The sequence below is a fragment of the Fundulus heteroclitus genome, chromosome 11 (assembly GCF_011125445.2).
Source record: "Fundulus heteroclitus isolate FHET01 chromosome 11, MU-UCD_Fhet_4.1, whole genome shotgun sequence".
NCBI lineage: Eukaryota > Metazoa > Chordata > Actinopteri > Cyprinodontiformes > Fundulidae > Fundulus > Fundulus heteroclitus.
The window spans coordinates 18,026,671-18,272,992 of record NC_046371.1 but is presented as its reverse complement, the minus strand read 5'-3'; the positions used below and the strand labels follow the sequence as shown (position 1 = coordinate 18,272,992).

General features: G+C 40.2%; 5 protein-coding genes across 24 annotated transcripts; 1 reads left to right on the top strand and 4 right to left on the bottom strand.

Moving 5' to 3' along the window:
* Positions 1–6,046: 6,046 nt before the first annotated feature.
* Positions 6,047–12,973, bottom strand: ccdc169 (coiled-coil domain containing 169). 3 transcript variants are annotated; one of them, XM_036142621.1, is made up of 9 exons: positions 12,846–12,973; positions 12,675–12,757; positions 11,477–11,587; positions 10,544–10,584; positions 9,735–9,833; positions 9,292–9,345; positions 7,585–7,661; positions 6,967–7,198; positions 6,047–6,433 (listed from the first exon to the last, which is right to left on the bottom strand). In XM_036142621.1, the coding sequence occupies exons 1-8, from the start codon at positions 12,920–12,922 to the stop codon at positions 7,012–7,014; spliced, it is 729 nt and encodes a 242-aa protein (XP_035998514.1). In that variant the 5' UTR covers positions 12,923–12,973; the 3' UTR covers positions 6,047–6,433; positions 6,967–7,011. The 3 variants fall into 3 exon arrangements, with proteins under 3 accessions (XP_035998514.1, XP_035998515.1, XP_021180286.2); XM_036142622.1 differs by having other exon boundaries at positions 6,047–6,429; XM_021324611.2 differs by having other exon boundaries at positions 6,047–7,198.
* A 1,400-nt stretch (positions 12,974–14,373) lies between these two features.
* sparta (spartin a) lies at positions 14,374–27,188 on the bottom strand. 3 transcript variants are annotated; one of them, XM_036143019.1, is made up of 9 exons: positions 26,966–27,188; positions 21,852–22,617; positions 20,495–20,689; positions 17,923–18,079; positions 17,534–17,728; positions 17,207–17,368; positions 16,958–17,048; positions 15,729–15,792; positions 15,075–15,157 (listed from the first exon to the last, which is right to left on the bottom strand). In XM_036143019.1, the coding sequence occupies exons 2-8, from the start codon at positions 22,614–22,616 to the stop codon at positions 15,747–15,749; spliced, it is 1,611 nt and encodes a 536-aa protein (XP_035998912.1). In that variant the 5' UTR covers position 22,617; positions 26,966–27,188; the 3' UTR covers positions 15,075–15,157; positions 15,729–15,746. The 3 variants fall into 3 exon arrangements, with proteins under 3 accessions (XP_012734146.2, XP_035998912.1, XP_012734148.2); XM_012878692.3 differs by lacking the exon at positions 15,729–15,792 and having other exon boundaries at positions 14,374–15,157; XM_012878694.3 differs by lacking the exon at positions 15,075–15,157 and having other exon boundaries at positions 15,223–15,792.
* A 2,843-nt stretch (positions 27,189–30,031) lies between these two features.
* On the bottom strand, positions 30,032–35,269 carry ccna1 (cyclin A1). 2 transcript variants are annotated; one of them, XM_012878697.3, is made up of 9 exons: positions 35,029–35,269; positions 33,788–33,943; positions 33,492–33,714; positions 32,758–32,870; positions 32,437–32,663; positions 32,146–32,350; positions 31,016–31,129; positions 30,518–30,651; positions 30,032–30,365 (listed from the first exon to the last, which is right to left on the bottom strand). In XM_012878697.3, the coding sequence occupies exons 1-9, from the start codon at positions 35,029–35,031 to the stop codon at positions 30,317–30,319; spliced, it is 1,224 nt and encodes a 407-aa protein (XP_012734151.2). In that variant the 5' UTR covers positions 35,032–35,269; the 3' UTR covers positions 30,032–30,316. The 2 variants fall into 2 exon arrangements, with proteins under 2 accessions (XP_012734151.2, XP_012734152.2); XM_012878698.3 differs by having other exon boundaries at positions 32,437–32,660.
* Positions 35,270–53,847: 18,578 nt separating this feature from the next.
* LOC105937375 (serine-rich and transmembrane domain-containing protein 1) lies at positions 53,848–71,065 on the top strand. The gene is made up of 2 exons (XM_012878649.3): positions 53,848–54,204; positions 70,266–71,065. The coding sequence occupies exon 2, from the start codon at positions 70,271–70,273 to the stop codon at positions 70,613–70,615; it is 345 nt and encodes a 114-aa protein (XP_012734103.2). The 5' UTR covers positions 53,848–54,204; positions 70,266–70,270; the 3' UTR covers positions 70,616–71,065.
* Positions 71,066–73,335: 2,270 nt separating this feature from the next.
* On the bottom strand, positions 73,336–224,303 carry nbeaa (neurobeachin a). 15 transcript variants are annotated; one of them, XM_021324598.2, is made up of 61 exons: positions 223,676–224,303; positions 179,378–179,609; positions 174,478–174,578; positions 169,977–170,072; positions 168,372–168,493; positions 161,622–161,748; positions 160,436–160,555; positions 159,518–159,664; positions 150,568–150,765; positions 148,489–148,622; positions 147,913–148,021; positions 146,473–146,625; positions 144,749–144,917; positions 127,180–127,259; positions 126,777–126,839; positions 126,236–126,333; positions 123,607–123,699; positions 120,745–120,853; positions 120,530–120,611; positions 120,213–120,336; positions 119,870–120,062; positions 118,510–119,199; positions 117,873–118,322; positions 116,244–116,461; positions 115,987–116,140; positions 115,491–115,514; positions 113,123–113,206; positions 112,238–112,418; positions 108,688–108,812; positions 108,527–108,595; positions 108,251–108,419; positions 107,546–107,937; positions 106,211–106,347; positions 103,487–103,641; positions 101,508–101,634; positions 99,238–99,357; positions 96,914–97,047; positions 96,290–96,351; positions 92,277–92,341; positions 89,250–89,358; positions 88,534–88,700; positions 86,932–87,056; positions 86,694–86,849; positions 86,151–86,287; positions 85,904–86,021; positions 84,697–84,799; positions 84,488–84,603; positions 83,772–83,884; positions 83,423–83,563; positions 83,200–83,319; positions 81,736–81,888; positions 81,448–81,612; positions 80,547–80,636; positions 79,759–79,951; positions 79,608–79,679; positions 76,998–77,153; positions 76,354–76,524; positions 76,156–76,257; positions 75,866–76,062; positions 75,617–75,768; positions 73,336–74,956 (listed from the first exon to the last, which is right to left on the bottom strand). In XM_021324598.2, exons 1-61 carry the CDS (start codon positions 224,006–224,008, stop codon positions 74,866–74,868), a joined length of 9,186 nt encoding a protein of 3,061 aa, XP_021180273.2. In that variant the 5' UTR covers positions 224,009–224,303; the 3' UTR covers positions 73,336–74,865. The 15 variants fall into 15 exon arrangements, with proteins under 15 accessions (XP_021180273.2, XP_021180277.2, XP_021180276.2 ...); XM_021324602.2 differs by having other exon boundaries at positions 79,759–79,936; XM_021324601.2 differs by having other exon boundaries at positions 96,920–97,047.
* Positions 224,304–246,322: the final 22,019 nt, after the last annotated feature.

The following is a 246,322-nucleotide window of genomic DNA, read 5'->3' as shown; positions in this document are numbered from 1 at the left end:
GAGTACATTTTGATCAATCAGTAGAAATTACAGTACTTTAAGTCACTCTTCAGTCTTTACCTCACTGGAAGGTTTTCAACCAAGGACGCTTCGTTTGAAGTCATGAATGATGGCACAGCAGCTCATTCAGATCTGAGTCCATATTTTTCCTGGGCACTCCAAAGCTTTCATTTAGTTTTCTATACTGTAACCTGTCACCTGTTTTTTTTTTCCAGATGTGGATTTCTTTTTTTTTTTTTTTTTACTGCATGACCCAAGTGGAAAGCTTCAGCACTGTTCCATGTTTTCTCCATTTGTCTAGTGATTTTTTACTGTGGTTTGCTGAAGTGCCAACGCTTTAGAAATTACTTGGTACCCCTCTTCATACTGATCAATGACTTGGTTTCTCTTTTTTAATTGCTTTTTCTTTTAAAAACATGGCAGAACATGTTTCTTTTTTTATTATTTAAGTTAACTTCACATTGTCACACAAGTTCTGTTTGAGTGATTTCTTGATTCTCTGGGTCTGACTTTAATCAAGACTGGGTGAACTTAGCTTTCTAAAAGTCGTGGCTAATAACAAGGAAATGAATTAGACTTAGACACCGAAGGCAACAATTGTCATTTTATTTGTATTAATTCAATGAAAGTACAAAGTCCCCCAAGGTATGACAGTTCTTAAACCACAGGAAAATGACAGGTTTCTCAATCCAGCATCAATCTTCCTTAAAGTGCGTTTGCATCCAGAGCTGCATGTGCTGGCAAGTTGTAAGGATGCAGAGGATGCCTTCTTTCCCAGCAGACACCTCAGCTGGGTTCTATATCAAAGCGGAATTGCTTCTTGATGATTCTAACTAACCTAACCTAACTTCGAAACCTAACTATTTGTCCAGTTTGTCCTCCAAAAAAAAGTACTGTATCATGATCGAGGCCGAGAACAATGCGAAGCTACAGATGAACTTGTTCGATCTATTTTGTGGCATGGAAACCTATTTGCTGATAACCACAGCTGAACTGTAGCTACCATTCACTGCCAACCACTGCCTCAGGATTTAATTAGGCTCTGATGCTGTGGCCAACCTAGTTAAAGATGGATGCAAACTTTTTAAAGCTGATATAACAAAGGCACATTGACGTTTTCCCAAGACCACACTTTGAAATGCCCTGTTCATTAGCAGCAGCTGTCTCAGCATGCCTACAAGTTCGACTATAGCTTTAGTGTAACCTAATATTTATACTGTATGTATGTATGTATGTATTTATGCATGTATGTATGTATTTATGCATGTATGTATGTATATATGTATGTATATATGTATGCATGTATGTATGTATGCATGTATGCATGCATGCATGCATGCATGTATGCATGTATGTATGTAGGTAGGTAGGTAGGTAGGTATGTATGTATGTATGTATGTATGTATGTATGTATTTATGCATGTATGTATGTATGTATGTATGTATGTATGTATTTATGCATGTATGTATGTATGTAAGTTATGTATGTATGTATGTATATATTTATGCATGTATGTATGTATGTATGTATATATGTATGTATGTATGTATGTATGTATATATGCATGCATGCATGTATGCATGCATGTATGTATGTATATATTTATGCATGTATGTATGTATGTATATATTTATGCATGCATGTATGTATGTATGTATATATTTATGCATGTATGTATGTATGTATATATGTATGTATGTATGTATGTATGCATGTATGCATGTATGTATGTATAGATAGATTATATGAGAATTTATTTTTTTAACACTATTGCAAACATTGTTTATTTCAAACAAGTTCAGAGAGTTGAAAGATTTAGACAGGACATCTAAGCGTTTGTGATATTTTTGTCATATGACAGCAGGAAAAGACTCACTGAGCCGGAAAAGATAGCAGCAACTGACCTACATGAAAACCTCCTGAGATTAGCCCATTCACTCGCTTCTTAAGAACATCCTGATGAACTACAAACTGACAGGCATCTGCTGTGCGTGAGCTGCAATAGACTACCTGTGCCATAAGGTTGAACGTTGCCAAAAATTTAGATATTCTAATCTGTGCACACTTTGTTGTGAAGGTCACAAGTCATTTTCCATAAAAAAAAACTGATCATCATATTTAACCAAAGTCATGTGACTGAGTTATGCCTACAGGGGCTTCTTTGATTGGGTCCCTTTTTACGAATACACGCTTGAATTTATTTGCTGTATACAGAGGCAGACTGTTCAGTCTTCTCTTTTTTGGGGACAAACTCACAGGGACCCAGTGTGTGCCACAAACAAGGTGCCCCCGTCTACATTAATCCTGAGGAAGACTGCATGAAAACGAAGTCTGAAGAGATGGAGGACAACATTTGAAAAGAGAACTGAAACATGGATAAAGGGCGTCATTAAGGGATACTATTTACAGTCGGTTAACATAGGTGTTCAGTGTTCGGTTTGTGATATCTCTTAGTGCTGCGATTAACAAATGTGGGGTGTTGAGATTCTTATTTAGAAATTGCAATTAAAAAACAAAATTTTAACACAAACATCTGAGGTTAAGGAGTCCACCATAAGAAGAAGAACAATGAATGGAAATGGTGAGCATAGACAAATATTGCCCTTTTTTCTTGGAAAAGAGACCGTAAAATGATGTGGGGAAAACCAGATTTCACAAGTGTTCTTGAAATAATACATTATTTTTATTTTAAGTGGTTGGAAAAACATAAAACCTTCTGGCAACCAAGTAAAGAAAATCTGGTTTGATCTGTGAGCTTTCATCGATCAGTCAACATAACAATATACAGAGAAAGCTAAGATTATTGAACCTCCACAGCCAATCAGGTTTATTGGCAAAATTATAAATTGTTAAAAAATACACACAAAAAGGTTAGTTAAAAAAAACTAATACTGCAAAGTTTTTTGTCAGAATGCAACACTACATCCTACTAACTGCTGCAGTATCGAACTTATGCAACATCCCAAATTGAGTTCTTCATCCGGGGACACATTTGCAAATCAGGGTTTTCTCAGAAGCCCCGGATATACAATCAAGCAAGGAGCCTTCAGTAGCTGTGTCATACGTGCTTGAGAAGGAACGGCACAAATACCTGGAATGATGGATGTTTCTGTCATGAATCAGAAACAGAGGACCCTGAATTCAGCCAGACAAGCAAAAGGTTGTAATAAAAAGGTGATTTATTAACAAAGCAAAAAACCAAAAGAGGGCACCAAGCCAAAAAGCAAAGAGGCAATGTCCAAAAAACTTAAACAGTCCACAGCCAACAACCTAAAATAAACTGGTCAGAAGTCAGGCTGGTCTATTAACAAAAAGAGCAGAACAGGTCAAATAATCCAGGTAAAAACTAACAGAAACAGGTTGGGTACAGGCAGACAGGATCAGACTTACCCCAGGCAGGAAACACAAACACAATGATCGGGCAGAGTGCAAGGAACAGAGGCAGGCATAAGTAGGGGAGTGAGCAGGTGAAAGGAATCAAACTAATTACCAGACTAAGTGGAGCTGATCAGGGAAGTGGCTGGAGGTGGAACTGAACTGACTGAATAACTACCATGTGAAAACAAGTTAAACTAAAACAGTTCAAGAACCAATCTGAAACACAAAATAAATTACAAGACCCAACCTAAGATGGAACTCAAACCAAGACTGAAACAGGACACAAGCTAAAATAGAAAACAATAACCTAAAAACAGAAATTAAAACTAAGGCAGGAACTCAAACTATGACAGTTTCACTCCATGTGACAAACATGGCGAAGTCAAGAGAATTGTCTGGAAAAAAAAGTTCAGATAACGGATCATTGCTCTGCTTAAAGTAAAGAATACGTAAGGATCACAAAGGCCCTGGATATTCCTAGAGATACAGTTGAAAGCACCATTTGCACGTTTTTAATTTTAAAGGAACAGTAACTACACTATCTGAATGCAGCAGAAAAAGGAATCTATCAACAGCTGCCTCCCGATTCCTGAAGAGGCAGGTGGTCAAAATGCAGCAAACTGACTGCTAGAGTACCCAGTGATGTTTCAGCTTCTACAGTAAGTGCTGAATGGCCCCATTCCTGAATCCTGAACTGTACATAAGTACTGACCAAAACGTCTGCTCCAACTGGCTCACAACTTTTTAAATAATCCAAAGACATTAGCCGATTCTGTTCAAAAGAACAATAAATAAAAACTGGGGCTTTTCGGGCCTATCACCTGTACGTCTGGAGGAGGAGGAAGAATAAAAAGTATGCCTGCATTATCTACAGTAAAGCACCTGGCTGTGGATGAGTGATGCTGTAGGCCTGCTTTGCTTTCTTTGGCCTTGAAAGGGCAAGATTGATTAAATCACGTGCGAGGAAATGCTGTGGGAGAGCGTGACGCTATATATGAGGAAGCTGAAGCTTGGATGTCTTTGGACCTTCAAACAGGACAACGACGCCTGGCATTTATCAAAGTCTGCCCGTGCTTGGCCTCCTGGATGGTACTGGTCAGCTGACTTGAACTCTACCTAAAATAAAAAAAAATGGCGGTTTCAGGACACAGACCCAAACTGGAGGGCTTCGCTCATGAGGTGCATGCAAAGGAATGCCGCGAGAGGCTGTTGTCTGAGTCACGGCTCACGTTGTTTAGCAAGTTGAAAGAACATGAGGGTGCTCTACTACGTACTGAACATCCTTTTTATGAAGAGGTTGATTTTTTGTTGAGACGGCCGCAGTCATTAAAAGTGAAATTTTGTGTTTTCATATTGGGAAATAAAACATGCAACGTTATTTGAGCCATTAAAATAGTTCTTGATTAATTTACTTATTGGAAGCAGCTACTAGTTTGTGTATTTTGCTTGTGTAGGGTTAATAATTTCAGATGCGGTTTAATAAATAATAATAAATCATTTTGCAAAAATTCCATCACAGTCCTTCTAGAGAGAGTGTACGCCTCTTCCATTCCTCAAAGCTCAGTAAGTTTTGGCTAGAATGTCACAAAATAGTCCATATAAATATGATCATTCAGAAAGTTTTATCTGCATCTGACATCCCTGGTTAACAACAAAATGAAGCCTTAAAGAAGTGTTTTTTGAGGAACAACATAAAATGGTTAGAAGTTGGTTTAGATATTTCCTGTACAACTATTTTGTTTCATTGTGAGAACTGAAATGATCCCCCGCATTTCTTCTCAAACACAAAGTTGTGAAAAAGCGCTTCTGGCACCTTTACAGGTCACCACTTCATTTCACATGAATATTTTTTATTTTTTTTTGCCTTAACACCCACATATACAAAGATGGTCAGTGGGAAGGATGGGGGTGACTGCTTGCTCTGTGTTTCAGCTACACAGTGTGATTGGTGGAAATTGTGCTGCTTACGTAACGCGTGTCGTGGGCGGCACTTCCAAAATAATACAATAAAACACTGCACAAGAAATGTCAAACTCAGCATGCTCTGACACACGGCAGCTCACCACGTCAGTTTCAAAGCTGGTAGTATTTCTATTTCAGTCACGTTTCTTCTTAAAGGAGAATCAAATCAAATCAGATTACAAATGTATGTAGAAACCTATACACTATAAAAATACTTCTGTATTTTCTTCACATGAGATGCAAGTGCAGCAATTACATTTATGTGTCAGAACTCATTTTATTATATATTTAATTTCTATAGTCTAAAATCTATCAATAAACACAATGCCAAAGTAAATTCTTTCTTAACCAGGGAGCCATCTTATGGCATACTTTAATCAGAATCAGAAATACTTTAATAATCCCAGAGGGAAATTGTTGTTTCAGTACAATCACCATAACAAACAAAACAAACATCATAATGATGAACAAATGAGAGTTGTATATGTTCTTTTTGAGAATTGCAAAACAACAAATCCTGTTGAAATATATATATATATATATATATATATATATATATATATATATATATATATATATATATTGGAATCAATAATAGAATTTAAAAATGCAATTAGTAATGAAATTAGTATATTTTCATCCAGTATAGACAATAACAGAGCATAAAAAACAACAAATATAACCACAACTTAAAATATTTTGAAGGTAATTGAGAATAACGGGAACTGTATCAAAAATCTAAAGTTTCCTGCATAATTTACATTTAATTTACCTCACTTACTTTAAGGGGAAGGTTTGGAGAGGAAAAGAAAATGGAGTACAGGAGATATTCTTAGCTCCGTCGATTTCCAGCACCAGAATCATTGGGGACCAAACTAATAAGCAGGGGCTCACTCACTTCAGGTCAAAAGAAGTTGCTTATTTTCTCTCAAACAATTTTTATTTCCACTTTGTGGTATCAGCTCTCTCTCTCTCTGTGTCTTGGACAGAAGTTGGTTTCCACAGCAACTTTCTTCACCCTAAATGCTCACAGCAAAAAAGGCGGCCGTTGGATTCTGCTCCATCTTTTGGACGTCTCTTGGGTTCCTCTCTCTGGATTCAAAGCTAAACTGGCTACAGAGCAAAATCTAATCCTGCTTGGTGGGCCGAGTAACACAGATGTATGATTTTTAAGAAGATTAGAAAATAAAAAGAACGCCACACAGAAGCTGCCCCGTTGTGATCACAAACATGTTGTGTTAGTGACACATTACAATTAGAAGAAGAAGAATAATCTACTATTTTTACCACTCTCTTGTCAACTATGTTTTTCTGTAAGACAGTTTTTAAAAACGCTATTTAAGTTAAACCACTGGCTGGAAGCAGTTCGTGCTCAAAAGAGTTTAAACTAGATGAATAAACTCATTTTAATACCATGATGAAGGCCTTGTGCAACTGTCTTGGTACGCGTGTGGAAGCTCTGCTTAAGTTTGCAAGAAAAGTCAGATTTCTGACGGCCCATTTCGTTATGCGCAGGAAATTTGAATAAAACGCCAGCCTTTCACTTATTATCTAATCAGCCGTAGAGAGAAATGAATAAAAGCAAAACAAAAAGTAAGCTGACTGAGATGTGCAAGGCTAATCACCAGCAATAAAAGAACCCTGCAGGGATCCGTGGCTGCAGATTTTGGTCAGGGATTGTGTCTCAGTCGCTGCTTCAGGGTGGGTAACATGCTTTCCCTTTGGCATTTCTTCTTCATTCCTCGCTCTGTTTTTGAATCACCTCCTCCTCCATTCACGCATTCCCTAAATCCCTCCTCTGCTCCATTGTTAGAACCATGCTGTGCCTTCCTAGGGATGTCTTTTCCTCTGTGTGCCCTAAAAAGACAAAAAAAAAACAAACATGTAGTCAAGTAATTGCATGTGAATAAACTCCTGCCAGTGTAACTTTTCCATGTTTATCAGACTTACAGCAAAGAAAATAAGATAAAAAAATTGAGTTAATTTCTGTTTATTATTTCTTTGATTAAAATCACGTTCCCGTCATTTTGGATTTGAAGCAAATTAAATCTTTTTAAGAAAAACTACAAAATATAAAGTTTGACTGAGTGAAACCAGTGTACACATCATCTATAGACGATACAGTTGTGATAATACATTTGTATTAAATGACCCACTGTTATAAAAATTTAAAACTGCCTAAAAGTAAACATGATGTTTTTTTGTTTTGTTTTTTTAATCATCAGCTGTGGGATGTTTCAAACCTGATACGTTTGCTCACTGGTGCCCCCTGTCGGTGATTGGAGCGCTGTCTTCTTTGCTGCTCACGGAATGAGGACAGCTGCAGGGAAAGCCCATTGATGTTTGATAATCAGGGGGTCATTTATGCAAGCTTTCTTACGGTAAGACCAAAAAAAAAAACAAAAAAAAAAAACACCCTGATGTACATGCAAATATATGTTTCTTAAGTGGCAAGACAGACAAAATGTAGTTCAGCTTCCGCTCTGCAGACATCAAATAAAAAAACTAAAAAAAAACTAAGGTTGCGTGTTCTTTTTTATAATTTACTTGTGTAACAAGCAGGGAATAGAAATCTTAACTAGGCCTGCAGGAAAAAGAGGAGGAGAAGCAAAGCATGAACAGTTTCAGTCAGAAGCTTAGGTTCACTCATCTCATGGATGGATGTCCTATTTATTTTGGTGCAGTAATGTTATTTTTTATTTATTTTTTATCTTTAATTGGACGAGACTGATAATACAACTTTAATGAGGTTTAAAAATAGGAACTGGGTACACAAGTTTGAATTTTATATTTGAATTCCTTTTTGGATAAATTCCATTCATCAAGTTGCAGAGAACACGTGCCTTTTGATGCAATCAGCAACCTTCTTGCATTCTTCTTGCACTCATAAATATCATAAAAAACGGCAGAGCTAATTTAAACTGGTTGGCTTCCTGTCACGGACGCATCTTTTAAGTCTATACAATATCAAAGTGATTGTAGGAGCTTTATGCCTGTTTTGTCCGTTCCTCAGCCAGTAATGATGGGATCAATGCGCTGTTGGAGCGCCCGGTTGCGTTCAAATTTCAGTCATAATTGTTGATTCACGGTGGAGTCGAAGCATTTGGATGCAGTCGTTCCTTCTTCGTTTTTCCACCCAATTCTGCATTATTTATACCAGTGTGAGCGGCAGCAAAACTAAGCCTCAGCATGATGCCACCACCACCATCTTTCATGTTTAAAAGCCTCACCCTGCCTCCTTAAAATGCACTTCTTGTCACTGCGGCCGAACAGGTTAATCTTTGTCCGATTTGATCGTTAAACCTTTCTTCAGAAAACATTCTGTGCTGGTAATAAATTTCAGTCACGCTGGAAGGAGTCAATTTTTCTCTCTTAGTTAGCGCTCTCTCAGTCGACGGCGATGTCATACTGGCTTCAGCGTTGACAGTGAAAGTTTGGGTATGATGGTTAAAACTTGGACACAGATCCTGACAAACACCAGAATCATAGTTAGCATGGCTAACTAATTAGCTTCTGGAATGACAACCTATTGAAATGTTGTGCACTTTACTTAACAGGCAGGCCAAGCTGGGTCTACGCCGGAAAAAAAACACTAGTTTAGATCTGCTCTACCATTTCTGCCAAGAAGTCAAAGTAGTCAAACATCCAATCAGAATGATTTATAAGTGTGCAGATGGCTATAAAAAAGCCTGTGGAGGAGGTGTGACTTGCTAAGTGACTGAAAATTATAAGGGTGTAATGTCAATATGTGAGCCTGTTTGTATAATTTTTGAGCCTGTACTAATTAGGCAAAATCCAGAATAAGTTCAAATGTGTCGACTCAGTTTTGTAGTTCTATATTGTGCAATCATTTAGTCCTGGAAAATGAAAAAAAAAAAGAAAGAAAGAACTACAGTATATGCTCCTTGCAGAGCCAGCCCTGAAGGGAGACGTTCTTTTTAAACGCTTACCGTAGCTATTTCTGTAAGGTACGCCCGCCTTTCATCGTTGGTTTTGTGGAACGCCTGAGAAGTGAAGGAAAAAGAAAACTATGTAGTCACTTCATGGGTGCAACCTTTGACATGTGTCAGTGGTAATGAGCCAGAGATTAGGGGATTACTGGTCAGAAATGCTAAACCTGAGTGCTAAACCTGCATTTCCCCGATACCTCCCAGGTTTTGTAGCAGAACAATAAACAAAGAACCAATTTTACTGATTTTTTTTTTGTATTGTTGTTGCCAATTAGAGTTTTTTTTGTATATGAAATAATTAGTTCTTGGGGGTGGGGAACCCCTAAAGCTCCTTATCTTACACACAGTGATAAAACGTAAACCAACAGACACTCTGATCCCCACAAATCTCCTCCAAATCCCTCCCACTGCCCCTTGTCTGCGGGGACATTCAGGATCCGGACCTTTCCCTCCAGGTCGATTTGAAGGTGGCGGTCCCTCAGCCGACTCTGGAGGTCCGACTTCTCCTCGCTCAGGACTTCCAGATGTTGTTTCAGCATTTCCTGCGACAAACAGCTCAAATTACTCTTACGTGTGTCAACCTGGTGAAGACTAATTAAAAATTACTAGTTGCCCTGAAATTGCCCTGTGGGATATAGGAGGATCAAACAATATGCAAATAGTCACTGCTTACAACGACACTACAAAAAGGTTGGGGCGAAAACGCGGCTGATGAATTATTCCGTCACGATTTGTGCCGATAATCCATATTCATCTCAACTGCTCAGTCTGCGCTGCTTCTTGCAGTCACTTCTTGGACACACTAATGAGCATCTGTTAGTTGTGTCCTTAGGCTCACAGGGGCCAGGGTGGTTCAGCTTTATTGTGCAACACTTCAGGGTAACATGTATTGGTGTGTGTGTTAAAAGCAGTGTAATTAGACTGCATTACTCTCCCATGGTCGTTAATCCCGTGATTACAGAGCTGTGATTAAACTCCGCTTTATGCAGCCAGCATGAAAGGGAGGATGGAGAACAGCTGCCGTCCCGATCCCTGCAGTTCTGTCTAAATTTATTCTGCGTCTCTAGCGCCCTCTGCTGGCGTCTGCACTTCATTGCATTACCTCTGTGGACAAAATGCTCTAAAACCTTAATAATAATATCCCTACAATAATTTAAGGACAACGTAAATATATATATATATATATATATATATATATATATATATATATATATATATATATATATATATAAAAGGACATCAGCCTACTTACAACTGCCATGTCTTCGTATGAACGGATAAAAGCCAGTCGATCTGGGGTAAAACAGAACATTTGCAAGTGAAAGGTGGGCAAATAACAGTAAAAGTTATTTTTAAACCATCCGCACGAATAAAGCTGTGGGCATACTTGAAGATATTGATAATGAAAACACAATATTCAATGTCTCATAAAATTGGAATCTTACATAGGATCAATAGAAAAAAGTAGATTTTAATAATAAATAGCAGACTTCTGGAAGGTCATGCTCATTTCTATGCACCCAATACTTTATGGGGCCTTCTTTTGCATGAATTACTGCATCACAGCTCTGCTGGGGTGTAATAGAAGCCCAGGTTGCTTTGATAGCGGCCTTCAGTTCATCTGCATTGTGGGGTCTGGTGTCTCTCATCTTCCTCTTGACAAAAGCCCATAGATTCTCTGTTATGTTCAGGTCAGGCCAGTTTTCAGACCAAAAACAACGTATTTAATCACCACTTAGCGTCTTGCACATAGGGGGGGAAAAAAAGTTGTCTTCTTTTCTCATCTTTCCGTAACACGTATTTCAACACTTCAAACTGCAAAATAAACTTCTTATGGCTTTCTTTTAAAAATGCCAGATTTGTTTAGTGAACATCTAATTGTGTTTGAGATTAGACGATACCTTCACCTGAGATGCTGTAAAACACTTGTGGTGGTACCGTGGCCCTTTTTGGGGGCTTCTTTGACTAATTTTCTCCTCAACCACCCCTGCTAGTTAGCCTACCAAGGTAATGGAGTCACCCAACTGCGCACATTTCTGTTGGAAGATTTGATCGCTTGTGCCAAATCTGGCCTGAACACCAAGTTCCTAAAAAGTAATCCAACAAATCTTCAGCTTTTATGAGAAGTAGTTTGAAAAAAAAAAATAATGTAGGGCCATAGTGATAAAAGAAATCAAGGGCTCACCAACAGGGTTCACTTTGATACCCTCCAGCCTCTGCTGAAGGTGTGAAATCTGTCTCTCCAGCTGTCCGTTTAGCTCCACCTGCGTCTCGAACCTCGTCTTCCACTCGTTCCCTGATAGCCAGCAAAAAAAAAAAAAAAAACAGACAGGCCACACTAAAGAGTGTGCACACATTTCCAGTCGTGCAGGTACATCTAAAAAAATTTGAATATCTTTTAAAAGTTAAGCATTTTTTTGCCACTCCCTTAATAAAATGAAACTCACATTACATAGATTATTTACATATAACGCTGACCTTTAGCTTTGATGACTATGGTTTACAGAGATCGCATCTCCATAAAGCTTTTCAGCAGTGGAGAGTATGAGGAGCTCTAAAATCCACTGGTAGATGGCTGCATTGACTGTGGACTTAAAGAAAACACAGCGGACCAACACCAGCAGCAACACCAAAATCATCACAGACTGTATAAACTGCATCTCCATCCTTCCACCAGACTTTAGTGCCTTGATTTCTAAATTAAATGAAAACTTAAATTTCATCTGGCCTTCGGACAATCGAATCTCTGGTTCAGGGGTGAACCAGAGACTCAGTCCACTCAAATTCTTAAACGGATTTTGCTCGACAATCCTCTCAAGGCCGTGGTTATCCCTGCTGATCTTTTCCTTCCACTCAACTTTCTATGAATATGCTTGGATTCAGCATTCTGTGACCAAACAGCTTGTTTGGTAATAAGCTGTAGTGTAAGGTGACCAGATCTCTGCAATCAAACCTGGGGACATTTCTAGGTCGTAGATAAAAAGCAATACAATGGTTTAATCTATTTTTTACATATCTATTAATATTTAAACAACAAAAATAAAGTGTAAAAGCAAAAAAAAAAAAAAAAAAAAAATGCTTTTTAGGGTCAGTCTGTCTTCTGGACCTATTGGGTCGTCTATTGTTAATTAGGCGACGATTAGGGTGAGATGCGATCAGGGTACAATTTTTAACCTCTTGACAATATTCTAATTTTCTCAGACACTGCATTTTGGGGTTTATCATCTGTAAACCATAATTATCAAATTACAAGAAATAAATGTTTGCATATTCCTCTCTATGTGTAATGAATCTCTACCTTTCTAAAATAAAACAAACAATAATCGAATCTTTTCAGGTTATTCTGATGTTTTGGGATGGATATCTAAAGATAACCTTCTCACCTTCCCCATCGACGCTGCGCAGTCTGTCCTGCAGCTCCGCTACAGTGCATCGCAGATCACATACGGACTCTACTAGCATCTCTCTGCAACCCAAATGACGTGGTAGATTCAACTTTTTCCGTTTCAAAGTTCATCTTTCTCTAGGCTCTTTGAGTGGGGGAGGGGGCTTACTTTATCTCTCGTTCTTCCATGAGTTCTGCTCGCAGTCGCGCCAAGTCGTTCTCGCTGTAGTTGTTCCTTTTAGCCATTTCTCAGGAAAAGTGAATGCGGGCGAGTTTGTAGCACGTGGTTTCCATGGAAACCGCCGTTTCCGGACCGTAACAAGTAAGAAAACGGAGGCTATTTTTTAATTATTATTTTTTTTTAGGAAAGTTAGAAATATATAAATTTCACTGCCTTTGCAAACTTTCTTTTTGTCTGCATAAAAAAAAAAAGAAAGAAACAACAACAACGTTGCTACTTTGAGTCCGATCAGTTCATTTTAGTTTAGCAACATATGTTCTACAATTAGATCACGTTGAGGTATATGAATTATTATTAATTATTAATATTATCATTATTTGTGTAACAAACAAACAATGATTGTCGCAGACAGGGGGAGTCAACGGGTGACCCATTATGGCAGGCCATTTAACACATAATCAAATCACAAAATTCTCCTCAATAAATTTGTCCCAATAAGGGTTGCACCGTGGAATCAAAATAAGAGTAACATTTTATTTTATTACATCTCTAGGCCTCAATAACTGAGAATGTATTTGGTGAAATCGTAAAAATGTGTGTGCCTGTTCTAGCAATTTGTGAAGGAGCGATAGAGCTCACAGTATGACACATTATTCTGTCGGGGGTGGCATGAGTCCCCTCCTGAAATGAAAAAAAGGTGTTTGTCATTTGCTCCAGCAAATCTTTTTTTTTTTTTTTTTAAAGGACCAGTTAATTTCCAGGTCTTGTCGAGAGGTAGTGGCTACCTTATTTATACCTGTTTCTGTCTTAGCCAATGGTGAATCACAGTCACTAGTGACTTTATTTAATTCTGGTGATGTTATGGAAATATATAATCAGTTTTTGTAATAATCATGTATTTTTCTTAAAGCAGTAAGAGTTATCTAAGTTCTAATTAGTATTGTAAACTTTGTGGCCTGGAGTCTACATAGGGTGGAGTCTGCAGGGTCACTCAAAGCTATAAATTCACCCAATCTTCTTGTGAGATACCAGGCAAGTAGCAGCAGAGCTACCCAGATCATCACCCTACCCTACCATGCTTGATTGCTGGCGTGTTCTTTTTATGATGCACTCTTTCCACACATTTTATTTTTGTCTCATCAGCTTAAAAAAATATACACTTCCTTGAAGGTTCTGGGATCAAAAACATTTTTTTGGTAAACAAAATAATCTTTTTCACTTTGAAATTCTAACACTGATCTTAACTGAGGCAAGTGAGATCTGCAGAGTTTTAGATGTTATTTGGTGAGCTAATGATTTAATGATTTATGAAACTGAACTCAGCTTTTCAAAAACTGTTTAATCACAGATAATTATTAAATTAAAAGAGGATGGGAGGGGGTTGATTAATTCTTCATATAGGGACAGGTTGGTTTGGACAATTTTTCCCCACCTCAAATTAAATAACTAATTTTGTATTTACTTGTGTTATCTTTGATACAAAAAATTTATGCCAAACATTTAAGCATGACAAAAATTAGCAATCTGTAAATGGGCATGCATGTTTATTGGCAGCAAACAAAAACTGAATATACTAATAAACCACAAAGTTATTTAGGAAGACTAAGATGGTAAATGGACAACCAAATATATCTAGTGCTTTTCTAATGATGACACTTTTTGCTTTACACAAGAGCCATATTCACCAAATGGCACTCATAAACATGTACATTCATACAGCAATATGCAGACTGGTTGGCACCTTGGGGGTAAGTGCCTAGCCCAGGGGCACCTTGACGTTTGACAGAAGGAAGCTGGAATCAGACACACAACATTTAAATTGCAAGACGACAGCCCACTGAGCCACATTCACCAATTGATAACCCAACGAGAACAATACTTTAACTTAACGTCAACAAAACAGTAGACTTTAATAATTGACTTTATTATAATAGTTTCACATTTCCCTTTAAATATAAAATGAATTTATAAGGTATGACAAACCAGCATTAGCGCTGGCGGAAATCTATTCTTTCCTCTTTTCCTCTTGTTCCTTGTGCACATCCTTTTCCTTACTCGGTGACTCGTCTTTCGTCGCCTTCTGCTCAGCCTGTGTGAGGTGTTCATCTTTTCGCGCCTTCTTCCCTTCGGTTTCCTTCACCTCATCATCAGATTCTCCGACCATGGCCTTGGCCGTCTCCTTGCCGGTAGTCTTCAGGAAGGCTTTGATGCCCAGATTGTCAATGTTATACGCGGTCAAACCAATGTTGCCCACTGAGCGGAGAGCTGTGTCTGTGGCTCGGCTCGCGTCGTCGCCATACCTTCATCATAAATAATTTGGGAGTGTTAGTGTGATGGAGGGAACTAAATGACAAATCAGATGGAGGAGCATCCAAACACATAGCTTTAAGGAAAAGAAACACCAAATTGCAGAGATGATGTAGCTTACATTAACATGGACACACCCAGAAACAGTCAAGAGGAGAGGCTTGCATCGTACATATACCAAAGTATACAACAAGCTTTGTGTCCAATCCAAATATGCAGTTTTTTTAGGCGTTATATTTTAATATACAAGGACTGTATCTATTCATATTAAACAATTGGAATTGAAACAAAAATACACACCAAGTTGCATCTATAAGTATGTAGTGCATGTACAATCCAAGCCATTAAGCTGCCTCTGCAGAAAAGGCCTTCAACAGCATAGTTAAAGAAAACCATCATTTATCAGAACATGAAAGTTAGGAAAAGAGTTTCATGAATGCAGCTTCGTTTTGTGTTGCACCAGGTTTGTGTTGGGTTATTTTGTAACCTGGTCTGGGTTAGTAAAAGCACAGCAAGACAGGTTAAACTAGATCAGTTGTTAATTCAGAAGTCACAAGTCTTTGCCTTTACTCCCCAGAGAAGTCATTTGTGGCCGGACATGTTTATAAGATTCTCTAAACCCCTAAATCTGAAAAGAAACAAGAGTGAAAGGGAGTCAGTGCACCAGCATACCAAGAAGAAAACAGAGAAAAGTGGGCAAGTAATAAAGATTGGATATACCCAGTCTTCTATTGAAGTTTAAAGTAGGGATGTCACAAACAAGGCATTTTAAAATGTTCAGTTCTCAGCTGGAAATACAACAAGGACGCTTCCTTGTAGAACTTTGACTGGGACAGTTGACGCCCTGATCTCAGTATCCTAATACAGTTCCTGTTTATATAAAACATTTGCAAGTATAAGCTGTTTAGTGGCCCTACCTACCATTTGCAAACTGTAACATCTGCTTGTGAATACAATCCCTTAGCATTTGAACCACCCATGAAATGAGAGAAAAATACATTTTAAAGAGTCTGCATCATGCAAAATAAAACTCTGAGCTTTTAACTGTGCTATGATGCTATTCTTTCATCAAAACCATGTCCAAAGTGGTATTTTGCTTGATCTGTGCATATCTGAGTGATCCTCATCAATTCTGCTCTATGGCCAACAAGCAGTGATGTGAGACAGGCCGTGATCATTGTGGCGTCACAATAAAGGCAATAGTCTTTCTTCAGGGTTAGAAAACAGCACCAGAAAACACACAAATACTCCGTAGTGCCAAAGGCAGTATTTCATCATATATTTGCCTATAATTGACTTTGAAAGGCTTAAAAAAAGTATGGTATAGAATGTTTAAATCACTTGTATTGTTACCTTTAATTAGCACCGGAACAATCAAATATCCCACGGATTTTCTGACTAGCAAAAGAAACGCACAACTCCAGCAAGACATCATTTCTATATTCGAGCTCTGACTTCTAAGACTAATTTTACACACAATTCCCTGATACCTGTTGTTGATGTAACAACTACAAGATATAATTGTTAAAATGTCGTAATAATATTTAACGAGATATATACACAACGCTAGTTTTCAAGATTGAACGAAGCATTTTTATAAAGGATCATCTGAGACGCTTGTTGGCAATGTTCTATTCGTCAGTGTCGGATACAAAAGATATATCTTGATTGGGACATCCCTAGTTTAAAAATAAACAATCACATAGAAAAAAGATGATATAAAGTTAGCGTGATGCATTCAAGATTTCAAAACAATAATGCTATGAAAACCCAGAGGGGAAACGTGAACTCACTTGTACTTTACTGTTGTGACAGTTTCACCTGCCACACTTTTGCAGACGTGTTTCGCTCCAGTCTCTAGACTTTCCCACACAGTACTTAAACCTAATTTGAAAACAAATTTTAAAAATGTAATTTACACATGGACCTTATCAAAGAATTCTATGGATCCAAACCTACCACCTTGTGATTTCAGAGCGACCTTGTCAGAGTGTTGACACTAGATTATCCTTGTGCTCGTCTTTGTTGAATTTAACAAATACCTTGGATACTGGTGGCTGCCACGAATTTGGCTCCGTCGAAGTTTGAAGCCTGGCCATCCTGAGTCTTTTTCAGAGACTCCGGAACAAGCTTAGCACCGTGCTTCTTCACGTGAGGTGCCATCTTTTCTGCCACATGTTCTGCAATTGTACTTATGCCGTTCACTGTAAAAAGACAAAGTTATACCCAAGAGATACATTTAAATGTGCATGCACTGATATTTCCAGATCAGGATAGATTAGTCTTTAACAAATGAGGAAGAAAAAAACTCAATGTCAACAAAACAGTAGATTTTAACTCCTCAACAACATCCATGTGGTTGCTCTTACCTAAGAATTGACTGACTCGAACAGCGCCCCCCGTGGCTTGTTTAGTAGCGTTCAGACCTTTGGTGACCCGTGGACTGACCTCCGATGGTACCTCCTCTGGTGTGATGCGGTCCCGTATCTTGGAAGCTCCTTTTTGAATGATATTCCCAGTGGCCTCTGCGCCTTTTGCAAATGACTGGCTTAACTTTGTAGCTCCTACAGAAATATATACGTCATGAAAATATCACAAAATACTACACACTGTAAAGCAGAGACTAGAACTGATGCTGTTTTAAACAGCGCCCACTGGTGGAGGATTATGTGGTCATTTACTATATAATCCGCCAATGTTTAACTCTGTGGTGATTTTCTTTGAGTTTTCCTTCTGGACGTAATTTCTTAATACTCACCGGACAAGATTCCTTGAGCCATCTTTTCACTCCACCCAGGAAGTAGAACCGTTATCTTTTCCATCTCTGGTGCTGTTAGATGTGTTTGCTCATTTGGAGGACTGAGGGGGACTTTAGCAGTCAGGTTCATTACCTCTTCTTCAGCTCCTTCTGTCCCCTGTTAGAAAAATAAAAGTTCCATCCTTTATGGTGAGTTTTAAGGCTGCCTTTATGATTAATGCGATAATTGCGTGACCTAAACATTACACTTGGCTTTAACGGGTTGTTCATATAAACACAAAGACAACTTTCTCCCCCTTTCAAATTTCAATACCTACAAGAGATGAAATACTCAACCTGCCAAATTATTGCTAATTTATCTTTAGCATGAGTCCCCTTTCTCAAACCCCCAGTTGGTTGTGGCAGATGGCCACTCACATGGAGCCTGGTTATGCTGGAGGTTTCTTCTAAGGAGAGTTTTCCTTTCCACTGTCGCTACATGCATGCTCAGTAAGAGGGGTTTAATGACAAGCATCAGAATATTCACAGATAATCTGATGTTTTTTTACAGAGCGACAACAGAGTTAATTTTAAGGCACTGTATGCTGGTTTGGTAACTTTACTATAAAATTTAGAAGCTCAGATTTTAACCTTGATTAAGACAGCTCGAAGGATTTATAGGAACTCATCAGCTGTTGTATGATGTTGAACAGAGCATCCTCAGGCAGGCACACTGTATTTTAACAGGTCCTTAATGTTCTGCACTCCGAGTAGGTCTTACTAAACTCAGGACAAAGATACAGAGTTCTTCTTGGTAAGCATAACTGGTAGAAGTATTGATTTCAGTTATCAGTTTAAGTTCTAAATAAACACAGTGCACCAGATAAATATATATGGAGGAATGCAATGCTAAACTGATAACCAATTCTCCATTTTAGTCCAGTTTAGTCCTTCAATAAAGTATTTAGAGGTTAGAGGAGCATCTGCTCTTTTTTTTATAGTTGCATTTGTTCAATAAGCTGTTTTTAAAATAATTGTCAGAATATGGCACTGGTTAAACTAACTTAACATTTGATTGTGACTTTGTTTTTTCTCAATGAAACATTGTTAGTAATGTGCTTTTCAATTATGTAATTCGGGGTTTTCTTTTAATTTATAAAATGTATGTATTTATAATCTTTGTAATTTATGAAACTGTGTAATGTGTGCAGTGTAACCACTCTGTTGTCCAAGGCAAAGTCCTCCAAAAGGGAGACAAATAAAGAGATGTTCTAGTGTCACTACATGCTCATCCAAGAGTGAATGCTCCAAGTCAATGATTTGATGCCATCTGCAGGGTTTCTTTAGAAAAGTTTAACAATTTGAAAAAAAACCTAAACTTGAATGTATTGTTTGATAACTGGGATCAATTTTGATTTCATGTACTTGACTTGGAATCTGTATGTATGATTCGATTGAATTGAATTTTGTATATTGCAAAGAAATGCTTGGATTGCAATAAATGTCCGCCAGTTATTTAGGTGCCATGCATTCAGGCTCTCTATAGCCATATTCACACTGGATAAGAATGAGATCCCGCCCATTCCTGTCCCAATCACAGAGATGCTGATTTGTACTGGATTAGTTTTATCACAGGCCCTCCAAGTTCAGCTAAATATAGTAGGCAATGTGCAAGGGATTTTTTACTTTACAAATTGCTGACATGGCCAGTTCTCACAGGATTCACAATACAGACAATCTCCACAATTAGTACAAATTACATGTGGCATTATTACAAATTACACTAGGTAAAACTAATGCTGTTAGAATAGCACTTATGTCAGCAATATGTTTCATATGCCCTGTTTTTTCAGCATAACATTTGTTTTAGAACGTAAGGAAGTGATAAAGCAAAGAAGAAACTGAGTTGTTTCAAAGCCAAAAAAAGAGTTGGTTACAAGTAACTTAAATTGTTGAGATGAACCCAAAAGAGAAGGTTAACACTTTTTGCTTATTCATCACAGGTCATAAGATTGTCACAATATTTATCAATTGCATTGTAATAAGACCTCTTAAAACTAACAATTTTTTCCCAACCGAAAAACTGCAATGCATTTTTATTCAACTGCTTGATTCTGTACTTCAGCCCAAAACAGCTGCAAGTGTTCTGGCGTATGTCTCTACCAGCTTTCAAAACAGCAAGAGCTCAGTCAAATTGGATGAAAAGCCACAGTAAACACCAATTTCAAGATAATATATTGTATTGATTGTTCTTTAGTCCATCAGGTTTATACTACGCTGGTGGAAACCCTGTAGCTGATATATGTGTACAGAGGAGAAGCTAGAGGTATCTCAGGATTTGGACCCTTTGACATATGATTAGAGACCTGTTTTTACCCAAATAAAAAAATAATATGATATGGAAAGACAAATAATAAAAATGAATTGAGTTATTTACAATTTACTCTGGTATGAAGTATCACATTTGGTTCTGCTGATGTGATGGATGGATATGTCTACACCAGGAACAAACTGTGTGAAAGGTTACAAGAGTTGCCCCAACCCGTGTTCATATCGGTCCACATTTTATTCCATATGATCGGTGAAGACTGACCTGGATCCTGAGATCAGCAAGTTGTGATAGAAGGTCCTGAAACATCTCACGGTCTGCAGCAGGCAGTTCGGAAGACAACACTAAACCCACATAGGAGCCGGGTACCTCTACCAAGTAGTCGGGGAACATGAAGATCCCAGAGTTAGCTAGCAGCACGGGGGTTTCTGCTGTGAGGGGATACACCCGGTCACACACCTGAAAAACACAAGGACAGGACATGTATGACGACCTCGGGGAAAATTGCTGCAGGGCGCTGAAACTGGTTCAACTTCATCCTCTTTAAAACACAATTTTCATACATTGTTTATTCTACAAAAAAGAAATCTCAGTTACATTTAATATAAAAGCAGAAATTGTTATTTTTCCCCCTCAAACTCCTCCTACTTGTGCTACCTATAAGAGTCTTAACAGAAAACGACACTGTAAAACAAGTCCGTCCTGGAGTTTGGCAAGTCTATTTCTTTTAAGCCCCAAAAAATGTGTCATTTTCCATGAAGCAAACTATCCAAACTCGTTGCCGCACGCTGCTACTGGTATGCAGATCGGTCAGAATGACCCCGCCGAGGACACAGGAGCCAGACCGGCAGCACAACAGAAGCGCAGAGTCATCTGTTAATAGGACCGTTGTCTTACTGGGAAACAAAGCAAGCCCAGAATGCATGACCGGCCCGGTGTGGTGGGAAGCAAAGTCATGGGCTGCAGTGCAATACAAAGCACAGCACAATGCATGCTTTATAGAGATGCCCGAAGAGATGTTTGCTTAATTTTCAATGGAAAATAATCAAATGGGTTAGAGGGTATTCTAAAGGGAGATTTAAAAGTTACATATATAATCCCATAACAGTGGTCATCATGGAGATTTGTAATGCAATAGCTCCTTATTTTAAATGCTAACATTTAAATAGCCTGTTATGGAAGTTTGGTGTTCATAACAGGAAAACAATGCAAACCGAAGTGCAATCAGATAAACAGTTAGCCCAGGACTCAGCTGATATATAGGATATTTTAAAAAAACAAAAGTATTACATATCCCGGTAAATATATTTTTTTTATTATTCTGGTCAGCATTTAATATAAAAATAAAAATAATTTTTCAAGAAATTGTGGAGGGTTAAGTTCTACTTAATCCTAAACTAAATTTTAAGAGTCTTTAAACTAGCCTCACTATCATTTGCAGGACAAACGTTCTTCTGTGGTTGGTTTTCCAGGAACTTAATGACTCATGCTATGAAAATTTCTATAAATGCCGAAGTGGCTCTCTCTGTAGTCACACCTGTTTACCTCAAAGACACACACCCAAACCTTTATCCTAACCCTTAACAAAGCCATGCTCTAATGATTTCTTCCTTCTACTTACATGTAAAACTCCAGTGGGTTTTCCAGCACTGGAATCACTTTGCGGATTATCCATTGCGAAGATGTGGAGGTAGCCCGGATAGGACAGAGAGCTGACCTGTCCGTTCGGTTCGACGAAAAAGAGCTGCACCCCAGAGGGGATGGAGAGCAGCTTCTTTCCCTCGGTTAGCTCCCCAGACCACAGGTTGCCTCCAGCTGGATCATAAGCCAGGCTGCGGTGTCCATCCCTGGGCTCTGGCGTGTACGCCGGAGGCAGGTCTGCAGAGTTGTCCATGGCCACAGTTTTCAGATCCTCTGCCAGGAGTGTGTGTGTGTTCGGGACAGCGGGGGCGATAGGGCTGACGAGGGCTGGTGTTGTGCTCTGGGACGCGTCTGGTATGGTGGGGTACAGATGGTGGACAGAACTATTGGTAGGCTGACCGTCCATTACCAGGTCTGGGTAAAGATTAGTGGGAACGTTCAACAGTAAGCCATTTGTGTCTCCTGTAGTGGACTTTTCCAGCTCAGACAGGCGGGCGTCAGTAGTCCCCAACATTTCCCTCATCTTTTGCTGAAGCTGCCTTGCCTTGTCCCAGGCCTCTCCCTGATGCCTTTCCCCTCCGGTGGGGACCGCCATTCCTTGGGTAAGATGCAGACGACCCTTCTTGTAGTACGCCAGAGCCTCCGATTTGTTGCCAGCCTCTTCAGCCGCTAACCCACGATTCAGGGATTGTTGGGCCAGCTCATACTGGTCCTTGATGACCAGCAGTTCAGCCGGCTCAGCCATGCTGGAAAACAGACGGGATATAGAAATTAAGATAATATGTAATCCTAAAAAAAAATACAGAAATACTGATAATCACAGAAAAGGCTCAGAAAATGTGATAATCACAGAAGAATTTATTTTTATAATTTTTTTTTTTAAACAGAAATGTTATGTTCAAGCCTAAATATTCTGGGATGATTTGAGGAACTAATTCATCTGCTGATGTTGGTCAGGGGAAAGGTAATTGTAGAGCCCGCCATACGGGCAAGCTTTTTGGTGATGCCGATTTCCTTTTCCAACAGAACTTGGCATCTGCTCACACTGCAGAAAAGTATCGATACCTGCTCGTATTATCTTGATTGTCCACCAACCTCCCCTGACCTAAATCATAGATGATAATTGTAGCCTAATGGGAGATCAGACTCCAGGGTCCACAGTGCAGACCAGCAGAAGGCCACATGCTGATCGTCTCCATGGCACGCTGCCTTGAATTAAAGGAAAAGGTGCCTCAACCAACTTTTGAGAGCATACATTGTAAGGTGTACATGGACACAGAACGCTGACGTATTATAAATCCTTTTTTTTAATTGTTATATCCTATAATATCCTACTTTTCTGAGAAGCTGAATTTGAGGTTTTCGTTATGTGAGCCAAAATCATCCAAATTGAAAGAAAAAAGCAGCTGAACTGAATTACTTAAAGGAGACGTATGCAAAATCCACTTTATTAGCCCTTAAATAAATTTGTATGTATACTTGAAGTCTCTCGGAGTGCAGAAAAGTTGAAATTAGTCTGTCTGAGGAATGCATTGATATCTTTAGATTCTGTTTGGGTAATTTTTCAAGCCATTAATTTTTCTCCATTTCCTACGTTCAATTGTTGGGTGTATTAATCCACACAATTCTGTACACCGTCCCGCAGCATACTACAAAAATGGCTGCACGAGGTGAAGTGGAATTACGCAGCTCAGAACAGGGGCAAAAGAGGGGCTGTAGGCAGGTACAACGTTAGACCAAGGGTTTAGCCCCGGATGTTTCAAGAACAGCCCCAGATCTCAGAAAGAAGACATTTAGATGTCTGCTAAAAAGATACATTAAGCCCCATAAGGACATCAGATTTTATATTTGTATTTAAAAACAACAAGGTTTGTTTATGCTGTACTCCATATAATCCCTGACCCCTACAGCATAACCTGGCAACGAGTCAAAAGAAGAAGAAAAAAAGACTGATGATTCATCCAAGAGGTCACAAACGATCCTCCAACATGCCTATGTTAAAGTCAAAGTTCATGCCTCCACTTTAAGAAAGAGACTGGGCAAAAATGGCATGGTAGAGGTCTAAGGCGAAAACCACTGCTGAGCAAAAGAGCATTAAGGCTTGTCTCCATTTTTTTTTTTCAAGAACACATCTTGATGATCCAAAGACTTTTTGGACACTATTCCGTGGACCGATGAGACAAAAGTTGAACCTTTTGAATGATGTGTATCTCATTAGTTCTGGCGTAAAAGTAACACTGCATTTCAGAAAAAGAACATCATTGCGACTGTAAAATCTGGTGGTGGTATTGTGATGGTCTGGGGCAGTTTTCTTGCTGCAGGACCTGAAAAACTTGCTGTGATAAACTGAACTATGAATTCTGAAGTCTACCAAAAAATCCTAAAAGGAGAACATCCGACCCTCTGTTCAGGACCTCAAGCAGAAACTTGGGTGCTGCAGCAGGACAATGATCCAAAACACACCAGCAAATCCAACTCTGAATGGTTGAAAAAAGACAAAATGGCGACTTTGGAGTGGCCTAATCAAAGTCATAACATGAATCCTTTTGAGATGTTGTGCCATGACCTTAAGAAGACTGTTCTTGCTGGAAAACCCTCCAATGTGGCTAAATTACAACAATTCTGCAAAGATGAGTGGGCCAAAATTCATCCACACCGCTGGAAAAGACTGGGGCCATGTACTGGCACCAGTCAGCATCTGGTTGTTGGAACAAACAGACTACTTTTTGTAGGTTTGCTGCCCAGTAATAATACAACAGGTTAGGTAGAGCCATACCCCCCTCTTCCTTGTGTCTCTGAGGGAAACGCCTACTGATTCTAGGGTGTTTATTACTCCACATGAACGAGGACAGCCGTATATCGATAAGTCTGAAGAATGATTTTGGAAGAAAAATACTCTGAAAGAGATACATAAATCTTGTCATCACTGTAGTGTAGCAACTGTCGCCATACAACTAGCTAAACTCTTCCTTATAAATGAAGATGCAAGTCGTAGCAAGCTCTAGTTGCTCTTTACCGTGGCTCTTTTCTTCATAGTACAAGGTAAGAATGAAAACTGTAACAAGACAAATACAAAAGTGACCGTTTAACTCTGTAACAGATGCTTTCCTTATGTAAGTAAATGTAAATAAAACGTTTTAGCCACAAATAAATCAAAGGCATTTTCATGTAAATGGTACATATAATCTTATAAATTTAATTATGAAATTATCAACTTACGACGTTGCCTCTGAGACGTTTACTGTGATAAATTCAGCTAGTTGAACACAGATATGTAGCAAAATGTGAACTCTGCTAATCTCCAACTGCCGTAGTAACTGAAAACAAACCTGAGATTCGGAATGTAAGAATGAAAACTGCCCTTCAAAATAAGAGTTCCTTTAAAACAAAGGTCCATTCAGATTCACGCCTGAAAGGCAACACACTTGGCAAGATGTTAATTTTAATAATGCTACTTTGCCAGCTCGAGGTAAATTTAGGACACTCCACTTCTGGAGGTCCTAAGAAGAGGGGAGAATTTTTTTTTTCAAACAAATCAGAAAAAGAACGCGTCACATTGATTCCCAAATATTTGAATCCTGTTCTAGAGAGAGGGAAGGGCAAGTCAGTTTCTGTAATTTGACGTGCAGAGTTATTAATTGGGAAACATTCACTCTTTAGGAAGCTCAACTTGTATCCTGAAATTTATATTTTGTGATGTATACAACAGTTGTACCCATGATGTAAATTTGTGCCCAAACCCAAACCTAACCAATACTGCAAATAGGTAGGGCCACTCGACTCGGTCGAATGCCTTCTCCCCATCGAGGGAGACCACAACCTCAGGGGACTCCCCCGGTGCAGGAGAATGAACAACACCAATAAGCCTGCGTATATTAGAGAAAGAGTGACGACCCCTCATGAACCCAGTTTGATCCGAGGAGATTATGTCTGCCATGGCCGGCTCCAGTCTCATAGCCGGAAGTTTAGCTAAGATTTTAACGTCTCCATTTAGGAGCCTGTAGGAAGCGCAGTCTGTTGGATTTTTTTCACAAAAGCTGTCATCCGCTAACAAAGTTGAGTCAAATCTCCAGTTGGGGCGCTGAGCTTGATTAAGTGGGAAGGCTAAGTCCAGTATTACTGGTGAATGGTCAGACTCTACTATAGCAGAATATTCACTTTTCTTGACAAAGGGTAGCAGAGTTTTGTCTATAAAAAACAATCAATCCTTGAATACGACTGGTGGACATGTGAAAACAAAGAAAATTCCCTATTATCTGGAAACAAAATGCACCATGGGTCTATGCAGCCCGCTTCCTTCATGAATGCTGCTAAGGCCTGAGCCATCTTTAATCTTACCATCTGACTTAGATTTAAAGAAATCAGCTTTATACCAAGTTCCTTTTTTTGAAATGTAAGAAATTACAGCCATGGAGCTGCAGGCTTTAAACATTTTGACCAGGTTGTAAAATTTTAAAAAAGGCCCTTTAGTAAACATACTGTCTCTGTTTAAAAAAAAAAAAAAAAACTTTTGTCAAAAAGAGCAGAAATGGGCATTTTGAGAATAAGCAGAAATTAAGATGTCCCTAAATATATATATAAAAAAAGCTGTCTTTATCTTCTTCAGCAAAATGTTTTGTTTCCACTATCGGTAAACTCTGTCTCTCTTTATCCATCACTTCAACAACAACAACACAAAAATTAAACCAAGTAATCGTAAACCTTTTTGATAGAGTCGCAATAATTTAAAACCAAGCCAAGATAGAGAACTGATGTGTGCCTCATATCATTTTAATTACTTATAAACGTGGAAGCTGTCTCATGAAACGTAAACAATTTTCGGCATGGGCTAAAGCCCCCAATGCTTCAAGACCATAAAAGCGGCCCTGGCTGTGGGGCAATACCGGACCAAAGCATTGTGGTCCCACTTCATATAGACCGCACCTGAGAGATTTAAATGTGAAAAGCACGGATTCTAAATAAATTAACTTTCCATTGAAAATTTAATTTGAAATTACACATAGGTTTATCAAATTACTGTTAAACTAAAGCTTGATATTTCTCAGTTTTGGTACATGGTTCAAAACGAAAGCAATGAAATAAATCATAGCTCACCTGTAAACAAGACGCTCCAACACCGACGGCAAGATTACGACAATGGGCGTGAAGAAAGGGAGTCAAGTATTCATTGCTGACAGCACACATGCAGGTTTTTCCAGAAGGACGACGGCAACACCTGAGCAGGTACGACTCTATTTATAGGCATATGTGGAAGCGCGTATGGTAGCAGAGACGTAAAAAAAATAAACAATAAACAAACTCCTTACGTCAGTTTAAAAAAAAATATAAAAAAAATTCGGTTCTCACACAGACGTAAAATACTTTCTCACTCCACCTGCCGGCTCAGTGGACACCACTTGCTGCCAACACCCTCCGTAGAGAGGACGAGTCTTGCGTCAAAATACTTTCAAAATAAAAACCACGAACTTACAAACACCTTACACAGGAATGCTCTGTCACAGTCAGCCGGGGAATGAGCTGGCAAGAAAAGTAGCGACCAGCGGAGTGGGCGGGAGTTAAACTAACAGGGTGGGACAAATTCAGAGATAACTCGCCGGAGAGTGAGGTGTAATCTTGGAGGAGTGGTGGACTTCTTTTCATTATTATTACAAGCTATTTAGAACAGTCCAAAACGTGAAACACCTACATTATAATGTAATAACTGTGGGGTTCCATTTGTGCCAAACATATGCTTGTCTTGTGACGTGTCCACCTCTCTATCTGAAGTGGGTATCTAGCGTGCTTATTTAATGGAAGCTGTAGATGTAGTTTATGGGGCTTCCTTTGTGCCAAAAATAAGTTCATGTATGGTCATGTGTCTTGTGACACATTCATGTGTCTATTTAAAGTGTGTACCTTACATGCTTATTTAATGGAAGCATTGGAGTTCTGGACAAAATAAAGTATTGTTATTTATGTCTTTATGGCTTGTGGACTGCATTCGAACATCTGTTGCTCATTAAATAGTCTACATATTTGAGATCATTAAATTGATATTCATCAAACCTGTACTTTACTATATATATATATATATATATATATATATATATATATATATATATATATATAGCACTAAGTTGCTTTCTCTGATGTCTCTCTGAAATAACTGTATATATTACACATCATATAATGGATTTGAAACTGCCATTTTTCAGATCTTTTCATACCTTTCAAATGTTTATATTCAGAATGGGCTTTCTTGAGGAGTGGGCTTGTGTGGTTTAGAGAGGGGAATGGTGGATTCGAAGGAAGGGACCCGCCAACAGCACAGTTCATGCAGGAGCAGGGCCTGGAGATATCCTAGCTGATACTCTGCTTGAAATGGTGTGAAATGAGTGCAAACCACACTCACACTGACTTGTACCTATTTCTAGACCAGGTGACAAATGAGGCACACCCTATGCCTGCACTACATAATGAATAATGGACAAAAAGTAAGGTGATTAACATGAGTTTTATTGTACATTTTGATACACTGTATTTTTATAATCATATTTAGAAATGAATTTTCTTATTGTATTCTAATGTTTTTTACTAAAACAATATTTAGAATTTTTGTGTTTGAACAAATGATTATTTACTCCTTTATGTATTGAGGAAGGTTCCTTAATGAATAAAAAGACTGGTGAAAAACAGCTAAAAAATAGTAAAATAGGTAAAACAAACATAGACCTCATGATCTATACATGAGAGCAACTTAAACATTACAATATTAAAGTTATGTAAACTGCTCAACAGGAGTTGGGGAACATCAACTGAAACAGGGAATTGTAAATCTACATTTAGTAGATTACATAGTTAATCTACAACAGATTAACTATAAAACAATGACAAACAGCATCGATCAACATAACATCTACCTTTATTTAGACACTTCCTGTCAACTATTACATTAGTGTTCAGTAAGTTTTGACTTACTACATGTGAAACCATGATGTTATGTGAAAAACTAAAACTGTGTTAGTTTCTCTCCCTTTAGAATCAAGAATATTTTATTTGTCACCACGTGTCACCATAACGAAATTTCTCTTTGGCCACTCTAGTTCACATTACACATAATGAGGCAAAAACCAAACAAACAGGCAATGGACAAGGATTACTTTCTTTAGCGATCAGAAGAGTCACAGATAACAGATAATGAGGTAGTAGGGTGTAACGTATGACAGGCTGGTAATGGTGGGGTGATTTTAAAGTGTTGGACTGCAGTCTCCCATCAGGGGGCGATTACCCTCACAGCTCTTGGGAAGAAGCTGTTTCTAAACTTATTTCTTTTGGCTTTGAGGCTTCTGAAGCATTTACCCAATGGGAGAGGAGCAAACTGTGCATTGACTGGGTGGGTGGGATCAGTGGAGATGCGTCTGGCCCGTCTTTGGACTCATTCTGCATCCCACAATCCCCTGCGCTGTTCTTACCACCCATGCTACGTCCTTCCTCTCCTGGACTGTGCAGCTCCCATACCATACAGTTATGCTGATACATGAAATACTCTCTACGGTAGCTCTATAGAAGTTCTTGAGTGGTTTAGTGGGAAGTCCAGACCTTTATAGTTTCCTGAGGAAGAAGCACCGTTGTTGGGCCTTCTTCACCAGGTGGGAGGTGTTCGCAGTCCAGGAGAGCTCGGAGGAGATGTGAATGCCCAGGAACCTAATGCTGTCCATGTGCTCCACCACCTTTAAGACATTGGCCTATATGGTGCACGGTTAAAATGTGTGGGTTGAAGCCTACAATGCATTTTCACACACTCTAAATCAGTGGTGTCCATACATTTTGTGTCGGAGGCCAAAACTGCCAAGTTGCAAGTACTATGGTGCCATGATTTAATTTTACAGTGAATTTTTTTCTGTTTACCTGACCAGCAATAAATTAAAAATGGAATATTTTAACAAAACACAGAAAAAAACGATTAATTGTAAGTCAGAAAAAGGCTATCAGATGTTTGCCATAATAAAGTTTCCTAACTTTTTCATTTATCTTTTAAAAGGTCTATGAAATGTTTTCAGTTTATTCCTAGTAACAACAACGAGAACCTCCCCAAAAACCATTGCTGTAATTATAGCCAAGTTTAATACACAGGTGTGCCCACGTTTTTTTTTTTTTGTAGTCCACCTGCTGGATGTTTTTGACCCTACTTACTATGATTTTAAAATGAAAGCAAAATACATGGCTAATAAAAGTAAAATACAACGTGTTGTACCTTTAGACACCCCTAGTCAAGAGGAAGACAAGTGCACTCCTTTAATTGTATATACAGAACTATACTGGATTAAGAAAAAATATGAAAGATAACTGAGAGTCCACATGGGCCTGGCAAAGACGTTGATTGCAGAATGTGCTCGGTGTTTGCCTTGTTTTCAGTGTGCCATAACCATGCTCTGCTGGGAGGATCAGGAAGGTGAAGCAGTGGAGTCATGGAGGCAGAGCAGTAGGCGGAGGGATGCCTGAAACACAATAATACCTATAACGACAAAGGACATCGATTTTAAAAAAACATTTTTAAAACAAGTCGTAGATTCACAAAGAACTTAGATAGTGCCTACAGACACAAAATGTCCTTTAAAGCTTAGTTTAATATGTTCCAGTATGCACTTTGTGCCAGTCCTTACTTACTTTGAAGTTTTGTACTTGTCTCTGACCGCTTGTTGTGGATGAGTCTCCGCACGGATGTACAGCTTGTGGAGATAAGTCAGGCAGGGCAGGATTTTCTCCATGGTATACCCAGTAAAGGAAACTAAAGAATCAGGCTAAAGTATAAAATAAACATTGGTCTCATTGAACAAAAAACATCAGCAATATACTGCAAAAAGGGAACTAAAAGTAAGATTTTCTTGAAATTAATGTATTTTTCCTTGATTTGAGCAAACAAATACGTCTATTTGCCAATGCAATGAGTAGTTTTACCCCTAAAATAAGATAACTAGATATCCTGCACTTGAAATAAGATGATGGAGATGAATTGTTTCTATTTTAAGTGCTAAACTCTTATTCCATTGGCAGGTAGTCTTATTTATCTGCTCAAATCATGAAAATATACACTCATTTCAGGAAAATTCTAATTACTTTTGGTTTCCTTTTCCAAACAAAATCTTAATATGTAGACCAACTCACCCAGTGGGATTTGTGTATAGTGTAGGTAGCTAAGAAATAGGCTCCAGCTGCCAGAATGGAAGGGGTGTATTGATGGAAGGGATCCATTTCCAGTAGACTTAACTCTGCTATGTACTGGAGGTGGAGAAAAAGATTCAATTATACAATGAATCTTGCAAAGGTATTCATTCCTTTTGATCTTTTTTGTCTTTTATTTTCAAAGATCAACTCAAAGGTAGACGTCATTTCGCAGTGGAAAAATCTTTTCAGCATTCATCTGAAAATGTGAAGAGTTTGCAAACCACCATGTGGACGTCCGACTTAAACTTATAAGCCAGGGAGAGAGCATCACCTGCCAAGAGACCAACGTTAACTCTGGAGGAGTTGCAGAGATCCACAGCTCAGGTGGGCTGTGCACTCCACTAACCTGTTATTAATAGAAGAGTGGCCAGAAGAAAGCCATTGGTGAAAGAGAGCTACGATAAGTCTTATTTGTTGCTCTCTGCTAAAAACTAATCTGGTACATGCCAAAACATGTGAAAGGAGGTGCTCTGGTCAGACAAAAGCAAAATTAAACTTTTCACATGAGGTCCAATACCCCTATGTGCGATACAAAACTAACAAGGCACATCACCATGAACACACCATTCCCTCTGTGACACATCATGGTGACAGCATCCTGCTGTGGGGTGTTTTTTTTTCTTTAGGTAGTGGAAACTGGTCAGAGCGGATTAGGGGATGGATGGAACTAAATATAGGTAAAATACAGGAATAAAGACCTGTTAGGGGTTGCAATAATCTAGAATGGGGTGGTTTAGATAAAAGCATTTGCAGCTGTAATTACAGGGAATTGTTGTTCTATAAATTATTGACTCAAGGGAGCTCAATTACAAATGCAAACCACACTTTTAAGATCTTTAGTTGTAAAAAAGAAAAAAGAAGACAATGAATCCCATTCCCTTTAAACAATGTGCAAATTTACGTCGTTCCATCACGTAAAATCTGAATGAAAACCATTGAAGTTTGTGGCTGTAAAGTGACCACATGGGAAAAAAGTTCACAGGGTATGAATACTTTTCCAAGGCAATGCAAAAATGAAGGAGGGAAGCGCTGTTTCTGCTACAGAAGTAGATGCAGCTGATTCAACTCACCAAAGCAAGGTTCTCTGTGGTTGAGCAGACAGAGTGGATGGACATGAATAGGCGAAGGAACTGATGGGTGGTGGGCGCCGCCATCTTGAAGTCCAGCGCCTTTAGCAAAATGCTCTCCATCCGGAGCAGTTGTTTCCTATTGTAGGTGCAGTCTGTGATGTACACAAACTCGTTCAGCTCAGGAGGAAAGATCTCCTCGTATTTCCTACAAAAGCGAATCAAATAAATGGCATCACGGTTCCAACCAACAGCTGCACAGTTTACAGGACAGGCCAGGAACGACTCTCTTACGCGGCAACCAGCAATACGGCTGTCCCCACCAGCTGCAGCTTGTTTCTCTTGATAAAGGCCGAGCAGGACAGAAAGCGGTCCAGGTAGTTTACGGCGAGGTGCAGAGTTTCAGAACCGAGCTTGTATTCCTGGACAACCTCCACCAGCCAGTCCACCAGAATGACCCTCATACCCTCGGTGATCTCCGGATGTCTCTCCAAGTAGCCTGGCTTTGCCCTGAACCTCTTCTGGAATGAGTAACCAGCCTGACTTAGCAACTTCTACTGATCACTGATAAGATAGAAATTATTCAGTTAAGAAAAATAAAAAAAATAAACCCACTTCGCTCTCCCTTAAGTTCCGGTAAATATCTGCTGCATAATCAAAACAGAAGGTCTCCCTAGAAATCAGGGGTTCGTCTGGTTCAGACTGCACAGACATATCCTGGCATGAGCCTGGTAAAGGGAAATCAATGGAAAGGAAAATGCATCATTGATTTAATAAATAAGAACTGTTATACAGCGCTTTGCTTAAGTATTCACGACCCTTAAAGTTTTTGTTAAATATTTTGTCAGAATTTAATAAATCTTTAATGTATTTTGTTGGGATTTGGGAGCTTGCCGTCTTGTCTAGTTATTGTTCACCTTATCAATTTAGCTGGACTCTATTTAGTAATTAGGGGACTTCTGAAGACAGTTGGGGGCTTGCCCCCCTTCCCCCTGACTGCTGGAGATGGGCACCAGCCTCCCCATGACCCCTCATGGATAAGCAGGTATAAAAAAAATAGATGGATGAAGATAGTCGGTGTTATTTTATTTAGGGGTATACCAGCTGCATGCCAGACGTTTCACATTCTTATTTATAAAACCGAGAATGTTCAAAAGGCACACATCATTTTTCCTTTATCATTTATCTTTGTGTTGGTATATCACATAAGGCCCCGAGAAAATTATGATGCAATTCATGGTTGTAATGTGAGAAAACGTGGAAAACTTTAACGGGTGTGAATACTTTCGCAATGCACTATGGAGGGGTTTTCCTTTTCTTTCTTTTTTTCTTCTGCAGACCAAGCTTACTCAAACTGAACTCCATCAGGAGCCTCATGTGTTCATTCTGCAGGGGATTGGCATCAGCCTCGAGGTCATCACAGCTATCAGAAACGACTTCCTGACCCGAAGCGCCGAGGACCACTTCACAAGCCTCCTCGACGTACACTTCATAGCTGGAACTGGACGGCCAGCCGGGGCCGTTGAGCTGCGAGCTGTCTGAAACAGAGCTGTGTTTGGAAAACTGGCTTCCCTGTGGAGGACATTGATCATCTGAAATGTGAGCGGTCTCTGATTAGGAAGTGCAGCTGCTACTTGTTGCCAACCTGGCTTAGGGATCGTCCACGCTGCTCATTTTCTGACAAGACCCCGAGCACCGTGCGCTGTTTGGCCCGGTGCTGACACGCATCTGCTTTGGTTGAAGGTGGAATGTTTTCCTTGTGAGTGGGAATGCCACGATGAGTGTTTGTGCTGAAATTCATCTTAAAAAAATAAATCAAAAATTAATATTAAAAAGTGCATTCCTTTCGGAAAAAGGCAGAAGAAATGAATGACTTGTTTAAAAGACAATGTGCCGTATTTGTCTTTATGTATTTAATGATGAAATATATGAATAAAATATGTAATTCCATTTGCAAAAACACATTTTTAATTGCTCTATATCATTTTTGTTTTGTTTTTGTCTTCTTGTCATTATTATTATTATTATTATTATTATTATTATTATTATTATTATTATTATTATTATTATTATTATTATTATTATTATTATCAGGTCAATAGTTGTAGATTGTCCCATGCACTGCACGTCCCACTCATAGGGATCAATCCTTGCAGTATTGTGACTTCCTATTTTGGCTGAATCCAGTGTTTATAATAATTTTATTTATTTATGTGTCATACAAAAATGTTCTAATATTTCTATTTAGCCACAGTTGCCTAATGGTCTGTAAAGGTCAAAAGTCCAAAAGTATGATATAAGTACAATTCTGGATCTGAACTGAACTTTAAACTGTGTATAATTTCAAAAATAAATAAATCCAGAAGTTATTATTTTATTAAAGGGAAAGGATGGAAATTATTTTATGAAAAAAAATCTACTTTGTAAAAACCAAAACAAAAGCTCGGAAACATCAGTGTTTCACTTTACAAACTGGTTGCAGTGCCCAGCTTTCTGCTGTATTGCATGAGTGCAGCTTTACACATTTCAAATTCCCGTTGGAGCAAAGAAAATGGTCACGTGAACAGTCTTTTTAAATATCTGTTATACACTTTGGTGATTAAATAAAGTATTCCATATATGCTTTTCATGTGTGGAAAAAGATTTAAGTTTGCAAGCTCTCAGTTAAAAAAATGGTTAAAGACGATTTATTATTCTAATTCGATAGGGACAGATGCAGATTGCCATGGTTACAAGAACTGATATTAAAAAAGTCAATCAGAGATAAACTGAATCAAACGGGCAGGTGTTCATTAAAACGGAGAGAAGACTTCGTGGTTTCATTGTATGAAAGAATACTGGTCAATAATGTGCTGGTTGTTCAGCAAACAGTCAAGCCGAACTCACCATAATCAGAATCAACGCAGTTTCCAGCGGAAACGGGGACGCACTGACCAACAGACGGAGCAAAAACTCTCCCAATGACCTCTCCAGGAACTATTCAGACAAACAGCGACCTCTGGCCTTGGCAGGGGGGACTTACAGCTATTAGTTTGCAGCGCAATCTATTTCCAGTGGGATCAGTTTAACTACGCAGTTCTAAGCTGACATTTGTTCTTGCATTTGTTCGTTTTTTCCCCCCGTGTGTATTCTGTCCAATCACGCGCCAGAGCGCAAGCGCGGACTGCTTACGTCACAGAGGCAGCGAATTTCTCTGTTTCTGTTTAGAGACAAAAACAGATTTGTGTGATGCCCTTTTTAAAGACATCAGTTACATTAACAGAAGGTAGGTATTGTAAAATAATATAACTCCTGAAGCGTGCAGGGTAAAGCTGTAAACTGCATCACAGCTGTAGTAGTAGCAAACCTTTGCTTGATATATTTAAATGAATCACTTTAAAGTTATTATTAAATATTAACTTTAAATCACATTAAACCGTCATTTAATGTAATTTGCTGAACTGTAATTATTTGTTTTTGTCTTATTTCTAATTATTACTTTTTCTGCAACCCTCAGGAACTAATATTTACATTAGATAGATAGATAGATAGACAGACAGACAGACAGACAGACAGACAGACAGACAGACAGACAGACAGACAGATAGACAGATAGATAGATAGATAGATAGATAGATAGATAGATAGATAGATAGATAGATAGATAGATAGATAGATAGATAGATAATATAACGGAAAATTTTAACATTTTCTCTGTGAGTGTCTGCAGTTTTCACATGTTCCACCAGATGGCAGGCTTTTTCTTTAAGAATAATCCAAAAGCAACCCTCCAAAAATTATAATGGTTGTTCAGAAAATTTCAACCTGCCACGTGATGGTGAAACCCTATTAATAATAATTCAACAAATCAGTCCTGAACCGTTGCTCTCTCTGGACTAAAAATGGTTCAAAGCTGTGATTTTTCTTCTCTTTTCCCCCCAGATTTTAAGCCTAAAGTGTGTGAAACATTCTATCTGGGGTTGAAAGCGGGTGCTTAAATTACCTTAGGGTGACATAAATTACTAATTATTACATGGCAGGAGCAACATGAATCAAGAAGGCAGATAAGAGAAGGAGAACAAACTGCAGTCATCTCATGCTGCTGGTGCTGCTGCTGAGCAGCTCCGGTGGAGCAGCGGTGGATTAAGGATTCCAGTTTGCAACCTTTGGGTCAGAAAAGCTGCTTCTTGAACCTTCAGTCAACCGTCACCCTTTATACTTTCCTGACGGCTGTATTTGATCGAAGACTCACTTGTCTTTCTCTTTATGCTTTTTGCCCACCAACTTGCACCACCACGGCACTTGGTTTGATACCACAGAGCTTTTGAAACATTCGATTTGTTCTGTTTAATGCATTTTGCCTTCTCATCCCACAATTAGCCATACCACCTTTGTGCTTTGAATGACAATATTCATTCAAGAAGCAAATATAGGCTGTTTTGTTGGGGAAAACTTTTTAGGGAGCAACAAACCACAATATTCCCCAATGGAAGTAGGCATCATGTTGATTTGAAGACTCGCATCATATAAACGTGTTTTTATCTTGGTAAGGTATCTAGTATGATCTACCCCCCCCCCCCCCCCATTTATTATGACAAAAAAATTGACTAGGATGCAAAATATCATGACAAAAAAATACAAATCACATAAAAAAACATGAAAGACTGAACAGAAGACCTTTCTTTGTAATTGAATAAAAACTAAATTAGCTAATTATGAATAAATTAGGCCTTCCTCACATTTACTCCCTCCTTTACACCTAGGTGTATCACGTCGGCTGGACATGATTAGCACAATGTGCATTTTAAATGAGGATGTGATATTTAGTTTTGAGTGCTCCTGACTGCTAAAGTGAGAGCGGACACCATGCACCATGGTTAGACCCAAAGAGCTGTATGGTGCCTTCAAAAACGTATATTTGGCCAGCATATGACTATCTGAATATTTTTGGGTTGTTCTAAGATTTTCACAACTGTAAGGATTTTGTCAAGGATGTCGAGTGTACTTAATACAATTAAACGTATGACAAAAGAATCCTGAGGATGCATTGATAGTACAATAACGTGGGTCTCGGAAAATGAAATCAGACGGTGGGAAAGCAGAGCAAGTGAAGAAAAAAAAAATGGTTTTAAAATTGATGTTTACCAAGATTGTATGAAATATCCTCGCCTATCTGCTCCAGCTGAGATGAGGGATATGTTGGCCTGCTGTGGCGATTTTCTCCCGTCAAAACAAAAATCAATATCTGTTCTCGGCTGAGATGAGACGAGGAACGGCAAGCGCGACACCTCTGCAGCAGACTCATGTGTTTTCCCTCTGCCTCTTCAATCTCCATCTCACGTTTCAGTCCGCTCCCTGAGCCGATCCAAATTGTTCATGACAGACAAGCATCGGACCATTTCATCAGCATAATGTATTTTCAGATGTACAGCATGTTGGAGGTACAGCTATAAAATACCGTGTAGCCCAGGAAAAGTTGAACCGAAGAGACCTTGAAACCACCTTTATCCATCAATGTGTTTCAGCCCCGCTCAAAGTATTTGACCTGTCGTCCGATCATCCATTTTTGGCCAATCCTGCAACGTAGAGTTTAAAACTGTTTCAGAAATAAAAAAAGAAACAATGTAGGCAAACCCCAACTTATACAATACAAATGGCCATACATAAAATATATACACATTGTTTGAAGGTATTGGTACAATTACTACATTTCTTTTGAAACCTTTGTTTTGACAAATATCTGTTCAGGCTTTGTACATCTGTAGGATTCCTTGCAGTGGCGGATTTCTGCTCTTTCAATTAGATTTGGGTCACCACTCAGCAATGTCCAAGAGAGGTAATCTTTTCCTTTTCTAAGAATCCCCGTTTTTTTTCTTTCAGGTGTGTTTTTCAGGCTGTTGTCCAGATGAAAAGCTGAAATCTTTGTACTCAAATTGGGTTTTGTGACACCAGGCGGCCCTTTTCAGATTTACAGACCTTGGTATTCTTCTTTTATTTGATACCTTCAGTTATCCCCTTACTTGAGCAGCAATGGAGCCCAGGGGAAATACAGACCTACAGAAATGTTTTGTGGGTAGTGTTTTTTTTTCCCCACGCGGTGCACTACATTTTCTCACCTTCGTGTCAATACTAGACAGATATTCCTGGGTTTCTGCTCCGTACGACATGACATAAAATCTGTTCTTTTAACATGTTTAAACACGCAAAGCCTGTTTTTGTCCTTCATTCAGTAACAATGTCCTCCATAACTTTGCCTTTTTTCCTTTGCCCATTTTTTGGGCCATTTTTGTTGAAGTTTGAAAACACAACTGGTTTTATTCTTCTGCATCTTTGCCAGACAGGAGCAGCAGAGGGTGTCCCTTATATTTACAGTTTTTGACATTACATGCATTTTTGTTTTTTAACTCAGCTCCATCCCAACAAGGAGCTGTACTGCCCTGACCAGACACAGCGGCGCATTTGGCACGCTGTACAGAGACTCACTGGTAGTTAGAGTTCCCTACAGTCACTTTAATTGCAAGAAAATAATGTAGATAACCTTCATGATCATTTGTTTTGCAGCCGCTGCGTTTCATTTAAACAGAACCATACAGCAGGAGCTTTTAGTGTCACGAAAAACCTTATTTATTATTTGTGTATGCAAGAATATCTGGAATATTTTTTAAGGAGGAAATAATCCACTGGGATAAATATCTGGACCACAGATCAGCCTGAACTAATAAATGAGGCCCAGCTTCCCTCTGCCTGCACAGGTATGGAGGTGACAGAAGCGGAGAGGTGAAATGAGATGAGTCTGATCTGCTCCAAAGTTTACAGAGTTAGATTTTAGGGCTGCATGAGGAAGTTTTTGCCTCGGCCTTGGTGAGAACGACGAGACGGAGTTTAAAGCAAAAAACCGTGGAGTCTGCCTTCTCCCTCCTCCCGCTCACAGAGGTTGGATCAGGGGCCATGAACCACGTTTTGAACCAAACTCTCTTAAGAGACAAAACATAATAGCTTTCAGTGTGTGTAAAATGAGAGAAAGCTTCGCTGACAGACAGATCTAAGTTAGGTTATTAAATACTGTTATTAAAGTCTGTGTATAGAAAGCTGAAGTGTCCTTTTTCTTTGCTTTTTTTCCCCCTTGGTTTGTAAATAGTACAATTAGATTTACGTTTGACCCTCTCCATTCATGGTGGTCATTAATATTAATTGATATTAATTAATTATTATAGAGCACATCATCTTCTTCTCAATGTCCAATTTGACTCCAAAATTATCTGAAAGGGAAAACCGTCCTTCAACCTCGGCCAGATGAGCCAGCCACCTGTACGCTGCAACCAGAAAGCCTTTAGGCCAGGGAATTATTGTAATGTAGTAATTTCCCTGTCAACAGAGATGAGAAATACAATGAGAATTTCAGGTTAAGAGAACCGGTCTGGGGTCGGTACAAGGCGACAGAACCAAGACCTCAAAGTAAGGCTTTCTTATTCTTTTTATAGGGCGGTTGTCAGGTCTGAGAAACCTCTAGGTATCTTGAATACCTCATGCAGTACATATTTTTTAAATAATTTAGGAAATTGAGAGAGGGATTCATAAAAATATAATTCTGTATTACATGTAATTGGACTGTAAATAAATCCTACATTTGATAAAGCTACGAATGTCCCAATTCTTTGAAAACGTGGAAAGAATTCCCCCTGAGAATGAATTTTCTTGACCAACCCATATGAAACTTATTGATTTATAAAACTTTAAAACTATCTAGCATAACACATCCATGCTCTACTAAGGCTAAATGTCTACATGCCAGGTATTATAATTTTTTCCCTTTTTGTCAAATTAGCATTGGCAATGTTTCCATCTTCTTCTAATTATCTTTATTAGTGAATCTGTAAGGGATTTGGCGCTCATTATCATCAATACTAATTACAAAAAATCCGAGCACACAACGTCACATACAAAGAGCTTTTCCTTGGCAACAAGCTTGAGCAAACTGTTCAGTCCATGTTCCGACGAGGTTCTTGTGTGTCGACTTCTCTGCTCTTTTAAATGGCTGCTTAATGAATGAGGGGAAAATGCAAAGGGCCCTCAGCTCATGTATGACTTTGATATAATTGCAGCACTTTCTCCAAGACGAGTTATATTTGGTCGAGTTCCAGGCATTTCTGCCTGCATCGACAGAACAAGAGGGCTGATAATCAGCGCTATGATATCCAGTTTAAAAAAAAAAAAAAAGAAGAAAAAAACACAAAAGGAGGCCAACCCATCTGTGCCAAACCATTCAATAATATCAAGGAATTAAAATTTGCAGAGCGTGCCAATGACCAGTATCAAACTATGAGGATTAAAAATAATGGGCAGTACATCTATGAGGCTCTTTTTCTATTGTTTGATTATTTTTTTCTGGATATTAATGCTTTATTTATAGATTGAAATGTGGATCAAAGGACATTTACTACAGAACTATGGGAAGAAATTTGCTGATATTTTTTTCTTGGATTAAAAGGTTAATTGCTGCAGAAAGCATTGAAGGAAAATGAGCTCTTCTTTCATTTAGTTTCTCATTTCAGAATAATTATGTTTCCTTAATGAGGAGGCCTTAATACGCATCGTAATAAAACGTTCAAGTTGTAAGCGGGGGAGGGGCACTAAAGAGAAATAGATTAGTCACAAGAACACCGCAGACATGTGAGGAAGTTTCTTTTGAAGATTAACTATCATCATATTGTTTTTAAAAGAAAATAAGTAATTTTAAAACATACTTTTCTTACGCCAAAATACCAAAATAGCCCTTTGTGTTAAATTATCAAATCTGCATATGTACAGTAGGTATTATGATGCTACATCTGTTACCACACCATCTGGAAACAGAAAGTCTGGGACAGACTTCCTGGAAATAAAAAATAAAAAAAAAATACTTTTTAGGGCTAATATGTCAAAAGAAAGTGTGGCTTCTTATTGGGAATGAAGGAATGAAATGAACAATTTTGGTACAAAGACCATTAATGAATTTAAACACAGGTGAAAAGAATAGATTTCACTAAACCTATAAAGGAATACAAAGTCTCCATTCTACACACTTATTGCTTTCGGGTAGTGAAAGAACTGGGAACTTAGATTTAAGGAAAGGAACAATTCAAAACTGAGGAATGAGGACACAACACAGTTAAAGCCACGACTACAACAGAAAACTGGAGACAACTTCTGAACAAATGAGTCCTCCTACCTTATTATAACCATGATAATTGACTGTGAGATCATTTATTTTTCCTCCTGTGCCTAATGAGACAGGAGGAAAACAACAGACTCATATGTCAGTATATGCTTTAGCTTGGAGTGGGTTTTTAGGACCAAACGACATGTGGTCCATTAACTGCAGGCGGACTTCTAATTTTATCAGAGTGAGAGACACCATCCTCAGTCACATCAATGTGAGACAGGTAAACCATCACAAGTAAAACATAGACCAGTTATGTGGGGAGGGATAAGATTTTCACAGCCTCTTCATCGCTTACGGACATGAAGAGGGCTATTCTGGTGACGTGTTGTTGTGCACTCATTGTTGTGACAATATTTCAACAACAATATGTATTGATCGATAGATGTGTGGAGCAATAGAAGAAAAGAGGTCAACGAAAAGTTCAATAACTGAACAGTTTTCCTTCCTTTTGCATTCTAGCCTATTATGTAGGTTAATACAACAGTCATTACATCCTCCCAACCAATCACAAACACAGATCCAGAAAAGCCCCCCCCCCCCAGCTCCGCCCCTTCAAAGAGTTCAGAGAGCAAGCTTTTTTAAAAACTTGTAGTTTGGTAAAAAGCTGGTTGAATAAAGGATTAAATTGGAATTTGGTGTTTCTGTGTTCTTTGTGGTCATTAAGCAACAGCATGAAATGGCCAGGGTGGCACTCAAATATATGTTTTGCTTCTTTTTTTTGTGATAATTATTGATATCAATCAATAGGATTTCTATTTCATCGATATTCTTTTTATTTTCCAGCCCTATTTCAGAATAACAGTGCGAGTCAGAACTGGAGCAGAACATATAACCTGAACGCATTCAGGGTTTTAAAGCTTCAAATGACAGACTGTTCTCGCCACAGAAGGCTACTAAATCCCTGAGGAGGGTGCCGTCAGGTCTCCAAGCTACTGCCTCTCAGAGAATCATATAAATTTAACTAAATTAACTCAAATTTGGACTGGAGAGTTTGTCCTCACCACCTTTGTTTGAGGTAATCAGGGCAAAATGGATCACTGTATAATCCAATAAAACACAGTTTAGCGTTCCCGATGTGACATCACCAATCTGCAACCGTCAGCTCTGTTCTTTGTTGCTTTGTTCTGTTTGTGTGCGTGTGTGTGTATGTGTGTGTTTTACACATTTCTCAATTTGAATTTACTTGTATATTTAGCATAATATTAATATTGTGAGTTACAAGCCTGAACACCCTGGCTTTTTGGAGGATCGGATGTCCAATGAGACGTAAAAATAGCAAGACCAAACTAGATATTTACAAACTAGACAGTAAGAAGACGAAATGACTTTTAGTTTCCCTGAAGGACGAGGGAATTTGTTTTGTACTTCGAACTTTACCATGATGTAAGTTGTGCATAAAATATCTCACAGTTTGAAACAGATGAATAATGAATCCCAGTTTTTTAGTAATTTAAGGGCCACAAATCTTCTGGTGCTCTAAATTATTCATGTATTCAACTGAATCAGACTTTGAGGACATTTTTTTTCCTTTCTTCTATTCTTTCATGAATTTAGAGTGTCCCCTTCAGAGGAACTGCACCAAACTGCTAAGGTCATCAGCGGTAACGTAGAATGTCATTTTCAGAAGGTTTCCGGCCCTCCGTTGGACGTCTCACGCTCACAGACCTCTTCGTTTTTCGTCCGTGTCTTCATTCCGAGACGTCTATTTGAGACGGTGCCAGCATCACATCGCTGTGTCTCATTGTTATTCTTGAGAGGTGCCTTCTTATCAGGCAGCTGTGTGTGTATGGGGTGGGGGTGAGGGTTTGGTGGGATGTGTCACAGTAACACCTCGGTATGGCTGCTCCGCTCCATGCCCTCCGCTCTGTGGAGATCGCCCTGATTGGCATGCCACTGCTGTGAGACGAAAAGCAGTGGTGTGATACAATTTTATTGGGCTATGTTTCATCCTCTGAATCCTTTTTCAAGGCAGATTTGGAATTCTCACAGAGCTCTGCAAATCCTGGTGACAAACACAATACATATTTTACCTGCATCAATGTGAGGGATGCAACCTGTGAGTTTCTTTTCAAAAACCCGCTTTGTGCTGGAGTTCTGACAAATTGGCTGCCAGGAGATGTGGATCATGTCTGCTGGAGCTGAAATTCACACTGTTCCGAACCCCTTTGCTCAATTACTTGGCAGGAACGGAGGAGTTTTCATTATTTCTATGCCAATTTTCCAACTTCAGAAATTGCAAATGTTTGCAGTTTATTTGTTTCAACAAATGTTGTACAGGATATATTGGAAAATGTTACATAAAGCAATTAACCTGAGCTGCAAGGCCAGTTTTTATCTCAAGAGTAAATGAAACACACTCAAAACATAAATAACATTGATTTGTATAAAAGTTAAAGTTATATGTCATTCTAATCATGAAATTTGTATGAAACCCTAATAAAAGTTGCACAAAGATCCAATAGAGACACCTGGTGGCTTAATGTCTGAACTGCAACAAAGTACCTCCAACCATGCCCCCAAATAACAAGAAATGTGCAGCTCCACTCGTTTCTCTGTGACGCTATCCAAGGTAGTGTGAATATCTTGCAAGCAATAGTTTCCTCTTCTATTTGCACCTCTCATCCCTGAGTGAAGATTTCTGGGTGGTGTTTGGACAGCATCAACAATGAACCTCGGCTTTCTCTGCTAAAACAAAATCAACATTGAAACATTTTCTAGGTCTGCCTCCCTGTAAACTGAAGTCAGGGGGGAGGGTAAACGGTGTCAAATAAAGCATGACCTACAACTGTTTTGGGAAAATCTTTAACCAAAGATATTCTTCCCTAGATTTTTGATTTAAGTCATTGTCAACATCGTTGCCACACATACTGAGGTTGCAGTGTTAATTGGAATCCATAGGACCGTATGTGAATACAGATTTTCTTTTAAACAGAGGAAAACCTACCAGCTTCAAAACAACAACCACTGTAATTTAAAGTAGTCGAAGATATGACTGGCATGCCACCTTTTAATAGATAAAAGGTAGAGGTGTTTTTTCCGACGATGCAGATAGATAGATAGATAGATAGATAGATAGATAGATAGATAGATAGATAGATAGATAGATAGATAGATAGATAGATAGATAGATAGATAGATAGATAGATAGATAGATAGATAGATAGATAGATAGATAGATAGATAGATAGATAGATAGATAGATAGATAGATAGATAGATAGACACTTGGTTGTGGTGCTCCATCTATTACCCCCGCTAGTATTTTACACCCTGCCTTGTGATGCTGTATGGATTCTGGGGCCAGCTGGATAGCTCCGCCATGCGGTTCGAATTCCGCATGGGACATATGTATATAGTGGGCTTATAACATCATCCAGTGTTGGTCCTTGGAAAAGACCATTAAGGCTAACTACTCTATATAGGATGAGAGCACATAAACAGAGAACCGTTCTGGCTCAGACGTCGCCCGGTCAAACAAGGCCTGCGTCAGGTGTTGAGGAAGCAGGGCACTTTGATGACAAATGGGATACTAGATATATATATTTCAATCTCAAGAACTATAATGTCAATGGCATGCAATTATGAGGCATCAGCAATATTATTAACATTTAAAAAAAACTAAAGAAGAAAGCCCTGAGCGTTGCTTTATTTTGGGTATTTTTGTAGTTGTAAGCCATGCCGGCTTGAAGTTGGAGTTCCCAGTTGGAAAAACAACGTTGCCCCTTGAAGTTCATGCACAGCCTTGAGTTTAATACCCAATATGACTGCTGCCAGTGCTTCACATATAACTCGTAGTGAATAAACTATTTATTAGCACTTCTGACTGTTTCTATCCAATTAAGGCGTTGCTCAACAGCCTCGGGTTCACTATACAAAATGGCTGCCACACATTTGAAACATGGTGAAAGTTGCAGGTATAAATTATTCATTAGCACTTCTGACAGACTGGGTCTTACTGGGACTAGTGGCACACATAGTACTGCACAGCTATGTATGTGAACATGTTCCTTTAACGTTTGAATGCATAAAAGTGAGACAAGTCTAACGTTGTTGGACTGTAGTAGCTAAGCACTACAACAATTTGAAAATTCTGCTAATTCTTTGGACACGATTTCAGTTTATAATTTGAAACTTGACAGGAAAATAATCAGTAGAAAGCCAGACAGATGTGGAAAATTCATAAAAATAGCTCAGTTGTTTATGTGTGTTTCTGCACAAACAGCATTAGTGGCCATATGTAAAGTGGACCTCTAGATGAACAGTTTCTGATATTCTGTGGATGTCCGGTCCACGTGGATACACCAAGAAAAAGCAAATAATTTCTTAAAAGAGAAACATAAAACCATTTACTTACCAATTCCTTGGGTTTTTCTTTTTCTACCCTATCTCCTGTGTAGCTCTTAAATTAACCAGGACTGCTGAGAGATCTAAAATATATCTGCCGATGCAGCAAGAATTCACAAAACCTAGGACACCGAGTTCTCAATTACATGGCAGGTATGCTGAGAATTTCATTCTCTATATATGCCAAGTTTACAGCTTCCTGAATTTGGATGGGTTTAAATCATTCTCAGAAAGATGTATTTAAAATGAGTAGAAAGGCTGAGAATGTATCAAAGATATTAAATAGAACCTTTCTATTCCCAAATGAAAATTAAAAACAAATTAAATTAAAAAAACAAAAGCCTCCTGTTGCTTTAGGTAAAGACAAGCGTCATCTCTTGGTTTCAGTTGTTTATTTTAAAGACAAGGTGATCCAACTTACTGCACATAGGAAAAAAAACATTAATTAAACATCAAACTAGCCTGGAGCATGAGAGAAAAACACAAAGTACTAATCTGGCAGGAGAACAAAAGACTGTGGCAAGAGTGACTTAAAAAAATAAAGGTTTGAATTCTGGAGGTTTGAAAACAGGTGAGTGACTAAAAAAGGCTTCATGTGTAAGGGCAGGCAAGGAGCTGCCGCCAAACTGAACAAATGTAATGGGAGGTAATGGATAAAAAGATTGATACAATAGATTAAACTTTATTTTCAAGAATCTGTGATCTGTATGGAATAGTTAGATCCTCATTTAAATTTTGCATGTGCCATGCTTGTCTCTAGCTATGGCTGCATTAAGTAATTTCCCTCTGGGATTATTAAAGTATGTCTGATTCTGATTCTGATTGTGAAAAGGTTCTTTTTTGTGTATTTACAAATGGCTTTAAGAGGCGATTAGTCTAAATCTGTGTTTCTGTTCAATGCAGATCAATCTACCTTTTGTTCTGCCAAGTATTTCAGATTTTAAACTAAAAGGTGATCAATTCTTTCTAAAAAATGCCTTTCAATTGAGCACATATTAGGAGTACCGGTATATGACCCAGTTTCAGTGTTATTAGCACTGACCATACTTTTTTTTTTCTTACTATGATCACACATTCACAATAAAGAGCAAGGCCACTCCCTATTGACTAGAGGTCATATTTGGCTAAAAAAAAATCAAACTAACCCATAACAGAACAGCGCCCTGGGTGTTCAGCCATGGTTACCGTATCAAACTAACAAAACGATGACTTATGCTGCAAAATGTTGCACAATTCCAATTTAACATCAGTTAGGGATATTGCATGCAAATGTTGTGAGATATAAAAAAAAAAAAAAAAAAAGCGGTAGTGTGCTTTTATTTATTTGTGGTTCATCTACTAAACCTAAGGAGAAATTTGATTCCCTAGTTTTTCTGTACATCTTGGAGACAACTGGAATATAAATGTATAAAGACCCCTTGTTTAACACGCAGTGACTCATAATACAAACTTCACGGCTTCACGGTCCCTTTGGCTGACAACCAACCATGTACAGTATGTGTGTAACAACGGAATTAACATTTTGCACAGGGATTGCGCAGGCCCCGTTGTGCCATTTCCTTGTCTTTTTATTTCAAAGTTTAAAGTTGTGTTCGCATGGGCTTACCAGAATGTCAAATCAATCCCCCTTCCCTCCGCTGGTGCGTGTCTCATTAACATGCAGCGCAGAGACCAGTGTCCTCGCAAGGGCAGAGCTCGAATGGCATGGAAGCAGAGCACTCTTGGACGTCGGTGAATGACATGGAATCGGCGGCCACTTCGGCGCCCTCTGGGATTAGTGACAAAAGCAAACTGAGGCCAGAGCTGTTATCTTCATCCTTCAGTCCTCTCTCATGTTCACACACACACACACATACACACAGGCAACACAAAATCTTTAAAGCTTGTACAGACATGAAGACTTATTTTTGCACTGGCGCAATTAGCTCTGGCAAATATTTTTCATTGTGTGTGTGTGCGTAGCAATTCCCCGTCGTGGGTTTGAAAGTTGATGTAGCATTCTTAGCCGAATGGAGATTAGGTAAATCATTCTTTGACAAATTAAATAAGTCGCTCCCCTTTCCTTTGTCCTTGATTCCTCCCAAAACGCGTAGCCATTAACACACTGCCTGTAGCATCTTGCTGAAATATTTATTATCATCCTCCATTCCTCTGGAGGAGCTACGATTATGAAAACATTCTCACACGAACACGTGCTAAATCCGAGAACTCTTCTGAGGCGGTGGGTTTTGCACATGCGGTTACCAAACGTGAAGCAGGTGAACGGTTGGAGGAGAGACGATCGACCGATCGCTCCCTGCTGGTGTTCATGTCAGCAGGCAGATGGCAGAGGAGCCAGGCTTCTGTGGGAGGGGAGGTGCCTGCCCCCCCCCCCCCCTCACAGCTTCACAGAGCGGGGCCAGGTGTCATCTGCCACACAGTTAACACCCTCATGAATCCCATTAATGTGCTAACAAGCTCAAACGAGATACAGAGCCGCGCTTGATATTTATTTTAAATCTCTGTGTAGGTAGCGGTTTTAAGCGAAGCAGAACAGTAAAAGGAAATCAAGCAACACAATCAAGTATGCATATATGAGTAAGAGGTTAACATTTACCTTTTACGATTAGCAAATGCTTCGGGATTTGTATTGCTAAACTCGGTTTGTATCCATTTTCTGATGATTTCCATCACTTTATGTGATTTGCTGTCATGATTTGCTGTCCAATTCCGCACAGGTTGAAAGAGGAACCTAAAGCTCATGCTCCACATCTTGGTTGAGACATATAATCGACTGTTTTTCCTTAATCAAATTAAAGCTGTTTGCTGCTTGTTTTAAACTGAATGTTGTGGTGTATGTCCCAAATGAATTGGTTTTAAAGTCAAGTGGCAACTCCTTTTTTTTGTTTTACTTAGGTTGCCAATTCATTACTTTCATAACTGCAATTTTTGCCATTAAGATGAGAGTTGGCTGTATATTTAATGTAGCCTAAAAAACAACACGGACAATAGCCCCTATCACAAAACGTTTCAGTCATAAACCCTCAAAGACGAGCCTCCTCTGAGCAGCCTCTCTCCATTCACAAATCCAAAGTGAAGACGATGGTGCCAGCACTGCGGGACAACAGGAGGTTTGGTGCCACATTGACGTCAGCTCTACACAGAAAATATCTGTCCTTCTAATCCCCCATTATTTCCTAAACGATATTGATGGATGATTTCAGTGCAGCAGACCTGTTGGCTGCGCAAATGCTTCAAATTTAAATTCATCTCTCACCTTGATCTTCTTTTTTATTATTATTTTAAATCCTGCGTCTGGCTATTTGCAGCTCAAACCCGATGTCATCACTACATTACCTCCTCTACCCACAAAGCCAGCTTGCTCCCTTTTTTCAGTTCCACTGATGTGGGCCAGAGACTGCTTGGTTTGTCAGGGGTGATAGAGGTGTGCTGACTTCTAAACAGATCGCCACATAAAGCTGTGTAATCAATGGAGCTTTGTGTCTCCAAATATTAATTTTAAATACCCGCTTAAACCTTTCAAGGCTGGAGGGGACTGGGTTTTATTTTTAATTCAATTAAAACACATGTATACACCGCCAACACATGTCATTTCAAGGCACTTTACAAAGTCAAATTCAATGAAAAAGTTTCCTAACTCAGGAAACCCAGCAGATTGCATCAAGTCTTGACAAACAGTATTCTCTTCTACTGAAAGAGCATAGAGCCACAGGGAGAGTCGTCTGCATTGTCAATGGCTTTGCAGCAATCCCTCATACTGAGCATGCATGAAGCGACAGTGGAGAGGAAAACTCTCCTTTAACAGGAAGGTAAAAACTTCATCAGAACCGGGCTCAGTGTGAATGGTCATCAGCCTCGACCGACTGGGGGTTAGAGAAGACAGAGCAGAGACACAAAAAAGCACAGAAGCACATATTGATCCAGGAATCCTTTCTATGTTAGAGAAGGTAATGCCAGATGATCTGCCCCCCGGATGATGTCACAGCAAACAGAACGCCAGACCAGATGTACCTGCTATGAAGAGAAAAAAGACAGAGAGAACATAAAATTAAAAACTGAAATATTAGCAAACAATGCAAATTGGAGAACAGTAGGAGAACTCAGCAGAGTGAGAAAATTAGACCCTGATGTCCTCCAGCAGCCTAAGCCTATAGCAGCATAACTATAGAGGTAGCTCAGGGTAACCTAACCCACTCTAACTATAAACTTTATCAAAAAGGATAGTTTCAGCCTTAAAAGTAGACAGGGTGTCTGCCTCGTGACCCATTGTCACTCCAAACAGAACATTTACATTTAAGATCAGCTTGCACTGTATGTCACAATGACTGAACTGTTTTGGTGTAAATTTGATTTATTGTGTATTTCTGTATAATTGAATAATATAATATAATATAATATCATTCAAATGACAGTTTAATAAAATACCATAAACAGAACTGACTACGTGTGTGTGTGTGTGTGTGTGGGGGGTGGGGGGGGGGGGTGGGGGGGGTGGGGGGGGATTTGTGACAAATTTTGAAGATTTTGTGATTGTTTTTCTTTGTTTTTTAAAGATTGCATATAGCACCTTTCAAACTCAACACACCAACACAGCCATAGAGAAAGGAAAAAAAGCAAACAGTGTGCTGACACTGACCGTCAACACAGAGTAATCACAGTGGTCAAACAAAGAGTCAAAACACTGCATGTCACATCTGACCCACTGAGTTTAGGAGAACAGTATGGACACAGACTGGCAGGAGCAGCAGTGTGGCGGGCTTCGAGGAATGTAAGCATAGTGACAGGTGACAACCCCGGGGACCAAGCGAGCAGTAGCCTAGACACAGTTCATAAACTGAAGAAAAGCCAAATGTGCAAAGGCATGTCAGATGGAAAACTGGAACAAAGATCCCGATGGATGTAATCGAGCAACAATGAATCACATGAATCAATCAGGTCCGAGGAGTTCAATACTAGCGCAGGTGTCGGGCTTGGAAAACGATGGTTCTGGGAAGCAGAACACACAGAAACTGTGACAGCCACCAGACTTGTTTGAATATTTTTCTGTCAAAACCCCAGATGTACGTTTCCAAACTTGTCCCGATAAATCTGAACACTCTGACTGAGCAGCAGAGAGGGAGGGAAAATGACATTCTGGGGTTTTTTGGCCCACAAAAGTGACATATTTAAGAATAGAATAATCGTTGTTTGGACAGCTGAGGAAAGATGGCAACAAAAGGTGTAAAAGATTCAGGTGGAATGTCTTGGAGAGTTTTCACTTTTGGCTCACATAAAAAGTCTTTTATAAGCAGCCAAGTCGTTAGCTGACACTGTGCTGAAAATTATCAAAAAAGACGTGAAAACACGAGGAAATCTGTGACGATGTGAGATGAGAAGAACTTGAAAACCGAGAATTATTGGGCATTATTTTTTCTTCTTGAAGCCTCTTCTTGCTTGGGGTGTTTTTATGAGGAGCTGAGTGTTGCGCAGCATTTCATACTGCTTATTAATACCCGTTTTCTGAAAATAGATAACTGCATAACTGTGACGTAAAGGGAAAAATATCAAACTTTTTAACAAATACAAATCTTTGACATATGTTTTTACATTTAGGGTCCTTTACTCTGATACTCCTAATTAAATTCCAAGGTAACAAGTTCCCTTTAAAACTCAGGTATTTATGTGGGTATATTTATCATGTTAGTATCATTTGGTAAATTTAATCTCAGTATAAATCCAGCTCGAAGGCCTCAGAGGTTGGTCAGAGGATATAGCTGAACAAACAGCATCACAAAGAACAAGAAACAAAAGTTATGGATAATTAAAAAAAAAACATGTTAGAGCTCTGTTCAGTCCATCACCTACAAAAAAGGACTAGTCAAGGAAAATATGAATAAGATGACCAGTGAAAAGGCCTATGTTAACCATGATATCCACAGCTGAAATCGTTCTTCAGGACAGCTGTTAGTCTTACAAACCACAAATCTGATCTTCATAACGGAGTGGAAAACAGAATATCATGGTTAAAAGCAAGCCATAAAAATGACCCCTGTGAAGTTTGCCCCAAGTTATAAGCGGGCACAGCCAATTCAGTGTATTAATTTAGCACCAAATCACAATACTTGTTATCCCAAGTACCTTAACAAAAGCGTCAATTCAACAGAATCCTACAGACAGATTTCAAGCCAATAGATACTACTTAGCAAACATGCAGCCAAGTTTTACATTGGTTAAAATGTCCAAGGAAACCCTGCAGATTGCATTGAGTAACTGGCTTAGATCAGGGGACACCAACCTTTTAGAAGTTGAGAGCTACTTCATCGGGACTCTGTCATACAAAGGGCTACCTGTACTGTCCTTTGAACTAGAAGACGCAGAGCTCACCTTAACTTTATGTAATATAAACATGTTTTTCATTTTTTAAATTTATTTTAAATCTATGTAAGTACAAGTATGAAAGTAAAAGGACAAAATAAAATAACATTTTAGATGCAGCTCCCGGGAGGGTTGTGCTATTTTGTGAACAGACTTGAGGGCACCATCAAGGGCACCATGCTGGTGGCCCCTGATCATTTATTCCTCCTGGATGAGCATGTGGCGACAGTGGACAGTTGCTTGCATTAGCCCCTTTTGCAGGGACATTTGGCCATTAACCAGGATTTCGACACACAAATTCCTTGTTTAAAACACAATTTTAAAACAAAGCATTTAAATTTCCCTGGTCCACCGTTTCCATGATCAAAGGTCTTGGTCTGGGTGTACGACTTCCGCAGAATTGTTATGGGGCAGCAGCTGGTTCACACAGAAGTACCAATGGGGGAAGAGAGGGGCAAAAATTGTGATTAAGGTTTTGACATATTACACTTTCTGTGACTTAAAATAAACTTTTGCTGTGTTTTTAGGCAAGCATGCAGCCGGTAAAACTAAAATATCAAGATATCGATTAATTTCAAAAGTGCTCAGACATTTTTGGAGATATCCATTCTCAAAGTGCTTAAAGCGAGCTCGCCTCATCAGCTGAGGAGTCAAGGCTCTCTACACCTGGAGAGCGCGTCTGATTCCCGCCACATTCTTTTCAAGCTCCCGCTGGCTTTCACCACTGAGAGAAAGTTAAACACAGATGTGATTCAGTCAGATGATAGCTAAGAGTTTATTGTAATGCTTCTTTTCTCACTGAACAAATCAGTTTGGCTGAGATTAAAGTTAAGCTTCATGACGGCGTGGTTTTATTTCATTTTAATGCCTTGCTGAAAAGCGGGAGAGTAAATTTGGAAATGAATAATCCGCTCCTCTTCCTCCTCCTCAACTGCTGGAGATCCTCAAGGATTAATTAAACAAAACAGAGCAAAAGTTTGGACTCCACTTTTACGGCTTCACAACTGCTAGGCGACAGAAGTATACTTTAAGGTGTAATGTTTCTTATTACCGCCACCCATTGGACTGGCAGTGTATTGCAGCTTTCTTCACAATGTCGCCACACGTCATAAGGCTAATCTAAACCCTTCAAAGCAGTTGAAACAGAAAGGACACAAGGGATTAATTTTACCCAGCGAAAATAATATTTTAAAAAATCACCAGTATTTAAGGCCAAGGACTTTCAGTGGGAAGGAGATACTACTGGGCCAATGACATTGCAGCAATCCCTCATACCAAGAAGCATCCATGAAGTGACAGCGGAAAGGAAAACTCCCCTTTAACAGGAAGAACCAGGCACAGTGTGAACAGCCAAAGAGTCGAAGGTGGTGATCTGGTCAGATCAGACAAAATGAGTGGGTAGGAACGTCAATATCCAAAAGCATAAAGCTGGAAGAAATGCACAACAAAAAACTTGCAACTACAATAGTAGCGAAAGGCATTTCTGCAGAGTTCTGACTCAACGGGGCAGAATGCACTTCTCAGATTTAGCTTTGTCAAAAATCTTTAAGTCCTGTATCATTTCCTTTCCGTTTGACAATCATATACCGTAGTAGTTTGAATGCTAAGTAGCACGTATTACTCACAGAACGTAATAAAACACATTGAAATTTGTACTTGTCACATGAGCAAATAGGAAAAATGTCAAGGGGTTTTTGACATTTCCGCAAGACGCCGTCTTTGCTCTGGGGATAACGAGCACAGACACGACACGGTGGTAGAGATTTCACCGTTGGCGCGATCTTCATTGAAGGTGATGAGCAAGCAGAGAGAGTAGAGCAGGGAGGGTGGAGACAAGAGAGTCACAGAGAAGAGGGGATGGGAGAAGAATGAGCACTGCGCCGCCTCTTTTCCTTTTCAGCACTTCTCCAGAAGAGGAAGAAAAAAAAAAAAGCAGCCGTCTCCACAGCTCCTGTTAGACAGAGGCATTTGTTTGAGTGTGCGTCCATTCATAGAGGCAGCTAGCATCCGTCAGTGTCCACTCCAGCTGTAGAGCCTGTCCACACTGAATGACAGAGAGGGGCACGGGAAGGAACGGGAAAATCTGTGGGGAGGCAGCTCTATAGTTTACTCTGCCGCAAGCCTGAAGAAGGGATGGATTTCTGCACAAAGTGAGCAAAGAGAAGCCAAACCGCACACATTAAGGTCTGTAACTGTTTACTTTTTTTTAAATCATGCTTTGTGAAATAATTTGGATGCTTCTAATGTGAAGTTTACAAACTGTTTAGGGAGAGTAAATATGAGCAAAGAACGGCGCTAATTTGCTATGCAAAAGGGGGATACCTGGGCTTTACAAACAGCAGCAACGGCAGTGTGGAGATGAGGAAGAAAACCACTGGATATCAACTCCAGTGCTCCGGTGTGTTGCTGCAGTCAGTAAAGAAGGTTAAGGAAAGAGCAGGGGAAAATATTCATGTATGCATCCATTCACCAACTTGGGGGTGAAAAAAAACAACAAGCTTTTAATGGGGCAGTGGGAGGGTGGGGGGGTAAAAAAGGGGGTGATGAGTGGGGCAATTGCATCCCTAGAGGGAGAGGGGGGAAATGAAAGTGTCCTCTCAGAGTAGTGAGAACAAAACAAGGTTTTTGTTTGCGTTTAAGATTGTTGTCTGGCTCACACCACGCACTAAAATAAACAGACAGTAAACAGGCTCGGAGACACGGTGTCAGTATCAAAGTTGGAAGTTGCAGCTACACACTGAAGCATAAGGGGTAATTAACAGATATGAGAGGAAGGTGTAAAAGTAGGCTTCACCAGAGGGTGAATACAAAACACACACACTCACACATCAAAGCAATACAGCTCATTATCCACACTGGCCACTGACCAAAAAAAAAAAAAAAAAAAAACCTCTATTACTTGCTATTCAAACAGATCACAGCTCCTGACAGGCTGCGTGGGTCTAAGCTCATTTCACCTTACTGTCGATTATCATAAGCTTTTTTTTTGCAACTCCTTTGAAACATCGTCCCAATTTGCGGCTTTTTTAAAATCTACGCACTTTAGTGGCCTGAATATCTGAGAGAATCACATAACAGCCCCGCTTACAGAGGTGCCCAACCCCTGCTGCGTCTCTGAGTGCATTCAGGTGTGCTGCCGGGGGATTGTGTCATTCACATGTTAAAAAGAAGAAGAAGAAGAAGGGAGGGAAAAAAAAGCAATGAATAAACTGACAAGGCCATTGTCTGTGGATCCCATCCAGAATCATCTCTTCTCTTCTAAAACTAGGAGCCCTGTTGGTTTCTCTAATGGCAACCCAAATTGGAGGGAAACCAATTGTTGTTTGACAAAAGAAAATGCATTAAGGCCTGTCCTGCTGACTGAAGCGTCACTTTTCTTTACGCTTTGATCATCTCTGAGTATCTCCGACCCCTGCGTGGGTTATCTGTGGTATTTGGGGCTGCAGGAGTTGTTTGGAATTCATGAGGTTGAGCCTGGGGTCTGTTTTCACTTCATTTGACTCAGAAGATGGGATGCTTAACATGGTTGGGATGCAGGCTGCTTTTAACTAATGCTTTTTTAGGATGAATCTGCTATTTGAGCGGAAGTTCCACATCCGGAAAGGGAGGAAAAGTTTTGACATTTATCACAGGAGTGTGAACATTTGCACTGATTACGAGCATTCCCCGTGTCTCTGCTTCAGGCTCGGCTTTTATGTTGTTATTTTTTTAGCCATGCAGCGCAACTACAGTACGAGAAAGTAGGAGCACACACACGCATACACTCAGAGGAAACGACCCAAATGCCGTGACATTTGGCCACATCTCGATCTTGTGCATTATTCATGAGTGAAAGATCTAACACCAGGACTGATCAGACAGCGCAAATGGGCCCCTCTGGGAAGTTTGCATTTCAGTAAATATTTGCAAACCCTACAAGCGTGAATTGTTCCAATTTGAGTTCTCTCAAGAGCTACTTTGTGTTTCAGATCTCCAAAAGTTTAATTAGAAACAGCAGGGAGTCCCAGACGGACTATGTGTGTCTGAATTAACTGATAAAAATAAAATAACTCAAGATTCAGCAGAGAAAAAAAACACAACGAATGAAAAAAAGTTGATAAAGCTGAGTTGTTTGCACTTATTTTGAAGCACAGAATTTACTTCGAAGAGTAAGAGTAAGAAGAGCTTTGTATAAAATAAAATAAAAAAAAGGGGGGTTCCCAGACTTATAAGCCTGCAACCCTCAAAATAACGCTGCCAGAGACTGGCGACCCACTTTTGGTGGGCGGGATTGTTTTTTTCCTCTTTTTTTTTTGTGTGGGAATTATGAGAATAAAGTCGTAAAATTCTCAGCATAAAGTCATGCAGCCTTCCCAGCGGCTTAAAATGAGGAACACTGAGCATCTTGGTAAAGTTGGTAACTTTCGTATTGGTTTCACAAAGAAGGAAATACAATTTCTTTTTTTTTGCACATCAGCATCAAATCATCTCGCAACCCCCACTTTGGGAACCCCTGATTTAAACCGTGGCAGAATCAAATATACAATAGTACACTCCAAAACCTGGTGGGTTTTAAACAGTCAAGTAGGACAACTGTAGGCTGACACGTTTTGGTCCTACTAATCCAAAAAATAGGAATTGAAACAGCAAAACAGGGTTGGGTTTTAGAATTCGCCCAGCATTCTGAGTTAGGACTTAAGTCTCGCAACAATGGGTTTAAGTGACTTGTTTCTAACACAATGGATTGAAAAAAAGGAAGCTTGTTTTTTTTTTGTGTCAATTCTGCATAAAAATGTCGGATTAAAAACAATCAAGTGAATGTGAACCGCAAAGGTGATATTCAGTACCAGAACCAGTGTAAAATTAATAAAATAAAAAAACAATACCTGTTAATAAGTGAGCTGTGATTATGGTGGACAGAAACATCAGTGGGACATGTTTGAACTCTGACTTAATAAATTAAAAAGCCAACTTACAAACAGCAGTAACCATAACATCCTTCTATTAAGAGTCTCTAGAAAAGAGGCGACTAAACTCAGAGGTTCTTCAGCTGGGGTGGTGATTACTGAACAAGGAGCAGGTGGAACCGATTACAAAATGGGAGATCAGTTGTAGGAAAGCGGGAATCAACTGAGTGGGACAAGGGCAATGGCCAGACACAAACAAAAACTTGGAAGTACAAGGATAAAGGGAAAAGTAATTAAACACAGAAGGATCTAACACAAGAGTGACCATATATTCAAGACCAAAAGACTGATGAAAAATTCAATAAACGAAGAAAAAGGAAAGTAAATGGATCATAATGCTCCAAAATCTAGTTCTCTTAACCTAAAGAACGCATCAAAGACTGAAAGCTCAGAACATAATTAGGTAAAAAAAATGTCAACAAATAAAACTACAACAAAAATATAGTCAGTAAAGTAAAGTCAGTAAAGGTTGGATTAAGTTTACTTTCTGTTTAATAACAGGCAGCCTCTTGAGGTCAGGGAACCGTCTGAACAGTGGGATTAAGCAATGCTAATTATTGGGTCGTTGATATGGATTTGAGCCGAGGCTTCTTTGATTTTGCTGTAGAAGTCTATATAAATGTGCCGTAGATGGCTATTATGAGTTGTACCCCTTGTTGGAGGAACATGTTTGACATGACCCATAAACCTCTGTCAATCTGGCTTGTGTAGGGATTAAATTGTGTATGCTACAGTATTAATCGAGTAGGAATGGCAATGATATGAAAGGCTGGAGCAGAATAGTGTGATGGGAGGTATAACGTAGAAAGAAATTATGCTTTTTAGCCTATTTATATTGATTACGTTTAATTAGCGTATTTATATTGAGTGCGCATGCGTGAAAGCAGCATGCTGCAGTTCCATCGCTCCGTTTCGCGTTTTAACTTTTATCTGGAGCATGTAACAAAATAATTTCCCTCTGGGATTATTAAAGTATGTCTGATTCTGATTCTGATGATTCTGATTTAATGTCAAGTTTTTGGATCAAAATAGTGAAAACAGGCATGACTGGTGCTAGGTTTTGCAAGCTACTTAGGCTTTCATATCAAAGCATCAAACTCATTCTTTAAAGCCAAAATCCAAACTGCTAACATTAAAATTATCGTACGGCGTGGTTTACCAGCATTTCTTATTTCATCGCGTTCAGGTCACTGCAAAATTCAAACATGAGGTATGTGTAAAAGGATGATTATCCTTCAATCCGGTCAGGTTTTGACCCAATGTTTGGTTAAAACCACTCAAATTCTTCCCTTAAAACACGACCCCTGCCATATTTAAGGACATTTCTGCAGAAAGGATATATTACAGGGATAAGTCTGAGCTGACTGCATGTACAACAGTGACATTGAAGAGGATTGTACAGCGATGGAGGGGAAGACACGAGAAGAGTGCCGGAGACAGATTGCGAAAGTGGAGCAGAGGAAGCTATGCGGCGCAAAGTCTCAGGAGGAGGTCTGGCTGGATGTACTTCTCTATCATAGGGTGGGGATGTTTAAGGAGACTGAGCAGATGAAGGAGAAGCTCGAGCTTCAGGAGTCGAGGCTCACCGCAAATACAGACGGATGGGAGACAAAACATACCAACGCTTGAATCTACAGAACTCCTGGAAGAGATTTCTCAGCGGTAGACATGCTTTTAAAGGACTTGACAGAGCAGAGGAACCTACGTTGACCAAATAAGGCCTTTCCAGGAGTGAAGAGCAGGAATAGTTTAGTAAGGATGGGCTGCAGGCTGGGGTGTTTAATGTAAGAAGAAATATGGAAATCAGGAAGCTGACAACCCAAACTGACAAATAACACATAGGCTTAACTTATTTCTAGTGAAGCAAACAGGTTTACTCTATGGCTTGATAAAAAAAAAAAAGAAAAAGGACTGAGATTCAGGTCAGAGAGTGCATATCCCAGGGAAGTTTAATGTAAGGGAGCAGTGTTTAATCGATTTCTTTCTTTCAATGGAGCAGCAACAGCTCCAGAAACCTCTGCTTCTGTAGGCTGGCCCTTTGAAGCCGAAGACATTAATTTTCAGGAAGCTTAAAGAACAGTGCAAGAGCAGCAGAAATGACAAAGGCACTCTGAGAAGAGACAAAATATATTTCCTTCATTGGACATTCCTCCATCTGTTTGAGAGTAAAGACACAAGTCGCACCTAACACTGAGTGTTGGGTGAAGAACAAGCTTTGCAGTCTCTAAAAGACACAAACTTCCTTTACCTTCTGTGGGGACGCTCAGTTGGTTGCCAGACGTAGAACAGTACAGATGGCTAAAAAGCAAAACCATGAATTAATTTAAACAGAAAAAAGGCTTTTTCGTTTAGTCAAAAAGATACTCTAATTATAAGGAGGATTTTTCTTTTTAATTTGCTCATTTAGAGCAAATTCTCAAGCTTGGAAGTAAGGGCTGTGAACATATAATTACAGCATTACAAATAAGGTATCAAGGTCATATCAAAAAGGGCTAAAGATTGCAGTTCTACTTGCACATTCTAGATCAGGGTGTGCAACTCCAGTCTGAGAGCTAATTTCCTTCAACTTTTAGATGCATCCCTTTTCTGCCACAGCTGAATGAAATAAATGGCTCACTACCAGGCCCCTGCACAACTTGACCACAGAGGAGGTAACTCAGACACTTGATGCGGGCGTGTTGAAGCAGCGCTGCACCGCAAACTTGCAGGACATTAGCTCTGGAGGACTAGAGTTGGACATCCTTCCTCTTTATCCCTGGCCAAAGTCAAACATTTAGCATCACATCTGGACCAGAAAATGGTAGACTAAATTCAGTTTTTGTTTTTTTGTTTTTTTACAAAAAGGGAGAAAGGCACCCACAGGACCATAGTACTTTGTAATCAAGACTAGATAAATTCTCTAGTGTGAAAGTTGGAAATATTTCATGTTGGATGTAGTGACCACACATTTCACACACATTAACTCCTCTCTCCCAAGTACCTTAAAAACCTCTATGAGGGACCTTTTAGATTAGGAAAAGAAAAAAAAAATCACTTATCCTATCCTCCCGGCAGTCATGTATCTTTACAATATCAGTGTCTTTATGCCCTTTCAGTTTTATGCTTAAAACAAGTCTTAACTGAACGGCCATTAATAGATTTAATAGGAAAACTTTTTGACCAGTCTGTAAGATTTAATTGAATGTGACTTTGTAAAGTGCCTTAAGTTGACATGTATCGTGAATTGGCGCTATATAAATAAAGTTGAATTGAATAGATTTAAAGTATCTTCTAAATCAAAGATTTCAATTTAGAATTTAGTCATTCAGTAAAATAATAAATGAGTTAGATTTAGATAGTGAATCCTGAATTGACCACCCTTTTGAGATTTCTTTGTGATAAATGTTTTTGCATTTATCGTGCACTGAAATGGTTGTAAATTCCTGCAAGACTGTTTGCTTTCTTTTTAGTCAGCTGGGGAGATAACCTTAAGCTTAACTAGCAAGTTGTCTTTTTTTTTATCGTTATAGTAATTTGGTTCAGAATCCAAAGTGAGCAACCACCAAGACATCTAGAAGACCTGGATGTGTTGGTGACCAGTACAGTCAGAGTGACAACTGGACAGACAGGAACGGTTCTTGCAAACAAGCGATTATTCTTCCAGGCAAAAGAGGGATGGGGGTGATGGAACCCCAGAGCAGCAATGCAGGCTGGTTCAGGGAAAATAAACAGTGAGGCACTCTTCCCGCCTATATGTTTGGTGTTCAAACTTTCACCTTCAAGCTAATGAAAGATATTTGCATGCATGATCAGAATTATACCACAAAAAAAAATACCTTTTTGTAAACTCCAGAGACTGAGCAGCTTTTGTTCTTTCTTTGGATATTTTCAATTCAGTTTTATTCATATAGCGCCAATTCACAACACATGCGCACTTTATAAAGTCAAATTCAATAAAATCTGACAGATTCATCAAAACGTTTCCTAATTAAGGATAGAAAATATTTAGCATCAGCCTGCTTGACCACCGCCAGCAGGCAATTCGGGTCAAGTGTCTTGCCCAAGGACACAACAACTGAGGCGGTCAGAGCAGGGAATCAAACATGGGACAAACTCCCACGTGTTGTGAATTGGCACTATATAAATAAAATTCAACTGAACTAAATTGAAAAGGACATTGTCTGGCAGGAGACCCACTTAGTTGTGTTTCACTCAGCAGCTCATCCTCTGGGTTCCATATTTGGACTGTTATGCCTTTTAAAACCAGAAACATTAGCACGTTGCTAAAGGGTAGCTTGGACCCACTGGTTATTAACATTGGGGTGGGGGTGGGGGTGGGGGAACTCGCAGAGACTCAACACCGAAGAGACAATTAATTTGCAGAGAATATAAAAAAGCAAATCTTTCAGTGTATGCAAATTTTCCTCTGTGTTCACTTTGAAAGGAGCAGCATTCACTGCTTCAGACGGTGGGTCACTCTGAAGGTCAAGTATGAAAACAGGGAGTCGCTTTCATCCCATACAGAGCTTGCACTGGATATTAAAGCAACCAATCACAAACGGGACCTTGTTTGTCGAGTGTCAGGACAATGCAGATACGACAACCCTCTCTGGTTTGACTAAAAAAAAAAAAAGTTATATTTGAAGAGAAAGACGGCTTTCATCAGTTTTTATAAGAGATGCCCTGAGAAACCAGCCTGCGATCAGAATGGTCTGATTTTCAGCTTTATTGGCCCTCATCGGTGAATGGCCGCTGGGAAATCTTTTTCCAATAAACGAAGCAGGTCTCGCTGACAACAAAAAGCTTTTTTTTTTTTTTTTTTAAAAAGGAAAACGCATCACCGAGGCATATCAGCTGTTCATTCAGGCTGCTACGACAGAGAGCTAGATTTGGTCGGATGCTGGTCATTTTACTCTTTCACCATTTTGGACTTTTGCTGTTTGGCTGTTTCAAATCAGACCTAGCTGTGGCGCACAAAGGAATCCGCTGGCATACCATGTGAACTGGTATGAAGGCCTGGGCACGTTGCCAGTATCAAGGTACTCCAGTTCCCTGAGATGCCACTCAGATTTTCTGTCATGCTGTTTCTACAGGTTAAAATCTTTTAAATAGATGCCCAAGAGAAAGTGCCGGAATGACCACAGGTTCCTCACGGTTTACACATCACAAAACAGCACAGCCTTTCTCTTTCCCCACTGTCACTGCACACTTCTGATCTGCTGGCAGAGAGAAGGATGCTACATTTTCTTATACCTACAGGAAGGAACAATTTGCCTGTTTTGTGATAACCACTGACAGACATGTAATAAAAATGAGCACCAACCGTATAATATATTGTACCACTGCTTTAAGACTATGATTGGGAAGCTCTTTTCAGTGAAAGCAACAGGTTCACTCTATGCATTCAATCTTTTTTTCTTAATCTGTTCATGTAAAACCCCTCTATTTTAACTCGCGGTAATCTTAGTGTGAGATTCTGACACCAGCCTAAGCTGGAACCCGGCTATAGAAAAAACATTAACTCCAAATTGACAGTGTTCTAGTTTCAAGTTTGAAAACCAGTGAGACTTGCTTATTGTTGTACTCAGTAGTCAGAATAACTACCGTTAGCAATGCAAGCTAATAATGTACATGACTGGATTTTGTATCTTTAACCAATGTAGCAACATGTTCACAAAAAAGGAGTTGTATATGCCTTGGTGAGTTAAAGATTTGCTAAAATATAAGCTGTCCTGAGGACTTTTACAGCAGGTGCCATTAACTATTATGTGCAAAGCAACTATATTGCATTTTACAGCTTGGGGTTGGTGAGCAATATTGGACTTCCCTAGCTGGAATTCCATCTTCACAGGACGTCTGGTAATTTTGCAAACTTGGATCTTATAAATGCCAGCTTCAATAAATTAGGTTTGAAAACAGTAGTTCAGTCAATCATCCAGTGCTTGTCAACATTTTATTAATAAAGAAAAATCACAAAAAAGTCCTGTTGCACTAGTGTTATCATGGGGCAGCACTAAGAAAACTTAATGATCACTGAGGTGATATTTGTTAAGGTCTTTGAAGCAAGTGCAAGCAGTGCTAATTGAGAACATTGCCACTAATATAAATTGAATTCAATTCAATTTTATTTATATAGCACCAATTCATGAAACTTGTCATCTCAAGGCACTTTACAAAGTCAAATTTAATCAGATTATACAGATTGGGTAAAAAAAAAAAATCCAAGTTACAACTTTAAAGTGCAAATTCTAAAACATTTCGCCTTTTGTGTAAAATTAATAACACGCTAATTCTACAGCAGCTGGTTTCTCACATACACAGGGTGTTGTCACCTCTTTAAGTCATGCAAACAATTACTGACCCCATCACAGCAGGGAAGCCCCAAAAATACATATTGAATGCTGCAAATTTTGGCTTATAAAAAATTGCTGTCAGAAGGTCAAAGCTTTTCTAAAAACAGAAACTGAAAATCTGCCACAAAGCTGCATTTCTACTTAGGATGCATTATTGTTTAGAGTTACCGTTCTAATATCCGAAACAGAACAGAGATAACTGACCATGAGATGGCCCTATAAGGGGTCATATACCTTTAAGAGAAAAGACAGCACATAGGCAGAAGAGAGAATAACAACTGGGTCTTGCAGACTGCGGTGGCACGCTGATCTGCCGTCTGATGCAAGGTTCCTCTTCAAGGAGCAATTTAACTCACATCTTGACTTGAGCACTCACTCCTTTCCTTGAAATTCGGGGGTAGAGAGCACGTTATGTCACAGATTTGATTAACAAGTTTGTAGGGGACATACAGTATCCCCTACGAAAGGGGAAAAAAACACATTATTTAAAAAGAAAAAAAAACTTTTCCTTCAAATTATCCTGGCGTTCCATACATGAGACGTGCTTTTCCTTAGGAAATTAAAAACCAGCGGTATTTACCGTGTGTAGGCGGGCGTGTGAACGCAGGTCTAACCTCTTCAGACTCTCTGGGACTGCACGGCTTGCCCTCTTAAAGTAGATTAGCTTGAAAAAGAACTGCGCGTACATCGTTGCCTGGATACAAAAAGCATCATTAGGCGCAATTATCAGCCACTTCAGTCCACAATAAACAAGCTTCATCACTGATTTGAAAACAACACATAACGCAGGACTGCAGTGTATACAGAGTAGCAAAGAGGGGTGTGGAAAGAAGGTGAGGGCAGAGGTCGAGACCATCAACAGGTGTCAGAGAGGAAGACCTCTTGTCAAAAGATACGTAAGGATATATTTCAAAAACAGATGGTTAAATCATTTCAAGAACAAATGCTGTTTCCTGTATGTCTGTGCGGCTACCGTTAATAGTCTGTACAGAAAGAAACTTTAGAAAAAAAAACAAATGATTAGCCCAGTTTGCCTACAGGGAGCATTTGAAAAAAACAACAAGAGTTGGGGCAAGAGAGTGCCCAGCTGAAAAAAGAAACAAGGCAGCCCAACTCATCCATCCTCATTATGCCGTGTGCCTGCCTGAAGCTACTTTGGGCTTCAAATTAAAGAGTTCTTGTCAAATACACAAACCAGAGAGAAAGAGATGAAAGGAACTGCAATAAATGCTGAGATGAACCAGTTTGGGGACAGAGAGGGTTCGCTTAAACTTTTCTGCAAATCTTCTTCCACACAAATTTAGTAACACTCCCTAAAAAGTTCTATAATCCCTTATAAGTACGTTATAAAAAGGCTTCATAATCCATTTGATGAAATTCTCAAACTCAGGGGAGTGACAATGATAGACGATATGTCTCTATTTGGAGAATTTAGGTTGAAGGAGCCCTTAATGTACATGGCTGGTAGTTGAGTAGTTTTCTAGATTTGCTGTTGCGTCTCTTCTCACCTTCTATCTAAAACACAAGTTTCAGCTACAGTCTCGTTTGTTGGAAACGAGTAGGTCGTGTCACAACTACTCACATTTTTGTTTCTGTCATATCGAATGGTAAAAACAGACTTTCGCTCAGTTCTTTCTGAAAAGGTTTCGACGCCGATCCAGGAGTCTTTGTCAATTCTTGTGACTCGCACACGAGCAACCTGCAGTTGGAGCGCTGCTGCAACGTGCCAGTGAATTTCAAACCCAATAACACTCTCAGAGAAAAACCGGTTCATCCCAAAGACAGAATACCCAAACCCCAGGTGAGCGGTGTTGTGTATGCGGTCCAATGCAGCGAGGACTGCTCAGAGTCCGACATCGGAGAAACTAAACATTAGCTACATTAAATACATGTCACAGCACAGGAGGGCCAGCGGCTCAGGGCAAGATTCAGCAGTCCTCTTGCACCTCAGGAACAAATGGCACTCTTTTGACGACAATGATATCCAGATTTTGGGAAGGGATAACAGATGGTTTGAAAGAGGGGTCAAAGAAGACATCTTGGTCATCACTAAGCAGAGGGGGAGGATTGTGCTTCCAACTCCCCAGTGTTTACAGCTCAGTCCTCCAACACATTCCTAAGAGATTACATCAGCAGTCTGGTCATGGTGACGAGGTACTCCACTCACACCAAGCCATAGCTTCCAACGACCCAGGACAGTGACAGATGGGTCGTTGATTTGCATCTGACATAGAATGCACCTAGGAGGATGGGCCGCCATATGCTTGGAAATACCAGCGCTCCAACTGCAGGTCGCTCAAGTGAAAACCACCAGGATTGACAAAGATGCCTGGATAGGTGCCGAAACGTTTTCAGAAATACCTGAACGAAAGCCGGTTTCCTTTGATTTAAGTCCTTTTGCAGCTTAGGTAATGGTACGTAATTTATCCAATACTGTTAAGATGACCATGTTGCCACCAAATAGGAGTAACCAAGTGATGAAATTTAAAGATATGAAAGACCAGGGTTGGCTGTATATGGGTAATGTTTGCTGAAGTGAATTATAATTTCTCTTGTTCTGTGCACAGATTGATCAGTCTAAAGTCGGGGGTGGGGGGTAATAAATTGTGTCAAGCATGAATCTATGTTATTTAAGACCCTACACGTATAATTCAAACGAGTATGTGTTTCTTGCTGTTGAAACTCCAAGTTTTTTTTAATGTTTGGTCATATTGACCTAGTAAAATATGCTTTTCCAGACAGAGCAAAATGGAAACTAGATGGGTCAGTGGAGTATGATCTTTGGCCAGACTGTTGTCGAATTGAACGGTAAAAGCAGACTCCAAGTGCTGACTGAGAGGTACCAGCCGAACAGTTTTACTCTTTTTAGAGAAAGGAGGTGGAGTAGTGTTCACCGACAAGGGCACTGGTGATTTGGTCTGTATCTTTGACAATTATGTCAAAGTGGTTCCTACAGAGTTCCAAGACAATTTAAGGGAAGAGAGACAGAAATATGGAAGAGAATGGGCAGGAAGGTTGTTCTGGGCAGGTAATATCCTTGACAGAAGAGCTAGCCAGTAGGTGAACCAGTTCATCTGTAAACAATCCAGTGGCGTTAGGGTGAGGTGGACTGAGTGCTGATATATAGCAGGAGGGAACAGGTTGACTTTAACAGTGTGGCGTTGAGCTGATGTCTGGAGGTATCTTAAGTAGCAGGAGGATGGTGAAGATGATGTGGCAGCTGAAGACATAAGGTCCACCCAGGGAAGAGAAATTGTCCAAGTGCATTCTCCTAAGGCCACTGGATGCTCACAGTTTCTGGTCCACCATCCTACTCAACATCAAACATGCAGATGTGTGAACAAGTTATTTGGTTTTCCATGGTAAATACATTTTTCAAAGTAGGCAAGGCTTCCTTCTTTGTACATCTACTGAAAGATACAGTTGAATCCCACTGTTTCCACATGGCTCCATGTGCCATTTAGAAAAAAAAGTAAATATTTAATTTCGGAACAATTATTCAAGTTTAGAAAAATCTATATAATTAAAAAAGATTATTCTTACATAGTCAGCCTCAGTTATTTGCATTAACAATTCCAATAAAATATATGTAACTGGATCCTATTAAATATGTATTTTATATTTCTTATGTTAATCAATACATGACTTCTGCCTACCTGGCTGTAAATATGACGGTCATTTCTTTTAGCCACTCCTCAAAATAGGAAACACAGGAGAACATATTCAAGTTAGGATGATGTATGTTAAACAAAATAGCTGTTTCTCTTAACTCACTCATGTCTATACAGTCAGAGTCTTAAAAAAGAGCTAAAACAGCTTAAAAAAGGCTAGATGAGGATCCACGCTCATCTTACACATCTTATCTTACAATGAGGAATATAAATTAGGGACCCTTCAAAGCTTACAGTTTAAGATTATGTTACTGCAATGAAATAGATTAAATTCAAGAGTTTTGTTTGTTTATTTTATGCCTGTGTTGGAATATGTTCCCAAAATAACTTTTTTTTTTTTTTACATGTTGCAAAACCTTTGAATACATTTGTTGGTAAGAGTTTACAGTGTACCTCTGAAAGCTAATACACAGAGAGTTGCTTTCCAACATTTATGTATTCTTCATGCTTTGAATATGTATTCCTCAAACTAAACAGAGCGAGTAACTTGGTGTGTGTGTGTGTGTGTGTGTGTGTGTGTGTATTCAACAGTTTTCGGCAGTCCAAAGGCAATTTAACATCCACCTGCAAATGGGAATCAATGATGATGATTCCTAATGTTTCTAGTGAAACATTAGGAATCATGTTCCTGGGTACACCTTATGTCTTCAGCTGCCAATCAGTGAAACACTAAGTCTAAGTCTAAGTCTGTCTAAATCTAAGTCTAGATTGCCAGCTCTCTGTCTTGCATGTTAATCCGGAACCTGATTTAGTCTCTGATTTAGACACAAATCTAAAGTTCTGTTTGTACATTTTCTACGTACTCAGGCCAGGAGTATTTATTATGACAATCGGTAACAACTCTAGCCATCAGAAACTGTAAACCTTTCCAAATTGCATTTAGTGTTTTATAGTGGTTTTTTTTTTCTATTTGCGACCTTTACCTTCCACACATAAATATTGAAAATGCTCCGTTAATGGGGGCCCACACACGCAGTTAATGCAGTTCAAACGGCTTGCAGAGACAAAAATATATATATATATATATATATATATATATATTTCTCCACTCTCCCCTAACTAGTGACCAGGAATGAAGGCAATGTGGGCCATGCTGAAAATAAATAATAAAATGGAGAGAAAGGGAGGGGGGGGGTAAGGGAGGACAGAGCTGACAGATAAGAGCAAAGTGAGCACACACACCACCGCAGGATGAAAAGTGTGTGCTGACCTTTTGCTTTCATTCTTGTCATGGTCATTTATTCCTCCCTTTGAAGTGTCTCTCTCCTCGCTGTCATAGATCAAGTCAAGACACAAGAGCGCCGTGAACCAAATACAAATCAGCCCCTCGCCTTCCTCACAAACGTCTCCTCGGTCCTCACACTCAGTTCCGAGCAGTGATTTGTGATGGAACATTACGAACAGTATTAATACACAGGGGGAGGAAGGCTGGCACTTGGTTGTCATTGTGAAAGCTGATTATGAGGGTTTAATTTCATCAGATAATGCCTTCATTTATGAGCAGACACTGCTGGAGGCAAAAGCTCTGTGAGGCTTTCAACGGGACAAGAGCTCCCCCTGCTGTTCTTTGAGATAGTGGGTAAAAGTTGGTCCATAGCTGAAGTAGGTTTCTTTTCCTTATAATTGTAAGGGGGAAAAAAAGTTATTAATTTAAGGTATCTTGAGTTTACTGTCCTGATCACCACACAAGATCTTTTTAAAATGCATATTTCATACCCATCTCTGTGGAACTGAAAAAATATCTTTCTGTGCGTAATTTGTTATTTCATCTGTAATGATCTTAATACGGCGCCGTATAAAACACATTCACACTTTATCCTGCTACTACTACTAGCTTCAATGCATCTTAATGGGATTTTAGGCGATTAAACAAAACATACTCCTGCATAATATCTAAATAGAAGTAAAACGGTGTATGGCTTTCTACAGTTTTTTTTTTTGCATATGAAAATCTGAAAAGTCTATAGCTGTAAACGTCAAGATACAGAGATTTTATTTTTACAAAGAGGTTAAACTCAGTCAGATTGCATGGAGAGTGTCTGTGAGCTTCAATTTTCTATTCTTACCAGAGGTTTGCAGTTAAGTTTAGTTCTTTATTTTAATAGGACCAGTATGGCAACTGAATCTACTTTGATCTAAACTTTGATCTAAATTGTTCCAATGCAGCTTCAGCAGTATGGTGAGGGCCATTGTCCTGCTGGAAGGGGAATCTCCTCTCTAATGTCAAGTCCTTTGCGGCCTCTAATCTCTTAATCCTTCCTGAATTGCCCTGGATTTAGTTTAACCATCGTCCTATTACATTTCTACAGCGTTCTTATGCCAACTTAAAAAAAAGCTTCCTCACAGCATGATGTAACCACCATTTATCACACTTTGGCTGTGCATTGCAAGTCTTCAACCGCACAGTGTTTTGCATCCATTCCTTTTACATACCTGCAGGCCTGGTGCCCATCTCCAGCGGTCATTGGGTGAGTGGCGGGGTTACCTGAACAGGTCGCCAGTCCATCACAGGGCAACCAATCATGCACACACATTCATGTCTAAGGACAATTTAGAGAGAAACTGGATAACCTGGAGAGAACCTATGCATGTACAGGGAGAACATGCAAACTCCATGCAGAAAAAAAACCCAAGCCAGGATTCAAACCTAGGACCTTCTTACTCCAATGCTGCAGTACAAACAACTGGTCCACAGTGCTGCCAAAGTATGGGAATTTAAATTAAAAGCAAATTTTTTTGGTCTCATCTAACCACTGCGCCTTGTCTGCTATGTCTCTTTCAGCACATCTTCTCTGGTCTTCTTTAAGTCCAGAAAAGACTCGAAATTAGGATTTACGATGGTTTCTTTCAATAAGGGCGTTGTTCCATGAAAGGTCAGATTTGTGCAGTGCACCGGTAAAGTTCAAGCAGTAAGAAGACTCTCGCACTGTAGGTGAAGTTGGTGATCCCTGGTTTTCCTAAATGTCATCTTCTGTTCTCCGAGGCTTGAAGGAAGACATCATTTTAATAAAAGGTTGTGTGTCATCAGAGGGAATAGCTCCAAAGTCAAGAGTGCAGGAGAAATCCAAGTTTCCTCTCAGTACAAGTAAAGGTTGATTTGGAGATTGAGCGAGTTTTGATTAAAGCCCTTTTTGCCAGCCAATCTGACATTGCGAAAAAGTCTCTGGCAGCTCCATCAGTAAAATAGAAAAGTTGCCTTGAGGTCTTGAAATAACAACGTTGAACTCTTGTGGGGTTTCTGCTGCATAGCAATCAAATCTCATCTCTCTTTCTCTCCCTCCATGTCAAAATGTCAGCCAGGATGTCAGGAATGGACGTCCTGCTGGTGGACAACAACAAGACTGGAGTCGCCGCGATAGACAACGGGACCTTTCTCCGTTTCTCCCCGACGTCTGCCTCCACGTCGGCGGGCGCCTCGTCCCCGGGCGCTCGCCAGGGCAACGTCTACGTGTACGTGTGGCTCTTCCTCGGGCTGCTGGTGTTCCTGCTGACGCTGCTCATCATCTCCCTGCACCGGCTGAAGAACATAATCTCCTCGTCTTCCTCGGTGCCCGACTGCAGCAGCGAGGGAGGGAGCTCCTTCACCAACATGGAGATCTGCAGCATCTCTTCTCAGAGATCCACCATCTCCGCGCTCTCCACCTGAGGGAGCTCATAGTGTGCAGACTCGTGTATAAATGCGCTGCTTTCTCTTCACAGGCCGAGAATGCATGCACACACACACACATACACACACACTCAACAAAATAAACTCTTGGAATAATATCCTCCAATGCATGCATATTTTAATCCTGGAGGTTCAGTGAATCTGGTGCGTATATGCAATCTGTATAGCCACCATGGAGGTTATAAGGGTTGAAAGTCGACATATCCTGCTAAACCTGACCGCAGCTAAGAGAGATGAACGTGACGAATGCTTTCCCATTGTAGGGAAACGCAAACAGAGACAATTAGCCTTTGTTTTTGTTTTTCTTGACGTTTTTCTGTCACATTTACTTTGGAAGCTTTGTAAATCATTCCTGATACCGTCTGTCAATTGCACTGCAAAAAAAATTCCGCATCCTGAAATATTAAAGATGTCTACTTTGTAAAGAGGTGTGTGCATCTGCTGCAAATACTTTGTACAGCCTGACCCACGAGGCTGCATTTAAAACTGGCACGTCGCCCCCACGGTGCGTGCAGACAGGAGGGTACACAGAGGAGAACGCTGAATGATGGTTGCGGAGTTTTTGAGAGAATCGGAACATACAGAACAAGTCCAAAAGCGGCATAAACTTCAAGATTGACCGACGGGTCTGCCGGCGATGCCTTCTCTCGCCTGTCAGCTCCTGTGGCGTCTGATGCCCGTCTGCAACGAACCTGAAGCAGGAGGTTTCTCTGCTGCCGTCAAGCCCTTATCTGTACACCAGCATGACAACCCCGGCAAAGGTCAGTTACCGTGTTCAGCAAGTCAAAAGAACTGTTCGGAGTTCTTTGACTTGGGGATAAAACTGGCGTATCTCTGTATGTCTTAAGCCTTAAGAAAAATGTGTAAAAAGCGTAAAAAAAAAAAATCATTCTTATTGCATTAACAATAGCCTACTGTGTAGAATTTAGTAAGGAATCAAACCTTTAAATTAAGTATTTATCCGGTGAGGGGAGATGAGTGGCTCGCCGTCTGTGGCGACCCATTAAAGGGAAAAAGCCGAAGGAAGATTTTTTTTTTTCCAGTGATTCACAAAGTCCCTGGTGGCACAATTATTGCAAAATTATACTTTGTACAATCCTGTTTTGCCAGTAGGACAGTCCTTGATCTTTTCCATCTAGTTTTGCAGCAGAGTTCACAAGATCTTTATTCAAAAATCACCATGCATGTCAAAGACGCCATGATGCCATCGAACAAGACTCCCTAAGCATCTAGAAAAGAAAACAGAACCAAAGCATCAAATATTATACTGTACTTAACACTGAGCAAGAAGTGGTTTTCCACAGCTATAGTTTAACAAACTAAATATTTAAGTTTGTGATGATAGGACAGAAAAAACTTTTTTGTCCTGGTATATCTCCCAAGCAACCAGTTGCATTCCAACTGCATTAAGTGCAGTTGGAATGCACTTAATGGTTGTTATGAATACTTGGTGACTTCAACATGCCATTTTCACTGCATTTCTCTAACACTGAGCTTTGAGGCTGTTGCCTCCCGTACCGCCCTCCTCACTGCATGAGGTGATGTGATAAACCTGGGTCAAACCTTGTTTGTCACTGTTCCAGCTGCTTTAAGGTTATTAATAGTTGCTCTAAATGTGCGTCAATATAGACAAGTGAGGCTTATTCTCAAGTATCTAGCGCTTGAATAAGAGCAACCCACGTCCACGTTAGTTAGTTAGGGCATGGCTTCTGTCAGGTCATGTTTAAACGTTTGGCAACGCAGGAAGTCAAGGAGTACTACTTTAAACTCTCTGAGCTAAAAAGATAACGTTTAGATTTTATTTTTTAAAAACGCTTTGATGAAATTATTTTACAGGGAGTTTTAGGGAAGTCAGTAAGTGCTGCACTATTTTTCTTTTCACACCGACTGAACTTACTCAAAAAAAATCTAGTTTTTAGATTTTTTTTTTCCTCCAAACACTTTCAGAGTGAAAGTATGCTGCTGCACTACAAGATCATTTTTTTTAAAGGATTGTTATACACCTGTAGCAGGGAATGTCGTCTTGTTCACGAGTGATAGGACGGAAATGGAGATGGACGGAAGGATTGGTGAAGCTCTGGTCTGTTGTGGCGAAGAAAGAGATCAGGCCAAAAAAATAAAAAAAAAGCTCCCGTTTTACCGCTCCGTCTACGTTCCGACCCACACCTGTAGTTGTGAGGATCATGACTGAAAGGATGAGATCCCGGATACGAGCCGCTGCTTCTCCGCATCGAAAGGAGCCAGTTGTAGTGGTTTGGGCATCTGATCAGGATGTCATCTGGATGACTGCCCTTGGGTTTTTTTTTCAGGGACTGTCTATCCTGTCTGGCCTGGGAACGCCTTGGGATCCCTCAGAAGGAGCTGGAGGATTCGATGGGGAGAGCGATGTCTGGGTTTCTCTCCTGTTGCCCCAGTGGGCTGATCTTGGATAAGCAAGACAATGGATGGATGGATGGATGTAGCAGGGAGCCAATGATGGTTAAATGTTCTGTATATTGAAAGAACAATGTTGCATTTTCATCCAACTTGAATCATTTCTCCTAAGACGAAGGAATGTAATAGACAACCAACAAACAATGTGCTAAATTAAAAGTCCAGACCTCAAATTCTTTGCATATTTTATTTTTCTTATGATTTTTTTTCCCAACTCACACATGTCATATTTTACATCTTTGCAATAAAACATGAATACAATAGTATTTTTTTTTTTACGGTTTCATAGATCCAAAAATATTTAAGCTTTTTTTTTTGGATACGTAAGTTTGAACCTGTCGATAAGAGTATGTGCATGTGCGCGTTTGATCATGATGGCTTCACACATACAGTACGTGTCACACGCCGTCCTCTCTCCTCCTCGCCGTCTCTATCAGCTACAGAATCATGATATTGCTTACAACTGTGAGGTTGTAAAACTGAAGAATCACACATGAGCGCGACGGTTTTTTCCTAAAGTACAAACATCGATGCACAAATAATCCCCCGGAGGAAGAAATAAATGAAAACGAACGTGTGGAGCCTAAACAGAAAGGCGGCCGACCAGAAAGAACCAAGCTAATAAATAATGATATGTGATTGGTGCAAAGTGCAGATACAAAACAAACTTTTACAACTGAGGTGTTTCTCTTTTTTTGTCTACTTTTTTTTTTTAAATAATCAACAAACGTGGGTATGTGAAGGTTTCCTTTGCACGTTCAGTACCATTCAGCCCAGAAAGCCTCCTGCCAAGCCTCAACCAAGACCTTATGTACATATTTGACAAAACAATCACCAAATATACAAAGGAAATCATGTCAGTCTCGTGTTTGTCATCCTCGGTGGCACAGAAAAAAAAAGAAGAGCTCTTTATAATAACCGTCTTCAGCAAAAAAAAAAAAATTAAAATAAAATAAAATAAAAAATAAGCAAAAGGAAAAAAAAACTTGATACCACCATTTTTACCATCAGTCTTGTCGACATTATAATAATTATTACACAGTATTTTACATACAGCAAGTCATTAATAAATTAAAGGTGAGAAGCGCAGTTTGTGCAGTGAAAGAACGAGTGTGACTCTGATGGAGGAAGAGCCTTATTTACATAAAATCAGATTTGGGTAAAAAAAAAAACAACAACAACAATAATAATAATAACCTAGGCAGATAAAATTAAAGAAGATTAAAAACCAAATCAACATTCTGGATCGTTTTTCAGGGCTAAATTTAAGATCAAGCCAATAGCACCGACTTCTGGACAATGTTTAGAGGCTGGTGCATCAGTTTAGAGACAAGAAAATAATTTGAATTTATAGTCCACCCAAATAATGAATAAACAAAACTCCAAAAAAGTTAGAAATTAAACAAAGGGAAAGAAAAAGTAAAGAAAGAAAAAAAAGACTTGAGTATGCGATGATTTAAACGTACCAGGAACAGTGAAATCGATCTGTCCCGTGAGGATCGACCTCTGCTTCGCTCGCCCTCTGCCCTCATGTCGCAGCCACTCTGTTGTTTTACTGAAGCAGGTTTTTTCGGTGTGTGTCTTCTGGTTATTATGCGTCTGTGGTTACACACGTGTGCACAGAGGAAGCCGTTCCCCAGCAGCGCCGTCGCATCCTCAATGCAAGGGAATAGAGCCTAAGGTCTGAAACTAAATAGTCCTTTTGTCTCGGTACCTGCGGTTCCTCCTCCTTCGTGATGCTGAGGCACAGCAGCGATGCAGCACTCCTTCCCCTTGTCCAACTCATGCCGTCCGCCTCAGTACCTGTTCTGGTGTTCGTAGTGCCAGCGGTTGAAGTCGATGTTGAACGCCACGATGCTTCCGGAGGCCATGCCGGTTATTAAAGTCCTGCAAGGGGGAGGGTAGAGAAATAGCATCTGTAGCATCAACTGGGCACAGTCCCACAGGAAACAAATATCATTATCAGAGGGATGAAAAATAATTCCCTTTTCGTCTTCATTTTTATACCACACTTAGCTTTTAATGTCTTATGTTTTAATATATTGGATTAAATATATTTATTAAAGAGCAGCAAATTTTTCAAACCAACCTGACTCTGTGTAGAAAAACTACACATGCCCTTATCAATCATGAATTAATTGTCCATAATCACAAAAATCAGAAAAACTGGGTTCATTACAGATGCTAGACGGCAAGTGTTGCTTCCTGAGGTGGAACAACCAGATATATAGCTCAGCCTTCGTCTACCTATGTCAAAAATAATAAAGTTTTTAACTTTTCAACATGCTCTAATAGCGTTTTACATAGGCTACACTTATGTTAACATCCCATTATTTTATAAAATATCCCTCTTTGGTCTCAGCTGCTCGGACAGATTTAACTTAACTTAAATCTTATTTATACTAACGGGATGTGCTAATGCTAATTTAGACTGATCAACATGCGTTGACCCATTAAACCTATAGCGTTCACAGCATTTTGCCACTTTAGTTTCGGTGTTGATTCCACTCATTTTGTTGGCGGGTCAGTCCCCGTGTCCCGGTGTACCTCTGGTCATGTGAGAGGTCCATGGCCCGGATGCCGGCGTCGCAGCCTGGATAGATGTAAAGCTGTTTGAAGTCACACGCCTGCCACACCTCCACCACTCCGTTATCGCCTCCGGTCACCAAGTTCTGGCCGTCGCTACTCAACAAGATGGCCTAAAAGGGGAGGCGCAGCGGAGGTTAGGGGGCGGCAACGAGGAGCCGACGAACAGCGACAGCCCGTTTTACACGAGCGGCGTAGCAGCGGCCTTACCCGGGAGGAATCGTTGACTTCCATTTGCGCCAGCAGCTTGCCGTTTATGCTGAAGTTGCAGAAGCGGCCTCTCTCGTAATAGATGATGCAGTGTCCCTCGCTGGAGACTGAGATGAGGCGAGGCTGCATGCAAAGCTCCGGACCCTCCAGGGCCCTCAACAAGTCGCCCGTGATGGTGTGGACCAGGCACGGGCCCTCTGAGGAGCAGGAATGAAGGCGACTTAGTAGCATCAAATTAGTTGGATGCCTTGCTTTAATTTGAATTATTCAAATAAGTAAATGTCACCGACCTTTGGCACCACTAATAACCAGCCCAAGCTCTGCGCAGACAGAAACACACACCACCTCATGGTCATGTCCCGTCAGCACCGCCCTGGGAGCGGGGTAGTCACCTGGAGGAAACACATGCCCGTGAAAATTCGAGCTGTTAAGCGCTAAACATCATCAGAGCGACCCACGCAGACGTCTCCACCCGTGACGCCACTCACTGTTATTAGGGTTATCCCCGATAATATGGTGCCGTCCACTCCAGTACCACAGAAGAAGAGTGGCGTCTCTGGAGCCGGACACGATGTAGCAGTCCCCTCCGATGTAGGACTCTGACCGGGCCAGGCACGTCACCACGTCCCAGTGGCCGAAAACTATCTGGGTCAGCTTTCCTGTAGAGAAGAGGGGGGGGGGGGGGGGGGGCATTGCAGTCAACGTGTGTCCTCTGCTCAGACGCTGGGAGGTCATGGCTACTTAACTCAGGGATGAAAATAAACCACGACAGAAGGATAGGCAAGGCAAGGCAAGGCAAATTTATTTATATAGCACAATTCAGTAAAAAGACAACGCAAAGTGATTTTCATGATTAAAATATAGCAAAATAAAACAGAATAAAAGCATGTAGGAATAAAATGTAGATAGAAAATAAAACATTAAAAAAAAACACTAGTGGTGTTTCAGTTCACTAGAACAGTTGAAAGCAATCCTAAACAAATGGATAAACAAGCCAGCTGAATTAGCACAAGTGTCTTTCCTTTTTTTTTAATGCTGTGGTTAAATATTTCATTGTATTTGCAATATACGAGCTTTGAACATCAAACAACACACAGAACATGTCTGTTAAATATCCACATGACCAACCAACCGGTTTCAGTCGAGTAAACTCGGAAGCTCTTGTCCCAAAAGCCGCAGACCAGGATGTAGCGGTTGTCGGCCGTGACCACAAAGCAGTGCGTGTTAATCTGGATGCTCTGGTCCACCAGGTCGGTGATCTGCCGCTTGTTCACGCCTGAGTTGTTCGCTACAGGGGAAGCACAGGGAGGTTCATGATGGAAGAAGGCAGACAAAAACGGCACAAGGCAGCAGTTTAGTTTGGAGCAATGATTGCAGATCAGTAGATTTAAGGGTCATTTAGAAGTAAAAATGTGGCCACCACACTAATTGGCACCACCGGTAAGGATGTGGAAAAACTATATAATCATATAACAGCCTTCAAGATTAGCAGATGTTTTGATCTCTATAAATCAGGAATAACCTCTCACCTAAATGTGCTCGTATCCACAGTCAGAGCAATCACTGGTCTTAACCTTTAGCTTCACGTGAACTAGCTCCTTTTCCTATTATTGATTTTATTCAGCAATGCACCACCTCTCGCAGATTGCGATCATCGAACCAGAACCTTTTAACAGTTTGTCGTACGCAGTTCGGGGCTTGAGGCTCATATCTCCCAACTGTGTGGTAACCAGACTCTAAAGAGTTTGCAACTGTGGATTCTTTTGCACTGCTGCTTCTTTAATCCAAGAAGTTTTTAATTAGACTTAGACTTTTGTTAAATTGTTTGGGTTCTGTATTTATAGGCAATGAATGTCTGATTTTGTTTCATTTGTGACATTTTTACCTGCTTTTCGTCTTGCTAGTTTACAGTGAGTCAGATGGTAACTGAGGTAGAATAACCACTAATCAAAGTTCACGATAGAGCGCTGTAGCAAAGAGTTGCATTATGGGGTCACAAAGTCTCATAAAGAATCATTAGACACTATCAAAAGGATTTGCCAGAGTAGCCGTTTCCTGTCCTACCATCACAGATGTAAGCAAGTTTGCTAAACTCCACTGGGGCTTTAACTGGGGCTTTGTGTTTTCTTTCCAGATTAAACTAAGACTGAGCTTCTAGGCAACAAACTTTTCCAAGCGGGTGCAGCATGAAGCAAAGTGTGAATAAAAAGGCTCAAAATGCCCACTGTTAATTATGGTGGATGATCTGTGATGCTGTGGGACTTTTCTCTTTATAAGGCCTTATTAGAGCGCATGGCATTATAAACTCTTAGAAAAACCACGATGCTTAAAGGGTACATATCAGGCAAAATCCACTTTAGCCCTGAAATACATTTTGTTGTGTACTTGGAGTCTCTAGGAGTGTAGAAAATTTGAATGTAGTCTCTCCAGGTGCTGCGAATATATCTTTATACTCTGTTAGGGCCAAATTTTTTCAAGCCGTTCAGTTTTCCCTATTAGGGTTTTCTGAACAATAATGTCACAGTATTTGCTGTGGCGTCGCTAAACAAGGTCATTGATTTCCATCTTAAAATTTTCACAAATCTCCCAATTTTTTTCTCGCCACGATTTTGAAGTTCAAACTGAAAGACGTTGATGTGTACACATGAAAATGTTCGGTTGTTGGGTGAATTAACCCACAAAACCCATTACATTGTCCCCCAGCGTACTACAAAAATGGCAGAACGGGGTGGAGCCTGGAGGGGGGCGGGTGTGAAGTGCCTTATTTTCATTTAAAGAGACAGCACCAAAACGAGTTGCTCTCAGATGAACTCCAGAACAAGGGGTGAACTAACAAGGAACTCAGGCTAGGAGGATTGCAGTTCCACTTTATATAGACCACAAGTGGATGATTTCAATGTGAAAAGGAAGGCATCAAAAGGTAAGATAGGTGCCCTTTAAAAAAAAAAACAAAGACTCATCATTTTGTAAGAGATGAGATTACAGAGACTGAACTGCAAAGTTGGTTGCCATGGAAATGACAGTTAAACGGACTCTGAAGGCAAAAAGTCTGACATACTTAGAATGGACAGAATGACTGTTAGGGGTGATATGTGTCAGCAAGGACGTCTGCATTACTGCATGATCTTCTCCACCAATGTGAACGCTGATATCATACTGTGCACGCCCTGAATGGGTGGACACATGCTTGGTATTTAATGTCTGTCTATGAGAACAAACAGGGTTCTTCTCAGATGCCGGTTGCTTTCTGAATCTGTTCCAACATTCCTCCGCCTTTTAGATTAAATATGGAAAAATATAGTTACGGCTTGAAGAGTCTTTTTATTACTAAAGAAGTCTACAACGCAAACACCACTTTATCAGATAAAAGAACCAGGGGAGGCTGAGAACAGGTCGATAGTCTGAACAATTTGTTCGATATGGTGCCGTCTCAACACAGAAAAGGTTCTCTAAATACAGAACCATCTGTCTTTCATGGCCAACTCAGGCCATCACTAAGTAAAGGTCCCGAAATGGAAAACTGTATATATATATATATATATATATATATATATTATATATATATTATATATATATTATATATATATTATATATATATTATATATATATATATATATATATATATATACACAGTTTTTTTTTTTTTTTTTTTTTTTTCTCCCAGTAGGAACACACAACTGCTATATAAAAAACAACAACTAATAATTCATTTTATCTGCTGTTCAGGTGTTTTTTCACTGACCTATGAGGGGATCCATCTCTATTGGTAGATGGTGGGCCTGTTCTAGCGAGTATCCTGGAGCTCCACGGAGGCCTGAACAGACAGACATCACAGTCACGTATACGGACGAGGGAGTTTTATCACAACAACTTAAGTCCACCGCAGCACTCACCGACGGTGTTGTGCCAGCGGTTCACGGCAAACAGCCGGCTACACGTGACGGTGACGGCAGCCGGGATGCTGAGGTGGGGCAGCGTGTTGGCTGCAACGTGGGTGACAGGGGAGTTGGAGGGGAACTTGAGCACCATGATGACATCCTGCTGCATCTGATCCTTAAACATCAGAGGGCTCTGGGGAAGGAAACACTGGTGAGACAGACAGAGAGGAAAGAGAGAATAGGACAGAGAGAGGAAGAGGAGGGAAGGTCAAGGTATATGATGGAGGAAGGGTTGGAGATGAAGGAATAAGGAGAGACAGAACGGATGGGACAAAGGGAGGGGAGGGAAAAGGTAAATTAGTGGGAGCACAGGGTCAGAGCAGGTTCACACACTGAGGAGGCTTGAAAACCAGGAGAGGGGGTGAAGGAGCTGGCTGGTCAGGGTTCGGGACTGACAGGTTTGGGTTTGACATGTGGAGACATCGAGGCCTCACACTGCTGAGGACAGCAGGAGGACAGAGCTAGAACTAAAACAATAAAACATTATTACATACGCCTGTATGTAATAGAAACCTTACTTGACAACATAAGAAATTCAGTAAACGCATAACTGGACTGGAAATATGGGACAATTGAGCCAATATGTTACAGAAATCCAAAACTGTGCATTCATCAAAACAGAAAAAAACATGACAAGAAGCATGTTTCTGTTCACAACAGCTACAGCTAGATGGTATTCTTACTCTGCGGTCACTTTAGAGCGATTAAAACTAATGTATGTGCCGCAGCAGCTGTTGTCTCACCAGGTGCATGGCGGAGGAGCGAGGCGGGTGCGGCTCTATCAGCAGCTGGGAGGGGACCTGACCGCTGAGCTGAATCTGACCCTCAATCACCTGAAGACAAACGACACAGAGACGGTGTTAAAGCAGAAGGAAATGTATATCTGAACCAGCTTGTCTTGTCAAAAATACCATCAGACCATCTCTAAAGGTCCACTAACAGTTCTGTCAGTAAATTCTTCCACCTGACCAGTGGATCTGTGCAGCTCCTCCAGAGTTACCGTCGGCTTCTCTGTAATCCATTATCTTCAGAGGATGGTGTTTTCTAGACGGACCTTTCTTTAATCCTCTCCACCACTCTATCTCTAAGATGTCTGCTAGGTTCCTCTGTCTTCATGATGTTCTTTATGTAATCTGCTCTGACTAATCTCTCAGGCCTTCCCAGAACAGTTGTAACAATACTGGGATTAAATGACATACAGGCAGAAGTTTATTTCTAAAGCCGGATTGGTTACCGCTGATTTTATTCAGTGGAATTAGTTTAAGAGTTTGATTACAAATGGACGCATGCTTTTAAGATTTCTATTTCCAAAAAAGACATATTTAGAAACCCATGTATCTTTTTCCTTTTACTTCACTATTATGCACTAGTTTGTGTTGGTGTATTATATAAAATCCCAATAAAAATACCAGGAAGTTTGTAGTTTTACAGTAACAAAATGTGCAAAATTTCAAAGCATATGGATACTTTTGGAAAGGACTGTGCATCTATGGTATGGCTTTGCATCTATTCAAAATTGAACTGAATGCACAATACAGTTTCATTAATGCAGTATTACCCTGTATGATCTTAAATAACTGTGACGTCAGAACCGAGATTTTGTCAAATTCTTGATAACATGTGAATCTAAGAAGGGTGTCCGACCTCACGCTGTGCTGTGTCCAGATTGTCCAAGTTTATAGCTCCCTCATAGGACAGGAAGTTGAACACGTTGAGAGCTCGGACCGCTTCTGGCCCTCGCTGCTTGTAGCCAAAAATGAGATCGATCCACTGGTGAAGCTGACACGAGACAAACTCGCTCTCCAATGCCTGAGTGGAGTGAGGGGTAAAGGCAGGGAGTGAGACTAAGAGGAGGTCGAGAACATCGTTTGTGTCCATAGGGTCGATCTGAAAAGGTGTTTGTGTGTTTTTAGAAATGAGGGCATCTCCTACCATTCTGTTTATGCGGACAAAGTCTTCAGGTTTCTTTGCCCAGACAGGAAGCTCCACGTCGCTCACAGGAACGCCGTCATCACGCACGCCGAGTTCGTACTCGTTACTGTTTACAAACATCTCTGGCAAGTAGTAAAACTCCGGTATCAGCTCCTATATGACAGGAAAAACATTATATTATTCATCATTTAATTCATCTTTATACTAATCAATTAAATCCTGTTATCAGCTGTAGAAAAGGCTACACAACGGTAGTTGTTAATTTATCCAAGCTGAATAGCATCATCGAGAGCCACCATCCAATACATACATAAATCATTAGAATTATTCAAATTTGTCATAATTTAAATGAAACCCAATAAAGACAATAAAGAAATTAATGGATTGATGAATTCATTCATACAACTAATGTATTCACAATTAGCTGTGCGCTGTTAAAATAATCTAATAAATTCATAAGTGAAAAAATATTCATATGAAGTCTTTTGTTAAAACTGCACATCCTTATTTTATTATTTCTTTCATTATTGTGCAGTTGCTGTGCCACTCTTCACTGGGAATCATTTTAACTTGTCATTTTAAGATAGTTAAACAGTCCCCATCATCTGATTGGCTAACCTCCACAGCAATCCACCAATCACTTTATGCAGGGGTAGAGTTAGCCCCGCCTACTAAATGGCCAGAACTAAGTGAGTGGATGAAGAAGCGAATTAGTGAATGAATGAAAAACAAAATTGTAGACAATGATAATGAATAGTGTATAGATAACTTGCTGTGCAGGTTGGTCAGTCAGATTTAAGGTCAGCTTAACTTAGTGACCGTTTCCCTTCTTTCATGTTGCACTGTAGCACATTGACCATTATACAAGTAATCAAATAAAAATAGATATCTTTAAAAGATTGTTACATTTAATTGAGAACTTGCTGAATAGGAAAAAAATAATGAATACATTTATTGCACTCTTCTACAAATCTATTTGATGTTTTGATGTCTTTATTTGGTTTATTGTTGTTTCAAAATTTTTATTTTGTAAAGTGGCCTTGACTGTTTTGAAGGGCGCTTATAAATACAATTATTACTATTATTATAGACTTATTACCCTGGACAGGTAGCCAATCCATCACAGGGCACTTATTTTTTTTAGTCATAATTGTATATAGATCATTACTGTGGCAATTTTGGTTATTTTTGTCTGAATAGCACATATGTCAGCTATAAATGGATGCAACCCTGAGGAGAACCTGTTAGTAGCCCCTCATACGTTACACCCTACTACCTCATTTTCTGTTATCTGTGACTCTCCTGAACGTTAAAAAAAATGTAACCTTTGTTCATTTCTGGAAAACCCTTTTATTTAGATCCCTTTATAACCCCCATGTCTCAGCACAGACTCGTTTCCTGCAGACTGAAATGTTTTTTAGGCATATTTCCGTCACCGCTCTCCCTCAGCCCATCAGAAGTTACCTTAACGTCCGCCGTGTCCCTCTGGCAGTTCCTCCACGCACGGCCGATACCAGAGAAGGCTCTCTCTGGATGGTCGAATTTACCGTCGTTGGCGTTGAGGAAAAACGTGGTGAAGGGCTCCTATGGGCACAGAAACATATCTATCACTTCAGAGGAAGCCTTTAACATTCAAACTGTATAAAACCCTAAGGGGTACTACAAAGTGATTTGCGTGAACACTTACTATTCTGACCATCCACATTAATGTGGAGTTAGCTGTGGAGTATAAGGTTGTGTAGTGGTGAGACGGTGTGCTGTCGTCGTCCCATGTTTCGTAGCGCTCTGCGTAAAACGCCGCTCGCTTGGGATTCAGAGCACCGATTGGCTGGAAGACACATACTGTTGCTGAAAACCTCCGAAAAGCATGCACTATAACGGTACTAATATCATTTTTTGTACTTTCTCTGTTTAGTCTGTAACCAACTTCTGATGAACCTGGATCTACAGAACAATAGACTTACTGTATGATCCTAATCTGCATTTTATCATTACATATTCGTTTTCTAAAAAAGTTTTAAAAACAGGGTGCTGACCTTGGAAAGGTCTCTGAAGTTGCCGGGCAGAGTGAGATCAAGCTCCTCTGAATCGTAGTTGGTCAGGACCCAAGGGAAGACGGGGTACTGGTTCAAATCATTATAGGTCCGCCCTGCAGGGACAAATGTTCAAGGACAGAGATGAAAAACTTCCGTCACGAATAGAAAGTCATAATATAAAAACACGTTTAGTTTTTGTCTTACGTCACAAGCCATAGTAGCACCCCGTAGTTTTATTATTAGACATACGTATATTGCCGGTTTACAGACAAGCCGAAATTTACATCCAATCATCAAATCCAGTTTGGGCTTTTAATGAAGTATCAGAAGAGTTGTTAGGTTCAGGGTGGAATGATTATACAAGGAATTTTCTAAACTAATATTAGGTGCACCCATTTGAATTTATGGTCAAAAATGAAGGTGTATAACAATTCAGCCGCTAATATTTGCATACACCTTTCCTGCTTTTTAGAATAATGCCCTTTAGCAAATAGCACCAAGACCACAGGGTTTTTGGTAGCCATCAAAAATGTAACGGAATAATTCTGTCTGACTGTGAAGGGCAAAGCAGCAAATAAGCAAAGAAGGTTATCAGTCAAAGATCAAATAAATACAATGAAGTATATTGGTTCAACAGATTGAAATGATTGGACTACAAAGACAAAAAAATGCATCATGCATGTTAGCAAGAACCCAGGCTTGTGAAAGGAATTTACCTGCAATTGTGTTTAGAAACATGAGGTACTCAAAGTTGGAGATCTCTCTCCTCTGCCAGCGCTGCGTCATGTTCGACGACTTGAAGAGCTGGCGAGGAGTGGCCAAGGAGATACGCCTGAGACATAAACACAAACAGAAGTGGGTTATTTACCTTTTAGTCTTTTTCTCCTTCTAAAAAAGGACACGTTGGACCCCACATGGGTTCTACCTGGCTTGTGGAAGTCCGTAACTCGTTCCCACTCCCACCCGTGGGAGACTGTAGACGACCCTTTTGACCGTTGCCTGGTCGGGAAAGTTAAACATCACAGACGCTGGAGAGAAGAAGAGAAAGCATAAGCAACATGTCAAAAATATTTAGTTCAAAATGATAATTTAGAAACTCTATTTAGACTGAGTGTAGAGCAAGGTAAGATTATCACCTCACAGAAAACAAACTCAGTTCTGTTGATTATTGTCGGCTCCTTTCTGCAATTTAGCTGAACTAAATTTACTGTTTATTCATCTGTAGGCTGAATCTATTTTAGACCTAGGTTAAACATTTAACCTAAAATGAAATTAAAGTGACTTTTTTTCAGAAAGACACATTCTATTTGATACTTTGAACAACTTTAGATTAAGTCCCAATGGGGTGTTTTTCAAACTTATGTCCTTTCACACCACCAATTCTTATTAGATTAGATATATTAAGAATTAAACCTTCATTGTTATGAGTTTGCATTTCATTTTAGTCCAGGAAATAGCTGTTGAAAACTACAACGACAACTTTTAGCCAACAAAATTAGCAGTGACTTTTCATACACAAGAGCAATGCAAAGTGCTTCCCATGACATAACAACAGCGGGGAATGAAAAACGAATTGATAAATGACTATAGTCCATAGAAGCTAGACAAGGCTGAGTAAAGAGGGCTACAAACTACCAAAAAAAAAGAAAATTAAATGTATAGAAATCTGTATGTGTTTGAATTAGTGCAATGTAGCAGAAATAAATCGTCCATGAAGCACAAATAGGTAAAACAACACGTATACAAGTTCATTAATCACAGTAATAGAATAAATCAAATAAGTATGTAAGTGAAATTACCTCTAATTAAAAGTGAAATGAAACTGCTTATATATTTCATTCAAGTCAAGTGTAGTTAGGAATAAATTATCTTAATTATCCAAAATAAGTAAAAAGTCAAATCAAGAACTAAGCTTTAATTTGTCTTTAGTCTCTCGAAAGCTGAAACAGGAAAATGACGCTGCAACCTGTTTTTTTTTGTGTATACTTTGGGTTTTATCAAAAATACCTTTATCAGAAGGTCCGAGGGATCTGCATGGTTTATCTCATCAACTGATCTAATTGATATGTAGCACTAAATAATGGTTTCATTAAAAATAAGTTGAGTTTGTGGTCGAATCTTTACAGACTTACTTCTGTTGGCCATGAAGACCTCCAGGCCTGTATTCTGCAGCAGGTAACGTCTGGAGAACACGGCTCGGATCTCGCTGAACATCCATTTGCCGTGCAAACCCTCTGAGTAAGCCAGCACCTGTCGGGGACGGACGTCATTATGCCACGCAAACAAATGAAACGGTTCATCTTTCCTCTTGTCTACTGTTTGTCTGCAGATCAGTAAAATATAAAGTAGAAGAAAAAAAAATAGGCTGCTTTCGCTCACTTTAGCGTCCATCTTCTTGAAAGCAGGATCCTCTTCATCCACTTCAAAGTAGATCTCTGTGGTGGTGATGGACAGAGTGCCTCGGGCCACCACCACCGGAGCTACCAGCTGAGCAGGAGTACTCAGAACCACAGGGCCTGCAGGAGGATGGGGGTTATATTAATTTACCTTTTCACAGCCCTGGCGGGCCTGAGCTCCAGAGAAGCAAAAATGGTCAAAGGCATCAAAACATCCGAGGAATTTCATAGAGGTTAGGATTGATTTCTGATCTGGTTTTTTTTTTTGCACCATCAGGTGTTAAAGCCATCAAGGTTTGATCTGCATCAGTTTTAGTTGCTTTTAATTAAATCTTAATAGGTCAGATGAATCAGCTGGGTTGTTAGTGCAGCTGAAAAATAAAAAAATTTAGAGGTCCAACTTGCCTTTGGAGGTAAAAAGTCGTGGACGGAAACGTACTAAAAACAAGAGTCATATACAGTTTACTGCTCAGCATGAAGGCCTCTGTGCCGCATGGTGGCGTGCCTTTCTCTGTCTCCATCTTACCGGCGAGGTTATCGATCTCTTTTTCCTGCAGCAGACTAACAGCGTCATCGTCTCCCTCCAGCATCAACTCGGCCTCGGGATTCTGGGCGACCACCGACTGACTGCGGAAGGTCTTCTTCGACTTCAGGCCCCCTTCCTCCTCATCCTCCTCTGTGCCTGTGTTACACAATCAGTGAGAAGCTGCACAAAACTTTTTATTTTAATTTAATTTTTCTTTTCAATAAACCAAATTACTGACCGTAGTCATCCAGAGTTTTTAGTGAAACGTCAGCGTGTGTGGATCCAAAGGCATTTCTCACAAATCTTCTCCTCCTCCTGAGGTCATCCTCCCAGTAATCCAAACGCCAGAAGTCGTGTAGTTGGCTGGAGAACAGGGAGGGGAGAAGCTGCTGTGAGTATTTTATGGAGTGAGTCAAAAGTTTTCATTCTGGAACATTTAGGAGATTAAAGTTTAAGGGGGAAGGTTTTTCTCAGGAAGCCGTTCCAGGATTATAAACACAATAAACTAACTTAAGTGGAGAAATCACACAAATAGGCTCATGAATCAACACAAAGGTAAAAGTCCAGACTTTATCCTTTTAAAACACAAACAGTAGATACAGCAACAACGCACCGTTGAGTAAATGGCTGGTCTCGGTGAAAGGCATTGTGAATGTGTTGTCTGGATTTTAACCACTAAGTGTTATTATTAGTTATAGCTCCTTTAAACGTCTCTAGTCTGCACTCGGTACAGACCAACATTAGAGAGTGATTACTATATCATCATTTTTAGTTACCAGTTACCAGTTTCCAAGTGGTGCCATGAGAAACATTTTTTTAATCAAATATTACATAAATTAATAATGCATAAAATTAACTGTTGTAGATTCAAAAAAAAAAGTTAAAAAAACAAAACAACTGGACTTTTTTCCGAAGTTTGAAGAAGTTTCACTTCCCATCCAGAAAGCTTTCTCAATTCAAATGTCTGAAGTAGTGTGGAGTTCCAAGCTTTATATTATTGCCCAAAAAGGCGTTGTTATGGCTCAGATAGCATGCAAATTGAACCGAAACAGACCCACGCCCATGCAATGGGGCTTCGTTAGGGTCATTATTGGCCTGTTTTTTTTGTTTTACACATAATGATAAATAATAAACAAATTAACAATCTGACACACAATAAATCAGAGCTTTTTCCTCTTAAATAATTACCTTGAATATTTATTATGAAATGATTTTGGAAAAAAATATATAAATATCTAGTGATGTAGGGCAAATTAAATTTTTAGACGTGTGAAAAAGGAAAAAGTTAGTGGGGTTTAACCTGTCTTGTAAATGAGAAATATCATAGTTTTAGATCTCTCTCTCCTATAATTTGGAGCATTTAGAGACTGTTTTGGTCTATTTTTTTTATTAAATCATTGTACTGTTATACTTATAAACATTTATGGTTGAAACAACTCATCTTAAAATTTTCCAGAAAAATAAAAAAAAAACGTAGTTTGCCATTTATTGGTAGAATTAAATCAAATGTATCAACTAAAAAACATGTTTGCAGGAAAGAACTTTACAAAAAGTGTCAAAAATGGCAAAATCTCTGACTCATCCATCTGTTTGAAAAATTTATTTTACTGTAAGAATACTGACACTTGTAAAAACTGTAATGTCTTTAGTCATTGTTGGATATTGTGATGATGTTTTAGCAGCCTTTAATGCATACTCTCCTGACTTCTCTTTTCTTATCTGCCGTCGAGATTTTCTTTTTCTTTTCCCATCAGCTTTTGTCTTCACCTGACATGCTCATCTAATTTCACGTGGGCATTTTTACTGAGATGGAATTTGACTTTAGCATTTTCCCGCTCACCTCTGGGACATCGTCCCCCAGGCTCCGTGCTTATTGGTCAGGATGTTGAGGATCTTCTGTTTTAGCTGGTTGGCGGTCACATGATCTCTGTGCTTGGCGGCGCTGATGAGGTGGTCGCACATTTTCTCCTCCTCTCTGCGGTCCGCAGCATACTGGGCACAGTTAGACTGAGCAGAGGGAGTAAAAGAGCTAAGCAAGGACCGGGCACAATATATAAATAAAGTTAATGCAAATATTTGATAACTTCTACGCAATATACAGTCGGTTTAGTGCCCTTTTGAATAATTTCAAATAAGGTTGTTTCATCAAAATGTTTAGTTGAAACTCAGGAATCAAACATCCACATGTCAACACACACACACACAAAAAAAACTTTATCATTTAAATAATCATTAATAAAATGATCCTCAAACTTTTCTCTTAGTTTCCATCCTGTTTTATCAACATAACACTGGGGTAAAAATGTAGCGTTAAGCACAAAAAAAGATTTAATTTAAAAGGCAAAACAAATAAAAAGAGAATTAGAACAATTATTTTTATGTCGATACTCAGCAAGGATACATATTACTGTCTAAAAAATAATTTTTTAGACATAAAAAAAAAGACTTAATTCCTACCTCTTTGGTGTAGCAGAAATAAAACGGTAAAGTGAGTAATAAAATCGCACTTGAGAGCTCACAGCATAACGCCAAAGGAGAGGATGAATCCTTGTTTACCTCAAATTCGGCGTGTTTGTGGACATCCTCGGCCCGCTGTCTGTTCAGGATGAACTCTGCTTCATTGGCAACACGGACGATGTGATCCTTCATGGCATGGCACAAGAGTCTGGCAAAACAGTTCAGGTATCAAACAAACATTGGAGTAAGAAAAATGAAAGAAAAGCATTACCTCATAAATAACAAAGGAAGCTTTTATGTGCAGTGCTCTGCAAATGTTGTCGCACTCCTGGAATTTTTGTTTACAGGTAGTTTTTTTTTTATTTACCCATTAGGTGATGACCTTAGAAGTTAATCAGTGGCACTGGATTTCATTTAGGGGCATCAGAGTAAGAGTAAAAAAAGCAATAAAACTATAATTTTCCTCTCACTTCCTCATTATTGTGCTAGTTTTTCACCTATTACATAAAATCCGGATGAAACACATTAATGTTTATGGTTGCAACATAAAAAGTTTAGAAATATTTAAGTGGTTTAAAAGCTGCCCTAAAAGCAAAATTTCAGTGACAGTTTTATTTTTATGGATCTAAGATTTGTTCTTAAACTCCAAGAGGCCAAACTCAAGGCACTGAGGCTTGGTAAGTATCAGCCAGCTGTAAACTTTACCCCACTTTAATGAGTTGATGCTGAGCATTTATCCTGCCAAGGCTGTCAGTAGGCCTCAAACACATTAGAAGAAAAAATAAAAAAACTCTCATCAATATGTCAATGACTGGGACTTACAGCGCCCCATACATTTATTTATAGCTTTACAATAAATTAATGTTTTTACTGCAGTGGCATATTCACACACTGAACATTATAGTTACAGCCAACATTTAATTTGAGGACATTTATTTAGCAAAGAGAAAAAAAAACATATTGAAAAATTATCATATAAACTGATTTTTAACAGATCAGAATCAATAATGTAAAGTAATTTTTTTAAATTCTTCCCATCTGCTCATACAGCCCTTTTCCTATAAATATGTCCATGACATTAGGGAATCTAAAAAAATCCTCCAGGGCCTCTAGAGATGAAATAGGCCATCTGCATCATTGATCTTCCACCATGCTTAAAACAGTGAATATGCAATCTATCCCCCAAATTTCCCCATAAACCCACCTGAAGTTCTGTTGCCAGAAAACTCTGTCTTAGTCTCATCACACCAAAAAAATAAAAAAAACCCATTCCAGTTAAAGTCCCAGGGTATGGTTAATGAAACTCCACACATTTAGATTTGTGAAAGTAGGACAGCGCCGTTTTCTGGGTTAGGTTTAGAAAACATCTATTGGCATGTAGATGGCATCTAATCATTGCCGAGAAGGCTTGGTGTCCTCAATACTCCTTACTGTAATAATTTTATTATTTTACCGCCTTACCATTTCCCTGACTGTGTGATATGGCGAAATATTATCCTTTTGTAGCCTAGCTGCAAGTGGCTAAAGGAAATAGATCTCTGTGCCACATTTTATTTACACCACAGCAAATCCGGAAGTCATTATTTTTCCATCTTTGTCTACAACACACTAGCAGAAACGTTGAAAATTGTCCAATTTTCCTGCCATGCTACTAGTGGGTGGTAGTTTCTTTGAAATTCAAGGTTCTTTGATTTGTAGTCCTAGGAAGATTTGGTAATGCAGTGCTTCAAAAATGCACTTACACATGCTGGGAAAGACAAAAAACAAAAAAACAAAAAAAACAAAAAAGAATCTCACATTACCAAAGCCACAAAATTTAGCAGTGCTCAGGAAAACAAATCAAAGGACACAGAGGACAACACAGGGATCAAGATGCAGTCCATTGAGAGTGTCCGTGTCATGAAATGCAACAGCTTGTGCATTTCATTAGCAGCATTAGGAACAAAGCTGTTTTTAAAACGTCTTGCCCTACAAGACAAGAATCTCCAACCAATTTGAATTGCTTTATTGAATTGAATTGTTTTGTTTGTCCCCCAGGAGATTGCATTTCAGTACAACCCATCCAGAAAGACAAACGTGGGTAGACAGGTGACCGAGGCTGCTGCCACAGAGATGCTGCCTTTTTGCAGGGTAGAGAAAATAATACATAGGGATGGTTGAGGGGGGGAGAAAAAGTGCATTTATAGGAGGAGATGAAACTCTATGTGAAGAGGATGGAGTTGTCATTTAAAACAGAAGAGACAGTATGCTGTACACTCAACAACCTAAAAAAAAAAAAAAAAAAAAAAGACTTAAAGGGCACCTGCACTAAATAAACTTTCAGAATGGCAGGGACTGAAATGTTTTTTTTTTTTTTTGTTTTTTTTTTATGGACAGACGACGAGGTTCACCTGTTTTTCCATTGAGGTTTACAAAAGCAATAGAACCGGAGCAAAACTATTCCTTTCCAGTGCACAGGGCCATAGATTAATAAATCAAAGTTCCTTCAAACTATGACTGAGTTCAAAAAGTTAAGAATACTTGAATTGTCAGGATTGTTAATAACTGTGGCTCTGGGGAATTCGTAAAAAAATAAATTAAAAAAATGATGTGGGATATTTTCTGGACTGTACCAAACCTGTAACTCAGCTTGATGTAAAAGCATAACCCACCAAAGTCGGTGGTGCCAAGAGACCCTGAGGGGCAGGGCTGTGTGTGTGGGGATGAGCGGTGGGGGGGTGGGGTTGTGTTCAGGGTTTTGTCATCCAGCTTTTGTTCAGTCATGTGACAGTGATGCATTTCAGCCAGGATTATGGTTGTTTTTAAATAAAGCAGAGATGCAACGTCAGGAGGCCGTTTTTACAGGGTGAAGAGGTACGAAAAGCAGTGTGTAAGTCTAGGCTATGACCCACATAACAAAATTCAGTTAGCATAGTTTTCCTTCTATACAAAATGTACACACCCACACACACATACAAAGGTAAATATTGGTTATCAAACATAACTGCAATATTAATATCTGATATTGATATTGGCCCAAATTTTTAAATTGGTGCATCCCTACTTTTTGTACATCTTAATCACGGGAGCCCATAAGCATGCAGAGCACTGTAAATGGCAGCATAACCTTTGAGCTTAATGGATTACCTCCCCTCGTTGATGAGCTCGATGAAGGCCAGTCCGGCATTCTTCTGAATTGAGTTCTGCCACTCCTGCAGGTGGAAGATTAACAAATATTAAAATGTTCTCATGAAAAAAATGTAAAGCAGAAAATACTATTTAATACCTATTTAAGATAAACAAAGACATTTTAATATCAGATAAAGGCAACCTGAGTAAATATAAAACTGTTGTTTAATGGTGGTTTCAATTAATATTGGGGGAAAAAGTATCCAAACCAAACTGGTTGTCAATAAAATGAGTTCACTGTAATTAATCTCTTTTTTAGTTCAATTCAACACATTAAAACAAGGCCTAATTACTGCCAGACCTGTTAAATAATACGAACAAAAATAGGGTAAATAGAACTTGTCTGACTAAATGAAGTAGACCAAAAGATGGTGAAAAGCAACACATCATGGCCCAAGTGTGACAAAACAGCACAAGCAAATACTTTTTCACTGCGTGGCAAGTTAAACGTAAATAAATCTAATAATATAAATCATATTCTAGCTTTAAAAAAAAAAAAATCTACCACAATTTATCCAAATGTTTTAAAAAATCTAAACGTGAATTGTGTTTGTTTTGGGGTTTTCGTAATGAACTCAATGTAAGATGAGGGGAAAAGACGTTTTAGTAGTTCTGTAAATGTCATTGAAAATTCATCCATCAAACTGTCTGTGATTTTCTATTTCTTGTGCATATGGAAGGGGTGGGGGGGGATTTTGATCGGGATTACAGTGCTGCTGAAAGCCTGAAAACTATCAGCGCTCCATTAGCTCCACTGGCTCTTAAGGCCATCTCCTGTTACACCCCCAGCATCCAGGGGATCGATTTCTGGGCTCGAGTTTGCTCTCCGCGGGCCTCTAATGGCAGACGAGACTGGAGTCAGGGGTAATACTATACATGCTGACAAGCTGCCTGCCAGAAGAGCAAAGACATAAGGAAAAGGGAGTGGTGGGAGGCGAGGGTGGAAGATGAAAGCAGTCGCTACTGAAAACACTGAGGCCAGGAAAGCAGAAGAGCCTGAAAGTGTGACTGGAGATGGAAAGGAGGAGAGAGGAGCGCAGAGATGGAGTGGCTGAGTTAAAGGGAATGACCAGTTCGTAAGAACTTGAGGATGACTTCAAGTAGAAGAGCTCTTATGAGGGAAGAATCAGAGAAAACAGAGCCAAGATGTGAGACAGACTTCGTTTCAAAAAACAGAAAATTGGCCGCCCGCACAGTAATGGTGAGTGCCGTCCTATGTTTTGATCATAAAGTACTATATATATGTAGTTTAATGCATGCAGGCCAAAGTAACTAGAAGACTTCCTACATTGGTCAAGATATGATGGTTTTATGATTTCAATAGGTTTTTTATGTATTATACAATTTCAGGACAAGGAACATATATTTTTATTTCATTGTAAGCGTGCATATCAGATCATGTCATATTACACATGCATTAAGTATTCTGGATTCTGGGCATTCTAATAACCTCACTTTAAGGACTCTTTAACTTCAACAATTGACACAACTGGTGAAGAATTAACATTTAAAACACTAAAAAATAAATAGGATAAATTTTAGAACATTGAGCAAATGGTACGAGCACTTGTACAGACATACCTTAATACATTAGATAATCATTAAAAAGTTGACTTGCTTCAGTTGTTCTGTTCAAACAGTGGTCCTCTTAGACACACTGAGTGATATACTGCATGTCAAGCCTTTGTTTGTTAGTTTCCAGGAAAATTCTGCTTCTCAAAAATGTGATTAGTACATAAAAAAATTAGCACTATAAAAAAAATACTGAAAATCCCAGTTTTTTTTAACCGTACAGTAAATTTACTCAATAACTGGTCGGGGATCTTTTTCTATGAATTATTGTATCAATGCTGTGTGGCATGAAGGTGACTCTGTGGCTCTGCTGAGGTGACGAGGATACAGCCTTCAGCTCGTCTGTATTGTTGGCTCTAGGGTTATTCCATCTTCCCCTCTTCGATACTCTGCTGATACTCTATGGCGTTTAGGAGAGGCCAATTTACTGTGGCCATGAAAGCAGGAATTGGTACTTTTGGCAGTGGGAGCAGGTGCCAAGTCCTGCTAGAAAATGAAATCACCATCCCCATAAAGCTTTCAACAGAGGGAAGTATAATGTGCTCTAAAATTCCCTGGCAGGCAGCTGTGCTGATTTTGGATAAGGCACTGACTCTAGCTGTAGTCCATCAGCTTGAAACTCTTCCAAACCCTTGAATAAACTTAGCTTCACATTCCCCTAAAGCAGGTATCATCAACCTGGGACACCAGAGACACTGTTATTATGTTTTGGACACATACGATATGATTCTTAAAATCTGAATGCAAATTTAAGTGAATCAAACACTAATTTTACTCCTTCAGTACTACATACTGTATTTTTCGGAGCATAAGACGCACTGGATTATAAGATGCACAGTGAATTAACATGTCTTTGTGCGCCTTTGTCCACATATAAGGCACAACAGATTATAAGGTGCAATATTCTTCCCAAGAGTGTAATATCACTCTGCCTCTTCGCGTACACAGCTCTCTCCTGAGAGGGAGAGCTATCCGTCTCTGTTGGGAGGACAGATTAGTTGGACTACGCTGCCCTGTTTCTAACATAAGGCCAAAATAAACATAACTTTTATATTAAATTAACTTACTGGGTTTATTGTTCCTAGCGCGTACTCCGGGCGCAGGTGGCCAAAAGGCTCATACATACACGGGTGTACTGTGCAAATACTGTGAGCTTGGCGGACTCTGAGCTGACTCTCCACGGACGTTTTACCCTTCATAGTCGAACGTACTATTGCCAACAATTCTTGTGGCAAATTCCTACAATTCCCATACTTTCTGCCAGTGGGACGAAGCGGCGGAACGGATGGTAAAATATGTGATTAGATAGCTGAGCATCCAGAGCCGTTTCTTTTCCAGCAGGCTCCCACCTAATCAGTGAGAACAGAGAGGGACTGTGATGCCGCGCGTCGTTGTGACCGCCTGCTTGGAGCAGCTCAGTGCATCAAGCTCAGTGTCACATATAAAACAGTTTGATGTCAAGACTTCTTGCCTATAAGAAGTTTATAGTGTGACACGTACCTGTACGCGCGGACCTCCGCAGAGTATGTGGGCGCCCTACTAAAGTCGTACTTACACATTTTAACAGATCTTTGAGTGAATTTTACCCCATAAACTTGGTCAGTAAGCACAATTTTATAATCGTTTATAAGGTGCACCAGACTATAAGGCACACCGTACATTTTTTGAGAAGATCTAAGGATTTTAAGTGCGCCTTATAGTCCGAAAAATACAGTGCATGTCAGATAATTGTCTTAGTGAAAACAAGCCTGAAACAGATGCAACATCCTTTCATCTGAATCCTGGACAGAGGAAGTAAAGATCAGGTGGCTGTTATTCATTAAGTGAAGTAAAACAAAATGTTTGGACTGCCTCATCAATAATTTGGCATTTGCAAGCACACGAGTGCATTTCACGATTGCGTCCATATGCATGCAAATATACGAGCGTGCAGGTGAGCTGAAGGGTTGAAGGCACCACTTTTCTGACAATGAAAGAGGTGGACCAACAGTGAAGGGAATTCCTCAATAGGATGAGGTTATCCCCAGTTACTTGTGTCACTATTTTCAAGTGAATTTATTCCTTCCACTTAACTTTCCATCGATATGCTTGGATGCGACACTGGGTTAACACCGAGCTTTCCCATGGAATTTCTTGACCACGATTTTATCAGGCCATAAATACTTTCTGTATTTTTCTAATGCTATATTCTTATATTCCAGGAAACTGAATTTAATCATTTCATTAGCTGTGAATCATAATCGTCAAAATGTACATAAATGGGCAATATGATTGAGTGTAATGAATCACATATGTAAGTTTCACTTTTTAAAATTTGAACTAGTGAAATAAATTGACCTGATAATCCCATGTATGGGGAGGACCCAGATTATCGAGAGTGAAGTTGATTAGTCACCAACCTGAGAACAGAGCAGCATTACGAGCTCCACCACAGACGTGCTCGACTTCATGCACACCAGACCTGCGGATCGAGCACAAGCGCCACAGTCAGGAGTCTTTCTTCTCCTCAGCTGACAAAAAAACACTCACATCTTCCAGACACACGCATCTATCCGCAAAGTATTAATACAGTTAGGAATCTTTGGCTTTACAGAATCATGCCACAGGAAAGACAACAAAGCAGAGGGATTCAGGGAAGGAAAGAGGTGGAGGAAGGCAGAGAAAGGAGGGAGGAAATCTGAGAAGGAGGAACACAGAGACAGTGAATTACAAAAACAGGAAGCAGGTGGGAGGATCGAGGACACATTTAGGACAATCTAGAGTCAAGCGATGCTAAATATAATCTGATCTAAAAACATATCCGTCTATCTAGCTGAGTTCATCTGGTGCAAAGTAGTGACTTCATACCTGCTTGACGAATGAGTGAAGCAGCTCAGAGACGCTTAATGCTCGGTGTCTCACAAACACACACACACACGCGCGTTCGGTGTTTCTCGCACTCAATCATGGCGGTGAGGGACAGTGAATGAGGAGACTCCACAGAGAGCGACGCCAGTTAGAAAAAAAGGAGCCGTGTACAGCACCTGTACCTTCTATGAGCAGTTCCTGCCCATGGCTACCCAGCAGCGTCCTGGACAGGAAGGGGGCGAAGTCCACGAAGATCTCCCTCAGCAGGGGGGCCACCTTCTCCAGGGCGCGCTCCAGCTTGGTGGTGATGCTGCGGAGGGGGGGAACAGGGCGAGAAACGCAGATGAAGGAAAGAAGAAGCGAGAAGAAGATAAGTGACAAACGGGAAAAGAGCTTAAGATGGGTGGAATATACAAAACGGACGTGAAACACACATGCGTGAGAGAAATAAGTGGGGAAATGTGAGGACAAGAGAAAAAACCGGGGGAGTGTGAAGTAGACATGGGCGACACGAAAAGGTCCGAATCAAACGGGATGATGGTTTGGGTTTGGTGGCACGGCGGCTGTGTTAATATCGGTAAGGTGCTGCAGTTGAAAAGCTAATCGTTGAGCAAACAAACTGAAAAAATGAATGAGGCGGCTTTACTATATCGCACTCGAATCCCACAAACTGGATTGCATGTTTAGTTGTGCTACAAATGCTTTGTGTTTCTGCGTTAAAGACTCTTTATGTGTAGCGGCTCAGGCGCAGAAATTGTTCTGTTAAATTTGGAAGCCCCAAAAATACTTGTGATGCGATTTCCCATCGTGTCTACGTGAATCCATTATCATTTTTCTATTAAATGAGCAAAAATCCTTTCATAATGAAGTTCAGGCAGGTATCTGATCAACAGATCTTACACTATCGGTAGAAATGGTAAAGTTTTACCGATTCTACACTAACTTGAGGAAAGTGCAGTTCAAAACTTGTTGGAAACCAACAGCCAGTGGTTTGTAAGATTTATTTACAATCTTACAAAAGTTCTTCTTGGTTGAAGAACTTTTATTTATGTTCTTCAACCACTTTTACCAGTGTGGAATACTGGTGCAACAACCAACTTCAGTGAAAATTAAGACCATCAATTGGATGTCAAATTTATTTTCTCCAAATCTGCTGTGGGAAAGGGGGAGTGAATTAAATACAATTCAAAAAGTCATTATACAGAGAATTTGCATTAAATTTAAACCAATGCAAAATTAATGTACACTATTTAAAGGCATTGGTGGCATAATTCAAGTCCAGAATTTGTGGATGTTAACTTGCTGTAAATATTGAGTTATCCCAATGGCCTTATTTCCCTCCAACAATGGTTAAAATTGGTATTACAAGAAAAAGGAGAAGTAAGAGGCGGAAAAGAAGAAAGTAAAAAAACAACAACATTGTAGCTGAAATGAATTTCTCCACCTGTTGTTCTTGTAGTTTAGATTTCTATATATTTGGGTTCTATGAAGATTTATCAGCAGTCAGTATCTTACATGAAACAGATAGTGGTCTGGACAACCTAAACTACTGGATAACAGAAGGAGCGCCGGTTTTAAAAGTGGATTTAAAAAATAAAACAACCTTGATCTCAAAACTGTTTAATGTCATTAAAGCCAAAGCTACTTTATAAAAAAAAATAAAAAAGCCTTCAGTTTTGGGTCGGTGCTTTGTTTACATTGATGCCAACGGTAATTTACATGAAAAGCAGCGTGAGTCTGTCGCACTATTTGTTACACGTGAAACAAAACAAACTGAGCCAAAACCCAGCCACCGTAGCGACACAAACTTCTGGAAAAAAAAAACAAAAAAAAAAACAGAGTTTGCATGAGCCAAATAGGATTTTATAAAGACTGGGTTTGCTCCTTGATGAAGAGAATTCCTGTTCGCTCAGACTGAGAGCCTTAAGATACTGACTACTGATGACTTGCATGCAAAACCCCACTTAGAGTAAAATCCAGCGTAGTTATACAGTTATGAAAAAAAGGTGTTTAGATGAGGCAGAAACTGAATCACCAGTTTTTTGGGGGCTTCCATCTTTGAAAAAAAAAAAAAAAAAAACTGAAAGCAAAAAGTAATGCAATAGCTTAACAGCAAAGCAAACGGAACCATAAATCTGTAACAAAAAAAAAAAAAAACTGCAAAATTTGCTTCTATGGAAACACGTGTGAACTGGGTCCCTTGTGTTGTAGAGAGGTAAAAGAATACAGTGCAACCCAGGTCTGATCCAGACTTTGGGCTCGGTGTGTGAAGACAACCATGCAGTAAGGGACAGACTTAAATGTGGTGCCGTAAATGCGTACAGTATGAGCTGTTGGCCTTAAAACAAAAGCAATGCCGCCATCTTGCCGGAGCAAAGATGTCCGTCTTTTGTTACATGGCGTACAGAGAACATTTTGTAGTAGCTGGGCAGAGCAGAAAGGGTGTGGTGGAGGGTGTGGCAGAAAGGGGGGGGGGGGGACAGGACGGGTGTCTCCTTGCCTAAAACACTGTCCTGCATCTCGGGGGGCTGCCTGGAAGCCTGCCAGAGAGCTAAAAGACTTGAGCTCAGGGGGCGTCTGACCGCTGCGCAGCGCACACTGCGCCACCTCACAATAGGCACTGGAATACAAACCACACATAAAAAAACACACATGCAGACATGCACACTGATTAAGGAGCACACATACACACCCACACACTCCTGTGTCAGTGCACTTTCATTAGAACAAGCGTCCGCTAAGGTTAAAGTACAAACTTCTACAAATCATTTAACTTTCTAACAAGTCATTTCCTGGTAGGCAAAGACATATTCAAACTTCAGCGACGCCAACTCTGTTGTTAATCAAGACAAAAACAAAGGTTGATGTTAATGACAGGTTCATTTACATGTTCTCTGGAAGACATTGAGAGGGGTGAGCTGTACATTAGTGCATCGTTCTGCAAAACAGTTTATATCCCCGGAAGCTTTTTCCCATGTTCTCACATTAATGCCAGGAACCGTGCTGTGTTTTATTGGGATTTTGTGTGATAGTCCAACACAGAGAAGTGGAAAAAAAGTTGATTAGAAAGGAAAAAATATCTGATTTTGTTTCCTTTTTCCTTCTTGCAAACAAAAACTTAAAAAGTGTGCAATTAATTGTGTTTCACGTTCCTGATTCAATATACAATATACATTCATCTTTTGCTACAGGTTTTTTGGAGTACGTCTTTTTCCAAGTGGGTTTAGCTTTTTTAAGCTTTTGAAATTTAGAGAGAAATTTGCTTATTGACCATTCTTCTTTGCAAACTAACTAGAACTCAGTCAGATTAGAGCAAGTGGGGGTCTGTGAACATCAGCTGTATGTCTAGACGCCGACTACCACATGATGTAAACCAGCTCTGGCTGTATGTTTAGGGCTGTTCTCCTGCTGGAAGAGGAGCCGCTGCACCAGTCTCAAGGTGTTTCTACGGGTTTGCCCCTCTTTTTAGCTCTATACATTGACCCTGAGCCGTTACTTAGGCCCCGCTAAAGAAAAGCATCCCCTCGTTATGATGCTGCTGCAACCATGGGTCACAGGGAGGCTGGCGTTATCTCTTTTTAAACGCTGCTCGTTTACCAATGTTCTCAAACAAACCTCTGAGGCCTTCAAAGGATAGCTAGATTTATATTTAGGTTAATTATACACACGTGGAGTCCATTTAATAATTTAGTAACTTCTGAAAGAAGACGGTCGCTCTGGATTTTATTTAGGAGTATTCGGGGTAAAGACATTGGTACAATTGGTACGCCATTTTTTTTTCTTTTGGGTGGGGGGGGGGCAGAAAAATACAACCATTTATCCGTTTTCTGCGACCTTCACAATACTGCACACTATCACATAAAATCTCTCCAAAACACAACAAAGTTTGTGGGTGGCGCATGAGGAACAATGGGAAAAAGTTCAAGGGGTATGAATACTTATTCTGTGCACTTTTAATTGATGGTGTTTTCCTCCTTATCTACAGTGGAAAGCAAGCTAACACACTGAAACACAGTCATGTCGATGCTGAAGAGCGGCGTACAGGGTTGACTAAGTGGGATGCGTCAGTGGTACGTGTGCATGGCAGCTTGGAATAAGCATGGAGGGAGAAAACTTAATCGATATTCAGCCTGGGAGGCAGGCGAGATCATGTTTCACTTCCTATGGCTGGGTGCATCTGGCCCTCCTCCTAATGAGCTCGGTCTGTGTGTTTGCAACTGCAGCCATTTATTCTATTTTTTTATTTCTTTTTTTTTTTTACATCCAGCAGATTTAACAACAAAGCTGGCTCTTATATTGTAAGAGAAATAAAATCCCAGTAAATGTTAATATTTTTCCTTACGTCATGTCTCTAACTGGTTACAGGTGTGCCCATTTGTGTTCAGAGGCGAGCGCCGTGCATCTGCTCATAAAACAATTTATGCATTGCTCTTGTTTCACCTAATGATGGGACGTCAAGTGTTTTCAAATGGACTGACTGCGGCTGATGCGAGGTATTTGCTACCCGAGCTTTTGAGAGCCTGCGTTCCTGATGTCCCCGGCTCCTCCAGACATCAACCTACCCTCCCTGTGAGCTGTAAGAACTCTCCAAGTAGGATGAAGGGGCGGGAGTGAGGTGGAAATATGAGAACGACACACTTGAGGCCGGACGGATTAACGTGATAACAAAAACTAAAAAGGAGAGTAAAAAAAAAAGGAAAAAAAAGAAAAAAGAAAAAGAGGAAGGAAATCAAATGGCCGAAGAGCTTTTATGACGATGTACATACACACCTCATGTTCTCCATGGTGTCCTCCGGCATCGGCGCCACCGTCTGCACTGCCGGCAGATTCTTGCTGGTAGCGCCATTAACGAATGATGATGAGGAGGAAGAGGATGAGGAGGCAGAGTCTGCAGCACCTGGGCGGTGGGGGGTGGGGGTGGTTGGGCGAAAAAGGTAAGAGGAATAGTGATGAAAAATAAGATGACATACGAGACATTTAGATTACCAATCACAAGCAAATATATTCGATCTGGACGTTATTTCTCCAGACAAGATGCCGCACCGTTTCTGGGAATGGTTTGTGAAAATAGCTTCGCAATCAATATAAAAGAATCCAACGTGGGGCGCAACACCCCCAGCCTCGTGCGTTATGGATGCATAATAGAGCACGGAGGCTCTGACGGGCCGGCAGAGACGGGAATACTAATCTATTCCCCTACAATGGATCTGCTGAGTGGGATGCTGCATCTGTTTCTACAAGGAGCCAAAAAAAAAAAAAAAAGTAAACAAGAGCAAATGCAGAGGAGCATTAGTGACAGTCTGAGGTGAGTGCGCTCACTAAATGACTTGTCGTTTCTATCTTAAACTCTACTCATCTGGTTCCAGGGACGCTGAATATTTTCCTAAACAGGAGCTGCTGATTCAGCTTTTTATTCAGGTTTTTTTTTTTTTTTCTCTGGGACTGAATGTGGAACTAGAGCAACACAATCAATTCAGTCAGACTTTCTCTCAGTCAGTCAATTTTGTCAGACTGAGGGAAAGTCATTTAACAAAGAAAAATGTGATTAACTTGAATCTGCATTGGGGTTAGACAAGCATTCCTTGAGTTCCCAATCTTTATTTAATTACTTTTGGTTGTATTTATAGACCAAAAATAGTAGGTAAACTTAGTTATTATGTAAATAAATTAAGCTACCGATTACAGCCCATCAATAAAAAATTGAAAATCGATTTTGGACTGAATTGTCATACACTAAATACAGAAAGCCACTAAACCCGACCTAGAAATATTTTTTCTATTCATTAAGTCAATTAAAACAAGGTTCCCCCCTCCCTCCACACACCATTGTCAGCCTATAAATGCATGGATATTAAGGTACTTCTTCACATTTAATAAAAACAAATTGTGCAAATCAAATCTACTACCTCTTAAAAAGAAATAACTAAACCCAGCAGAGCATTCCTTCTCTTTTGTGCTCTGTTACAGAAAGTGGCTAATCAGAACTAAAATAAAAGGCAGGGCCAGGAAAAGCTTAACCGTGGAGGCACAAACCTGTTATAGCATAAAAGGAATTAAAAGGCAACAACATACCTTTTTAACAGTTTTATATTTTTATCCTTCAGATAAAAAATAATAATACTGGGCACTCTGAGTGAGAAATATCCAAAGCTGTGTCATATTTAGTTATAGGTGCCTTGAACATTTCTGCTGTTAATGGAAATGGAAGAGAAAAGAGGCCAATAGTCCGCTGCCTTCCTACAATTTTCCCTGGATCCAAACCAGCTTCTCTCAGGCCTCTAGCCTCCAAACTAGGGGTCTGCAATTTGTGGCTCCAAAACAACATGTGGCTCTTTAACCCCTTTTTCAGAGACATTTGATATGAAACAAAAACAATATACAAGATGGACATGGTTTTTGATTAAATAAGGCAATAAGACGGGGCTTGTTTCAGCTGTAAACATTCCTCCAACCGCTGCATAAAATTTCTGCAGGAGAAAGACACCAATACCACATGTTGTGCAGCCTTTTTATGCCATTAAGCTACAGGCAGTTGCTTTTTTTTTTTTTTTTTTATAAATACAGGCTTATTTGGACTCATTTCATGAAAGATAGAGGTTTTTATCTCTTGTAGAAATGCATGTTTGTTTTTGTTTGTTTTAAAATCTTTAAATTAAAGAAAATGAGTTTCATATTCTCTAATATCACTATAAAACAAAAATCTATATTCTCTCTCTCCACATATCCGACACCTCTGCGTGATCTCTCACCTGTAGTGTTGATCATGCTCTTGGGTGTTGCTGTTGCAGCAGCAAAAATGTTGGGTGTGCTGCCAGGAGTGGCCGACCCACTGGTGGTGGGTGTGCCCACCGTGTTGACTGACAGGCTGCCGGGCGGGGGCTTTTTCACTGGAACAACAACACTCCTGTAAGGAGATAAGACACAAACAGTTCAAGCAAAGGGGCACCCGAGACACTCGCGTCAACATTTGTTGTGAAACGGCACTTTATGAGTAAACTGAACTGAAGGGATGCGTAACGCTGACTCTGCTGTGCCTGCAGTGTACGGCAGCAAGGAGTGACCGGTGTGTTCAGTCCTCACTGCCGTCACCACAGCTTCTGGTGTGTAGCGCAGCAACATGCAGAGCAGGTATCCGGCTGTGGTTTAGCAGCGTCTAGTCATTTAATAGCTGCATATATTATGTTCAAACGTTTTTTTTTTTTAATCCGTACTTTGACAAATCTGTTCCAAATAAAAAGGATTTGTGTCATTCCAAACTTTCATTTTTGTTGCATTCAATTGAACGATCCTGTGAAATTCTGGGGTGCAGGATCAGGAGATTGGAAAAATACAGAATTACTCAATTAATATGCAACAAAACTGAAAACAAGAGAAAATATTGTAAGTTTCTTAATAGATTCTGCCATTATAAATGAAAAAGAAAAAAAAGATGTTGAATCTCTTGGTAGACTAAAATAAAAAGAAAAAAAATGCAACTTAACCTTTAAATGTAAGAACATAAAGCAAAAAAAAAATGTGACGCTGTCCTGGTAAAGATGTGCAAAAAGCCATGAAACATGACCTGTCACTGAAAAAATATAGAAATATCCAAACTTTAATTTGAGTACATCCACTGTGCTAGAAAAAAAATCTGTATTTGTTCATTTATTTAAATTTTTTTATAAATCGTAAATGCAAAGCTTTTCAGCTCTAATACCGATTCTTCTAAAATAAATGGCACTGGAGCTTTTTTTTTCATTTATTACCATTTGTTGACTTTTTTTTTATTGCTAACTTAAAACTTTCTGTTTTCTCTGGCCCTTACCTCCAGGCCACTCTTCAAAACGGAATACACAAGAGAACATGTCATTAAAATAAGACAGATACCTAAGGTGGGATAGGGAATAGAGCCGAATTAAACTAGAAAAACACGTTATATGTGATAATATTGGTAAAGGTTGTAATGAAAATATATAATTAAAATGTGTTAATGTCTTTCTGCTTTGGGCGGATTACAAACATTGACTCTAGATAGAGAATTGCCCCTTACTAGTACTGTTCACTGCAATTTATTCAATATCTCCCTCTCAACAATATGGGTTTAAAGCAGTTACTTGTGCTGCTTGTCAATGTTGTAATTTTTAAAAGCGATTAGACAAATTTGTGACATGTCGTGCAGCCCTAAAGGGAACCTGAGTTTATCCTGCCAGCACACGTACAGTAAGCAGGAGGGGAAGTAGTCTATGAACTGCACTGATAGATGATCGTGGCCTTTTAAAGGTAACCAGCAACCGTTCGCATGTCAACTGGTTGTTTGGCAGGCATGTTAGAAAAAAAAAAAATTAAATGGACTTAAACTCAAAGATAGTTTTTTGACCAGATGAGGCAAAGTTTGAACGCTATAGCCACAAACAATGCAGTTAACTTTGGTGTAAAACAACAGAAAGATATCCTGTCCCCAGTTTTAAATACGGTGGAAGATCTGCAGTGATGTGGGCTTGTTTCTTTCCCCGCTAACACCCAGAAGGTTTGAATATATTGCACAATGAGCTCTTTGCAGTAAGACAATGTTTTAAATATAAATATGGTGGTTTTTGCCAAAAGAACACAGAAACACAGAAACCCCTCCGTGTGCTCCAACCCCAGAGAGGAGCTGTCCCAGTGGCAAAAGAAGGGGTGCAAAAAGTTTACAGTACAGATATCAATAACTGTGACATTGGTGATTGTTTTTTAAAACATTTCCTAATATATGACTTTTTTCCTCTTACTAAAAAAAAGAGAAGAAAAAACACGGATGAGAACAAAACTTTGAATATATTACATCACTAAACGTATTTTTAGGCTAATAAAGAAAAAGACAAAAAAAAAAAAATCATGTTTTGTTTGTAGCAATATTTCGTTTTTCTTATTTACAACAGCTCACGGACACAATGCATAAAGTCGGCCTGACCTAGGGAGGCAGGCCTCATGAATGATGCAGACATCTCAGAGAGATGGATATAGAGCGTCTGTTATTAATAATGCATACTGCATTCAATCAATGACTTAGCTCACAGAGGCTCTCACAGAGCAGGATCAAGGAGACTAAATGATGTGGAGGAAATTTAAGTAGCTAATCATTTTCCAGACAGCTTCATGCGACTCTTGACTAAACAAAAGACCTCACTGCTGTCATTTAGCAGCATTCTTTTCAACAGATTAAAAAAAAGCAATGTTTTTGTCAAATGCAGTGCACAATAAACAAACGATCTGAGCTGAACTCATGTTTTTGCGCTTTTATGTGTATCTTTTGAATTTCAATGAAACAAGAATGAAGCAGGTAATCGGTAAAGCTCAAAACGTTTCTTTCATATTCTTAACAAAACATCGTGTTCTATTACACGAGACTTTATCAGTATTGACTGTAAAAATCTGGTCAGCTGATGGGTATGTTTAGCTCAGTGCTGACGGATCGATGTCATTCTCTATAGGGCCCCCCTGTGAGCATGACCGACCTGTCGAAGGAGTGGAACTGCATGGGCAGCATGGGATGAGTCTTCAGGGCGGGGTCTGGGTGGTAGGGAGTTGGTCCGGACTCCTGACCCAGCTCCGCGCCGTCAATGGGAGCCGCCACCAAGCTCTTCAGGATCTCCTGCGTTTCAGGGACAGAAACGAATCCGGTGAACAGAGAACAGTGCCTGAGGAAGCTCTGGTTTAGGTGTCGGCCTCTGTGCCACAGAGTCAAATGAAAATACAGCTCAAGGAAGCTTTAAAGTTTGACTGTACAGCTTATCAGGGGAAACAGAAAGCATGCAGGTGAATTTTTGGGCAGCATTTAAAAGATTGGGACTCAATGCATCAATTGTAGCTGCATAATTGATGTGAGCTAAAAAAAAAGAAAAAAAAAAGGTAGATCAATCAAGGAAACCTTATTTTAAAACGCTTGAAGATGCATAGTTTTACCCTGCTAGTGAAGGGTCAATGACGTGCAGATGTTATTTCAGATAAACACTAGAAATGAACTTGTTTTACTCATAATGAAAGCAGGCGAAATAGTTGTCTAAGCCAGTAACAGCTAGTCTTACCACCTTTAGCTGAAATGACTTCAGTGAGAAGCTTCTCGTAGCCGTCTACCAACCTCTGAAGTCTCAGGAAGGTTTGCCCCAGTCCTCACTTTAGTGTTTTTTTTTTTTTTTTAAAGTTCAGTCCGTTTCAAGTCATGCTACAGCATCTCAAGGAGATCTGGGCTTTGATTCAGACTTTCCCATTTTTAGTTCTTAGCCAGTTCTTAGGGTTTTTTTTACTGGTATGTTTTGGGTCCTTGTCATGTTGCAGGGCCCAGCTCTGCTTCCGTTTTAGTTTCTTTCACAGATGTTCTCTCATTTTGTCAAGAACCCTCTGATACTGTGCAGGATTCATGGTGTATGTGATGAATAATAGGGAGGTGGCCAAGTCCTGCCGCATTAAGCATGTCTAAACCATGATACTTCTAGCTCTATGCTGCACAGGAAATATGAGGTCATTTTCCTGGAATGATGTATTTTGTTTATGTCAAAGTCAAACTCTCTCATTGACAGTAGCAATAGCCTACTGTAGGTCCCATGATGATAGTTATATATATATATATATATAATATATATATATATATATATATATATATATATATATATATATATATATATATATATATATATATATATATATATAAATAAATGTGAGGGTGTCCTAATTTATGTATTGCTAAATTGATATTAAACATCCATCTAAATAATTGATATTAAACATATCCAAATATGTTAGAACCGCACACTGGCTTTCATAGGGTGCGCTAACTTTTTTAAGCAGCTCACCTTAACATTGATGCCTTTGTTTGTTTGGCTGATGCTAGAGATGGATGAAGGCGGGGCTTGGCACGAGTTAGGAGTGGACCTGGGGTCGTGGGGAGAATCCAGAAGGCTCTCCTGCGACCTCCGAACGTCAGACGACAGGCTGCACAGCAGGTCCGTGCCTCCTCCCCCACTCCCTCCTCTTCCGTTGTCTCTGTCTCGGTCTCTGTCCGTCTCTCTCCCCACCAGGCCCAAACCAAGCCCGCCGAGGCCCACCTCGGAGCCATTCAGGGACCCGGCCACGTGTCCTTCTTCTCCGATGCCCGAGTCTGTGTGCGGGAGGCCGGCCAGGGGCGAGTCATCCACGGGGGTAGGGGTCTGCTTGTCACGATCCGAGAAGGCCGTGGACGGGTGCTCTATAATGATGAGCAAGAAATAAATAAAATGTTGCTTCTTTTAATTAAAATGCACTTATGCATATGATCAGATTTAATTTTGGTTTGAAATAGAAGAAAGTATAGACATTTTATCGTAAAAAAACTTATTCTGCACAAAATAATACATATTTTTTCCTCCCTTCCGTTTTATTTGAAAACCTTATATCCTTGGCAGACTATTGTGGCTCGGCTGCAGTCTGGATTCTCTCCACTCCGGGGTTAAATCGACGAGTCACTGATGAGTTACAGCGTGACATACACGATACTGAGGCAAAACAAAGAGGAAAGTCACCTGTACTGGTCGGGGAGTTTATCTCGTGGCGGATGCTTCTCCCCGACAAGCTGGTGGACCTGCCGATCTCTCGCTGTGGTTCCAAAATATCTCGGTACTTTGACACCATGAGAACTGAGATGAAGTATACGACCGCCAGTGCCAAAAACTGCGCTTGCTTACTGTCGTCCTGCAGTAAAACAACAACAACATAAAACATAAAATACCCCGATATTTCTCGTATGGTGGGTTTTTCTCTTGTTTTACGCAGTAACTAAATACAACAGGCGTGCTCACCACATCTCTGAAGACCACGGCTCGAAGACGATTGATGTCCACGTCCTGTAGGAGTCTGTCTGGATCCTGCTGATGATATAAGACATAGAAAGCGCTGGGTCATACATGTGGATGTTCCTGTGTGCTGCAGGGGGGGAATATGATGAATGTCTGTTTGGTACCTTGCTGGCAGTGGAGGCACTGTGTAGGCTGTCCTGCGACTTGCTGCTGGTTAATGAAGACTTGCAACTTCGATCCCTCTGTCGTTGTCGGCACTCCAGGCAGTTTCTGACGGCCACGCAACACACTGAAGGTAACATGGAGAAAACAGGTAAAGGTCATATGATGGTTAGGGTGGTTTTAAGCTGCGGTTGAAACCATTTTATTTAATGTTTTGCAAAGATAAACATTCTACAAGTGTGCATTTTTTTGTCCATTACAAAACGCTACAAGAGGCAGGATGCAATAAAAACGGCAAACATTTTTACAGCTGAAATGAAGACAAGTTATCAGCATCGGTTTGTTCGTCAGCTAAATAATAAGAAAACAACAACAAAAACTGATGTGTTATAATTCATGTTATTTAGTTTAATGCAGCACTTGGTGACTTCTTAAAAAAGTCTTGATTGACCCAACCTTATCAATGTTTAAATGTTACTAAGGCATAAGAAAGTGCACCAGCAAAAGAAGAAATGTCAATTTTTTAATGAGTGTCCTTAAGGACATTTTAGCTTTCTGGAAAATTTCAATAATGAAAAACCTCCATGACTCACAGGCATTAGTTTCTGAGTCCAATGAAATCATGTCTCAGATCTCATTGCAATACAAATGCAGAATAACGAGTCTGAATCAGGAGCTGTCCAATCAGAGCAGGGTGTGTACTTGTCAGCAGCATAAGCCTGCCATACATCATCATTCTCATTTATTTATTAATAGAAAATTTTTTGTAAAAAAAAAAAAAAAAGTAATTAAATGGGTACTATTCTTCCGAGTTGAGTAGATGCACTTATGAATGCATTTCTAGGTTAATTAGTTGGCGTAATACAGAAACTTTGAAGAAAACTAATAAACTGTATGGTAAAACGTCCAATTTAATGCTTACACAGAAAAACAGAATATCTATTAAAACATAACATTGTAAACATCTACAATGTTTCATTAATTAACTTTAATTGGTGAGGGACTCTATAAGGTAAATGATGGAAAGGACTGTGAAAAGAAGTGATAATATACAGCAAATGTTATAATGTACTGCTCATATTTCTCTTAGTCTTCTTAAAGAAGCGTCACTTTCTCTGCATCAGAGCGCAGGTAGCACTTTAGATCGGCGATGTAACCCGGGAGCAGCTCTGCTCCCATCCACAGCGTGCACTAGATGCCACAGAGAACAGACCCTAAAGGCTTTAAACAAGTCACTGATGGATTCTTGTTTGCTCCGGGTCACGACCATGAAATGTTAGGCCCTTCTCTGGCGTGAATAAAACTGATGAAAGTTTAGGTGACGAGAATATTGGATTCAGTAGATTTCTGCAGATTTTTATGCATTGAGAAATTGGCTTGTGACTAGAGGCTGCAGATTTTCAGCTTGATTGGTGTTCATCGGCAAATGCACAATACGTCAGCGCTGCCGGCTTTTGCTTACAACAAGCTATTGCATGTGTATTGTGCCACTGAGTCAAGCGTTAAAGTCAGTAATTTTCAGCATCAGTGAGGCGTTTAAAATGAAGTCAGAGGAAGCACAGAGATGTCAAAAGCTATCCGGATGGAAAATGCATTCTCTACCACGAAGCTGCAAGAGAAAGAGAGAGAGAGCAAGACTTTGAGCAGATAACAGAAAGGCTGAATATAATGCATAAATGTTGGTCTGTTTTATTTTTCAAGCTTTTAATCTCTCTCCGCTTAAGAACATAATAGATTTTGAAATGTGGGCAGCTATAAGTAAATCTCACAGTGATATGTATCTAGGTTCTCTTGGAAATATACCACAGGGGCGTTTGTTTTCATAGTAGCTGTGCTGACTGAGCTAATATAACATGCTAGACTGTTTAAAATGTTAACTCTGTAGACTTTCTTTGTTCTGTTAGTGAAACACCTGTTTTACAGCGAATGCTCTCTCACACAGGGGATGCCGTTGCCTCTACTACTGACACAAATAACAAATAATTAAGACAGGTAGGCTAGAAAATCTATCCATCCATCCATTTTCTAACACGTCCCTATTGGGGTCGTGAGGGGTGTTGGTCCCTATCTCCAGCTGTCAATGGGCGAGAGGCGGGGTACACCCTGGACAAGTGGCTAGAAAATCCATTTTAAATATTTTTTCTCATAGTTATTGAAGAGACATTAGAATTGTTTAAAAATTGATACCAGCAGCTCAAAGCTATATAGAAACTGCAGATCTGACATCAGGATCAAAACGGTGCATCTCTAGTTCATGTTTCTGTGTTTATTACATGCTGCAGGTTTCAAGAGGGTCTTTGGCTTATCTTTATTTAAATGAAGCAATGCCACCTCCCAGCTTCCTGGTATTCGGCAAGTAATTAATTCATGATGAGAACTTAAAAAGAAACCAATTCCGAATCATCAACATTTATTAGACTGAAAGCTGTCAATTATTTTACAGATGAACTGTGAGATTTCATTTTCTCTTAATAAATTCACTCCTCAGGCAAAAAATACAAAACAAGCAATTTTAGGTTCTAAAAAAAATAAAATTAAATAGAAATGCACTGTACAGAAATCTGCGACCGATTTCCAGTATGTTTTTAGTAAAGCATTGTCCTCCCAATACCCATTGGCTCTGATTTCACTTCATGAATTACAGCATATGTAGAGCGTTCCAACATTTTCCTTTCCTGCCTTCCTGCCCATGAAGCGCCTTGACTCATCTATATTAGGTCCAGAGGTGACGGCATACTGCCTGCGTGGTAGAACGGTTGCTGTAAAACTATTCTAACGCAAATAGTTGTTGCAGACTTTCCATTTTGAACTTTCTTCAGCACACCTAACATCATAAAAAAAAACATACATCTCTGTGCATTTCCTCCAGAGAATACAGATCCTCACCTGAACTAGGAGATTTCCAGCCGGCTGCCAACATTTCCCCATCCAATAAGTGCAGAGCACCTTTGCTGTACTCCGTTTAGCCTTCCTGCCAGCTGCTCAACTCTCGCTCTACTTTGTTCTTTCACAGTCTGAAGCCACCACAGACCTGGGTCGACACGTTTTAAAATCGCTTCTCATAAATCTGTGCTTTCTTTGGCTTTATTTGTAAAGACCTCAATGATTCTGAAAGTAGCTGAGTCGTATTGACTCAATAAACCTCCACACCAAAGAGTATTTATGTTATTGCCAGTCTGCCAGTGCTCACATATGGTAAGTATTTTTTTTAATTTAACCTTTATTTAACCAGGAGATTAAAAAACCTATTTTCCCAAGGAGTCCTGGCCAAGAGGCAGTAATATAATTACAAAAAGCTGGTCAAGTTTAAAATTGGTAGAATTTAATCAACAACCAATTTCTTTTTGTGTCTCTTAATAAAAATGTGTTTTTGCTTCAATTTCAAAGTAAAGTGATACAAATTACCTTTTGAAATTTAAAGAATGAAAAGCACTACTGATACTAGCTATATGCAGAAGTAGGCCTTAAAGCCTAAATCAAGTCTGAACTGTCACCCGCGAACGCAGCGGCTTAGACTCGGATCAATGCTGAATATTTTAAAGCGGCACGCACCGAGGCGGAGACACTGCCTCATTAGGCCTCCCGACGACATGTTCTTCTCTGCTTCGATCTCGCTGAAGTTCAGCGAGCTGGCAAACACCAGAACGTCCACCATCGCCATCAGACGGGAAAGAAAAGTGACCGCCGTCTCCGAGGACATGCCCTGCGTCGCCTCTATGTTCTCCAACTCCGTCTGGGAAGGGGGGGGGGGGAAACGGTAAAGACACACATACGTTTTTACGAGTCGACCTGCGAATAACCAGGCTGTAAACACAGTGAAAAGGAAGCTCTCTCTGCAGATAAGGAGAGACGGTGAAAACGATGGTTTCTATCGAGAATTCGCCTCTGGGGAGAGCTGGGCCTTGGACCAGCGTGGCTAAATCGGTCATGGCTGTTTGCAGCAACAAACAGGAAGAGCAACCTTCGGTGTCATGCTGAGAAATCAAGATGATGCAATCTGGCAACATAAAGTGCTCTCCACAACACACAGGAAATGCAGCCTGATGACGCACAGGTTATGGTAACAGTAGCATTGGGACAGCAGCAACGTGGCTTGGACTTAAGCTTGTCACTTGAATTTACCTTTGTGATGTGACCTTTAAACCAGGTCTGCTTTAATCCCAAAACACACAGAGTTCTAATGTGATATATATATATTTGTATACAAGTTAACTGCAGCCTTTCAGCGCTTTAAACCAAGTGTCTGGTTTGCTGTTTCACTGCTTCTGTAAGCAGAGTGTGCAGATCTGTGGGGAGTCGACAAAGTGCACGCATCTGAGGGCTCATCAGAGCACAGACAGTTGAGGAAGAACAGAGACACAGGGTGAGGACAGAAGTGCTTTGGTTGGTGCTCTTAGTTCTTCTGGTGATGATGAGAGTCTCAGGCTCGGTACGCACCTCTCCCCCGGCGCCTCCTCCCCCAGGAACGGGGGTCACTTCCTCTCCCTTCGAACCCCTCTGGGGTCCGGCTCCTCCTGCCTTCTTTGGTGTTGATACAAACGGGACATTCTTAGCAAAAGCAGCTCTCGAAGACTGTCTAAAACACTCTTGTTCTCTCTCTTCTAGAAAATACACTACAGTCCAGGTCAGACATGTACACACACAGCATGACGGTCATATTAAGTTTGGACTTTCAATAGTTTATTTCAACCCTTGTGCAAGTTAGCATGGACTGATCCTGAAACACATAACGTTGGTTCAGAAGTGAATGAGTTAAATTTATAATACCTAATATGTAAATTATACATGCTGGGTTAAATATATGAATACACCTTTTGCACGGCATAAACAGATCATAATAAGAGCCGTTTTCTATGGCATGTTTTCTTTATCCTGTTTACTAAAGTTAACTAATATATCTTACTGTATTTGTATTACACTTCAAATATTACTTAGATAAATGCCCCTCAACAAGTTCCATATAAGCTGCACACTTTTTGTAGCCATCAAATAAGCTTTGTTTAATAATTCTGGCTGGATGTGTCTACTTTTCAGACCGAATTTGTAGGATTTATATAAATTGATCTGTTTCTTACTACAGATCTGACTTTTAGCTATAGCTCATAGATTTCCAATGAGTCCAGAAGTTAATTATTAGCCTAGCCTATACACTTAAAAAACAGTTTTGATGTGTGTTTGATCATCTTCCTATTAGGGCTGTACGATTTTGCCAAAAATGAAAATTGTGATATATTTCAACCATAATTGCGATTGCAATTTAATTTATACTTTTCTCTGCATTAACCACAAGCAACAGAAATGGCCTGTAGATAAAGATGTTTGTAAACAAGGACTACTTAAAACAAGAAATGTAAGAGTTTTTATTAATCATAATATTAATATACAAGAGAATAGCTTTTAATTGAGTTGGACATCGATCCTTGTTGAACATAAAGTGCAACCAACAAACAAGTCTATGTATTAAACAGTTTGAGATGAGATTCCTGAAAGTTTCTGGTAAAAATTTTTTTTTAAAAATTATATAAACTCCCAAACAAATAATAATATTAGAGTATCTCACTGCTGCGACTCTCTTCCCTTCCATGTGGAGGCAAACCCACTTTAAACATGTTAGCGATACCTAAAGGACGTGTTTTTTTATCCATTCATCGTTATATAGCCAAAAAACTGCAGGCCACGGCTATTTGGAAATCGCAACTTTTAGAATTGTGATTATATATTACAAATGCAATTCATTGTCCAGCTCTACTTCCTATTTAAATATCTAATCAACCATCTACCTGTTGATTCAGAAGTAGTTAAGCAAGACCTTCAGCATTATGCTGCCACCACCGTATAATGTCTTTAGGTTTAAAAGCCTCACTTTGTCTCTTCCAAACACACGCAGAACCGCGTTCCAGTTTTAGCCACCTGAACCTGACTCTCGCCCCCCAGGAACCACAAAGGTTCATGCAGGTTATAAACTGGAAGCTGCTGGGACACCAGCACGTCTGCCTAGAGTGAATCAAGTTTCTCCTCAACATGGACTGAGATGGTGCTGGTGAGGATAGAGACCCCGGCTCTGAACTAAACAGTGCATCTGGTTATATAGACAAGCCAAATGCCTTCTTAACCACAATGACAGCATCTGTGTTTGGAAGAGCTAAGTTTAGGATGTCAAACCTAAGGAAACCGCACCAGCCATCTATAACAAGGGCAGCCATTGTTAATGGTCACAAAAATATTTAGCTGAGGTGAAATTTATCAAACAGCAATCATCCAAACATCAGAGTTCGTGTATGTATACATTTGAAGCTTTATGTAAAAACTTGATTCTGTATTTATGAAAGAAAATCCATTATATATTCATACTTAAGTTTTCTGTTCTTCAAAAAGGGATCAGTGTGTTAATAAGTTGCATTATGGGCCAACCCCAGAAATACAGCTTTTCAAATAAATAATTAAAAGCCCAAAATTAATAAGACATTAATTCCAATGATCTGACCAGAACTATTTATCTGATCTGTTTAAAAAAAAAAAAGGCTTCACCACAACGTATTTATTTTTGACAATTCTCTCCACATTCCTCCTATTATGTTTCCCCTTTCCTCATTTATTGATCAAGAAAGCGTTTCGATACAAACGGGTAAAGGTCTGACCGCAGCAAATAACCTATATTGGTGATTTGATCAGCAGCACAGAAGCACAGCGGAATAAAACACTATGGATGTCAGACACGCATGGGTTAGTGTTGTTCACAATGATAATTCAAAACTAAAGCATAAGAAATAACAGAGTAGAAAAAGAGGAAGAAACTGTAACTTACAGTGTTGGCACTACTCTTAGAACTCTGTGCATGCAAAACAGACAAAAACAGAGACAAAGAAAGACAAGAAAATACGCAAAACACACGCAACACAGAGAGGAAACAAAAGATTAAAATATATAGATGGTAGAAATAAAAAGATCACTGAATTATAAAATCAAATTGTTATTTTTTTTAAAAAAAAAACGATTAGAGCCAAGTTAAAGGAAAGAATAAAAAGCTGTGTTAGATTAACGGTTAATCTACTGATGAGAAGAATTCACGTTCTTGCCATCCTAACTCCTTGACAAATGCTCAATTTGATAATTAAACCAAATAGAACATTGTGACAAATACAGCATTCAAACTTATGCAAATACTTGATCTCTTATCCTTTTATTGCTTAAGAACTAACAAGCAAAACTGCGGGAAAAGACCCGTTTTTTTTTTGTTTTCTTTCCCCAATGATCCGCAGTTCCCCTTTGCTACCACACGGGGGCAGGAAAGAGCCACTTACAGAGGGGGAGGTGGCAGCTGACAGGAGAGGGAGGATGCCTCCACAGGCGATGATGATGTTGTCCACCATCTGAGAAATGAGGTGGATGGTGTTGTGCACAAAGATGATGTTTTCATTGCTGTTGACGAAATCCATCACTGACTTGGTGGAGTGGCTGAAACAAAAAGGGAAAAAAAAAGGGCAGGAAACGTAAACTTAGCGCAGCTGACCTACTTCTGCGCAGCGGAGGCACACACAGCTCACGTGGCCCGGCTCACCTCCTCCATACGTGCACGTCCGTCTCCAGCGCAAAGAGCAGGTCGGTGAGCAACCTCTGGTGCATCGGGGACCACTTGAATTCGGGGATGCGGAACATGGTGGTGCGCGGGCCGGGGCTGAACTGACGCCGCTGCTCCTCCGTCATGGGCATCCCCCGGAAGCCGAGGTCGACGCGCAGGTCCCGCTCCAGCTGGGCGGCGGTGCGGCCGTGCAAGGCCTGCGAAGGAGAGGCCGCCTGAAAGGTTAACGGTGCGTCTCTCAGTGACGTCTGCGCTTTCATTTTCCTCAGACGCACAATCACGCCGGGCAGATTAGAAAAGCTGGCTGGCGAAGATTGGCTCAGTTCCTTTTTTCAGATTTGCAGGGAACACATTTCTGAGTACAAAGTCCAAACACGGTTTACACAGTGTTTGGACTTTTTTTCATTTTGTTTACCGACTACTCATCAGCCAAATTCATCTTGTAAATCATATCACTAACTCTTCAAATCCAGTCAGAAGCTTATAATCATCCTCAGCATGGAAGTCTGACTCATTGGTGCTTTTGAATCCAGGATAGAATAATCACACAGCAAACAACTTTATTCAATTTTAAAAGCAAATTATGATTTTTCTTTTTCTTTTCTCCAAAGTGTGTCTCATCCACACAGGTTCTTAATTATACATCCCCAATAATATTTGCATAAATGTCCCAGTGCAGCTTGCATGATTTTTGTAGGCATGAGCAGGGTACTGAAATGACTCCCAATGGATTGAGAGAGTTCATTTAAATTTGCTTGTTTCCTGGAGCGGACCCCGCGTTTAATAGGATTCCATACATTTCCAAACCGATTGAGGTAGTGCCGTTCGGGAAGCCACCAAAAATCAGTTTTGATATGCGTTTGGGATCGCTAACCTCTTGGAGCGCCCAGTTACGTCTAGTTGGTCTTTCATTTCAACCAAACTATTACTCTCGCATGAGAGAAACTTGCTAATGATGCTTGCTCAGCAGCAACCATTAAACAATAAAGCTGAAGTAGTTAAAAAAAAAAATGGAAAATGCCAGAGCACCCGAGTTGCTGTCCAAAGGATGTGTGGGGAAGAGTTAAGGTGAGGCTTTCAAGCCCAACAGTACTTATAGCAACTGCAATGCACGGTGGTGGCAGCATCATGCTAAAGGCATACAGAGCGACCTTGAATGGAAACTTTGAAAGTTATTGTAATTTGGGTCAATGCCAGGAAACCAACACATTTAAATAAACTCCACTATTTCTTGTAGAGGAAAAGTAATCAAATATGCAGCCGGAATCATGTCAAAAGCTTTGATCGGCACAATAAGCATTTATTCAGATACAAAAGGGGTTGTATGCATATAACTGAGGCTGTATGACACTGTGTGGGTTAGAGAAAATCCACAAACAACTGAAACCTGTGCCCCCACATCTTGTTTTTTATTTACTGAAGTTCTGTCTAGTAGGATGATTAAACCATGACAAAAGAAATGCTTAAGTACATCATTAAGAGACAATAATGAGCATGACATTAATGGGATTAGCGTCTATGAGGAGTGGACGTACTGTAAGTTTCACAGAAGCGTTATAGATTCTGAGGGCGAAGCAGCTGATGTGCATTTGGAGAGTTCAAACCTACCTGGGTGGTGGCTGTAGTTTGGATCTTCTTTGTGTCCTTGTCCTTCCCATCATCTGACCTCTCCGTATCAGAAGTGGTACTGGCTGTGTCTCCCCCAGTCTTCAGCCCTGCAGTCTCTCCCTCTGGCCCAGACGCGCTCTCCCCCTCCGGGAATTCGGGTCTGGTTGTTCCTTGGAGCTGGTTCTGGCTCTCTGCTTCGGCGATGGAGCTGATGTCAGCCAGAGGACTCTGGATCTTGAACGGTCCGTCCTCGGGGAGTTTCCCAGTGGCGTGGCTTTGGGTTTGTGTTAAGTCGGAGTCACAGCTGGTCATGTGGGCCAGCAGGCTGAGGTCATCGCTGGCGCTGGTGGCGGAGTGAGCAGGGACCACGCCCGACGGGACGGGCTGGTCCGGATTTGGAAGAACAAGGGGATCTGTGGATGCCAGAGCTGGAAGCAGCTTCTCGTCAACCTGGAGCAAATAAACAGTACATTAGGAAAAGTCTGCAGGAATGGCTTTGATTTAGGGAAAGTAGAATGCATAAAAATCAAAAGTCATAGCAACAAGATTGATGAATTCATTCTAGGCCAGAAGAGGAAGGACGAAGCTCCAACGAGACGATTTCATTAATTCAGAGAGAGCATTCACGAGGTCCTACCTTGCTGAAGAGAAATCCATTGTTGCTTGGAACGCTGTCTTTCTCATCGGCTAATGTGATGAGAGGACCCATGTTCCCGTCCTCCTCCATGCTGACTCCCGAAAGCCCCAGGCTCGCTCCGATTCCCACACCTGAGCCCGCCGTGTCGTCTTTGGATGCCAGATTCCCGTTAAGGTTGGGAACAACAGAGCAATAGGAACTGTCCAAGAGAGAATCCACTTCTACAAGAGGTCCGTTTTCTATTCCTACCCCACCACCACTGCCGCCCACGCTTCCACTCAGGCCCTCTGGAGACAGGTCCAGGTCATCCAGTTTCACCTCGGTGGCTTCCACCTTTTCAGCTTTGATGTCCACCAGGAGGTCGTGGACTTCCACTCTCACTCCTGGACCGGCATTCTGCTCCCCGGGCGTCAAAGCTTCGCCGTTCGGCCTCTTCACCGCACCTTCGGCGAGAAGGTTGCGCGAGTCCCCGCCGGCCCCTTCCCCATACTCGGCTTCGCTTTCAGGGGTCTGCGTCTGAGAGTTGTCCTCTATCTCCAGATTGCCGTTGACGACTGGGGCCGGCGTGGCCGAGAGACCAGATATCGTGGAGACGGAGCCTTTCTTTCCCTTCTTCATGTTTTCCTCCTCCTGACGCTGGTACTCTTCGTACATCTTAGCCAGGTACTCTTTGTGGGCTTCATAGGTCACCTGTGACAAATGGTGGGATATAATTGGCAACGCGATCAGAAGACGTGAACTGACAGTAGCTTCCCGCCACATCCATAATCACAAGGTACCCCTGAGGGGGAACCTGTAGTTCATCATAGTCAGGTGGCATGAACAAAAACAGGAGCAATAAGGGTAACATCCACAAAATCAACACAATTTTACAAGAAAAGTTGAAAAATAAAAAACTGATAAAATCTGAGAATATTAACTAACAATCGCTAAAAATACGTATTGGGTTTTTTTAATTTGTTTTTTTGCTTAGAGAATATCAGTAAACATATAAGAACGTATTATAATTGCTAGTAATAGCCTGCTGGTAGGAGCTGTTGGTAATCCTAATGTTTTTCTTTCCCCTTAGAAAGTACTCCTTTTTTTCTGTGAATAAGAGTTTTAGCTGTGTTTTCTTTCCAGGCAATATCATTGACAGGGCTACTGATGCCATTAACTCTTGCTTTTCTTTCCAAGAAATACAACCACACTGGATTCCATATAATAGGATATGAATCTCTCTAAATGACCTTGAGATGGCATTTATTTTGAAATGCAGCTAGACAAGTAAACTGAAACTTATTCAGTTCGGTACAGTAATGTTTTTTTTTTGCAAACAAAAAATGACATTGAAGGCCTCAAGTGTCCATTTTTCACTCACCTTTGAATGTGCAATGGAGAGGGTATCCACCCAGACCCTCCATCCCCCCCATTCGTACTTGATAGCATGGTAGAGAAGGATCCTAAAGATGTTGTACACCATTTCAGTTATCTTCTGCTCCTCCGGGTTCTTGGGGTTGATGTAACCGAGGGAGAACATCCAGTCCTGCCACACCGAGCACTGCAACAGGCAGCTGGTGCATAAACGCAAAAAAAAAAAGGTTACATGAGCTGCTTTGTAGCATGTGATTAATCTTAAAAATAATCACTTGTTAAAAACAAAAACAAAAAAAGGTATGTGGGGTGGGGGGGATGCAAGAATAAGGATTTGGTTGTTCTTTTACCGTCGGTTTTCACGGCTATTACTGAAGAGTTTGATCATGTCGGAGAGGAAGAGTCTCCGGACCTCCATGAGCTCAGCACTGGGTGAGGAGTTCTTCAACAGGGTAGCCACCACCTTCAGAATCACTGGGTAAAGAGGAAAACGAGACAACGAGAGATCAGAGGAAGCAGAAAGAAAAGAGAGGAAGAAAATTATGAGTGACGTGTGAGGGAAATCAGCAACAGAGAGAGATGGCAGCAGAGTTGATTTTCAGTCCAGACTTTGTTTGTTTGCATTACCCAAAAGGAAAGAACGGCAGACAGAAGCTTCACTACTTACTGGGATTCTGGATCTTGACAGTAGAGTCGGGCTCAGGGTGGGGTTTGTGAACCACCTGGGTGCACACCTGCTCTGTCAGAATCTGTATTGGCAGAAGTACAGTGGGCGCCATTTTAATAGCATACAAATCCCCTCTATTCTGGCATAATCATGAGAGATTATGCAAATCTATATGGAAATGCTGAGAAATGAGATCCCGTCCCACAATTACCTACCTCATACAGCGTGTTGTAGGTGGTGATGGAGACCGTGTTGGTGTGCATCATCAGTCTTTCTCCCAGCAGTGTGAACAGACTGTGCGTGTGCATGATCTCCACCTTCCTCCTGCAGGGGGAACAGAAACAACATTGCATATTATTTAGGACCATTACGACGGTCATAAACGGTAAATGGACTGAATTCATTCAGCGCTAGACCAATCAAAGCCATTTGACACTATAGCCACATTCACCCACTCAAACTGACCAGACCGCACACATTCATGCTTCAGTACATTTGTAGGCAAGCTGGGGGTTAAGTGCCTTGCCCAGGGCCCATGAGACAATGAGAAGCTGGAATCGAACCCACGACCCTCAGGCTGCAAGGTAACTAACTCTACCCAGAGATTTACAGTTGTGGAACTGTGGAATAACATCAAATCCACTTTCAAATGCAGAACTTTGTAAAACTTGGACATCTGTGGGGAATCGATTTATAATATAAGATAGAATAATCCTTTGATTGTTTCATCAGCTGTGTGACAGGCAAAGGGAAGCGCCTTGATTCATGCAATGAGCAGTAGCAATAACAACGAAAACAAAATAATTCATCATCTGAGTTCAAGGCACATACTTCCATAAATGATATTAACACTTCTTCTAAGTCTGATCTTGTCTACTTTTAGCCATACAGGCGAGGACACTTTTAAATTGTTTTTCTAAATGGGTGCTGAATTCTCTTTTACTTATAGGTTTGGCTTAATTAAGACATTAAACATATTGCCATACGGTTTTGGGGTATAATTTCAGCTCTTAATAGAAAATACCCTCAGCATCAACAACACTAAGAGTATTTTTCTCTTTGTCAGTTCGGCCAATACAATCAAAGACTAATTTATTGTAAGGATTTTTTTTACAACCAAGGTGCCAATAAATGTGTGAGGCGACATAAAATCTACCTGAGGATTAAAGCTAATCGTAGCATTTAACGGTAATGTAATAAGCAAATGACCTTAAAATGTAATTTCTGCCACTTTGTTAGTAATTGCATAATATATTTTTTATTTTTTTTAGCTGCATCTACAAAAAAGAGTTAAAGATAACATTGTTTGACAGGCATAAAATTCTATTTTCACACCCATGAGGTGCCTTTCAGAGAGGTGTTAACTGAGATGGTGTTCAGATGCTGTGCTTTCCAAATCCCCAACTTGTCTAGCTTTCTCATATTTCTTGAAGACATAAGATATGCCATGACAAGATGTGGTGCTGTTTTCAGCAAATGGGTCAGGTAGTTGGTGCAGAAATGATTTTTTAAGTTGATAAATGGTGGTACAATTTAGCATTTGGTTGTTGTTGTTGTTTTTTTTACCTCCAATCAGGTTATTTTGAATTGTAAATGTAAAACAATTGTTCATTGTGAATGTAATACTTACAGTTCCAACTGTAACACTGCTTTAATTTGTCATCATTACTAATTAACCCTGACCTAGCACAATAAGGTGAATATTCATTATGTATTACACATAATAAAAACATAACTTCTTAAATATTTTGTAAATTCACAATGGGGTTGTGCTTTTGGTCATACTGATGTACTGTGCTTAGAAAATTGTCTTAAATACTGCAAAAATATGCAAATATCCATAAGATGTGTGGTGGGAGCAGATTTTAGGTAGGTAGGGGACTGATTGAGTAGGGCTCAGGTGCAGCACGGTAGCCTTTGCGACACATAGAGTGGCGTCCATGTCACATGGGATGACTTAATCCCCCCACCAGCATTCGTAGCTCCTCATGAAGATTTCCCCTCCCTCCGAGCGCATGCTGTCACAATGATTTTTCCGCCTGGACACGATGATGACAATGAGATCAGCACACAAACCCCAACAAATAGATCTTATAAGGCTTTCTGGGAGTGCAGTGCTGCAGTTCTGTAGTTGCTTTATAGGTTTCCAGTGCTCCCAGCTTCTTAGCATTTATGCAACATTTGTGTGTGCATGTGTTTTATTGTGAATGAAAGAAACATGAGTTTTTTGGAAGAAAATGTATACCCTTATATCTATAAATGCACAGATAAACCAGCTGGTGCCTGGAATCTGCAGATATGCCAAGATAAGTGTCACTGACTACAACCCTCTTCAGTGTGGATGCTATTACAGAAGGAAGAAGACTTAATGTTATTATATATAGCTATTCTCAGTATCAGTGAAGTGGTTAAAAGAAAGTCACAGATATGCAAAAAGCAATATAAAGGCAACTGAACTTTCTATCACATGTTAAGCAACTTGTTCAGGGTACAATGAAGTGAGAGAGGATAACACTTTCAGTGCATAATAGGAAGGCCAAGTACAGCAAAATCTTTCTGTTTTCTAATTTTAAGTTTTCTCTTTATTGGAACATGCTGGATTTGTAAATGCTGGCAATCTTTTGTAAATCACAGAGTTATTATTAAGACTCAATGTGCTTAGTATCCACAGTGAAACTGCTATTTTCCAGTGCCATCTGCACTAATCTTCAGTATATAAAGCTTAAGACAATAAAAACCTTTATGAAATAAATAAAACTCCGGAATTGTTTCGTCTTTGTTTAAAAACAACAGAACTCGATTTACAGTGACTGCCCTCTAACATACATCTCTGCTCCTAATAATAACTAATGACCACTCATGACAGGAAGACTAGAAAAACCCACTTTCTATGCTGATCGCATAACAGAGTTGTTAACGAGAAATCGGAACAGGCTAAGATTGGTATCGACTGGTCAAAGCTTGCTGAAAATGAGAAATCGGAAAATGGCCACAAGGCTTAGATTGATGCATCTCTATCTCACAATGTCCCTTTTTGCTTGACCGGCGGGCCAAAACAGAGGAAGGAAAGTACTTACTTGTGGCCCAGGTGCTTAAGGAAGTAGCCCAGAACTTTGAGGGCCTGAACCCGTATACTTTCACTCTTCGAGGCCAGGAGCTTGCAGATGACCCTGTAACAACAACAAACACACGGGGATTAAACTCTAAAACCTTAGCCGCAGCCTAAAACAAAAACAAATACTGAATAGTTAATGTTTTTGCATTACATAGTTTACCAGATTCCAATTCCAGAATTTTTACAGCAATTTTTGCCCAACTGGATATTTATAATTATACTCCAAAACTCTTGAGACAACAGATTATTTTGGCTCCCGAGTTGGGAGTGTATTAAAAGGTCCAGTTTAAAACCCTAATGTAAGAAAGTCTAGAGGCTAAAACAGGAGCAGCATTACTTATTTTTAGTAAATAAGTTATAAAATAAGTCAATTTATCTAGGGATTCTGTCAACAGTCGATTCGTTTGAGGTGTACCAAAAAAGATTAAAAAGACGTCATGAAAACATGGCAATATATACAATTTTTCTCCTTAATTAAGACTTGGAAAAGAAAAACATCTAACTCCTTACTTTGTAGACTGCACATAAAAAAACCCTGGTTATGAATACAGTAAACAACAAGTTTGACTTGGGAAGGGTTTTCTCCATACGGGTGTACGAATGAGACATAAAAAGACACCGCGGCTTGCAAATTTTACTCTAGCAATACGAGTTACTGTGGCAACTAAAAAAGGCATCAGAGCGGAGTTATGCATTGGGAAAAATTACCCGCACAGTTGGCCTGAGTCGGTCTTCGTGTAATCAGAAGGCTCTGTTCTCCTAAGTATCATTACTCAGCATGCAAAAATAAGTTTGATTACATGTTAATGTTGCAAAAATCCGCCGCATGAGGACAGAACATGCTCTCTGATCAGCGGACGCATAACATAAATGGTTAAATCGGAGAATAAGGCTACGTTTTGAAATCTAAAGTAAAAACCAGATATTTATATATAGTACACAAAAAGAGTAAACACCTTTTTTCCCTCACTGTCTGAAATTAAATCAGACTAATTATTTGCTGTTTTAGATCAGCTGGGAATACTAAAAATACTTTTTAATTGTTAAATGCCAGAATAATGAGAGCGGGAGCATTTTCTTACCTTTTTCAAAATCTTAAGTTAGATGTTTAGTTTGAACTGTGGTTAATACCCAACGATTTTCAGCTTAACAATTTAGGAAAGCCCAGATGAGGATACCACAGATTTGTCAGCTTTTGATGAATTAATTCACAAAATTGGAGTTACATGGAGGCACTCCTGTCAAGGTGTTTCAAAGCAACACCTCAAAACATACAGCTTCCCTGCGTAACATTATGGAGAAAAATAAATGATGAAAAAATACCAACTATCTGAAAACGCCACATTCTCTGCTATAACAATTACACACCAGTATAAACGCAAAGGTCCAGTTATACTATTTAGGGAGGGGACTCCGAGTCCCAGAGATGGTGATGTTTTGGTGCCAAAGAATCACCCCCCAGAATAAAAACAAAAGACCCTGTGAAGATGCTGGCTGAAGCTGCTGAGAGAATGTCATTCTCCGTGGCCAATTAACTCCTGTACCATATGAGCGGAAAGGCTACATTTTACAAATTACAATTTTTTTTTTTTTTTTTTTGCTGAAGTCAGATTTTTTTTGAGGTGGCCGTTCATACTGCTATTAAATGTGACCAACCATCATATTGCTACCTGAACGGTTCAAGGTCGCAAAGCATACAGGATGTGCCAATAACAGAAGGAGACGTCACAGAGCAGTGCGTTGTATGCGGAAGTAATGGTGAATGTAATTGTTTCTAGAAGTGTTCAATAAAGTTTTGTTAAAAAAAAAAAAAAACGTGGATACTGGCCGGCATCTCTCATTGCTATAATTAGAAAGCTGCTAGGCAATTAATAACGCTCTTTTATGGAAAGCTAACTGCTAATACTGCATCTTGATGTGTAGTGAGAGACAGGAGAATAACGTGAAGGACGGATAAGATGCGACACGACTGTTCAGACTGCGGACACTTTAAAAAAAATCTGAAACGTATTTGAATTAGCACCACTTATGGAAGTGGCCCAAATCTGATTTTTTAGAGGGGTCAATAGGAATCAGAATTGCAACAAAAAAGACAGATATGGGCAAAAATATTGGATTTGGGTCGCATTTCCCCGCAGTGTAAACATAGCCATAGAAAAGTTGTGAGCAGACCTGACTGGGTTACACCAGTTCTGTCAGGAGGAAATGGGCCTAGATTATGGCAAAGGGTGAGACTTCTGGAAACATATATCTATCTATCTATCTATCTATCTATCTATCTATATATATATATATATATATATATATATATATATGTGTGTGTGTGTGTGTGTGTGTGTGTGTGTGTTTAAGGTTATTGCTGTCATTATGCCATCATTCAGCAAATAAAAATGTGTTTAGTATCCAAACTCACTTATGAAAGTAAAAGTGAGGAAAAAAAGGTTGTGCATTTTGTGTTTATTAATAACAGGCTTCAACTGTACGTTAACTAGTAAAAGTCTAAGGATGAATTTAAGTAAATACAAAAATGTCAGTATTCGGTGCAGGAGCATTTCTTTTTATATGAGCATGCATGCGTGGGCTGCACTCACCTGATGCCATTTCTCTGGTCAAAAGCAGGGATCATGGATGCCGGGTGCTCAGACATAAGAGCCACCAACAGCTGGAGCACATCGTGTATATTCTCATCCTACGTAGGGAGAAGAAAGCAAAGGTGAACAGATGAGGCGGCGGCGGAGGAGGAGGAGGAGGAGGAAGGGGAATAAAAAGGAAAAAGCCCGGAGGGGGAAGAGACGAATAAAGGGCTAGGAGGACAAAGAGAGAGTTGCAGGGGTGGACACGGAGGGGGGAATTGCGGAGGAGCAGGTGGTATTTCAGAGCAAGAATAGATATAATTGTTACAGAGGAGTACGTTCTGTTCAGCCCATTGTTGCGCAAGTTTTTATGCTGTCACCGCGCTGAAGCTGACTCACGCTCTCGCTCGTTTAAGTGGACCATAACTCCAGCCCCCAGATTATAGCGCATACTTTGCCACCAGCTCCACTGAAGCTCTCAGCATCCCCCCTTTGTGTCCCTCTTTTGCCCTCCCTGGGACTCTACTTTAATAAAGAAAAAAAAAAAAAACATCTGTACCTCATGCATGGTCAACAGATAGTTGAGGATGCTCTGCAGCTCGTCCTCTTTCACGCCTCGGTCCTGGGAAAAAGAATAGATTCACAAAGATCGTCAGTTGTTTTCACTTCTTATTAACCTCGGATGACTTGACAGAGAAGAAGGAACAAAAATCGATGCGTACGCACACACACACACACACACACACACACACACACACACACACATACACATACACGCACACACACACACACACGCTACAGTGCTCCATTGACGTTGCTCATCTTTAATGCCATTTTCCACATATTTCAGATTAGGGTGAAAACTACCCGGGAGGGGAAACAACTGAGAACATCAAAGAAGTAAAGTGATTTCCCACAGCTTTAAACTATGCCATGAATATAATCACATTGTCTCCCTCTACCTTCAATATGAGTTGTTTGAGGAAGAGGAGCATGAAGGCTCTGAGCGAGATGATCTCCTTCTGGGACGGCCGTGGTCCATCTGTGCAAAAACACAGAAAAGAAGAAAAAATATTCACAAACGATAACGGCACTTTAAATATGTCTGCGGCTCAGTCTGAGTGGGCCCTTCTGTTTACTGACATTTAGTTTTATTAGGCTTCCTCGAGAGCTGGGAGGAAAAAAAAAAAAAAAAAACATTCACAAGCGCTCACTTTCTCTACATCAGAACTGTAAATCACTGTCATTAACTCCAGTGGCAATTTGGCAATCTGGATATTTTATGCTTGCGCTAATCTAACTTATTACAGCGCCGCCGAAGTCATTTTGCAGAAAAAAAAAAAAACGTGATTGATGGTCCGAGTGATCCAAAGCAAACAAGCGGAGTAATCCGCTGTGTCTACTTTGCAGCTCTGGCACTTCCTCGGTTGTTTGCTGTGGAGGGGCTGCGAGGAGGAAGAGTCGGGGGCTGAAAACAGAAGCGTCTGACACGCGCAGCACAAGGCATTTCGTACATCTCAAATTCGATACCCTCTATGAAGGCCTCGCTCCCGTCGTGACTCACACATCCAAGCCCTGATATCCTTCCCGTAAAACAAACGCTTTAACGGCCGCAAAGAGTCACACACAGTCACAGCGTTTGAAAACTGTTAATTTATTCCCAAGTTTACTAAATTATTGACAATAATGAGTAATCAGCGTGGTAAGCTCAGCACTGTAGGATATTTTAGCGTTCGTTGACAGAGGGAAAAAATATTAGTCAGCTATTCGTTATGTTTTGTGAAAACCTTTTGAGAGTTACATGTTATAAAAAGCAAACAAGTAAGGAGAGAAGTCATTAGTTTGTAGATAATCAACAGGAAGGCTAGCATAAAGGCTCACCTTCCTGTTGGACGACAGGAAACGTTATTTTAATCATCTGAGCTTTCAGACGAATGAAGCTGTTGGGATTTGAAAATGCTGGCAGTCTCTTTACAGGGTTTGACACAAGTAAGGAACATTTCCAACCCATAAAATACACAGAAGCAGGTGTTAGCTATGCTAACTGTGCTAACGGTTCTTTTGCTGCTAAAAGCTGCTGGAAACTGTTTAAAAATGTCATCGTCATATTTTCTTGACTTCATTTAACTAAAACAGTGACCATCTATTTTATGGAAGTGTTTGGTGTTACTACTTTCAGTCTTCATCATACACAAGGTGCAACATCACCTCTGCTCACAAATATTTACGTTTATGTTCTGTAGTCGGTCATGCCCCTCCCTTTCAACAGTCTATAGTTCAGATTTAGCAGCTCACAAGAATGTAAATAAAGGAAAAGAATGTAAGAAAAGACATAAAAGCCTTCTTATGTGAATTCAGAGGCACAAACTACGACTGTATAACTGAAAGTACTGATGGGGTTTATTTATACAAGCTTTCCCCACACAGTGATCAGAGACAGCACCAAACGTTCCCCAAGTAATTCCCTAATGGAACGTAGCACATTTATAGTTTAAAAGATTTATTGATTTAGATCAAAGGAATAACTTTTAAACCCTATTTTCAAAACTAGATCTTGTAATGTTCCAAATTCAGCAAAGTTAAGCAATACATTGCTCCTTATTATACATGATCCTGAACAAATTATAATGGCAAATAAACAAAAGCTGCAATTAAGAAACCCGCACGCCGTCATCAATCCCACGGGAGACTTTTTCCACTTAATAGGGAGCAGTAAACATTTACGATGTCCAACTTGTGTGCATTTGCAAGATGTTTGGTACTCTTCTCATTTTATCACTTTTGAATGCAACTGGAGAACAGTGATGCTATTAAAAACTGTAGTTATTTGCTGAATAGCATGTACCATAACCTCCCGCAAAATTAAAAAATGATATTTGACCCTTTGCTGCTGAAAGAAACATAAAAGACTGAGGAAGGGGGGGAAAAAACGGAGAAGGAGCACCTCTGTGCGTCTCCCTGCCATGCTTTGGTGCCCTTGAATCATAAATGTGTGTGTAGTCGTCTGAGTCGGTTCACCTGTTCTTCACAAAGCCAAAAACATGACACTAAAGCGCTCCTTTGTTATCCATCATCCTCAGCTGTCAAGCTCCTTCATGCTGCTGGAAACGGTGACGGTGACCATCCATCATGGTTTATGTGGCCGTGCTTGGTCGGTTTTAAGGTCTTGCATACAGATAGGGCCTGAATAAGGCTTAAACTGGTCTAAATAAGTTCTCGGGGGTAAGCTTGATACCTGTGTTTTATTTCTGGAAATTTATTTCCCTGCTCTCACACTCTTAAGCTGACTTAACAGTGTTTTGGCATAATTGTCACACAAAATTTATTTATTTATTTTTTTCCTTCTGACCATGACACTCTAAAGCAGTGTTTCCCAACTCCTGGGTCACAGACTGGTACTGGGCCGTGAATCATTTTATACCAGACTGCAAAGACTAAGAAGCCATTCGCTTTTGGTGAATAATTGGTCCTGCCAGCCACTAAAGACATTTGCCGTGAGAAGCTGCACAATGTGGACAGGACATAACACACTTCGGGTGTCACATTCTCCCATTTCCCCTAGATGGGACCATCTCCTTTCAGAGCAACAAGCTCAACTCACTTTATAGTGAGTTGTATTTTTTATGTATGTTAAATTTGTGAAAAGGTATATTGATATTATAATTAGACAATACTACAGTTTTTACAATGGTCGTATTATTTTTGTCATGGTTTAGTTTTGATTCGGCTTTGGTTTACTATTATTCTCAGTTTTTCCACCTTGTTTGGGTTTTAATTTGTTAAATTTTAGTTTCCTCCTTCCCTTCCACTCAGCCTTCACTCCACTCTCCTTGCAGTCAGTCACACCTGTTAGTAATTATTCAGTCAGATGCATTTCACCTGTTAGTCTTTCTATTTAAACCTCCCTCTGCCTCACTTTAGTGCTGGTCCATCATCATACTACACCTCTCCATGCCAGTTCCCGTTTTGCCTTGGAAGCTTTGTTTTGCTCCTGTTGTAAAGGTTAGTCCTGCCAGTCACTCTAAAGACTGTTCCTTCACTGTTTGTTCCTGGAGAGGTTCTGCTCTGTGTCCTGGTGTCTCCAGAGTTCTGCTAACCTGACTAGCCGCCCTGGAGAAACTCAGCTCTGTGCCCTGGTGTCTCTCAAGTTCTGCTAACCTGACTAGCCACTCTGAGAAGACTCGGTTCAGTGCCAAGCCTTCCAGCTTAGCTGAACTCTCTCTCCAGGCTGTCAGCTCCTGCCTTCACCTGCATCCCTGAGCCTCTGTAGTTCAGCATCTCTGGTTTCTCCTCTCATCAATCATCTACTCTTCAATAAACCTCTCAAACTTTTATCCTGTGTGTGTGTTCTGAGTTCATCGTTAAACAAATCCTGACAATTTTATTTTGTTGTATTTATCCGCCTTACCTTAAATCAGTCAGTGGGACAAATACGGTTGGGGCCGCTGCTATAAAAGATCAAAAAAGGTACATTTTCTTTATACAGATTGTGTATCTTCTGAGCCTTTCTTAAAAGTTAGTAACATCATTTCACAAAAGAAAGAACGAAAGTTTCACGGAGTATCTATAGTGCCTTGAAAATGTATTAATAGGCCTTGAATTTATTTAACATATTTGTCACAATTCATCCGTAAACCTTCTGAAAGATACCAGCTTTGGACAACTAGAGGATTTCTACAAATTGTTCAAGTCAAGTCAGGTTCAATAGAAAGCATCTGAGAACAAAGAATTAAGTATTTGAATGAACCATTCTGACACTTTAATCTACTTCAATCTATACTGCTCCATTGTAGCCCCAGTTGCATGTTTATAATAGTTATCCTGCTGGAAGCTGAACCCCCACAAAAGTCTAATTTCTTTTTTTGTTTTTTCAAACTTATAAAAAGTTTAACAAGTGGTTCTCAAATATTACCCAGGATTTATCTCCATCTACCCACCATCAAAGGATTTCTGTTCCTGATAAAGATAAGTCTATCCACACATGATGGTGGCTCACCTAATCGTTCACTGTAAAAATGTTAGACTGGACTTTTGAAGGCTATAGGTTGCACTGAATTTTATTTAGGGGTATCAAAAAATGTACAGAATTTAACTACATGCCGCACGTCTTTGTGTGTAGTATAATACCACGTGGAAAACATATATTAATAATTGTCCTCCACTTTACAGTTATTGTGATGGCCCATCATCTTAAATTCCAAGAAAATATATTCAAGTTTGTGATTGACAAAATGCAAAAAAAAAAAAAATCAAGGGTAAATAAATTTAGCAAATCACTGTTTAAAGGTGCATAGACACGTTATTTGACTTTTTAATTTATACGTCAGTAGTTCACTCTGCTTACATACAAAGTTTTTATGAAAGATTATCACGTCCTGCTGGCGTATTACTTGTTATTTCTGGTGTCTTATGCTTTGTTTTTGCTCAGTTTGTTAGTACATAAAGCCTTTCGTGTTTATTTACGATATTAATGGAAGTACATACTGCGAATGCGCAGCAGGGGTTAAAACAAGTAAGCGGCCAACGGCAATCAGCGAAACAATAAAGAAATTAGGCATTATGATACTAGACGTCGCCACGTCTGTTTATATTAGTTAATCGCTGGGTATATTTTTTTCCTCAATAAGTACTATCAAAACACTAACAAGATGGAGGCTTGGTGTATATAACCGTATTGTATTATGATCAAACGTTCTTTTTTATAAGCATTACGTGGCTATATACCTTTAAACTAGCCCTATTTAATGAATAAATACATAACATTTTATCTGTATATATGTTTTTTATATAGTTGCAAATTCAATGTGTTTGAGAGAAGTAGCAGGTGAAACATCCCATAGTTAACTAGCTTTAGAAGCTAGTTACATTATTGGACTTGAAAGAAACTCTCACAGAGTAAAGATTTGGATATTACTTTAAGAAAGACTGTCTGGCTAAACAGTACTAGATTTCATCATCTGAGGCACTCAAAGAATCATTAAAGGATTCAGGATATCATCAGGTATCTCTCCACAGGGGACAAGGTTGAAAGCTAGCGCTGAATGGCAGTGATCTTCAGGCCCTCCGGCAACTTTGCATTTAAAACAGGCATTTTGTGGTGGAAACTAGTGAAAAAATCCTTTCCAGGCAACAGTTTGCATTTACATTTGTTCAAAGTTAAACTGATCCTTTTTCTGTATGGTCTAGTATTATTTATGAGGAGAGACTAAAGAGAAAAAGAGTGCTGCAGTTTGATAAATCAGCATCAGTGGACAGGTCAAAGCAGTGTCCGTGATGCTTGTGAGGAAGCATTAGTGGAGAAGGCATGGCTACTTGTCGCTTTATGAAGGTGCAAGAATTTGATATCAGGCATGAAAATGGAAAATGTTTTCCCTAAGACCCACAAAAGTCAGTCTCCTGAGTTTCCAGCTGCTAAAAATGTTTTCTCAAATGAACCTAATGCAATGCAGGATCTGTGTGAGCCCCATCAGAACTTTGCAAGCATCACAGTCAAAAATAAGCATTTACAGTTAAGGCCAGATGTTGTTATCCAGGGTTGGAATAAATGTATCCTGTACAACTTCGAATATTTTTACAAACAAGAAATGGGAACACAAGCTTCAATTTATTGCATCTTTTATATAAAAAAAACATATGTAATATTAATCTTTTAATTATTGATGCTGAAGGCTCAAGTTGGTATTTTGACTGAAGAAGGTGAATATCTGTAAGCCTTTTGCCCATGGTTTCTGTTTGCTACCAAAGAAAGGATTTAAACTGCCTAATAAGCAAATCTATCTGTAGTCCAAAGAACTCAGGGAAGAAGAAAAAATATTAAATATAAATGCATATTTTGTAGACCATGAGTTTAGATACTTTATTTAGTGTAGTTATTTCATGTTTACCATTTGGCTGGGGATGAAAGACCCACACTTCCATCCTCAGAATGATGGAAAACAGGTTAGGCTGTTCAGTAAGAAATCGGTGCCCCCGTCCACAACAAAAGTTTATCCATTACTACAGAGAGGTTGCACCGACACAGAGGTGTTTTATGGTTAGAGAAGAATAATATTTGCTCAATATGCCCAAACAGCAGGAAGCATATACAGAGGAGTTAAGGTAATCCTTCCTATCTTAAGAACCCTATACCCACTGCCAAGCATAGTCAGAGTAGCATAATTTTGTGGGACTATTCTGCTGCCTGTAGTACTACTGTGTTGCACAAAGTGGGTGGAATAATAAAAAAAAAATGTTTTTTCTCTTTCACTGCACATCAACAGCTAAATGGTTTACATTGGGACTGCCTTTTCCAAAAGGGACAAATATCCCAAACAGACATCAAAACTTGTTTTAAAATAAACTAATAAATAAAGCCTTCCCAAAGCCTCGACCCAAATCCTATTGAAAATGTTCAGGCTATCCACCAATTAATCATCACCTGTCAGTGCCAGGTAACCAACCAATTCAAATAAACTCTACCAATTCTGCCAAGAAGCATATTGAACGAAAGCTTAACATGAACACTGATATATTGAAAATATTTTTTCCAGATATCCTACATTTGAATTAGGACACCACAATATTGGAAGAATTACTGTTTAATCCTGCAATGACTGTTTCAATTGATCACCACTTTCTCACTCCTCCCTCTCTCCTTTCCATCATCATGATATCCCCACCGTGCTTCTTGAGCTTCTGCATCTTGATCGCTAACATTTATAACCATCATGGCCATCAGTAACAGTTCTTGCATGAATTACGCCACAGCTCAGTACTCATTTCACTTCCAGGCCCAACCAAAACACACGCTCCCTCGATAAAGCCCATTCCGCAAAACAGAAATTGTTTATAACTTATAAAGAGAATTAAAAGCATAATTTGTCTTTAGCAATACAATAGATTGAAAGTTTTGATTTATAATATATAGCATCTACAGCGCAACTAGTCACCAGTTGTATGTCACTGTATTTTCTTGCATTGCTTATACATTGATCAACACCAGTTGAAGCAAATATATTTGCAACAGAAATGCCGAAAAGCAAAAGAAAGCCAATTGGGACACAATAAACTGTTTTTTTGTGCCTTTCCTACCCTTACCAGACAGTGGCGTCCTAGGCAGAAGGCCAGAATACAATTCACGGCCTAATCATACAGTCAAAGTTCACCCAAGTAGCCAAATATATTATCAGCAAATAGTTTAAACGCATGGCCTCTGAAATATAATAGCCAAATATTGATTTAATCCAAGCAATACTTTGTGCAATTGTAATGTTTCACACTTAATGTAAATTTTAATGTCAATTAAATTGTGCAACTCTGGCATTAAGGTGCAAGAGTCACGTATAGCAAATGTGGACATATCTACAAAATAGAAGGAAATAACCGTACATGGAAGAAAAGAAGACAGTTAAAATAGAAATCTATACATGCAATCCCAAATTTATGGTCATTTGCTGTAGCTACTTTCCTTTTGTGCTAAATGGCAAGAAACGTAATTACCATGTTGACTGAATCCTAACCTATTTGCAAGATTCAAAAGAAAGCCAGCCCAAAAGGCCTATGGTTTCCTTTTTTATTCTGTGCACTCGCTCTTTTTTAAACCCTAAAGACAAAATTGAATTATTTGCTAAATAAATGGAAAAAGTGAAAATTAATTTTGTATTTCAAAGCGGTATCGGGGGAAAAAAAAAACAAAAAAACTGTAATACAACAAATGTAAATGTGCAACTCGGAATCAACCTCATTCCCTCAGACTGACACTCAGATGAATCCCTTTTTTTTCCCCCACAAAGCCTGCGGTGAGATCAAAACATCTTCCTATTACTATGTAAATTAGCACATATCACGCTCTTACAGTACAGTCAAGTGTACGTGCATGTGGTCCGTCAAACTGCAACTAGCAACGTTTGGGCTTTGAATGGCAGTAAGTATGTGTCTGAGGCTAATTGCTGCTGCGCTGTTATCAGGGCTCCTCTATGGGGCTGAATCCCAGCAGTCAAGCGGCAATATCGCCAAACAGAAAAGGGATCCAGACAGCCACTTGATTACAAATTCCAAACGCTCCCTTGGATCTGCCCATCAAACTCGTCTGTTGCCATGGTGACCCCGGATGCATACTCGCAGTCAGCCACAGGTCCGGAGGCGAGGGAGAGGTTGATTAAAGTGAGGGCGTACGCTGACCTTTTTGATGCTCCGGTTTGTGGCAACAGAAACTGTTAAAACCGTCTTTTTTTTTTTTTGTGCATTTTTTTTAACAGAACACAAAGAATACACTGACCTCGCAGAAAGCATGAAAAGGTATCTTAACAATTCGCTAATGTCATGGTTGAGTTTTGGTTTGGCTTTGTTTTTCTGTTACTTTCATTTTTTCATCTCTTTTGGGTTAGGTTTGACTTTATTTATTGTTAGTTTTCAGTCATCAGTTATTTTCTGTCAATTTTCACTTCTCCTCCTCAGCAGTCAGTCACACCTGATATCATTTGCTGGTTAATTAGTCAGACCCTGGTGTCACCTGTCAGTTCTCTATTTAAACCTCCCTCTGTCTTTAGTTCAGCACTGGGCCGTCATCATCATTCCACACCTCTCCATGCCAGTCCCCGGTTTGCCTTGGAAGCTTTGTTTTGCTCCTGTTGTTAAGGTTAGTCCTGTCAGTCACTCTAAAGACTGTTCGTTCACTGTTTGTTCCTGGAGAGGTTCTGCTCTGTGCCCTGGTGTCTCTCAAGTTCTGCTAACCTAACTAGCCGCCCTGGTGAAGCTCAGCTCTGAGCCCTGGTGTCTCTCAAGTTCTGCTAACCTGACTAGCCGCCCTGGTGAAGCTCAGCTCTGAGCCCTGGTGTCTCTCAAGTTCTGCTAACCTGACTAGCCGCCCTGGTGAAGCTCAGCTCTGTGCCCTGGTGTCTCTCAAGTTCTGCTAACCTGACTAGCCGCCCTGGTGAAGCTCAGCTCTGTGCCCTGGTGTCTCCAAATGAACTGCTAACCTGAGTGGTATGAGGCCTGCTAGCCGAGCAGCACCTAGCAAGTGTGGACTCTCTTTCTCCGGGCCGTCAGCTCCTGCCATCACATTCATCCCTGACCTTCTGCAGTCCTGAACCTCCGGTCTTCATCACTCACCACCCAGCAGACTTCCTTCAATAAAAACTCAAACTTTTAGTCCCGTGTGTGCGTCCTGAGTTCATCGGTAAACAAAACCCTGACAGTACGGCCCAGTCAAAAGGTGAACTCAGGCGCCATGCGGGACTTACCTGCAGGAGTTGACGACCCGGACATCCTCGCATATGTGGAGATGTGCGAACGCCAGATGAGGGAGAGGTATGCCAAGATGGCTTCCGCCCGGGACCCTGCGCCACCCGTCCGGACCGACTCCACTCCCCAGGTGGTTTACGTGGGCGTTGTTACGGCTACCCCGGAACCCAGGAAGAGAAGCCACTCAGCCTCTCGTCGTCTCGGTCATCACCTCCATGACTCGCAGCTGGCCCCTCGAGTGAGGCTCATCGTTCCACCTAGCGGAGCTCCACGCATCAAGGAGAGCCAGCTGTGGGATTTCTTCTACGGTGACCGAGACGACCTTCTACCCTGCTGGCCAGCTGCCACCCCCCAGATTGCCCCGGATTCCTCATCTGTCCCCTCCCGGCGAAGACAGCAGAACCGCCGGCGTGGAGGGTCCATCAAGGCTCAAGAGGAGGTCCAGGAGGATCCGCCTCCAACCTCGGCGTCCGCTGAAGCCTGTGGCCCGGCGCCGCTCTCTGAAGCCTGTAGCGCGCCGCCGCCCTCCAAAGCCTGTTGCCCGTCACTGCCCGAGGTAGCCGAGGAGTTGGTTCCGCCTCCACCAGAGGACTCCGCTCTGCCGGCCACCGTAAGCGCCGCTTTGCCTCAGCCCGAGGCCTCCGAGGGAGCCGCTTTGCCTCAGCCCGAGGCCTCCGAGGGAGCCGCTTTGCCTCAGCCCGAGGTCTCCGAGGGAGCCGCTTTGCCTCAGCCCGAGGTCTCCGAGGGAGCCGCTTTGCCTCAGCCCGAGGTCTCCGAGGGAGCCGCTTTGCCTCAGCCCGAGGTCTCCGAGGGAGCCGCTTTGCCTCAGCCCGAGGTCTCCGAGGGAGCCGCTTTGCCTCAGCCCGAGGTCTCCGAGGGAGCCGCTTTGCCTCAGCCCGAGGTCTCCGAGGGAGCCGCTTTGCCTCAGCCCAAGTCCCGTGAGGAGGTCCAGGAGGACCTGCCTCCGCCCAAGTCCCGTGAGGAGGTCCAGGAGGACCTGCCTCCGCCCAAGTCCCGTGAGGAGGTCCAGGAGGACCCGCCTCTGGCCTCGGTTTCCACCGAGACCTGTAGCTTGGCACCGCCTCCAACTGATCTGTTCGGCCAGAGCCGCAGATTGCGGACTCCGAGCCGCTCGACTCTGCCTCGTCGGGGCCGTCCACCACGGCGCCCGCCTCTGACTTCTCTGTTTGGCCGGAGCCGCAGACTGCGGACTTCGAGCCGCTCGACTCTGCCTCGTCGGGGCCGTCCACCACGGCGCCCGCCTCTGACTTCTCTGTTTGGCCGGAGCCGCAGACTGCGGACTTCGAGCCGCTCGACTCTGCCTCGTCGGGGCCGTCCACCACGGCGCCCGCCTCTGACTTTTCTGTTCGGCCGGAGCCGCAGACTGCGGACTCCGAGCCGCTCGACTCTGCCTCGTCGGGGCCGTCCACCACGGCGCCCGTCACTGACTTTTCTGTTCGGCCGGAGCCGCCGACCGCGGTCTCCGGGCCGCTTGACTTTGCCTCGTCGGGGCCGCCCTCCTCGAGGGTTTAGTCGGGCGATGCTGCTCCGCCGCCTGCCTCGTCCAGGACGACCTCCACGAAGACTTTTCTTTTTTGCTTAGCAACCGCCTTTGTCTGAGCCCTTAAGGCCAGTGCCTTCTGTTATTTTTTGGGCTCAATTTCAGTTTTTGTTCTACTTAGGATTTTGGGATTTTAGAGTTATTTAGGGGTTCTTGTTTCCTCAGAATTCTTAGTCTCTGTTTTTGCTTTTGTTTGTCCTGCTCCGTTTAGGATTCTAGATTTTGCCTTAGTTTCCAAGCTTTGCTTTATTTCCTCATTTGTAGCCTTAGTTCTCTGGTTTTCTCGTTAGTTTACTTATTCATGTTCTAGTTTTCTTGTTTTGCCTTAATTTCTAGTTTAGCCTTAGTCTCCTATTTTGCTTAAGTATTGTTTTTTTTACCTTAGTTTTTCAGCTTCAGTTTTGTGTTACTTTAGCTATCTAGTTTTTACAGTAGTTTACCAGTTCGGGTCCTAGTTTCTCTGTTTAGTTTTAATTTTCTGGTATCGTTTTAGTTTTCTGCTTAGTGTTTTTGTTTTGATTCAAGGGTTAGCTTTAGTTTTTTCTTTTGTGGTGCTATCCCTGTTCTAGTCTTGCCTTTATTTTTTAATTCTTAGTTTAAATTCTTTATTTTGTCCTGCGCTCTCCCAGTGCTCCTTAGTTCCTAGCGCTTGCTTAGGCTTCTGACCCCTGATATGAGCTGTTTCACGCTCCTTCGGTTTGGCTTAGTTAAGTTTTTGGCCTTCTTGTTCCTCGGCCTTCTCAAATTTAGACCCCTTGGATCCTCGGCGTGTTTGGACGCCCTTTGTTCTCGGTTCCCCGGCGTGTTAGGACGCCCTTTGTTCTCGGTTCCCCGGCGTGTTTGGACGCCCTTTGTTCTTGGTTCCCCGGCGTATTTGGACGCCCTCTGACTCTTGGTTCCCCGGCGTGTTAGGACGCCCTCTGACTTTTGGTTCCCCGGCGTGTTAGGACGTTCTCTGACTCTTGGTTCCCCGGCGTGTAAGTACGTCCTCCGTTCTTGTTCCTAGGCGTTTTAGATGTTCCTGCTTCCCTCACATTCCGACGTTCTCTTCCCCAAGCTCCGGCGTTTACCACACGCCCCGGCGGGTTTCTCTTTGGCGTTGTTGTGCGCCCGTTCCTTCCCGTTGGCGCTGTTGTGCGCCCGTTCCTTCCCTTTGGCGTTAAGTACGCCCGTTCCTTCCCTTTGGCGTTAAGTACGCCCGTTCCTTCCCTTTGGCGTTAAGTACGCCCGTTCCTTCCCTTGGCGTTAAGTACGCCCGTTCCTTCCCTTTGGCGTTAAGTACGCCCGTTCCTTCCCTTTGGCGTTAAGTACGCCTGTTCCTTCCCTTTGGCGTTAAGTACGCCTGTTCCTTCCCTTTGGCGTTAAGTACGCCTGTTCCTTCCCTTTGGCGCTGTCGTGCGCCCGTTCTTCCCTCTGGCGCTGTCGTGCGCCCGTTCTTCCCTCTGGCGCTGTCGTACGCCTGTTCTTCCCTCTGGCGCTGTCGTACGCCTGTTCTTCCCTCTGGCGTTGTCGTACGCCTGTTCTTCCCTCTGGCGTTGTCGTACGCCCGTTCTTCCCTCTGGCGTTGTCGTACGCCTGTTCTTCCCTCTGGCGTTGTCGTACGCCTGTTCTTCCCTCTGGCGTTGTCGTACGCCTGTTCTTCCCTCTGGCGTTGTCGTACGCCTGTTCTTCCCTCTGGCGTTGTCGTACGCCTGTTCTTCCCTCTGGCGTTGTTCGCCTGTTCTGCCTTGTGGCGATGTTCGCCTGTTCTGCCCGTTTTTGCCTTGTGGCGATGTTCGCCTGTCAGCGTCGGTTAGATGCCCTTTGTTGGCCTACCAGGGGCTGTTAGTAACCCTTTTAGTCCGCTTTTGTTTTTCCTTGTTTCAGATCGCCCTGAGTGGGTAGTTTTTTGTTTTTGGCCCACCATCCGTACCACCCTCCACCCACCCTGCTTTGATCTGTTTGGTTTGACCCTAGCCCGCCATCCGTACCACCCTCCACCCACCCAGGTTAGATCAGCTTGGTTATGACTCTTGCCCGCCATCCTGCCTTCCCTCCACCCACCCTGGTTCGGTCACTTTGTAGTTTGTTTTGTTTGATTTTAGGCCGTCCGGAGTCCGGCCTTGAGGGGGGGGGTAATGTCATGGTTGAGTTTTGGTTTGGCTTTGTTTTTCTGTTACTTTCATTTTTTCATCTCTTTTGGGTTAGGTTTGACTTTATTTATTGTTAGTTTTCAGTCATCAGTTATTTTCTGTCAATTTTCACTTCTCCTCCTCAGCAGTCAGTCACACCTGATATCATTTGCTGGTTAATTAGTCAGACCCTGGTGTCACCTGTCAGTTCTCTATTTAAACCTCCCTCTGTCTTTAGTTCAGCACTGGGCCGTCATCATCATTCCACACCTCTCCATGCCAGTCCCCGGTTTGCCTTGGAAGCTTTGTTTTGCTCCTGTTGTTAAGGTTAGTCCTGTCAGTCACTCTAAAGACTGTTCGTTCACTGTTTGTTCCTGGAGAGGTTCTGCTCTGTGCCCTGGTGTCTCTCAAGTTCTGCTAACCTAACTAGCCGCCCTGGTGAAGCTCAGCTCTGAGCCCTGGTGTCTCTCAAGTTCTGCTAACCTGACTAGCCGCCCTGGTGAAGCTCAGCTCTGAGCCCTGGTGTCTCTCAAGTTCTGCTAACCTGACTAGCCGCCCTGGTGAAGCTCAGCTCTGTGCCCTGGTGTCTCTCAAGTTCTGCTAACCTGACTAGCCGCCCTGGTGAAGCTCAGCTCTGTGCCCTGGTGTCTCCAAATGAACTGCTAACCTGAGTGGTATGAGGCCTGCTAGCCGAGCAGCACCTAGCAAGTGTGGACTCTCTTTCTCCGGGCCGTCAGCTCCTGCCATCACATTCATCCCTGACCTTCTGCAGTCCTGAACCTCCGGTCTTCATCACTCACCACCCAGCAGACTTCCTTCAATAAAAACTCAAACTTTTAGTCCCGTGTGTGCGTCCTGAGTTCATCGGTAAACAAAACCCTGACAGCTAAGTGTAAAACATTTTTACAAAGGTTACGGAGGAACATTTAGTCATCTGAGGACGTTAGGCTTGGTCTTTTCATGTAAAAACGACGCATTCATCCTCTGCTCCTGAAAATGTGTTCTGAATGATTTCTACCAATTCTCCGTAGACGGTGGGGTTGCCCAGGTAGGAGACAACCATCTTTTCTTGCATACGAGCGTATGTGATCCTGTTAATAAAGCTGCAAGAGCATAAATCTGTTACACACATTGTGGAGAGCTCAGTGGGGCTTCACCACGAGGAACCTGGTGACAAATTAAGCAACTCTGAAGGTTCCTAGGTTTGATTTTGTCATCAAATACCAGAATATTTTAGACTCTAATTTCAAAGCAAAAAGTGTAATCATTCTTAATGTATTAATACGAAGATTCAATATCAATGAAATGTATTTCTGCTGGGGTAAACCTTTAAGGATGAGCAGACTGACAGAAGGAAGTATCAGACCTATAAAACTGTTTTGTTCAGTCCTTTTGTGTAGCTACTGTATTGTTTGCCCTGTGCAGAGGTCCAAACATTCTTCGCGGCACTAGAGAGCTTTAGCACACCGTCGAGCCTGTGTTTGGGCGTTTTAACCTTAAAGTGAGTCGGTCTCTATCAGCGTTTCGAAAGGCTTAAAAGGCACCAGAATGCTGCGGCTGAAAATGTTTCTCAGACACTCCGGCTGGATACTGAATGAAAACGTTCTTCCTCCCTCCCCTCTTCTTCACTGTTTTACTGGACTGAGCTGAGATGGGTGTTAGGGTCGGTGACTCATGTGACCTTAATGGCCCTGTTGTTGACCTTACTGGCCCTATTATTGGGATTCTTGTGACCACTATTTACAAGCCCGATCCTTCAAACCCCCGTTCAGTAGTGAAAGAAGCATTTTGGGTGAAAGGTCCTCAAAAAAAAAAAAAAAAAAAAAAACAAACAAGGCCCGGTAATTAAGTACTAAGGGTTGTAACAACTTATCTTTAGAAATTTTAAAATAAACACTGCACTTTTCAAAGCTCAATTTAACTTTAAATTTAACTTACTCAGCCCTGGAAAATACTTAAATGAAACTCCAGACTTTTCATGCCTGCGTAAGAACCGGGGACTCTGATTCAGTTACAATTTTCTAAAAGATGTTAAAAGGTTTGTAATGTGGTCCTCTGCGTTAGCCAGGACCTGTAATAGCTTACTGTTTTTCATGTTCTAAATATGCTTTGTTGTCACGTCTTGTGACAACAAAGCATAACAAAGCAACGTGTTGTCACGTCTTGTGACAACAAGACGTGACAACACGTCTTGTTCCGGCACTGGCTTAACAGTTCATCAATAAGTAACATGCTGATCAACCATTACTCATCTTATAAGTTATCTATGATCTGTCTGCTGCTTTAATGGCGGCCAATGGGGAGTGTAGGGCAGCACATCCTTGTTTTATCCTGCATCTGCATGGCTGTTCCGCTTTCCTGTCTGATTTTGTACAACAGTGCAAAAGGTCGTCTGTGTCGTGACCCTCAGACGCAACTTTAACCACCTTTATCTTTAAGAGTGACACATTCGTGTTGTTCTATACCACAAGTTTGCAGGAAGTTTTTACTTTATTACACCTTAAACCAGCATAAAGAAATAGCTTCTTGGAAAATAGCACTGGTAACATTAAAGAGATTTAAAATGATCTATTTATTAAATGGTACTGTTGATTTTTATCTTTTAATTACTATGTTTGTTTTTGTTATATTCTGTATGCCTACGTTCATCAGGCATGGATGCAAACTAGCCTTAAAGAAAACTTGTGCCAGTTTTTCAGTTTGTTTTGCTGTTTTTTTTTTTTTATAAATCCTGATTTAACTGGATAAAATGCATCCTCACAACATACTGGCCTTCACAGTCCGTGTATGTGACCGGTAGACGTTAGTCTCCACTAACACAATACTTAGAAATACTCTGGTCTCCTCGTATTCTGAAGGGCTTCAGAAAAAAAAGGAAAAAGCCTTGGAAGAGGGTCATGAAGAGAACCAGGGCGGAGACAGGAATGGACAGATTTTATTCTCACATGCCAACTATATTTTCTGTTCTGAGCCGCAAAACAGCCGCATAATCTGCCACCGCTGCCAAGAATGATCAGCAATCAGACAGTCTGACGGGTTCACTTAACGCAGCCAGCTCCAACATGACTGCACATAAAACATAATCCAAAATATGGTTTTATGTACAGTTTGAAGAGCAAGGTGTGCTCGGCTTAGTTATGCACAACTCACCAAATTAAGTCCTCTGTTTAGTCACTTTATGGACAGAATAATGCATACATTTGTTGAATGAATTTTTGGCATGTCAGATGCATGACTGCTTTGCTGGCGTGTCACAAAAGCGGTGCAGAAGAAGCAGAACATGGCGTTTACAAGTGGTAAACATGCATGGCGATCAATCAGCTAAATAACATCAACGTGAAATATAAACAGACTCATGCCAGTTCAAGTCCTGCAGAGGATCATTATCTCTGCTTGTTTCAACCCCTGAATCCATGTTAGCATCAATCTTGGCCTGTGGATCATCAGAGTCATAATCTGGCTCAGAGATATAGGGCTGAACTGCTAGCGGCTGCAGCGCTCCCTCTATCTGAACTGCATCCTTCAGGGGAAAAAGGGCCGTCTGACGCCATTAAAATGTTTCAGAATCCACGTCAGAGTGTGTCCCAAGTCGCTCACCCTGCATATTGTTTAACTATATATTGCCAAAAAACGTTCTCTCACCTGCCTTGACTCACATATGAACTTTAGTGGCACCCCATCCTTAATCCACAGCGTTCAATATGATTTTGGTCCACCCTTTGCAGCTTTAACAGCTTCTACTCTTCTTAAAAGGCTGTCCACAAGGTTTTGGAAATCTATCTATCTATCTATCTATCTATCTATCTATATAATAAAACTTAATTTTGCACTAGTCATTGTTCTACTTAAATCATTATATAACTAAAAAATTTGGATATATATTTAAGTCAAGACGTAAACGTTCGTTTCGTAATAATATACGTACATGTACAATGTATGTAAACCCTCTGGCATAAGTCTGTGAAAAGGATTAATAAGACAAAAACACTAAAATAATCCTTGTGAACAATGTTTTTTTTATTAACTAAATGCTAATTATGGAATCGTAGTAATTTCCCGACTTTTTTAATTTAAATGCATGTACTGGGTTAGGCAGGAAAATCAATTGGCCAGCCCCACCAATTTTTTTTTCCCCAGCCGCCAGTGATATATATATATATATATATATATATATATATATATATATATATATATATATATATATATATATATATATATGTGTGTGTGTGTGTGTGTGTGTGTATTTTGAAAAACTGAGTATTTTTGTGAAATCGTGCTTTTGAACTTCATAATTTAGGTGTTTTGTAATTGTTGTAGAGTTGTTAAAACAACAATATTCACTTCTGTGCATTTACACTTTAATACAGTTTAGATCATGTTAGATTTTTAAATAAGGATTTAACTCAGCCAAATCTGATGCTGCAATTTCATTTCAACTCGAGCATCACTATTTGTTCTCTTAAGGGTTTGTGACGCCCCATAGTCCATGCTGCCCTGAGCATTAAGCCCAATCACGCCATTGAAAACAGGTTCCGGATAGGAGTATCGCACTGGAGTAAAAAGCTGCCCCCCTTACCTCTACTCTTTATTCCTTTTAGGTTTGTTATATAAGAGTGTTGGGTTTAAGCATGAACATACCGAGGCCTTTGGGGGTGATTCCGCTGCACTCCAAGGGGTTTATAGCCCAGTAGTAGTACTTCAGAGTGTGCATCAGCTGCAGGACGGTGCCGACACGGCGGATAGTGGTGTAAATGGTGGCGGTGCCGATGAACTCTGACGACAGGTACGTGTAGAGGGACAGCTGAACCTGTGCAGACACAAACAATCCACTCATGTAGCGTATGTGGACACGCTGAGACACAAAAAAGTAGCCGGACCAATCAACGAGCAGCAGGTTTCTTGGGGGTTGAAGAAAATTGAAGCTTCACTGCGTAAAGACAGTCACAGGCGAAGTAGTAAAAAAGAAAACAACTGCTTTCATCTCATCATTAATATTTCAGGGCCTGGAATCGTCACATTTCAATCTGAGGAGCTACTTTCAATTCCTGACATTTAAGGGGGTGCCACTCTTTTCTCGCATTTGCTCCTTCCCTCCTCCTGTTCCCTTTTCCCTCTCCTAATATTCCTTCAGCCAATCCTGGTTGCACATTTGCCGAATTGAGACGGCTCACAAACCTCTGAGCTCATTACAGCGACCACCATGCCGAGGGCCGGCCTTAACAAGGCAGCTCTATTTAAGCGGATGAAATTAACGCAGGGCCACGGCCTGACCCTCAGAGATCACCGAGGCTGGGGAGCGGACTCAGCTGCCTCGAGAAGGCCTTCGATACGTGACTTTAAATGATATTAAACGCACCCAGGTGGCGCAAAAAGCTGATATTTTGTGCACTGCTGCAACAAACATAATTGGTTTCCTTTGTTATAACAGCAATTAGGCTTTTTTTGGAAACACGATGGGAAATGTGACTTCTTCCTTTGTTTCATTAAGCCCTAAAAGGCACCAAGGTTAATCTTGGCATTAATCGGGGAGGCGATAACACCTTCAGAGGATGAAAATAATAAAGCTCAGTGGGAGATAGAACAAAGGTGCGATTTTAGGATTAAAACATTTTTTTTTGTTTCGTTTCCGATGCAGGCCTGGTTCTCGTTATATCTCTGCCTAATTATCATCCTGCATTTTCTTTACTGGCACTTGAATGAAGGGGCGAAAAGACCAACAACATAATTCACTTTGATCCACTTTGTGTTGACAACTAGGATCAATAATAAAAAAAAAAAAAAAAAGAAAAAAACATTGGATTCTGCGTTTCTCAGGAGCAACTTTAACTAATCGGATTTGGTCTCTTCCGTTTTTTTCGCGCCGACTTGCCCCGGAGCGCAGCTCCACCGCAAGATCACCTCTTAGGGTCAGAGCGAAGTTTTTGCGAACTGCGGAGGAATGAGCCGACGGGCCCCGTGGGAATGCCACGGTCTCTCACATCTATTTCAGAGCCAGAGTAAGAAAAGAGGAGCCGCACATCCCCTCTCTTCTCCTGGGGTCTTTTCAAATGTCACATTTCCTATTTGTTTCCCTCGCTTGCCTGTTCTGTCCTTTAACAGGACGGAGAGCCAGCTCCTCCCTGCACGTCCTCCGAGCTCATTTATTAAATAACTGTAAAGGGTAATGGCTGCTGAGATGTCAGCCCCCGCGTTTCCTCTTTGTTAACTTCATGCATGAAGTCATTCAAAATATCATAGAGAAGAGAATAAAAACAAACTTTTTGTTCCCCTTTCTCGCCGTCATCCGCTTAGTTATCTCTCCTTTTTTTTTCGGTTTCGGAGCAAAAAGTACTTGTAGGTGACGCGGAGACAGATAAACAGACCTTGGCAGGTGTGTGTATCCAGATGGCTGCGTTGAAGAGGACATGGTCACAGAGCTGTTTGAGGAGCGGCGCCCCGTGTGGTAAACCGTCCAGATACTTGGCGAAAGACAGGAACTGCTCCAGGACTGCCCTGGTGATGTGAATCCGAGACGACTGCGGGAAGAAGGGCAAGTATGAGCCTCAGCCCAATCAAGTGAATTCAAAACCGGGTAAATAAAGTTTATTTTCACAGTCAACAGATGCAACACGATGCATGCCATAGTACAAAGTAAACAGTGCTTTGCAAAGGCATTGAAATCCTTCAGGTATGATCACTCATTCGTATCCTTTCACATTAGGCCACATTACAACCTCAAACTTGATTTTCTTGGCTGATGCAGTTATCAGTTCCCTTATGAATCACTGCTTGGTATACCCACTGTTTGCTCCAATTACAGTTGCACATCTTTGGGATCTTTAACAGCTACAAACAACTAAGGCTGAAATGTTTACCTATTCTTCTTAGCAAAATAGCTCAAACTCAGTCGGACTCAATGGAGAGCGTCAAGTTTTTCAAGTTTTGCCACAGATGCTGAGATGCATTTGGATCTGGACTTTGACTGGGCCGTTCTAACGAATGAACCTGCTTTCATGTAAATCCTTCCGTTGCAGCTCTGGCTGTACGTTCAGGGCCTTGAGTCGTGCTCAAAGGTGAACATCTAACCCAGTTTTTCTTCCAGGGTTGCCTTGTAATTAAGCCTCGTCCATTACTCCGTCAAAGGGGACAGATCATGCAAAATCCACTTTTTTAGCCATTAAATACATTTGTAGTGTACTGTGGAGTCTCTTGGAATAACAAGACCAAAAAAAGCTCCTTCCATATGTGTGCTGTGTCCCCTCAGGACTCGGTTGCACTGAATTGTATATAGGATTATCAGTGTAAAGGGGTCTGAATACATACAGTTACTACAATTGTTGTATTGTTTAAAAACAAAACATGTATAATTTGCATGTTGTGAAGTAGAAGGAATATCTCAATGTATTTTCGTGTTGGTTAATGTACTTTGACAAAATACCCAGCAGTTCTAGGGTATGACTACTTTTGTAAAACACTGTACATAAACAGCTGCCATGACAGCTAATGTGATATTGACAGAGAAGATACACAAAGGTATAAACAGTGGTAATAAATCACTCATTCTATTGCATCAAGATCATTTTATAATTACACATTATTATTTTTGACTTAACACATTGGAACACAAAGGTACGCATGGGTTTATTTTTATTCCAGATAAATAGTTATAGTTAACAGTGAAGAGCTTTGTGTAGATGCTTTAGGAGCTTTGAAGAGGTCACGATAAAGACCAAGGCTTCTCTCCTTATCAATGGTACAGTTAAAAATAAAAACACACGACCTGAAAGCCGCAGCTCTTCACAGCCTGAGGCCTTCACACTGACCTTCTCCAGCAGGTATCCAATCACCAGAAAGCCCTTCCCTCCCAGCATCTGCTCCTGCATGGCCACTGAGCTCTTCAGCAGCTCCACCAGGAACGCCAGCAGAGTCGCGCTGCAACATACAACACAACACATTGATGAGTTTAAATATGTTTTCCGCTGAGCGGGTGGAGAAAACCTGATCCGCATTCCCGTCACAGCTCCTTCCACTAAACATTGGGTTTCTTCATAACTTACTTTTAATACGTAGCTGTATTTTCTTTTCTTTTTTGCCTTATCTCCATCCTCCTGATGATATTAAATAAATAATCTGTCCAAGGCTGACAAGATGTTGAGATGCTGCCTGATAAAGTAACTGCATTAAAGACCACATGATGCAGGAGTATCAGGACGATCTTAAAGCCAGAGGACAGATACTATGGAGAAATCACTGTTCTCTGCAGGGGAAAATGCCTCTTCCTTTGTCCTTTCAAAGTAATATTCACTGCTGTTTTGTAGCCCCCAGCACAGCTGTGTAACATCAGATTTCATATGATGATAAGACTAATTGTGCATTAAAATGAAATATATATGACTCACCAGACTGTGGTGTCCACACTGCTGTCGTTGAGCTGCTTGTAATCCAGCTGAGCGAAGAGCGGAAACAGGACCTGTATGCCTCCTATAGAGTGGATGGCGCTGTGGATGGAGTGGGTAACAATTGCCTTCACATCCTGGTGGAAAACAGAGCTCCGTTAGTTTTATACAAGGCAAATTAAATACAACTGAAAGCATCAAAATATTACAGCCCATTTAAAAGAAAGCTGGATGGCAAAAGGAGGGTTAATCAGCATTGATGCACTTCATTACTGTTAAAAATGAGATAAACATTTTTTGAGTTTACTATTGAGATGGCCTTTACTGGATACTGGATAATGTACTGATAAGTTAACCTGAAAAAGTGTTTTTATCATTTCTGATCATTATTTTTCTTAAAAAACAAAACGTAATACTGGTGCCAAACTGATGTTTTTTTTTCATGCTTAGAAAAGATATAAAGCTGATCAAAAACAGATTCACACTTAAAAGAATTGTGACTTCAATTGTGGAACTTGAGTTTCATGAACAAAGTTTATCTCATGTAATTGGGTGAAAGTCAGCCCGTGAGTAAACCATGGGGATGTAATTATTCTCCTTTTAGAGGTATTGGTGCACTGGATTTATCAGCCAGGGACACTCGAGACTACCAGCTATTATTGGATGATAAAAATGTAGTCATGTTACTATAGCTGTAACGCTATAAGGATGTATTTTAAACTGAACTCCGTATTTAATCATTTGAGAACTCGCCCTTTGCATCCTGGTTCTTCAAAATAAAAGCTTTTCTTTTTACCTTGGAACATGTTTACTGATCAGTAAGATTAACTTAATGGTTTTCTAAAAATTCAACAAATCTTCCAAAGTAAGGACAAGAAAGCATTTATAATCCAGTACAGTGCTGTGAAAATGTGTTTTTCCACTTTCAAAACTTCTACTTTTACTTTTTTGTGACATTTCCAAGTTTCAAATCATGCATCATTCAGTTCGTCATCATTTGAAAATAATAAAAAAAAAATATTATTATTCTTAGGTTATGTTTTACTGGTTTTAAATAGTGTTTCTAGATCTGCAACATTTAGTTGAAAGCAACAAGAAAAAAAAACATAACTCCCTGTAGGGGAGGAAATCCTTTTTCACAGCATCAAACGTAGTAGTATTGGACCATTTAAACACAGAGATTAAGAAATAGAAAATCTTCTTATTTGATTAATTAAGAAACTCAATATAAAACATGCTCTTTACAACTTTAAGGTTGAAAGAACCTTAGCTTCTTCTGCAAATTCTCCAGCAGATTAAGTCAGGACTCTGGGTTGTCTAATCCAAAATGTTGATACAACTTCCAGTCAGAAGAAACATGTTGGTAAAACGCTAAATTAAATCTGCCATGGATATGAATCACTTTGGGCTTAACGTCAGGTACAGGATGATCAAATTATTATTTTCTTGAAAGAGACGACTTGGCAAGGGATGACCCCATTAATCTTTGCCAGTTGTGCTCTTGTACACAGACCCTGCATTACATCTTTCCAATACATTTCAATCTATTTAGTAGAAAGAAAAACATACCATTAGCTCGAATTAAAAATCCTATTATTGGGAATCCTTTTAACCACTTATAACCTGAAACGTAAATATTTGGTGCTGCATCTGTGTACTCTCTCATACCCATCTTAGTTCCATTTAGGAGGAAGTATTCCAATTTCTAAACATGAAATTTAAAATGTACAATTCTCAGCTCCGCACACCCTGACTGAAAGAAAGACGCTTGAAAACAACAACAACAAAGCTAAACGTCTTGAAACTAGTATGTGCTTAAGGATATGTTTCAATTGCATTTCACATGGTGCAGCGTGTATTTTCTATTTCTAATATTTAATATACCCTTTTCATTGAAAGCCACTTAACCTCTGTATGCCAAGTAAAATAAACAGCGCAGCTTTTGAACAAATACTCCTGAAGTGGCTGTGAGTCAGCCTGTGTCAGGGCGGCCTGCTAATCAAACTGACGCGCTGGTTTAGTTCCCTTCATTCATGCGGTTTTGCATTTTCCGCGCTCCCGGAGGATAAAGCTCAAACTGACCTGCAGCATGAGCGCGTGCGGTGAGTGGACAAAGATGGAGGGGTTTTCCCTGGGCGACGACTCCAGGCAGAGCTGGGCGTCCGTCGCCTTGGCGTTGTACGTGAAGGAGATGGAGCTGGCCAGCTTGCCGTCGTACAACACCTGCTTGTGGTGCTCAGCCAGGTGGATGTCGCTCTCGGACTTGAACTTGAAGGTGCTCTGCGGAGACAGGCAAGATAAGATAGGCTGGAGAAGGGAGGAAAAAAAACGTGGAACCAGGAAGACAAATGAGACGTCAGGAGACGAGATAAGTGCGAGTGTGCCTCTGCGTGTACAAGTTCAACACCCAAAATGGAGTCTGCTTAATTGCAGCCGGAGCCTCGTGTAAACAACACAGCATTATCTTAATGAACACAGTGCTAACCCGGGCACTAATTCAATTAGTGCAGAATGAGAGGCAGAGCGGGGGAGCGCGTGTGTGGGAAAGAAGCACTCAGGGATCCAGATTTATCTCTTTGTAGTCTGTCAAGACGACAACCCACAAAAAGATCAACACATTTGTAATCCGGCACCAGTAAGTTAAATTATGTTCATCCCGACCGTCGCCAAGATTCCAAGCCTTTATCCAGATGCAATCCAACAATCGTGCCCCTAAACATTTTCTCCTGACAAGATACCAAGTTTTTCAAACAGTAGTGTGTGCCGTTCTGGTCCCATGCTTATTCGTCTGTGAGATCCCATTTTAGTGGGTATATCTCTTAAAGCTCTATGGAAATAAACCATTTTTACTTTTTAATTTAGATTTTATATATTGAAAAACAGAATTTACAAAATTATTTACCCATTTCAATAATCATTGCATGTTTTCCCTTTTTTTTTTAATATACAATTTCTATTTGGTGAAGGTTCTCCCACAGTTTTGAATCGGGACTGTGGCTGGGGCACGGCAAAACTCTCATATCAGAATCAGAATCACTTTAATAATCCCAGAGGGATATTACTTCCAGATAGAAGAAGCATCTTCTTGAAATTAAAAGATTACTTTAAGTATGAATCTGACAGGTGGAAAGAATAATTTTGGGCTCTAATGTGATCCATTTGTTTAGTTTTTTTTTATTTTATTTATCTATTTTTTTATTGTTTTGCTGAGCAGTGGCACGCAGGAGTATGTACTATCCTGCTTTCATCACTGTGATTTTCCACACCCATTAACTGAAACAATGGTGCCATTGTCAAGAGGAGCTAAAAATTAAAATAAATCAATATGTCCTTCACACAAGCATTAGTTCAAGGGTATTTGCGCCTATTCAACCAAAGAGATTCATTTGTACATTTTGTTTTCATCAAACAGAATTCTTTAACATACATACATATCTAGCTATCTATCTATCTATCTATCTATAGATATAGATATATAAATAAAAAAAGGCAGTTGGAATGACATTACAGGTAGCCGTTTATGTGTTTATTTGTTTGCACATTTCTATCAATATCTGTTTGCAGAGGTCTCTACATTCATGTAGCCTGTGGCAGTACTAGTGCTTCTACTTGTATGAAGCCCTATAGATAAAAAGGCTCTGGAGTTGCACTGCAACCCTTAGCCGCAGCTCCGGGCGGAGGCTGCTTTTCCTCTTCCAGCAGCTGAGTCTCTTGGTGCCTCGCTGAGCCCGACTGCACAGGAAAGCCCAAGGCCTCTTTAAGAACCTCCAGGCCCATGTTGTTCTGAAGCTTTCATCTGAGGCATGGTGCGAGAAATGTGCCCCGAGCAGTTTGCACAGAGCAGTAGATGTAATACTCTTATCTTCATCCAAGCGAACTCCTAGATCTCGCACACACATCTACACCTCCTTAGCACCACCTGCAAGAGTAATTAGGGATAGTTGCACACGCCTAAGTTAATATTAACTGACTTACGGACAGGATACTTCGGCATCTCTGAGTAAAGGCTGCGTTAAAGAGATTACCCATTAAAGATTACCAACAAAGCCGTAGGAAGATGCAGTGGTAATCCATCACAAAAACAAATTAAGTGCTCTTTGGTTTAATTCGAAGGTCAGTGGCCCCTTTGCACACAAAAAATACTGAATAGCCTGAATGTGAAATTAATACACTTATTAAGATGCACATTTATTGCAGAGTAAGCCCGTTTGCTGTGCAGGCTTTATGAAGTGTGTGCAGTTGTGGCTCAGGGAAAAAAAAAAAAGTACTTATGTTACAGCGCTGAATTAGGGAGACAGCAAGGTGAAAGTGTAAAAGAGCTTTGCTGACTCCTTAGAGGCTTAAGAAAGCCAGAGAGGTTTTAAGAAGAGGAGCATGCAAAGATGGGCTTTTTTTTTTCTAAACATGTGAAGTTCTACAGAGCTGAGATTAAAGACATGCATGTCCTAAACACACAGAGGAACGAACGTGACAACTGCCGCCTTTTTATGCAGCTGACAGCTGCAGCTACGACACGGCAATGATATCAGCACACACACATGCCTATAAATGTTTGATCCATTCAGTTCAGTCTGCCGCTCACTGCAGAAAATAGGCCAAAAGCTGTAAATAGGCTTTCCAGCGTATGACTGAAATTTACTTGGAAATCATCTTGACTTTCTCAAAATAACTACTTGGGTAAAAGAATATACGGACTTACAACAGATGTCCCTGAGAATTTTATCTTGTCAATTCTGAGTTTTTCTGTAGATTTTCTGTCAATTTTGTCAAGATTAACCAGATACCTTATAAGCCAAATTTTGAAAGGACAAGCAAGAGGCTACCCTACCAACAGCTACACCCCCCACCCCCATACCCCTCACCGTCTTTCCTTTTCGGTAAGCTTGATCAGGAAGACGACCACAAAACAGGGTGTATGACAAAAGTGGCGTGGCAAAGAACGTGGAAACAGCAACGATACTGAAAAGAATGTTACAGCTTGTGTGCAAAAAGTAAATACAAATTTCTAGAGATGAGAGAATTACACATAAGACCGATGAAAGAGAGAGAGAGACAATATGACAATCAAGGTTTTCAAGGTTTTTTGTGTGTTCAGAATGATTAAAAAAAGAAAAGAATGATTGTCCAAAGGCGAATACACACTCCACAAGAAAAGAGACAGAAACCTTTTCTTTTATTCAAAGGTAGCAAGAACAAGAACAAAGTTCTTCCTGCACCAGAACATTTCATGCTTCACAAGAGCTCTAGTGCAGAACTCCTGGCAAGTCCTTATAGGTTCCTCGCACTGTAGCATTGGTCAGTGTAGGAACCACACCCACCTCAGATCTCTGACCAGTCACATAACAGTAGTTCGACACATCACAGCGGAAAAGTTCTGCCAAGATGATTTGTCAAGAACAAGCTGGAAGAACTCCCAAACTAGGCCTATAAGAACAGAATGGCCTGGTTTGGGAGTTCTTTGAGAGTCTTGGATAAAAAAAAAAAAAAAAAAAAACATTTACTGGGGCGACTGGCTTGATGGGTTGAGTAGTGGTCTTGTAATCGGAAGGTTGTGGGTTCGATTTGAGCTTCCCCTTGAAACATGTTGATGTGCCTGTGGGCAAGGCACTTAACCCCAACTTGCCTGATGAAATGCGTATTGTTGTATGACTGTGTGTGTGTCAGTGAGTGCGATTGGGTGAATGCGGCTATAGTGTAAAGCGTTTTGAGAGGTCAGCATGACTGGGGGTGGGAGCACCGGTGTTGTCTGGTTCTACAAATTTCAAAAGGACCCATTTGTTATCTGACCAGGACAGCTGCTTTCTTAATAAACACAACATACTTGTTACATGCTATCAAAAAGATTACTATTTAACTCTTTTTTTTCAATAATATATAAAGGTTTGTCTTTTCTGAACACAAATAGTTAATAGTTAATAGTTTCTGTAAAATGACCTCAAACAGCAACATTTCTTTTTTCAAATAATATTGGCTGAGCATTCCAGTTAGACCTAGAGACACCCTATATGTTTACAGGCCTGCTATTTAGAAAGTCATGGCTCTTAAACTAAAATGGCGCTATTCACTGTAAAAATCCAACTAAACATCTTTATTAAATATTTATTCTTCAACATGTCTTGTTGGGGCATTTCAGGCATACTATATAGAGAAGGTGGGTGCTTGTATGGGTGCCAGGGCAGTTTTCCTCTACAAAAACAACACCCCAAGACAGAATCCTAATTCTGTGATGAAAGACTGCAGCCATCATCAAAGTAGGTATTATTTGTGTGTCGGTAAGTGGGTGTGTGAGTGTATCTGGAGAAATAGGTGTGCCTGTCTTGAGTAGGTGTATGTGAGCGAGTTTGTCACCTGGACGTACAAAAGTCAAAGGATCTGTGCTCGGCTCTGAAAGGCGGCAGCAGGAAGACAGACACATGACATCATCCCAAGACTGAGGTAGGTAATCAGTGCAGCAAGGAGCAGCAGCCCCCAGGTAAAAGAGGAAAAGGGTAAAAAGTTGGACCCCGAGCCCCCCGCCCAAGCCACAACCCGCCATCTCCCGCTGCTCAAGGCAAGCCCGAGGGACCAGGTCCCCCTGGCGGCCCAGATCCTGCAGGAAGACCACCCAGCACCAAGACCCCCCCTAGAGCACACAATATTCAGGGCAGGTACCAGCCCCCCATGACAACCAGAACTCTGAAGGACAAAGATAGGGAGGGCACACTACCATCCCACCAGGTGACCTAACCCCTGCGAGATCAAGACGGAGGGTTATGAATGTAATTAATGCCGGGTTTGTGGCTGGGGATGTGCGAGACTCCGCTGCTTCCTGAGGGCAAAGTCCCCCTACCCCCCACCAAACCCAAATGCCCTAAGCATCTTTAATAAAAATAAAATTGAGGTGCAGGGTAAGTGCTACCTCAATCCCTGCAAGGTCCACCATTTAATACCTCAGGACACTACTGCCGTGGTTTTGCATGTTAGGAGGGAGGAGATTGGTGCCAAAGTGGCGACAAGAATCCTCCTGGGGGCAAGCTCCCATACTGACCCGTTCCGAGAATGCTGACCGAGGCCAGGGAGGTGGGGGGGGGAGGGTTGGGGGGTTCTAAGAGAGACCGCTTCCCTGGGTTGGGAGAATCTGGAAGTAGAGCAAACCAAGCCCAATGCCAGCAGCCCAGGTCAGAGAGATCCACACCAGCAGTCAGCTAAACATCTAAACTCACACAATCAAAAACAAAAAACAAGTTTATAGCTAGACGTGAAGGCTCCAGTAATGCTGTTGTGGCCAGATAGCTGATGCTGCTAAAGCGAGGACATCTGGACCTCTGATGAAGACAGCAGCCAGCAGCACTTTCAACAACAAACGATTGATTGCGAAGAAACCAAACAAACCCACACACAATTTAAAAAAAAAAAAAAAACACACAAAAAAAAACAACCAGAGGAATATTGAGCAGCTCAGGAGCTTTCCTTCAGCTATAGCCCACACAGGAAAACAAGATGTTATGCTCCATTTTCTGGTGTCATTAGTGGAGTGTGGAGGCGCTGAACTGCACACGCAGACATTCAGTGCAACATAGCGCGTCGGCCATCACAAGCCGCCACAAAGGTAAAGACCATGGGCCTCCTCGCTGAGCTGCGGGCTTGTTTAGCCAAGCAGGCTGTATGTCAGCCTGCTCATTACCGAACGGCCGAGGCCAAGAGGGTACAAACAGCATAGCTCTGCAAGGGTTACACACTGTACTTTGAAATTCTCGTTCTGCTAAAAACGGACTGACCAATTCCCAAAGAACACCTTGTCATAAACATGCATCGTTTGCATGGCGACAAGAAGTGGCCTAAATTCACATTACAGGAAGAAACTGGGAGACACAAACTGAGTCTCAATGGCATCATCCTTTAACCAGCTGGGGGAAAAAAACCCACGCACTCACCACTATAGTACCAGCACAGAGGCGCCGCGTCTTTGAAACAACCGAGCCGTTTAATGGTCTCTTCTGGGCATCAGAGAAGGCCATTCTGCACCATGCAGAGAGGCAATCATCTGACTGATAAGCCTCGGGAAGCTGCAGGCTGTGACCAAGTGCAAAAATCAGAATTCATGGCGTAAAAAAAAAATAATAATGAAAAAATAACTGAGGATGAGCATGTATTCGTTAGGAGGAGAATATGAGAGGTCTAGTCTATAAAACACCCTTAACCATACTGTGTTAGAACAGACAGTGAAGATGAGCGTGAAACTCTGATATAACAGAAAGCTTCTACAGTATGTGAGGCCAAGTTTACATCTTCTTACACTCTGCGTGTCACCTGAATCTGCGAAGTGGCATAGGATCATTTCAGTCAGATAGATGATAAAAAATAAATAAATACTTCAGCAAAACGTTTCAGCAAACTTCCATAAAAGAATTCAAAAGCTAAATAAAAAAGCCAAAGTAGAGTTAAAGGTTAAGGCATAGTTGAAAAAAACATGAACGCAGATGACGAAGCAAAATCTGACCCAAATAAATCAAGGAGTTCCCCGGATTAACTTCGTTTTTAATCTGATACACAATATATTTAGGTACAACAAATATACATCCCAAGCAATACTTTTCCCTCATATTCCTTTTTGGATCCGAACAACTGTAAGCTCACATTTCTGGGCTTGTAGTCATCAGGGCGGGCCAAGGAGAGCCCTCCCCGTAAGCACATGTCAAACGGACTGAGTCTGCATGTTTTAGCATGACCTGACGGTCCCCTCTGCTTTGACACTCCCTCACCAGCGTGCGTTCAACATCCAATCGAACCCAGTTAACTCTGTGCAGCTGCTTGTTGTGAAACAACTTCGACCTAACGGTCCTGCCGTGGGAGCTCAGTTACCATGTCAACACCACAAACTGTAATTGGAGAACACAGTATATGGATGTTAAGGTCGTGCACGTTAGTACATTATGAAACCAACGGCAATCCAGTGGGCACCCTCTGATTTTTTTCAGGGGGGTTTCACAATCTCTGGACTAGCAGAGGTTTTGTTTCCACCTAAGTGTCCATTGATATCCTAGAGTACAACTTTACACTAGCAGCCAGCTTATGTCTCTCTCAATCTTATGCCTATTAATCTATCTTTTTGTCTCTCTCTAGCCTGTATTTTTTTATACGTCGTTATATTTTGAAAGACACCTGCCTTTCTTCTTTCCTACTTCTTAACTAAGTGAATATCAGATATTTTTGCCAAAGCAGGTAAAAATATGTTGCAACTTTGCACACTCTGTCTCCTGGCGGGAGAGTGTGCATTTACATGCGTTTGAACGTATGCGACTCCGACAGGGAAAGATGAACGTACAGGAGCAACGGTGTGGAAAATGGGTCAGCATTTGATGCTACTTAGAAATGCTAATAATATAAATGTAATTAAATGTCAACACTTACATGCATTTAATAATTTACTACATGCCATGATATTCTGGGGGGTGGGGGTGGACATAACCCCTAGATAATGGTAATAGAAAGGCTGCAACCCTTAGTGATTAATTTAATTTTATGCCTATCTAGTGATCCTTATGCTAACATTTTGCACTATTATTAACATATAAGCTATGCTAGTATAGTAATATAACTACATACCAAAACCTTGTGGTTGCTCATACTTGCATATTTAATCTGAAACATGTTAACTCTATGTGCCTTTACCATAAGGGTGGAAACAAGCGCCTTTCATAGAAATACTGTTTATCTATCAGCCAAAAAGGGAAATAATATTCACTGAGGGCAGAATAACGACCCCTGTATCCTGTTAACTATTGAGGGTTACTAATAGAAACCTGTTATTTTGATGCTTTATTTAGTCCTTTGTTGTGTTATTGTAAGTGAAGAAATATCTTAAAAAGACTTTTTTGATCTAGTTGCGCTGAGGATCTGCTGTAATTCCAGCAGCTTGTTGCACATCAGCAGCTTCATACTGATGAAGTCTCATGGTGCTGAAATCTTGACAGCTCTGGACACCTTTATGAAAAAGCTTCAAGCAGCATGAGGCAAGTCTGCCAAAGCAAGGAGAAGACAGCTGGCGAGGTGCTCTGGTCTGTCATCTTTCACTGATTCAGCCAGGCCAAAAAGGTTTAGAATTTGATTTTTAGAGCTTATGGAGCTCTGCATCTGACTGTGTCAACTCGCTTATGTTATATATACCTAAAAAAGATATACCCTCAGTAAGGTGTTTTTTTTTTGTTTTTTGTTTTTTAGCTGACAAAAAAATTTAGTGCAGTCTGTTTCCGATTATAGAGGCATGCACGTTCACATCAATGGTAGTACGATGCCATTTAATGACATTTTAGGGTTTTTGTAGTCTTATTTGCTTTATTGTGGGAATTGCTTGGATGGCCAGAGCTGGGTAGGTTAGGGTTGGGGTAGGGTCCTCCACCGTTTTCTATACAGTGTAATGACTTAAAATTATTTTGTGAGCTCTTTAAATCCCTCACCAGAGTAATAAACGTCTACAATAGAAATTCTCCTTAAAAATGCACAGTAATGACGCTCAAATTATGTCCACTGTCATGCTCCTACAAGTAATCTTTGCTATTTTAAGAGGATAAAAATAATTTCCTCATTTGTTCCTCACCAGAAATTACATTTTTATTACACCTTTCAAATTGTTCACAAATGTGTAAATTAATGGGAATAAGTTAACATTAAAGTGAGACAATTTTTTTGCAAATCAAGTTAATGCTTCCAGAAGTGGACACAATCTAATTTAGGGCGCTTTAAGCAAATAAATTCCCATGTTATAATATCAGACTATTTAATTTGTCAGGGTATGTTATTGTCACGATACCAGCGACAGACTTGCGATCTGTACGATGCCCAAGCATCCCTGAAAAACGAGTTTTTTGACAACACCCTGAATATTAATACTACTTTTAATTTCAGTGAACAAATAAATAAATTATTTGAAATATTTAGATTAAAAAACGACATCCATATAATAACAAAAACTGCCAATTATTCCTCATATTTATTCATTATAAACCTTTGATGAAAAAGGGAAGCAAATGTGTGATCTGTCGCATGAATGTACCTTGTATCCTGGACCGAGCTGATGAATGGCAAAGATCTGAGCCGGGTTGAGAGCTTCACTGAAAACATAAATGGCTCCAAGCTGACCGCAGAAGACTCTGTTCGCATCTGCCGTCTCTGATGAACCCAGAAAACACTTGTCATAGCTCTGCAAAATATGAGAAGAAATAATTCACTCATGATGCATTTAATAACAAAAAGCTACAGTGTAAGTTTTTTTTTCATTTTTTGCCATCTGTGGACGAAGGAAAACAGGAGAACTTGTGATGTTTGTTTTTAATTCCATCTCCTCAGACTTCACTATCACTTCACTGGATCCTTCAGTCCACTCGCCTCTCACATCCCTTTAATACCCCTTATCAAAATGAGATCTGTCTTGCTCGGCTGTTTAAAAATGATGACACACGTTTTATCTCCAGTCTTCAAGAGAAAACAAACTCTGATAGGATCGGTGCATTTTGAGACCTGTTCTTTCACCTCTCTGGAGTTTTTTTTTTTTTTTTGATTAGCTGCACAAGCTAAAACATTTTGCCTCAAGGCCAGGAAATGTGGGTTCTCCTGCCCTTCGGTTACTACAGCAAAAGTTGAGGAAGGAAGTGCCAACGTGAGGTCAGACTACCTGTCCCCAGCTAAATGGAAAAGTTGGAAGCTGGAGTTTGGGCGAGTTGTGCTGGAAAAGTGCCCAAGGGCATCTCTGCTACAGCTGGCAAACGCAGAGGGCACACCTCAAATGTTTGCCAAGATCGCAACATGAGGGGAAGCTTGAAGTAAAGCCAAAGCAATGCTCGACGTCGGAGCATAATCAGAGGCGCTAGTTTGGAAGTTAAAGATGATTTATGGATAACTACTTCTTTATAAGCCATTCAACGATATATGATAAGTGGTTTGATATTAAGCACATTGTCAACAGTGTCCTTACATCATTGGTGTTGACATGCCATGCCATGTCGCCGTAGGAGACCAGCTGACCGTTGACGTAGCACCGGATCTCTGAGTTTCTCCAGCGGTTATAGATGTGGACGATGCTGATCATGTACCACTAAAAACAAAACAAAAACACAAACATGAAAAAAAAAAAACAGTGCATTTGCTTTGCACGTGTGTTGTGCTGTTACGTTTGATGACACCATGTGATCACAATTTAGGAGGTGTTGCTTCACCTTGTTTGTTCCGGCAAATTTTGCACATCATGCTGATTCCTTTCAAGCGCTTCGTTCAAACCCTTTCTAAACATGTTTGTGTCTACATTCCTGACTTTCCCAGTTTAAAATAAAAAAAACAAAAAACAGAAAAACCGGACACTCGCTCACATTGGTCAGGGTTTTACGAATGGATGGACCTCAGACGACAAAATGGTGAATAAGTCTGGAAACAGAAATATTTTCCATATCAATGTACTTTCACATATTTCCCCAGACCAGGAAAGCATCTAAGTGAAATATCTGAGTTTTCCAGGATGTATAAAAATCCGGTTAGTAATTGCTCTATGTTTGCTTCAAGCAGCTTTCTGTCTGCTTCCCTAATTCTGTCTTTCCAGCAGTAAGAATACTCTCTGCAACCTCCTCATACTGAAGCTGTCTATGAGTGCGACCTGATATAAAACGATTACAATTTGTTCAATTCTTTCAGCAAAAATGGCCTAAAAATTCTGCCAGGTCCACCGATAATGAGGGAGCAAATCGTCCATCCAAGCATTCACTCCCGCCAGCAGCACCCACTCGAACGCGGACATTAACCCGTACACCGACCAGACAAACGAGGGTGACACACAAATTGATCAAAATGGAACCAGTGGGAACTTTGTTAGGCTGCGCCGGGAATCGACTGGGTCAGCAAATCCTGCAGAAGGCCATCTCATCAGCCGAATGTGTGTTTGTTGACGTGCACACGCAAGGACTAGTGTGGGTGTTTGTGTTTTAGGACAGCAGCAAACTGCTGACGGTGCTGAAGAGGGGGGCCTTAATTGACAGACCTTATCAAGGCTCATCAACATTCGCAGCGAGTGCACAGAGAGATGTAAGGAGAGCGCAGCAGAACACTCCTGCTACTCTCTCGTCAAACAAGTGGCACGTTTTTTTTTTTTGCCAGAGTGCATGCGGTCTTACCTTACGTGGCTGGAAATCGTATTTTACACAGTGCTGGAAGCCTTTTCCTTTGGACTTCAGGGATGTCACGATGAGGCAGTTTCCCACAAAGTGAGCAGAGTAACCGATTCCTTTACTCGTGCGAAAGCTGGCAGAATAAGAGAGATTTGTTTTTAGAAGATTAAAAAAAATCCTTTTATTGTCCTGCAATGGAGAAATTCAGCGTGACAGTGGCAAAAAAAAAGAAAAAAAAAAAGAACAACACAGACAGGTTTACACACTAAATCAGAAATAAAAAAAAGCTACGGTGATCCAATCTAAAGTTAGTTCTAAAGCAATAGAGAATTAAATTATCGGGGGATGGGGGGGGGAAGTAAAACTAAAACCAGAGTAAGTATTGCACAATTATCATTAATATTGCATATTCAGGTAAAGAAAATTAAATATCCAAGTTAAACAAAGGAAAAAACAGCAGCTGATTTATACAATGATGTGAGAAAATATGCAACATCCAACATCTCGATTTAGCTAATGTGTGTGCAAGTGTATTTAGCATCTGAGACACTAATGATAATCAGATAAGAGACTTTGAATAAATGTATAAAAGTTTTAAGATCAACAAATAATAGAAACTTTGAAATGTCTTGAGCTTCAAGAGTTTTCTAACAAAAAACTAATCAAAGAAAATACAATAAAAATGTGTAGATTTCTATATCTATTATATTGTATTATTGTATTATATACAATGCTATGATCTTTAGATCAAGCTCATTAATAATTAACCAATTAACTATTTACCAACCAGAGAAATTTCAAACAGCGGTTTCCAAATAATGAAAATAAAATAAAGTCATACAAATTAATTAATAAATTAACTGTGATCAAACACAGTGTTTGGTTCAATACTAGTTACACCCAGAGGATAGAACCTGTCGGACAACATGAAGTGGGCTAAAACCTCTAAAAAAACAACACAGGACCAGAGCAGGGTTGTGTTCTCAGCCCTGCTCTCTTCACATATGACTGCTCTGCTACATGGTTGTAAGGTGTGCGGATGATGATGATGATGAACAACCTGATCCTGAACACCAGCAGGACCAAGGAGGTAATATTGGACTATAGGAGGTCCAAGAAGACCAAACACGCTCCTCTCTGCGCACCTGGGGAGGTGGTGGAGCGTGCTGAGAGCAGAAAGTTCCTGGGCATCCACATCTCCTCTGACCTCTCCTGGCCTGAGAGCAACTCACACCAGCGACGAAGGCCCAAAAACAGCTCTTCTTTCTCAGGAAGTAGAAGCGGACTGGAATCTCTTCTCACCTGCTCTCAAACTTCTATAGGCCCACGAATGAAAGCATCTTCGGTCTCAACATGACAATTTGATACCGGAGCTGCACAGCACATGATAGGAGGTACTTAACCCCGGTGGGGAGGAGAGCACAAGGGATTGCGGGATGCTCTCTGCCAGATGTGGACTCAGTTTACACCGAATAGGTCCATTAGAGGGCCAGACGCATTGCCACAAATCACAGGCATCCAATGTGCTGTCTGTACCACTTCCATCAGAAAAAACTGTACAGCAACATTAAATCCAGCACAAACAGACTCAGGGACAGCTTCTTCCCCAGAGCTGTGAAAGCAATCGCCCCCCTGTAGTCAACCACTCACATCCTATCCCTCTGCAAAACTCTCACACATGCATCCTCCCCCTCCAGCCAAACACTCCCACCTTCTGACACAAACACATCCACAGACACACACACGAAACACACACACACACACACACACACAGACACACACACACACACACACACCCCTACTGACAATCAGACAACCCATGTCTCTGTCTGGGTTTGCACTACCTGCCCATAATTTACATATAACGTTTACATGTAAACAAAAAAAAAATCTAAGGGTGTTTTATATTTTCTACAATTGTTTTACATTTTTGTCTGTGTTATTGTGTTTACTTTCAAAGCCAGGGGTCTCTGATGAATTTGGTTATGGTTTCATAATGACAACAAGGATTCTTGATTCTCAATTATTGCAATTTTCATTATACCCAAGACGGCAGTGTTCACATAAAAAAATCAACAACAAAAAAAAAACTAAAACACAATAATTCCAACAAGAAGTAATAAACCACACATAAAAATGTTCCAAAATCTCCCAGACTGATGAGTTTGGAGAGTCTCATATATTGCAGCTACAGGATGGGGGGTGTGGGAGCATACAGAGATCTTTTTGCCCAGCTCAGAACATCAATGTTTAGGAAGTCATGACACCACAGGTTGTGAACATACGGTTTACGGGATAAGGGTTGAGAAGTATGATGGTCACCGTCCAAGTATTGATTTATATATTAAATTACTCCACTGGATATGTCTGCTTATGGATAAAGATGTCCTGTTGACTAAATAAGGCAGAGTGAAGTGATGGGTGAGAGATTATGAATGACAGTGTAACAGTTCCAGACAGCTGGGTGAGGCATTTAAGGCAAGGCGAGTTTTATTTATAAAAAACTTTTCGGTGACAAGACGATTCAAAGTGCTGTTTAAGTAAATAATCTCTCCATAATCTGAGACTGGTTAAAAATGTGGCGGCAAGAAGACGTTTTCTGGCATTGACAGAAAAACAAGATACATTTCCAGTAAAAACTGGATCATATGACAATTGGATAAGAAATCTGCTTTACTGCAGCTGGTGCCACTGAAAGTTGAACAACCTGTTTAGTTTTAGGTGGCATTTGCTTTTTCACATAGAGCCAGTTTGATTTGAATACATTTTTTACCCAATACTTCGATATTTTCAATAATTTTCTAATTTTTATTTGAAAACAGTTTTTTTTGTATTTATGCAGGTTATCTGTATCCAGTTTGGTTTTGATGATATGAAACATTTTTGTGTGACAAAAAACAAAACAGAAAAAAATTGTAAGAGGGAAAACCTTTTTTACCTATGTATATATAGTAAATAAATATTAACATTATTAAACTCCTCTTTTCAATTTGTAAGCAGTAGTGACAGAAACCTCATTTTCAAAACTTTATTTTTTTCTGAACAGGAGCACCGCAGGCTGCACGTTACAATTTCTTTAAGAACAATTACTAATCCCCTTTCCCTTCATTTGTCCCCCATACTATTAATCTTCCCACTCTTGTAACATCAATGTACAGCGCAGGTTCCCAGCTAAGACACAGTTCTCTCCTAAAATAGGCCCAGAAGGATCACACGCGCAGCAAAGCCAGAGAGCACATATAAATCCCTCTCAAGCAGATCCGTGGTATGCATTAGGAGCGCGTAAAAGTGCGTTATCGTGGCCGTCATGCGGCTGCATGGGCCGCTGTCAAACATGCTGCCTGAGAAGCAGCTGCATCTGGGGGAGGATGATAAGACCCGGGCCAGAACAGAGGAGGATGTCCTCCCTCTCTCTCGCACCGCGCTTACCATGACAACCTGACAAACGGTTACTAAGGAAACAGGATTACATCCTAACACTTTACATGATTAGAGCTCATCTCTGCGATGGTATCCTTCCTTCAGGAGATTACCTCCTGGTTCATTTTAAATTGTTGGTGGTAATGAGTCTTGGACTCTTTGGGTTTTGGGGGGGGGCATAGGTGAATGAGGACGCTGCTAGTTAGCATCACACGGAATGAAAACGTGGGTGGAAGACGTCCAGGAAAAAAAAAGAGTTCAATTAAATAAAAGGTCAAAAGTAATGAAGCTTTACACCGGCTACCAGCTTGCTCTTACAACACTAACAGTGAGGCGAGCAGAGTCCGTAGCCGCACAGCAAACAGAGCGAATCAACAAACCGTGAGCTCATAATGGAGTGTCTTGACATTTAAAGTTTTGTTCCCAATCAATAATCTATTTACCAATTACCTCCCTGTTTATGTCGCCCAGTTATCTCACTCAGGTGTTCGCCATTCAAAGATCTTCAGGAAAAGCACTCTTGTGGGGTTTTTCTTTAGCAAAAGATGCTTCAGTCACACAAACTGGTTGTGCTTCACATACACAATCTTCTGCTCGCCTTTTGCCCACTGGACCGCACGCTTCTACTGTGGAAACACCTCAGGTCTAACACGTCACGGGAAGAAATAAAGCCGACTTTCAGCTTATACGGAGCGACTGAGCACTAAAGGTTATGGTGGATTTCTAAATCTGGAAGGAGAGTTTCAGAAATCTTTAATTAATCTTGTATCTAAAATTCAGGGGGAGAAATCATGATTTCCAAAAATGACCACGTCATCACATCAATGATTTGTGTGGTTTGCTTGCCTCTGCATATCGTGGTACACTTGTATGCCAACTGCTAACGCACAACATGTTCAAAACAAAAAATAGCTTAAGCTGATGAACATACTTGATTAACATTATATTTCACCCGCTATCATATGTTACAATGTCATTATCCTTGTATCCATCTGAAATAACACTTATTTTTTGCTATTTTCTTGATATATATTGTGAAATCACTGACTACTTACATTATCATCATACAATTAATATGGGCACTAATGATAAAGTTAAAAACAAATATTATTGTGCTATTCTATTTTATTTCAAAACCTTTCCTTATTTAGTTGCACTGCATTTAGGAAATACTGCTGAGTCATCAAGTCTCAGAGCAGCATCCAATGTCGTTACATCTTTCTTTTATGTCTTGAATCTGCCATAATTCTCATGCATAATTCATTTTTATTTGAGCTAAACCAAATGCTCACCCATCACCTCTTCTCTCAGCACCATATTCAGGTGGAAGCTACAATATTTTACTGAGGTAGGGGACTTCCCTTTAAAGTGGTGATACTTTGTTGATTCTCAAGGACTCCTGATGTGTAAACTGACATGATCATGCAAATATATTAGGCAAACAGCAGGCAAAGACCAAAAATAAATAAAACATCTATCCCACAGGACAAAAAAACTTCAATTATTTGAAATATATTATTATTTTTTTTATAATATATTGCCGACATACTTAAAAATATATATTGCTTATAAAGTGCCTTGCAAAGGTTTTTTTCAACTCCTTAAACTTGATGTCATTGTTACAGTTATATGTTACTAGGATTTTATGATAAACACCAGCACAAAGTGAAAAGGATACAAGGTTTTCAGTAAAGAAAAAACAACAACTTTGTATCTTCTCCCTTCTGTTTCACAATTATGTGCAACTTTGTTTTGGTCCATCACAGAGAATGTGAAGAAAAGAGATCCAAGGAGTTAAGAAGTTACTCCAAGATGAAACACTTTGTAATGCATGCATCATTTTTGATTGAAGTGCTTCAGAAGCAAGCCCAGGAAACTTGATATTACCCCAAGAAGCAGTTAATCAGGACCAAAAAGTTTAAGAATGTTTGTATTAATTTTTTTTGGAAAAACATGATTTAGTCTAACACCTGCCACATTCTTTGAGTCTTTCCACTGTTATTTTTTTTGTAAAGTGCGTGGAGGCAACATTAGTTGTAAATTGGAGCTATATGAACAAATTGAATTGAAAAACTTTTCAGTTGTTTCAAATTGTTCCCAATTGTCTGAGAATTTCTCAGTATTTTACGGTCGTCCCCAAATCCCCTGCAGAAATGAAGCAAACTGCACACACAAAGGAGTGTTGGAGTGCTGCATGACAATAATAAATGTCCTTGGTACCGCGGCTATTGAACAATATAATTTTTGAAATAAACAAGACAGAAATGAAAGCTCTTTACTTTCAGTGATTTCTATTTTAGAACAAGAACGAGAGCCTGGGGCAGTTCTATTTACCAAAGCTTTACCAATCCATAGACGGCTCATTTAGACATCAAGAAAATTTAGCAATTTATAAAACCTTTTAAGCGCCTATAAAAAGATAGCAACAGGTCTCGGGTGTAGAAACGCTACAAACATTCTAAACTTAGTTCTTTGTGTTCTGTGCTTGATCCTTTTTCAACAATCCGTTTCAGATTATATTTAGTTTCTATAATGAGGAAAAACCGGTTGCACGTTCAAAACCAGGCTTCTTCCATCTTGACATGACATTACTGGTCAAAAGACTAAAGAACTGTGAAACAAACTCATCAGCGATACTCAGAAGTCAGAAGCTCCACTTGATGATCTCTAAAACACTAAAAATAATCACAGCAGCAGTTTTAAGCCATTCTTGTCTTGTTTTGTGTGTGTGTGTGTGTGTGTGTGTGTGTGTGTGTGTGTGTGTGTGTGTGTGTGTGTGTGTGTGTGTGCAGCTGAGACTAATGACTCTTTTTGGCATTACTTTCATCTTTTGTATAAGAACAAGAATAGACCGATTGTCTGCACATAATCATTCGTTCATCTGCGATGCTGGTGAGATTTATGGGAAATATCTAGGCTAAAATCTCTAAAACCGTTGCATCATTTTTTTTTTTTTTTGTTGAAGTGAAGAAATCAAACGCTTTCTGCTTTGTGCAGCACATGTCTTCCCCTCAGCTAACTATTTTTCTCACTCTGGACACAATGCAAGCCAATACAGCGTCTTCATTCAGCTTCTTCGTTGTTGATGGCTGGATCAATGGTAATAGCAGAGGGTAGCTTGGGCAAAAAGAGTCAACGCTTAAAGCTGATACAAATTAGAGAGTGTTATAAGTCCTAAGAAAGCCGTTATATATTCTGTGATGAGAAAAGGGACATCACAAAAAATCAAAGAGCTTATTGACGATCTTTGGTCTTTCATTGCGATCAAGCTGGGCAGAAGATTTTGAGTTTTAAAAACATTAATTTTCCGGTCCAGGTGCAGGGTGGTAAACTCACCAGTAGAGGTATGGTTTGTCTTTGTCCACATTGATGTTGTTGAGTGGATCCTGTCTGAACCAAGTGTTGATGGTAAATCCGTTTTGGTATGGCCACTTGGCAATTGGTGGCAGCGCTATGGCCTGGGGGAGGATGCACACAACAGAGCACTTTACATCCATGCATGAAACATCCAACGTGGTGTTAAGTAGATCTCAAAAGTGTACAGACGGCTGGTAAAAGGCCAGGTTTATGAGATGTGAAAAAAAAACATAATAAATCCTGTAAAAAATAGCTGAAAGACAAATTTCTAAGAGGAGAAAAGGCAAAAAAAAAAAATGAAAAAGAGCCCACAATCTGGTTCAAACAATTTGTCTCATCTGCATCCTTTATCCACAGAGAGGTTGCAAATGTATTAAAGGATCTCACAGCACAAAGGTATCAATCTAGAGAGGGGTAGAGGAACATTTCCATAGCATTAGACACACTTTCCTCTAAAGCAGTGGACGTCCATGAACATCTTTTATAGCGTTTGAATGTCAGCCAGTCCTTGTTTTCATTTAGCGTCAAAAGAGACGGTGCAAACGGGACTTTGTTTTTTAAGGCTGTACACAGCATAGTATATACAGTATATGGCCTAAACAAAGATGCAGAAACTAAGGCTTCGTTAGCCAATGTAATCATCCCCAAATTACCCGTCAACCACATCTAGACACTATTAAATGTCTTTTCGCAGACACTTTGTTCGCCTTTCACTTTGTAATGGCTCCTGGGGGGACGGAGCAGTGAAGGCAGCCTTGAAAAAAGTGAGAAAATTTGGGAAAACAGGGATTTTACGGAAATTTGACATTTCCCCCTGACTGACAATACGAAAAATAGAAACTATACAGAACGGCTGCCAAGAGGCCTGAGGCAAAACTAAAGAAGCTGGCAACAAATCCATGACTACGTTTGCCCCTCAAAACCAACACAGCACATGCCAAAAAGTAAACCATTCCCACAGCCTAACAGGACAGAGGCTGCATCATGCTGCGGGGTTTAGTTTCTAAAGGTTGAACAGGGGTCGTCTGTAGAAACTCTTTGGTTGCCTGCTAGAAAGGAGGGATTTCGTTCTTCGTCATTGCGGCGAGTTCAAGCATGCATCCAAGTCAACTAAAGAGTCTCCTAATGAGAGTAAAAAAAATAAAGAATAAAAATACATTTTGAAATGGTCCTGTCACAGTGGTGACTAGTTCCTGACAACCTTTGCAGGGTAGAGTGGCCAAACATTTTTAAAGATGTGGGATGCTGATAGACTGCTTTATTGCACATTTCCAAAACAAATCAGTTAGTTTTTTGTTAAATTGTAAAGCTGTAAAATACATTAAACATGGAGGAGTTTTTATATGAATAACCATGGTCTCGTTTTTTTTAGGCAAAAACCTGGCATTTTCTTCCCTGGGATGTGAACTCTCTTTAGATTCACCGTATGCATCAACATTGGACATCATCTTTTTTGGTGAGATAAAGCATCTGCAGCTCTTGTCTTTTCAGCTATTTAGAAGCAGAAAGAATACATTTGCAGAAGTGAGGGATGCGTGCGTGTGTGTGTGTGTGTGTGTGTGTGTGTGTGTGTGTGTCTCTCACCGCTGCGCTGCGTCCAGGGAAGTTGAAGAAGGTGTCAGGACCGTGCCTCTGAGGCATCTGGTTCAACACCGACAACAGCTTGATAGCATGCCTTGGCTGGGAGAGGAGACGAGAAAGCAAGGTTAGTGATTATTTCATGACAAATGCTGTCCATCAGAGAAGCAGTCCAGAGAGAGACAGCTTAAAAAAAAAAGAAAAGAAAAGAGAAATGACTGTGTGGCTTCACATCTCTACCACAACCACCCCGGATCAATAAGTCTTCAATCACCTCCTCCCTCCCCCGATAACAACCCCTCAATACCATGGTGCCCCTTAATCGATCGGTCCCCAGAGAGGGCCCCCGAGGGAGGAGGAATCGGAATGGACGGGGAAACAGGGGCAGAGTGGATGGGCTGACGATAGTTATTGGACAGCAGAGGTACTGTGAAAATGGCTGAAGGAACGGACCACTGATCAGTGACCAGAGGCGGCTGATTGTGCACGAGCTTCACCAATGGCTCGATTAATAAGTAAGGACAAGCAGCGTTGCACGCGAAAGCCCAGTGATTTAGAATCTAATTTTAAAAAAAAGTCATTTTAATAATTCAATTCAGAAAGTGATCACATAGATTCAGGCGTTATACGAATTCATTTAAACACGAGGTGGCCTATTTCATGTGGTTTATCACTGTTCATTTAGATGCTTTTTAGTGCTGAGCTAAAAAATAAAAACATTAACTAAAATCACCCTCAGGGATTAAAAAACAAAAACATTAGATAAACACAATGAATGGTATGTCCATATCTCCACTGTATAATATATATACTTTGCTTAGTCAAGACTCCTCGTGCAGTAATTACTGCGTCAGTGCAGCGTGGCATGGAGGTGATCAGCCTGTTGGGTTAACACATCAGTTCTCAATGAAAATGCAAAATATACCCAATGCATTTTTCCCTTCGGCCCACGTAAGACGCCTCTAACGCTGTCTGTGGTTTAGGAATGGCTTAACACGAGGAATGTGACCTTTGTAGCCATTTGCTGGACACGTCCATCCAAGTGTGTTGGTTCTTATAACACTGGCTGTAGCCGCAGTCCATTCCTAGTGAATCTCCCCCAACCTCTACAATCAGCTTTGATTCACAACGACCCTTTGAATGCCGCAGTCGTCCCTGTTGCTTCTCCACCATTTTCCACCGCACTTTTTCCTTCTACTCTGCAAACTAAGCGCCTCGTTAGCAGTGAATTTTGTGGCTTCTCCTGCTTCGAGGAGGGTGTCAACGGTTGTCTGCCGTGACAACAGTCGTGTCAGCTGTTACGAAACATTTCGGTGTCTAAAAAGCAATTTTAAATTGGTATAAATCAATAGTTCAATTTTCTAAAACTACAACTTTGGCTTAAAACTATTAAAAACCCAAGTATTTCAAATAGAAAGAAAACGCTCTAAATACACCACTATGTGAAATGGATATATATGTGTTTCATGTTTAAGTTAGAATATATGAAATAAATGAACTATTCTATGATACAATATTTTATTGATGTGCACCCTAACTGCACAGATGGTACATTGTTGAGAAAAAGGATTTTAAGCCTCCATGAAATGAAACAGGATATTTCAATGTTTGTGAAAGACCCCTCTTTGGCCATATTTGACCCAACAGGGACAATAGTTAATCTTGTACCTTGGCCTACTTGTATTTTGGAGCTTGCAGATTCCTGGAAATCGACTTAACATGTTCGGAATTGTGCCTGATCAGGGGTGGACCAATCAAAGTGGACAAGAGTGTTTTTGAAAGGAGGTGGAGGGGCTTAAAGATCCCGGATTGCTTCAGCTTTTTACGGGGAAATCTGTAAATATGCAGAGACCCGAAAGCCCTGCGCTGGCTGTTTTCACACGGACTTTCACCTCTTAAAACCATCTCTGCACAGCTCAGTTTTAACACATCCCTTCTAAAAGGGCGAAACCGTGAGACAGCACGCTGAGCTAATCAGTAAACTACAGGCAGCCGTTTGGATTACAACAACAGGATGCCAAGCTGATCTTAAACTAATCACTTTTAGTTCCCAGCTCCAGGAGTAATCTCATTAACGGGCACCAGTACAATAGCTCTAGAAGAAAGCAATCATATTATATATATATATATATATATAGGAGGCATAAAGATGCAAGGTGGAGTAAACACACAAAAAAATACAGAATTTTATTATTTTGCCAAGCATGCTAAATACTAGACTGAGGTAAATATTTGGTCTCTTTGTCTGAAAAGTAAAGGTTTGGTTTGCAGACTTTAAACGGAGAAAGTTCTGTGGAAGAGATGTGGTTGTTAAACAACCTGTCAGAAGGAAAGGGGGGTGGGGGGGGGGGGGCGTTCCCTTGAGCAAAACCATTTAATCCAGAGGAGCTGTTCTGTGTTTCGAAACAGTGAATAGTAGTTACATGTAAAGAGAGTCTGAGTATATTGAACTGCACTGGCTGTTTCACCTTCACACCTGATTGGGCTGTCACTGCTATTTTCATCAAGCTTCTAATGCTCTAATGGCAATAACACAGCCACTCCTCTGCTGCATTAATGAGGTCAATAACAAGAGAGAGGAGAAAAAAAAAGCATTGCTGCAAAAAATTAAAAAATTAAAAAATAAATAAACAAACAAAAAAATAACTGAATCACCTAAACAGAAACACAAATTGCCCTTGTATCTACGTCCAGTAACAAATCAATGCAAACAGATACACAAACCACATGCAGACGCAAACACATCCTCTCTTATTCAAGTCTATTAGCACAACAATCCCATTAAGTAACAGCCAGACTAATGACACCACAAACTCCTATAATTAATCTCGTTTGGAATAAATCTAGCTTGGACGACTATTGTAGATGGATTCAAGGGTACTAGAATCTAATATTCAAGCACTAAAGAAAGGATGAAAACAAAAAAGAAAGAAATAAAAAAGGAGAGAAGTTGAAGGAAAAAAAATCATATAGACAGAGGTGTTGAAAATTTGTCGTTGACTATAGTTAATACCTTTGGCTTCTGTCTTGCAGACTGCAATTAATTTAAACACCTATTGCTTCTTTTTGGCTGGCCGGCTTCCAAAAACAGGATTCAGTTGTCACTAGACTGTAGTCACAACCATTTTGGAAATAAAATCAGGTGTTTTTTTCCAATAAATGAGTCGACCAGTTTTAAGTCAGTAAAGTCAGGCCCGCTTCCATGTCTATTCTAAAGCAATTTTATACAATATACCAACAATAAACGTATTAAAGCCTTCATTATGAACAGTGTCTTGTAAAAGACTAAGTGTCTGAAATTCCCTCAGTTTACCTGCAGATTTCATGGTGAATGGTTTCTTTTATTTCAGCCTCATAGACAGAAAGGGTTGCCCTTTATCATTTCTGAGCATTTCTTTTATGAGTTAGGCATGAAAATTCATCCTAAGTCTGTCTCAGTAAAATTATGACACTGAAAAAAAAGGCAAAAATAGGGGCACTTTAAAAGGAAGATTCAATTAAGTCTAGACGTTTCTCAACGCTTGAGAGGATTTTCAGCGTCTGAGGTCGGCACTAACTAAATCCCAGAAAACACACAACGCTGACAGCTCCTTTTGGACTCCCCAGATTTAAAAACGTGTTATCTAACAAGCAGTTCAGCTCTGACTTTGCTATAAAAAAAATTCTCATCAATTAGTGCACAAAATTACAAAAAGGACACAGAAACGGACTAATTTTATGTTCAACTATTGCACTTTCAACGTGACTTTATATTTTTTCTCAATACTTTTGTCACTGTAACCGACTTAGTCTTGATTAATGATCTTGAATTAAATATGTTCGAATGAGTTCTCTTGTTAATTTTTTAGACTTATTTATATACTATCGTTACTTTATTATTGGTCATGTTAGGTTAACAATTTATATATTTGTCTTTCCATGATTTCAGAAACTACAGTATGCTTCTTAGATTTTTTTTAGATTCATCTCTTTCCTCATTATTGTTATCACAAGTGCCTTTCCGGAGTTTTTCAAACCAATGGGACTTCTCTAAATTACACATTTCTCTATATTTCTGCTTTATAGAACAGAGAAAATAGGCAGTTTTAACTTGCAACTTTGTGTGTGGCAGTGTGATCTATCAGATTTAATTGTGTATGGTGTCACAATAGTAGTATGTTTTAAGGCTTAGTGAGTGCAACTGTTTTCAAAATTCACATTAGGTTCGCAGTTAAGGTTGCTTAACTGTTCTCAAAAGTCCCACATCATTCTGAAAGAGAAATTAAAGTGAGTTGTTGTTTTTTTTTTGTTTTGTTTTTTGCTACCCAGTGAAATTGGTCTAAATAATGTTGTAAAGCTCTTGTGTTTTTGACCAAAGTGTACCACAGAGATTCTTTTCTAGTGCCAACTTGGGAAAAAAAAAAAAAGAAAGAAATATTCATTTGATATTCATTATATAGCACTTGGAAAACTCCAAATATATGTGCAATAGTTGTGAATTATATTATTTTATTCGGTTTCAACTTACCCAGATGCCGTTTTCTCCTCTCAGCATACTGAAGAGCAGCTTCAGCTCCTTGACTGTGATGCTGTAACTAGCCAGGACTCCTAGCATATCCACCAGGAGGTCTGAGGACACACACACACACACACACACACACACACACACACACACACACACACACACACACACACAGAAATACAGAGCGTAAGATATGCATTCTCATGAGCGTATCTTTGAGTCAGCATCCGGATGGCTCTTTGCAGACTTTTCTCAGATAAAGTGTGATGAGGTCATAACACCGAGTCAGTTTGCATTGAGCAAGAGTCAAAATACTAGCAGCTACACCACTGTATACCAAGCAGCCGCTTGGATTTATTCGCTGTCTTTTCATCCCTTCATGTTTTCATTTCATAACCCATCTGCTTCACTAATGTGTATCAAAACATTTATCTTAGTAGTTAAGAATTTTTAATAAAATATTGAGACAATATTGTCACAATGACATGCTCAAATCTGATACGTAGTTTTGTTTTGATTCTACATAATTTTGCAAAGAGTTTATGGACACATTTTTTCCCCACTGATGGCAGTTCAGATTCCAATTTGGGTCGAATTATTGTTTTAAAATATGAGAAATGAAAGGCCTTTATCCTGGCAAAAAATGTGAGCCACCTACTGCTCGTAGGTCTTAAAATAAGATTATAGACAATATCTTTAAATCAACAGCTCAAAGCACATACAAATCATGTCCAAGACTGGAACAAATGGTTGCACAATCACTAAAAGTATGAAAAGATGCAGGAGAAAACTGACCAGCATCCCTGCTAGACTTTTTTTTAAAACATTTATCTGCAGGCAAACCTGATTTATTAATTCCCACGAACATATTTAGATTTGAATGACTTGATTTCAACCAAGAAGGTTGTTTCTGATCGTAAATGAGACGGGCCTCTCTCAAATGATAAAACACTACAGATTTTGAATCAATTTTGGAAACAAAAACAGTCAGGATTGTTTTATTTTTACATTTTCTTTCAAAAAAAAGCAGAAAACCATTTAACCCCTTCGCAAAAAATCAGTGGAAAAACCTTTGGCATTTGGCATTCGGCAATCAAACCTTTCCTTTGATGCTGCAAAACATGTTATTGCGAGTTAACATGCTTTGGTGGTTTATCTTACCATCAACTTAATATTCACTATACTCCACAGATTATCCGATAACAGCTGCACCATAATATATAAAAAATTAAATAAAACTGCTTCCAGTCAGAGGAAATATGTTGGTCAAATTGAACTGAAAAACTTAAATCAACTAGGATTGTGAATAGTACTATTGAAGCTTCATAAAAACATTCAACAGAAAAATATACTGAAAGCTTTATTTCAGTATAGAATCCCTGTTTTATACTGGAAGGGGCATTGACCTTGAATTACCTAATTAACCGGAAACTTTGGATTTTAAACTGCACTAACCCTTTAAGGCATATGTACATGCATGATGATACACAACTCCATGATCTCAGCATCATATTGAAAGGGTCTTACACTGTTCTTCCTAATGGCCTAAAGCTCTTTGGATGATTTGGCTGCAGTAGGTACGCCAGCATACTTTGGCATATCCACCATAAATGGGGGTATTTCCAGATGACCTCCCTGCTTCATTGACCTTCACACAAACAACAGCAGCAATGTAGCTGTGGCAGAGACAGAGCATCCAGCCTCTGCAGGGGGAAACAATCTGCTCACAGAGGCCTCCTCTTTCCTATTACACTCGGCGAGTATGAAGAGTCTCCCCACCATAATTCATTAACCAGAGCCCGGCGACTGGGAATAAAAGGAGAAAGGCTAGCTCACTGAGGTGCTCGGTACGAGAGCAAAATGCAATACAAGATGACCCAGATTTATTCCCCTCCCCCGAGCTCCAGTTTTGGTACAATAAATCCATATAGGTCATTTTAAATAGTTTCAGGGAAAAGTCTGAACCCAAGTTAGGAGAGAAAACTGGCGAGAACTGGCATTAAACCGACGCGGCTATGTATGCCCTGCTCCGTGGTGAGTCCTCATAAGTCAGTGAAGTTATGAAAGCCATTATCCAGCAGCGGTAGATAGGACAGAGAGAGGACAGGGACGGTAAGTGGAAGGGACGAGCATGCTGAGACGTCATTAAAGGGAAGCCAAGGTCGATGCGATAATGCAAAGGGATGACTGAGTGGGTAAAGTCTGTCTACGTACTGGTTCACATAATGTGCATGTGGTAAGTTCTAGGTGGGTTTCTTATAACGTTTTACTTAACGTTTACTAAAAAAAATGCAATCAAAGATTTTACCCACAGCCAAATAAGGTCAAATCAAAAGGACAGAAAGAAGTCATAAAATCCCATTTACTGTTTTATTGAATATGTCTTGTGTTGTTTTTTTTTATTTTTTTTATTTGTGGAACAAATACAGTAAAATCCATTTCCGAAGGCAGGTGTTCTTTGTGTTATTCTGAAAGGCGCTCGTGGGAAAATCCCTTTTCCATGCGTGAAATTACTACTCCGGCAGCAGGAGATGTTAAAAAAAACAGGAATGCAGCGACTAAACTCTATAAACCAATAATATGAAGAAGTGTGAGAATACATCTCAAGCCCCTTCACACATTTCGTATCAGACGCTCCTCTGAATGGATTGAGACATTCGGTTTTCATTGAACCAAAGAAATCATTTCCGATGGAGTGTTTCACCAACTTATTAAGAATAAATAAGCTGATATGTCTTATGCACGGCCTGCGTAGCCGTAATCTGCTTGGTTAAAGCTGCACTGGGAGCAGCGGGGCTTTTTTTGGCAACAGTCCTGCAAGCTTGGCTCAACAGTACGTCCAGTCGGATCCCAGTCCCACTCGGCCTGACAAAGTTCTGAGTTCTTCCTCAAACATCAGGCAAACATCAGGGCACAGAGGTTTTCAGGCTTCATGCGTAGACTCTGGATGGAGTTTATGTTGGGGATGCGTCTTAAAATCTTCCATCCCACCTCATAAAACACCATTAAGGAGATGTCTTTTCATGAAGAAAGCATCTAAATAGAAGAATCTGGAAATGTAAAATCGCCTACGAAATTGTCCAGTTATTTATTTTAGAGCTTTAAAACCAATATCGAAACTCCAATAATCAATCTTTTAGATAATTTTTTTCAGCAGTATGAGTAACGGATACGTTTATGTTTTAAATAAATATAAGTAAATCTTGTTATACATTTTCATTTTAGTATTTTTATAAATAAACTAAAATGATGTTTTTTTTATCATAATAATATCAATTATTATTAGGGGTTATCATAATCTGTGAATCTCAGAGATTCACAGATTATTCATTCCATTTATTTTGGCTTAAATCTAAATTTAAGCCAAAATATATGGAGGACCTATTGTCACCGGTTTTCCTTAATAGTTCATGGTCCGAAAGCTATTTCAGCTACAGTAGCTCCATTGGCTAAATCCTTGTTTACATTCAAGGTCATCCACAACCCCCCACCCTCCCTCACTTATCTGATCTCCTACATGTTGCCACCTCCTCCCGCTTCCTCACATCCTCCTCCTCTATCCACCTCCCACCAGACGTCCGTAACATTGACACTCATCCCAGGTTCAAATCCAGACTTAAAACCCACCTGTTCACAAGACCGCCTACCCCTTGGGATCGCACTGTTCCACATAACGTTGCTGATGTTTTCAGTTCAATTCAATAATACGATATTAATCCTAAAGGGAAGTTAAATATTGTTGTAACTCATGTTATGCAGGTTTCTTGTAGGAGTTGTTATAGATGCCGATGGCTTCAGGCAGGAAGGACCTCCTGACTGTCTTACAGCCGATTCGGACAAGCCTCTGCCTGAAGACATTCTGTTGCTCATTTTATTGAGAATCCATCTTTGCACAATCATCTCTAAAGGTTCTAGAGGAGCCCCCAGAACAGAAGCAGCCATCTTGATTAGCTTGTTGAGCTTTTATAAGTCACTAGTTTTGACGCTGCTACCCCAGCAGGTGATGGCAGAGGGGATCACATTCTCCTCAACAGACTTATACAAGATCTGCAAACGCTGAAGGACCTGAGCAACCTGCTCTGACCCTTCTATCACCTGGTCTTATTATTGTTGTTTTTTAGCTTTTATTTGTAACCTTGAGTTATATGAAAGGCACTTGTATATAAGAAGCATTATAATGATTATGAATTTTATAGGGTTCCACCGTGTTTCAACCCGCTCTGCCAAAACTCTTTATTTAATTATATCCAGAAACCAAACAAGACAAAATAATTCTAGAGTGCTTCACATCGCCATCGCAACAATTTAGTGGATGGTTTGTCTTAGATCATTACACCATCTAATAAGTGGTTCTGTATATCTTGTTCATTTAGACATTTGATGCAAAAGTAACACCAGCTTAAGAATGTTCATGTTGAATTAAATGTTCATATTTACATAAAAAAAAGGTATTACTAGGTAAGTATGGCCTCCTTTTAGCACTGCAACCATTTTTTCTATCCTTTTTAATATAGTAACAATATAAAATGACACTGATTTGGATTTTCAGAAATTCAAACGTTTCTCCATACTGTTTTCTTTTTTATATATACTTATTCAGAACTCAAAAATAATAAAAGCTAATGTCAGACGTTTTAAGTCTGCCAAAAAAAATGAATAATTAAACTGTTTTCTGTCAGAGGCCACCTTTTCTCACCGTACACAACACAACTTGCTGTTTTTTAATCACCCTGTACCTTTAGAAGTCGTTTTAACTAATGTCGTGCACCTTATTAAAAACATCAAATAATGTTTAAATAACGAGGTTATTAAATGCAAATAGGCTTTACCCTAATTACAAACATATACTACGATGACACCAAAATATAAACTGAACCCATGGTCTCCTGCTGTCGCCACATCTCACCTGCGATCATGTCGTCCACCGTGCTCATTTTGAGCAGCACCTGCTGGATGAGGCCCACCTCAGTGCTGGTCTGCAGGTTGCGAACGCTCTTGCGCAGGATGGCGGTGAACATGCTCCAGATCTCCGCCTGGCACGTCACTTCGCAGTGCGACAGCAGCTCCACCATGCAGCCGATGCTCTCCGCCTCCTGGATGATGAAGTTCATCTCCAGGTCAAACTCGCCACCCACCAGCTGGAGGAGGACGAGGGGGGGGGGGGGGGGGGGGGGGGAAGGGAAGGAAGGGGAGGAAGGGGGCGATGGGGGAAAAGTAGAAGAAAAATGGTGAATGATTTAGAGAAAGCGTTTACAGTTTTGTCTCCAGGAGAGGTTAGTATCGCCTCTGATGGATGCTGATTGGTTAGGAAAACATTTCTTTGGCCTGGGGGATATACGCACTGAAACAAATAAACATCTTTCATCCACATGCACAGATGGACTCACCTCCTCCTACACACACACACACACACACCATGTCCTCTACTCCTCGCTCTCTTATATCAGGAGAGGAGCTCTCCCCTCTGCAAACCTCAATCACTCAACATAGTGCCACATAAAAATGGCCTACGCTTCTTCAGCTACACACACACACGCACCGTGGCATGCAAAGATAGCCAGACTCACTCACACACACACAGACACTGATTAATACACATTACAGTCCTGGTCCTCTCAGATGGCATTAGTCAGATCATACCACACTTATCAAATCGAGCGCAAATGTTCTGTCTCTTAATGGCCGAAGCACTATAATTACTTGTGAAAGTACATACGGCTGAGGCCTCACATTCACAAACACAAGCATACCCACACACAGCTCGTCCTCGGCGTTATACACTGTCCAGGAAATGGGAGCCATGGAAACCAGCAAGCTCTGGGAACACCGCGGAGGTTATTAAATCAGATGAAACAGAAACATGCCACAGACTACACGGAGCAAGAGGGGGAACAAAGATAAACAGTATGAGCGTCGTAGCCGTGCTGTTTACAGTGGGATGAACATTCCTCTCATATCTGCATTGTGAAAAGGTTGAAAAGGTTGTCACCGGTTCGTTATTGGAGCAGTTTTTGGTCGTCTGGACACAATTGTTCCACGTTATCGCAGTTTGCGGACGACAGCTCTGCCCGTGAGTTTCTGCAGTCCTGAAGCCTTAGAAATGGCTTTGTTGACAATGACCTTGTTTAGCATCAGGTGTTGAGTTTATTAAGATTCGGCACAAAAACATAAAAAACAAAAAATGTCTATGGAGGGAAAAATACTTTTTCAGAGCACTTTATGAACAGATCATGTGCAGAAAGCCACATTTTTTCAGTAGTCAGTTACATATTATTTTACAGATTGCTAACCAGCAACCCTTCTGATGTATTGGTCAACATGATAGTGTTTTCACTTTAGCACATTGTATTAACACCAGCAGAGTAGGACTCCTTACAGGAACAACTTATAGTGTAGCAGCTATTTAAATAAGAATTCCTTTATTGTCCCTCAATGGGGAAATTCAGGTTTGACACAGTGGCAACACAGAGACAGTTATACACTATAAGTATTAGCAATGAAAAAAATAAGAAAGAAGAACAAACTATTCTAATCTAAAAAAATGTAATCTAAAGAAATGCCAAGAACGGAAGATAAAAAAGTAAATACCAGATTAGATATTGCACATAGCAGTAGAAAATAAACGTACGCCTATTTACAGACACACGATAATATTATATGCAATAAATAATGATCGTTCAGCAGCTTCCCGACACGGCTAAGGCGTGTGCCAGTTACCTTAGCATCTGGGAAACAGTGTAAAAGGGTTAATGATGCGATCAGAATGCTAATATCAGACTGAATGCTAATACTGAACGAACATTCTAACCTACAATACTGTAAGTTTCTGACTACACTAATTTAAACAATTAGCTGGATGTTGTCACATGGTAAAAGAATCAATATATGTATCATAACCTCCACACTATTGTGTTATTTATTTCCAAAGCAGTGGTCACTGGGAGATTTAAGATGTTGCTTTTCTAGCTTCCTGTAGTGGCTAGCTGTGCTGCAGTAATAAGACTAGCTTGCATTTCAATAGAAACAAGTAGATTTCCAGTTTCAGCCACGTCATTTTGTATTTGATCTGTTTGCTGGTGAAATAGTGCTACAACTAACAACATTGTCGATTGCACTGGTCCACTTAGAAGATAAATTATTTCATGCTGCTTGTGTAAGGTTTTGTAAGTCTGTCCATGTGCTTTGCAGTATTTGCTCTCAATACTTGGTCTTAGCTCCTTTTTCACGAATCACAGCATCAACGCGGCATGGCATGGAGATCAGCCTATGCCTCTGTTGAGGGGTTAAGGAAGCCAAGGATGCTTCATTAGCGGCCTTCAGCTCATCCGCTTTGGGTTTTCAAGTGGTATCTTCCACTTGACAATACTAGCATGGTAATTAAAGGAGGTATTGGTATTCAGAATGGAAAATTAAGGCAGCATCTCCTCAAAGCTTGTCAGCAGATGAAAGCAGGAAGTGCCCTGAAATTCCCTGGTAGAAAGCTGCTCCAACTTTGGTACTTCATAAAACACGGTGGGCTAACCAGACTCCAGACTCTGGTACCTTGATTTCCAAATAAAATGCTACACTGACGTTCATTTGTTAAGGCAACTTTGAACTACTGAGCAAGAGTCCAGGCCTTTTTTCCTTAGCCCATGTAAAACGCTTCTGACGGTCGTCTCTGGTTTAGGAGTGGCTTAACACAAGAAGTGTGACAGTTCTAGCCCATGTTCAAGGCACACCTGTGTGTGGTAGCTGCTAAAGCACTGACTCTAGCCACAGCGTACATCCTCTGAATCTTAAGCAAACTCTTAAATGGGCTTTAGATCACATTGTCTGTCAAAGTTGCAGTTATCACTTTAGCTTGTTCACATTTTCTGTCACAGTCTTTACCTTCTCTTAACCTTCCTGTGATACGTTTGAAAACCTCTCTGAAAACCCAGCTTCTTTAGCAATATTTGAATTGCACAGTCTAAGACAGTGAAGGCCATACCATAATTCTGTAATTCAAATGTATTTTCTTTATGCCATTTTCTGATTTGTGCAAAACTGAATTTTGGTTTTTGGTCAGCTCTACAACATAACCGGCAAAATAAGCAGAATTAAGCCTGGTATACACTACAGGATGCAGATTGAATCCACTAAATAAAAATGAAAGTTACGGATGACATGCTTTACTAGGATGAATGTGTCCCTTACTCCTGAGACAAAGACACCTTGACGTCTGTGCATCATAGTATTGTGAGCTTTTCCGGCAGTGAAATGGCTCGACTCTACTCTCTAGTTTAATTACACAACGGCAAACCACACATGAATCTGAGCTCGCTTTACCCAAAAACCTTGCTGCAATATGCAATATTGACGTAAGAAGGAGCATTAGTCGCAGCAATCATCACCGCAAGCGTTCATTACAAGCCGCCCAATCAATGGTTCCTAATCTTAGGTCCAGAAAGGCATTCAACATCAACGATGCTTTAACATACGAGTTTCACTACTTTCACTTTGTCTCATCAGGTTGTACGCCCAGAGCTTTGGCGCAACAACTCCTGAATAACCTCCATGTTGTCTACCGCCATCTCTTCCCTCCCCTCTCTACAGTTAACACAACGTCCTCTCATTTCTCTCTCTCTCTTCCTGTCCCAGCGTCCCATCTCTCCCTCGGTGAAGTGAATTGATCCGCAGCAGCCTGTGAATACATTAACACAGATTACACAGGATGAATTCTGGAGTAAAAGCAGGAAGAATTAAATTCAGCCCACACAGAATTTTTCCTCCTCCCCCACCACTCCTCCGAGGTTCCTAATTACAGCGCTCACCGGGGACTGCTGCATTCTAGCTCGTCCAATACAACCTGCCCGTCTTAAGATGCTCGATGTAAACAGCCACAGGGGGCGCAGAGGGCGTTTGTAGAAACTCGCACGTAGATGCGCAGCAAACTGTAGAACGGAAAGACGCACACATCCCCGAGGCGTGTCTACTCATGTACAGCACGAGCATTATGTCTCTGCTAACTCTTTCTTTTTTCAGAGCATCGCAGCGAGATGAGAGGGGTGATGCAAACAACTGCAACGAAACGTCTAGTGACAAATGATACAGAGCATGAAGGCCAAAAGCAGGATGAGATGGAGAAAAAAACAAAAAAGAAAACAGGAAGAAGTGTCCTCATTCTTCCTATTATTATTCTTATCTCTGTTGCAGCAAGAGAAACATCTGGAAAGGATATTTAAAAACCTGAAGTGAGGCTGCCAAGAGCAACCTGGATCCACAGGAGCGGTGTGGAAATTTACGTGGGATTAAAGTGGAATTTACGTGCCCCGTTTTCCGTGACTTAAATAAAAAAAATAAAAAAGATGGATGCCCAAACTCATTATTTGCTCAAATGGGGCTTTTAATTGATGTCTAAATAAACATGTTGCCTTAAATAGCAATAAGGTCTTGCACACTCGAGTGCACTCCAGTACCAATCGCTACCATGCACGCCGACAAAGGCAAACTAATTAGTTTTATGAGCCGACATGATTCTTTTGCATAAACACTAGTAACCTTTAATCTCTCTGTACACCCTGCCCCGCACATCCAATATGTGGATTATCGCACCAGTAATCGCACCAGTGAGCACACACACAGGAGGCATTTATGACGCTGGAAGATAGAGCGGGGGACAAACATAAACACCATCCTTTTTTGAATAAAAGGGCGCCTGGCAGTGCCACCGCCGTCTCTGTAAAACACTGACCTCGCTGTTTTCTTGGCAAGTCGTTTAAGTTTTTTTTGTTTTGTTTTTTGTTTTGGCAGCATCATGACAATGATTACTCCCAAAGCATTGCATGTTCCATTCACACAAACACACACGCATACAGGGACACTGGCTGCTGAGTCATGGCCTGTTTAAATCAGTTGCTAAGAAGCAGCAGCAGCAGCAGCCTGTTTTCCACGACTGCAGGAGGTTACAGAGACTCTGACAGGTATACCCAGTAGAGGGGAGACGAGTCAGTGTGCGACTTATTACACTGCCTTGAAATGGTAATGACACTTCCTGAACTTTTTCACAATTACTATAGAATGGAATAGAAAATCCATTACTGTCTCTCAGTGGGGAAATTCAGGCGTACCAGCAGCAAAGTGAAAGGCAAATGGAAGCATGCAGATGCACACAAAGGTCAAAAATGGAAGAACAGAAACAGAGACAAATTCGCAACATAAAAAAAATAATAATAATAATAATGGCATTCTCAGATTTAGAGAATTACAACTGAGTAAGGCATTATTTTTATTTATTTTTTTACAAAACATGAGTGCTTATTTGTGCATAAAAATCAACACTTGGCTGTTTACAACAATGGAAAAACTGTGCAAATAACAGCAGGGGTGTAAACACTTATTGAGCTTGGTGGTAGCAGTGATGGTCTACCACCTGCTAGGAGGAAGGATCTGCGTTAACGTCCCTTTGTGCATTTAGGACTCTGCAACAGCTTCATGCATGAGGTGGGAGACATTGTCCAACAGTGAAATGATTTTTTGCCAGGGTCCTTTTCTCTCCAACCAGCTGCACTGAGTAAAGGGGGCAAGAACAGAGCTGGCCCTCCTGAGGAGCTTATCTAACCGGTTCTCACCATGGAAGATGGCTGCGACACAACATAGAGATAAAACTGTCATCAGGAGAGCCCCTGCACTCCTAAAGACCTCAGTTTCAGCAGCAGGTAGTCTGCTCTGGCCCTTCCTGTAAAGAGCATTAGCGTTGTGACTCAAGTCCAGGTTATTGTTCAGGTGAACACCCAGGTACTCATAAGAGTCCACTATCTCAATATCAGTTCCCTGGATGATCTTCTACTCTTGTCTTTTGTCAACCCACCAGCATTTATTTGGACTTTCCCATCTAATATTTGTTCTATTGTGACCTTGTTCAATTTTAGGCCTATTTTTAAACTCTAACTCGCTCTCACACTCCTACTTTACCTCCTGTATTTTCAGTCGTCTTCAGATTCACATGTATCTCAGTTTAAACAGGTTTAAAAGCCCTAAACTTAATTAATCTTGATCTTGCAGTATCATATACTAAACAATGTAGAAAAATATAACCTTAATTTCAGTATGTTTATGATCCCATTTTAAGGAATAACTGACACTCTTTTTGGCTCGCCTCATAATTCCTATAAATTGTTGTAATGTAGGTTACCTTTATAGGTTTGTACCTATAAAGGTAACAAACAAATTGTTGTAATGTAAACTTTTCTTAAACTAATGTGTGTATGGACTTTTATCTACTAATCCAAGACTTCCTGCTTCCTCTGTATTTGAATGTGACTGTCTTCAGAGGCCAATTTCTCCTTGCTAGTCTTCAAATTGGGGAAAACAAGAGAACATGCCATTCAAGTAATTTGTGATCTTCATGATAGGGTATATCTGGCTAAATAAATCATATTTACAGTCAAGACACAAAGTAAGGAGATTAAAAGGATTCCAACTGTAAGCAATGAGGCTGTCCAAAATCTACTTTCAACTGAAAAAAAAATATCAGTGTTTTCATTTTACTTGTAAAACTATAACTCATTAAAATAGTATAAACACTATAACTGAATGGACCAACAATGTCAGCTAGTAAGTAAGTAAAGTTTATTTATATAGTACCTTTCACAGACAAGGGTAGGGGTAAACAAAAATACAATGAAAATACAGATACAATTACTATCTCAATGGTATAAAATTGAGTAAAAATTAGTGGTCAAACAACCCTCTCACTGCTGTATTTAGAAAGCTCGGAGAAACAAACGAGTCTTAAGTTTGCTCTTAAAAGCATTAACAGAACCAAGTAAACGTAACAGGAGCAGTAGACCATTCCAGATCCTCAATGCGATGGTCCGGAAGGAGAGATCTCCTTGGGACTTAAAACGGGTTCAAGGGAACAAAAGATTCTGATCCAACAACCTCAACCTCTGAGAGAGAGTATAGAGACATAACAGGTCTCTGATATGGAAGGGAGTCTGACTATGCAAACTCTGAAAGTCAGTACCAAGATCTAAAAACCTGTTTCACCGTTCCTTTTTTGTTTAGACGGGAAAATAAACTGGTACAGTTGTCTAAACAAGAGAATATAAATGCATGGATAACCAGCTCATGATCACCATCAGAGACAACTGTTCTTAATGTAGAGATTTTCCTCAACTCGTTGAACCAGTTTCTTGTCAGCTGATTTGAATGATACTCTAATGACATTGCTTTGTCGAAGTTAACGGCAAGATTTCTAAGGCTTGATTTAGCAGGCGAGCTCATATACTGGTTGATCCCTGGAATGACGTAATCGGGGCAATCAGTTGTATCTGCATTCAACTGCAGGGCGTTTGCGACTAGCCAACAGTTAATATTTGCAAGACAGTTCATTAAGGAGTTCACTTTCTGGAACTCAAAGGCCCTAAAGCAGCAGTACAGCTGAATATCATCAGCATATAAATGATCGGAGTCAGGACACATCACCAAGCTCCTAAATTATCTTTCCTAAGGGAAGAACATGGAACAAAAACAAAACTGGGCCCAAAACGCAGCCCTGGATCTTCAGAAATATTCAATATAAAATAGAGTAATTGATCATCTATATAACTATGAGTACAGCCTATTAACTCATGAATACTGACTAGAAATCAAATTTCAACTATGTGGTTCTTTTCTTAACCTAAGATAATAGAGGCTATAAACGGAAACAAAGTAATTGTCCCACTAAATCCTAAATTAAGCTGCTGAAAAGATAATTATGCTTATTTATAAAAACAAACTATAATTCATAATTTAACAGACACATCTCTTTTGTTTACTTATTTTCCCTCAACCTGTTCAGGAATGATGTGGGTGGTTTATAACAGCTGATGTTGGGTGAGAGTCACCCAGAACAAATTCACATTTTCAAACCTCATTTAAATATTTTATTTATTTTACAAACAAATTTTGAAAAATTACCACCAAAGCGGGTAGTAACAAGAGACCCTGAGGGGAGCACGTTCAAAGCAGTAACATTAAACACTATCTGATTCTCCATGGCGGCGTGTGACTGCCCAAGATGCTTTCATAAATGGTAAAGGGCTTGTACTTGTATAGCGCTTAACAAGTCGGACGACCCCAAAGCGCATTACACTACAGTCATTCACTCATTCATGCACACATTAACACTGACAATGGTGAGCTATGTTAGTAGCCACAGCTGCCCTGGGGCAGACTGACAAAAGCAAGGCTTCCATATATTGGATTTCCGCTCCATGCATCGGGTGAAGAGGTTGCCACTTCACCTGTACTGCCACCAGCAGGCAATGTGGGTGACGTGTCTCAGCCAAGGACATATCGGTGGGAGCAGGTGATCGAACCGGCAACCCGCCATTTACAGTTACCTCCCTAACACTTGCACCACCGTCGCAAGACCGGGGTGATACCCGAATGCCGGAATATGGTGACAAAAGCATGTGCCGTTTGAACCAATTCACCATTCTCCTGTAAGAGGGCTGCACTAAGAGGGTTTTAAGATAAATATTCACATGTACACATGAAAATGTTCTTAAAAAATGCAAACTAACATTAAAGTAGTACCCTTAGACCCAGTTTATACAGTTTGTTTTAAAAAAAAAAAGCTGATTTTAGGACGAGTTACACTTTAAATGTAAGGAATATTTGGCGAGTCTGGGAAGTTAAATTACTGGTTGTATATTTAGCTATGTTGTTTGTCTACCAGTTGTTTGCAAGGCTTAGTTAAAATTATGCGTTAAAATGCCAAAAGTTAGCTTAGAGAGTGCTGTAGCTGTGACAGCTAGAACGCCCCCAAATTTCTTGACTTCACCTATAAAGCTGTGTAAAAAACTTCAGATTAAATGAATCTTTTACTGCAGTAGACTCATCTCACTGTATTTTAGAGAAATCCTATCTCTAGTCTAAGTTGGGAAAGAAATCAAAAGAAAGATTTGTATTTTTTTTAAAAATCATCTGTGCCACATTGGACCAAATCCTTAATAATTCCTGTAAAATAAATGTAACTAAAGCATTTTTTTATGTATACTCCACTTCAAGCTGATGAGAGTATTGATGAACTTTTAGTAGTCCTTTACTTGTTGAGTTCCTTAGCCCGTAACTACGTTTACATGGACAAAAGTAATCGGAATAAAGGGCCGATCGGAATATTATGATCGGATTAAGCTCAATCAGAATGAAATTGTAATCAGAATGAGGGGGTGGTTTATGCCGATTGATAATCCGATCAATGTGCATGTAATCGCTTATCAGGCTCAAGTTACTTACTTTTTTTTGTTGTTTAGCAAAGATAGAAGAACTTCTTATTCTGTTTATTAGGGGAACTTGATAACTGCACATGTCAGAGTGGTTCTATTCTGAATAAAGCCAGGTGGATATATACACACATAATGATCTGATTGATTGATTATTTATTCTGAGTACATTTTAATCCCATCGTGAAAGTTTGTGTATGTAAACATAGCTACTGCTTTAAATAAGAAAAACATGAGAACATGTCTTCGGTTAGAGAGTCTGTTGATCTTCATAACTCAGGAAACGGTTACACTTGACAAAATCCACAGTAGAGCCAATACTTAATAGGTCTAAAACAACTGTAACAGCAACAAACAAAACAAAAAAATTTGCTGATTTTACACACTTTTCAAATTGTTCAATGTGAAATTATCCTACTGCAACAAAAAAGTTTTTGCAGGTCATTTTAAAAGCGCGCCAATAACTGTTGAGGGCGCTGTATCACAAGCAGGTTTTAAATAATCATAATATTAATTACCTCTTAAAAAAAACAACATTTGGTTTCAGGCACGCTGCAGCCCATTATGAAACGCTGTGATGACCCATCAAACGAGCGATTACGCCGGCTGATTACTTTGACCGAGCGCCGAACGTTTGATGACTGCCGAGGCCAAACCTGACAAAACAGGCACCTGTTGCTCATTACGGCTCATCGGGGATGACAGGGGAAAGAGGTGAGAGGACGGTCAATAGCCACCCCCTCTGCCTCTGGACGTTCAATTGAGCCTTCAGATCTGGCATCATCAATATGCAACTTCAAAGCTCCAGGGAGAGTGCCGGAGAGCTGCGGACATCTCTGCATGTTTGTTTGGTGTGTGTGTGTGTGTGTGTGTGTGTGTGTGTGTGTGTGTCTCCGTGAGTGTGCACGGGTGGCTCACGACTCATTTGTGTCCCCTGAGTGAATCGCGGCCATTCAGCCCCTTTGTGTGCCGAGAGAGGGGAGACAAGAGGCCCATCTAGACATGAGATCAGAGATTATACACTTAACGCTTTGCCAAGAGGGCTCAACAGGGCACAGGAGAGCAAAGCTGAAAGAGAGTGAGGAGGGGAAGAAAAAAAAAAAGAACAAGAGGTGGAGATAAAAGAGTGAAAAACAAACAAAAGACTGAACAGCGTAAACTGCAAATGGGGAAAAAAAAAAAAAAAAAAAGAGCGCAGCGTGTGTACGGTAGAAATCGGTTTGGAGAAAACTGGTCTGTGTGACATTGAACATGAAAGACTGGGGAGGAGAGGGTTAGTAATCATTCGCGCACACTGCTTTGGTTTCCTTATCAAGACGGCAAGCCAATTTTATTGCCTTTAGCTTGTAAAATGTGCACCGGGGGGGTTTTAATGCTCCACTGATGACCACAGCAAATCTCTGCAAAGATATGGATTATGCAGGGGCTAAACTGGCCACTAAACACTCAATAATCCATATTCTGTTTTCTGCATGACCTCATTTGTAATAAACTCCATCACTAAGAGCAGCGGTTAATTTTATCACCAGCTCAAAATTCATATTCGTAGAAAGAACTTCTGCAAGTCTTGTTTTTTAAGCTTTACATTAAAAATGCATATAAAATCCTAAACACTTTGTTTTACTGGATTGCATTTTTGCGAGGTAAATTCCATTACACTTTAATCTTATGGGATTGTGTGCAACATGTTGCTCTTCCTTGTAAAAAACAAGAGCCTACATTTTAATTTAAGAGCAATTGTTTCTTATTTGCCATGTCGGATGCTGAACTGCTTTTCCTCGAAACTCTTATTTTGAACTCACTTTAAATGTCTTGTACAAATATGTTCTCCTTTCGTTTGTATCCTTCACCTCTCTCTCAAGCTTGGATGTTAAGTGTTAAAATAGCTTTGATAAAAAAAATTGTGATCTGTAGATTGAACTGAAAGAAAATCAGATGTTTTCTGCTATCTGTAAAAAAAAATTCAAAGTTTTTCTAATCAACTTCACAAAGTGTAGGTGTTCAGCCGTGGTCAAATTTGCATAGTTATGGGAGAAACGTCCTTCAACGACACTTTTTGATTTGGGAACGAGATTTTTTTATTTCTAGCCTCCAGTAATTTACTGTTCTCCCTCAAAACTCTGCTAAAATCATATGAAAGTGGCAGCAGCTCCTAACTCTGGAGAGAAAAGGCTAAATGTGCGCCAAAAACAAGCCAGTCATGTCACATGCTGTGATTCTAGTCGCTAGAATTGTTACGAGACAAAGTTACCATTGTTTTGCCAGGGAGCAAAGCCCAATCCACAAGTGTGGCCGTAGAGCCTCCAGGGACAAGAAGTTTAAATGTGTGAGGAGGAGAAGGTTGCAAACAAGGAAAGAATATTTCTGCAAGATTAAATCTGAGAGCAGACACATAGTTTTGAGAGAGAATAGAATAGAATAGAATAGAATAGAATAGAATAGAATAGAATAGAATAGAATAATTCCACAGTGGGGAAATGTATGTGTATCAGCAGCAAAGTGTAAGGCAAATGCAAATAAACAAAAGGGTAAAAAAACATAAAAACAAGTAAGAATAACAGACTGTATAGTTAGGGCCGATTTACAACATTGGAAAAAATGCTGGACAGTCGTTCAAATAGCGTAGTCAGATTAAAGAAATGTGCCACTGAGTAGGGAGAGTTAAGAAATGTATTAACTGTTCATTTACATTTATTCATAAAAAAACAGAGTATTTACAACAACAAAAAAAAACAGTGCACAAACAGCATGGGAGTCAACATTTATTGGGGACAGTAATGATTATACAGTCTAACAGGTGATAGGAGCAAGGATCTGTGATTAGGATCAATCACAGCAATCTGTCACTGAAGTAGCTCTCCAGCTCTGCAACAGCCTCATGCATGTGATGGGAGACATTGTCCAACAGTGGTGTGATTTTTGCCAGAGTCCCTCTGTCTCCCGTCACCTGCACTGGATCAAGGGGACATCCCAGAACAGAGCTGGCCTTCCTGATGAGCTTATCTAACCACTTCCTGTGTAGCTGTAGATAAGCTCTTGCTCCAACAAACAACACCATGAGCATATTTGTAAGCTAGCAACCTTTATTGGACCGTGGGAGCCTTGTTTTAAGGTAGATCAGTGCAATGTGAGATTTAAAATATGAAATCTGGCTCTTAAAAAAAAAAAGAAGAAAAGCTCTCCCATATTTAGCTAGTTGGCCTGGAGTGAACTCTAAATAAAACAAGTGCACCTCTTCAAGTTAGAGTTGTCATAGTCACTCACAGCCATGCTATTGGCTGGACACGTTACTATGCAGAGTTATCGCCTTCGTTTGCAAGAGAACAAAAAAAAACAAAAACGTCCCTGACTAGAGAGGATAAAGCTTCGAGTCCAGGAAAAAGCTTTTGGGCAGAGGAAGTTTATACACACCGAGTAGCTTTACAAATGGGAGAAGAGAATGTTTGTGTGAGATTTTTTTAAACCCGAGAGCAGAAACATAGTTTGAAGAAGAGCGGCACAGCATCTGAGATTGGAGAAAAATGAGGAATCCTGCTTGTCAATTAAAAATACATGCATTTGAGTTTTGGAAGAAAAATTATGCCTTATACAAGGATGATCAAGCAAAAAAGCTAAATCTGAAAATATTCTTTACCATGTTTAGTAACTGTGGCCTATTAAAAGTCGCTGTTGAGTCACGATTCACTGGAAACAACCCTATTTTGATATCTGATCCAAAATAGTGCAAACAAAATGCCTACAATAATCACCAAATTAATTATCTGAATAAAAGATGAACAACTGGTATGTAAAAAGGCATTAAGCATGTGTTTGCCTCTTTTACTGTAATTAACGATGACATGTTGACTGACGATAGCCTCGAGACACAGAAGCAGGAGGGATAGCCCTCTGGACTGCATTTCCCATGGGTCTTTGTACCAACATCGGCACAGATGGCAGGCGAGACAAGATACAACCCCCGCTCATGAGATTCAAAGCCTCCCCCTCTCCAAGTCAGCAGACGCCCGAATGCACAAGTCAGCAAAATCAGCATCATCATCAACAATGAGCCTTAACAATCATCCAAGAGCTGCAATGCTTCAAGTGTATTGGTTTCACGTCAGAGTTAAGGGAAAGAGACAAAAATAAAAAAATAAAAATGGTGTGGAATCACAGCAGATTACTTTATGGAGTGAGGCTAAATAAAACCATGATTCCACAATGATTAAAAGTGAATGATGAAATAAATCCAAATGGAGGCAAGATCATTAAAGCGAGCAGAGCCCTCACAGGCTGCTCTTTGGGCTAAGCAGCTATTTTAAGAAGCAACTGCAACATCAAATGACACGGTCACATGTCCTGAGTGTGGCTGACCAGCCAGAAAACACTGATGATAAAGATTGCATGTGGCAGTCAGGTCTCCTCAGATAAATGAAAGTCACTGGATTGGGGCGGTGTAGAGGCAGAGCGGGTGTCCCATATGCTGAGGATATCAGGCCTCGACACAGCGGTCCAGGGTTGCGTGTCTTCCCCCTTCCCTTTCTGCCTATATCCCGTATGAATACTGCAAGTAAAAGCCACTAGTGCTACAATCTTAAAAAAAAAATTCAAGAAAAAGGCACTGGATTTGACAAAAAATATAACAAAAGCGCTTAAAGGAAATTGGAGTTTGTAGCTCTGTAAAATGAACAAGAAGCATTTCTACTTGCTAACCAAATTAATCGAGCAATACAGAGCAATACCGATTTCCATTTTTCTTTGAGGTCTAAACTGCCAATTCTATCTTTTCCTCTAAGGCCATAGGAAAAAAGGGAAATAAATCTGCGGCAGGTTCTTTGATAGTGGTGGTAGCTTTGAATCCAACCGAAAATGAAGGTATTATAAGATTATCCCCATTTATGCATCAAAGGATGTGTCCCTAAGCTTCATCTGTTTATTAAACCAAAAAAGAAAGCAAATCAAAGTAGGCGTTGGTGTGTTTATGTAATAAAAATGGTGGGAGTTCTTAGTTTTGATGGATTAAATAAAAATAATAATAATTTTTCCAGCTGATCACTAATTTCAGCTGATCAATAGAAAACTGTCCCGTTTCAATCTATGACTGGTTTATTGGTGTGCCTCAACTAAACACTTTAAGTTTGTGAAGACACCAAAAGCTCCAGGCTTTTAGAAAAGTTTTCATTATAGACAAAAGAAAAAAAACTGTTTAAAAGTTGAATATTTGTTAAAACTGTGCAATGATTAGAAATAAAAGAGAGTAAAAGGCTACTAAAAGGACTCTATTTTTAGATTTTGAAGCAAACAATTTGAAGCCATCAAACTATTAAGAACACAAATTTAGAAGTGTAATTGTTACCATTATCAAATGAATCAGAATGTTGTAAATCAGAAGGTTGCAAATCACAAGGTTGTGGCAGGTTTTATTCCAGCTTCTGTCACTTGTCGATGTGCCCCTGGGCACCTGTGTTTCGGTGTATGAATGTGTGCGAGTTAGTGAGTGCAGTTTGGTGAAAGTGGCTATGGTGTAAAGCGCATTAAGTGGTCCGTATGACTGGAAAAGCGCTATATAAGTTCAGTCCATTTACCATTATCAAGCAGAGTATTTCAACAATAAATTATTCATCTAACAATGCGATACACTAATAGTAAGTGTGCCTTTATATACGTATATAACACTGCTGCAATTTATTTTAATTGAAAGTATTACAGAACAAACAAATAAAGATAGTTGTGTGGTGAAGTGCAATGTTATGTTTTGAGGCAGAAAAAAAAGTCCCTCCTTGTTTTGTTTTATTGGTATTTCCGATAACAGTGGGAAAAAGCTTTGAAATCTGGTGATCTCTCTGGTGAAAGTATATATAGCTTCAGGTTTTTTTTACTGTAAACATGATCAGGCAATCGACTATATGTCACCAAAAATAAATATTCTGGTATCAAGATCACTGTGGTTTTTGTTTGAATGACAGTATGAGTTTTGACTTTTTCTTTTAAAGTATAAGTAAACATTGCTTTAGGCTATTAACAATAATTGCATACAGTGAGGGTTTAATAAACACACATTTTGCTCTAAAAATAAATATTTTTTTAGAAACTCAAATAGACTACTGCACAATACAAGTTATATTAAGCTATAGGGAGAAAAGCATCTATTCCAGTTTCTGGTGATTTCATGGCTACAATCTTATTTGCCAAACAGGGACTCAGTGCCATATGGAAAGTATATAAGCTTAGCCAAGATCACATGTGGGGTTCCTCAAGGTTTTTCAGCTTACGTTTATTCAATGTCTTAATGATTCCTCAAGTTCAACCCCTCATAGGTTAGATTATGTGATAATTTTTACCGGGATTTGCTGGGGGAAAATATACAAGCAATACGATACACTCTGTTAGCTCCAACTTAATTAAAAGGCTGCTGTCAGAAACTGTGCTCAAAACACTGCACCAGCTCCTTGTTTGTAAAAGGTAGAATAACAAAGATTTTATAAAGGGAAATTTCCAGCTCACTGTAATGAAAAGTTATTGCGCCTAAACATTGTGGAAACTGGACCAGACCTTAAAGAAGATGCCAATGGGGCCTCTCTAACTGTATCCCAAAATAACAAACCTCTAGACATACCACGGACCCTCAACTTCAGGTTTTGAGGGGGGGGGGGGGAGAATAAAAAGAATAGCAAACTCAGAGCACAACTAAAACACTTTGTAGACAGTATTTCTGTAGAAAAAAAAATTATCATGGATCAAATAAAGCTGACATATCTATAGCCAGCTCCTCTTTGTGAAAAGACTGACACTAATAGGCCTGTACAGCAATTTCTTTCATCTTCCCCCAACAAAACACAATACAAGTTGAAGCAAGGCTCTTTTTGCACCAAAATGAAGACAAGCAAGCAAAAAATAACAATAACAATAACAATAATAATAATAACAATAAAAACACCCAGAGAGATTTAAACAGCTGAAAAAAAAACTAGAGCTAGCTGCCCAACATGAGGACCTACGGCATCTCATAAAAATAATGCAGATTGTAGACCCTTACAAGCTGCTAAATAAATCTGAAACAGCAGCTTTGACATCAACGTTGTTGTTTTTTTTCCATCTGACACATACGCTTTCCAATTACAGGACCAATACAAAGAAAATCAAAGAAATAGGCTGAGCCATAAAAATTATTTTGTGTAAACAAACAAAATGGTCTGAAAAATAACCATGAGCTATTATGGGGAAAATCTATATGTAAGCAGAGGTATTTCTGTAATACATTAAGAAACGCATCAGGTATGAATCATCGTGGATTAAATAAAAGTTTTTTCTTGTATTTGCCATACAGGAAATGTCGGTTATACATAAATGTTTTGGCCCAGGGGCAAAAGAAGGCTTGAGTTAAGGGCACTGCAAAGCAAAGGTGACACATTCTAATCAAGCAGCTTCTATCTGCAATCCGGCAAAAAACTGTACGCTCCACAGCTCTATCCGATTCAAAACATGACATTTGTGGAGTCAGAGCCAACAGCCGAGCCCTGGGCACATTTTTCTGTAGAAATAAGCATGAATGTGTGTCTGTACATACATCAGAGAAAATAAAAGCCATTGAGCGCTTCCATGTATTACCTCGTAAGTTTCTATTAACACTGCCAGAAACCAGAGGGAGAGCTGGACAAGAAAAAGAGGGTCCAAGAGAAGGGCGAGATTTAATGCCTGCTGCTTCCTCTATATGAAAGCCACAGTTCACCGTAGACCGGTTCAGTGCAGCTTCAACCGCCTCCAACGTCTGACTCGAATCTTGTCAAGTGCAAACATAAAACATATTGGACATACTTGCAGACAAGTGCACAACAACATTGTGTCACACTTACACACACATTCACCCTTTACAAAGTGACCGGGAAAATACACACATACATAGTGAGCATTCAAAGGGCAAATCCCATTTTAAAGAATTCATTGCAAAAAAAAAAAAAACAACAAAAAAAAGGTGTTAGAGAACTTAGTCATTCGCACACACACACATTGTTCCGACGAGTTTGTCACCGACACATTCATACACGCTCACATCAGCGGCAAAATTCACATGAATGACAGCATGAGCGAAGGTGAAAGGGCAAAAGAGCAAAGCAAAAGGCCTGCATGAATATTACAGAAATCCAGGAACTTGTGAAAGTGTCCGTCCACTTTTACCTTCTCTACAGTTTGTCACCTTCCCGATCTGTAATAAAACTCTGAAGTGTTATGTGCATTTGTATGCAACCCCTTAAGTCATAACTTTGAAAACCAATTTTTGACCAGACCCTTTTAAACAAACACATCAAGGTGAGATCAACACAGCTTTTTTGCCATCTGTGTGTGACTTGGAAAAAAGGGCCAATGCAGGCCGCATGGTTTAAGCCAACTCACCGCTGACTTGGCTAGTTATGGTACATGGTAAATGACAGTAAAGGACGTTTGCTGGACTTTAGCTAAGTACAATTGTTTTCAATTGAAGTTATGCTTAAAAAAAAAACGAAACAGAAAAGATGCAAGAGGTCACAGGGAGAACCTTTCAGGGGTTTAGAAAGCAACCGCCATCGCAAATTCCTGCTTTTCAGGAGATGTTATTACCAGCTTTGCTCAACTAGAGAGTGAACTTGTTGTCTATCCGTTTTTGCACTCTATTTGGATGGAGAGCATCTGTAAACATAAGTTTTCAAGTACTTTCAATGGGATTCTATGTGTGGAGTTTTACTGTGCCCTTGAGCTAAACTATCCTATTGTAGCTCTAGCTGTATGCTTAGAATTGTTGTCCTGCTGGAAGGTAGACCTCTGCCCAAGTATTTTGTAACTTCTAAAATTCAATTCAATAAAATTTTATTTAAATAGCTCCAATTCATGATACATGTCATCTCAAGGCACTTTCCAAAGTCAAATTCAAAAGGTTTCTTCTTAAATAGACACAGCCTACTGCTGCCACCACAATGTTTTACAATGAAAGTAGTGCGTTTAGGGTGTTTAGTGGTTGCCATAAGTAAATTATCGCAATGTAGACCATGAAATAAAACTTTGACCTTGTCTGACTAGAGCAACTTCCTTTGCATGTCTCCCAAATTTCAACAAGGCTTGTGGCAGATGTTAAACATAACTTCTAATGCTTTAGTGCTATATACAATCTCTTTTTTCTTGCTCCTATTCCATAAATGCCAAATGTGTTGCCCTCTCAACAGGTTCTCCAACCTGAGCTCTGGATCCCTGCAGCTCCCTTCAGAGTTATCATGGACCCATTGGCTGCTTCTCTGATTAATGCCCCCCTTGTCCAGCCCGTCAGTCATCTCTGTCTAGTTCCCCCGTGCTCTTTCCATTTTCAAATGGTGGAATAAAAAGTGCACTTTAAAATATTCAAAGCTTAGGGTTTTATCTTATGACCTGACCCTTTTTTAAAGGCTTCCCCCAAAGTTAACTCTAACTAGTCCCTCCATGAGCCCCTGTGCCACTAAGAATAAACTACACACAAGTGGACTCCATTTGCTAGTCAAGTAACTGCTGAAGTCAAATAGTTGTGATGAATTGCATATAAGGGTAAAGGAGTAAAGCGGGCAAAGCACAGATGTATGCCACACTTTACAGATTTTACTCTGGGAAACAAATATGGAAACCATGAATCCCTTTTCTTTCCACTTTACAATTATACAACACTCTGTGCTGGTCTGTCACATTTAAATTCAATAAAATACATGAAAAGGTTTAAGGGCTATGGATACTTTCACAAGTTACTGTAGGGTGCAGTGTCATTAGCATAAAAGGCTGGGTAAAAAAATAGCATATTTGCAGAAGTGGAAGAAAAAGGAGCTCTAAAAAGAACAGAGAAACAGCAAAGAGAAGCAGATCTGGAGTGGAATGTGAATCGGCAAGAAAGTGATGTCAGAATTTATAAATAAGCTGGGGGAGAAATGTGAGTAATGTGTGAAGGTTTGCTTTGGACAAATGGCAAAAAAAAGGAGGACCCACAAATACAGTAGGCATCGTTTCAGCACAACGGCCAGCTCCTGTTCTCTCTGCAGACAGATGCACTGATGACAAGAAGCTTCAGAAGAAACCCTTCAATGGCTGGACTGCAGAACTACTTCAGACCATCAATATGTTCCAGTAGTAAAACTTTATGACTGCTAAATATGACAAATGTAACAATACAACTATTGAAAATTAGACATGGCTGCAGCTGTAACAGTAATGTCTAGACTGATATTCCCTGAAACAAAAAGAATCCAGGTCAAAAACACACTGCAGGGATGGAGGACTGCAGCCAAGTGATCACAAAGCTGACTTCATCCCAAGTGCAGTTGAAAATGTCTGCCACCTGATTGGCCAAAGAGGCTTAGTAACGGATCGAGCAATAAGCCTCGTCACATGCTATTGGGTCACAAACAAAAAACATTTTTGCCCTTTTGTCTAAGAGAGAGACCACATGATGCCCTCTGTCACACACACACACACACACACACACACACACCCTTAACAAGCATTATTTCCAGCTCTTAATTTGAAAAAATAAAATAAAACGCAATGTCTTACAGCACAGTGGACGAAAAAGTTGGCATTATATGTAAAATTCTAGGTGAGGGCATTTTTACTGCGCTTAGAGGCTTGCACTGTCTGTTTAGTTACTGTGTTAGTTACACTTGAAGTAAAGAGTTTTCAGATTAAATCTGGCCATTACAGTGAAACTAGAAAGAAGTCACATTTTATGTAAGAGACTTTTCTAAAATATTATACATTTTAATTCAGTTTGTTTATATAATGCCAATTCAAAAAAGGTAAAAAACAAAGCAACTGGACTTGTTGAAGACGTTTCGCTTCTTCTCCAGGAAGCTTTCTCAATTCAAAAAGTCTGGAGTAGAGTGGAGTAAGAAGCTTTATACCACTGGCAAACAAGAGCCTTGCAATGGCTTAGATAACATGCAAATTCAACCGAAACAGGTCCACCCCTTAGTAATGGGCGGTCGTTAAAGCCATTAAGCCAGCAGATTGGACCGAAACTGGTTTTGGAATGACCATGACCTGGATGACTGAGAATCTTCACCAGCATATAGTGCCAACTGACAACAAATAACTACCTGAGTCACTTTACAAAAACAAAAAACAAAGTCCAATTAGAGCCAATAATACAACTGGATTCCGTGTCAAATACATACATTACAACTGATCCCAGTTATGAAACAATACAGTCAAGTTCAGTTTATTACGCAAATCATTTAAAAGGCTTTCTAAGGACACCCAGCCATTTACATCTAGTCACTAAGTTGCAACAAACCCCTTTTCTACACAAGCTTGTAGCAGCTTGTGTAGAAAAGCAGCTTATATTTATGTGTCACTTACCCGTTTGGCAAAACAATAGACAATATAAGTCTTGGTGTAATTTTTAAATATAATGTACCTTCATTCAGTCATGCAATTATTTTATTATAACTGCTTATGTTAAGTGTGCTACTGTGCTCTTCAATTTCCTGCCAGTTTCCATTGATACATATAATCATTCTATATATAAATAAATTGCGTTTCATAAAAAGCATGAATCTAGTGAATACAAAACATTTTCTTCCAGAGCAACCAAGGATCTAATCCATGCAAATGTTTTCAACAGTGGCCCTGTACAGTTCCTTTCTTCCTGCTAATTTTGCAGAATATTTTCTTCAGTGATCGACAGCAGCAGCAGGGTAGGATGCTACTGGTTACAAATCTTTTTCTGGTCTAAGTCTACGTTTCTACTTCACTGCTGCAGACAGAGGAACTTTACTAACCTTTTAAGTTGTTTTGAAACATTAAGGTTGAAGTGCCAGCTTGTAGCATTAGCACAGCTAGCAGGTGGCATTGTTCAGCATTTCTTTTTTTTTTTTGTCCATCTGCCTTATGAGAAAAGTACCTCCAAACAATGCTTTTGTGTTTGCGTCAGCTCAGGTGAGTCGTATATGTTTTTTTTTCTGGATGTATTGAACATGTTATCAGAGTTGAAAACCTCCTGCAGCAGCTTATTGTTTTTGTGAGTGGCTGCAGGTTGGTGGCTGAGAGTCTCTGTCAGTGCAGCGCTGCTGCTGGAGGAAATGCAGAAATTTGTCCAAATGTCGATGGGTTGGTTTGTATCAACTTTGATGCAAACAAGTACCTTTGAATAATTTTTCTATTTTGATTAATTTTATTATTATTATTATTATTGACAACCCGAGAAAGCACACAAAACAAAACACGAAGGCACTAGTTCAGGTGTAATTTCTGTGTCAAAAAAAGGTAAAGAATTAATGGCCACAGTAGCTCCTCTCCTGGATTCCCTTTAGGAGAAAACACAGCTAAATATTTGGGCTCTGAGCCAGTAGTAAAATCTATGGGATGAGAACATGAAATTATAGTTAGTCGCAGCAATATCTCCTACAATTGCTGTGTCTAGTAGAGAAAAAGGGTAAAGAGAGAGAGACAGCTGCCACACCTAAGGAATAATCAGCATGTTAGTCACGATAGAATAGAAAAATGTCTAACAAATGGTCAAGCAACTACTGGATATTATTCCAACACTGCTGTCAATAAGCTGCAGTGAATGTAAAACATTTGCTTTTGATGGTATCAACTCTTTCAGCTAAACACACAGGCAGATCCTGCTCTGGAAGTCAGTGTTTACAGCCTATACCAGATATGGCAAACTCTTTTCTATACTTCAATCTCTGATTTGCGTTTGAATCATAGAGATCGAAAATGGCTTCTGCTAGTACGATTTAATATCAGCTACAATGTTAGAATTCAGCAACCATTCCAGCCACAATGTTTATTCTAGAAAGAAAGACTGCGTTCCTGGGTAGGTGCAGCTCCACCCCAAACACGAATAGTTGAAATATGAAGTAATTTGTCCAAAAGAGTAAAGCATTTGAGAGAATTGAAATGTTGAATGTCCATTCTGGATGTATGAAATATATTTTGTTTTTTACAAGAACCGATTTATATATTTTTGGTGTAAAGGTCTTACGTGGCTATTAAATATTAAAACAGCTTACCATATTTGAGTTTGATAGTTTGGTCTGCAGCAAAAGTTCACATGAATAGTTTTAAGCCAGATAAGCCCAGGAAACAAACTGGTCCCTTTACAGAGCTGGTGTTAAAGCACCATTTAATGTCGAGAGAGGAAGAAAATCCAGACAGCTGTTAAGGGAGCATTTTCCAAAAACATTTATAGCGTCGAAAGGAATGTCAGACTGTAGAAGTAATATTAACTGAGGAGAGAACTTCTATGCAGAGTCACTGAGCTTTACTGAGGGTCGACAACGAGCTTGAGCAGAAAACAGAAAGGTTAACAGGAAATCTAACTGGATTACAAAAAGCTGCTTCAATTTATTCTTTTGACCTTTTCGCCTCCGTCTGCCATGAAGCATTTCAGAAATGTTGCGAGGCATTTTTCTGCCATTGACTAAATACACAGAGAGACCGCTGTTGCAGTTGGCGAGGCTGTCTGCGCTAATTGCTACTGTGATCAAAGTAAAAATGTCACTACCATGTTTTTGACTTTGTTTACGTTTAAATAGCAAATTCAATTTTAAACACATCCAGAAAAATTAAAAAGGCTCCCAAAAGATATTTTCATATCAAAAACCAATACTTTTCCAGACTAGTTTCCTAGTTTTTCCATCATTTGTTTTAGGACATTGCAGGCATTTAAGAACAAAACCTTCACCTAGTTTGACTTTATCACCCCCCCCCCCCCACCCTCCTTTTAAAAGGAAAGAAAAACATGAAACAATATTGAAGCTAGCTGCTGGTTTAGAAGTATGTTAAAGGACTATTTTACTGGTTCTTGGCTTCTGGACAAACACTGAAAATCTCTAATGCCTAAAAATCTGCACTGGATTATCATAGATTTAAATTCTTTAATCCACAGTTTGTGTTCTGTACTGTCCCAACAGAAACCCCCAAAAAATGAGAATTTTAATATTAAACCGAACATAATTGGAAAAACCTAGGGAACAATTTAAAATCCAGATGTAAAACAATTGGGAGGCAGGAGAAAATATGTGTTTTTCTGTTAGTAAATGAAAAGCCAGCAGGATCAATGAGCTCAAAATAAAAAGAAAATAAAAAACTGACTCAACTGTTGCAAAGAAATGCAAACATAAATCCATGTAAATTATTCTTTATTTTTACTGCAAGGCAGATCGTTATCTTGTTTGGAATGGAGAAAGAGGTTAGGTCTCAAAAGAAAGTTTTTTCGATGTTCAGTTTTCGTTTTTCTACATACTTATCCAGATATGGAAAATGGACAAATCAAATCCCATCCTTTTCAGGTATTTTTAGTTTTCCAGAAGGCATCCTAGAATATACACCAAGTCATTTTGTTATTGAGCAGGAGATGTTCAAATCGATTTATCAACAGATTCCAGTCAAATACAGTAACAACGATTTTAAAGATACATGTAGAAGTGTGTTGTACCCGCCCTCCCTTTCCTGTCAACAGGTAATATAGATCTTCACTGACAAGAATGTAAATATAGGCATGAAAGGATCATTATGATGCTTATTATATAATTATCAAACATAAACATGTATACAGCTAAAGGGTAGTATATGTCTACATTCAGACAGGATCTGAACATCTCTAGCTAAACATGCCAATCACTGAACAAGCACTAGAGTGGATCGTCATAGACTCATCCCACCCAATTTAGAGGAAACATAAAACCAACAGTAACATTCAAAAACAGCTACGCTGCAGTAGTGAAAGAGTTGGACCTTAGCAGAACAGAAACCATTATGATTTATGTGCAGAGAGTGAGAGAGTTATCATTAAAAAGCACTTTCTCTCACCAGAGCACAACCAGTCTGCGGAAAGGCAAAAGAGAGATAGAGAAAACATCTAAAGTGGTGAGAATCCGTCAGAGAGAGGGGGGGAAAAAAGTAGAACAAAGAAGCAGACCGAGGGGATATCAGCAAAGCAGCATAAAAGGGAGTTTGTGATTGAGAGCTCACCCTTAGAGGGACAGCAGGAAACAAATGAGACGTGGAGGAATATTCCCGGACACAGAGAGCAGAGGAAACGGCATTTAAAAAAAAAAAAAAAAAAAAAAAAAAAAAACGGTGAAATGCTAGAGGAAAAAGTTATGAAGGGTGAAAAACAAGCTCCCGATTCTTACCTTGTTCTGTCAAAAAGCAGAGGTAATACCATGCTAGTCTGAAGGATGCAGCAACAAATCCACTGGTAACCAGAAACAGACAGTTTTCAGCTCCACTGTCCTGACTGGTGACTAAAAATTTTTTTTATTTTTCTATTCAGTGAATGTACCGTGTCTAATCGTTAATAACAACACTGTTCAGTGTGTAGCTTGTAACCAAAGGGAGACTAAAAATAAACCATTTTAGATTCTGATTTGTTCAAAAGGAGGCTAAAGAAGGACAAATGTAAACAGCTATTTAAAAGAAAACTGAGACATCTGCTGTTCGTTCAGGCCGTGTCTCTTAAACAGCGAGCAATGCTTCAGCAGATAACAGGAAAGCTGAACATATTACAACAAAGTTGATCTGTTTTAATCCTTTCTGGCTTTTTAATCTCTGTGTGTTATGAAACATGCTGCATATAGAAATCTTTGCAGCCTTTTCAGAAATCTCACATTTACGGTAAAGGCAGCTATACCCTGCTCAATTCTTCTGGAAAAATAGACTCCTGCCAAAGAAGATGCCTATCAGCATCCCACATCTTCACCCACCAATGCTTGCCTACGCATCTCTGTAAATGTCCAGCTCCAAACCTACCAGGTCATGAGGAAATCTTTTGTTCAAAGCTCTCTTCAGGTGACCCAAAAAGGATGTTCTGTCAGACTAAGTTCTGGATTCTACCTAGGCCTTCTACTTCTTTAATTTCCTTTATGTGACGATATTCTCTCGTTGATTTGGATTTATACCACTAAATGAACAACCCCAGAAGATGATCCTGAGCCCACAGCTTTGCACTATATTACAAACACCTAGCATTTTAACTGGGGTGCACTGTGACTGAGAACTGGGCGTTTGATTTGACTTTCCAGCTGTTCTTCGTTAGTTTCCAACACACAAAAAGCAATTATTTTGATCTCTTTGTTCAGTTATTTATTTTTTTTTTTTTACCTTTTATCTCTCTTTGACCTTTTGTTACAATGAGCATTCGGTTGCCTTCAAACCCAAATAAAGTTTAGACACCTTGAATAAAATTCAGATCCTAATATTCTAATAGCAATTATACCACATTTCTCGTTAAAACGTTTCATACTTTAAACTTTGTTCCCACAGGCTGTTAAAGTTATAAGTCCTCTCTAAACACTCCAAAGGGGTTTACATTTTTTAATTTTTTTTTCAGAACTGCTACACATTCAGCCTTAAATGACACCAACTTTCTGCACCAACCAAAAGTGTTTCCGTCCAGTTGAGTGATGAGGCAGGTGTAGACCAGCTGCTGCTAAGTCCGAAGGTCTCCAGATAAGCCCGGCAGACCTGACTCAAAGCCAAGCTGGTGGCCATTCAGGACCACTAATCTGTTTGTTTTGTCTGTTTGAGAGACAGACTCGCGCATGCATGTGCGTTCGGTGTGAGTCCGCTCCCCTGTTCGCTGAAACAATGGAGAGAGCTGTTTCACTGAGCCACAGTTGATGGAGGATAAGAGAGGCAGCGAGCAGCACCAACGGGTCTCAGTAATCCATCATCATGAGACACGGTCGGGAAAGAAACACACAAATCTGAGCTCAGCCACACGGACACACACTGAATAAGGCCGAAGGGTTTACTGAGCATGGCTGACTTACTGTACAACGACCACACACAGTGAATTTACATGATATACACGTGATATTTTGCTTGGAGACACGCTTTCAATAAGCTCAGAGTCTTTCTTTCCACAGCGTCCACGACGTTGCACACAAGGATGCCTTGATAACTCCCATGTCTGGAGAACTAATCAGAAACACTTACTGGAGATGTATTGATCAGATTTTTTAAAATCAGTGAACTAACTAACAAGTGGTGTCACCTCTGATATTTGTTGTGCATGCAAACGACTTGCTACGATAACGTTACACACCGCATATACATGCCAGTAAAAACGATAAACTGCAGCATTCATTTATTTGAAGCTACCATCGAGCGACCATTTCCAGTAAGTATAGCCCAGACAACGGCTCATATGTGCATATTCTGCTAAAGGGTGCAATTGATTTATCCATCAGGGCTGCACAAGGACTATGGACTATTAATGGTTCATGGCAATATGATTATGTTTGCCATAGCATCACAGTAATGACAACATTAAGGTCTCCTAACTCTGTATTAAAGTGCTTCTAATCGCTTCAGATTGTTTTTAGCACAAATGCACATATTTAGTCAAAGTCAAAGTATCTTTATTAGTCTCCCTTGAGAGAAATTTGCCTTGGATACAAGAATCAGCTGCACTGCACTGCACTATATATTAAAGCACAAATAAAAGGAGTCTCAGTAAAACAATAAATAAATATACAATGGCAACAACCACACATAAATCACAGTTCCACTAAAAACTATTATATTAAAAGCGTGCAAATCCACCTTTAAAAATAGAATTTCAAACAACAAGTTAGACCGCAGTAACTTTCAAAATAAGAAGTCAAAGTCGTAATTAAATATGTGCAAAATGGGTTTTTTTTAACATTAATCGCCCATGAGATATATTTGGCCAAAGGATGACGATTAAATTTTTCAACCTACAGCATTACAGTGTCACAGGCAGACCAGATGCCATGAATTATATGTGGATTATAAGGTCAGTCAAAGAAATGAGCCATGACTTGGGGTGGAAAAATTAAGTGTTGACTTGGGACCAGACTAAGAATTAATCCTCAGAGACTTGAGACGAAATGACTACAGACTTGACTTGGACATGGGGGAAAAAAATGACCTGTGAATCAGGAATCTCTGCTGTCAACATGATGTGCGATTTTAAAGCCGGGCAACAGCTTCCTCTGCTTCTGCTTTTCCTCCTCTCTCTGTAAACCTATCACTTCAGCTGTATTTTAGACTTGACTGAACGCCAGCAACGAGCCCCGTTGTTTGATTTAAAGCAGACAAAGGAAGAGCAATGTGGCAGTTGACTGAGATGTGGTTCTGATATTAAACCTTGAAGAGAATCCTCTCAAACTTCAAGTATTTCACAATGGAACGTTTGGTTTAGTCACCAGCTTTAGACTTCACTCGTTGCACACAAGTGAAAATTTACAAATAATTACATAAAACAAACTTTGCAGTGGAGACTGTTTTGAAGATCATTATTTTAAAAAGTAAGAAATTCAGTCTCCAAGATGATGATAGTGATGTCAAATGTCAAACTCCCTCGCAAAAAAAACCCTGTTTTGTAAGAAAAGGTCATTTGAACACAAAGTCCACTCTCAAATATCACTGCACTTTGTCAGCTTGCACATGTAGCCTTGAGAGCTTACAATCTCTTTCCTGGGAAGGAAAGACATATAGAGAAATAATTACAGTGATGCAGGTGGAGAACGACAGGGAGCGATCCGAAAAGTATAATGCTTTTTAAATGCTGTTTTAATCTAGGAAAACCTGTCTCCAGAATCCAGTTTCTTATTAGGTGGAACACCATCATATCTGCAGTTATGCACTATGCCAAATTAATCCTACTCACATTTTTATTACTTAGTGTCAGTAAGATGGAACAGATCTATACCATAAGACGATTATTAAACTGAGCCACTCTGCATACATATTCTCCAGACAGTAGTTTCATTTAAATGGGATAAAGGCAGGGTGAGGAAGAAACGTAATGCTAGTAATGGGGTAGTGTGGGTAGAGGGGGAGCCTGAGGACCTGTGCACACAACAACAATCCATTAAAAATGGGATTGATTTGTTGTTTTGTTTCTGGTAACACATCAACATAACATTTTAACGGAGATCTCCATGCCCAACACGTGGGTAGAAACGTTAACAAGGGTGTAACTTTACCGCCAGGCCACTAGTAGGCGGTATGGTCTTTGAGACTCAGAAACATGTGCATGTGTACAAACACTCTCTGCTTAAAATGGCTTCACCACTAAGTGATGCTGCTCATGTGCTAGGGCTTCCCCATAGAGGAAGAAGTTTTGAAAACATCACGCTCTGGAACCCGTTTTCGAACCAAAGCTTGCAGCAAGACCATAATATTTGTCAATGTGCTACAAGATATCAATCTTTATTGTGCTGCTAGCATACGTGTTATAAAGGAAGGATCTGGTAATAAAAGAATTATGAAAAACATCTATTGGATAATGTCAAAGATGATAGTTGTGTAAAACATATCTTACAAAGTCCTTCCAAACAATTGATTGCCTTCTGTACTCGTAATACAAAACTGGCCAATCATTCAATGATTACAATGATTAGATGGTGACATTTAAGTAAAATATTACCCATTATAGATGCAATGCAATCTCTCTGAAGTGTAATTATTCAAACAAAGCTTCTAATGCCCAAGCTGCATCTTCTCTTAAACTGTTCATAATTGCATTCTTAAATGCACACTTCTTAGCAGAGCAATTCACTCTCAGACTCCTGGTACACTTGTGGTTGCTAGAGCGTCTAAATACACATTTGATCACAGGGACCTTTTCAAGGGACTAGGGTAGTTTTCTGTGCCATTTCTGTGGCTCTTTAGCTTCCAATGTATTTAACCCCCAAAGGAACAGGGTAGAAATTCACCCCAGAAAAGGAAAGTAGGAAGGTACTTTTTAATTTACCAGGATCATTTAGATGAAGTTTTTAGAAGGAAGACTTCAAACCATATCTTTGTGGTATATCATTAATTATAAATAACATAAGGGGCTTTATAAACCAATATGTTTTAAAGCATAAATAAAAACAACCACAAGCCCTATTGATCCTCCGTAACACTATTTTGCATTAGCCTTTAATTTCAAGGTCATTGGAAGACATGTCTCCACAGAAAAGTAATGCTCCCACATCACCTTTCCACACACGTACAACTGTAGCAGTTGATCCCCACAAAAACCAGTCGGCCATGGATTTTTTTGTAAATAGTAAAACATGCTTCCCAAGCTCTCTTACATCAAGCATCAAGCACATGTGTACCACTACTATAAAAATAACAGAATTGTGACTCAAATGTCACAGCAATGACCCCAAAAGGACATCAATTAATCTCACTCTAGCGTGATGGTGAAAGTGATAACTTTCCATTTGGGGATGCGTTTATTGCACTGAAATTCTATTCCAGGATGGGCAACTGATCCTTATTTTGAAAAAAGTAAAACAAGTTAGTGTAACCGGTTGTTTGTCCTGTTTGTCTCTGTGTTGCCCTGCAATAGACTGGCAACCTGTCCAGGGTGTACCCCACCTATCGCCCAATGACAGCTGGAGGAAGGTACCAGCACCCCTCACGACCCCAGCAGGGATAAGCGTGTCGAAAAGTGGATGGTTGGATGGAAGCTAGTGTAACCCACGTATGTTGTCGGAGCAGACCTTCTCCATCTAGCATTACAAATGCTGCCGAACTCTTAGTTTTTTTTTTTTTGCACAAATGCCCTTTGCACAATCAAATTCTGTACATACAAATGTTTTTTTTTAAATACTCACCTGTACACTGTGACTTTCTCCTGCATTTATTTACATTTCAATTGCTTTACTTTTAAATTCAGTGCTGCACCTTATACTGTAATTTAATTCTACTGCAATTTACAAGCTGTATGCAACGAAATTTCGTTCTTTATGCCCTCTGTGCATACAAAATGACAAATAAAGTTGTCTAAGTCTAAGTCAGTACATGTCTGTGTGTTTGAGACATGTACTGAACAAATAATGTTGTATTCAGACCTAACGCGATTTGAGCATAAGGGGCATCTGGTTTACATGCAAAGTCTAGGGTGGACGCGCATCTCAGGGTGTCGAGAGGTCCTGCGATGCGTTTCACTTGTCGAATGCAGCGCATTTTGAGATTTCCAGCGTCTAGGCGCTCAAAGGCAGACGCTCGAGTTGGATAATCTGAACCCTTGCTGCTGGACGCGGAGCATCAACTAATCAGAGAGACCCCGCAATGTGACGTAGTGGCAGACTTTCATCGTTGTTTATGGCCATCCTATTATCTATGATCCGTCGAGCTATCACTACAAAGACGGTAAAAAAGGATCTTGCCTGGAGGAGGATTAGAGAGGAAGTTGAAATCTCGGGTAAGTTATCAAAACGTTTACCACGGTAAATATTTTCCCGCATCTGAGGAAATAACAGGGTAGCTGCTCACAACACGCGTCAGACGAGTCTGTCCACGATTTGCTCAAAGCGTCAAAAACGGTCAGCGCAAGGGCGTGCTTAGGTGGTGCAGTGGTTGGCGCACACGACCCATGTATGGAGGCCTTAGCCCTCGACATGGCTGACGCAGGTTCGACTCCAGCCTATCGTCCTTTGCCGTATGTCTCTCCCCCTCTCTCATACCCCCTTTCCTGTCAGCCTACTGTACAAAACAAAAACAAAAAAAAAACGTGCCACTAGTGCCGTAAAAACCTAAAAAAACAAAACAAAAACAAAAAAAAGGCCTCCAGCTTGAGGTGCTGAATGCCTTTTTGACACTCAAATCGCATTCGGTCTGAATGCAGAATAATAGAATTTATTCATAAGTGCCTTTTGAAACACCCAAAGAAATTGTACAAACAAAGCTATAAAAAAAGTGGTCAGAAGTTCTGAGAGTATGCCATCTTGTTTTAAGTCTGGGTCTGAACAAAGAAAGAAATCCAATGCTTAGAATGTCCTGTTGGCAGAACTCCAGAGTGGGAAACAGAGCACCTCTAATGGTATTAATTCAAACGGAGGGCACAACAAGCTCGATGGTTGTAGAATAAGGCCTTTTTTTAACTTGTAAAGATACACAACATCAACGTGTTCTCTTTGAGAGGTCGCAACAGCAGTCATCCGTCTCCATCTAACCCCATCTTCTGCATCTTTTTACCTTCATGTCCTCTTTCACTCCAACCATAAATCTCCTCAGCTTGTGGAACTAAAGCGCAAAGGAAAGCTGCACTGAACCAAAGCTTTATGCATTTGTGTTTGACAGTAAAAATGTACATTAAATAGCTTGCTCTACACTGAACCCTAATTACTCACCTGAAACAATGTCAAGCCGGACAGAAACGTCAACTGCATTGAGAAAAATAAGCTAAAGTGCGATCCAAGCTGCTTAAAACTCTTCCCTACAGCCCAAATACCATTGAAGTCTTTATAGCAACAAACATGCAACCAAGCACTGGTACCATGATGAAAGGAGTCTGAAACGCCATATTTCCTCCCCAAGGTGCACTTCTATGGTGCATTAAAAAAAAAAGAAAAGTGGATTGGAAAGTGCCGACAGCTATCTACACATCTTCCAGCAACAACTGCTACATTTTAACTTTGAATACATTCACTTTTTAGAAGACAATTTTGAATTTGCTATGAACTTTTCAATAAGTCATCATTTGTGAACTTGTAGACAACCCAAGGATTCTATTCTGGCCTTTTTCTAATATTTTATGCCTTTATTATTTAAATTTTTTTTCTTTACAGTTTTGCCCAAAGAATTAACAGAATGTACCACTTGCTTGCTCCTGCAAGTAAATGAGAAAAATACCTTACAGTCTAAAAAAAATTCTCAGCATGCTCTGTGGGATCAGTGATGATGTTACAAATTGGTCGTTCCCACCAGTCAACTGACATTCAGCACTGATGGACAATGTTATTGTCAGAGCACACAGTAAAAACCATTCTTACATCCATAATGTCACACCAACAGTATACACTGTGTGATTTTGGGCCGTTGCAGACAAAAAAAATGAGGTCTGTAGGAAAATTGTGGAGGAATCTGTGATTGTTGGGGCTCTAAATCTGCGCTCTTACGTGGCACTGTGAGACATGTTCAAGGATGGCCGTTGTTAGGGTCTTGCCATCAAAGATAACCGACGATGAATATCCGACAGTGTCAGATATTCAGAATGAATGTCTCACAGTGTGGCAGCTGCTACGACCTACGTCTACAAATCAGAGACGTTGTGATATGATACAAGAGGCACCACAGGTTCCTGATGGTGCTGAAAAGAAAAAGAAAAAGGAATAAGTTTTGGATTTCTGAATCAGTTCCTGTCAGGTATAGGTCGTCCTGTTTACACCGGTCAAAGCAGACACACCGCCAAACGGAGCACTGACCAAGGCTGGGAACAGGTGCCTCAAGTAAACAAGTAAAAAAACCAGGTTTTTTTACTTGTTTTAGGGCCGGCTGCTGACCTTGATGTGCTGAACTGGGACAATGTCCCGAACAGATTTTTTTCTCATTATTATTTACGAAAGGACACTTGACATTTGATTAAACAAATTCACCCAAAGAGAACTCTTTCATTTATTACCGAACTATTTTTTCTCAGACACATTTTATTGCGCTTTGGTTATGGATGGATTTGGGAGTGAAGAGCAGAGCATATAGGGCTAATCAGCTTGTTCATAATAAAAACAGCCGACGCCGTAGACGCATGGCAGACGCCGATGAAGCTGCTTATTGTCGTAGTAGTAAAACGGCGATCCACATGGTAATTGACGTCGAACCAAAGATTATTAAACCCACATTGCACATTGAGTGTCATGGAGCAGTCTTATAAGATTGCTAAGTCTAAGAAGACTAAACTGAGAAGAACTGATACAAAAACACTGCTGCTGATCAATCCAGGCAGTTTCACATTTTTATAAATATCTTACAAGTTCTTATTCATATCAAGCTGGGCCATTTTAAAAAAAAGCCTAGCACCCCCCTCTTTTCTATCTATATCTTTCAGCTTTTACTGCTGTAGCTTTAATAAAATAAATCCTTTGGGTAACATAGCTCTCGCCCGCAATTACTAGTTAAGGTCTGTTTAATGAGGGGAACATGGAGTCCTGATTTATTTTTTTCCCCCCCCATGCAAAGCGCAGACGGAAGGACGAAGAGGTAGGAAATGCTGTGGTTCAATACAGTGTGGATGGCCTAACCAGCCTAATGCGGTGTTAAATGACTTGTTACAACCACTGACAGTGTTCTCCATGCTGCAAGGGATGCATGAGCAGCACAGGAAAACTCTGGATGTTTAATGTGGAATACTAAAGTTCCCCAGGTACAAACACACACACACACACACACATATACACACTACAAAGTTGGCTATAATCAACCTTCGGCCACTGCAGCACGCAGCATGATGAATCGCTACCACAGTCAGTTATACTTCCAGTACAGCAGATGTGTGCAGTATGTGTGTGCAGAGCCAAGGGAGGGAGGCAAAGTAGGCCAGCATGAATATAAAATCACCCCTGCCAGGCAATGATGTGGGCTACAAGAAGGAGGAGAGCAGTATGTGTTTTTTTTTTTTTCATTTTTCTTCTTCTCTTTTCTGCATGCGTATATATATGAGTAGAAGTGCGCTGCCAGAGAAAAACGCGCAGATGAAAGTGGACGGAGGCGACTAAAGCTACGGTTTTGCAAGAATGCTCATTTATCAACACGCTCAGCAGCGAGAAAACATCAGGTGACTGCGACCAAGCAGCTTGTTAGAATTTGAATATTTCTGCTGGCTAGGGGTGCCAGACAGGAAGAAACACACACACACACACACACACACACACCCAAAGAGATGTGAACAAAGCCACATCAGTGTCTGAGCACTGGTTTTGATCCAAATGCTGTGTGTGAAGTTTCCATACAGCCCCAGCCTATCCAATGGGACAATCACAACCATCCAACGCGCACGTTCAAAGACACACACACACTCGCACATATAAAAAGAGCCAGACACAATAGCATGAAGCAGACAGTCACAATAGTAAAGAAACAATGACAGCAGAGGAAGACAGTAGAGATTATAAGAATCACCGCATTAATTTCTTCTCTCTACCGGCTACCATTCCCATGACACGGCAGGGTTTTAAAAAAGTTACGGCTTCAAAAAAACAAAAATTGCATGTGATACCCGGCTGCACCACGGTTTCATCTATTTTTAGGTAGATGCCAGAAAAAGCGGTGAAATAATTAAAGTTATCTGGCTGTATGGAGCATAAAGTAGCACAGCTCTGTTCTTCACTGCATGCTACTGTGCACTAATCGTCAGCTGGCTGAAAAAAAAGAAAAGAAAAAAAAAAAAAGGTACTGGACTTTTCCCGCACAAGAAATACAAATTCAGCTGTTTGGCTACTAATATCAGGTCGTTATAATCTACTTATGTTACTCTATAAAGAACATATTAGATTAAGTTTATATATGAAAACCAAAATAACAACAATTACATTTTGGATCCCATTGACAGATGGATGGATAACATTTTTATAGCTGTATTTTTTATGTTAGTGTAGCAGACGCAGCAGCAAAACTATTTTTTTTTTTAAATTGCCAATGAAAGCATTTGGGTCATGTTATGTGTTTCAATTTGTGTTAATACTGTGACACCATAAAATTATAGCATTTTTAACCACACTGTGAGAAATTGAGAATCACCTCCGGACACAGTCCACGAGCAATCAGCAAGAAAAGTAAAATACTTTAAGGTGAGCATCTTAACATGGGTGTATTATTTGTAACTCCTTGCTTTAAACATCCTTAAAAACATTTAAAAACAAATCTTATTTTGTTAGAAAAAGAAAGAGTAAATGACTGATGACGGGACAGATAATGGTTACATGGTTGCAGGCTTCTGCTTGCAATGGTGCAAAAAGCTGCCAAACTGGATCTTTCAACAAGTTCATTTTAATTAATTTGTCATATTTAGCAATATTTCTACCAACTACATTTTTGCTTTTTTGTTTTAGAGCTTAAAAGAAATGTGAGCATCTCATACTGGCTTGTGTTTGTGTCATATGATGGTTGTATTATTTCAACAAATAAGATGTTTTATATATTCTGTATCAGAACTATAGCTCTATTTGTATTAAAACAAAGAAACAACACATTTGTATTGTCTGCATCCTCTTAAAAAACCAAATCCAAGTGAAGGCATGACAGCTTTTGTCATAGCTGTCGCTAACAATTGTTAGCTGCACTCAAGTTGCGCAAAAACAATGTCGCAAACTGGTAGTTTTTAACATTTAAATCTATCAATTCAACTCATTTATTATAAATAAAACTGTATTTTATTGACATAAAACAGCATATTTTGTACACCATTAAAGAATTAGATTGTGTTAGACATTTCTTTAAAAAAAAAAAAAAAAAATCTTTGAATTGAACCACAGTGAATGCGTTTCTCATACCAGCCAGTGGTGACTTTCTAATAAATGAATAAAAACAATTGCCTAAGATCTGATTATAAATACTGAAAACCCAGCTCCGTACTGAACTCCTAACACATACAACAAGTGGTAAAAAAGTAACTATCTGGTCCAAAGAGCCCAAAAAACGCATCGTTCATCTAGGTATTAAAGATTTTAGCTGCCGCTCCGCTCTGTTGAACAGTTTTGGTCCTCTAAGCCTTGTATCATCTTCCCCCGCCTCTCTCTTCAACTCTCCACCCCCGTGTACAGAAGCCTCACCGCACACAGAGGTAAGAGGTGATGGCAGCCATATGGTTCCATCACCAGGCTTTCTGTAAAGATGGGACAGGAGAAAGTGCGTAGAGAGGAGAAACCAGAGGTGATGACACTGCAGAGACCTCCATTACCTCCCCATAATAGGGATCATTCACCAGCGGCTTCACCCAGCTCGAGAGGCGGGGAGAGAGGGACCAGATTAGGCTCAGGGATGAGGAGGACATATATGTGCTTCGAGAGGATAAAGAGACGGAGAGCGGTGGCAAAAAAAGGTGTTGTCACGCACGGATGGGACACTTTGCTGCGCGTTCCTTCTCCACTTCCAGACGGGAGACCTCACTTAAAATCTCACATGGCTTATCCTCGGAAACAAATCCGACCATCTGGAAATGGAAGCTAAAAAGAGGATGAGGAGGAATTTAGAGGAGCGGAGCAGAATTTAGGCGCTTTAGGACATAAAGAAGTGCGCGGGGGCTTGTCACGTGGCCTGGAAAATTAGAGAGTTTTACCAGAAAATTATCATGTGCGTCAAAAGGAACGCCAGCGATCAGCGATCCACCTTCAGACGAATCATTTTTGCTTCAAAAGCAGATCAGACCCAGCTGCTATTAAGAGGATCTGGGAGTGACGGGGTGTGCAGTTTAAGGGACAACTTGAGATTTCTGGTTTTAATTGGGTGGTTTACTGGGTATTAGTGGGGGAAATATGTTTCCTGGTTTGCCCAACGAGCCTCCGTGTTTTTAAGCCGCAACTGTAGATCTTGGTTTCACAGATGCACGCGAAAGCTAACAAGCGAGAAGCTCGCCCTCCTGCCTGACAGGTAACCCGATGATGAGGGGCGAAAAAGGTCCAATTATAACTCAGCATGTCAAGGTTTCGCTAATGTGCTTTCCTGATTTGTTTGGAAACCGCGCGCGCCGTCTCCATGAGACCCCTGCTGTATTTCACTGCCCTGTCGCCGGGAGCACAGGAAGGGGAAGCAGTGATACCCAACGGTGTGATGAGGCTCCGCAGGGGGGGGTGGGGCCCAAGCTCATCAGACCCCCACAGAACATCACACAGCTGGACCTGTGCCACACTTCAGATGGAAATAGCACCTGAGGGACAATCGGAGACGTTTCAATATTCCATCTGAATCCTCCTCATCGTCAATTCCCAGCCTGAGGTTCACCGTCTTCCTCCCGTTATTTCCTTCGACAGTTAAGATAAGAGTGCCTCGCGCGTCGTTCCTTTTTCCTCCATCCATCACGCCCGCCTGCCCCTCGCACACAGAGCGGCTCACACAGGGGTCAGGACAGCCCAGCTGTGTGATAGATAGCAGTCACTCATGACCTTGCAGCAGAGCCCCACCCTCTTGTCCTCCATTTCTTCACAGATAGATGTGTATGTGAAAGCGAGAGGGAGGAAAATGGAACAGCGTGGATGAGTGTTTAAGCAGTTTAAGTGGCAGGTCAGTCTATGTTAAACATTTGCTGCGGTCCCCTTGGGTCGGGATTAGCACTGCTTTCACTGTTTTCTAATGTTTCTCCCCGACTGTAGACTTCAGGGGCAGACTGCAGCAAAATCCTACCCCCAAAAGATGCTCTGGTTTTATTTTAATGAAGAATAATCTAAATGTGCGTTGTCTTTCTGAGACAACCCTTTAATTTTCTGATTCTCCTCAGATACGTTTTGATTTTCTGTTTGCGGTGAAATTAGCCTGAAGGTCACGTTTGCACCTTTCTTTCATAAAGCTATTCTATTCGTTCTGCTGATTTATAAAAAAAAAAATCAGGTCAAGCTTTAGCAGAAACGTAACAGATTTACAGCTTGAAATGTCTGCCCATTATTTCATTACATAACAGAAGATAATATGTGGGGGAAAAAAACTGTTCATATTTGCCTCATCTAAGAAACAAAACAAAAAAACACAGTTGGAGCTTTTCAATTGCAAAGATCTGCAGGAGTTCCCCAACTTTTGTGGTAGTTATTTATAAAATCATCTTTTAGGGATTTTCTAGCCAAAAAAAATGACATTTTAGAGCACAGCTGAAGACATTACACTTCTATTTTTTCTATGAAGGCATTTCCAAATTTTAATACATATGCAAATTAAAAAGAAAATGTAGAACCTGACAAAACATTATATCAATAGTATTGCATGAACAGGTCCTTAAATAGTTTGAAAGCTTGAAAAATATGCTAGTTTCTACTGTTAAAGCTGAAGAAAAAATTGGATGTCAACATAACCAAGATGAGACTGAAAATATTATTCTGTCTTTTCTCATTTTTTTTTCTAACTACTTGGACATTAGAAGCTGGAGGCATGTGCTGGTTACCTGGTCAAAGTGTACAGAGGTTTAGAACAGCAACAGTGTCAGAACTGCTAAAGAGTTTCATCAAACTGAAGTGTTATCAAGCTAAACGGGACAGAGTCGTGTTGTAAGTTGGGATCGTAAGTTGGGATCCCTTTGATTAAAAAAAATAAATACATTTATTGCCACAAAAAACGGTGGTTATTCTGCTTTACAGTTATACTCAGACATAAATATAAAAATGTGTCCAGCTCACTGAGTATCCATGATGTTCATTTAAATACAGAAACCCAAAAATGATCTTATTAAGTTATATCTTCTATAACCGAGCAGCGCTAACTGGACCTGTTTTAAACATATTTTAGCCTGAAACGCATTAAAAGGTTCTCTACCTAAAGGGGTTTCAGCCCCTTTCACATGATAGTACTGCTTCTGTAACCTGACTACTTTCACTTGAAAACTAGACCTGTTTTTTCCTAGTTGTACTTTATGACACATAAGATAACGCTTTTAATGGTTTTAGGAGCTAATGGGATTAAATTATAGAGTCAATTATGAGTAAATTAAAAAAATAATAGTGCAACTTCACAGGATTGTGCGAAAACGTGTGAGATTAACACTGTGGTGCATACTTGCTCTGAACTACTGCATAATTTCAGCCATATAAATAAAATAAAATCATTAGAGAGTGTGTAAATAAAAAGAATTTGCCATTTTAAAAAAATCTGATCCATTAACATGAAGAATGATTTTATTGCACACTATAGCAAAACATAATTGAATCAAAGATTTAAGTCCATTAGCGGACCGCTCATCAGCCGGGCTAGCCTGGGCGCACAGTGACGCACTGTTTTCCCCCTGCGTGGACATTCAAGGAGATTATAAGCGCTGCAGGAAGGAGGTGCCTCATGCTTTAGGTCTGCAGCCACAGGGCAAGCCTGAAAAAACACTTTGATTGCACTCAGTTTCGTGGAGTCGTTCAGACCACCCTGGGACGTCTGATTTTGGAAAATGGCTGACAGGTTCTTTTGAAATCTAGCGAGTTACACACCTCAACGCGGCAAAGTGTCACGCACTGTCGACCGCAGGACGAAGCCCAGCAACGTGTCTTAGTTTCAACAGCCTGCCTTGTTCTTGTTTTTCCCCATTTCGCTTCTTTTTAAAATCGTGCTAATTTGGCGGCTCTGTGCGATCCAGACCCTGATTCATCTGTCGACTCTCACTAGTGGCCGTGGACTGAAGGCCTTTGAGATATTACAGCGCGAGGACAGGAATAATGAAACGCTTGCTGCCAGGGATTCAGTGGGGCCTCTGAACGGACTTGGGTAGAGACAGAGAGTACAAGAACACCTTCATCTATCCAAGGATATATAAAAAAACAAAAAAAAACAAAGATCTGTCACAAGGACGAGTCAATTTCTATCCAAAACAAACTTTTGCTTTTGATCCTAAAAAAAGCAGCGCCGCTAGATAAAGCCGCCTATAAATAAGCACACCTGGTGCTGTTCGAAGGCTCCCGGACTGACAAGGCCGACTGTAGATGCATCTGAAATATGTCTGGAGTCTTTCGCATTAAAGAAAAGTATGTGACGGCCTGCTCCGGATAGAGAAGTCACACATGCCAAGCCTTTTGTCAACACACACCGCTGCTCAGCTGGCTTCCTCCTGTAACAACAGGAAGCATCACAACATGTCAAGGAACGAAAGGCTGTGAGCTGAAGACACTGACCATTATCTGTTCAGTGAGCAGGAAAAAAAACAAAAGGGAATGTCCTCCAAAGGGATGACAAACTGTAAATTGGTTCATCTCTACGCCATGAAGTGCGCCATCCTCTAAAATGCCAACCTAATTGAAGCGTTTTTACCTTGAACAGAACTACTGAGTCGTCAATTAAATATCTCAATGTCAACAACAAAAGAACGGAGGTCTGAAGCCTGAAAGTGGAAAGGTGCTGATTATTTCTGAGTAAAAAGACTCAAGGAATCTTGGGGAAAAAAAACTGAAGATCTTCTTGTCATTCATCTCACAGCTGCTGTAATTTATTCATTGCTCAGAACTCAAAGTCAGAAAAGGGACACAGATTTCTCAAATCTACTCCAGCTGACTTGGTACTTTTGCACAAAACAAGTTAATCTTATGATATTAAAAATGCTTCAATATTTTTAGTCACAGGGAAGCAGTACAAGAAATAAACACCCTGTATCCCTTTTAATGACTTTACCTTCAAAGTAAGACAGGAAGTAGTTCTCTCAGCCTGAGGCTAGCTAATAAAGACTGGTCGGCAACACACGACTGCAGTAATATTGAAGAAGGCTGCTGGTGACTCTAAAGGTGGCATCTGCTTTGTAGGTTCCTATCAGAGCAAGGCATGGGCCGAATGAAATTCTCATGGTGTAAATGGTAGAAATGGCAAATGGCTTGTACTTGTATGGCGCTTTTATCAAGTCTGACGACCCCAAAGCACGTCACAATACAGTCAGACATTCAAACATTCACACCCTGACGGTGGTGAGCCATGCTAGTAGCCACAGCTGCCCTGGGGCACACTTACAGGGTTGAGGCTGCCATACAACAAACAAAATGACTGAGACAGTCAGAACAGGATATTGAACCGGCAACCCGCCAATTGCAGGACAAGCTCCTTCACTCCTGCGCCAGTGTAGTGATAACCTTGAGTATAGTTACCCTGGTTTCACACTCAAAAGCTGCAAACAAAAAATTATAACATGACCTAACTGCTTTGTTTTCACAGAATAGAAACAAGCACCACTAATGATAATTCATTTCGAAATTTACCAAATTTGTCTTTCCTGTAAGCGTGAGAGGCGGAGCACTCAGTCCGCTAGCTGTCAGCTCGCAGCAACAGGTGAGGGAGGGGCGGCACTGCTCTACTACACACATCCAGAGAAAACTCCAGTGTCTCCAGCCCTGTCTTTGGCCTTTCATCAGAACAACAACACTATAAGGGGTGTATGACAGAAAACTTTTTGCCGTATTGAAATCGTCACTTTTGATAACTGTGATATGGTCTTGAAACCAGAAACCGGCCCTACCAATCACTGAGTCGAACAAAAACTAACTAGGCTAGTTCCCCGTTTTCTTTCACGGATCTGGAACCCGTTTGATCATATAGAATCTAGCCCAAAATCAAAAATACTTATTACATAACACTTGACTGAACACAGAGATTCTTTAAAAACACAGTTTGAGATTCATTAAACCTTTATTCTACTTGTGAAAGACAAAAAAAAGAGCATTCTTCTTTAAATTTTTTTGCATGGGTTCCACATTAAAATTAAACAAACCTGTTAAACATGGACTAAATTGTTCTGCACTACAGCTGGTTAAGTGAAACACTGCAAATGAAACTCTCATATCGCTTCTTTCTTGTAGACCTGATGTAGTATGTCGCCCCTTGTGAGCCAGAAGACTCGCTACATACCTAGCAGAAGGGGAAAAAAAATAGCTAACTTACTGTATGTTGCGCTAGTAAGATAAAAAAAACAACAACAGACATCAGCTTAACAAAACCCATTTGGGATTTTTGATAATAAACATCATGAACTTTTCACCCATCTGTTTATAAACCAAGCTTAATCGCTTATCGTTCCAAAAACCACAGAGCTCTACCGGTGCACATCTTTTTTTTTATTCCTTTCTCAATCATTCTAGCTACTTATTTCCCGGTTATTTAAGCCTTGCTGATACCGATATACACCAGCAGACAGATGAGTCGAAGAACAGAAAACTATAAGGCTTTCAGGGAGAGGAGAGCGGTGGCGGAGCGTTACGGAAGCGGGAAAACAACGCCAGGAGGTCCAGCGTCTGGATGCAGGCAGCCAAAGGGTGGCGTTGCCTTGACAACAGCGATGCCTTGTTGATGATTATAGCCGAGCAGCTTGCAGCCAGAACTTGACAAACATTGTACATACACATTTGAATATATTCATTCAGATGCATCGCGTACACTGATTGCATAAAAGTGAAAATCAAACCCGCATCCCCTCATTGGCACGAGTGTCACCGAGAACGAGCAAGATGCACCTTCTTCTGACGTACTGCTACAACTGGCCAACCGGCTGCTCACCCCCCCCCAAAACACAGTGGGAGCCGATCAATACGGCCACAGCGCGCAGAGAATGTAGATACTGTGGTCTCCCACATTGACGGGAAGAATGGATCAGCTTTTGGGTCAGTGTGGACTCATTGTACCAGCAGCATGACCACTGAGGTTTCCTGCCTCTGCACCTCTTTGTTTCAAGTCTTTTAATTAAAAGAGCTGGGCAACAGAATTCCCTAACAGGCTTAGCTATTGGCAGCCCTGCAACCAGCGCCGATTGTTCAATTCAGGATTTAGCCAGTAAAGCTTTGTGTGACCAAACACATAGTGCTTTAATTCGCCAGGGTGTCAGGCCCTTGTGCTGCGTTACAGCATCGGAGCGGGATTCGCAATTAAACGCGTCGCCCTGAAATTGGGAGAAAAAAAAAGGGGGGGGGGGGAGAGGTGTTTGCCTAAAATACTTGAGAGTGTGTTTTCAGCTGAATGCTCTGATGAGCTTTCACTGATCTGATGTGGACCAATCCAGAGTCCCTTCCTCTTCCGCTGCATCAGCTGGTGATTTCTGAGCACATAGCCACTGCAGCATCCTACCTCCTCCTCCTCCTCCTCCTCCTCCTCCTCCTACTCGATCGCTCCTCTCCTCCCCCACTCTCTCCTTCAACCCCTCTCCACCTGCTTTTAAATGCATGGCGCTGCCCTGCCAAGCCAAACCAGCCTGTGCATGCAGCATCACTCCTCTCCGTTCCTTCCAGAAGGAGACACGATCGGAGTGAGCAAGCAAGGCCCCTACTGCTGCACTGAGCAGCACCAACAGAAGATTGAGAGATAAGAGGCAACCTGAATCAGGATGGCTCAGGGCATCCAGTGGGAGAAAGAGAAAGAGAGAGAGAGAGATAAAAAAAATAGGCCACTGGCGACACAAATGCCCAAAATAGCCACTTTCCAGCATGATAAAATCCAAAAGCAGATGCATGCATCATTCAACTTGTTGTTTTACAAGAGAATCAATAAGGATCAGAGCTTCTTTCTTGTAGCATATACAGGTAGCACCCCCGCATAGTGCATGGAGGAGCTGAAAGCAACCTACACAGACATCCTTGTATCTCTATACAGCTCCACATGACATGTCTGATGTACGTTTTTTGGCTGTTTCGTAACAATCCACACCAGTCATCTCAGCAGCATCCGCTGGATTAAATCCTCACTCATGTGTTGTGCTGGGCAGGCCAAGCTTTACAGACACAAGCTCTGGTGGAGGAGTAAAGATGGGAGGCGGATGAGGAGGGAGAGGGGGGGGGGGTGGCTGCAACCTATATCAGCTCCATAAATAACAGCAATGTGAGGCACAGTAATATAAACCACTAAACGCTTCAAAGCCACCAATACATCACTCCCTTTGCGCACAGGATGCAGGGCCCAGCCTGCGTGCAACAATAGGCCTGTCCATATTTTTTTTCTCCCCCTCATAAACGCATATGTCGCTGGATAGCATAATGCTAAGTCGGGCCTTTGTCCGACGATGCTGGAGGAGTGCGTTTCAGAGGTGACACATCACGCATGCATGCGTGATTTTGCGCGAATTATAGCCGTTCGGGTCGTGGTGTTGTGCGCAAAAGCCTCCGTCGGCTCCCTGCATCACTTCGGGTTACAGATTCGGGGTCAGGAGAATAGCCACAACGCGCTGTGCCCAGCGTCCGGGCACATCTTCTCCCGGATAGATCTGTGTTTTTTTTTTCTTTTTCTTTGCAGCCAACAACAAATCTGGTCATTTAGTCAACAATGGCCGGTGATTGAGCAGCCCCTCAAAGCCCTTGTGGAGTCACATGCCTCCGTCTGCCTCCACAATAATATAGCCTCGTTTATTCTGCTACCCTTTTATTTCTTTTTTTTTTTTTATCTGAGGAAAATTCCAACATGCAATCGTTTACATCCCCCGAACAAAATAAATGACATCATCGCTTGAAAGCCACACAACCCACAAAAAAAGGTGGGGGGGGGGAGAGTGAAGGAAGCTTTGTAAATAAAACATATCGAGTTGGGGCGCAGTGATTCTACTGTTTTCTATGGCTTCCCCTCGCTGCCTGTCTGTTTTCCCCCCCACACACACCCTCCCAGCATCCACTCACCAGGTTCAGCACCGTCTCCACGATGTCCCGGTTGCTAACCTCCCCGACCTGGATCAGGCCCACCAGCACGGCGAATTTCATCTGGATATTCCGAATCGGAACCGCGGGGTTGATCACCCCGGCCGGGAGAACCATAGAGCCCGCCGCAGACACCATCTTTTCCCCGGTGGAGCCGGAGCCAGCGCCCGCGGCGACCTGCTGCTGCTGCTGTGGCGGCGGCTGAGCGGTGGAGCCCGCCGGCGGAGGGGGAAGAGGCGGGTGCGAGTCTTGGTCTGGGTCCGTGAGCGAGGAAGCAGAGCCCGGCGGTGCTGAAACCGGCTTCTCGCTCGACATTTCCCCTTGGAAAACAGGGAGGAGAGGAGCGGTCGCCGCTGTCTCTCACACCTGCTTTACAAGCTCGGGCGTCTGCTGCTGCTGCTGCACAAAAACCATCCACCGAGGAGTAAAAATAAGAAATTATAATAATAATGAAAAAAAAAAAATAAAAACAACAAAGAGACCCGGTGTTTTTAAAAATCCTCTAAATTCACGTTATCCACCTAGTAATTTGTAGGGATGCATAAGGCTAGAGGGGGGGAAAAAACTACAGCGCCTTGACAGAAGCCTATGTTCCTATCTCTCTTTCTCTCCTCTGTCTCCCCCTCTCATTGGCAGGTTGCAGTCAGTGCGGTGAATATGGCAAGGCAACATATCACATAATTTGAATCCTCCTTACTCTTTCGGCCATTGATAAGGTAGTTTGCGCTATCCAAATGAGTTTTTTCGGACGTCTATGTTTCCAAAAGCAGAATTGATAAGACCAAAATGTTATTGACAGAGCCAGTCGTAAGTTTAGTTCACATAGATAACAACGAAACAAATTTATGCTCAGTGACGGCTCTGGGGAAAAAATAAAAAAATAAAAAAAAATTAAAAGAACGCTTTGAAAACACATCATATCTCAAATGAAAGCAAAAATAGTGCCGGATACCCATACTGATATGGAACAGGTAAGGTGTCAGGAATCAAAGGATGCCACGTCATTTGATGAAAATGAAAACGATCGACCCACAGAGGGCTTAATCCAAAGTAAAACTGAAAAACTGATGCTGTAGGCTTGTCAAATTTGCTGAAATGTCATTTCAAGCAACTCCAAACGGTACTCAGTGGTTTGTATGGCCCCCGCATGCTTGTATGCATGCCTGGCAACGCCGGGGGATGCTCCACATGAGATGATGGATGGTATCCTGGGGTATCTCCTCTGACCATCCTGACCAGGGCATCAATGAGCTCCTGGACGGTATGAGTATGCAACCCGTTGGCCTCAGATTGACCTAAACATGATGTCCCACAGATGTTCCGTTGGATTTAGCTCAGGAGAGACTGGAGGTCAGTCAATATCCATTCCTTCATCCTCCAGGAACTACCTGCATAAACTTGCCACATGATACCGAGCATCTTCATGCTCCACGGGGAACCCTGGATTGACTGTATCAGCTAATGGTCGGAAAATGAGTCCAAGGAATTCATCCGCATACCTAATGGAAGTCAGGGTGTTATCATTTATCCTGTATAGTTCTGTGCGTACCTCCGGGGATATTCCTCCCCAGACCAACACTGACTCACCAACGGAGTTGGACTACCTGTGTAACTTCTGTAGGGTCCAGATGTCACCTCATGCTGCCAGTAGTGACACTGGCCCTTGTCAGATACAAAACTACTGAAAGGCAGTCAAAAAAAAAAGGAGTAGGGGAAAACGGTGGTGCCCTCCACCTGTTAAATTATTCCCGTTTTGGGGGGTTTATCTCATTGTTGCCCCTTTAGTGAACCATTTGTAAAATGAATTAACACCAAAACAGTTGAAACTGAATAACAACCGCCTCTACTACTAAACTGACCAGATCAATACTGCAGAAGTTGGACTTACTTGATATCTCACTGTGATTAAAAAGTGTTCTTCTTGAGCAGTGTAGATTATCTGGCTCACTGCCTAGGGCAGCACAGCCAGGGAGCATTGCAAGCACTCTGGGGATGAAAATCCTTTCAGTTGCATCCTAAATACATTTTCTATTACTTGTTTGCTTGACAAGTCAATCGAGTCTCAGTCTTGAGCACATTGTAAGCACAATATTTAAATGTTGCTCTACAATATGACTAAGGATGTGTCAGAGTTCACGCTGTGAATTTTATACTACATTAACCGGTTATTTCTGTGTTTAACTCTCAGCTGGGATTATCCATCCTCTGATCAAAATCTAAAATAATTAGACTAATCAAACATGGACTGAAGTATCCCAACACAGCAGAGCTTCTTTGAAACTGAATTTGTATACTCAAAAAAACCTTTGTTCAGTTTGTGCAAACACAAACATAACATAATGAGAGTGTGTTTTCAGAGCATTTTATGGATGCATTGAAAGCTTTAGGCACAGTCTGACAAAATCTTAGCAGAATTGTATGGTACCTAACTATCTGTCCATCCAGTCATCTCCCCATACGTCCATCAGTGCTGTTGCTTTTTCAGAGTGGTTGTTTGGTTGTGTGAGGAGACAGAAGGAAGGGGCGTGATTCAGGCAAAAACCACCATTGTTTGTGTTCATAGTTTGGCTTTTGTCAATAAATTCCTACTACTTATGTGAAGGTGGTCAATCAAACCAGACTCTCAAATATTGGCAGATGGCATCCAGCTGTGGTACATTTGTTTTGTTGTTTTTACTCTCCCATTTTCTGAGCTTACATACAAACTCTGCGCTTCAATATACAGGATGTAAATTCCACAGTGACTAAACCCAGTTCTGCTTTTCAAAATGTACACGATTCAACAAAGCCCCCAAAACTCTGCTGTTCTTTTTTTTTTGACAATAGTTGCGTTTACAATGATAAGAAAGTTAGACATGGCATTGCTTTTTTTTATATTCTGTTGTCCATCAAGCAGGTCTGCCTGCACAACACAGTCCAGAGGTATTTCTGTTTGCATCGCTCACAAAATAAAATAAAAATGGAGTAAATCAGGAGTAGACTAATCTGCTCAACCACACAGCACAAGCACATAAAAAAAACTGCTTCATGCGTTTAATTAGAAACCTTGCAATTTTCTTCAACATGAAGACAGGGCTGACCTAGAAAATCTCTTGTCAATAACCACTCACTGTAAAAAAAAAAAAAAAAAAAAAAAGTATGTTTGCAAAATCATGCTAAATTAAATTTCATCAAGTAGGAAAAATCACATTGTGCTCTTTAGAGTTGTTTTGTGCTCTGTCCTGGCATCTAACCTTGTGCATTTTTTTTCTAAGTCTCACGAGCAATGAATGATGTATTTATCCATTATATCCTACCATTCCACCTACATATTTAGCCTTTATTTTTACATAATGACAAGTAAAATCGTCCTTTATAGTAGATACAACCTCAGATGCCATTCATGCTGAGAAAATCCATATTTCACAAACTCATAACCTCATTGACACTTATCAATAACAACTGATTTGTATTATCTGATATACACATTCAGCGTTGCCGATAAATCTTAAAGAGGAGTTTTTAACTTTTGAAGGTTTTATTTTATTTATGTTTATATCTCTTTTTTTCACAGATATCTTCAATCAGGTGATTTCTAAACAAAATATTGCTTGTTTGAAAAGCTATTTGTATTTGTAAGATTGTTAAATTAATATAAAATCTGATGAATAAAAATGCCCATTTGACTTACTGGTATTAATATATCTAAAATAATGTTAATAACGCAGGACTTTGATTTGATTATATGTTACAATGACCTTCCATAATTAAGTACGCGTTGACGCCCCCTGTGTGCGGCATGCGCACTTGAAGGCTCCCTGGGAGGGTACTGAAGCAGAATAACATGGAGCCATCCATGCATGGGTTCATGCAGAGCACAGACCTGCAAGACACAACTTGGCTTTTGTTAGAAATCCTAAAATATATTTTTCTCATAAATAATTATTGATTGTTCAGGGAAAATATAGTAAGAGTCGGGTGGGGGGGGGGGGGGGGGGGGGGTATCAAAACGCACTTTTCTTGAATGTTTTAGGGTTGAGCACAGGGAAATTCAGGTGGAGTTCAGCTAAGGGTGTGTAGTTTCCAGGCAGAGACTGTTTATATATTCAGACGCAGGGTTGAATCTGAATACTCTGAAGCCTAGTCATTTTGAACACAGATGCAGTCGTCAAATACTTCATCACAGAAAAATTTGACCTTCATGTTGGACTACAGTTTTGTACGAGTAAAATACCAAAAAGATGGCATGGTAAAATATCCAGTTCCTATTTTTCAGTTGCATATTTTTTTTTTTACAAAACATCTTTGCTTGTACACTTCAAATGCTCTAGTTGGTGGTGACTGGAATTGCTCGTTGGATGGGAAATTACTTCACCAGTCCAGAACTTTTTCAAGTGCCTGACTGAAAGTTCCTTGTCTGATGTTTAAGAAAATTAGGTTGATAGATATTTGGTGTCAGTTGAGTCCAAGCGGGAAAGTTTACAAATCTTATTCCATCCCACACAGGTTAAATTCCAGCATTGAGTGTTTTTTTTCTTTTTCCCCAGATTTTTGTTTTGATAAAACTGAAAAATGCCATATGGGTTGTATCCATATTTCACATAATGCACAAGTCTTAAAAGACATGCACATTTTAAAAGATCACATGGATTATAGATATTATAGATATTATCAGAGGAGAATGAAACATTCCTTCAGGAGAATGATAACAATTATACTGATCCCTCAAATATGTGGGAAACAACAAACCTTTTCTAACAGGTTTTAGTGATATCATATAGTCCAGCTAAATATAGAAGAATTAAAGAACACAGATGTCTTGACAGGCTGGATATGATCACAAATGCTGTGGCAGTAATACCATTTTGGACGGAATTATAGGAATTAGAACAGCTTTAATACCCTATGAACTGAAAACCCTGAATAGATGTTAATGAATCAAAAACACAAGATGTATGAATACGCAAATAGGTCAGGAAAATATTTATTAAATCTTATCAATAATAAAAAGAATGAAGGACAGAAACAAAAAATAACACAATACTGACAATGAATTAGTGAACATATTTTAAGATGTATATTTATTTTTGAATACCTTAAGATCAAAGAGCAATCGCATTACTTGGTTTTCGGTCTGAAATTTATTGAAATTTGAGAGATATTTTCAATGTGGTTTTTGCGTAGAATGTTTACTTACCTTTTACTGATAAAAATACTTCCATAGACACCGCAGCAGGCTATTGTTAAACCACTACCAAACCAAAAGAAGACCCTTCATCTTCTATTCCTGTCGTTGCTTGGACGAGTTGATTGTATCAAGAAGAATACCTTACCAAGATTATTACATCCAGTGAAAATGTTAACCAGTTCTATTCCAGCTCGTTTTTTAACACTGTGACATTGTTTATTTTGCAAATTTACCTGTAAAGGCAAAAGCCCCAGATTTAAACTGGGCAAACTGCAGTTATCACTAGACAAAGGTGGATTAGCATTGCTTAATATCAAACATTACTACTGGGCTTCACAAATTAGACGTTTTCAAATTAATTAAACTGGACTAACTCCCCTTTTCTGGATTTTAAAGCAATTGGACTCAACTTCATACTTTCTACATTTCCATTAATAAACAATGGTATTTCAATACAGGGAATGATCAACAATTTAATTGTGAGAAATAGTCCCAGACTATGGAATTAAGTTAGTAAACACTCTGTGATCATTTATTAGTATTCTGTTTTAGCACTTGCTTTTTTGTAATCATGATTTGAAGTTATACCTATTTACAAATGTTTGACAAAAAGCGCTCTTATTATGTCATGGTGCAGCTTTGCCTGCTTCACCATGAACATTTCTGGACACTTTCCACCTTCCATACAGCTTCGGTCCCACACCCCAGTAATCACCTACACCTGTCATCCTCCCTATTTAAGCCTCCTTCAGTTAGCTCTTCATCACTCTGTTGGTTTCTGTTATCTTCTGCTCGCCTTACCAGCCTGAATTTCCTCATCTCCGCCTGCCTGCTGTGGTTCTGGTCCTGCAAGTATTCACCCAGTCGTGCTGCTAACCCTGCTGTGGTTCTGTCTCCAAGTCTCCACCCTGTCGTGCTGCTGGTCTTGCGAGCTCCGGCTCCGTCCTGCTTGCGAGTTCCTGCCATCATCATCCTCCTGCTTCAGCTCAGTACAGACTCTTGGTTCCATTCTTCCACGACCATCATTTTTTAATAAAAGACTCTTTAACGTAGCTCTGTGTGTGGTTGTGCTCGGGTTCATTCCACCAAAACATTATATTATTAATGAAATGTTTTGGAGCAAATACTTTTGGCTTTCAACTGGTTGATGTAAAGTGGAGAATTTCTTTTGTGAAATGCAAATAAAATGACCTGTACTAATAAATCCTTAGATTTAGTATAACATTATTCTTAGACCATGTTACGTCCACCAGACTCGTTTGGTGGGATAACATTAAAAGGAGACCACACAAGGATTTTCTGGTAACAAAACCCAACCTTTAAAACTGAATTTATTAAATTATACTAAAGAAATAAAACCTGAAGAGGGAATACCTGAAATAAGAAACCAAAATGGATTAATGCAAAACCCATAACTAACCAGAAATAAGCAAATGCAAAACAAACCTAACAAAACCCAACCATAAGATAAACTAAGCTACAAACCAAATGGGGTTTTGAGGAGGGAGAGCAGGAAGAGAGCCTCCTCTCTGCTGCATGCAGAGCAGCTTTAAAGCAGCATAGCACCAATCAGGGCAATACATAACACCTGCAGAAGGCCTTTCTCTGAATCCTACAAGGAACATAAGGTTGAGACCCACTGCAGCCAAAACAGACCACATGTTACTCCAGATGTCCAAAGTACATATATACATATTGAAATTGTTCTTCATTGTGATGGAAATGTGAATATCGATCTGTTTTTTATCTTGCGTGGTTCTTCCCAAAAAAGATAAAAAATATTTGGAATTCATATTTCTTTATATACAAAATGTTTGGTTTGGGGATTACATACATATTTTAGAACTGCTTTATAAGCTGCAAGACCTTCTAGATTACACGACTGGTTAAATAATCAGGTATCAAAATGTGGTTTGAAAAGCTGACGTCAATTCTTCCATTAGAGAGAATGTCACATGTTCTTAGATGTTTATTTGAGTCCTTTAGCAAAGCTTTGTCACCTATTGGAAACAGAGTGGGTAGGAGTGATACATATTGGTGTATCAAATATATAGATTCAAGTCAAATGTTATATTCATGAATTTTGTAGAAATCATTTACTGTAATTGCTGTTAAAGCTGTAAGAATTATTTTGTTTCGTGATGCATTTATTATGATCCTTTGTTATATGTGCGTCTATGTTCTTTTTGTTGTGTTAAGATGAATTAAAAAATAAATCATAAAAACAAAAATATTCTTTGAATTTTTTACAAAGCTGTATGCATATATCAAAAGTGTAATTCATTGACAGCCAATTTAAACCCCTTGAAAACAATGCGGGTAAACCAAGGTATTTTACTTTATTTTATGTTTTGCAAGTTTTTCACAGTGCCATTTTTAATTAAATCCATGACAGAGGATTTTGGCCTTGTGCAAAAAGAAAACACTCTTTCAAAATGTTCACTTTCCATCATAAATGCATCACAGAAGCTAGCCTTAGGAAACGGAAACCTGAGAGGGGTCATGCTGAGGAGGTATTTATTTCCAATACTTTCACAAGAAATAAACTATGATCACAAAAAAAGAAGGCTAACAATCATCGAAAAGGGAGGTCTCTGTCTTATTTCCTTTGCTTCATCACTGGCAGTTCTAACAAATACTGAGGCGCTGTATGTAAACATCTGATCATGACGCAATCAACAACCAAGTGTTCCTGGTATTTACCAAACAGAGATCATTTTGGCAATCCTAACTAACCTAAAACAGGTAAACTTTAATGTCAAACTGTGACAAATAAAGGTTAATGCGTCTTTTTGTAACATGTGCGCAAATAAATGTTGTATCCGATGTCTTTGAATAATAACTCACAGATCAGGCCAATAGCACACATTTTAATGATACGCCACCATCATCCCGTGGGGGCTACACAGGCCATGTAGTTGTGTGTGTGTGTGTGTGTGTGTGTGTGTGTGTGTGTGTGTGTGTGTGTACATAAGCCTGTTTTGCGCACCATGTGCTCTTCAACGGGGCACATCTGCTGGGTAGGATTTCCTTTAACAAGGGGGTTATAGAGGCTGATTAGTTTTTCTCCCTGTCTGTCTGTGTTTATTGGAGTGTATTTCCATACAGGCAGATATGTCTGTTTCCTTGCTTATCTCCTTGGGTTACTGACCGTTGACAAGGGCATGAAGCTGTGGCTTACTTAGTCTTTACACTGTAGGTGTGTGTGTGTGTGTGTGTGTGTGCATGCACGTGTCCATGCGTGTGGCCAAGTTACATCATTAGTGAATTTCACAGATGAGCAGAGATCATCTCATTTTCTCATCCAGCCCCAATCTTCAACGTAAAGCAATCGAAGGAGACAATCACACACTCTGCTCGGCACACAGCTGCTACACACTTCCCCTCACACCTCCAAGTAGCTATTTCTCAAAGTAGCACATGGCACATCGCTCTCATTCACGCTCACACTTGGGTTCGCACACACGTGCGCCAGCACAATGGCAGGTTCCCTCACGCACAAACACGTACGTCTTTGTTTCCAGACAAAGGCTCCCCTCTGCAGCTTTGTCATGACTCTACAAAGGACTCCATCATGAGAGAAAGTGGGTTTCCGGCTGGTGATTGGATGAGAAGAGTCGGCATCGTTCGACCTCTTTGCTTTTCACAAGCTCCTGTTTGTCTTCTGCGTTGTGTCTTTCCTTTTCTAGATACGCAGCTCTTGCAGTAAGACAGGTATTTTCCTGCCAGTTCCAGTTTATCTTGCAGTATCTTGTGTAGCATCATGACACACGTGGTGCTGAGGCTTCTGGGACATGGAGAAAAAGGAAAAACCAAACCAACTCTATAGATTTTCAGGGGCCGAAATGTAAAATAGCAATTTCTCTGTTGACTCCGTTGTTAGGATACTGAGAGATACAGGGATGATCTCAGACAATGATGGAAACACAGGTAATAACTTCCTGTTTTCACAGACAAATGTGAGTCATCAGCAAGATGGCTGTGAGTTAGTGCGTCCATTTGTGCTCTTGTGTGTAATCTGTGTCGATATCTGCCTGTGTGTTGGGGGTGGTGGTGGGGGTGGTGGTGGTCGGGGTGATAAGGATGAGAAATGGAACGATTACAGAAGTGAAAAACACACACCAATTCTCTGAGACTTCCTGCTGTTCATCAGGAGAGTAATTGCACGTAATTTCTGAGAATCTGTTACCTGATAATCATTTCTTCTCGCATATTTGCTGAAAGATGTTTAAAAAACATTTAGTTTTATTACTTTGTGTGTGTGTGTGTGTGTGTGTGTGTATTTTTTTCCTCTTCTGTTAATGTAGTTTGTTGCTGCTTTGTCGTAGATTTAACCCTGCAGCTATTTATTCCTACAGGGCACGCTTCCATGTTTCAGATCACAAAAGAAGACAAAGACAGACAAAGAGAACCGGAGTAAATACAAAATGTTGGTTTTTAATGATTAACTCTTTTATTAGAGTAAAAAATCTTTCCAAACTACCCTGAACCCTATTTGAGAAACCCATTACCCCTTAGACCTTATAACAGGCTGTGCCATCAACTACCAGCAAGGCATTTGTGGTAACTGGCTTTCTTTGTAAAATTGTATAATTGCAGCCACATTGTGGGAGAGGGTAGAGACAGACATCTATAAAGATTTTCATTTAGAGAGCAGAATTCATGGTTCTGTCAATTATGACAATACATGCTGCAGCAGCAAAGCAGCCTCAGACCTTCCAACTACAACAGATGCAATGGGAGTTATATCTTCCAACAACTTTGACTTTTGTCATGTCGGTCCACCAAGTTTTTCCTAAAGGTCTTGTGATCATCTGTATGTTTTTATTTTATTTTATTTATGGTGTTCTGTTTGGTCAGAACGTTTTGCAATGAAGCTCTTGGTTTGAGACAATAGATGTTGTATTTTACGCAGTCTCGTTCTTATCCTTGAATCATGAATACTGACCTTAACCGAGTGAAGGGAGGCCTGCAGGCCTTTCAGAAGTTGTTCTGGGTATAATGTGACCTCGTGGATGACTCAGCTAAACACTTTTTGAGTAATTCTGATTAGAGTTTATCAATTGTTCTATGACTTCTCCGTTTGTGGATAAAAATTCTTACTGTCGTTTGGGGGCAATTACTTTTTCACACATGGCCAAATTTGTGTGAATTACCGGTACTTTTTCTCTTAATGGACAAACTAATGATTAGAAAACTACTTTATGTATCTACTCAGGTTATCTGTCTGATATTAACTTTTGCATGATGATCTAAAAAATGATAAGAGGCTAAATATCTGTTCACAACCCCGTAACTCCAGATCATCACCTATGGTCAAGAGCTATGCCTCATGATTGATACAACCAACTGAAATGGGCTTCCTCCATAGATTGGCTGAGCTCAGCCTCACATTATGTGAGGTGCACTCTCATAAAACCAGATTATAAAGTGTCAATTCAGTATCTCCCTTTGAAGGATTTTTGGGTCCATCTTAGTTTGAACAAGACACGTGAACATAAACCAGAGCAGGATGGAAGCAGCACTCTATCCCTGGGAACACCTTGAAATACCCAAAAACTATCTGGTTCACTGATGCAAAATGTAAAACTAATCGAAAATCCTGTACTGTTGTTTGGCAGTTTGCTGCTATTTTTGAGCCGTTTTAAACATGTTGCACCAATATACTGTGTTTCCTGTAATTTAAGGGTCATGGAATCAGGTCAGCATGAATGACTTGCACTTCTGATATCTGTTAAATCTGACCTTTTTTCCTGTAAACAAACCAAGCAAAGTCCACATTCTGCTGGTATTAGAAAAGATTAGAAAAGATTTTCTTATTGGCCGATTTTTTCTGAAATCCCCTGTAATCTTGGGACTAAATATGTTCTGCGTGTTGGTTATATTCTCCGAAGCACTCAGTCAGTTCACGCAATACAGGTAGATTTACAGAGAGGCCACAAAGGACGTTTAAAAGCAGCTTAGTAGAATTTTATCTTCAGCAAAGTTCGATTTCAAGTTTTAAGGATTACCCTCTTCCTTATAAAACCTTGTGGACCAACTCAGAATAGAGTATGTTCATTATAGCCATGGTAAGACAAAATGTCCAAAGAACTAATTTTGTTTTGACCCTTTGTTTTTCTATGAGCCCACAGTTTCTTATTTTAATCATTTAAACGCTGGGTTTGTTGTTATGCAACAGTAGCCTGTTAAACTTTCATCGAGGAAGAGATATCCTATGATTATTATGATACTTTACACTACTGAGCAAGCAAGGCCAGTTCCCACCAGAGAGCGGTGGACGTTTGATGGATTAATCTCCTTTTCTCCACTTGTGAGCATTCTCCGTGAGTATTTCTGACAGTATTCAAGCATGGCTCAGTGTCTTCAGCCCCATGGAGCCTCGACTCCCTGATGAGTCAGATATTAACGCAGCCAAACTCCTACGAGTTTATTAAAAATTCCACTCAATATTTAGAGATTCCCAAAGATATTACATCTGTCATGCTGAATTCCCGGTGATCCTCCATACAGCCGGAAGCACGAGAGGCTTTTGAACAGAGGAATATTGAATGTGGATGTTTTACTCAATTAGAAAGAGTGAGCTACAGAGACAGTGGGATAAAACCGTAGTCAGCAGATGACGTGTCTGAACAGTGAGAGAACATATGTGCTGTGTTCAAAGTTTGATTAAAGAGAATATGCATTTTCTTTAGGGGGGGGTGGGGGGCAGAGGGAGTTAATGCCATTATATATTTACAAGTGTTTTAAATTATGCCTTGATTAGATCTGACGTGCATGCATGATTTGACATTGCGGGTAAAAGTTGCATTGATTAAACAAAATAATATGTTATCCCACAAACATTAATGCATATAAAATGGAACTAAAGCTGCAAAGAAATCTCCAGAAGCTTTTATTTTGTATAAGTACTAGTTCAACACCACAAAATGTTATATGTCTATCAGATAGGAAGATAGAAAGACCACATCTTCATTAGATAGTCGCTGCAAAAACAAAACAAAAAAAAACAGATTTATTGATGTGCATATGTACAATAACAGCAAACATTTCTTTTTTTCCACGCTTGTTTTGCTTTGGTTCAACATAGTGAACATTGTGAACGTATGTGAAAACAGGGCAAGACTGAAGACTGTGTAACAGTAAGTAAAGTGATTGCATTGCTGAAGAATCTTTTTGTTATTGTCACTATTGCTAAATTCATTGCAGCAACCCTGGCAACACAAATGCATTGCTTAAAACTAGGAATTTTAAACTCCAATGTTCACTTTTAACTAACTTCCTGTTAAACCTAGCTGTGCTGTGATTCTGATCCAAGTCTGTATACAAACATGAACAAGTACATTTTGGCTTTGTTCAATTATTCTTTCCAACTCTGTAACGCTATAATAATTCCTAACTCAATTTGTCGTTAACAGTCCCAGTATTTTTCAAGCAATGGCGTAACTGAGTTGTAGCTGCTACTTGTGACTTTAGTCTACAGAAACAGCTCTTTTTAGAGTAGTCAATGATTTGTTGGTAAATGCAGACAGTAATTGTACCTAAGCTCTACTACAGCGAGGCCTAAAGTGCTGCATTTGACACTGTGGCCCACTAAATTTTACTAGATAGACTTGAAAATTGTTTTGGAGTAAGGAGAAATGGAATCTCGTGGCCGAGATCTTATCTGTCTGCGAGGTCCCAAAACTGTTAGCTTTAAAAACGGTCTCTCTGAGACCTGTGCTGTGAGGCACAGGGTCGCTCAAGGGTCTGTGCTTGGCCCATTTTCTCTTTATCTGCTGCCGCTTGGACTTCTTTTGTAGTTTTTTTTTATTGTAAACTTTAATTGTTATGCTGAGAACTTGCAGCTTTATGTGCCTTTAACTATTGGTTACTGGGCTGACTTGTCGAAAAATTAAACCTGGGGCTGGTTAACTAATAATTTCCTGCTTCTCAATGCCGATAAGACAAGTTTAATGGTCATCGGACCTCAAAAATGTCACTACTGGTCCCAAAAGATCACCTTGAAAATTGACAACTGTGTCATAAAATGTAGGAAAAAGGTAAAAAACTTGGGAGCGTGCTTTGTCTTTCGTGCCCCATCTTTGTGGTACAATCTCCCTCAAAACATTTGGCAGGCATGTTCTGTGGAGGTTTTTAAAGCCAAGCTCAAGACCCACTTGTTCACTTTATTGTATGTGGCTTAATGTGATGCCTAAAGTTATATTTTTTTATTTTTGGTGTTTCCCCTTTGTTATTATGTTTTCACCTGTTTTTAAATTGTTTTATTCCTTTTTTTTACCATTTGCATCACCTACTGTTCAGCACTTTGTTATAATTGACAAGTTGTTATTATTTATTATTATTATGCTGAAACACAGCTTACACTGCATTAGGTCAATGTCATCTATGCTTATGAAAAATGCATTGCAACCTGTTGTTCGATGTTTGTTGTTTTATCTGGAAGTTATCTTGACATGGGTTCAAATATGAATAAAAAAGGCAGTTTGGTCACGTCTATGAAGCCTTTCTGTCAGTTCTGATCCACCTCCAGTCTTGTATAGGGTGTGTGTTTGGGAGGAGAGAGCATTCACAGCAATCTACAGCAACAGGATGGAGTATGTTATTCTTGTCACGAGATCACGATATCCTTTATCAGTGCAGATAGAGAGTCAGCATGACAAAACATGAGACTAAGTAATGTTATTGTCAGGTTTTTGGTGACACATTAGAGTAGGACTTGTTTAAATTTACTAGCGTTGGTGTATATGTAGAGTATGCATAGCACATACATCGGTTGTGATGCTTTTGCTGATTTTAAACATCTTTCCCAGAGGCATCCTTCAAGTAATGCCACTCCTTTTACAAAGTAGTACTTTAACAGTTATCTGCATTAGTGAAAAAGCAAAGAATGTAGAATATAGTTTGTGTTTCCAACCTGCAGGCCCGGAGTGACTAATCGGGAGGGCCGGGACAAATCCCGGTTGCCGGTCAGATATTTGGGCTGCAGGGGTAGTTCTCTTTTTTTTTTTTTTTTTTTGCCACCGCCTCCACTAGCAGCTTTTTTGGTTTCTTTTATTGGCGCACCCTAGCTTGATGTCAGCATACTCGGCCAATGTTGTTTGAAAGGTGTAGAAAGAGCAGGGTGGCACGGCGAAGAAAACTGGAAATAAAGAGGAAGGCTCTGAAAACTGCTGCTGCTAAATGTGCAAAATTTGGCAGCTTTTTCAATAAAATGTGTTTGCGGTTTGAAACGTCAAATGAGGACGACAAAATTGGTAAGGAAAGACATTGAACGTTTCCTACAAACCAACTTACAAGTTGTTTTATGAATCCAATCCATTACTTTGACTACAGGCTACATCAAAACCTGGATGACCTTAAATAATCTGCTTTTAAATTCTGACAAGACAGAAATTGTCATCTTTGGTCCAGAGTCCTTAAAAAATAATCTTCGTCCTTTTTTCTCCCCTGGAATATCGGCAAAATTTGAAATATTCTGTCCAGGAGTGATACTGAAAAACTAGTCCATGCATTTGTTACTTCAAGGCTGGACTATTGAAATTCTTTACTATCAGGAAATGCACAAAATGCAGTTTGAAGCCTTCAGCTGATCCAAAATGCTGCTGCAAGAGTTCTGATGAAAATTAGCAAGAGGGATCATATTTCTCCAATTTTAGCTTCCCTTCATTGGCTTCCTGTTAAATCAAGAATAGAATTTAAAATTTTCCTTCTAACGTATAAAGCCCTTAATAATCAAGCTCCATCATATATCAGAGCTCTGATTACCCCGTATGTTCCTAACAGAGCACTTCGCTCTCAGACTGCAGGTCTGCTGGTGGTTCCTGGAGTCTCTAAAAGTAGAATGGGAGGCAGATCCTTTAGCTATCAGGCTCCTCTCCTGTGGAACCAACTCCCAGTTTCGGTCCGTGAGGCAGACACCCTGTCTACTTTTAAGACTAGGCTTAAACTTTTCCTTTTTGACAAATCTTATAGTTAGAGTGGGTTAGGTTACCCCTGAACTACCTCTTTAGTTATGCTGCCATAGGCTTAGGCTGCTGGAGGACATCAGGGTCTATTTTTCTCACTCTGCTGAGTTCTACTGTTCTCTAATTTGCATTGCTTGTTGTTATTTCAACTTTTAACTTTTTGTTCTCTGTTATTTTTCTCTTCATAGTAGGTACACCTGGTCTGGTGTTCTGTAGATGTGACGTCATCCAGGAGAAGTAGATCATCTGCCATTACCATATAACATAGAAAGGATTCCTAAATCAATGTGTGCTACTGTGCTTATTGTGTCTCTGCTCTGTGTTCTCCAACCCCCAGTCAGTTGAGGTAGATGACCGTTCATACTGAGCCTGTTCCTGCTAAAGGTTTTCCTCCCTGTTAAAGGGGAGTTTTCCTCTCCACTGTCGCTTCATGCATGCTCAGTATGAGGGATTGCTGCAAAGCCATCGACAATGCAGACGACTGTCCACTGTAGCTCTACGCTCCTTCAGGAGGAGTAAATGCTGCTTGGAGAGACTTGATGCAATCTGCTGGGTTTCTATAGACAGAAAACCTGTTGACCAATCTGTATGATTTGATTGAATTTGACTTTGGAAAAAGCCTTGAGATGGCATGTGTTGTGAATTGGTGTTATATAAATAAAATGAATTGAATGGAATTGAATTAACAAGTCTCTGAATTTTGTAATGTTGTGGCGCATAATGTAATGTTATATAATTTACATAATAATATGATGCAACACCACAAACCTGGGAATTTTTGTCTTGTAGCCCATCAGAGTTAGAAGTAAGATACAATACAATTACCAGCCATGAGCCCACAAGTCCTAAGTGGGCAGGTAGGATTACTCATTAAGTGAATATTATAATTACTATAATGAAGAATATGGTGCTGTTCTGTATGAATAGTGCCCTGAGATGTTAGATGATTCAGCTCTACATTCATGAACCTGATCTGAGTCACATCTGAGATGGCTTTGTAACAAGGGGTGATTTCATTTGTTCTGTGAATTATGACCATTTTTCAAAATAGTGGTGGGCGATATGGACTTAAAATTTTATCACAATATATGGTAGTAATGTTGTGATAATGAGAAAAGTGATGATAAAAGCACTTACAGCTTCTTGCAGTCTTTTTCAGGTAACTGTGTGGCTGTGACTGCATGTCAATTACTGCCTGATAAGCACTAATACAGTCCTTAAAAATATTTAAAGTCGTGATATATAATAAAACAAACTTTGAAATATGTTTCATTAGCACTCTAGTTACATAAAGAAGTGTGCTTTTTTTGTTACCTAACTGCACACATTAACTGCATTTAATTATATTTTTTAATTTATTGATGTTGATTGACGCTTTCAATAAGCCAACAGTGGAGAAAATAACTGTATCCTGACAATATCCTGACAATACTGGCAGTTTTGGGGGTGTCAGACACCACTAATTTGATTTTATCGTTGTCAAAATAAATCTAAACTCTCGTCACACAGGATTTTTTTAAGATAACGATAAAATGTGATTCGGTGTCAGAAGCAGAGCCAGTACTGATGGGGGGATTGCTCCTGTTAGTATGAAAGAAAGAGGTGAACTGTTGCAAGAGATTGTGTAAACAAACAAGCAATGGTTCTGTTTTCAAACAATAGTAGTGACCCATTATATTTTTTTATCATTAAAAAGTAAAATAATAGATACACAAAGCCCACATGTGAAAGGGAATAGGATGAAATATGAAATAAATGATTTTATATATATATATATATATATATATATATATATATATATATATATATATATATATATATATATATATATAAAAATAGGTTGGCCGGTGTGAGGCATGAAACTCCAGGGCTGAAAATTAGTCCCACTTCGGCCCTGCCAACCTGCCACTGGGGGGCGCTAGACTAATAACTTCCAGTTTTAGCGCCCCTGAAGGCCACTGGCAACACTGCACTGTTGCAAAATTAAACTGTGTGCCTCTGTGTTTTGGAATGTGATAGCAGACCACTTTGGACTGATTGAGAAATCATCAAGTTACTTGTAAAGACGAGGCCATGTACACCCTTCAAAATTAAAATCATGCATCAGAGAACCAAAAATATTTGGTCAGGTCAGTGTCACATCTGTTGTGTTTTGCTGTCACGGCGGCATCCCAAACTAAGGTAATACTTCAGTATAAACTTGCAGGGCGCTGCTTTAAGAGAACATATTCGTGCAAATGCATGCATGTGATGAAGACATGTTTCTTTGAGGGTTTGGGGAACCTATAGAATACCAGATGGCATTAATGATTCAGCCAAGACAGCATGTAGAACTGCACATGAGAGGAACGATGTGAAGCCAAGTCTGTTCTTGCTCTTGGTTTTGAACTCTGCGACACCTGCTTAAACTTTCCTGTCTTTCTCACTTGTGACACATCACCCGTAGCATGAATAAGAATCAGGATAATGAGCAGAATGCTAAACCTAATTATGTCTTTAATATCAGAATGTGTCAATTTATCACCTTGCCTAGTGTGTATTGGGTACTGTTATTCACTGTTACCTTTCTCTGACAATAATTACCTGGCAATTGGCCAGAGAGTTTTCTAAAACTGAATAAACAGTGCATAGAATGGACAAGTCTTAAAGTTTTTCCAAGTTTAATATTTAGACAAATACTTTTTTGTTAATTTGTACCCAGTTATGATATGGGCAATGCGAGCAGTGGCCCATGGTGGCATGCAAAAGGAGGGGCTTTTGAGCACCAATTAAAAAAATATGTAATTTGTAAATTGTGCCCCAAACAAGTTTTTTTTATGACTTTTAGGTATGTGCAGTCAATGGTGAGTTGCATCCCTGTGTGATGACACCCCCTGGTTGCCGCTAAGAACAGCAAGAGTAGCTTCTGTGCCTTCTGGCTTCTTTAACAGGTTGAAGGGCAAATCTTGGTATTGTGTGTCTTGACGGGGAAAAAATAAACTCCACATTTTGTCATATTTCAACTAGAAAGTATAACACATTTTATTGGGATTTTTAAACATAACACAAAGTAGTGCATACTTGTGAGGTGGAAAGAAAATAATCTATGGTTTTTAAGTGTGACCTGCTTGTGTTAAGCCTCACCAACTGAATGGTTTCGTAAAGCTCAGTTTTTTTCTGCAATCAGAAGAAATCTCTGACAGCTTTGCACAACTAGAGACTGACATCGTGTGTGTGTGTGTGTGTGTGTGTGTGTGTGTGTGTGTGTGTGTGTGTGTGTGTGTGTGTGTGTGTGTGTGTGTGTCCTATACCTCTTGTATCACAGGGTATGACAAGCAGTTGACTCCTCACAGCTGCAGCCCATCAAGGCCGATCAGGAGGAGCTTAAGAGGAGTGGGTTCTCCTGAGGCAGATGCCAGATTGTTCCTACTCATAGAGTGATATCCTCGAATTCATTTTGGAAATCCCTTTATTAATCTCCTTACAGCTTATTTTGCAGTCTGAAATCCTCCTCACTCCACCAACACCCCTCACGTGCCGTTCCACCCTCCAATGCTCCATCGCCATCACCAACTCCATCTGGAAATGATCCAAGGATTATTGCCAACCTACACTGTTTATCCAACCCTGCCAACCTCAGCCCCTGTGAGATGAACTCACCTCCCTTCCAGGATCTCCATCAACTCCACAAACAATAACAATGAGTTTCCTCCTCTTCATCACTATGATCAGTTCGTGAACAATTCTCTCTCCCCGTTAGCATTTACCTCTCTTGCCCAGTAGCTTCCTGGATTCCTTTCCCAAGCAATTTAATGATGTTTTTTTTTTTCAAACAAACCTTTTAAATGTTCCTTAGTTATTTATAGTTGTTGCCTACACAAAGGTCCTACGGAACGCCAGCAGGACATTGAGGACACCTGAGACTTTGGATGTTCCTAAGAGCAAATCACAGGTTTTCTTCCAGGACTGACCTCTAAGGTATTTAGGTCTGTCCACCTTCCTATCAACTCTGATCATCTTCACTGTTCCTTCTGAAAAGGGATGATGCTGCCATCATTATTGTGAGAAGACTAAGGTGGATGAATAAAGTTAATTTTCCTTCAAGCACAACATTTTGCTTGTAGAAGTTCAACCTTTGTCCCCTACATGGTTGTGCCAAACTGCGGTCAAATCTTTCTTGTCTTGTTAACAGATTCTCCCACCTGAGCTGTGGATTTCTGCAGCTCCTTCAGAGGTACAATAGGCCTCTCAGCTGCCCTGTATTTAACAGGCCCAGTGCTGTTTATGGACTAAAGTCAAAATCTTTTTGTTTGCATCTCAGGGTTAAAGTTGCATAGATGACTGAAATAAATCACAAAACAAGAATACATACATGTCTAAAAGCATACTGAGTTCCAACAAGCAGAGAAGGATAACTACTTTAAACTGCATTATTTCACACTTATTGACATGCAACTAAATAAACAGCCTATTATCTAACAATCTCACTCACCAACTGTGGAATAAAAGATTAATTTAACCAAATCTAATGTCTCAATGTTGGACTTTTCAACAGTTTGGGTCAGAGGAATGCAGTATGTACACATGCAGGCATCTCTGTATGCATACCCAGCAAGTTTCTTTCAATTACAAATATGCTTAAACAGTGTCTAAATAGTTTAGACTCTGTCACAAAGTATGCAGTAGCTCTGTTTGAATATTTAGATTTCTGCTGCATAGCTGGCATTTTTCTGCAAAAACCAACTTGGAAGAAAATTTATTTAGTCGGATAACACTGCGGTCTCAAGCTTCCATGTTGAAATGAGGCCTGTTGATCCCTGGGTATGTAAGAGCAAAGTCAGTTTTCAATGTATTCATAATACTACAGCCACTTCTGAAGAATTGCCCAGATTTGCGTCATTTGTCATGCAATTCCTTGGTTTCAGTGTGTCTATCCAATGCACTCAATGATACCTGTACTGCTGACATGCTGCCATTAATTATTCATTCACTGGTTAATTTATTCATTGATGACCTTTTCGTGGCTGTTTGGAAGAAGATGGTGGATTAGCGAATTCTCAGGGGACACACATCTGTCCCACCATTGTTTTCCCTCTCTGATCAGGTTTTAAAATGTGAAAACAAGACAGACGAAGCACAACAAAGTGAGCATAATAATGTTAGAGTTTGTCCCTGATTGCATACATATCATTGGATCACTTAAAACTTGATCAAGAAAAAGAGCACGAGAGCAGCCAATATTTCTGAATTCACATTGTTTCCTAAAAATTTTAAGTTATCTTCTAAAATATTTATTTTTGTTGTGAAAAGTTAAAATGAAAGAAACTAGAATGCAATCATTCCACTCAGTCTGTATTATTATTGCTAATGCAATATGGCAATGATGTGCAGGGTTTTCTTTGGGGCTGTTTTCTAAATAGTTTGAGTTACAGCTTTTTGTGCAAGTTAGAGTAAGTTAGATAAACAAGCAGCCCTGGTCAGTATTATGACTCTTGATTGAAGATTGGAAAGTGTCTGCAGCATTCTGCATGTCTGCAGCATTCACTGGGGCACTCAAGTTTAGGTAAAATTTCAAATATGTCAAACTTGGGCTTGGGAAACCATGCCAGTATAATGACACCACAACATGTAGACTTAAAGATGTTGCCATTAACTTTTTTCTATAATGTGGAAGGTACTTCCACCCAGTGAGTCTGTGTATTTTTGTGTTCTTCTGTAATTTGTTCCATATATGCTCAGTATGAGTGATCGCTGTAAAGTTAATAATCGTCCGCTGTTGTCACATGCTTGTTAAAGAGGAAGTGCTGCAAAGTCAGTGACTCGATGCAATCGGTTGGATTTCCTGAGATAAAGTGCCTTGAAATTACATCTGCTATAAACTGGCATTATATTTACATTTAGGGGTGACTCGAATGTGGCTCCGTGGGCACAGTGGCTGTCTTGCAATCTAAAAGTTGAGTGTTCAGTTCCAGCTTCCTCCTGCCATACGTTGACATTCCCCTGGGCAAGGCACTTAACCACAAGTTCCCCATGGATCATTATCAGTATATGAATGCGTGTGTGTGTGTGTTTCTGAGTGTGACTGTGTGAATGTATCTCTAGTGTGAAGCTTTTTGTTAGCATGACTAGAAAAGAGCTGTATTAGTTTAGACAAATTATATTGTCTAAACAGTTAAAATTTAACTCACTCGATAAAACTTAATTTAACAAAATTAATTTCTACCCAAGGTCTTTTCAGGTTGGAATCAATTTTGTTTGCACTCCCGTGGCTCCTAAACTGTTTTCTTTTATTTTTTATAGTTCTGCAAAGTTTTGTTGAGATGTTGGACCCAAGAGCAGACAGGACAGTGGTACCCGCATGTTGACTTCCTGTAAACCAAGGATTGCACACAGGATAACTGAGGGAAAAAACTCACTGAAAACAGCAGAGCACAGAAAATAAGGCACAGGAAAATTGCTGTGGAGTATACTGAGGCTGCTGAACAGAGGAATCTGGTGAAGAGGTGAAACAAACAGACTTTTAAATACTGGGAGGTTTGATGTGGGACGTGCAGACCAGGTGAGACTAATCAGCAGAATGTAGAGCAGCTACAATCCAAGTGCAACAAAACAAAATAAAAATAAAATAAAAACGCAAAGACAAAGCACAAGGAGGATCGTGACAGGTTTTCCTAGCAAAGATTTTCAACTCAGTACCAGAGAACCTATTTAGAGTTATAAATAAAACAATTCAGGTAAGGCTCTAAATATGGAACCTTCCGAAAACGTGACAGGAAGTGGACGAATCAGACCATTAGAACAGGGAATAAAATCTGGAACTATACCCATCCAAAACTGGAATAAGTGTAAAACTAATTTAAGATAAAAAAAAACAACACATAGAAACTCTGCAAAACAAGCGAGCTAGAATTAAAATGAGCTATGTTCAAAAGATTCACTTGTGTACTCAAAAGTTCTGAATAATAATAATAATAATAATAATAATAATAATAATAATAATAATAATAATAATAATAATAATAATAATAATAATAATAACGGCAGTAGTTTAAGTTAAATTAAACTTTCTTAAGAAAAACAACTATGGCACAAACAGACACTTATTTCAAACATGAGAAGATTAGAAAAAACACATTATAGAAGATTTAAAAGCTTCACATATCCATAACTTGGAAACCCTTGAAAATCAACTATGTCCAGGTGGAATAAATACAAGCAGAAATGCTAACTTCTGATTCCCGATCCCTTCTGCAACGATGCATATTTTCCAAACACAGGGCAATATGAACCAGCCAGCTGACTGTACAGTAACACTGTGCTTTTTATTAAAGCCCTCAGGAAAAAAAACATCATTGTCCTGCAAACTAAATTCTCAGAGACCAATGGTGTAAAATATTTTCATCCTGCCCTATAATGAGTATCAGATTTCAGTAATGAAGTAGTGAAAGAAGGGTGAACACATCCCTGTAAGATGATGCTCCTCTGATATTCTGTATTGACGCATTTTAAAAACCC

Coding starts and splice junctions, on each gene's coding strand:
- ccdc169 (XM_021324611.2), bottom strand. CDS start 12,922: ATGGCTAAAAGGAACAACTACAGCGAGAACGACTTGGCGCGACTGCGA. Junction 10,585..11,476: donor TATCAAAGTGAACCCTGTTG/GTGAGCCCTTGA, acceptor GTTTTACCCCAG/ATCGACTGGCTTTTATCCGT. Junction 7,199..7,584: donor CCAGTGAGCAAACGTATCAG/GTTTGAAACATC, acceptor TTGTCTTTTTAG/GGCACACAGAGGAAAAGACA.
- sparta (XM_012878692.3), bottom strand. CDS start 22,616: ATGGCTGAGCCGGCTGAACTGCTGGTCATCAAGGACCAGTATGAGCTG. Junction 17,369..17,533: donor TCGAGTCAGTCAATTCTTAG/GTAAGAGCAACC, acceptor GTCTTTTTACAG/TGAACGGCATAAGTACAATT. Junction 17,049..17,206: donor GGCAGCCACCAGTATCCAAG/GTATTTGTTAAA, acceptor TTTTCAAATTAG/GTTTAAGTACTGTGTGGGAA.
- ccna1 (XM_012878697.3), bottom strand. Junction 33,715..33,787: donor GTGGACGATCCCTAAGCCAG/GTTGGCAACAAG, acceptor TGTCCTCCACAG/GGAAGCCAGTTTTCCAAACA. Junction 32,871..33,491: donor CCTGATGGAGTTCAGTTTGA/GTAAGCTTGGTC, acceptor TCCCTTTACCAG/GCTCATGCCAGGATATGTCT.
- LOC105937375 (XM_012878649.3), top strand. CDS start 70,271: ATGTCAGGAATGGACGTCCTGCTGGTGGACAACAACAAGACTGGAGTC.
- nbeaa (XM_021324598.2), bottom strand. CDS start 224,008: ATGTCGAGCGAGAAGCCGGTTTCAGCACCGCCGGGCTCTGCTTCCTCG. Junction 108,813..112,237: donor GAGGCAGTGTCTCCGCCTCG/GTGCGTGCCGCT, acceptor TGTTACCTTCAG/TGTGTTGCGTGGCCGTCAGA. Junction 84,604..84,696: donor TACGGACTTCCACAAGCCAG/GTAGAACCCATG, acceptor TTTATGTCTCAG/GCGTATCTCCTTGGCCACTC.